The sequence below is a fragment of the Triturus cristatus genome, chromosome 3_1 (assembly GCF_964204655.1).
Source record: "Triturus cristatus chromosome 3_1, aTriCri1.1, whole genome shotgun sequence".
NCBI lineage: Eukaryota > Metazoa > Chordata > Amphibia > Caudata > Salamandridae > Triturus > Triturus cristatus.
The window spans coordinates 495,551,493-495,839,850 of NC_140583.1; the positions used below are offsets into that span (position 1 = coordinate 495,551,493).

Sequence of the window (288,358 nt, forward strand, 5' to 3'; positions counted from 1 at the left end):
AGCCACACTTGTTTATTGCCCTCCCCCAGGCCACCAAATGCTTTTTTTAAAGCTTTAGATGAAGTTATTGTGCCTAGAGCTTTGCACTTCTCTAATTACCTGTTGCTTGGTGATTTTAATATTCATTTTGATTGTAGAGAAGCTTCTGAGACACATGCTTTCAATGCAGTGGTCAACGTGGGGGAAAAAAGTAGGGGAACTGTGGGTGGAGAATCAGAGGGCTGGAATAACCTGTGGACTGGGTCAGTGGGCGGAGTCAGAGGTGTGGCCAGAAAAAGCTAAACATCCCAGTTTTTAGTATTTGTTTGTTATTTCACTGACCAGTTACAACTTATTACATTATTTAATTCAACCAATGGATATGTGTTTATTTAAGGTTTAATATGAGCTATTGACATTAAAATACATTCACAAAGTGGGATACGCTTCCATTTACAGAATGTTCTAAATACCCTTAAAAGTGGAACCACAAGCCGTTTGTCTCCGAGCCATGCAGTTTGTCATCAGCACTTCACCATTTTTCCACAAGAGCAGTTCAACCATGAATGACAAAATATCCCAGTTTGCAAATGTTTTCCACCTAATTATGGCTATGCCATATTTGCCACATAATACATCATCTGCGGCATAATCTGATGATTTTAACTAATACATTGTTTGTAGCTCAAATGGATCAAAAGTTACTAAAGAATTTGACTTTTGTTGCTGCATAGTGGAGGGCCCTTTGCAAAGGTTGACTGGTGACCTTTCTCACTGCTGCATTTGACTGTTCCACTGGTACTGAGGCAAAATATTTGCAGAGACTTGTAATATGTATAAAAATGTCAAAATAATGAAGTATCATAAAAATATACCACCTTACACTGCAGCATTTTTGTTTGCTGCATAATTTAGTCAACACTGTGGCATAATTTTGTTCTCTCGCTGCATAATTCTACTGACCCCAAAGCAGGCAGCACATGTTAAAAGTGCTTGTGCATGGAGCAGAGAGGCTGTGAAGTTTGCAAACTTAGTTTAGTGTGCGTGAAAATCCTGCATTGCCAATCCCTGGTGAGTTGCACTAGTACTGCTGAAACAAGGCCAATTGAGGTACCAATGGGATGGAGGACTGGCCTCAAGGGCCCTGTGACCTCAGTGACCGAGTCACTGTCACTCTGGGGTGTGTTGCTTCGTAAGCCTGCCGGCAAGACTGGAGGTACTCTTCAGCATGGATTGGGGTGGACAGGCCATCAAGGTTAACCCACACTTGCCACTGGTAGGGTACACCTGCTGGTGCTCCCATGGTTTCTACAGTCTAGCTGGGCCTTCTCAGGTCAAGCATGGGAATGTACTCCCTCAGGAGAGTGGTCTGAGGGCCTGGTCATGAAAGCTAAACCTTGTTCCCCAGTTGCAAATTCTGCTCTAGCCATAGTGCCACATCCTCTCCCCCACTAAACACCATACCAAACTCGCACTGCCTTCAGCTAGAACCCAATTGTGCTGCGCTATAAACACCTGGCTGCGATTCAATTCAAATTATGCACTAGATGAGTAATATGCTGCCAGAAAAAAAAGTAATAACATCTTGGAAAAAGCAAACACTCATAGGGAATGCAAGATTAAGTAAAGCATGTGAAATGTAAGCAGGAACAACGTGGTCTTAACAGGGCACAACAAGGTGCAAGAGTGACTGCGTTGGCGCTAGACAGCTGAAATTTTCACCAGCGCAGGGGGAAACGCAGGGCTGCACCATATTGTTATAAATTTGGTGCAGTCCTGCATTTCAGAAGTGGCGGAGCGTGGCGTTAAGCCAAGAAGGCTGACGCTGCGTACTCTCACTTCTTTGTAAATATGCCCAGTTGTTTAAAGAAAGACAAACAAACAAAGGTGGGGCTTCACTGGCAAACTCTGTAAAGGGGTCCTAAATGTGTTTTGGTTTGAATAAAACCAATCTGGCCACTTTGCGACTTGCTTTATTTATTTATTTTTCCTATTTTTAGCATTGTTTCTCTCCGCCCTGAGGCTGCCCTTTGGAATAGAAAAATGTCAGAAAAAGACATTGTGGCATGCTATGTCAGTATTTCTTCTCTGTTAGGTCTATTGTTATGTAAATTGGAATTAGTAAGGCTATTGGCTCCCTTCATGTTCTAGTTTCGGAACTCTGTTGTGCCTGTTTGAATTCTATTGGTCTTCGTGCTCCTGGGCCCTTGGTACCCGCAGTTTATCTTCAGCGTACAAATAAAGAACTACTAAATTCTTTATGAGAAGCGTCTTCAATACATTACAGACATTTGCAACGAAAATGTTTTTCTTTTTTGGATCCATTTCAGAGGGGAACAAATAGAGGAAAGGGAGGGTTTAGAGACATTTTTTGAAGTCACGGTTTTCATCAACTGAAAAGACAGAAAGAGAGGCAAAAAGGGGAAGACGTGAGAGAGATGGGGACAGCTGCCAGCGGCAGAGCGGAAGCGGACACTGTCCTTTTCCTTTTCTGCCCACCCTGCCCGTTCTCAAACGGCCACGAAGGGCCGAACTTTATCTAAAGGCTTTCGCTATTTCTGCCGTCCTGGGACGCATTACTGAAAACAGAAAAGTAGGGGAACGGATTGCATAAAACTGACAAAGTAGGGGCACGCCGTGCCCTTTCGATCCCACCCACTTCGACCACTGTTTCAATGAGTCCATGGATCTTGCTCAGTTGACTCAATGGATCAACTCCCCTTCTCATAGTGGGGGTCACACCATTGCTGGGGTTTGTTCCAACTTCCCGTTAGTTATACAGGATCCCCTCCCTGTTTCCTGGTCCGATCATTTTCTAATACAGTTCTCTTGGACCATTAAGCCATCCTATTCTTCCATAAAGACTTTAGTGACGAGACCAGCTCCTCGCATCGAATCAGATGCATTTGGTAGAGTCTTGGTGGATAACCCCCCCCAGTATGTTAGGGCGTTTGGCGGAGGCAGTTGGGAGATTCAGTAACTGGCTGGCCAGTGCAGTGGAGCAGTTTTCCACACCCCTGGGTCACAAAAGAGTGAGACAATCCCGTCCCAACCTTGGTTTTCTAAGGATCTAAAAGACCCGAAAAAATCCTGTAAAAAATAAGAACGCTGCTGGAGATTGGCCTACTGTCGGCTTGCTAAAATTGCACTCAGGAAAGCCCAACACAATTATTATTCTAAGATCAAGTTGGCCAAAGGCCACTTCTTTGCGGAGCGGATTGTTCAATCAAAAAACAATTCAAAGGAAATCTTTGCAATTGTACAAAGCTTTCTGAAGCCTTGCGCGGAACAGATAGCCTCGCCCAATTCGAATGACTGGTGCTAGCAGCTTTTGGGTTTTTTCATTGATAAAATCCAAGCTATTCAGGATAGTTTCGGAACTGTTATCCATCAGCAGGCGATGTATCCGCTTCAGACGGCTGTTGACCCCATTTTAGTTCGCCCCTGCCTTATGGCGTTTACCCCCATTCCGCTGTCAGACACTTTGGCTATACTGCAATCGCTCAGATCCTTGTCGAGCCAGGCTATTGGCGGCGGTGGCAGAAGTAGTAAACCCTGAAGTTAATTAAATTGTCAATCTGTCCCTCAGGGACGCTACTGTTGCACCTGAGTGGAAACAGGCAAAACTCCTACCTCTGTTGAAAAAGCCCTCACTCAACCCTGCTACCCCAGCTAGTTACCGTCCAATCTCACTCCTTCCAGCGGTGGCTAAGGTGTGTGAGAAGGCCACGCACAAACAGCTTTCTGAGTTTGTGGAGAGCTCGGGCACTCTTCATCCCGCCCAGTCAGGCTTTAGGGCCTCTCATAGTACTGAGACGGCCCTAGTGGAGGTGTCGGAGGCCATTAGGGAGTGCTTGGATGCTGGCAGCAGAGCGGCTCTTGTGTTACTCGACCTCTCTGCCGTATTTGACACTGTGCCACACCACCAACTGTTGGCTCGGTTGTCTCACATCAGCAGGCGTGGGAGTGGATTAAATCCTTTTTAACCAATAGAACGCAGCACGTTTGGTTGCTGCCTTTCGCCTCTTCCCCACAAAGCCTGATGACAGGGGTTCCCCAGGGCTCAACATTAAGCCCTCTTTTGTTCAATGTATATATGACACCCCTTATTTATCTGGCAGAGGAGCTGGGTGCTAAGATGATAGCTTATGCTGATGACACCCAGCTCCTCTTCACGTGGAAGAAAACTGATTTCTCCCCAGCTATTGCCAAAAACTGTTTGGCGGAAGTGTTTAAATGGCTAGTGCAGGCCCAATTAAAATGTAATGAAGAAAAATAAGAGGTGCTCCTTTACGGACCCTTCCTCCCACATTTCAGAGAAGAAATCTGGCCGGTGGGCTACCCCTACCAACGCATTCTGTTCAAAGCTCTTACGCTTGTTCATGGGGCGCTTTACAAGTCTGGGCCCCCGTATCTCAGAAGGCGTTTTTCTTTTTATGTGCCGCCCCGTCAATTACACTCTACTGGTCAATGCTTCGCTCTTGTTCCCTGGTATCGCCTGGCTAGAATGGGAGGTAGCTCCCTTTCTGCCAAAGCGGCCATGGCTTAGAATGCCCTGCCCTTTGAGCTGAGGAACACCGGCAACCTTAGGCTGTTCTAAAAACATTTTAAAACTTTGTTATTTAAGTAATCCTTCAGTCTGGACTGTTCATCTCTGCCTCCACCGTTTGGTTATTGCGCCGGGACACTTCCGAGTAGCCGCGCACACTATAAATAGTTGATAACATAACATTTGGGTTCGAGGAACGCCGAGGATGAGCCTAGCTGTGGCGTTCTGTATTGTCTGAAGTCTATTTAGAAGGTGTGCAGTGATTCCTATGTAGAGGGCATTGCCAGAGTCCAGTTGACTGGTGATCAGGGCTTGTGTCACTGTGCGCCTTGTGTGTAGGGATAGCTATTTGAGGTTCTTGCTTAGCATGCACAGAGTGAGGAAGCAGGTGGAGAAGACGGTGTTGATCTGTGATTTCATGGTGAGCTTGATGTTAATGATAATTCAGAAGTTTGACGTGGTTGGAGGGAGTGAGTATGGGTCCTAGGTCTGATGGTCACCAGGAGTCGTTCCATATGTTGCTGCTGTTGCCATAGATCAGTACTTCCCTCTTCTCGGAGTTCAGCTGCAGGCAGTTTTTCTTCATCCAGTCAGTGATGTTTGTCATGTATCTGTGGAAGTTGGTTCTGGTGGGGTCGTCTGTGAGTAAGAGGATGATTTGGGTGTCATATGCATAGGAAATTATGTGTTGAGACCAATGGATCGGATGATGTTGGCCAGTGGGGTCATATATGCGTTGACAAGAATGGGGCTGAGGGATGAGCCATGGGGGACACCGCAGGTGAAGATCTTGGGTTCAAAGGTGAAAGGTGGATCCTCTGGGTTCTTCAGGTGAGGAAGAAGGTGATCTATCTGTGCGCATCCCCTTGGATGCCAATGTGGTAGAATCTTTCTATCAGTGTGTGGTGGGATACGGTATCGAAGACTGCAAAGAGTTCAAGGAGGATCAAAGCTACTGTTTCTCCTTTTAGTCAAGGAGGGTTCACATGTTGGCAGTGGCTGCGATCAGGGCAGTTTCGGTGATGTGATTGCTGTGGAAGCCGGATTGGGAGGCGTCGAGTAACTGGTTCTGCTCCATGTGTGTCATGAGTTGAATGTTGATGATAATTTCCAGTACCTTCACTGGGAATGGGAATAGGGAGATTGGCCGGTAGTTTGAGTTTACTGGGGTTGGCTGATGGTTTTTTGAATAGTGGTCTGACTTCTGCGTGTTTCTAGGTATTGTGAAATTTTGCAGTGGTGATAGAGCAGTTGATTAGGGTGGTGAGTTCCTCGCCGATCCTTTGGTTTCTGAGGTTGAAAATGTGGTGCAGGCATTGGTCTTTGGGAGCTTCTGAGTTGATAGATTTCATAGTGGAAGTGGTGTTTTGGGTGGAGAGGATGTTCCAGGTGGTCAGTGTGTGGTTCGTGTCGATTACAGTGGGGATGTATCTGTTGATGAAGTTCGTAGGTGTGGATTGGGATTTGAAGTTTCTGTATATGGTTGCGATCTTGTTATGGAAGAAGTGGGTGAAGTTGTCGCACAGCTCCTGTGAGGGTGTGATATTGCTCCCGCTGGCAACCGGGTTGGAGAGTTCCTTAACCATGTTGAAATTTCCCTGGTGTTGTTGGTGCTGGTTTTGATGCATGTGGGAATGGCGGTCTTCCTTGTTGCCCTCAGCGAGCAGTTGTAGAGGTTGAGGGAGGTCTTGAAGGCTGCCCTGTCCGAGGTGTCCTTGCTGGTGCACCATCTCCTCTCCAATTGTATGCGGTCTCGTTTCACGGTTCTGAGTTCTTGGGCGTGTCAGTTAGCCTTTGTAGAGGATTTTCTTTGGATGTTCCTTTTGATGGACGATGTTGTCTGCAATTGGTGATCCAGGAGTTGAAGTTTTTCACTCCCTGGCCGAGTTTGGTGGCAGTAGCAGGGCTGGAGATGTTGAGGTTATTCACCCAGATGGTCTGATATTATATTCCACCTTTGGTGGTGGGGATTGGTCATCTTAGGGGTGTCGGTACGGGGGCTGGAGATGCTTAAGTGGGCAATGGAGTGATCAGTCCATGTGAGTTCTGTGACATGGCTGTTTTCGACAAAGTTGCTGGAGTTGAAAAGTGGGCCCCACGTGTGTCCTACGGTGTGTGTGTAGGGTTGTGGACGATCTGGGTCAATCCGAGGCTGCTCATACTGTCAAGAAGGTGTGCAGTGTTTTTGTCATTGGGGTCGTCCATGTGGAAATTTAGGTCACCGAGGAAGTAGTCTTTGGAGTCTAAGGCTTGGGGTGGAATGAAGTCAGCGATGGGGTTGCAAAAGCTGGAGCGCATGCAAAGGGGTTGGTATGCAAGGGTGCCTCTGATGTTTGTCTTGTGTGGAGCTTGAAGTTGAGATGTTCCATGGGTGTTGGGGTAGACTGTATGGTCTTTTTCTTTTGGTCTGTTTGTGGATGATAGCTGTTTCTCCTCCCGGCTTGCTGGTGCGGTCCTAGTGAGTGATTTTATATTAGTCTGGGATTGCTGTGGCAATTTCTGGTGCGGATGTGGGGTTGAGCCAGGTCTCAGTGAGGAATACGCAGTCAGGTGTGAGGCTGGCGATGAGGTCCATAATTCAGTGGAATGCTTGCATAGTGAGCGTGTGTTGATAGGTGCATGCGAGTTGGTGTTTTTGTTCTGGTGGTGTTTGTGGTGTGTTCAGGATGGGACTGGCCAGTGGGCTGGTGTGTGTGCAGTGGCAAGTGAAGTGGCAGTGGGTGCAGGTGAAAGGTACTACCGTGGTGATTGGGTCAGTGTAGTGGCAGAGTTTGTTGTGGTGTCTGGGTTTGAGGGTGTAGAGCTCGGCACTGGTGTATCTTTTGGGGTGTGGGTCAGGGCGCTGGGTGTGGCGCATGTTGTACATCCGCTGTGTGTCCCCTGCATGGTCGCACTGTGGCCTGCATTAAGTAGGTCATGGGGTGGGCGGACCTTCTGTTGGTGGGAAGAACGGTGAATGGGAAAACCCGGTCAAGAGAAGCCGGGCAGCTGCGGTGTCACTGGATCAGTCTGGAACAAGCAGAAACTGGAGGCCACAAGCAAGTGGCAAGCTGGGTGTTCAGGTGCCTACTCCTAGATCCTAAAGACAACAGACATTTTCTTGCTGTAAAATGTCTGCTGCCAGGCTTTTATGTACAAGGGCCAATAGCAGAATGATGAAGGAAATTATGTAGGTCTTGGAATTGTTCAATTTACTGCTTTGCAATCTTTGATAAGGTTATGTTGCTAGGCCCTAAAGCCCAATCAAATATTTGAAACCTACTCACCATAGTATCAACTGGAGGCACATTGATAAATCATAATACCCGTTGCCATCTGATATTCTCAATGTGAGGTAACCTTCCTAGGAAATACTTTTGATAAGCACTGCTTTGCGGACGTTTGGATGTCTCGGCTGTAAAAAGTCTGTGAACTAGGCCACTGCTAAAATCAGTCTGGCCACCCCATCAAAGTAGCGTACGAGTTAGAGTATACCTCTAACATTTTAAATAGGTATCTTTGACAGTTCAGTTCAATGTACACGGTCATCCTGTAGCCTTAGAGTTTAGTTAGTGTAATGATGCCATTGTGTGCGCCCAAACATATTTAACACTTACTTAGCCTTGATATCTACTCCTCCATGAACATTTTTTTTTTTTTTTTTTTTTTTTTTTTAACATGTTGTACATGACTACGTTATGATTTTAGGACTCTCCCAGTTTAGTCTCCAGCTTCGAATCCCAGGTGCCTTTTATTGGTCATAGTACATATAATTGGGAAGTCTGAGGCCCATATTTCTACGATATTTACGCAATGCAGCTAGCCACCTTGCTGTGCTGCTTGAAAGGGAGCTCATTTACCATTATACTGCACATTTCTGTCCTTTCTTAGTGCTGGCACACTTTTGGCTGCATAGTACCAATGCAGGCATCCTTGTGTCATTTTGTAAGGGTGCCTGCATTGAAGGCAGGGTTTTTATGGAGTAAGGGGCCCACTTGGAGGAAACAGCAAGGAGAAATATCAATATTTGTGCTTGTTGCGCCTCTGGTGTGCAGGCGTACAACTCTGACACATTCTCTGGTCTCCCAGCATTGGTTAATCTAGGAATGTGTGAGAATGCATGGGTGGATGCATGGGAACACGCACCCTCCACCCATGGAATGTCTCCCTGCCGCAGAGTAACGCTAGGCAGCGATTTGCACTGCTGTGCATTACTCTAGATTTATCAAGCCACTCAGGGCCATGCAAGGTGGAGTTGCGTGGTTTTATAAATCTCATCTATGTTTTGTGTCGCACTTGCGTGGCACAAGGGTGATGCAAAACCTTAATAAATATGCCCATTATTTTACTGTGTGCCTTTTTCAGCTAGGTCAATGAAAAGTATGTCAACCTGTGTTTTACTTAATTTTTTAAGCATCAAGACATCAAGAGTAGTGGGAGACAACAAGTTGATGTTTCTGGCTAGGGATCATAAGTAGGAATAGTGCTAAAAAAAATAAGAGACAAATTGTTGTAAAGTCAAAAACGTAATACCAACAAAAGTACTGTATAGTTCTATTACAGCATGCATTGTTAGTGTCTGACTTTATAGTAATGGCAGCTAGTACTAAGGAATGTATATATTTCTTTCAGACAGTTTTCCAGTCACCAAAGTACTATTGCTGGGCTTCAGTTGACCTTTCCAGAGCCTATGAAAGGAGGCAGGAATGGGCAGGTAGCTCACTTTTGGTCAGACAATAGCAGAGTTCATGCACTTTGCCACATTCATTGCCAAGGTGTTGCTTCTTTTCAGGCTGATCTATGTAAACAGGCATGCTCCAGTAAGGTGAGCACAAAGAGCCCTTGCTTTTTAGGTCTCGCCTACAGGCATCTTTTAGTTGCCTGTTGCCAAAGACCTATTGGTTCAAAACTGACATATGAAGTCGACTTTGGGTGACCCATTGATTACCATTTTTTTTTTATTTCTTGTCAATCTCATTTTCTTCTTACACAATGGCTTTCCTTCCACTTCTTGTTTGTCCATCCCCTGAAGCATAGTTTCTTGATCCTTTTGATTGTATTACTTGAATCCTTCCACTGCTCACATCAGGGAACTATTTATTTTCTTTGTGGTCTCCATGGAAGTATATTTATTTTCTTGCTCTTTGCCCCATCCCATACCCACCCTTGCTCTCTCTCACGGTTGCACTCCTCGCCACCCGACTGGTCAGTTAAAGCACAGCAGCAGTTATATTTTTTTGCCAGGGTGTGAATAAAGAGCAGATTTCATTTAGTTGGTGTTGTATTACCTACTGTTTTCCACATGTTGAATTAAAGCCCAGGCTTTGGCACACAGAGGCAGCATTTATGCCACTTAAGGGCGAAATGCTGCACTCAGCTGGCATTTTAGGTAAAAGGTGTATGTAGAATGCTTGAAAAGGAGATGTCTCGACTGAAGGCCCATAATTCTAATCATTGGGCTGCTGATGAACACAAAACGTCTAGCATTTGCTTCAGTTTCGAGTCCTGTGTGAAGTAAATTTCAAGCACTTTCCTTCAAATTACGATACAATTATTCTTTTAAAATATGTTCCAAAAATGTCCAAAAATAAGCTATGCAACTTAGAAGATTTAAAATTATTTAACTCAAATATGCAGTTTCAAGATACCTTAAGATTTGTGTTTGCGTCTCATGCACTATTATGAAAAGCTTTACAAACAAGCATTGGCAAAACCAGAAGCTTGGAATGCTTGTTACATTCATGAGTTTGGTAATCCAAACCAGACAACTGGCTACAATGGCCTGCGAAAGGAGGGTGAAGAGTAATAAGTATCGTATTGACTTGCACTTGGACAGGGGAGGCAGCTGCCTAAATGGACTTTGCTGCCGTCCTTGAACATCTGCCATCTTGGGGCTGAATATAGAAATATGATGGAGACCCCAGAACAAGGTATGCATTCATCTCACAGTCTGGGAAATGCGAGAGTGATGCAGATCATGGCAAACCACAGTTGATCTAGGTCAAACGACCGCCACAAACTACTAGTGATAATGTGGTCTAAACATTGTGACAATATTAATATAAATTAATAAGCTGCTGTCGAGGAACTTGCTAAGAAACATTTAAAACACCTGCATCGGAATCTGCGGAAAAAATCTGACAATCGCTGCATGCTTTCATGCAAAGAAATGCTGAAATGATGAGCTAAGTGGCACAAAGCTATTGTGTCAGCGACTGTGAACCCGCCAAATGTTTTCCATTAACTTTCAGTATGGACTTCTCCAAGAAGAAGCTGGAGATGAATACACAGGCACAATCTGTAAAAGTAGGTTAGAATCAATGGGGACCCTCTCATTTGTGAACAGCTAGGATGTTAGATTATGCTCGTAGGTGCTCTTTTTTATGCCACGTATAATTTAGCATTCGCTAGGCCATTTTCTCCTACAGGCGCTTTTTACGTACTATTCAAAACTAATCCTGTTTGATTTCGAGACATGCCCCTTGCTAAGTTTTGTTTCTGTAATGAGTAACTGACAGTGCATAGATTTCTCCTCGTTAGAGAATCTCTCCCACCTGTCTGGTGGTGTGATTGCAGCCCAGGGTGGAACGGCCTTGAGTGTTCAGAGCCATGCAAGATACGAGAGGGAGAGCCTTTTTCTGTCTTTACACTCTTCACCCACATCTGTTGGGAAAATTCCACGGTGGACATGTACTAGTTGATAATGCAATGCATATAATGTATCTTTATGCTTACTGTTCCCTCTGTAGCACTCTCGAGACTAGGCAGACGGAGCCCCGCTCTGAGTGCATAATAAATAATTATTGGTGTATATTCTCCACTGTCTCTCCCACTCTTCATTTAGTATAGAAGGCAGAGAGGTGGTCCGAGGTGACCCGGGTGGCCCTAAGTGGGTCACTTCCTTCAAGGATGACTAGGCAATGCTATGACCAAAGATCCAAAGAATTTACAAACCAGACAGTTTTGTGGAGGATTTCCTCGAAAACAAAATGGATTCTGTTCTGTGAAGAGTTTAAAGCGGATCCTGCTCATTCTATTGACAAGAAGGTCAATACGCATCATGTCAGGAGCTACTCTTTAGAATTTCACATTCAATGTTGTACTTGGTTCTTCTGATTTCATCCATTTCCTTCTCCGGGATGTGGCAAAGGAGGCAGAAGAGGAGGTTATAGCCGAGATGCTGCGCGTTCTGTATAACAAACCCTATTTTTGCTTGACCTTCATGTCTATGTGCTGAAGATTCGCAATGGAATATGGACCTCCTCTCAGACTTCAACCCACCCCCTATGTGGTACCTGCAACACTTTCATGGCTATAGAACAACAAGCGTAATGTGTCAAAAATAGAAATCTTAGCAACCAGGACAATTTTGAGTAACTCATCTTTGCCAATAAGAAGCCTGTATTTAAATGAAAGAGGCAGTGCTGGAGTGAATGCAGTGGATTATTGAGGAGTTCAGACCCCCAGGCTCATCAGTTGGGCAGAGTCAAAAGAAAGTAGGTTTGTTCTATTGCTCTATTAAATTGCAGACTTCGTTGACAAGGGTTTTGAAGCGTACACAGTTGTTTTTTTAAAACTCTTAAGTCTTAAACCAATGGCAGGTCTGTCTCAGAGGAGAGACCCGCGCTAGACTTTAAAGGCAATAGTGATATACAGCTCGTATTCAGCTGACAAAATATTGTCTATCTCAGTTACCTTTGGAATGCAACTTTCCAACAGCTAAACTACATTGTCACATCTGTGTACTTATTCTCTCAATAAAAGTCAGAAAGCGCATGGGCCTAGTCTCAAATTGGCTGGATTTAGATATTACTCGACCCTGTGGCTAGAAAAGGATTTCCATACTGTGCATTTAAGCTGAATCTTTCAGTTAACTGAAGCCGTCTTAAGCTTCATACACTTAACCACGGGCGTATCGAACTACATTTACACGTCTCACGCTTGATGCAATGCGCCATGTGTCAAATAGGACTAAAAAGCTGGGCTCGTTTTAGAAGAGTCTAGTGCTTGCCAGGTTTTGCTACACAGAACTTAACGGCCACTGACACAAGGGCTTTCGTGTGGCTGTGAAATTATCTCGGCACCATGAACAAAGACTTTAATTTTAAATAGTCTATGAATTTGCACAGAGAGCACATTGGCTGCTTTGCCAAAAGCGCAACAGGATTCTTATCCTGGCTTCCAACACCAATGCTTGTTTGTAGGAAGATCCTGTCATCGTCTTGAATTATGTGCATAAAGTAAGATTGTGCTTTGATGCAGGGTAAAAAGTGGTATGTCGGTTCTAAGACCTGTACAATTAATTGGGCATGTAAAGATACCATGCAACATCGTTGCTACAGATGCGTACTAGGCAGTAGTGTCTTTATATTTTCAACTGAAACATTTTGTACATTCTACTTGTCTTTCAATGAAAGATGTTTTAAGATTACAAACCCAGAAGCACCAAAAAATATGGTCATAAATAAAACTTTATTAAAAAAAATACAAATTCTTTTTTATTAAAAAAAAAAACGTGTAACGGAGTCCATAAATCTGCTTTTAAATGTTCATTAGGCATACTATAATTGGAATAATATATTTTTTTAATATCATTTCTGTAACACCTATTTCCCAGTTTGAGTCAGCAGGCACAGACTATTTAAAAAGCTTTGGTGAGTTCCTGATCTCATACAAACAAAAAACATTCAGCCACGTGCACCGACTGTTTCTTGGGATCTGTAAATCAGTCTTAAAATTCTGTTTTATAGTGACCTTAGGCCACTTCAATTTTAGATGGATTCCATTAAATAGTATAATAATTCTCACTGTCTGCAAAACTGCAGCTAAGTGTTTGTATTCCTGAATCCTTCTCTATACCATGTTAAACTTCAATGTCATTAAAAAGTACAACAATCCTCTTAGAAATTGAAACCATGAAATTGGCCTCGTTCCTGGGTTTGATGGCAGTGAAGAAAGAGGTAATAGTTTGGTGACTGCCGTCGTCTTCGAGAAGTGGACACAAAGTCTGATCACTAACGGTGCTCTCCACAAGACTCCAAGAGATCTCTCTGGTCCTTTTTTGGAGCGATCACCAGGTACTTTGATCATTCAATGATAATTGTGTCAAAAGAAGAGGATAGTCTACCAATCAGTTGATAAAATGGCACCACAGAATTGAGCTAGGTAGGTCTTGGAAAGGTGTCAGACATCCTAGCTTCCAGATGATTGGTTTTCCCAAAAATCGACTACTTTATTTTCAGGTAGACCACTCTGGCAAGTATTGATGTAGTCCTTTCCATTCTGAGGAACTATGTATTGCAGCAGTTGGGCAGAATCTTTTTCTTGTCTGGAATGCTCAGTTTGGTGATAGTTTCTTGGTTTTCTTCATTCAAATCCACAGTTTTCTTCACCTCCCTGTACAGAGTAGATCACATCACAACATGAAATTAGCCAACGCACTCAATTATTTTGTTATTTCATGCAAAAGGTCAACAAAGAAGCTGATATTAGTTGCAATTATTGCCAAAAGTCGGATTTCCAAATTAAGACTAATTGCTCTGAAAAAACACAGGCTAAATAAATCAGCTCAATATAAGACGTGGTCAGTAAGTCACTTGTTGCATAATTCTTGGTGGGCTGTATGAAACATTTAAATTTAAACCACTGGAGGGTGCTGAAAATCATCACACAGTATATCACGGGAGATGGACCGGGCAAATCATTTGATTCTCTCTCAATGTGATGTGTCTATTCTTTAGTAGAACCACTCTCTAGCTAAGCTATGCCCTGCTTCAGGGACAAACCTATAGGCGATATATTTACATGGTGACCATGGATTAGATAAGCGGATATAGCCACTTAATTTGTAAACATTTCATAACAGTAATAACATTCAATTTTTCATTCTGCTAGACAGCTAGGTATTCTGTTTTGTGCTTCACGAATAGTCATATTTCCTCCTTAACCAAATTCCGACTTGCATTGCATTTTATTTCTTTGTGTGGCTGTTTGTTGAAGAAAACCTTACAGACTTAGTATGGTAGTTCATTTGATTGCAAAGGACTACTTTTATTGCAAAGGGTGACCATTATAACATTGTGTCAAATATTGGTGATATTTGGTGAGATTTGTAGAACAAAGCAAAAACCAAAGGAAATGATGGACGGAGTGTTGAACATTGCAAGCACTCACCCTCCCCCAGTGAACTGATCTGGGTATAATCCATCACCGTTCTTTAGCCCACTCTGCCACCCCAGTTCTGACATGGCCATATGCAAATCAGTCTGACCCAGTGCCTCATGGGAACAGTCCAGAACGAACTGCCAAGCCATGTCTTCCCTGGACCGGAAACAAGCTTCCTAGGACCGGTTTCTGGCATTTCAGCCGTCTTCAGCCAGGCTTGCTTGAATCCAGTGGCAAAGTGAGCAAGGGACTCACGTCTGAGCATACCCTGCCAACTTATGGCGAACAAAGCTTGCAATGTTCAACACTCCGTCCATCATTTCCTTTGGTTTTTGCTGAGATTTGTAGAACACCAGTGACATGCCCAGGAATGCACATGCAGGGCCTTGGGCTGTCAGTCAGAAGCATGCTTGTAAGAAGCTTGTTCTAGGATGGTGATGGAATCCTCTTGTATAATCTAATGCAGATTTGAATGCCTTTTTCATGCATATTCCTGTGCTGGAAATCTGCGGAATTAAGTGTGCATTATTGTGTAGACCAAAGAAAATGCTATGCCGATAGTGTTCTATGAGAATGGCTTTGCTATACTTTGCATGATTTCTCATTTACCTATACATCTTTGGTAAGATATGATTACGTTTGATACAATCTGTTCTATTTTACTAGTATGTTTTCTTAACCATTTAGATGTTGTGGCTTTAGCTACATTGATCTTTGGGAACCTTGGTACACACCTTATAGGATTATGTTTGAGCAGCTACACATAGCATAGAATAATGGTTAAGTAAGTTGTATGCGATTAATGAAGATATAGGTTCAAGACTGACTGCTGCTTTGCTTTTATATGATTTATTATTCTGAATTCAGATGTTAGATTCAAACTACTTGTGCATTATGCTTCATTGAGTTTTATTTATTTATAGTCTTTGTTGTTGATTAGCGTTCAAGACTAAAGTGTTTCGCTAAAAGGACCATGAAAGCATATTAAGGATCCTATCAGATGCACACAATGGAATGCAACCAAGGGGCATGGCAAGGAACTTGGTTAGCCACTACCCAAAAGCAGGTTTCGCTTTGGCCCCCTCTTTTCCTCCAGGATGCCATGACAACTTATTGGGCTTATCACTTGATGGGTATATCCTTTTCATACCCACAAATGATGTGGTCTTTACTCAGTTTAAAGGTGGCTTTTTGACTACTTGGCACCTTTTTTTCCTGCTGGTGTATGATCAGTCAAGGTAGCCTTTATTTCTTAAATATATCAATTTGCTTGGTTAGCCTCCTAGGTGTGAGATTTCCTGCATCTTGCTCAAGTCTATTAACTTCCAGAAAGAAAGTGGGCTAGGCAAGGGTACTGGAGATTTTAGAAGTAAAGGTTAATTCTCCCCCTCCACTTTTATTTCTATATGAGGACTACAAATTACCATCTTTTAACACCAATGACATTGGTGCAAACAGTGTTGCCCGATGTGTATTTCAGAAAAACTTTACTCATGGCACACAGGTCCTTTTACTTAGTTATGGACCAGGGATTCCAAACCTCTCGCCCCCAGCGGCAGCTTCTCCGTAATTATGGAGTAGCATCGCCCCACTGCGCAAGCAGATAAAAAATACAATGATAATAAAACAATTTTATTATAATTTTATTTTTCACTGGGTGAATTGATCAGAGTATAGGGCAGGGCAGATCCAGGCATTCCTAGATTGACAGCAGCAAGGACTGGAGGAAGGAGTGGTGGTGGGCACTGTAAAGGCGCAGGTCGGTTTGGCCGTCTGTCTTGGGACAGCCAAACCGACATGCGCACTTCTATTTTTCCAACACAGCTGTGTTGCACAGCCGGGTGGAGATTAGGCACAGGCTCTCCGCACCTTAGTGAGCACCTAACCAGGCCACTCAGACCAATCCTGGAGTACTTTCATGCTGGGTAATAGCATAAGAGCAGCTTCTGGTTTGGGTGGGGAGTCTTGAGAGCCTGTACTGGCCCATGAAATTTCGGGAACAGACTAGCACTGAGAAAGCCGGCAGCCATAGGCAAGTCTTTTAAAAAAAAATATTTACCCCCACGCTGCCCCACTACTTTGTATTGGCAGCAGCTGCTACAGGCTCAGAAGCTTTTCAAAGTGGTTGTCTCTCACCATGGACTAAGTCCGCTCCTTGTAATTCACTTCCACCTCAGCCCCTATATACCCATCTGTAAAGGTGCATGTAAATCCAGAGATTTCCAGAAGGATTATTAAAACCTTACATTAGAAGATTATGTTCTCTTTGCACTCAGGGGATTAGTTGTGTTGCTTTCACCTACAGTTTCTCCTACTTGCCAGTTTGTCAAGAACATCAGAGATGTCTCTGCTAATTTGAGGGAATGCCTTTTTCAGAACTTTGAAGCCTGACTGGGACAGGGAAGTAAAGTCATAGCACGAGTGGTGGGCATTTGAGAGAAATTTGACTCAAACAAAATAACCAGCTATCGGTGTTCAGTAACAATGTTTTTAACTCTAAAAAACACAGAAATGTACTAGTTAGTTATCTCAAGTAAGTACAACTTGTGATCTAATTTAACTAAAATGCTCTCCCTTGACATGCACTGCTAATTACCCCACATATTACATAGTTCATGACATCATTGATAATATCACTGCAACATGTGTGGGAACGCGAGCTATAGTTGAATTGGAGCATGAGTTATAGTTACTTGCAATACCTATAACTTGTGAATTTCTGTAGTTTTTAGAGTTTAGAACGTTACTTTGTTACTGAACATTCTCCTAACTACGTTACTTTAATCTTTTCTTTTTCCAGTAAACCCACATGTATGTATATATATATATATATATATATATATATATATATATATATATATATATATATACATATATACATATATACATATACACATACATATACACATACATATACACATACATATACACATACATATACACATACATATACACATACATATACACATACATATACACACACACACACGTACACAATGCAAGTCAAACCACACATACCTGCTTCTTATTTTCTTCAAGATTTCAATACTACTGAAGTAATTGGTAGTATATTGACATTAATCTAATTTAAGCGATGTAAGATTTCGTAATGACTTCCTATGCACATGCAATGTGAAGTTTACCTGGCAAGATGCAGAACCGCTTCCACCACATTGGTTCCCTCCTTGGCACTGGTCTCACAGAAGAGCGAGCTGTAGGCCTGAGGAACATGTACACAACGGAAACCATTAGCCACCTTGTTATCTCTCACCACGGAGGGGCGTCTCACAATGTTATTACTGTTCGGCCTTAAACTGTAATGCAAGTAACCACATAGGTCTGAGATACAAAATGCTCTTAATCTTTCTAATGAAAATTAATTGTAAATATAATTATGTGCCTTCCAAACAGGCGTCATGGGGGTGATAAGCGTTATGGAACTGCTATTTTCAATGAAAAGATGCAGGTTATGTGTATACGTTTATATGTGCAAAAAGTTAAAAACAAATATCAGTGGTGTGTGTTTTTTGCTTAGAAAGCAGTTAATTGGTGAAAAGGCTCCTGTAATACAAAAGTACAACAGGGTGCATATCACAAACATGAGCACCCATCTGGCGGGATGGCAACAACAGTCTGACATCAATCACTAGGATCAGTGTATGCTCAAACTCAATATATAATAAAAGACTGCTCTGAGCAGACACAGCTTCTGGGGCATCAGGTCTGTCTGGCCAGGGTCCCTTGCAGACCCTTTCCAGGCAGGGGAGACCAATGGGAGTGTGGCGGCGCGGTGTTATGCTCTCATGGAGGCCAGGGACAGAGCTAGCTTTCGCAGGCTCTTATGGCTCCAGTCAGAGCAGGGAAACAGTGGTGAGATCGGAGGTATTGTGGCAGCTGGGATTTGCAATTTCCAATGCTTGTATACTCAGGTTGCTCTAACTGCTCAAACGTACAGGCTAAGCTCACACAGGATTGCGCAGTGAAGGGCCTTTACGCCACCAGCACAGGTTGGGAGCCTAAAATAGTTTCACTCCTTGGTTTAGCAGGGGCAAGGAATCGAGCCCCAAAGCAAATATAAGCTCACATACAAGCCGATAGGCCAAGTCTCCATCATCTCTCCGCTCTGGCATACCAAAGGGCCAAACTAACTAAAACAGACCCCTCTGGCACTGGACACACTAAGGAGGAAATTCTGAAGCTCCTGATAAACTCAAATCTTCTTGCATTCCAGAAGGAACCTGGAGGAAATTCACCTACCCAGCAAGGAAGTTCCCCAGGGACACATCTTTAGTGATCCAAGCCTTGATGCAGGATCAGCTCAGATGCCAAGTCAAAATGCCCCTGATTGACACTTTGAAAAGCAACACGTGCACATTGGTCTAAACTACTCTGCCCATAGGCATTGGTTAGTACTCAAGAATGGCATCCATGAGGAATAGCAGGAGGATATAGAGATCTATGGCAAGACCACCATACCTAGAAAAGGGTGTTTCCATATATTGTGCTGTAACCAGTGGCAGCTGCTGCCAATAGTGGGACAGCGCAGGGGAAATCAAAAAAGGTACTTCCCTGCTGCAGTGGTGCTCCTTCAAATTTCCACAGCTTCTTGCATGAGCAGATGTTTTCTGCACAGTTGCACAGGCTCCCAGACATCCCACCCAATCAAGACACTGCTCTCATACTATTTATTAACCGGCATGAGAGAAGCACCCAGGATTGGACTGAGTGGGCTGGTGTGACTCTCACTCAGGCATAGGGAGTCTGAGCCTTTTCTCCACCTAGCTGTGCAACACAGTTTGGTTGGAGGTATCGAATTGCGCATGTCCGTTTGGCCATCCTAAGACAGCCGGACAAACAGACATGTGCAATTAGATTTCTCTAACCTAACTGTTGCACAGCCAGGTGGAGAAATAGTGCCCACCACTCCCCCTCCTGTCTACTGCCCATAGAGGATGGCCCGCACTCCCTAGACTCGGCAGACTTGTCTCAGTCAGTGAAAAATAAAATGATAATAAAATAGTTTGTCATTTTATTTTTCATCTGCTGGCTCGAGCATTGGGGCGACGCTCCTCCACCATTACAGAGGAGCCACCGCGGGCTGAAATCACCTTTCAATGTGCTACTGCCAGAGGCCTGAAGGGCTAAGACCTCCCTTGACATGCAGAGATTTACTCAGCCATCCCGAGCAGCCAGAGCATGTTGCTATGAATTTGTAGCTTGCACCATACTGACACTTACTGGAAGAACTTTATTATTTCATTAAGAGGACTATAAAGAAACCCTAACTTACTGCCAAAGGGGATACCATCCATTCACTAAAGAAGCGAATTCATTGCTGTCACTGACATAGGACCATCCCTTGAGGAGATGTCTGCATCTTGTAGACAAATCTTTTCCATTCTATCCAAACCTCCATTCTTAATCCTCAAACTGCTTGCCAGTGACTTGGCTTTGCTTGGGCCCAGCCAGGCCTCATCGGCCACCAGTAACCAGGCGCGGCCGGCACAGGAAACCGGGGTGGTTGGGGAGTTAACAGAAGACGGGATAGGGAAAGTAAAATAAATAAAACCACTTACCTTGCGCTCTCGGTATTGTCGACAAGGTACGTTTTTTAAAGATTTATTTTACTTTCCCTATCCCGTTTGTCGGCTCCCCCCTCTGCCCTGCCACACCGCTGTTACATGTGCCTAGTACCGCATCTCTTTACTGATCATCACATAGATCCCAGGCCCTACAGTCCTGCCTACAATGATCTTCAGTTTAAATGTATGGGTGTGCAGTTCCTAAGGCTCTGTCTCACGGGAGATCACTGTAGTCAGGACTGTAGGGCCTGGGATCCATGTGATGATTAGTAAAGAGATGAGGTACTAGGCACATTTCTCACGGGAGAGAGAGCCGGAGTAGGCGAAGGGCTATTCACCACGCCACTTCGAATCGTGTGTGAGCGATGCGCTCTGGAAAATATCCAATCAGCTTTAGACCGACATCAATACAACGATACAAGGTGACACTCAATCTTGTACGACATAACAAGGCTGGCCACTTGATTAATCTGCAAAAATTGAATGCTCCAGCCCTGCAGTAGTGTAAGACTATTAGGAAGTTATCCTTACTCGGTCCTAACGAATTGCCAATAGACCCGTTAGGGGCTGATGAGGCAAGAAACATGTTGACCAAAGCTAAATAGCATGCATGCTCTATAGAACCATTACTTACGATACGAGGTACACCATTTTTATTTACGTTAGCGAGAAGCATTAATAACATTTATTCGATAAGAGTCTCCCTAAACCTATTTTAAATCACACTTACTACACTCATCACTTTAGTTCACATACCCTCACTCAAACGGCTTTATCAAAAGAACTCTACCAAAGAGCCCCTTCGCGGGTTCCAGTCGGGTTTTGCAGCGCCGGCCTGACAAGGAGCACGCCCAAATAATGAAGCATGACACCTTTCAGGGTGTGTGAAGGCACTTCCTCCATTTGGAGGTTATTCCAGAGACCTGACCACCACTATTCTCCTTAGGACCTGCACACCTATATATTTAAACTATTGTTACTAGGGAGTTCTTGTGCTGGACCTGTCCAAAAAACTCCAGGTTCCTCTCTTTCAAGTACAATGATCTTCAGCCACCTGAGACCACCCATCTGAAGCTCTGCACCACCGCCCAACGTTTGTCGGAATGCAATGACTGAGGATGTTCTCTAGCTTTTTCTTTTCTGATGCAGGAAATATGTTTATATTTGTATTTCTTAGTTGGGAATTGTTTATTAAAGGTACACTACATACAATTTTATTTGGTGTAGAGGCCAGTTCCTATTTTCATGGGAGGTTTCATTGAGGTTGTCATGCTGAGTCCCAGCTTTATCTGTCTGCTGGCTCACTCCAGTAGCTCCAAACCATCTGGTGAGACCTACATCTATCACAACACATCACAGAGAAACTTGTACAAACGTTTGTGGAAACACCAGAGTTGTTGACTGGCTCTCGCTGGCCAATACAACTGCAAGGCGATTACTCCTGTAACTGCAATCTGATTTCTGTCAAGACCCATCTCAGGACAAACCAGCTTTAGAATTAGGGAACTGAAGCAATGCAGAATCAGATAAATCAGAAACATCATGGTTTGAATTACTCACCCAAGGGGACAGGTTGTGAAGAGGTTTGTGTTGAGTCTGATTCTAAGAAAGATTGTGGAGTCTCCCGGCTACTGTGATCAGGGAAAAGGTGGGTTGATCCTGAACAGAGGAGTAACCATTATCCTGGGAAATCCATTGCAAGGCCCAGCTGACCAGAGGCCCGTCAAGAGGAAACCCTGAGGAACTGAGCCTGTCCAGGAGTCACACGGTCACTCCATATTAGCTCCTCAATAGGATTAAAGAACATCAACTGGGTTGAGGATCTGCTCCAGCAGCTTCATTCTTGAGAAGGTTGAGCCTGCATCATGTTGACCCATATTGTGTGTTAAAGTCCCTATAGTTAACTTTCCTCAGCCTGACAGGGAACAGGAGACAGTTGTTCACTGACCCCTGGCATCGGGAGTACTCCTGATGACTAGGAGGTTAACCAGATTTTTCTAACTGCTGCAGCATCTTTCTAGCCCTAACAGTTCAGGAGGTTTTATAGAATAAAGTTGGGGTGCCTCTTACTGCTGTGCAAACCAACCTCCAGGGGCTAACTGGATTTGCTGTCAGTGACTCCAGTTTAAATTTCTTCTGTAAGTCAAAGATCCCAAAATACAGGTCTCAACATGGACAGACAACCTCTGGCAATCTTGGGGGAATGGCCCACTATTTTCTAAGTGTCACCATCATCAGCTATAAGGGACCTTAAGTGGTACCTGGACTCCAGTAAGGAAACTTTGTCCGTGAAGAGATGCCAATGACCATACACAGAATCACAAAGGATATCACCACAAGTGGCAAGCACGAGCGAGGAAAAAAAAACTCCACTCTAAGTTTTTCTGAACTCTGCCTGCTGCACGGAGCATGGAAAACTCAAACTGAACAGAGTTCACCGCCCAGGCCAAATTAGTAGTAAAGAACTAATTAGCTTGCCCACAGACAGCTGTTGTGGTCTGTAGCCATATGCTACAACACAACATCGCTTTACACTAGGGAAAAATAGCAAACAATATTTCTCTCTACTTAGCTCCTTTATTAGTTTGAGGTCGTGAAGAGAGACAGGCTATAGAGAAAACTGACAAAAAATGAAATCAGAAAATCTCATAATTACCAAAATTACCCTCTGGCACACGGACCAATAATCAGCTAGACATGAATGGAAATAGTCCAGTAACGAACCTTTGATGGATCAAACAGGACTGTCTGGGAGCACCATTTTTATTCATGGTCAGATTTTTTTCAAAATAGTTTAAGTTACGAATATCTAGCATGGTTATATATGGATGATATGGTTCTCATTTCTTAAACACGACAAGAGCTGCAACATCTGATCGACAAATTAAGCTAATACTATTTAATTGTCTCCTGGTTCAAGACTGGGGAACCTAAAGCCTCAGACTACTTGGTACTATGCAAATATTTTACTAACTAAGAACATTTTATAACACAAACATCGTTATCTCGAGTACAACAGTTATTTAATACTTCGTTTTTTGAACCCCCAAAGTTTGGGCACCCAAGGTTTAGAGCAGTGATCGGTAATTGGGGGTGAAAATCAGCTACTAAAGGAAAATATTTTCTATGTAAAAGAAAAATTGCGTTTCTATGCTGATTTTATCAAACCCAATTGCTGTTTCTTGAACAATTGATTGTTGCATCCAATTTCTAACACACCAAGCACTAGCAAAGACAATGGGTGTGGCTTTGATGAGCTTACAAGTGTAATAGGAAACATGCAAACACGATGCTTGTATACATTAGTATATTAAAGCTAGGAATGTTTTTGTATGGTTTGTTTACTATTCATATTGGGAGAGGTGTGGTGCAGCGGCCAGAGCGTCTGATTTCGGAGCGCCGAGCTCGCGGTTCGATCGGCTGTGGCAGCTCAGCATCATGGGACTCTGGGCAATAGCTCACTTAAATTTACCGACGTCCCCCAGCGCCTTGAAACCCTTAATGGGTGATATGTTCGCGCCTTACAAATAGGAATTTTTTATTTGATATAAACTCAAAAACTAAATCGCCAAATGGATAACAGCTGCAGGACTAACTTGTCTCGGACTTTGGGTTCATATCAATAAAGTTTAAATGTTATTAATACCGGTTCGTGAAAATGCGCATCCCAGCATTGTATATGTACTCCTTAACTCTGGGCGACACTTCTAAACCTTGAGCAGTAAAGAGCTCGGGGTGTAGACCAGAGGGAGGCGTTGCTTATGTACTGAACTGCAGGGCAAAGAAGGGCAGACAGCAGGAGAGCGCATGTTAAAGAATAACGTGAGAAAGTCACTGCTGCGTGAGTGGTAGAAGGAGGAATGTAGGTGTGCCTGCAGCACCATGCCTATCACAGGTGTGTCTGTGCAGGAAGGGTGAGGGTAAAGGTCAGGCTGAGCAGTGGGAGGCGGCTAGGCGGAGCGCTTGTGCAACAGAAAATCTTGGCAGGTGTGCTATGGCAGTACATGAACATGTCTGCATGTGAAATACCTGCACGAGTACATGTATGTCTGAGCAATAGGCGGGAGGATACTATTGTATGACGTTTGAGGGCAGGTGAAGGTGACACTGCAGTACTGAAGGAGGTGCACATGTATGTACTGGAGGCCAGGCACAGGTGATTGATTGGTGGAAGGGTAATCATGTGTGTCTCTTAAGAGCAGGATGCTGCTACGTGTGTCTGCACCCGAGGGCAGCTGGTTCATATCTGTTAGCTCAGTGGCCAAGGTGATACAAGTGCCCCTGTGTAGTTGAGCGAGCCCCTGTGTAGTAGAGCGAGCCCCTTTGTAGTGGAGCGAGCACATATATGTTTGGAACAGAGGAGGAGGGCCGCCTGTGCAGTGGAAGTTCGAGTCAAAGAGTGAGTGCAGAGGTAGAGCATGCGTGTTTCTGCGGAATGAAGCCTGGTACAGAGTGAGTGTGCTTGCACTGTATAAATACATACAGGAGGTGTGTTTATGTACCAGGTGGGGGGTGCAATGACACTGGTCAGAGGCAGTTGTCAGAGTGCATGTGTAGTGGTTGCTGGTACTGGAGTATCTGTGCAGAGGATGAGAATCCATTCTTAATGCAGGTCCAGGATGTGGGCCTGGGGCTCAGTGGTGGCAGGCATGCAGGCACGGATGTATCGGACATCGACCCAACCATTGTGGGCATTACAGGGAACTAGAACCAGCAGTAAAAGCATAAAACACACAAGACAGCTCACGAGGAGCGCCTCGCCGGCCGCAGGACACCAATGAGATCAGCATTCTTTCGGATTCTTCCGAAGTGCAGAATGGGCACAACTTTCCCAATGAAAGGAGCTCGGCTGTGGACTGTATTAGAAAGGTGATAAACATGTGGAACAGCCTCATCTGAATGTAGGGGCGTGGCTTCAACAGGGGCGAGGCGGGCGGGGTATTTGGGGTGTTACACCCCCTAATAAGGCAAATGCTACTTACCAGTATGCATCCGTTCTTGGCATGTAGAGCTGCAGATCTACACACTGCATAGATCGCCATCTGTTGTTGGGCCCGGATGTTGCAGTTTTTCTCTTGGAAAGTCTTTGGAAGTCATGAGGTATGTGACTCCTCCTTTGGATCGTATTGCGCATGGGCTTCTGCTCCATCCTTAGATTGTTTTTCGCCAGCAGGGAAATGGAGCGTAGTAATAAGCAGTGAAGATGCCCATGTGTGCTGTATCTAAATAAGAAACTGGAACAGATAAAAGTAGCCGGGGAGGTGGGTGGGCGTGTGTAGATCTGCAGCTCTACATGCCAAGAACAGATGCATACTGGTAAGTAGCATTTGCCGTTCGAGGCATATGAGCTGCAGATTACACACTGTGCATAGATTACATAGCAGTACTCGCTCCTAGCGGCGACCACCAGTATCTGTTGCAGTGGTTTGAAACAATGTTTTGAGTACAGCCTGGCCCACACTAGCTTGTTGCTTAGTTTGCACATCTACACAATAGTGTAGAGTGAAAGTGTGCGGTGTAGACCATGTAGCTGCTTTGCATATATCATCTAAGGGGATGTTCCTAAAAATGACATGGAAGCCCCTATCTTTCGTGTAGAGTGGGCTTTAGGGGGGGAACAGATAGCGTTCATTTTGCTTTGTTGTAGCAAATCTGTATGCATTTAACAATCCACCTAGCTATCCCAGATTTGAAGATGGCGTTGCCTTTGTGTGGTGGTGAGAAAGACACAAACAGTTGTTTGGTCTTACGAAAGGGTTGAGTTCTCTTGATGTAGCAGAGTAAGGCTCGTTTGACATCTAATGTGTTGGGAGCTCTTTCTGCAATGGTCTGTGGCTGCGAGAAGAATACGGGTAGTTCCACAGATTGGTTTAGGTGAAATGGAGAAATTACTTTAGGGAGGAATTTTGGATAAGTGCGGAGAACCTTGTTATGGTGCAATTGCAGAAAGGGTTCTTGAATGGTGAGTGCTTGCATCTCACTGACTGAGGGAAGTGATGGCTACAAGAAAAGCAGTTTTCCATGTTAGGAATTGAAGTTCACATTTGTGCAGACGTTCAAGGGGAGGCCCCATTAGTCTTGTGAGAAGGATTTTTAGGTTGGTGAGGGTGGCACCCTGGGGGGAATTATTCTTTTGAGGCCTTCCATGAAGGCTTTTATGGCAGATACTCTAAAGAGTGATAGATGTTGCCTGTTTTGTAGATAAGCTGCTATGGCTGCAAGGTGCAGTCTAATAGACGTGTTGGCTAGATTGCATCTTTGTAGGTGTAGTAAATAGCCTATGATGTGTTGAATGGACACATCTAGGGGATTGAAGTTATTGTGACAATAGACCACAAAATGTTTCCACTTGGCTGCGTAGCAAGCTCTAGTGGTAGATCGTCTAGCTTCTCTAATGACGTTCATACAGTCTGGGGGAAGATTTAGATAACTGAATTCTAGGATTTCAGGAGCCAGATCGCAAGGTTGAGCTGAGCTGGGTCCGGGTGCCTGATCTCTCCATGGTTCTGGGTTTAGAGGCGTGGAGAAAGGTGTAACTTTTGGTGCGGTACTACAGATAGTTCCAGCAGTGTGATGTACCACGGTTGTCTGGCCCAAGTTGGAGCTACTAGGATGAGAGTAAGGGAGTGTTGTAATTTGCGCACCACTAATGGAATGAGTGGGAGAGGCAGAAAAGCGTACGCAAATTTGTCTGACCAGTTCATCAATTTCGCATTGACTTTGGACAAGGGGTGTGGATACCTGGCAGGGAAGCTTGGGCATTTGGCGTTTGTGGGTGGCAAAGAGGTCTATCTGTGGATGCCCCCACATTTGAAAGTACAGGTGAAGAGCTTGTGGATGGAGTTCCCACTCGTGGATCGGTTGTGTTTGTCTGCTCAGCAGATCAGCCATAGTGTTGGACTCCTGGGACATGTTGGGCTAGGAGAAAGATGTTTTGGGTATGGCCCATCTCCATATGATCTGTGCTAGCTGAGAGCTGCTGAGAGTTTGCCCCCTTGTTTTTGTATATAGTACATGGCTGTCATGTTGTCCGTGCAGACTAGGACGGCCTTGCCGGATATCTGCCTTTGAAAAGCCTTTAGTGCTAAGAATATGGCTAGTAACTCCAGATGGTTGATGTGGAGTAACTTTTGTTGAGGTGTCCACCTGCCCTGCATGGTGTGAGGTAGTAGGTGAGCTCCCCAGCCGGAGAGCGATGAGTCCGCTGTCAGTACTATCCGAGGAACAGGTTCCAGGAACAGTCGCCCTTTGGAAAGGTTTTTGGTGGTCCACCACTGCAGAGAGTGATGGGCACGACCGTCTACCAACACCAGATCTGTCAATTGACCCTGGGCCTGGTTCCATTGGCGCGCTAAGCACTCTTGGAGAGGACGCATCTGGAGTCTTGCGTGAGGTACTATGAATATGCAAGAGGCCATCATTCCTAGAAGTTGCATGAACACTCGAGCTGGAAGAGTGTTCCGGCTGAAATTTGGCGCGTAGAGCCTGAATGCTTGCTATCCTGGCAGGACTGGGGTAGGCTAGCGATTTTGAGGTGTCTATGGTGGCACCGAGGTATTGTTTTACGTGGGACGGTTGCAGATGGGACTTTGTGTGGTTTACTGTGAAGTCCAGTTCGCGAAGTAGCTGGATAGTGGCATGAGTGTGTTGTACACACTGGTTGTACGAGCTGGCTTTTATTAGCCAGTCGTCTAGGTATGGGAAGACGTGGATGTGTTGTCTTCGCAGGTGTGCTGCCACGACCGCTAGGCACTTGGTAAACACTCGCGGTGCTGTGGTGACTCCGAATGGGAGCACTTTGAATTGATAGTGTTGACAAACCACTACAAACCTGAGAAACGTTCTGTGAGCTTTGTGAACGGGAATGTGGAAATAGGCGTCCTTGAGGTCTAGGGTGGCAAGAAAGTCGTTTTGGGAGAGCAGGGGGAAGTACCTGCTGGAGTGTGACCATGTGGAAATGGTCCAAGTGTATATAGTGATTTAGGGGTCTGAGGTCCAGGATGGGCCTTAAGAGTGTCGTCCCTTTTTGGTATGAGAGAATATAGGGAGTAAACTCCCATATTTTGTTGGTGGGCAGGAACTAGTTCTATATCACTCTTTTGTAGGAGGGAGATTACCTCCTGCTTTAGAAGTGACAAATGTTCCTGTGACATTGGGCGTTTGTGTGGAATGTTTGGGGGGGGGGGGGTAAATGTTAATTCGAGGCTGCAGCCTGACCAAAATATTTGTTACCCATTTGTCTGAGGTGATAGTAGACTAGACAGGAAGGAAATTGTGGAGTCTGCCCCCGACTGGAGTGGGATGGTCTGGGGGGAGTGGAGGGAAGTCATTGGGCAGGAGTGGAGGCAGAGCGGGCGGTGTTAGTTTTGCCTCTGCCTTGGTTACCCCTGTAGCCGCCTCTCTGGTAACCCCTAGTGAAGGTGGATTGTGTAGGGGCTTTATAGGAAGTGGAGGCGCTGTCGGAGTAGCCTCCGGAGGTGCTTCGAAAAGAAGAACGGCAAAAGGAGCGTCTAGGAAGGTGCGACTGTAAGGCTCCCATAGACTTTGCCGTATCGGTGTCCTTCATTTTCTCAAGGGCAACGTCAACGTTTGGGCCAAACAGATGTTCCTGGTCAAAAGGGTGGTTGAGGATGGAAGCCTGCACCTCGGGTTTGAAACACGAAATTCGTAGCCAGGCAGGCCTACGGAGGACGACGCTGGTGTTATTTGCCCTAGAGGCGGTGTCAGCGACATCTATTCTTGTTTTTGTCAGGGAGGTGTTGCATTATGGCTTCTAGCTCATCATAATGTGCCCTGTCATATCGTGCCAAAAGCACTTGGGTGTTTGTAATGTGCCATATGTTGGCAGCCTGGGATGCAGTTCGCTTGCCAGAGGTGTCTAGGAGTATGGACTCATCAGGTGGTGGTGCCTCACCTGATGCCTGGGAGTTTTCACGTTTCCTTGCAGTGGAGTACTAGGGAGTCTAGTGGTGCGGGCCCTCTGATGTAGGTGGGGTCTGTAGGGGCAGCCTTATACCTCGATGCGTGGGTTGATGACCCTGGCCCTGACTGGATCTTTAAAGACTTCTGGCACGTGTTTGATAACCCCTTTAAGCATGGGCAGAATGGAAGTGGCCCTGTGTGTAGTGTCAAATGTATTTAGGAGGAAGTCCTCCTCCATGGGGTCTGTATGGAGATCAACTCCGTGGTAGTGTGCAGCCCTATGGAGCAGTTGGTTAAACCCCATAGTGTCTTTCGGGGGGGGGGGGTGGTCTTGAAGGTTAAAGGTCGTCCTGCGGGATGTTAGGGACGTCTGGGATGTTGTAGTCATCCCATGGGTCTGGGGAGCCTGTAGGAGTGGGGTCCCCTGTGGGTTGGTGAGGGGGTCCGTCCCCTGTGTCGTTGTAGACAATCATCCTCATCTGGAGAGGGTGTGGGGGAATGAGGAGGTGGAGGAGGCGGTGAGGGTAGTCTCAAAGGGGAGGTAGCAAAGTCTCTTTTTTTGGAGGTGGAGCTGGGGCAGGCTTCTCCAAGAGTCTTTTTGATGCAGAGCATCAAATGTTCAGTTTTAGGGTCTTTGACAAGTGTTTTTTGTAGTGGATCGGGCCGAAATAGTTCCTCTGTGAGGGGCCGATCTGTCGGCGCCGAAGGTGTCAGAGCGGTAAGTTTAGTCTTGGAGTCGGCATCGGTTCGTTGTTTTGAATCGTGTGGCTTTGAAAGGTCTGGTTGTTTCCTCGGTTCCGAGATGACTTTCGGCTTCGAGGTGTGGGTGTCGAGGGCTTTGAATTTTTTGCTCGGTTCCGGGGATGGTGTCGGTACCGAGGAGCTAGTGCTCGTCTTCGGCGCAGAGTGCTCCGGTGTGGAGCTTGGCGTGGAGGAGGAAGACTAAGCCATCTTTTTTGGTGCCGTTGCAGGGGGAGTGTTTCTCGGCACCGACGGCAGGCTGGCTCGAGCCCAAGCAGCCAGAAGGCTTGATGGGCTTCTTGACTGGGCCCGAAAGCGAGGTATGTGAAGTAGTGTCTTTGGTCGTGCCTAGGCCCGATGGCGAAGACGTGACCGAAGCCTTTTTCGATGCCGTCGGGGGTGGGGGTGGGGATCGATATTAGTACTCACGCCACTCTGTGCCAGAGTGATGTCCTCGACATCTGAGTCGTCAGCTTCGGAGGCGCTGACTAGGCCCTCTTCGGTGTGCTGGTCCTCGGGAACATCAACGCCTTCTCCGAAGATGTCGGGGATTGCAGTCGACGAGTGTGCCATGGTTCTCCTCGCCCTTCAGTCCCGAATGGTCTTCGACCGGAAGGATTTGCAAGCCGGACAGTCTTGTGTCTAGTGTTCTGGGGCGAGGCAGAGGTTGCACACCTCCTGGAGATCGACGACCGGAATCGAAGACTTCTAATGATGAGTCGCGTCGAGTGTGGAGATCGGAGATGGCGGGAAATAACAATCTAAGGATGGAGCTGAAGCCCATGCGCAATAAGATTCAAAGGAGGAGTCACATACCTCGTGACTTCCAAAGACTTTCCAAGAGAAAAACTGCAACATCCGGGCCCAACACTAGGTGGCGATCTATGCACAGTGTGTAATCTGCAGTTCATATGCCTCGAACATATATTTTCTGGTAATTAGTTCATGTACATTTGCTTTCAGTCGGGTTTGGGAAGGTGTCTGTCGGATTTCACTAGGACTTTTTACATAAACAGACAAATCGCATACACACCATCTGTCCTTAAAGCTCTCAAAACTGTTGGTTATTTTCCAAAATATTGTGAATTCTCTCACTTAGCACCCCTCCAAATTCACATTCCTTTTTACTGCCCATTAATACCCTCTCAAGCACCCTGCTTGTGGTACAATGTATTTTATCCTTATATAGTTGGGAAATCTGAATCCACCCCCACCCCCAACCCAAATTTACTCAAGCAAGTTATGGCCCTGTCTTAATAAGCTCCATGTCGTTGGGGGATGTAATAACAGTTCCGGGTGCGCATCTCATTGGAGTATTAGATCTTTAACACATGCCATTTAACTAGTTATCTGCGGGGGCTGCTGTCCCCAGCCTCACTATATGCAACACATAATAGCTCTCTGGGGGCGCTGTACACCCCCCCTCAGCAGTGTCGGTTGGAGACAGCCTCTTTCAAAGGTCAGAAGACCAGACGACCTGCCTCTTCCTGATGCAGACTCACTGAATGCACCAAAATGACAATTGAAACTGGTGACACTGCAAACACTGAACAGCTGTCCTGGAGGTTAGCCCAGGATGTGAATGAAACTGATAGTCAACAGCTAAAGGAGGCTAGTCCATTCTATGTATGCCAACTGTGGGATGAGCCATGATGTGAATGACATCTACAAACCAATGGCCCAAGCCCCTTTGCAAAATTCCTTATTCTGTTATTAATCCATTATTAATATTGAGTGCAAGAAGCTGGCAGGCAGCTGAAGCTGGTTATGTGCCATACCCACAAATGAATGGATCGTTATGAAAAAAGTTATGAAAAAAGTTTATCAAAAGTTATCCAAAACTGATTTAATGAATGACATCATAACACCGGTTCACTACTGAAAAAGCGCAGTTTTACATTCGCATAATTAACGCATTTAACAGCACAATTTGTTTCACATTGTTAAATGCCGTGTGCATATTAACTAGAATAGGTGACCACATCTCATAATTATTAACAGCACCAGAGTTTAAAAGGTAGTACAACCTAAAGTTGACCATACTCTCGTGACTACCATCTTCCTGATGTCTAAATGAGTAGGCCTTTCATGGCATATTTCATTTCTGCTTGTTTTGCACGTTATGTAGTTTTTCATTGCAGATGCTGAGTTTTCCCAGATGTCTTTTGCTACCTAGTGAATAGTTTGTTTCGTATTAGACGGCTGATGACGAGGTTCTCCTCAAAAGAAGAAGGTGCCAGGAAACGAGAGCAGCTCGCGAAAAGAGCAGACTGCATCCGAACAGTCTGTCCAGAGTAACAAGTCAAGGGCATAGACATGCATGGACCATTGTGCTGTTCTAAGAATTGGGAATTTTACCTGTCCCCAGAGTCTGGACAAAGAGGATTGGCTCCAGAGTAAAAAAAAAAAAAGCTGTATTGTTGCAAACTGCCTTGTTGAATAATAGTGTGTTCCGAGGAATAGAGAGGAGAGATGCTTTCTGACTTAGAGCTAACGAGACCCTTCTTAGCTATGCCGATCTTCACTGCCCGAATGCAAGGGCTTTATGCCTGAGCATTCATATTCTCTCAAAGAGTTGTACTTGGTTTTCTGAAACTGACACCTTACCTTATTTGCCTAACCAAATGTCCCTTCCTGACTTATACATGCTTAAATTAGATAAGGGAGGTTTGTTCATGTGGCACACTTTGTATATTCTGTAATTTTTTTGTAGTTATTAATTTTTTATTCTATCTCATGCTGAAATATCGGGTTTTTGACCATTTGACTTTGTAATGATGATACTTAAATTCTTAATGATTAATGATTTCCCTTTAAACTCACTACAACTCTATTATTTCCTGTGGAATCCCATTGGTCTTCACGGTTATGGAAATGTTTGCAAGGATTGCTCCTAGATTTCTCTCCTCGTCAACTAACAAAGGTCCACACGGCCAGTGGAGGGTTTTGTTCGATGATTACACCAAACGATTGTGATTCAAGAATCCCTGCTCCACTACCCAGTTCACTTGCAGCACTAACCATTGGTGTTGCTTCTATTGAGGTGATCTGTAACAATTCAAGGTCATATTTCTGAAATGAGGCAGCTCTTGCATCATTAAAAATGCGCTGCTTATTCTTTCAATCATCATGTTTTATTCACAATGAGTTTGCTTCCAGATTATGTCACAATAAAACCACTAAAAGGCACCACATGGGACCGCCCAGGTTACCCTCAGGTCTGCATCCAGGAGCTGCAGTTATGTTGTGTTGCGCCTACTTTCTATCTGATCCTGCTCTCTAGCTTGCTTGTGAAGACTTGCAGAGAGTGTACTTTAAATGAGTGATGTTGGTGTACACGGAAAGAATGAGTACAGATTCTGTCATGGAAGCTGCGAAAAAAGGTGTTGCTTGGTTGGCTAACAGTCCCACCTCAGTTATTAGGAATCAGTCAATCTTGGCTCTCGTAGAACGGATTCTAATCGCCTTGTTTTTTGGCCACACATTTCAACAGTCAATCATCAGATGGCTTACTCCTTTGGTAGATTTAAACTATATTAGTGAGTTTGCCATCTGCTCAATCCATCCATGCAAAAGATGCTCTGAGGTGGTTATTCTGGGTTTCAGACACCAAACAAATATATAAACATCAGAATTAATGCTCAGAGCTGCAAATAGGATCATAGTGCATGTGAGTTTCCCCCCTTGTATGTCTAAAACACACATGGGCTCAGTTCTAATTCACATTTGCTGACTCACCCGTGCTAGTTTCTCCCCATCTGAAGTGTGGATGCTAACAGATTCTGGCATTTCTTCTCGAAGATCAATCTTGTTGCCGATAACCATGAGCGGAATAGGTTTATCAGTGGAACTCTAAAACATGAGAAATATTAAATATACAAACCACTCGGGCATAAAAACAAATCTGGCACAGACTTGAAAGTCATTACTAGACATTAATGCTCTCAAAGAACAGATGCGTAGGGGTCAAGAACCTACACTAGTTTATTTTCTTTAAATAAAAAAAATTAGAGTACTCTAGCATTTATCTGTGTGGATGTAAAATACTTTAAAGGACTACAGAATACCTTCTTTACAAGATTCCGGATAGTTTCCAAAAGGGAGCCAATTCTTCTCCAGTCTGAAGAACTTACAGTACCCACACTTCATTTAAGCCCCATCCTAAGCTGGGACTTAAACTGCATCCTACAAAGAACATCGGTAATGCTTAGTATTTTGTGGGGAAGCTATGGAGGTCTCTGCCTCTCTGTAGTCGAGGTGACCGAGGCCCCACCCACCTGAAGGAAGTCCACAGTGGCGAGAGGAATGGCGATCGCGGCTGAACGCTGAATGCAGAACGCTGTTTTGAAATCAAAGTCCCTTCGTGCCCCCCATTAATGCGTTGACGGTACAGTGCTGAGGTCAACGGAAGTAATTAGGAGACAGACCACAGCAGGGACCGCGAGCGTTCTCATTTGGCAGTCAGTACCGTAATTGGGATGAAAGGCTACGGAGACCTTGAGGTGAAGCAAAAAAAGGCTGGAAAAAGCGAGGCTGAGGCAGCGCGCGGCAGAGGACGGGGAACAATCGCTAGCAATCAGCCATGACCGGTAAGAGCCTTCTATGAGGCAAGCTGCTCCAGGTTCCATTTCTATGCCTCGTGAAATCTGGCAATTAAGACAATCTGAGTAGCGCAGCAGCGGAGACCCGCACCTGGATAAGAGCTGCAGGAGTATTAAAAGATGGTTTCACCGGAAGACAGATTTCGTGAAGAAGCTGGGGCAGGGGAGTCTAGAGGGAAGAGTAGAGAATAGGACCTGGCGATTTGGTGTTGCCTATAGTGGTTTAGCGGAGGTGGAGTGAGAAATCTGCAGGCAGTTTGCAAGCCTGGGACTTTCAAGGGAGTAGAAATGTATAATTACATAGCATAATGGGAAGACACCAAAAGCAAGCCAACGCGGTAGCCAGGGTAGAAGTGAAGACCGGAATGAAAGCCAAAAAGCATATAATACTCTGCCTCTTAAATCCACGCACTACAGCAGTGCAGCAGCCGCTCTCTGAAACAGCTTAAATTGTCGAAAACATCTTAAGACAGCAGCAGCTAGAGAGCGGGCACAGGTCTCAAGATATGCTTGGTGGTGTAGCAGAGAAAAGCTAGGAACCACCTAGCCAGAGGATGGAGAATCTGCACAAGAAGTCTGAGCTCCCATGCTCCGGGGTCAGCTCGCAACAAATGGAAGTGAAAATGCTGCTGAATCTAATACTGGAGGAAATCAGGGAGATGAAAAAATCCCAGGCACAAGAGACTGCCTCTCCATTTAACACTGGAAAATATTGAGGCATCAATTGCTGAGTCTAGGATTGCTCACTTAGAGGACCAGATGTGCTACACAATCTAGAAAATCAACGAAGTGACGGCAGATAAGACCGCTCAGGAATCAAAGCTGGAAGATTTGGAAAATCACTCGCACCGTTCTAGTCTTCGAATAGTAGGAGTGCCTGAGGGAAGCGAGGGTTCCAATACCCTCCGTTGGGTTGAAACATTTATCAAACAAAAAGTGCTCCCAGACCACGCTGGGGATCTAACATTAACAAGGGCCCATCGGGTTCCAGCTTATCCCTTTCCAAATTCAAAGTACCCTCGCACAATTCTAGGCAACTTCTCTGATTATAGAACTAAAGAGAATGTTTTGACGAAAGCTATCCAGCAGAGGCAATTCGCTATATATGAGGGCACAAACTGTTGGATTTTCTCAGACAGGTCAGCAGGGGTGGCGCGAAGATGAAAAGAATTTGTGAAGATTTTTATTTAAAGCACTAGGGGCACAGGCATCCATCACACAGCAGTCAAAGTTAAGGGTGCTTATCAAAGGGAAGTACCACTTGTTCATGCAGGTAGAGGAAGCCCAGGAGCTCCTGAAAGATCACTGCTACAGGATGAATCAGCTTTAAAGTTGTGTCCACTGTGGAATATTTCTTCGGCTGTATGGGTGGGGTTTTTCACTGAGGGTGCAGGGTCAGGGCACCCTATTAATAGAAGGGATAAAATGTGGTTTGCGGGGATAGAGGGGACCACATTTTTGGGGAGGGGAGGAGGGGGGGAGAGTAAAAGCAGTAGTAACATGAGCAGCAGAAGGGACATTATTGGAAATACTCAGGATTGTGAGTTTGAGGAATCTGGTATAGTCTATATAGATGCATTGCCAAAAAATAAGCAAGTGTAGTATTTTTTCCGTGAATGTTAACGGGATACTAAAACAAAAATATGGAGCATTAATTCGATGGTTAGCTTCCTCTTCACCCCAGGTCTTATTTTTGCAGGAAACTCACTTAAAAAATAATTCCCCAAATCTATTTCTTCCTAGATGGTATTCACATGCCTTTTTTGCTTCAGCAGGCCTGGCCAAAAGAGGGGTAGCAGTATATTTCTGCAGGGGTCTTCCCTGGGAATTTGGCCACATTTGGAGAGATCCCCTGGGTAGATGGATCTGGGTTGAGGCCACACTAAATGGCACAATATTAAATTTTATTAATTATTAAGTTCCTATCCCGGATGACACCACAGCTCTACTTTTCTCAGGGGAGTACCCGGGAAGATAATTTTGGGCGGCGAATTTAATTTTATTCAAAATGTAAAGACACTACGAATAAAAATGAGAGCTAAAACCCCAAACCAAGAAAGTCTTAGAAGTATTAAGACAGGAACATATCTTGATAGATCCTTGGCGTAATCCCAATCCAACAAAACTGGAATTTTCCTGCTATTCTAATCAGTTCCACACAACATCCAGAATTGATTTGTTTAAAATATCTCAATCCTTGGGCTATATAAGCACTGAGAGAAATCCATTCTCTGACCACTCCCTTATCAAACTTGAAGTTGGAATTGAGGAATGCAGGAGGTCAAGACCCAGGTGGATCGTCTCCTCCTGCAGGATCCTCATTAGGTGGCCGGTACAAAGGCGTGGATTGCCGAATTTTTTAAGATAAACGAGAACACAGCAGAAATCTTTTCTGTATGGGGTGGGTTTAAGGCAGCCCTTCGCAGGTAAATGATAGCACATTCAGCCGCTCAAGCTAATAATAGGAGGGAGAAAATCCTTGAACTTAGGCAGGCTGTAGAGAAGGCAACGAAAGTAAGAAATACACAGCCGGCGGGGAAGGGGGATGCCAGAGCTCAGTTAGGGCGAAATATGAAATGAAGGATTTTTTTTTATAATAGAAGAGATTGCCAGCTCCAGAACATAACAGCGAGTATATGAGGAGTCAAATGGCTGGCAAAATGCTTGCTGGAACTACCAAAACTAAGCAGGAAGCAGCCATGATCTCTGAAATCATTGACCCAAAGACAAAAATCTCTTTAACTGATAAAGATGATATAGCTCAAGTTTTTTTTAGAGCATTACTCACAGTTAAATACTTCCAGATATGAGGCAGGAGAGGACCAGATTAACAACAACTTATTCTTGCAGGGCCATTGGTGGAACAGCTCCAGCTGGATATTTCTGAAGAAGAAATTATATATGTGGTAAAGTCTATTGCTGGGGTTAAAACCTTTAAGGAGTTGACTGCCTTCTTGGCGAAACTGTTAAATAATATCAAACAGGGAGGGTGTGTCCCCCCAAATTTTAAGGAGTCCTTACTGGTTAGCTTTGTTAAAAAGGGAAAAAGCAGAAAGGATGTTAATTTATACAGGCCAATAAGTCTTCTTAATGCCGAATTTATAATATTAATGAAAGTCTGGGCACATCATTTTACCCCTATTGCTCAGGCTTTAATCCACTATGATCAGACTGGGTTCATTGCAGGAAGATCAATGTTCACTAACACCAGGTTTTTAATTCGGGCCCTTGATTATGCGACCAATAATAAAATACCCACTTTTATTACCATGGTCGACGCCGAAAAAACGTTCGACTTGGTCAACTGGGACACACTTTTTTTGGTCTAGGAAAATTTGGCATTCCGGTCCAAATTTCAAATATGCTGAGAAACAGATCAAGGTGCCCAAGCCCGGGTTATAGTAAATGCTGAACCAATATGGGTAGTGGAAATAAATCGTGGAACCAGACAAGGTTGCCCGTTGTAGTCTATACTTTACTTTTTTTATTGAACCCTTGGCTACAAGATTTCACGCAAATCCCCGGATTAGAGCTCCAATTGAGGGGATGGCTAAACTGAAACTTTTCGCGGACGATATTATGTACTTATGTCCGGATAAACAATGTGGAAGAGTTTCTTTTAGAATTTAGTAAATTTGAACAAATAGGAGGCTGCAAAATAAATCAAAATAAAACGGAGATTTTAATACTTAATGCTGACTAACTTCTTACCTCCTAATTTAAAAATCCAGGCAGTGAAAGAAGATTAGATATCTGGATATCTTCGTCTCCAACAAAGTAGAACAACTATTTAGTTTGAATTACTTAGCCATGAGAAATAAAATTAAGTCACTTCTGGATAAGTGGACCCTTTTACCTTTGACTCCGATTGGCCGTGTAGCACTTTTAAAAATGCCCATTCTCCCCCTGTTAATATTTCTTTTTTTATAAATGTACCCCTGAAAATCAATCTCAAATATTTTAAAGAAATCAACTCAATGTTTAGGGAGTTAGTCTGGAACAAAAAGGCCTCTAGGGTTAAATTACCCATACAGCAGCTGGAAATAACCCAAGGAGGCTTAGCTTTACCAAATATTCGAACTTACTATGAAGCTGCTATTCTAGACCATACAGCGAGTCTACGGGAACCTAATGGCCGGATAGACTTTTTTTAAAGAATGATTCATGAGTCCGGCACACAAATATCAATCTTCTTATAAACATCTAAACTACCTAAAAAGTCCCGCTACAAGACAATTCGTGATTATTCTGATAGATTGCAATCTTTTTTTAAACAAGGACTCTTGAGAGTTTAATTTTCTGAAGTTAGAGGAATGCAGAGTTTTTGGGCTTCAAATTCACTCCAGTCGGCTTAGGAAATGGAAGGATAGTGGCTTCGAGGACCTGGGCCATTTTTTAATTTCTAAGACAGTGACTTACTGGCAGGAGGTTTGGTAATCAAAATAAACCAGGTTTTCTGGAGTATTTACAGATCGTAAATTTTATTAAAAAATATAATCTACTACCAAGTGTTCCAATTAATCAAATTAACGCCCTTTATAAAATGAATTTAAAGGGGGTATGAAATTGGTACTCTATGCTGACAAAACCCAAGGGACTCCCCCAGGTTGAGGAATTCCTGGGGAAAATAACTCTGGAAACTAATTGTACCTTCTCGCTTCAGAAATGGCAGTCGCAAGCCCAGGTAGGGAGTAAGGCTCTGAGAGCAGCCAACTTCAAAAGAATGGCCTTGTCACGGTGGCTGGCATATTACACTCCGAAAACGCTAAGTAAACGCCACACGGACATGGAAAATAAGTGTTTTCGATGCCAGTCTCTCGGTGAAGGAGACTGGCTTTATATATTATTTACATGTCCCAAGCTTGAAGTGTTTGAGCAAGATCTTCCTAGCAATAAGCCAGCTATTAAAAAAAAAAAAGCTTGATCCCGAGACAGAGTGGCCCTTTTTGGTTTTTCTGAAGTTCAGATTTGACCAAAGTCAAAGAGGTGTGCATTTCAATCTGCGCCACAGTAGCTCGTTCCTTAATTCTTCAAAATTGGAGATCTGAAGAAGTACCATCTTATCCTAAATGGATAAATAAAATGCAAAGGATAAGGAGATTTGAAAAACATATGCTAAACGGGTCGGGGCAATAAAAAAAGTTCACAGCAGTTTGGAAGTCCTTGGATAATTGGGATATATTTTCCAAAATTTAGCACTTAACCACATTGCACTTTAGGCCTTCATATTTGGAAGCTGGGAAGTATTTTTGACAATTGGGATATATTGACAGAAACCTAGTACCTAAGCACATTGCACTTTAGGCTCTGATATTCAAGGGGAAGTTTGATTGTACTGTAATTTTTTGAACAGTTATAAGGTTTTAAAACATTGATGGATTTGTGTTCCTGCTGTTTAATTAATATGTGATGTTTATGAGATGAAGTATCTTTATCTCCGTTGTAAATTTGAGGATGTAATATCACTACAACTGGAGGTAACTATGCACATGTCACTTTAGGGTCTCATAGCAATGAGAAGGTGCAATTGTCCCTTGATGCTGTTTTCCGCTGCCAGTGATGATTGGCTGGAGGATCTTAGCGTTTTTTGGAAAAACAGCAATACTAGGGTAGAATTCCTCAAATCAAAGCACTCTAATGTAGATATTGTCCGTAAATATGTTTATTAAGAGGCAGTCTGTATTTAGAACATTCAAATAATTTAGGGAAAACTTTTAGTGTTTAAAGGCTAGATTAGGTAATTTTTAAATGAAGAGATAGCCTTGCCAGACTTGTGTTATGTTTTAACAAAAAGTACACTGATTAACTTGGATATGTTAGTGTTAAGTCCAGATTTTGTGGTTTAAAAAAAAAAAAAATGTATTACGGACTTCCAATTTTATTATAATGCTGTTATGTCCTTGCTCTGCTCAATAAAAAAAGTAAATAAAAAAATGCTTAGTATTTCGTATTTTATATTGGAATTTTTAATGTGTACATTCCAATTAAACATATGTATCAAAATAAGTCCGTGTTATATTATTAATTTAAGATAATAAAAGGGACATTGAAAATGAATATTGTAACCACACTATTGTAGTCATGTAATACATTATATCTAGTCTGCATTGCCAACTAAATTATAATAAAAGTAAGAGTTCCTAATATCTAGCCTACCTGTAGAAATGAGAACAGGCCAAGTGAAAAAAGAAGGTTTTAAAGGTTTGATGCATTTGAACTTCTTTCCATATTAAGAATACTGCATTTCTCACGTCTAAAGTTTACAATTAAGTATATTCCCACCGCCTCCAAACTATGTTCACAGTATAAGGGGTAGTGCAGCTTATGAACACTTTATTCATTGCCAACAGTTGACAAGGCTTCCCATCCTAGCCTTCCCATTCCCCATGCAGAAGACTACATATAGGCCAGCACAGGGTTAGATTGGTTAGCTCAAGACTGTAGTCCGGTACATTAACAATATTCGCTAATTCACCTGTGTCAAATGTCAAGTTGGTAAAACATTTAACGTTTATCATCTGACCTTCTTTCAACAAAGGTAACCTTATCCCTCGAATTAACAAATATTAAGTACATGAATATTTACAGACAACATATATGCTGGATATATTGTGTAAAGGAAGCATTTTGGTAATTTGTAACACCAGCTCCCTGTCCCATCAGTCTATCAATAGCGTATATAATCAGAAACCTAAAATTGGATTTTGTGGTAATTGAACTATTGCCAAGAGTCCCTGCAGATTTTTCAGGAGGCCTCATCATACTCCTAGTAAAAGGCTCATAATGCAAACAGAGGACTGAAGGCCGTCGCCGAATGGATGAACCAGAGCAGATTGAAGCTGAACTCAGACAAGATGGAGGTCCTCATCCTCGGCTCCACCCCCTCAGCCTGGGACGACTCCTGGTAGCCAACATCGCTAGGAACAGCCCCAGCACCCACCAACCACGCATGCAACCTGGGGATCATCCTAGACTCCGCCCTCTCCATGACCAAGCAAGTCAACGCAGTTTCCGCATCCTGCTTCAACACCCTCCGAATGCTCTGCAGAATGTTCAAATGGATTCCCCCCCCGACACCAGAAAGACAGTTACCCATGCCCTCATCACCAGCAGACTGGACTACGGGAACGCCCTCTACGCAGGAACAACCAAGCTCCTGAAGCGGCTGCAACATATACAGAACGCAGCGGCACGAGTGATCCTCGACATCCCACGACGCAACTACATCACACCCCACCTGAGAGGCCTGCACTGGCTCCCCGTCAACAAGAGGATCACCTTCAAACTCCTCATCCACGCACACAAGGCCCTCCACAACACCGGACCAGCTTACCTCAACCACTGACTCAACTTCCACACCCCCACCCGCAGCCTCCGCTCTGCCAACCTCGCCCTAGTACCTCGCACCCGAAAAACCACCGGCGGCGGCAGATCCTTCTCCTACCTCGCCGCCAGGACCTGAAACACTCTCCCTACCACATACGACAGACCCAGGACCTGCTGGCCTTCAGAAGACTCCTCAAGACCTGGCTCTTCGACCAGTAGGAGTCCCCCCCCCCCTCGTGTCCCCCCCCAGCGCCTTGAGACCCGCACAGGTATGTAGCGCGCTTTACAAATGCATCTGTATTGTATTGTATTGTAATTATTAAATTACAACTGAGACAATAAAAATAATGCAACCATTTGCCAATCAAGGAATTAGATCTATTTGTTTTACTCTGGTGGAAGAGTGTTCTTCGGCTGAGGAGCTATGTCATATTCCAGCCTTAAACGTGAAAGTAATCATATCTTCCCTAAGTCCTATCTTGTACCTGGATTTCATCGATCCATTCGCGGACATTGAGGAAGCTACTTTCCGAGGTAACGTCATAGATCAGTAACACTCCGTGAGCTTTTCGGAAATAAGACTTGGCTAAGCTACGAAACCTGCACAAAGACAAGATGAATTAAAGCAAATTTTCTAAAAGCAAAATGACATTTTCTAACAGTAGTAATGGAAAAAAAGAGTGCTTGTTTTTTAATTGTCACATTATTTTACCTTTCTTGTCCTGCTGTATCCCAGATCTGTAATGTTGTTCGTTCCCCATCCACCAATAGCTTCTTGATTTGAAAATCAACACCTATGGGGAGAAAGGTAAAAAAACAAAAAACCACAGTCAGATATTACAGTTCCGGATGCCCATTCCACATAACATTCTAACATTGTTTCTTTTCAGTTGTTTGAGAGTATGTTAAAAACTACCTGAGAATGAGAGATAACCCACAAATCTGTGTACACCCTAAATGGCAAGCTTGGGAAGCGTGATCATACAAGGCAGACAAAGGGCCCTATATTGTCCATGTAATAAATATACCTAAGAAGTGACTTACAGTCTCAGTGACTTGCACAATTCCAGGAAACCAGTGGAGGCAGCACTCTTTGGTACCGTACTGCAATGGATTCCAAATTACAACACTAATCCAAAGAAAGGGAACTTTTGATTTGGTGTGATGATACGTGGGAAGACTGACTACAGCATGAAACAGCACACAAACCTAATTGCACACAGTCTGAGCTACTCCTCTGCTCTCTGAACATTTCAGCCAAAGCGTTCTCTGTAGTCCAAGTGTTCCCTGTAGTTCAAGAAAGCCAACATATGCTATCTCTTTAAAGATATATCTGTTACTGTAATGAGAAGCAATGTTGTAAATGGAAGAGGGTAATAAACTTGCATCTTTTGTCAGCGCATTAAATGGTGCAAAAGAGTTGATAGTTTTTTTAATAAAGTATTTCCGTTATTTAGTTGTGTTAATCTTTTTTAGCATATTCATTTTTTATTTAGGGTATTTTCAGAGTGTAAACCTAATCACAAAGACAATTATAGCACTATAAAAGCACTAAACCATACACAAAGAAGTGAAGACATAATAGATCCAAGATATACTGAGCATGCGATTTACACATCCCATGAGCATTCTCAACGTAAGTAAAACCTATTATACAAGCAGTAAATTATGTCGAAATTTTTACATATCTTATACATATCTTATACATTAATGTCTAATGAATGTATAGAGAGTTAGTCATTGAAAGCAGAATGAATAATAACAGAGTTACCATAAAGAGAAGTTTAAGTTTAAGTGGCTGGCTTGGGGGGGGATGATGGAAGATGCTGCAGGAAGCGGCAGGTGCGAAGTGTTTTTTTCTGAATTGCAGAATGATGGGGTCAGTCTAATACATAGTGGATGGTGATTCCAAGGTGTAGGCATGCAGACGGAATATATTAATTTCCGTAGTATTTCTTTGTTGGATATCTGAATTTCTAATTGGCCATACAATGGCTGTGGGTTCAGTACTTATAAATGCAAGTGCCATGGCCCAAAAGCAATCCTTAAGAGGCCACCACCTACTAACCCTGCTGGCAGGCTGGCTTTAGCGCTGGTGGCGCTGAGTGCGACAATCATTTTTGGCGCCCCCACACCTCAACCACCTCCTTGGATTCACTCACTACCATTTGGCAAAAGTGTGCCTCATCTCTACAATCATAAGTATTGATAAATGCAGCGCCCCCCCTTGAGGTCAGCGCACCTCCACAGGTCTGCGCCCAGTGTGGCTGCACCAGTCGCACTGCCCTAAAGCCAGCCCTACCTGCTGGCACTGCCTACATCCAGTAGTGGCCACTCCCACTGCTGGCACGGCCACCTGCCAATGTGATACTAGCACTATAAATGCCAGTGAGGGGTTGCGGTGGGAGGGGTTGTGGAGTGAGGGATTGCTGTTTAGCTTAGCGACTGGAATAAACATTGAGATATAGAAACAAAAAATTAGGCAAAGCAAAAATCAGTTACACAGGAAGAAATCACTTGTTAATTGATAGTAGCGAAAAATATGTATTTGTAAAGCACGTGTGTATCCTGGCACCGAATACCGGATGTTTATTACCACCTAAGAACAAGGTGTGCATTCATTCTAACCTTAGGATTAACATGATAAACATTGAACAGATCATTGAAGAATCTATCTAGAATAGATCATTTAGGTTTGGTAGTAATGCTTAATTCGCTATTTAATTCATACCAATTGCTATTCATTTTTCAGTGTCATCACTCAGAGTTCACTGATTGCAATTAATTATGGCATTGATTTGAGGTTACTTTTGTAGCACATTGTATTTTCAGTAAAGTGCAATCCACAAGTGGCTGTTTTCAGTGCATGTCCAGTTGTGATAATACGGAATTAAGAAAGGTGACCAGATAACTCCATGTCATAAGGGCCACAAGGATCCAGCCCCGGGCTTTGCTTTAACAAACCCCTGGTTCCAGATGTGTTTTTATGGCAATACCACAACTCAGAAAGCGTTACGATGGAAAAGGAAAGCCCAAAAATAGAAAATGGTTTCCCTAGTGACACGGAGGCAGTTTTCTAAGAATAAATCTAATCTGCTATTTTACTTATTTTGCAGAAGTTGAGACGGTACATGTTTGGAGTCTGTTATTCTTTTCTACCTGGACCAAATGCTAATTAACATCACTAAGGTACCCGCAGAGTCGCCTGTACTTGGGCAACTCAGCAGTGAATGATCAACGGTTGGGGTTTGGTCAGCCATTGTTGGTGCAGCCTCACTTGGTCTACCTAGATTGCCCACAGCCATGTGCTGCATGTTAAACGAGATGCCTATAGTGGAGAGACAACGTAACCCGATGCAACACATGTAATGTATGTCTAATCCAGTGACAACGGCAAAGGACGTCCAGGCCTCTCTGCATGCTGCACTTCCTCAAGGGCATCATCATCCAGTTTGTTGGACAGTGTAGATCAAGTGTTGCCTTAGGGCCTCGTTTCCTGTGCATGTTAGATAGGCGAGACACTAGAGGTGGTGCTGGTAGTCCCAGCATCATGGTCTCCTGACTGCTTCTAGGGTGTAGGCTTAGTGATGGGAAACAGAGGCTGGGGAGAGACTGGCAGTGTAATTCTGGCTCCCTAGAACTAAGTCTGGGCAGTGAACTCTACTCAGCTCGTGGAGTTTTCAGCACTCTTGGTTACGCAGAGCTCGGAGTTCCGAAAAACTCTGCTTCGCATTGCGGAGTGGATTTTTTTTTCTTGCTTGCGTTAGTCAACGTCAAATCCACCTCCTGGCGAGATTTTTCCTCGTTCGCGATCATCAACATCAAGTTGGCGAGCATGAAAAATCAATCTCCCAGTGAGATTTCTCAACGCGGGCAGTCAGATTTCTCATTGCGAGCGGTCGCGTACGCCCGCGACTGCTCGTGTTGAATAACCGCCCACTTGCAAACTCCACCCAGGGTTACCTAGAACATGAGAGGAATACACCACAAGAAAGTATGACAACTTCAGTTGATCCTCTTCTCATGTGTCTTACAGCTGCAGACAGGATACTGTCAGCACCAAATAAAGGAGACAGGAACAGTCTGTATACAGTGCCCTGTATCTCTTTAGAATATTTCAATTATACGAATTTCGTGGAGTTGCATCTAGAAAACCTCAGCCTTAAATGCGACAGCCCAAGGCAAACAGGAAGGGTTGAATGTTTTTCGTACAGGTTCTCTCCTTCCTACGCTTGATGCTGATGAAATTGGATCAGAGGATAAGGGGACAGCATACTTAAAAAAATAAAATAAAAAAAGAATACCATAATTTCAACATTGTGACTATACTCATTGACTCATTCATAGCTGTCCTGGACCTAAAGCCATCAGTACAATCCAAGCAGGAATAGCGGTACCAGTCCTGAATCTACCAGGCCGGAAACATACTGCCAGTTATGATACTGATGGAGGCCTTCGAGCTAACCAACAGTGTTTAGAAAAGACAAGTCTCAGCTGAGAAGACCTAACCACACTCAACATTCCATGATCTCTCAGATGTACTGGAAAGGCAAAGGCCCAATGTATTCATCAGGGCCTAATACTGAGAAATATGGAAAGTTACAAGGACTGAAAAGTGGGTATGAAAGTTTAATCTCTGAATCAACCATATTCATCTCGCAAGTTTCAAAAAGGTGAATAGATGCCTAAGTTTATATTGTTATGATCCACAGAAGAGTGGAAAAAAGTTTTTATACTGTATGAAAGATGTAACAGGGGCATGGAAACTGCTCACTGGCACATAGGATCTAGTGTATATGGAGCAGTGCTCAGAATTCGGTATCAACCTCAGGCACCACTGCTAAAATCTGGTATGCTCAGATTAGGAATTCAAGAGAGTGAGTGAAACACCTCTCCCTGATCAAAAAGTCAATCTACTACTCCACTGTTAATGTTCTTATAGTGTAAAATGCAGAATGTGGCAGTGGAACATGCCCGTCGAAGCAGCTGCCCCACAAGCTGTTTAGTTCCCGACGTTCTCAGAAATTCAAGGCTAATGAAATTCATAAGATTATAAAACCATATTGGATAGCTGCTTGAGGAGGAACTGGTGTTAATTTCTAAAGTAACAGAACAAAGAACCTCAGCATACTGCCTCCAGAATAAAAGTCTATTTCCAAAATGTGAAGAAGAACGCTGCTCTGGGTAAGTGGAAATCATGATTGATGGATCATTTATGGATGAACAAGTCAGACATGCAACTTCATCAACACCCCTATATCAACTGCCGTCTGAACTCTTCGTCGAGATGCAGAGGTCAGGATTCCAAGGGAAGACGGCATGTAGACATTCAAAGGACGAAAGGTGTAAGGACCAGGAGAACAGGCAAGGAAGAGGATAGCTGAAGGGAAAACTAAAGAAGTAATCAATAAGATAAATAGCCTGTAAATACAACAGTGACCCACCAAAGATACTAGTGAACATTGGTTGTTTAGGATCTGCTTGAGAATGTTCTACGGATTCACATGTACAGTTCTACCCTTTTATTTCTACAAATACAACAGAAGGACTTCCCAAACTCCCTACAGAGATTATATTAATTGCATATATAGGGCACAATATTGAGTAGTCCTTAGCACCATGGACACGTACGAAAGACTTAAGCAATGTTAACAATACAGCCATATACGCGGACTGATCTGATGACCTGAGACTTGGAGTTCCAAACTGAGGCTTGACAGACTTAAAAAATCTTACCTCTATGGGTGGCAAGTTTCAAATTCACCTTGGTGTTGAAATAGTAGCCTACATTTTTAACATTATCGGAGGCCTAAAATCATTCTCTTATACGAGACTGATGTCAAAAACTGCTCTTCGTGTAGTCCCAAACAACATTGCCTCAGCTTTACTTGCATTGTATTTCACTTGGGCTGCAGCTGGTCATACTCTAGTACTGGCTAAATAGCCGCCTGGTCAAGGATATGCTGAGTGTTCTGTAATCCAGTTCTGTAATACAACCATGTATCATCTGCCTAGGAATGTACAGCCTTTGGGAAAACAGCTCTGCATAGGGAACAGGAACTAAATCCCCCAGACAGGGGAGGAAGACCTTAACCAATGGGACAGTGTGTACTGCCCTATAGCCTTTCAAAGGAACAACTGTTATAACTCCTGATATACAGACTTGTGTATTGGGCCAATCCACACATCCTTCAGCAAACCAATGCAGTGGTCTCTCTTTCTGGGTAACAACAAAAAGGAGGGCATCTGCTCGGCACAGTTCAGCTTCTTGCCGCAATCAGGTTATACGTTTCTAAACTGGGACTATGGTATGGACTCAATCAGGTTTCAAAGTGCACTTGTTTGGCTGGCCATCGTAAAAACTGCTGGCCAAATGGTCATGCGCACTTTGAAATGAAGTGCCTGACAGCCCACCAGCCTCCCTGCTGCTGCTCTTGTTAAGCCACGCCCCTTTCCTTCCGGACTCTCGGTTCCAGATGGGTAGTTGAAAAAAAATGGTAATTAACTTGATTACCATTTTATTTTTCATCTCTGGGGCTTGGGGACATTATGGTTAGTGGGGCGACGCTCCGCTGCTCTCACGGAAGAGCTGCGTCTGGCTTAACTCACTCCCTAGTTTCCCTTATTCATACTCTCTCACTCACTGATGCTCACTCCATTTTTATTGACACTCCCAAATACATTAAACTAACACAAACTCTCACTCAATCTCATTTTCTCACAATCACTCACAAACACACTTTCATTAACACATGCATTGAAAAACACCACGGAATTGCTTTTTCTAACTTATCTTTCTTCCTTTACTGGCAACTCATGATTGCGTAGTTGGGCTATACAAGAAACCTGGTTGATTGACTCAGAGGCTCCATGGCAGCAACAGAGCAGGAATCAGATGCTGGGCAATGGAACCAGAAAGCCAAGATTTCTAACAAGGGGCCAGACAGAGCTGCAGGGCAAGATTTTAGAGGAAGACCTACCCCCAAACCCTCTCCCAGCTTCTTTATAGGACTGGAAGCACAGCACTGTCAGACGCTGGCTCATCATTGGCCTTAGGAATGCACACTGACAGTCCTATTTCAGTAAATATACTGTCCTGCCTGAGACCTGCACAGTAACTCAGCTAAATAAAAAGAAATGTGCCTGTAAAAGGGATTGTAGTTGATCTACGCCCCTCACATGGCCAGCCAAACATCCATTAGCTGTTTTTTTTACAACACTCTGGCTTGCTTGCCTCTCAGCCCCCTCACCGTCCAGATCTTCAGCCCAGAGGTCCATTTAACAGTACAAGCAGTGGAAGGTGAAGCAGCAAGTCTTTGGTAAGCACACTTCTGCAATGGCCAATGTTTATCAAAGCGGGAGGGGCACTCGCAGGTAGCTACTGATTGGGAGTCAGAGAGGCATGGGATTGTCCAAGAATTATATTACTATTGTAAATCAGACCCTTATTATGTGGGTTATAATAACAATAGTTTTTAGATTGTGTTTTTTTCATGATACTATAGAGGTGCAGGTTATGCGCATCATAACTGCTGCATTATTTTTGATGATGAAGCCATGCCATTTCTTTTCTACTGGAATGCACTAACTTTGTCTGTTTTTTAGGGGCATATCAAGGAAAACCTAAAACAGTATTATCAGATTTTAGTCAGAATTTACGTTATTTAGACGGTGCCACTAATTTTAGCAATTGTGGTACATTTAAGGTGATGTCACCATATGAGGAATATTGGTCCTCTGCTGGGACTTGATGAACCATCTTTGACAGAAAAATGTTTTTCATGGAAATTACTACTAGTGATCCTAAAAGCTAAAACCAAAGACTCACGTCCTCTTCCTCTCCCCGTGATGAAAACATCTGTCATGCAGAGTAAAGCACATACTTCCTACGTCTGCAAGAGTCAGTAAAATGGACTAGTGTTCTCTACTGCAACCTTTTTGTAACATTGGTGAGTTAAAACCCATCTCACCCGAACGAAAACCATTTTAATAAGTTGTACACAAAATGAACAGACTCCTTTCCCCTTTCTTGTGCCATTTCTGGGTCGGTCACAGTAATCTATGTAACACTCATGCTGTAGTACTGTTTTGCACATCAGAGTAACGTGCTTCCTCCAAAAACAATAAATGTGTTTTTTCCATTGCTAAATACTATGTGTCAGATATGAAAATGCTACATGAACATGGCTAACTGTAGCACTCCTATCCAGCAAAGGGAGAGCCTTTCATGAAGTAAAAAAATAAAGCAATTTCTAAAAACCACACGATTTTCCCAAGAGGATATCTGAACAATGAGGCAACTATTGTAAGCAGACTTAATGCTGCCAGAGTACCTTAAAGCAGTGTTCGGAGTATGTTACAACACATACAAACCCAATGAACCTGTGGAGACGAAGAATGCTTTGGAGACTCCTTTACTTCTAGAAATGAACCATTGTCATGTGTACACCAACCTGCGGCATTGGAACATCAATGATTCCAAGACTAGCGTGAACAGCAATATGTTTTTCAATGACAGCACTTTGTGAGCTCTGGAACACTCCAGGGGCCCTATCACGTAAAGGGAGCTCAGTTTTGGGCGACTGGTGTCTTAAGTGGCTGAAGAGCTGAAGCAACACTTCCAGCACCTTACAAAACGTGAAATAGTCACAGGAAACGTCAAGGAAACGTTTGGCTGGAACTATAGCAGCGATTCTTGACATTTCTAAAATAAACAACTAAACGTAACAAAACAAGACCACGATAAAAACATGATACATCACAACAAAATAGTCAAAACTAAGCATCACAACTAAACACAATCACATTGCATAATAACAGAATAAAAGGAGAGCAGAAGAAACGTAGAACATATAGGACAAAAAAAACCCGCACAGCAAATAATCCTCAAAGTTGGTCACATTACCACCTCCAGAATGTGGTTTCCATAATACAGTGGTAAAAGGTGGCACTACCTTACTAGCACTAAAAAAGGCTTTGTGATGGAGCCCTGTTCTAAATTAGAACTCACAGGTCTCCACGTGCACCTGGTGTGAAGCCAAGGAGTGGTGAGATATGGGTGCTGGCTGTAATGAGGCTTCCCTCCCATCCTAGCCATGTATCTCCTGAGTAGATATTGGTCGCCGATAGCCAATCAAAATTGAGCATTACCATATTGTGCAGATGTCAGATTTACTCTACGCTCTGTTGTAATCCTTGGGCCACAACGGTTATGAAAGGGTATTTCATGAATTAATGTACCCCTCTGTTAGATAACACTGTCAGTCTTTCCACCCTCCTTATGACCATAGTTTAAATGATCAAAGACTACAGAATTTTCTTCATGCTGCGATAAACCCAAAATAACTGGTTATTGTGTTTGCTCACGTCCTCAAATTTTGAGAAGCTTATCATTTTCATGGTTAACACCTTGGTTTACTGTTAGAGTCCTGATATCCATGCACCCTTCCAAGTGTATTGTGGGGCATCTGGTTGTCACTTTTTTCCAGGAGTGCGTTTATTGATTGAACTATTTCAGGCTTGCCAATGAAAGGAGCAGATAAGCTTCTCTATGTGCAAGCAGTTCTCAAGTCAAAGGGCATGAGAAGGAGTTTGTCCTTTTCTCAATATAAATATGCTATAAGTGTACTGCAGCATGTATGCTAACATTTTTATCAAATTATTAGTTACTGTCTGGCGCGTGGTGCAAAATTATTGTTTTTATATAATTCTATACAGTTTCTACAGTTTCATTAATCTCCATCACAAACAAGAGAGTCTGGTGGAAGAGTTTTGCTTAATTAATTGATAGAATTAAAAAGTTTATTCCTGCTGAAGTCAGTTTATTAAAAATCTAAACTTAGGCTGGTGATTTTGACCAAAGCCATTAAGTAAAATGCAGCTTTATTCCACGTAATTTTGTCCTCTATCTTTTAAGGGGAAGATACACAGAACAGGCTTTCTTCCACAGTGCGATATGTGCGAGAAAGACATAGGACATGCAGGTGACAAAGTAAAGAATTTTACACTAGAATGTTAATGTTACACTAAGGAAGAGGTCAAGTAGAAGACATGGTTGTCAAAAATCCCACATAGTCCAATGGTCATTCTGAACCCCAGTTCAATTCCTGTGCAAATTGCTTGCCAGATAATCATCGCTACTGCAGGGTAGGCAATTCTGGTTTTTGTAATCTCTTTAATCATTTTAAAACTATCAGGTGGAGCGTGGCCACCTATCAATGAACAGATTAAACATGAGACATAACCAAGTACATTGAAATCTGCTGGCCAAGACCGCACCCTGTGCCCAAAAAACACTCCCAACCATCCATCAGCACATGCTATTGTGAAGCAGTTTTGTCAGTTCCCAGTGCCCGTCTAGGGCTCCCTCCCGGGCCCACCGTCATGAAATTCGTTCTTCTGCATGCCGCCAGGGCCGCCATATTTTATCAAACTTCTTGGGGCAGCCTCATGCCCGATACCAGTTTTTTGAAAAAGCATGCACTAATCCACATTCGATTCCCAGGCCCGCTGCATGGCAGTCTCACCTCTCCCCCCCAGTCTGATCACATTGCATTTCGCCACCATCATTACAGTTTTACAATAAGGGAGTAGTGGTCAGTAAATGCAAATCCAGTATTTGTAAAGTGCGAACAAATGCCCGAGGGCGTCAAGGCGCTGGGGGCCGTCGGGAAGATTAAGCGAGCTATTGCCCAGAGTCACATGGCGCTGAGCTGACCTGCCGCTCATGCTGGAATCGAACCATGAGCCTCCGTGCTCCAGAGTCAGATGTCCTGGCCGCTGCACCACCCTTTTTCCACCATGGTTTGATGATCCCAGATACCTAAGGCTATCAATTGTGGAGTCCGCTCCAGAGTGCAATCCAAGACTGGAGAGTCGTCATTTTCCCCAAAAACGTCTGACTCTTGGGGCGACTCCAATTGGTATGTAGAGTGTGCCCTTCTGCCTGGATCCTTTCAACCATAGGTCTGTCTGAGCCTTTCCCTTATGAAGCAATCTTGTTCTTGTATAGTAGGCCCTGTGAAGGACTTTCAGCTAGATGAGTTGGAATCCAGCTCTCTCTCAGGGGAACCTACGGGTCACTCCACATTCACTGTACCAGCCTGCCCAGGTTCCCCTCCCATTTTTCCCCAGAGGTGCTCTAATGGGGGGGGGTGAGGGTGTAATGTAGGAGGTTAGAGTATGCCAATGACTGCTGACCGAATCCTGCCAGTGACTGCTAACCCAATACTGGTCCAAGCCTTAGTTTTATCACTCCTAGATTATGGTAACTCCCTTTATCCGGGAGCTCCTAAGGCAACATTAAGGAAACTCCAAGTTGCTCAAAACTGTGCTGCCAGGATGCTTCTGGGCATCCCTAAATCCTAATCAGCCATGCCAGATTTAAAAGCCCTGCACTGGCTACCTATTCTGGAAAGAATAAACTTTACAACCTTGTGTCTTGCCCAGGACACTATGGGGAACGGGCCCGGAAATAAACAAATCCCTCATCACCCCCTAAGACCCTCGAGGGAGCTTCATTCTCTTATCAATGTGGTATTTGTGCGCAAAATTAGAAGGACAAGAAGTGGAGGAAGAGCCTTTGCTTATAATGTGGCAAAGCTCTGGAACTCTCTGCCTCTACATAATCGCTCTTAAGCCCTTATCCTGCCTTTTTGTAAACTCTTAAACTTGGCTCTTCTAACAAATAGCTCCATAATTCTTAATGGTTGTATGACTGATCGCCAGCGCTGAGATGCCCAAGGGTAGCTATGTGCTATACAAATGCATAATATATTATTATTTACAGTCAGGACACTGCATGGCTGGTTAAGGGAGCTCCTAGGAACCTATTTTCTAGAGGCGATTTGTCTGGGGTCTCCCGCAGCACCACCACATGTGGCCTCAGGAGGTGCTTTAGCCGTGGATAACAATTATTGACCTCCAGACATTTCGTACTGTTCCTGGGGTTCCGGTAATGGAATCATCTTGTTACCCCTCCAGATTTCGCCCACCTTGAATATTCCCTGTATGTCCCATTTGCAGTGGCCCTCCATTGCCCGTAGTCCCTTCAACATATCTGAGGCCCATAGCGGGGTCTCCATCATTAGTTTACCTTTTCAACTCATGGCTTTGATGGCTTTATGCCAGATCTCGACCACCACTGCCATGGGAGAAGGCAGCAGAGCCAATCCCCTTCCCCCATACAGTCATTGGGTGTACACCTCTGGATCCATCGCTGGCCTATCAGTTACCACAAATGGTTCCTGCTTTGAAGAGGAGGTCCAGTCATTGACCATCTGAAACTGGGTCATCCAATAGTACAATTGCAGGTCAGGTAGGGCTATTACCCTGTCTAACGGTTTTCTAGAGTGGAATGTCCAGGCAATCGTCAGTGTCTCACCTCGCCCCCACAACAGACTTCTCATCACATCCACCACTGCCTGGAAAAAAAACTCTGGTACATCGAAAGAGGTGTTCTGTAGCACGTAAAGGAATTTGGGGAGGTGTGTCATTTTATATAGGATCGCCTTGCCCATCAGAGATAGTGGCAGCTTTTTCCACCGTTCCGTATCTATTTTGTAGGAGGACAGGATTTTCTCCACATTTTTGCCAGAAGTAATTCTCGGTCCTATGTAACAAATATCCCGATACTTAAACCCCCTTAAGTGCCATGCTAGTGAGTAATGCCAGTCCCAATCCCTGTCCCCTTCAAATAGAGGGTATGTGATGGACTTGTGACAGTTGATTTTTTTGCCCAGAATAGGAATCGAACACCTCCACAACCTCCAGCACCCCGTTTACCAACTGGTCTGGATCTACTAAGTACAGCAAGATGCCATCTGCATATATAGATACAACATCTGCCCAGTCTGGATCCCATGCCCTGCCCTGCATCAATGCACCTGTTCGCAGCTAGCAGCTCGATCGCCAGGGCCAACAAAAGAAGGAATAGTGGGCATCCCTGCAAGGTGTCCCTGCCAAGGGGGAACTCCCTAGAGAATGCCAAATTCACTTTGACCCTTGCCTCCAGGTCCGTTTATAACAAGCTCACCCAGGACATAAACCTCCTGCCCATCCTCAATCTTTGCAGTATTGCCATTAAGTACGGTAAGGTCATTCCAGTGAATCGAAGGCCTTTTCAGCGCCTAGGGCAAGGAGAAGAGCTGGTTATGCGAATCTGTCATAGCGTGCCAGGCATCCAGCCAGCCTTCAAAGGTTATGGCTATGTTGCTCGGTAGGGTGTGAAGATCGATTGATTAGGGGGCACCAGCGCGTCGACCACCTGTAAAAGGCAGTTGGCTAGGACCTTTTGCCAGGATTTTAGCGTCAATGTTTAGGAACTATAATGGCCAATAGGAGGCGCAGTCTTCTATAGGCTTACCTTGTTTGTGTATCATGACTAACGTCACCTGTCGGACGTCCCTGAGCAGGGCTCCCTTCTGCTGGGTCCTGTTGAACATTGATCTAAATGGGTCCATGAAGTAAGTGTACACTTCAATACTTATTTCTAGTAACCTTTATTTAAGTAATGAGTCAACTGCATCCTCAGCTTACCGGTTGGACCATAGAGTGAAGGCAACCTAGTCAACATTCTAAGGCTGCCTTCACGTCAACATTCTGAACGTAGCATCATTACAGTAGAGTGTAGGGATGGCCGGCATGTACCAAGTGGTTAATTACAACACATCTCCCTTCTTAAAGAAGGCCTAGGCTCACCCGTAGAACAACCAGGATAAGGGTAACAACAACAAGACTTTATACATTGTTTTTTCTTAACCCATTTGAAATTCCTTGTGCCACCTTGGGGGATTGCGGTCCCTAAGTTCCCTGCCTCCTTGTGCCCCTTCTGCTCGGGAACTCTGGGCAAGATACCTACCATCTCCCGCCTGGTCCGTTTCCCTCGGACCATTGACCACCCGATCCATGCTCCATTTTTTCCCATCCTCCATGATGACCACGTTTCTTTTGACCTCTTATTTTCCCCGGTTCATAGTACCTCTCCTCCTTGCCCCCTAGGTTCATTGGTTTCCTTATCACCACCTTTTGTCCCTCTCTGAAAGATATTTCCTGCACTCCCCATTTTCTGTCATACCACCCTTTATACTTCTCTTGTCTGGAGTCAATTCTCTTACTGATTTCCTCCCGATCAATCACCACCGGGTCCTTGGGGATCATCCAGTTAGGGGATAGTTTTGAACCAGCCTTTCTCCCCCTCAATAGCTCAAACGGCGCATGTCCTGTGGAGAGGCTAGCCGTGGTGTGGAAGGCCCAAAGCATGTCTCTCAGAGCCCCCTCAATGGGATTCCCCGCTCTCACTGCTAGTTGTATGCACTCTTTCAACATCCGGTTAGCCCTCTCCACTTTCCCATTAGCTTTCGGGCAGTACAATGGGGTGCGTATGTGTGTTATTGACATGTCCTTCAGGTATTCCCTCATCTCTTCCGATACCAATTGGACACCATTGTCCGTGATTAAGGTGGAGGGAATGCCCTCCTTAGAAAACACTTCGTTCAAAAATTCGATCAATGATCTTGTGTTGATGTTGCTCACAAACTTGTGTGTGACCCAGTTTGAGTAATAGTCTATAAGCACTAAGATGTACCATTGCTGTGGTCCCTTAGCCCTTATGGGGCCTGTGATGTCAAATCCCAACTTGTCCCATGGAGCTCGCGGAACCTCCACGGGACTCAGCAGAGATCTCCTGATACATCTAGTTTTATCGCTTTCGCTACATGCATGGCACTCTTTCACCTTGTCTTCCATGAGCGTATCCATCCCAGGGAACCAATACTCCGATCTCAGTCTTGCCTTGCATAGGCTCCTTCCCAGGTGCCCCTCATGTGCCAGGTCCATGATCTGTCCTCTTAATCCAGCTGGTGGCACTATCCTGCCTGACTTGAGGAGGTATCCCCCTACTATGGACAGATCATCTTGTACATTCCAGTACGGTTGCATGTCTTCTGGTAGAGTTTTGCATTTCATGGGCCATCCTTTGATTACCCAAGCTTTTACCTTGTTGAGAATGCTATCCTGTTCCAGGTGATAGTCCCACTGACTCTGTCATTGCTGGGAGTTTAACCTCAAGAACCCCTTCATTGCTCTTGACCTCCTCATGACTTCCCACTGGTGCTCTTGATAAAAAGTCTGCCACCTTGTTCTGTTGGCCCGGGACATACACTGTCTTGAAGTTGTAGCCCTGCAATCCTAGGACCCATTTGGCAATTCGTGGGGTCATGTGCTCCAAGACTTTGTTGCCGAACAAGAATATTAATGGCTTATGGTCCGTGCACACTTCAAATGGCAAACCCCACACATAGAAGCTGAAATGTCTAATTGCCCAATACACCGCCAATGCCTCCTTCTCTATTGTAGAGTAATTAGACTAAGCCGCTGATAACGACCTTGATGCAAACGCTACAACTTTGACTTCACTGCCCCTTTGTGAGAGCATGGCACCTATGCCCTTGCCACTTGCATCCGTTGTTATTATGGTGTCCTTCGTAACATCAAAATTGCCTATGTATGGTGCAGTCACAATTGCTTCCTTTATGTCTTCAAAGGCCTGTTCCCGACTTTTCTCCCACACAAATGGCACGTCCTTCCTTAAGACCTCTCTTAGGGGATTTGCTAACATTGCAAAGTTCTTAATGAATTTGGCCATGTATTCCGCTAGGCCCAAGAACGATAGCACTTCCTCTTTGCTTGATGGCGTTGGTGCTTTACGAACTGCTTCAACTAGATCTATCTTTGGTTTTATCCCCTCCTCGGAGATGGTGTGCCCTAGATAGTTTACCGCCGTTACTCCCACTTTGCATTTGCTCTCCTTCGTGGTAAACCCTACTTCCTTTAGTTTGTTGAGTACTCTTTCAGCATTCAGATTATGTTCCTTCTCATTTGCTCCATAAATTAGAATGTCGTCCTGAAAGCACATTGATTTCGGACAATCCTTCAACACATGTTGCATCACCCTTTGGAATGCCGATGCTGCTGATGCCAGCCCAAAAGGCATTCTTAAGAATTTGTAGTTACCAAATGGGGTGGTGAACGCCGTTAATGGTTGTGATTCAGGATGAAGTTTGATTTGGTGGTAGGCCGATGAGAGGTCCAGAACACTGAAAAACTTTGCCCCTTGCAGCGTGCTCAACATCTCGTGTATCCTGGGCAAGGGGTGTCTGTCCACCACAATGTTGGCATTAAGTGTCCTGAGATCCACATAGAAGGATGCTCTTTCCACCCTCCTTACTTGTGATGACAATGGGGGCCAACCATGCCACACATTCGACCTCCTGTATGACCCCTTGCTCCACCAACTTTCTCAATTCCAGTCTCAGGGGTTCCCTCATCAGTAAAGGGATCGACCGTGTCTTGTGCACCACTGGTATCGCTCCCTCCTTCCATTCTATGCATGTAATTTTTTAGTACCCCTAACTTGTCACTGAACACTTCAGGAAATTCTTTCACTAAATTTGATCCCACCTCTGGAGGGTCAATCAACAACACCTGCTCCTGGTTGTTAGGGTCAAGTTTTATTCCCAATTCCTTTTGGTGTTTCCACCCCAATAAACTTGACCCCTCCTTTGTAACATAAACGTTCCCTACCGTGTGCCTGTCCTTAAACGAAATTCTCATTCTAATCATCCCCTCCAATGGTATGGGTACCCTATTATATCCCATGGGAGCAATGTCAGCTGTTTCGAATATGAGCTTATGTTTTGCAAACTTCTCCTCGAACCTGTCTTTATCCACTAGGGTGAATGGGGAGCATGAGTCAGCATACACCTTAAATTTTTCCCCATTCAGTCCTATTTCGCATGTGGGATACTGTGTCTGCTCACCCCTATTTTCATCTTCAACCTGAAAAATGTAATTTTTCTCTTCCTCATCTCTCTGACTTCCACTACATGGACTTTATTTGAACTCACGTTGCATACTTTTGAAAAATGTCCTTTCCTATTGCACTTTCTGCAAACTACATTGCGGGCTGGACAATGCCAATTGTTAGCTAGGTGATTGTGGTTACCACACCTAAAACACTTCAGGCCTTTACATACTGCCTCCTAGTTAACATTGTCCTTCCCTGTATTTTTCTCTTTTGCTCCCTCCGAAACTTTCATTTCTCTCATGCACTGTGTTGTATGTTCCAATCCCTTAGCTATGCTAATGGCTTCCTCCAAGTCTGGATTTCTAATCAGTAGTTCTTCCTGAACCTTCTCATTGGTGCATCTCACCAATTGGTCTCTAATAAGAGAGTCCGTTAGTGGCCCAAACTCACATGTGGCTGCCATGCCTCTCAATACTGCTATGTACGACGACACTTTTTCTTCCTTCCTTTGTACTCTCTTAAAGAATTTGTGTCTTTCCAATACTACATTTATTTTTACTTTAAAGTGAGCTTCTAATTTCCTTAAAGTATATTCGTACACATCCACCCCTTCATCTTCTCCGCTTCCTTCATCATCCACCTGTCTACCTGTTATGTCCTCAAAAACTTTCCTTTCATGTATCCCCAGATTATGCAAGAGAATGTGTTGCTTCCTTAGATTTGAAAAGTTCCCACCTCCTATAGCTATCAAATATGACTTGAAAATACCTTCCCATCTTTTCCAAGGTATTTCTGGCTCTCCCAGCTCATTTAGGAATGGAGGCGGCTGACTCATCCCTGCACCTGCCATAATGTAGAATGGGTGTGACTAAAAGTGAAAACCAGAGCATGCAACCAATTTTATCTATAAAACGGCAGGAATATTACTCTGTTTTTTTTTTTCTTCTTAGATATCTCTCACCGTGCATGTAAATACCATTTACTTCCCCCCAATAGTCTCCGCTGTAACCTTATTACACCTCCTCCTTAAATCTTCTATAACCTTGCTTTCCTTTGGAACAGTCCTCTTTCTTTGTTTGGTGTATTTCCCACCATTCCACTTGTTAACCTCTGACGAGCTCTTCCTGCGTAGGCCTGAGGAAAAAAAACACCCCGAGTCTTAGAGGAAGACCCTGCCACTGAGGAGATCGATCTCCCTCACCACTCGTAAGTACGGTGCTTGTTCCAGCCTCTATTCCGCAGCCCCTTCTGTGAGGAAGGAGATGTCCTTCGCGCGCTGGCCCTGTGATCTTTATGTATTTTCGCTCCGCTGCTTACACCACAGCGCCCTTTGTCCCTGCAAGCTCAGAGTCCTTCAAAGGCAAGTTGCCAATGCGGCGTCCGCCGCGTTGCGAACTCCTAGCCGGCCTTGCACTATAAGCTGCTAGTCGCACGCCGGAGTAACACGACAGGAGGAGGGGGGGGGTATAGTTTTACGTTGTCTTTAACGTCCCTCAGCCCCGTTGCAGGTATCCATTAGGACTCGCACTTCCTCCGCAATCCGGCCAGGTCGCCTATTTTTTTTTTTCTACTCTGCTGCAATGCGTTGCCCTCTACCACATTTCCACAAAGGGCGCGACCTTCCGGGTGTCCGTGTATTTTCACTCACCCCCTCGACAGTCCCCGTGGCAACTCAGTTTGAGAATCAGACAGTACCTTCCCTTAGTTCCGCTCCGAGAGCCTCCGGCTGACCGTTCACCTCAGCACTCACGCTTTACTCTGGTAGTTCTTGCTCTTCGTTCCACTCCGTACGTCTCGGGCTGATAAGTCCCCTCAGCCACCCTTCCAATAACTGTTTTCACGCTAATATATTTTCGCCGATGCACAGCTGTACTGACCCGGTATGACACAGTTCCTCTGCCTCTACACCCCTTCTGTTCCTCTCATACGACAGGGGTCGGTCCTCACCATATGCAGAATCTGTGAAGAAAGCTCCTTCGCCGCGGAGTCTTGCTTCACTCCCTTCAATGCCAGCAAGCCGAAATATACTACAGGGGAGAATGCAGCACCGTCCCTGTCACAGCTCCGGTCAATCTCGTCGCCATCTGAAGTAAGTGTACACTTCAATACTTATTTCTAGTAACCTTTATTTAAGTAATGAGTCAACTGCATCCTCAGCTTACCGGTTGGACCATAGAGTGAAGGCAACCTCGTCAACATTCTAAGGCTGCCTTCACGTCAACATTCTGAACGTAGCATCATTACAGTAGAGTGTAGGGGTGGCCGGGATGTACCAAGTGGTTAATTACAACAGTCCACTAGATGAAACTTTGTACATCTGAATAGCTCGGGGGACCATTAGGGCCTGGGGATTTCCTGCTTTTCCTCTGGCCTTTGGTATCTGCCAATTCCTAATTTAATAACTCTGCGTCAAGAGGTTCACTCATGTCACCCTGAACACTGGCCACCGATATTTCATTAGTGAAGGTATCAAGGCCTTTAATAGGTTTCTACCTGCAGCTCTACAGCAAATAAATACAAACAAGATCATGTCCTGTTAGGTAGGAATAAATAAATCCATAATGCAGTACCAACTCAGCAGACCTCTCGGACCCTAGGATGTACTTTGATTGCTTGAGGCCTAGTTACAGTTTTAAAGGCTAATGCGTTTAGACACATGGTCGTCCAGTACAAAATTAAACTAGACAGTATTTATCCATGGTTCCTGTAGCACAAGGTCATCAGCCTCAGCATCACAGGAAGGTGGGATGGCAGTGTAATCTAAGCAGATGTTTTCCTTTATCATTTTACCTGTATCCAGACTTCACAGTTAATAAATGTTCACATGTAAAACTCAACTTGTTGACATGGTATGAAGATATGTTAAACAATCAAGGATATAAAAGGATGGTTAACTTGTGCTCTACCATACCTAATGTGGTTGGAATCTGCCCCCGGAACTCATTCATACATAATCGGAGCATGAAGCTGGATTTCCCTGAGCCAGCATCTCCAGCCAGGACCAACCGGTAATTGAGAGCAGGGCCATGGCTCTCATTTTCCATCGATACACTTTCTTTCTAAATGAAGTTTGAACATGGGAGGACAAGAATTAAAGAAGGAATACAGAGAGATGATGTTTCTGATATAGTTGCTTCTCTTTTAGGATTCACAAGAGCGAGTAACATTTTCCCCATAAAATATCTGAAGGCCAACAGCCTTTATGATGTGTATTGCACTCCTGATTGCGGAGGACAGAGTTTTAGATTATTCATTTCAGAAATGGAATAGACGCAATACCATATAGGAACACACAAAGCTCGGTTGGTTGAACAGACCGATGGTGAATATGTGGGGAAGCATACAGAGAGCACAGCACCCCATATTATTGCTATTTCATTTACTTGGGGACACACACACACACACAGACACCCCCCCCCCCCCCAGGCTCGGGAGCAACTCAGCTTCACATACCTTTTTCCTCTGAACACAACCCCCATCTTAATTACCACTTACCTTTAACTATCTATATGTTGCAATATTTTATCAGCAAATGTAAATATCAAGTAAATGCCAGTGATAGCTGAATTTAATGCAACACTCTTTAATGATGGTTTTCTCACTAGCTATATTTCATGTGAGACGTTTCAGGAACCCCCTACCTTTTACTGCACATGCCCATGCTGAATTACATCAAGTTGTAGACCTATGAGGGAGCTCCACGCTTAAAGTCAACGACAAGCTAGAGATTCAGAGAAACCTATATGGTTCAAAGTGCACATCCCTCTTATTTGGGGGTGTGATATGGAAATACCCTTCATTACTAACCTGTGGCTGTATTAAATAGTGGCATAATAAATGTGGTCTAAATAATAAGCAGCTTAATATGGAAAAAACAATGTCTAAAGTTCTAGTTATGAGAAATTACAAGTGCCCAGGCACACCTGTCAATGCTCTAGAAAACTCACAAAAAAAGCAGGAAACAAATATTTGCTCACGCGCCTTAACTCAATCCCACAGTCACACTATGTAAATCATTTTAGTTTTCCAGCATACAGCTCCTAGCTGTGGGGTTGATATGCATTTCTTATTGGAGAAAACACTTAAATCCCAGCATAACACAGCCAACTCGCAGAGTTGAGCCAATCAGTCAGTGCTAAGACTAATAGTTCATTCAATGCATCAGATCTCCTCTGTGAAAAAGTATAGCTCTCTTAATTATCATCCAAAGTGGACAAAAGTAATAATTTGTGTAACAGCAAAACCTTTTCTTTTCAGTACCTCAAAACTACAAAAATAGGGTGAAGTGTTATTTGAAAGTAAGGTACGTTTATTATATTTAAAGGATTGGCATCCTGAGCATTATCAGGCATTTTTACCACTGACCGGGAGGCATAGCCGACCCCAGAGGGAAGGTGGCTAACACTCCCTGTGGGCGGCAGACACTGGCCCGGCAGCAGCAGGGCACAAGAGTGCACCAAAAGAAACGGTCAGCAAATGAAATGGGGAGTTTGGGTTCAAAAGACCCAATCAAGAAGGAGGGGGGTGGTCGTAATCATGGCCATAAAGGCAGCTGGGACAAGCTGTCCCCAGCTTTGTCACCAAAAGAAAATTGAATAACAAAATGAGTTACCTTTGAGACTATCTAAGGAGCAGACGGACAGCATGCTCTGCAACGAGCTAGGGTAACACCTGGCATCCTACCGAAAGAAGCCCTACGTTCGTGGGTGTCGGCTAACAAAGGATCAGGAGTTTAAAACTTACCTGTAGCCAGAACGGCAGTGCTCGGGAGAAGATGGCGGCAGGCTCTACCGGGTCATCTGGATCCAACACCGTGGTGTGTATGGGGGCAGCCCAGACAGGGTGCAGGATGGTGTGAGCGGGTGCCCCTGCAGAACCTTAAGATGGCCAGCTGCTGCACTATGCGTCGTGCGGGAGGTGGTGCCTCCGAAACGGCTGATGTCACATAGTGGAGGTAAGCTCAACAGAATGGGTGCAGTGTAGCCTCGGGTTAATGCTGCAGCACACCAAGAATATTTGGGCTGGTGCGGGTAAGATGTGGGTAGAGCACAAGATTTTGTCAAGAAACTCCAGGGTTTGAATCCCACAAAACTAGCATGGCAGCGTTAGGCCTCAAAGCGGTTAGAGTGGCTACCTTGGTAACCTGCCCAGTTTGCTAAATGGCAGAATCGGGGTAGTTTCATAATGAAATCAGGCTCGCTAAAGCACGGAGTTACTAGTCAGGAGAAAGGCAACAGTGTGCAGCATCGTTGGTCAGTATGGGCGGGTAGGTTGTCAAGCGCCAGTGCTGTAGGTTGTCGGTCGCCAGGAGCTATAGCACACAGGCAATGTCTTGTTCTGTTGGTGTCCCAGGCCCTTTCACATGCAGAGGTTCGAGTGCCGTTGGCAGAGTATCAGTTGGTCATCTTTCCATAGCCAAGATGAGGAGTATTGTTGCTAAAGGCAACACGAGGCACCTGCAGGGATTGGTAAACGAGGCTGTGTATATATTGCGATTGATACATAATCAGATTTAGACCCGGCCTGGTGTGCTGATTTCAATGTCTAATCGTATGGGTGCCGCTCCTTTTGCTTTACATTATCTGGTGCTCACTATGTAAACGATCCTGAATACTTAAGATTAAAGAGGCGTGCGTGTGCGCTTCGCAGCTGTGAATCCTCTGTCTTATGATGGAATTTGCGGAGGCCGCCCCCCAAAGGGTGCCTCGAGGGCCGGCGCCATAACCGGGAAACCCTTTTTGGGTAGCTGTCGCGCCTTACAAATCCAATAAATAACAGCGTGACCCATCGGACCAAAGCGGCTCAGAGGTGCCCCGCGCTGTCTTTCTTTTGTGGATCATACTCCGGCTCTGTTCAAAAGAATATAGAAAGAGTCTAGCAAAAAGCGAGCATGATGGAGAATCAAGGCAAGAAGGAGCAACCAGGAGAGCTGGGGGTGGGGGCAGGGGGTTAGGGGGGGGCAGAGGGCGGATCTGTTGAGGCAAATTCGGGCAGCATCTGAGGTACACGGGACCAGCTGGCTGCAGTCACACCTGGACCACGACGCCGGTGAAGGGGCCAGCGTGCAGCCACCCATGAACATCAGCAGGTCCACACAGAGGGCTGTGTTGAGAACACCACAAAAGACGGCAGTCAAGAAAGGGTGCCAGAGGACAGACCTGCCGTCTGTAGCCATCCTGGCGATGGCAGGAGCTAGTGGAGAAACCAACACCACAGCGACAAGGGGTGAGCACATTGGTACAATAGTAAAGGAATGCTTAAACTCAGTGGCACTGCTGTTGCTCAATGGCTTAGGCGTGTAGGGCCTAGAGACAGCGGACACTACCTCAAGGGGGGGTATCTGGGCTACCATGGCACCTGATAAACCCAGGCTCCGCGCGACAGGACCGCTTGCAAGGGCAGGTCACGCAGGGGGCTGGTGAGTGCTCAGGGTCCCCCCGAGGCAGAATAGGGCAGTGCAAGCGTGACAAGCAACTTAACTAGAACAGGCCTACAACTGGACGCATACGCCAGGCCTTCACCAGGTCCAGCATCAATGACCACGAGGGCCACGGGGCTGGCGACCCTTATCCCCTTAGCAGTGAAAGAGGATATGGAGGAAGGAATTAATTGACATTTTCTCCTTGTTAAGAGATTCAAGTAGACCGGCTGGACCTGACGGTGTGCGATAAAGATGAGGACAGGAGGGAAAGGAGAAGGGAACGATAGGAAAGGAATTTTGATAACTGGTTAGACGCATTTAGAATCATAGCCTGCATTATTGTGGAGATGTTCCCACACAGCAAGGCAGACCTATGGCTGTATGATGCAAACATCCACGGGGCGCATAGGCAATTACCAGGGGATGCATGGTTAGAATACGACAAGAGTTTTAGGCTAAAAATGCAGACACCCAGAGATGGAATGAGGAGGATGTGTCCCATTTCATACACAAAATGATGGTGGCAAAAGAGGTTAAAACATGGTCAGGGAAAAAATAGCAGCCATTTCGGGGTTCTTTCTACAGAGGGAAGGGCAGATCATTTCACAGGCCCAAATCATTTAATACTTGGAAACCCCCCTCCACCCAATGGGCTAGCAGCCATCAGTGGGAAGGATTAGTTACTTACCTGTAATCCTAGTTCTCTTCCAGGGGTATCCTCATCAAAGTCATAAGCAATAGAATATTCCCGCCCATGCGCGGGACCCCGGAAACACCATCACATATGTGACAAACATATATATATATCTCTATCTCTATCTCTATCTCTATATATATATATATATATATATATATATATATATATATATATATATATAAAAAAGCAAATGCAGCCTTTCATAACTAGAGCTGAATAATGCTGCAAGGACTGCCTTGTATATCAAACAATACATTCAAAAACAGGGAAAAACAGCAAAGCAGGTTTGAAAACTGTTTTAATGCTTAGCACTTAGCACAATCTCAGATAGGACTGAAAGCATCGACAGCTCACAGGCTGCATTGCAGAAAACAGCCTAAAAAACACTGAAAAGCTAACTCATAGCAACAGACAAAAAAAAAAAATCCAATTGCCCGCACTCTGCTAGTCCTACCCGCGTGTTACCCCAAAGAATTGTGGTCCATGAAGTAGCGTCGGCGGGTACGCCTATGCCAAAAGTTTAAAATGAAAATGAGTGTCGTGTTAGCCATCCCTGGACACGTGTTTCGAGGTAGTTACCTACTCCCTGCTGACGAGAGGCATGTGTGTAGGGTTGCTGCGTAGGCTGCCAAAAAATATCCTCAGGTAAAGTACCACTCAAGGCGCGCAGGTGCGTAGCCATGGGCTCGTCAGCCCCACCGGTTCAAGGGAGCCTGAATATAAACAAAAATCCGATTGGCCGCACTCTGCTAGTCCTACCAGCGTGTTACCCCAAAGAATTGTGGTCCATGAAGTAGCGTCGGCGGGTACGCCTATGCCAAAAGTTTAAAATGAAAATGAGTCGCGTTAGCCATCCCTGGACACGTGTTTCGCGGTAGTTGCCTCTCGTCAGCAGGGAGTAGGTATGTGTGTAGGGTTGCTGCGTAGGCTGCCAAAAAATATTCTCAGGTAAAGTACCACTCAAGGTGCGCAGGTGCGTAGCCATGGGCTCGTCAGCCCCACCGGCTCAAGGGAGCCTGAATATAAACAAAAATCCGATTGGCCGCACTCTGCTAGTCCTACCAGCGTGTTACCCCAAAGAATTGTGGTCCATGAAGTAGCGTCGGCGGGTACGCCTATGCCAAAAGTTTAAAATGAAAATGAGTGTCGCGTTAGCCATCCCTAGACACGTGTTTCGAGGTAGTTGCCTCTCGTCAGCAGGGAGTAGGTATGTGTGTAGGGTTGCTGCGTAGGCTGCCAAAAAATATTCTCAGGTAAAGTACCACTCAAGGCGCACAGGTAGGTAGCCATGGGCTCGTCAGCCCCACCGGCTCAAGGGAGCCCCCTGCTGACGAGAGGCAACTACCTCGAAACACGTGTCCAGGGATGGCTAACGCAACACATACTGTTCTTTATACATCGTGGCATAGGCGTACCCGCCGTCGCCACTACATCTACCACAGTCCCTTGGGGCATCTTGCTGGTGTGACGAGCAGTGTGCGACCAACCTTTGCATAATTTATTACGGCTCCCTTGAGCCAATGGGCTGACGAGCCTGGGCTCTGCACCTGCGCGCCATGAGAGGTACTTGACCTGTTTTAATTACATTTTGGCAGTCCACGCAGCACCCCTTTACACTGACCTGCTCCCTGCTGATGAGAGGCAACTACCTCGAAACACGTGTCCAGGGATGGCTAACGCAACACATACTGTTCTTTATACATCGTGGCATAGGCGTACCCGCCGTCGCCACTGCATCTACCACAGTCCCTTGGGGCAACTTGCTGGTGTGACGAGCAGTGTGCGACCAACCTTTGCATAATTCATAGCAACATAGAAATAAACTGGCACCGTGCCTTTAAGGCAGCCATGACCCCTAGCTTCCCATCATGCCTCAGGGGTGACAGTTCGGTCAGTTCTTTGCGGTGACTCAAAATCCATGACACAAAGTTGACAAATCCGTAAAAAACATGGTTCCTTTGCCTGGGGAGGCGGGAGGGTCGCTTATGACTTTGAAGAGGATACCCCTGGAAGAGAACTAGGATTACAGGTAAGTAACTAATCCTTCTCTTCCAGGGGATCCTCATCAATAGTCATAAGCACTAGAATAGAATAGCGAGCCTCAACTGTTCCACCTGCGGGCAAAGGAAAAAAATAATTAATCAAGCTCAGATAACTAAACTTGAAAACCCAGATATCTTATTATCTGAATAGGTTCCTCAAGGAGGCTTGGCCTACTTGTGTATCCGTTCTGGAATCTGATTCAAGACAATAATGCTTGTGAACGTATGTACCAATCTCCAGGTTGCTGCCTTGCAAATCTCTGCCATTGGAACATCATGCAAGAAAGCTATTGTAGCCGCTTTCCCCCTAGTGGAGTGTGCTTTAGGCGACAATAGGGGTGTATTCGCTAACTGGTAAGCCAATTTTATACAGAACACTATCCATCTCGAAATGGACATTTTGGAAGCTGGAAAGCCTGTCCTCATGGAACCATAATTTAGAAACAATTGATCGGATTTTCTTATGCCTTTCGTTCCCTCCAAATAGAACTTGAGCACTCTCAAGGTCTAAGGAGTGGAGCGATCTCTCCGCAGGAGTTGCGGGATTGGGAAAAAAGGATGGTAGGGAGATTGACTGGTTAACATGAAAATCAGATACAACTTTTGGAAGAAAAGCAGGGTGAGTCCTTAACACTACCCTGTTGTGGTGAAAGATAGTATATGACTTTGGCAGACAGCGCTTGGATTTCACTTACTCTGCGCACTGATGTTATTGCCACTAAGCAAGCGGTCTTCCATGTCAAATGCTGCAACGTGGCTTTATGGATGGGCTCAGGAGGATCCATCAATCTAGAGAGGACTAGATTCAACTCCCAAGGAGGAGAAGGAGGCTGAACAGGGGGATACACTTTCTTCAACCCCTGTATGAAATCCTTGACCACCTGTAGTTGAAAAAAGGAAGGCTGGTTTGGAGACTTTCTGTAGGCCGTAATGGCCGCTAAGTACCCTGATCGAGGAATACTTTAAACCTGATTTGGCCAAGTAGAGGAGGTAAGGAAGAATTACCTCCTCCTGCCCTGTGGTAGGATTAAAATGATTATGAGTGCACTATAAATAGAATCTTTTCCACTTAAAGGAGTAGGACGCCCTCGTGGAAGGTCTTTGCCCCTTAGTATGTGCATACAGTCCTGCGGTAAATTCCAGAGTCCATATTGCAGGACCTCAGGAGCCATGCTGCCAAGTTCAGTGAGGGAAGGTTGGGATGTAGAATCTTCCCGTCCATCTTGGTCAGCAGGTCCGATCTGCAAGGTAGTCTCCTGTGGGGGAGCACTGACAACTGTAAAAGGTCTTGGTACCACCACTGACTAGGCCAGTCCGGAGCAATCAAGATCGACATGTTGGATCGGATGAGTTTGGATACCACCTTCGGGATCAGAGAAAGGGGAGGAAAGGCGTATGCAAATATTCCAGACCAATCCATCAAAAGAGCATTCCCCCTCGTCCCTGGACGGTGGAACCTGGATGCAAAGGCGTGGCATTTTTTTTTTGATCGTCTGCAAACAAATCTATGGAAGTTTGCCCCCACTGATGGAAAATATCTGCCACAACCTCGTCGTTTAGCAACCAGTCTGGCTGATCTTCGAAATGCCGACAGTGTGTCCGCTCGCACGTTTCGCTCTCCTGGAAGATGCACTGCTGTGATGGAAAGGCCTCGGGCTAGAAGCCAGTGCCATATCGTTTGAGCTTCCAGGGAGAGCAGGCGAGAGCGCGTACCACCCTGTTTGTTGAAGTAATACATGGTGGTCGTGTTTTCTGTTTGGATCAGGATCGAGTTGGACGTGATTGAGGGCTGAAAAGCTTTCAGAGCTGGGTGGACTGCTCGCAGCTCCAACATGTTTATATGGTAGGATTGTTCCTTGATGGACCACCGTCCCTGCATCTGCAGGCAATCCATATGCGCTCCCCACCCTTGTAGAGACGCATCCGTTACTAAGGACGGACGCAACTGGTTGATGGAAGGGGACTCCCACTAAGGTTCTTTGGTAGAGTCCACCATACCATGGACGACTTTGCTGCTTGCGAAAGCACAATACGGTCTTCCCAGTGACCCCATGCTTGGTCCCACTTGTCCTCTAGGTCCTGTTGCAAGGGTCTCCTTCTCAGCGTTGGGAATGAGAAATATGCAAGAAGCCATCGATCCTAGCAGAGATGCCACTTGCCGGACCGTTGGATGAGCTGCCTGAAGAGTTTTGGACTTCTGTTGCATTGAAGAAAGTCTCTCCTCAGAAGGAAACACTCTTCCCAAGTTTGTATCCAGAGTGGAGTCCAAATAATGGATCACCTGGGTAGGCCGGTGAACTGATTTCTCCATGATCACATGCAGACCTAGCCTGCGGAGTAGATTTAGACAGATTTGGAAATCGCTCCTTACTTGCTGAGGGGATGGCCCTTTCAGGAGCCAATCGTCCAAGTACGGGTAAACGAACAGACCCCTCGGTGTAGAGCCGCCGCTACCACCGCCATGCACTTGGTAAAGACCCGTGGGGCAGATTTCAGTACGAAGGGCAACACCTTGAACTGGTAGTGTTTGCTGCAGACCACGAATCGCAGATATTTGCGATGAAGGGGAATTATAGGTATGTGGAAGTACGCATCATGGAGGTCCACTGAACACATCCAATCTCCTGTTTTCAGATGGACATATTTGATGAAGCGCTAACATGCGAAACTTCTCATTCAAGATGACCTTGTTCAGCGATCGAAGATCTAGGATAGGTCTGAATTTGTGCTCTTGATCTTTTTGGCACCAGAAAGTACCTGGAATAAACTCTTCCCTCACTGATAAGGAGGAACCTCTATGGCCTTTTTTTGCAGAATGATGACCACTTCCTGTCGTAGTAACTTTAGCTGGTGAGGACGAGATCTTTTCGGAGGTATGTCTGTTGGAGACACACGAAAACGTAGTGCATATCCATTGCGTAGTATACTGAGCACCCAGCGATCTTTTGTTATGTTGAACCACTCTCAGATCTGAAACACTTTCTCCCACTGGAGTGGGTAACGGCGCCAGAGGAAGCTCCTGCTCATTGCTACCCTGCTGATCTAGCTGTGGTAGAGGACTGCTGCTGATGACCTCCTCTACCTCTGTTTGACTTACAGCTTTGGAACTGTTTTCCTTGATTTTTGTTTTGGGACCACTGAGGGGTTTGAACCCTCTGTTGGTAGCCCTTGCGCTGGTTGGGTCTGTACCTCCGCTTGAATTCTTTTTTCTTCTCTAATCCCACCGCCTTCAGTGTGTCTAACTCGGCTTTCATCCAAGCCATCTCCTCATCGGTATGGGTGCCAAACAGTGAGGAGCCAGAAAAAGGTAGGTTAAGGATCCTCTGCTGTGCATCTGGCTTGAGAGCGGTTAGCCTTAACCAGGCAGACCTAGCGCAAATCCCATGCGCATAAGAATGCGCCGACAGCGTGGCACCATCCGCTGCCGTGCTAATCATTTGGTTAGCTACAAGGGATCCTTCCTTGATGACCTCTTCAAAGTCCCTTTGATCTTCCTTTGGCAGCTTTTCCTTGAAACGATCCAAGGAGTCCCATAAGGCTCTGTCGTGGCGGCCTAATAAGGCTGCTGCGCTGGAGACTTAGCGATGATGCTGCAGACCCGCAAACTTTCCGCCCCCAAGAATCCTGGGACTTTCTTTGTCAGAGGGGACCAACGAATTTGCAGACAATACGTGCGTTTTTCGTGCTGCCGCGACGATAACAGAATCCGATTTAAAAAATATTGGGTCTGTCTCAGCTGGTTTGTATTTTTTCTGAATCCTAGCAGGCACAGCTTTAATTGTAGAGGGGGCTAGGAAAATGTCCATCACTGGTTCCAGGAACCAGAGGCAGCAACGGACAAGACGCAGATCTGATGTAGTGTCTCAAAAATTACCGTTGTTGCAACGAGGAGTCGACATCTCAATGTTCAGCTTCTGAGCCCCTCTCTGAAGCACCTCATGATACGTGTTTATATCATCTATCGGAGATACTCAACTGAGGGCTATCCGATAGGGTGGGTGAATAGTCTTTTAGAGGAGCGGGTGGAGGAGGCAGACCATGTAGGAGACCTTTTGTGATGGGAAGTAGAAGGTCTGCGCTCCCGCGATCTTCCAGTCCTGACGTGTAGCTGAAGGCGATCTATCCACCTCTTGCACCAACCTTTGCAGAGGAGATCTGTGGATCGGACAGGCATATTCCTCCTCTCTTCGTGACGCTCCTGCCGGATTCCTACTCCAGTGATGGATTGGAAGAAGCCACCTTGGAGTTAAGTTAACAGAAGGGAAAGCCCCTCTGTGATGTGAAAGATCTTTGACGTGACCTCCTCGAATGTCGTTCTGGGGATGCAGATGGTGAATGCGTCGAAGGTCGTCTCAAAGAATGAGAGGATGAGTGCAGTGACGCCGATTCTGTCACCAAAACAACCACCTTCTCCAGACCTCACTGATTTGGGTCTCGACGTCGAGCGTATAACCTGCTCTGGCGGAGCCCTTAGACGTCAACCTTGACCTTCTAGATGTCAAAATTCAACCAGGTGTTGGGATCGATTTCGACGTCGACTGTTCGACGTCGAATGTCTCGTCGATGAAGTCAGGGTACTTCTGCGCCTCGACGTCGAACGTCGTTGGGTCGATGAAGGCGAAGGACTTCCACGCCTAGACGCCGATCGTCGCTGGGATAACTATGGTGGAGAGCTGCCGCTCCTCGACGCCGATCGTCGCCGGGTTGACGGCGGAGGGCTTCTGATCCTCGACGCTGATAGTCGCCGGGTTGACGAAGGTGGAGGACTCCCGCCCCTCGACGCCGATAGTCGTTGGATTGACGATGGAGGAGGGTTGTCAGCTTGATGCCAAACGTCGAGATGACGACGGTGGAGGGTTGTTGATCCTAGACGCCGATCGTCGCCAGGTTGACGATGGCGGAGGCCTTCTGCTCCTCAATGTCGTTAGTCGTCGGGTTGACGGCTGAGGTTCATGATTCTGCGACGTCGAATGCAGAGACGTACCTATATGTCGGCGTTCTCTCGACGGCGAGCCCGCCGAAGGTCTTTTCTTGGACGTATGATGGAATCTTGCTTCTAGAGGAGGATCTGGCCCTCTTAGAGCCCTTTCTCACCGTTGACCTGCCTCTGGAAGTTGATTTATCCTTTTCTGCCAGTCCATAAAGACGGATACGCTCCCTGTCTTTAAATTCTATTAGAGACTGGCAATGAGGACATGGTCCTTAGGTAGACAGAATACAGACTGCATGAGAGTCTGACCTGGCCTTTCTTCCACAAGAAGGGCAGGTGTCAAAAAGATGGCATTTTGAGTGGAAAAAATGCCAAAATCAGTCAGAAAAAGTGAGCACCTTACTTGACCAGATGAAAAACGTCAAAGTAAGATACATTTTTCTGAAAATTTAAGATTTCTGAGTAAAATCAGAAAAAAGTGGAGCTGTATAACCAGGGTCCTGCCTGAAGGAGCTGAAAAGAACTGACCTGTCACCCCTGAGGCATGATGGGAAGCTAGGGGTCATGGCTGCCTTAAAGGCACGGTGCCAGTTTATTTCTATGATGCTATGAGTTAGCTTTTCAGCCTTTTCTAGGCTATGTTTTCTGCAATGCAGCCTGTGAGCTGTCAATGCTTTCAGTCCTATCAGAGATTGTGCTAAGTGTTAAGCATTAAAACAGTTTTCATAACATGCTTTGCTGTTTTTCCCTGTTTAATGTATTGTTTATGTTACACAAGGGAGTCCTTACAGCATTATATATATATATATATATATATATATATATATATATATATATATATATATATTTATTATCTACTGGCGGTCGCCAGTAGATATAGTTAGGACCGTGTTTCCATAGGAAATCTGAAAATTCTATTTTGAATAACTTTGGCGCCGGTTGACGAATCCTCGCGAATTGTTCAAAATAGGTGGGGCGCTCCGCTCCTACCCTCGGGGTGATTAGTCAAGCAGGGGCCGAGAAAAAAGGGGGGCCCCAAAACGCGTTTTCCCCATGCATTTTTCCATAGGGACCTTTAGTCCAAGGTACAGCCCGAACGGCTGAACAGAATTATTTGAAATTTGGCAAAGAGAAAGTCCTCAGGTCAGGGATGTGCCTTTTGAATATCTGGAGTCAATCTGTTCAGTAGTTCCTGAGAAAATCTCAGTTAAAAGTACATATATATCTATAGGCGCGCACCGTGCGCATACGGTAAGCATACCGTACGCGCACGCTGACGTGCACGAGCGTAATTCTGATTGGTGGTTACATGACAGTAAACATTCCAGTCGGTCGAAATCAGGAAGTGTCGGCCGCCATTTTGTCTCTCGCAGTCTGAGGCAGTGAAAAACAAAGGTGGAGAATGTGAAAAAGGGGCAGGGTGGACAGTTCCTGACCCCCTAGCCTTTGTCAGGGGGTCGATGAAGGACCCCCAAGGATGAAAAAAAACTTTTTTTTTTTTAAAAAGCGCGGGGTGCGCGCAAAACGCATCGTGGGTGCTCGGTGCGCGATACGCACCGAGCGCCCACAGCGCGCGCACGGTGTGCGAAGCGCATCATGCGCGCATCTTGCGCGCATTGTGTGCGCACGGTGAAGAACCTGAAAAGAAAAAAATAATAAATACATAACTTAGCATTTAAAAAAAACGTACAAATTCACTTAAAAAACCATAGGTTTCACACATGTTATAGTTAGCTGGACATGTCCCTCGTAAAAAACCAATGAAATTCCCCCGTTCTAGTTAGTGCAGGCAACTATAACTCACGCGACCACAATCCTCTGCTGATGACGTCAGATATTACATCACTGTATTTAGACACCTATTTACCCATGTCTTCTTCCATTAATCTTTAGCTATACATATATTACAAATATTTATTTTTCAGAAAGACATTTAATCAGAGATGTAATATCTGACGTCATCAGCAGAGGATTGCGGTCGCGTGAGTTATAGTTGCCTGCACCAACTATAACGGGGGAAATTCATTGTTTTTTTACGAGGGAAACGTCCAGCTAACTATAACATGTGTGAAACCTATGGTTTTTTAAGATATATATATATCTACATACATATCCTCTTGTTTCTCTCGAGCATTTCTTTGCCACTCCTTAGCGAGAGCTGCGTCGCCACGAGGGACCTCTCGAGAGCAGGTCCTGATACATCCATCCAAAAAAGACGCCGTGTGCGGTTCAAAATTTTATTTAAACTGCCGTTATCAAACGCGTTTCAACTGCAAAGCAGCCTTGTTCACTGATAGCGAAATTCAAAACGCGCGGCCATTTTAAAGTGCATACGTGCTTGAAACTAATCACATTTTTCAAGTAATGCACACCAAAAGTCCAATTAGTTTGAGAATGCAACCTTCACATCATGTACGGCGTTTTTCATAATTAAATTCATGTCAAATAATTCAACAATTTTACAAAATATAGTTGCACACTCAACTTTGGTGCCATTATATTATGTTTGACATATAAACATTATTTGTCAATTTCGCTCATGTGAGCTTTACGAAAAAACACTGAAACAATTATGCCCAAGTGGGCTTTCAATCTGTTGCAATTCCATTCTTTGATTTACTGGTAGATGCTATACATGGAAATCTTGCGAAATTTTCTGAGTCTGTCACAAAATATCTATACAATACTCTTCCGGATTAAAATTCCTTACTGCACTATTCACATTTCGGCGGTTCTTCCCTTACATGATCGATCTACAAATGTGTGTGTAAGTCTTCCTCAATATTTAATCCTCCTGGTTGTTTGGAGTCTAACTCGATTATATAGCGAGACTCCAATCGTCTGAGTTTTCTTTCTCGGTTTCCACCTCTTAAATTTTGTTCAACAGCATCTATCACATAAAAAGTCAGGCCTTTGGTCTCTTTCCCATGCACCTTTTCGAAATGTCTTGCTACTGGGTATGTTCTATCCCCGTTTTTAATTGCCCTCAGGTGCTGCAGGATTCTTTTGTGTGCCTCTAAAATTGTGCTGCCCACATACCGCAGACCACAAGGGCACTGTAGCACGTAGACAGCATAACTTGTCTTGCACGTATATCTGCCTCTTATCCTTCGCATTCAAAGAGATAGACCTGGTCTATATTGCTCAGTGTTTATGCCATGTTTACATGCTTTGCATTTAATACACTTCACAAACCCTTCCTTTTTGTTTAACCATGTTTTTGGTTTAGCTTTTTTTAAGTTGTTCCTGACTAGAGACTGTTTAAAAGACTTCGCTTTGCGAAACGTAATTTGTGGTCTCCGAGGCACATTTTTTCCGAGAACTGGATCGTTCTTGATTAAATACCAATGTTTGTTCAAGATACTCCTTACTTCTTGATGTTGCTGGCTATATGTTGTTATAAATCTACATTGTGATTCATTCTTTTCTTGTTTTTTATCTGTATCAAAAAGTAGTTCTTCCCTCTTTTTGTTTGTTGCTTTCCTTACTCCCGTGTCAATCCAATTGTCTGGGTACCCTCTGCTTTTGAATCTTTGTTTCAGAATATTGAGTTCTGCATTTGTCTCCCCTGTCTCACTGCAGTTACGCCTTACTCTAAGGCTTTCCCCATAGGGGATGCTACGCTTAAGGTTTACTGGATGAAAGCTTTTAGCGTGCAGAAGTGTGTTGCCTGAGGTTGGTTTCCTAAACAGCTTTGTTTGTACTTTGCCATCATGGACATATACAGTTAAATATAGGAAATTAACATTGGAGTTACTGACTTCACTGGTGAAGCTTAGATTTAGTTCGTTCGTCTGAATCTTATCAATAAAACTTCTTGCTTCACTTTCAGTACCTTTCCATACAATGAATAGTTTGTCTATAAAACGACTCCAATGCATTATGTGGTTTTCCCACTCACTCTGATACTGCACTTGGATCACCTGCTCCTCCCACCAGCCCATATGCAAATTAGCATAGCTGGGGGCGAAGCAGATGCCCATCGCAGTACCGCATACTTGATGGTATAATTGCCCATTAAACAAAAAATAATTGCTTGTTAGACATTTCTCAATCATTCTTATCACCATCTGTGTGTGCCCATAATTGTATTGGTCTTGTCCCTAGGAAGTGTCTCAGCTCGTAGCCCATCATTATGTTTAATGCTGGTGTATAGCGTTGACACATCAATTGTAACCAACAGGTAATCATTTTCCCAAGGGAGATCGTAGATTTTACGTAGAAAATCTCCCGTATCCTGTATATAGGATGGGAGTGTTCTAACTAGGGGGCCTAGAAAAGAATCTACAAATTTTGATGTGTTTTCTAACGCACTCCCCATAGCTGAGATTATTGGCCGCCCAGGTGGGTTACTCACATCCTTGTGCACTTTCGGGATTAAATAGTACACTGGTGTTGTTGGCTGATCGATCTTTAAAAACATGAATTCATCATGTTTCAACAGACCCTGCTCAAACCATTGATTGAGTTCCCCATTGAACTCGATGTTACTAGTAATCATAATGTTCTCATTAATTTTTACATAGCAGCTCCTGTTTAACTGTTTATGGGCCTCTGTCAGATATTTCTGTTTGTCCCAGAGGACTATATTGCCCCCTTTATCAGCATTCCGTACTATGCAGTTATCTTCATTGGACAATTTTTTAATCAGAGCCTCATACATTTTCTGTTTTGTGGTGCTTTCTTTATTCTGGACTAGCTTTGATCGTCCTCCCAGCTTTTTTAAATCATTGGTTACCAGATCATTATAAATGTCAGTTACATCCCTTGATGTCATCGGGGTAAATTTTGAACTTGGTCTGAAGTCTGTTCGTACACTTTGATAAATGTCGATACCTTCTTCCTGTGCCACTGTATCAGCATTATTTATCACTTCTTCAAAGTTTTCTGTATTCATTCCTCTCAATTCCAGCATTAAGTTCATATCTGTGATTTCTAAATTCCCAGCTGGTTCTCCACTTGAGACTGGTGTAGCTGTTGGTCTTATACTGGGATTAAGCAAAAAATGTTTTTTTAAGTTTCAATGTTCTAATGAATTTGAAAAGATCAATTCTTGTTTGCACATAATCCAAGCCCATTTCCGGACAGAATGAAAGTCCTAATTTTAAGATTCTCTTCTCGGGCTGTTAAGATTATGTTGGTTAAATTGATTATCGATGTATCACTTGCGTTGTTTAGTTCTTGCATAATTGTTTGTGTTTTTTCGTAAACCTCACATGGGCGAAATTGACAAATAATGTTTATATGTCAAACATAATATAATGGCACCAAAGTTGAGTGTGCAACTATATTTTGTAAAATTGTTGAATTATTTGACATGAATTTAATTATGAAAAACGCCGTACATGATGTGAAGGTTGCATTCTGAAACTAATTGGACTTTTGGTGTGCATTACTTGAAAAAACTACGAGTCTGTCTTCACGTTTGTCACGATTGTAGTTTAACATGTGATTAGTTTCAAGCACGTATGCACTTTAAAATGGCCGCGCGTTTTGAATTTCGCTATCAGTGAACAAGGCTGCTTTGCAGTTGAAACGCGTTTGATAACGGCAGTTTAAATAAAATTTTGAACCGCACACGGCGTCGTCTTTTTTGGATGGATGTATCAGGACCTGCTCTCGAGAGGTCCCTCGTGGCGACGCAGCTCTCGCTAAGGAGTGGCAAAGAAATGCTCGAGAGAAACAAGAGGATTTGAATCGATTGCCACCCCCCGAAAGCCGACAAGGCAGAACAGCCGATCGATGGAAGTACAGCACTGGAGGTCAACAATCGCGGACCGGACGGTCGGAGGGCTAACTGGAAAACGTTGGAGACCAACGGGTAAGGCTGACTGAGTGGTGTACGGCAAGGGAGAGAGCGAAGCTCTAACCGAGTGTGATTATCACCGAGGCACAGAGCAGTTGCGGGTTTCAAGATTGCTTGTGGAGATTTAAAGAATGTCTGCCGCAGAAATCAAAGAGCGCGAGGAGGCGGCCCTGCAGATCTTTGACGAAAGGTACTGAAAGAGAAGCAAGAAGTTTTATTGATAAGATTCAGACTAACGAACTAAATCTAAGCTTCACCAGTGAAATCAGTAACTCCAATGTTAATTTCCTAGATTTAACTGTATATGTCCATGATGGCAAAGTACAAACAAAGCTGTTTAGGAAACCAACCTCAGGCAACACACTTCTGCACGCTAAAAGCTTTCATCCAGTAAACCTTAAGCGTAGCATCCCCTATGGGGAAAGCCTTAGAGTAAGGCGTAACTGCAGTGAGACAGGGGAGACAAATGCAGAACTCAATATTCTGAAACAAAGATTCAAAAGCAGAGGGTACCCAGACAATTGGATTGACACGGGAGTAAGGAAAGCAACAAACAAAAAGAGGGAAGAACTACTTTTTGATACAGATAAAAAACAAGAAAAGAATGAATCACAATGTAGATTTATAACATATAGCCAGCAACATCAAGAAGTAAGGAGTATCTTGAACAAACATTGGTATTTAATCAAGAACGATCCAGTTCTCGGAAAAAATGTGCCTCGGAGACCACAAATTACGTTTCGCAAAGCGAAGTCTTTTAAACAGTCTCTAGTCAGGAACAACTTAAAAAAAGCTAAACCAAAAACAACATGGTTAAACAAAAAGGAAGGGTTTGTGAAGTGTATTAAATGCAAAGCATGTAAACATGGCATAAACACTGAGCAATATAGACGAGGTCTATCTGATGGAATGCGAAGGATAAGAGGCAGATATACGTGCAAGACAAGTTATGCTGTCTACGTGCTACAGTGCCCTTGTGGTCTGCGGTACGTGGGCAGCACAATTTTAGAGGCACAAAAGAATCCTGCAGCACCTGAGGGCAATTAAAAACGGGGATAGAACATACCCAGTAGCTAGACATTTCGAAAAGGTGCATGGGAAAGAGACCAAAGGCCTGACTTTTTATGTGATAGATGCTGTTGAACAAAATTTAAGAGGTGGAAACCGAGAAAGAAAACTCAGACGATTGGAGTCTCGCTATATAATCGAGTTAGACTCCAAACAACCAGGAGGATTAAATATTGAGGAAGACTTACACACACATTTGTAGATCGATCATGTAAGGGAAGAACCGCCGAAATGTGAATAGTGCAGTAAGGAATTTTAATCCGGAAGAGTATTGTATAGATATTTTGTGACAGACTCAGAAAATTTCGCAAGATTTCCATGTATAGCATCTACCAGTAAATCAAAGAATGGAATTGCAACAGATTGAAAGCCCACTTGGGCATAATTGTTTCAGTGTTTTTTCGTAAAGCTCACATGAGCGAAATTGACAAATAATGTTTATATGTCAAACATAATATAATGGCACCAAAGTTGAGTGTGCAACTAAATTTAGTAAAATTTTTGAATTATTTGACATGAATTTAATTATGAAAAACGCCGTACATGATGTGAAGGTTGCATTCTCAAACTAATTGGACTTTTGGTGTGCATTACTTGAAAAAACTACGAGTCTGTCTTCACGTTTGTCACGATTGTAGTTTAACATGTGATTAGTTTCAAGCACGTATGCACTTTAAAATGGCCGCGCATTTTGAATTTCGCTATCAGTGAACAAGGCTGCTTTGCAGTTGAAACGCGTTTGATAACGGCAGTTTAAATAAAATTTTGAACCGCACACGGCGTTGTCTTTTTTGGATGGATACACACATATACATATACATATATATATATATATATACACACACATATACCTATATGTTTGTCACATGTATGATGGTGTTTCCGGGGTCCCGCGCATGGGTGGGAATAATCTAGTGCTTATGACTTTGATGAGGATCCCCTGGAAAAGAAGCATGATTCCAACAAATGCACATGGGGGGCCTCGTGCAAATTCCATCACATATGCTCTGCGTGTGGCGGTGGATATCCAGCAGCAGGGTGCAGACAAGAAAGCCATGAGGGGGCGAAAAAGAGAAAAAGAGAAAACATTAGAACAGACAAGAGAGGGAGAAGGGGGATCAAGAGGGAGTACACAACTACAGGTTAGCCAAGTACAACATCAACACAGAGCAACTCCGACGGCTAGCCAACAAATATCACAAGACAGATGCTACCACGCTTGTGCAAGGTTTTGAAGAAGGTTTTATGACACCATTTGAGGGTCCTTTACCGCCGAGAGTCGCAAAGAACTTAAAGTCAGCAATAAAACACCCTGAGGTGGCGAGTAAAAAGCTAGAAAAGAGAAATCACTGGGTAGGATAGAGGGTCTCCTGCCTTGTCAGACAACAATAGGATTGGTAATCTCTGCCCTCGGGGTAGTTTCCAAGAAGGAACCAGGGCATGTCAGACTCCTCCACCACCTGTCCTTCCCTGAGGGGACGTCAGTAAATAACGGTATCAGCACGGAGGCATGCGCAGTGGGTTAGGCTACAGTCGATGACGCCATCGGCTTAGTAAGGGCCTCAGGCCGAGGAGCCCTTTTGGCGAAAGTGGACATTGAGTCCGCCTTCTGCTTTCTCACGGTTCATCCCGCAAGTTTACACCTATTGGGTTTCCAGGGGGAAGGGGCTGTGTATATTGACAAAGCAATGCCTATGGGGTGCACAGTGTCCTGCGCATACTTTGAACAATTTAGCACCTTTCTGGAATGGGCCTTGCACGACAGGCACCCTGCGGGAGGTAAACTACACTACCTTGATGTCTTTCTGTTCACAGGCCCCGCAGGGTCAGCAGAGTGTGTTGACACCTTGGCGGCATTCCAGGGGTTAGCCGGGGAGTTGGGGATCCCACTGGCAGCAGAGAAAACAGTAGGACCCTCAACAAAAATCACATTACTGGGGATAGAGCTAGACGCAGTTGCAGGAACATCCAGTTTGCCCGAAGAGAAAGTAAGGGATTTTAGGGATGAGATAAGGAGCCTACGCGGCTGGGAAAGGAACCCTCCTCGAACTCCAGTGGTTGATTGGCAAGCTCAATTTCGTAGCCTGGGTCATACCTGTGGGCAGGGTTTTTGCCAGGCGCCTCACACAGCTAACATCAGGGCTCACTCACAAGCACCACCACGTCGTGCTGGGGGCAGGGGTCAAGCGGGACCTGCTCATGTGGGAAACATTCCCGGCATATTTTAATGGTGACCTGATATGGAGAGAGGGCTGGGTGACATCCAAGCAGATCGCCCTTTTCACAAATACAGCAGGTAGCACAGGTTTCGGGAAAATTCTGGGTGACAAGTAGTGTGCAGGTTAATGGCCGAACAGATGGCATAAACAGGGCATCACCAACAACTTCACATTTTTGGAGCTCTTCCCCCATCGTAGTGGCCCTAATAGTCTGGAGGCGGGAATTGAGGAACATGAAGCTGACGCTGTGGTCTGACAACAAGGGCGTGGTACAGGCAATCAACAGAGGCTCAGCCAGGTGCCCAGATACGCAGAGACTAATGAGTCAATTGGTTAAATTGCAGTTGGAAGGAAACCGATCTGAATGCACAACATGTACCAGGGGTGGAAAATGCGGTGGCAGATGCCCTTTCACGAGCACAGATGAGCAAATTCAGGGAACTGGCCCCAGGAGTGGAACAGGCTATAACCCCCTCCCAGAGCAGTTATGGGACCTGGGGAGATAGACTGGTCTGTGCTAGTGAACCAAGCCCTCACCCCGGCCGCCGCCAAGCGCTACCAGAAATACGCGGGGACAGTGATGCAAATAGGAGGAATCCAGACACTGGGAGATATGGTCGAGACAAAGGACAGTCAAGCAGTTCATTCAGTGGGCATTTGCCAGCAGATCATGGGCACAGGCCCATCTGTCCGCTTGACAAAAGTAGGCACTGGCCAGGACCCCACGGCCTCTCAATGCATCAAAGCAGCTATGAGAAGGTAGAAACGGTGAGAGGGGGTAAAAACAGACAGCAGGTGACCTATAGACTTCACGAGATTGGGCCGGTTTAGGGACACGCTGGGTCAGAAGCAAGGGACACATTTGAGCTAAACCTTTAAGGCAGCCTTCGCAACCGCGCTCTTTGGGGCATTTTGTCAGTGATCTTGTGGCCCTCAGGAAGTCGGGGCCAGCAGGGCGTTGCTTGCAGGCAGCTGATCTCAAACCCGGCTTAGCGGAGGTTGAGCTACTCCTGAGGCGGTCTAAGACGGACCAAGCCGGCAAAGAGGCAGTGGTACAGTTGAAGTGCATCAAGGCCCACAGATACTGTGCAGTCAGCTGCCTCCTGACTTACATGGCTGCGCGACCACCAATGGAGGGTCCACTTTTAGCATGGGGATGGTAGCCTCCTAAGTAAATTTCAGTCCACAGCAGTCATACACCAGGCCCTCGCAAGAGCAGGGTTCCCCCCCAGCAGCATTTGGCTCCCTTTCATTTAGGATTGGCGCAGCAACATCAGCAACTCAACACAGGATGACTGGCGGGGATACAAGCAGTCGGCAGATGGCAGACCTGGGCATACAGGACCTACGCGAAACCCCACTTATTGTAGAAACTCTTCGCAAAAGACAAAGGGGGCTGCTAAGGGGGTGGGAAGCGCAGCCTCCAGTGCGAGAAGCCACCTACATTTGTGATTACTGCTTCAGCAGGGGGGGCGACCCTGCCTAGTATGGGTGATGGGGCACTCTTTTGTATCCAAGCTGCAGTCTTGGTGGCAGCAAGGGGGCCACAAGCAGAAGGGAAGGCAGATCAACACGTGCATCCTTCAAGGGTCACTAAACTTTGTTGTATAAGCAAGTTCATGGCCTATATGGGTGGGCAGGTGTCTGTGGCATGCTTCAACACTAGGGCACTGTACCTACTTGCGGTAACAAGAGGAGGTGGCATTACAAATAGAGCTGACAATGGTGGACTGGTACGAATCGCTTTGTCCACTCAACATTCATAATGCTGACCAAATCATTTAATTTCCTCGTGCCGATAAACAGAAAAATGTCCTAGTCCTCCTGCAGGGGTGTCTACACTCTGTCGTATGCAACAATTATTGTTTTGTGTATTTGCGAGCATACTTCCAAGTTGGGGCACAGGTACTGCTCGCATTGTCCAATTCGGTGACACTGTAGCTCAACCAGGAGATTCAGCTCGGACGGAATGTCTTCAGCCTATCAGATTATGGGTGCCTTTAAGGCAAGAGTTCAAAACCCAGCAGTGGTGGCAGGCCACCTTTATCCTGGTCTGGTGGAATAGTGGTCTAAAGCCTCCATGGTACAGACAGATTAATAGTTTATCCTTTAGGGGGGCAATACGTTCTGACGTATAGGACAAGTCAGTGGCGTAGCAAGGTCAGGTGGGACCCGGTGCAGAAAGTTTCTCGTCACCCCCGGCTTGACAAAATGGCAAAAATATGTGTTTACAACAGATATTTTTGCCATGTTGCCCCCCCCCCCCTCAGTGATGACACCTGGGATGGCCTGCACACACCGCACCCCCCCATCCTACGCCACTGTGACAAGTTATTACTAGGGGTTGGTGAACAGGTGTCTGTAGATGCATTTACATGCCTGCAGCACAGGCAGTATGAAACAGGTCACCGAACTAAACTGACATTACCAAAGGCCTCTGGGAAAGGCACTCGGAGCCACAGGAATCGTAACAGGTAACTATTTCTGAAAAGTATCCATACTATAAGGAAGGCAGGGCCAACCAAAGTCACATTGAAAAGTTGAAGGCTTGGACCTCTGCGCTCAAGTTAATCGGCGTAAGCTTTCGGCCTGAATATTTGCAGAGCAGGGAGGGGCGAGGACACCAAATGACCATTTTAGGATTCCATTGAGAGACCCACCAAATATCCCAGGCCCAGCATCTCTGTTGCTAGGTGGTACTCTGCATGCTACGGGGAGGAAATGATGTTCAGAAACTCAATCAATATTAACACTGGCTGCAAGCTTTTGTAAATAGTATGGCCAAGAGACTGGAGCACAGACGTAGTGCATTAGCAGCAGCTGTACTCCACTAGTGGCACATAGGTTGGTAACATCCTTGCATATTTAGAAGACCCACCAGGTTAATGGCTTAAAGTATCCATTCATTGGGGTGACCAAATGATATCACAATTAGTCACCAGGATACAGGTGCGCGTGTAGCTAATAGAAATACATTATACATTTTAGAATCCTCTTTTGGAGAGGTACTATTCACTATTTTGAAGATGTCAATAAACATTCCTCCAAATGTGAGGGATAGAAAGGTGGTTAACCACCTGGCCTAACGCTCATCAAAATTGGCTATTTCATAAGTGAATCATGGCTGCTAGACAATACAAAAAAGTCACACATTTAATCTTTTTCAACATTTTGTCCAGCACTTTAAACGTGTGCTCTTGGTATTGTACATTACCTTTCGTGTAAAAGCAGGAAGCCGTTTCCTAGAGGACGCAGCGGAATCACAGCGACTGGGTGGCCGGGATGAATTCCAATCCAGAGATCTTCGAGATTCAAACCTATAGTCCGAACCCTAGAGAAGTAAAATGATTAGTCTCTAAACTTTATAAAGGCATTTTCAATGTTATGAAGATAAGCATATTAAGCAACTCTCGAGTTAATGGAGTAGAACTCATAAGGCATAATATCAATGCCACCTTCATCATGAGGATCTGGCTCTCCCCAGCCACCACCTGCATCTTTGATGCCATGCTCCCCCAGAGTACAGGATGCAGAACACCAACTCATCCAACAGAAGCTGAGAGGCCTCGCAGTCATTCACAAATCATAATGGACCTATGCACTCCAGCAACAACTACCAAAAAACCCTTCAGCATCTCCTTCTGCCAATTCCTATTGTGTGATGTGGATTGAGCCACATTCCACATCTTGCATCTACTCAGACGTTCTCTCCACATGAATGTACATACTCACAACAAGGCAACAGGGTCTTCTTTATCCGCATTTCCAACACAGACTTCATCTGAAAACTCCTCAACCTTGACTTACTACGCAGCCACACACATTGACCTACTTCATATCATACGTCCTCACCGAGGGCAGCGTGACTCAACCAAGTGACAGATTTGATCTTTCAATGACTTCCCATCCACATACTCAGCAACAGTTGCACTGTCTTGACAGGCTCTTCACACTACCCTGCTCTGTCCTTGTCCACATCTTCCAGACCACAGTTGCCCATTCCCCAATTAAAAAACAGCTCCTCAAAGGCCAAGCCATCTGCACTACGGTACCGACAAGAATTCACAGACAGCAAACTTGGAGAGACAAAACAGTATCATAAGACAGATGGCTCTTTGACAATGACCCAGTTGCGGGAAGACCCAACTACCCCTCTATGAAACCAGTAGGAAACTCATCACAGGAGCCAACGCTGCCCACTGAACCACAGACATCAGCAAAGCATCCAACAGAAGATAACTCATTAAAGGAATAAAGTATGACATGAGCCACACACCCAAACTACCCCTTGAATGTAAAAGGTAAATACACTGCCATCAAATTCAGTGGCGGTTGGTGAAGTTTGAAACTGGTGCAAGACTGTCCCAAAAGCTAATAGTTTTCACATTCATTTGTAATGGAACACTCCAAATAATTGAGAAAAACACTAGTTTGTTAAGCAAGCCTGACCTGGATGCAGGGGAGGCCAACAGGCAAGAGTGAGAGTAATCCATGTGCCCATCCACCAGCAGCACATTCATCAACCAATGAATAAGAAGGGCTATAACCAGTCTATGGAGTATGGAATATGGTAAGACCTCAAGCAAATGGCTACATCTTCACTGCTCACGTGCGCTTAGGTGGAGGACCAGGCGGCCTGCACACCCACTGAACTACTCCGTGCAGATACAACCAAAACGTTTGCTATTTCCATGCAGCTTTTACCTATTTTGCATCTCTCAATGGAACATACTTCCTTTTCATCGGTGATCCATACCCTCTCACTTCTGTTTTAGGAAAACAACTGAAGACACCTCATTTTTATAAAATGAATTCCACTTTGTCAGTTAATGCTTTATAGCACCAAGAAACTCCTAGCGGATGTAGACCTCTATAAATTATCCTTACATCCTAACAATTCCTGAGGGATGCAAGTAATAATGAATGCCATGTCTGCAAAAGTGTACTAGTTTCAGGAGGCAACAGGCACACGAGTTTCTAGAGTATTTCTGAACTGGTCCTAAACAGGTCCATCAAAATCAGAGAGCAAACGTAGAAAAGGCTAACACTGTTGTCTAGCTTTAACATTTTAATTACTAGCAGAGATGACCTGTAGCCTAAAGAGGTCATAGGCATTTCTCTCCATAGGATATCCCTTATCGCTAACATTTTTTATAGCCTCATGTTTAAGACATTTCAGAGGCAAAATCCAGAAACATGTGTCTAGAGATAACAGCACGACCTGCATCAAATTTGGTGAAAAACTACAGCACCTTTGTTTTAAACGTACTGCATTTACCAGAATACAATGGGGTGAACTGTGACTGGATGAGGGGCAGTGTTTTCCCTTCCCCCTTGAATATTAAATTATCGGCACGCTTTGTTCAGCTCAATCATTCATCACATACAACAAGTCAATTATTGCATTGTGGAATTAAGCAAATGATTTTTACACTTCATAAGAAATACTGCGGGGAAATTGACAGCTAACAGTGATTTTTAAATACACAAACGGAGGTTTGTGTTTTGAATATTCTGTACACCGATTATACGCCATTTGGTTGTCAAATAAAAGCTGTGAGTGATTTCTGCTTACCAGTTACAAGTTTTGAAGGCAATGGAATTGCTCTTCATGGTATTTTTGTATTGCTTCTCAAATGTGTTCGACGATATGTAACAGTTTATATGCCTCATTACATTTTTCCAAAGCCAAGAGTGGCAAAAGTTACCATTGGTGAATGGATAGGAGATTTCAGCACTCATTTGTTGGCAACAGCCTCTACATGCTAAAGACGCTGCATATGACTGGAAGAGCGCCACACGTCTGTACTGCGGATTGTACCAATGCCAGCAAGTGCAGGCATTTGCCAATGGTGAGAGCATCCCCAAGTGAGGAGAGTTGGTGGAGGCTATGAAAAAATTCAATGTTAATTTAAAATAAAGATGTAGGGTAGTTTTATAACGGCATTTGAATTTAAAGTGATTTATAGAGTGCATCAGTGACCTCGAATGGGACCCCGGCACCTTTGAGAATAATAATATATATACTAGGGATCGAAGAGGGATAGACTATAGATTAGTTTGTTGCCTCACTAAAACCTTCTAAATGCAGTTGTAGAGACTCGTATGAGGGATTGCTAAGTAGTAAAAGTTTGGTTTGGATCAGTAGTAAAAGGCTTGATCTGCTGTGCGAAAGAGGGGCTCATGAACAACTATAAAGGAAAGGGTAAAAGTAGAGGAATTAAAAGGGAGGTGTGATAAGAGAGCAAAGACATACTAGCCAACATTCAACCACCACAAAGAGGCAGGAGGTTTCAAACATGAACCATCACAGGTAGAGACAGTGTGGCATCTGACACCGAGGATAGCCTACTACCCCAGTCTCCCTGTTTACTACCCCCTCTACCCTCCACCTTTGCCTTTCTGCAGTGCTGTTGCCTCCCTGTGACTCAGGGTCTACCAGTGGGCCCGCTCCAGGAGGACCACGGAGCACGGTCTTAGTACATGGCAACACTCCACACTCAAATAATGGATTATAGCTTCCTTATGTATAAAACCTCCTCCACCCCAATGCAAGTTAATGTGGAAATACATTACTCCGATATTAACTTCATCTTTTTTCTTTGCTCCCAAATGGTGGCATCTGTCTGTCTCCACCTCTGTCTTTCAAAACTCCAGCATACCATTCATATTCATGGATATGGTCATTATGTTCCTGTGCTTTTAAGTTTAAGAAGGAGGGGGAGAAAGTAGTGGGGGAAGGATAGCAGGGAGAAGGGAGAGAAAAAGGATGATGGGTTGGATAAGAGGAGAACACATGGGGAGGCAGAAGAGAAAAGGAAAGCAGCGCGAACAAGGGAAACAATGGGAGAAAGGAAGGAGGTAGGATCGCACAGAGAAGTTAAAAGGACCGCAAAGGGTGGTAAATGAGGAAAGGAAGTTAGAGAAGAATGAAAAAGTTATAGGCAGACGCAACGGAGGAATGGGGAACGAACGATATGGATTAAAACAATGGGTGATGAAGGAAGGAGCAGAAGATAGGAGGATTGGGGGAAATGATGACTAAAGAAAAAACAATTGTAACCTACATGAAACATGCAAGAAAACGTTCAGATGGACAAAAGAAAATGTCTGCGAAAAGTGGAAGAAGGCAGAGAACCATATGATGGGAGAAAGGAACAACACAGGAGAGAGCAAGAGTGAAAAGAAAGACAGAAGGTGAAGTTTACAAAAAGTAGGAGACAGAAGACTTGCCGAGAAAGACTGTAGATGACAAAGTGAGGCAGGGTGAGAAAAACGAGGGGAGTTGGAGGGAGCGATTGAGAAAATGGATGTCATAATGAGAGACAGAAGATTCAAGAAGATGCATAAAGAAAGGAGGAACGACGAAAGGAAAAAAGAGGAGTAAAGAGAAGCAACAAAGAGGGGAAGGAAAGAAGAACCATTAGGCAAGTTTAGGTCCGGGTAATGAGACATTAGAGACAGAAGTCAAGAAGGAATTGTGCATTGGGAAATGAATCGCGATGAACTAAGCCAGCACGACATTCTCCAAGTAATTTCTCTACAACACATATGCTACCCTTGTTACACAGTCGCCTGGCTCCCATCCCATCAGCACCCAGAAGCATGTATATGGATAACTACTTTCTTCACAAATATTGTAGACATTTGCCGTTTTCATATAAAGTCGCCTGCCAACACCGATGTAGGACAATGGGACACAGATGAGAACAATCCACAATTCACCTGAAAACTGTACTAGACTGGATTGGGAACTGGAGGAGATCAAAACCATAAATCCGATTGACAAAAACCATGGATACCAGCTTCATTTTCCACCCTCTGATATGCGTTCACAAGCCCACACCTGCATGCAAAGAATTCTTTGGCAGGAGTGTACTGGCAGAGCGTCTTGGAACAAGGTCCATCCAGAGGGGTAGGGAGCGTGAATTTATGATCCCTGCCCCTTAAAGCACTTTGTGACTTGATGGTGGTTATTCGCTAGCTGGGGAAGGCTATGGGACTAGTTGATATTATATAAAAGCTGCTATCTGCAATCCCACAGCACAATGATAAATTATTTAAAATCTGTGTGGTATAACTTCCTGAAAATGCAAGCCTGCTGCCTGCATCAGTAGGGTTAAGAAGTATATAAGGGGATCAGTTGTAGAGCTAAAATGGGAAGGCGATGAGTGAGTGATGTGTTTATCTGTGAGTTGTATCTCGTGTTACATGTTACCTTGAAATTTTAGAAGAATGCTAAAGATGGTTGAACGGGTAATGGAGCACGATGTAGAGGTGGAATTAATGCTAGTTTCTGTGGTTTTGGGTGTGATGTGTCCGAGCGTTTTATAGAAAACAGCAAGTGACACGAGTTAGGGAAAGTCCGGTGGGAGTAGAACACAAATTGTGGCAGGTAGCAGAGTTCTAGGCAGTATATGTGTAAAACTGTGCAGGTGGGCATTGGTGGGGTTGAAATGGGGCACAATAATGTTGTGGTAGAAGGATGGGGTGAGCAGTCAAAGTTGATCTGTAAAATGCCTTGGTGGTGGTTAGGGAAGCATCAAATGTGCGAAGTAACAGAGTACTGAAGAAATTTTATTTTCTAAGGAGGAATGTGTGTTAGTAGCAAAGAATGTGTTTTTAGGAGTCATTATCTGGAACGTTGGTAATATGGTGATGCATTAGAAGATTGGTGGGGTTGCTGTGCCACAGGTGACAGTTAGGGGAGCGCTCCTGTATCTGACTATATTAACAATAATTGCAGTTGTTACATCAGTACGTTTTTGTTTTGTCATTAATGACGTCTGGAGGTTTTCTGCACTGCTATTCTGTGTAGCAGTCCTTTGGGCAGGCACATTGCCACGTTAGTAATTCCATCACGGTTTATTAGCTGAAGCCAAATCCTGGACTTTGCTCAAATGCAGATCTGAACCTAACAAATACAAAGAAGATGTATTTGTAGCACTTAAGTGTTCTTCTAGTTCTTTCAAGCATTCTGTAGTACATTGTTAGACCTGGTACCATTGGTGTGAGGCTTTTTTGAAAACAAACGAAGTGTCCAGGAAGACTGATCTCAATTGGATTTGATGAACACCCTAGACCAACAATTCTAAAGTGAGCAAGCTTTATTTAGCTTAATTTATAGTGTTTTCATATAAAAGACATTCAAACTCAATTGGACATGTCAGAGTGGACAACACTTAAAGTACACACTGTTAAACAGTACTCATTTTTGACACATACTTCAATTCAAAACTTACATCACAGCAAATTTTGGAAAAACAACGACATAAATGTGACCATAGTACACCATATAAAAACAAAATACTTGACCATTCCTGAATTTAGACTAATGCACTGGGGGGAACACTATCTCATAACCAGGCTAATGCAGGGGTTATTTTAGGAGTGTAGCCCCCTTACCCTGACTAGAAGCAGGGTTCCTATTTGGACAAAGGTGCAAATCATTGCCAACTAAAGAACCCCAGTTCTAACATACATTAGTCGTCGTCTTCCATTTACCTCCAAATCAGAGAGCAAGCCACTTTGTGTGACTAAGTCTTCCGAACTGTCCGTGCATTCACTGTCAACGTCACTGCGAGAATCGTCCTCATCACTGTAAGCCAAGCTCTGGGGCATGGAAACCCCACTGTCCAGGTATCTGTCTGCCCAATCTGCTACATCCGAGAATTTACCGTAATCGGATTCGACCATGTAACTATAGAAAGTCAAAGGATAAACAAAAGTCATTATAGTCCAATTTTCTCTATTGACTGAAGTGCTCCAGCTTGTTGATGATCCTACAAAACCCTGCCCCTTCAGCACTGAACAATCTTACCTGCTATGTGTGATCACAGGTATTGTATTGGGGCTGGAACGGTCTGCTAAACTGAGACGACCTGGGGATGAGAACTAAGAACATTGCAAGTTACATACAGTTTCTTAATTATGCAGACAAATATATAACATTAGATTCTGGATGCGGTAATGTAAATGGATTCCAAGAACGGCAGCTACTGTGTTTACACAATGAAAAGCAATTATTCAACACAAGAGAATCACAATCTTATTCATGAACAAAAGTTGCTGACCACTCACCTAAGAACCACCAGGCTACTTTCACAAACTATTTTTAGTCAATTCTTGCCTGCTAGAGTTGGCATCTTAACGTTTCCACCAAAGTGCAGTGGAGTTTGTAATCCCAGTCTTTTCCTCATCTTGCCAATTTCTCAATTGCAGCCAGGTTCCCAATAGTCACTTACCCCCTTCCGTTCTTTTTCGGCACTCGTCACAAGAGCAGTCCTGAGGCTGTCATTGCTGTCATAAAGTGACTTGTTGGCTGCCCTGCAAACACAATGAGCAATGTTAGTGTTCCATTTATATCTGAATGGTCTCATACTAAATTATCAGACTTGTTTGACAAACATTGATTGAGATGTGTTCCACCATCTGTGGGCCACAAGGACAAGGTGGCTGGAGCCAATCCCAGCTCGCTTTTTATTCCAACATAACCAATTATTCCTTTTATGGTGAATAGGTTGGTCTACCCGAGTCATCTAAAGCATGCTGTGTTAAATAACTGGAGATGGTCAAACAAAAAGTACACTGTGAAATACACGCATTCAGGGTTAACAGATGTGAGATCAGGGGACAAGACCTTCCTAATTCTAGTATTTAATTAACCTAATGTATTAAGGTGTGCAAACTAAACTGGTTCAAATGAACTAAGGCTACATAACACACCGATTTGGTTAATGGAAGCCCAGGGCTGGAAAGGTTATCCAAATGACACTGTCATATGGTGACAAGCAGTATGAAGCAAGGAGGCAGGAAGCATACTATCCAGAAAGCCATAGAAACCGACGTTAAAATATGACTGCCGGTCCGTAGTATCTCCTCATTCACAAAACCCTTGACGATTGTAAGAATCCAGAGGCAATGAAAAGTCAGAGGTCTGGTGGTATGGGAGTATTATATAGATATCGAATACAGTAGCTGTAAGAGGCCATATCTCTTGTTAATCAGTCACTTCCGGAAGATGTGACGAGAGAAGGAAATTAACCCTGTAGTAAACTGTGTGGGAAATACCCATACCCCTAATGCTCTACTGAGCAAGCTGAATCTGAAATTTAGTTTGCACAGTTAGACCATGTTCAGTAGTTTCATGAACACAATCAACATAGTATTGCACAAGGAAACACCAAAAGAACTTGTACTTTGTGTGGAATACAGGTCGGGATTCGGTACCGAATTGAAATTTGATCTGGAACTGAGATGATGTACTCAATATGGAGTTCTGATCCTTTATGCAGAATAGGAATCAGACCATCTACTTGGTATAGCTATAGAATTCAGATCCTACTGTCTACAATCCTGTCCCTACAGCAGGGGTCTTCAAACTGGGTTCGAGGCCCCCCCTAAGGGGCTACAAGTGATCGCAGGTGGGGGTTAGGGGGGGCACCAGGTTGTGACCAAAAGAAGCATTGTGCTTATTACCAGGCTTTGTTTTAAGCTGAAAAAAATGAGTGGCACTAAGCCACTCAGTAATGGGCCATCACTAGCATCTTTTATAATTTAATTCCTGGCTGGGAGAAGGTGTCAAAAGGGACTTCTAATAGTCACACTGGATACGTGGACGTGTTAGTATGACCTGCCTGACCAGAATAGTATGTTTGGCAATCATGTATTTGATTGCATTTTTAAAGCAGTAACAGAACGTAACTGCAATGTTTAAATATGTATAGACATATTGAAACATTGCCAATGTAATAAAATAATTGTGAAAAAATCAGAGGGAGGCCAGATTTTTATTTCCCACTGGGGGGTAGGGAGAGGAACGGTATTAAAAAGTTTGAAGACCACTGCCCTACAGTGATTTAGATAATTTGCTGATCAAATGCGACTATCAATAACAGCCAATTAGTGGCTTGTTCTGCAGTAAATGTATTCAATTATTGAGTACTGAAATTAGACCATTAAATAGGAGGTTAAAGTTAAGTGGTTTCTAAAATGGTGATCTATAGATGAAGGACACCAATACCAGAGTGCTTGATGAACCCCCTACTGCTCACAAACACAAATCGTTACAATGGACATCAGTCTCACATGTAGACCAATTACTACAAGACGATGTGCAACAATTAAGTGTTCAGTTTTTCTTTATCAAACAAGTGCATTTTTAGATCAAGTAATAGATGCAAATCTATTTCCAAGACGAATGATGCCGGGAGGTGAACGTAGCATATCAGCAAAAATTAAAGAGCTGTCTACCTACACAGAAAAGAGGACAACCTGACCAAACAGGGACTCTGCCCTGGAACATGTATGGAAGGATTAATATTGAAGAGAGTCAGAACAAGACCCGCTGTCCTCCGAATGTCGCCAGTAGCAATAATATGTCTGCAACAAGACCGACCTATCTGCGAGTGCAAGGGAATATATGTTGATGCTTTCAGATCAGAAATCCCCTTCGATCGTATAACCGGGCTACGCAGAAGGCAGAGACAAGACAGTGGATCATAACCATTTCAGGCATGAATAAACTGGAAAACGAATGACGAGTAGAACATATGGCACAATCATTGTGAAGATTGTGCTTAAAAGCAAGGCCTCTTGAGCAGAATTGACAATGCCATGGGAAAGATGGTGCAGGCTACTGCCGCACCGTAAGTGTGCTATTCTGAAAAGCGTACTATGGCAAGAACCTGTAATTGCAGAGACAGGCTAGGTCAGAAGCAAATTAATGAGCCATTCCAAAATTATAAATATAAGAAGGATGATGGGGATATTGGTCAAATTGTAGGACAATTTGGTTGTCGTCAGCATATGCCATTTCTACGGTGGGAGTAGCCTATAGGGCAATCGGGCAATGCCAGATGGGCTGATGTACAGATCAGTGTGTGGGCCGGTTATTTTGCAGTTTGTGGGCTGGTTTTATGGCCTGGTGAGCCAGTTTCTACTGTCAATTTCCCTGATATTACCACAAACATTACCTGCAGCAAATACAAATGCATGCATTTGCCCATTTCTTGCACAATACCCATACAGCATGCCTTTATAATCTCAATTCTGGCCTGATTTACAAATATGGGCCACTTTTTTAGCTACCATGTTCGGTAATGAGGGCCACATCCATTTTAGTGCCTGGGCCCATTTTTCATCCCAGTAAGACCCTTGCCATCACATACAGCCTGAACACAATAAGCTTGACTAGCGGGGCAGCAGAGTCATTAAAAAGGGTGAGACCTAAAGAACCTTTTAGGTACCCTGAAGTAATGCAAGCATTGTATTTTTGTCTCTGTACTTCGTATTATGCTTCAAACAGGCAACTGGTCATTCGCTGTGATCCAAGGTACTTCCCTGTTGGTGCTGAAATCGGAGCTCACAGATATTGGGATAAAATGGTTGAGAATCTTTACTCTCATCTAGTTTCATTTGAGTCACTTACAAAAGGCCGAGAGACCACATGCAAAGACCAGGAGGCCATTCAATAAAAATATGCCTATTCCAATATGTGATGTATACTACTGAACATCCACCTGCTTAGAGAATTGACAGGTATTTAAGTTGCTTATTGCAGACTGCAAAAATCATCGCAACCTCCTCATTTCAGTCTGACTAAACATGCCGCAAAAAGGGGACATGAACCTTTGTTCACTGTGGATTTCTGGAACCCACAGGTGTTGACTTCAAGTGTCCACCTGAATTGACGATCAATAGAAAGTTTGTATTAGACTACAACAATGTCTCCTCTTGTTCACTTGCACAGAAAATCATTGTTGCAGTGCCTCTCAACTGAGTTTAACTCTTATATGTACTAAGTTCAAGAAGGACTGTGGCTATAAGAACCGCCATGACCTTAAACACTGAGACACAATGTTGCCAGATCTCATGACCAAAGGCACAAGAAACGCAGAACTTAACAGCAATTACTCTTTACATGAAAGCTAGCACTTTGAGATGGTAGCATAAAGAGACGCTTGTGGATTTAATCTGTAGTGGAGGTTCAGCCATGACGGTACAGACAATCTATCCTATATGCCTTATTTACTGACCCAGAATAGATGTAAACGTATGGTAAGCGTGTTAAATTACTAAGCGTCTTGTAATTTGAGGTGCTCCTTGAGAGCAATCTTGAAGGTGGTAAGCAGAGGGCTACAGCATATACAGGAGGAAGGGAGTTCCATTGCCGGGGACCGATAGAAGGTGCAAATTCTTGATGCCGTTCAGGGAAGTTTAGGTGTGATCAGGAGATTGAGGTTCCAAGTTGGAACGTGGCAGCTCAGGGCGAAGAGAGGTAATTTGAGGAGAGGCCATTTAGGGGTCTGAAAACCAGGAACAATAGCTCTATACTTTGCTGACAATCAGATGGCATGGAGCCAGTACACTGAGGGAGAAGAGAGTGCAGGTCCCATGTGACAAGGTCAAGGATCTAACTGCATGGAACAAAAGAGTATACCAAACTGTTTACTCATGATTTTTAAAAACTAGCAAGAATATACGTTTCTAGGCTGTGAGGGAGGAAATTCAGACTTTCTGAATGTCCAACTGGAATTCTGACTACAGTGGGTGTGTTGATTAATGCGTCCATGTTCCTGGGGTGTGAAAGTTATACAACAAGAATGGAGGTTAGGCTGTTGAATGCAGTAGAAAATAAGTAATTTCCATGTTGGATGGGTACAGCATAAAAGATCAGGCAGCCATCTTGTAGTGGAGAGCTGTGAGACCTGTTGAGATCTGTTCAAGGTGCAATCCAGGTGTGGGTAACACTTTGTACACACAACAGAACAACAAGGCTGCCAACGATAATGCTGCTTCACATGACAGTATTATCTGGTCTGCACTGACTTTATATAGTACTGCTTGCAGTGTCTGCCAAAAGGTGTTTTACTGGTCTGCATGACAGATCTGTGCAAGCGCAGTTATGCAGATTTTGGAAACAGTGCTGAGCTCCTAGGACAACATGAACAATGTTTTGTTGAGGTGAAGTGAAGGAGAACGGGGGAGTAGGAATTCAAAGAGAAGAATTAGAGGTGGGCATCTGAAGGGATAGAAGATCAGGTGTAACAAGCCGGTGATGGGTCATTTCGAGCAAGACAGAGGCCACTTGGACTGTCCTAGTTTTTTTTATTTTGTCTACATTTTGGTTAACATCCTCTCCCTCTTTGGCTCTGGGAATAAAATGCATATTTTTCTAAAAAACATTTGCTTTCTTCCTGTACTTCTCCAGTATTTGCTTTATTGCATCCTGATATCCATTCAAGTTCTGTGAATTCTCTGTAGCGGATGAATCCTTATATTCTCTTAACCTGGCAGCACCAGAACAGTGTTTCAGTAAAGATAACTGTCTTTATGGTGTACGATCACCCTCCTCCAATACATCCCAAGTGTGGCATAAATCCAGATCTCCCTTCCATGGGTGGTTGTCCTGGTTCAGATAAAAATGGTGTATGCTAGACACTGAATAAATATCAAACGCGCTCCAAATAATCTAAATCTAAATGGCAAAGTAAACCTGATGCACAGCTCAATGTTTTTTTCTTGCAACCATACCTTGCAGCATGCACAGTAAAGCATGGCTGTCTGTACCGCACCTGTATACATGGAGCCTTATCTATGTTGCAGCAGCATGCACACGCATCAGCGCTTGCTTCACGTGTGCTTGGTCTTTGTCAGCTTGGCATCAGGGTGCAATATCAGCTTTCATTTGGCTTGTGCCTTGAATGTCACAAGGCCTGCGCAGCTGTAGTACACACTCTTCGCCAGCACTCTTACAACCCACGCCACACACATGCAACTCTCACCGGCTCCAAGTGACTAGGACTCTACATCATGCCCAGCCTATCTACTGGTCCTTTGAAACTCTCTCCTGCTAGTATGCATCTACAAGGTGGGAGGCCTGGAACTCCCTCCTTCGCGTGACAACAGTGCCCACTTTACAATTAGAAAAAGATTGACTGAATGTACATGAATTTTGTGTTATTAATATACTGACAGGGTTCACATGAGGAGAGAGAATTACCTGTTTTGTAACCATAGTTGGAGCCAAGTTGGCTTGCACGTGTCAGTTGCTCAATTACACTTCAAATAAACAAAAGGATATTACACCCAAAGAAATGGAGTGGACAATGGTTTATTTTACCAGTGCTGTTCACCTTCTTGAACTAAAGGTGTGTTGAATTGCATTTGCATTGCAGGTTTGGCAAAGTGGAGGCACAAAGTTAGAGAAAAGTAAATGTACTGATTGTTCCCTAGCGGAAATGCAAACTTATTGTTATTACCATCGAAGTTACCAGCCTTTGTTTCTAGGTTTGTTTGCCTTATACCATTGGTAAGAGTCAGCGAGACCCTCTGGTTCCTTTAACAGTTTCAAAAGGAAACAAGAAATTAGAAGGTTTGCATCTGACACTTGCGCAATACAGGTGACAGAGTACTTAGACACTGGTATCAATAGAATGGAAGAGACTGAAGGAGCCCTGGTGCCTGTAAACAATTTATAAAGCTGGAGAATGAGAGAAAGCTTTAGGTATTAGCACAGAGATGGCATGAACAAAATCAAGAAAGCAATGTTTTCATTAGGAGATGAGCAGTAGAAGGAGAAGGAGACGAGGAGAGGTTCCATGACTGAGCCGTGTGGGACAACTACAGGCAGTGGCAGCCCGGATGATGTGGAAAGAGCAGAAAGTCGAGAAACTTAGGAAGAATGATCAGAGGGGCAGGGTTAAACTCAATTTAATGACCTGGCTAGGTAGATTTGCTAGGTGGAACTGTAGTGAAAAGTGACAACAGTACCCAATGCAGCACAGAGAAAAAGTATGAGAAGAGTGGAGAAGGAATTTAATGAATGAGAATTGAGAGTGAAGATGCATAAATGTGGGAGGACAGTTCCTGTCAAAATTAGAGTACAGAAACCAGATAGAAGGGGGAGAAGCAGGATGTGAGAGTGGATAACTAGGATTCCCCCAGAATACTTCATAAAACGGGATTAGCAATTTGAAAGCAAGATGGCAAGGTTCCTGTCTGTGTGAAAAAACAAGTGCATAACTGAGGTGACAAATTAACTTGACAAACTGACTAGTCTATTTCAGTAAAGAGTCCTGTCCATATATATTGAATAGTAATAGTTTGTCATACATCTCTAAAACAGTTCTTGTTCTATCCCTCTACTATCCTTCTCAATTCAAATAACTGAACAACATATCCACCACTCAAATTACTTTCATATTTCACTATACTAATTCACTACTAATCCTTTATGGGTTCCGGAGTAGCATGCTACTCGCCGAAAAAGTGATTTGATGCCTCGTCAGGGGAAGTAAGCACTATATAAATGCAATTACAATACGATTGCAATATTGGTTGAACAATAAGAAAATCCATTAGCTAACATTTGGTATGGCAAAGTACTCCAACAAACTAGAATGTAGAGCATCGGAGCTCAACATTCAGTAATAACATATTACCTAATGGAAATAAGGCTTGAATGCCAAATCACCAATTCGAGGAGAAATAGGAAGTAAATGGAAACATAGAAAAGGAAAATATATGACAGCAAGGGTATGCATGGGGGCAGCTTATGATTTTATTAGCTTTTTCTCTCCTATTGTGAGCCTCAGCAGGGGAGGGGCCACCACAAACCAGAGACCTTATTATTCTAGGAAATACAATAGGAAACCCAGAAAACTAATTTAACACAAAGTAGAGCATTTCAGGCAGGCTTCAAGAAAGGCAGCCATAGTTCATGAACGAGGAGCATTTTAGCTGCACTGTACACATTCTATAAATCCCACTGTACTCCCAAAACACCAAGACACACGATTGTAACTCAACAGCCTTTCAGTCTCTTGTATTAGTTGGCATGCAGGCACTAAAGCTAGCTGGATCATCAATTTACAGGCAATAGGTCTTTCTCTCAGGGACATCACTACGTTAAGTGACATGATATGTTGATTGACCTGGCACAAACGTCATGTTCATTTCCATGGGCACGTGCTTTTCTGAAATCTCAGAACACATTAAGAAGGTAAAGTACCACCCGCGCTAAACCTATGGAACTCAATGTTTGACCGAGATCATAGAATAGATTTATTAAAAAGAAATTTCCGAATTTTGACTACTTGATTGCAGTGAATCGATTCATATTTATGAGTCAAATAAAGAGATAGGGTTGCCACCTTGAATTAACTTCTGTATCTAAACAGAGGAAGTGGGTTAGAAACTATGACAAATATTCATGGTTATTGGATGGAGAGGCCATTGAGAGAATACTGTAGGCTTCACAGATTGACACATGTGGTATTTTGAGGATGCTGCCTGTACTGGATAGGAGCAGCACTGGTTATCTGCTACCAGTGATATGAAAGAAATGTGTACACTGCTGTAGAAAAGTGACAAATGTTGACAATGTATGATCCAGGAGATGGGGTGTTTGCCAGCAGGAGTCCTGCATTCTCAAACCTGAATAGATTCCGCATGATTATGTTACAAATATTTCTGAAATTGAAGTGGGATTTTCGTGGCCAGTCTTGCTTTGTAAGATCTAAAGGCGATATAGGTGACCCACAGACACATGAACTGGAGTTCCAGATTGCACGGGCACAAACATATCACGGCTGCTGGTAAAATATAAAACATTATGCTGAGAAATCAAGGAAGGCATTTTAAACAACGTGATAAAGTCTGAGCACAGAAGTCAGATTTGTCTGTACACACTTAGCAGAGCATCCATCAGCACATCACAGGAGAATATCAGAGTGTAAGACATGTAAACGCAAGTGTTACTCTTAGAAATGGACAAGCAAACCTTATTCTTTGGGAGAAGCACGCAATGTAAAATGCTCATCTCATGATGGATCAGCAAAGCTTCCAGAGAAGGATGAACACTGCCTTGAAGAGCAGCAGCAGCACTTGCTTTATCTTTTTTTCTTTATTTTGTTTAGAATAGTCTCAGTTCTACTTTCAGTCCAGGTAAGGACAATCAAACTATCACTAACTATGCTAATGCCTTTCATCTGCTGTTCCCAGTTACTTCATTTGGAAGACTTCAAACAATTTCAGAATGGTACTTGGTACGTTTGACCACGTTTCTAGTGTGAGCAGGAAACGTTGTCTCCCTGGGCTCTCAGCACATTTGGAAAAGAATTTGGAAATTTATTTGCTGCATATGGTCCACCGCTTTTACTCTGTCTTATAATCTGGTGGTGGGATAGCCCTAGAGTTCAATCACCGAAGTATGTAAAACATTCACAAACTTGAGGAATTCTATTAAGGATAATAGTTTTAAGATTTCATAGACTCAAGGGTAGGGAACATAGCTGAGGGCTGAAGAGACTATGGCCCTGCACATTCAACATCTCACAAGAATTTTCCAATACAAGCATCAGGAGGAGGAGCACCATGTCCCAAAGTTTTAAGGAAAGTAATTATCTCACTCCATGTTTTTACAAGGAAAAGATCATTTGGATATGCGTTGGATTAGGATGACAGCCTAAACAACTGCAGTTTAAGTGCACAAATAATAAACTAATACAGAACTATAGAAGTGAAGGCTGCAAAAGGTATGGATGTGTGTCATTAATTCCACCAGCTACAATATAAATTCCTACCCGTCTCCTCAACAATACTTCAAATTCATGGATTATCAAAAACTTTCCTGAATGATGAGGTCTCCTTGCTCTACAGGGGATGCAAGGGCGTGTCTTGCACTCCTGGCAAAGGAGGGAGAGGGTTGGCTGAATCCCCAGCTCAAGAAGTGATACAGGGCCAGGATAGAACTGCAGTGTTCAGAATTGGGCTAATTCTACAGTAGGTCAGTGCAAGGAAATCACCTGGACACCAGGTGCCTGGCTCGGTGTAAAAGCACCTAGGTCCCCATTGCCAGGGAAGGTGGGGGCAATACAGTAAAAGCACCAAACATCTGTACATCAGCCAGCATTTTAAAACTGGAAGGAACATCATTTTGCTCTTATGTCTGGTGTTTGTCTAGTATCTGAAACACCTGAAGGGTATGGAAAGATAAGTATGGAACCCCATATGTGTGCATATCTGATGATGGTAACAGAGAAGATGCAATACTTTAGCTTATGCTGTATGTAGGAAAGTGCAGTTCTTGTATGCTCACCCCACACCTTTTGCCACACTGCTGATGGTTAGGACTCTGAAAGTGCACTGAAGCCTGCTAACCAGGCCCCAGTGCCCTCTCCCTAAATCCAATGTATGTGAATTGGCAGCCCCAATTGGCAAGGACTTTAACCCCCTTAAAGGTCCCTAGTAAGTGGTACCAGTTGTCCCCAGGGCATGGGAGTTAAAGGGGTCACCAGGGCCTGAAACACTGATTGTGCCACCCTGAGTGACCGAAGTAAACAGACGACAGCAGTCCTGCCATTGCAGACTGCATGAGCAGTGTAAACTGCTCAAACTCTACTTCACCCTCACCATGAGTGGCAAGGTCACAGCACTATTTTTAATTTACGTCAGTCACCGCTAAGGTAGGCATCCTGAGCCCAGTAGGAAGAATGTATTATATTAAAGGTGTGGACATACAAGTGCAAGCTTATATATCCCTATAGTAGCCTCTTTCCATTAAGGGCTACTATAAGTGTTCAGGGGCCATAGGATTATATGGGCTGTCATCCGGGCACCCCAAGGTTGCCAGGTCCATTATGGTCCTTCCGAAAAGGGTCATGTTTGGTATCAAACAACTTGTCTCATCAAACCTGACATATCAAATTTAATGTTATATGCACGACTACCTTAGAGGTTGCCCACCTGGTTGCCCCAGCATTTCCGGTTCCCTGGCTGACAGCTTGCAGCTGCTGCCAAGATAGGAATCTGAACCTCTGCCAGGAGGTGTGAACACTCCCAGGAGTCAGAAACAAAGGCATGCCCAAGAAGGAAATGGCACTTCCCTCCCTTACAGGATGGGTAGTGCAGTGGCACATCAAGGCGGTGAGCTTCAACGCTCACCCCTCTTCTGATATGCATCCAGGCTGCCTCCCAAAGTAGCAAATAGCCAACCACATGTCTCAGGCACCTTTGCTTCAGGGAATGTGGTAAAATTATGTAGTTAGGAGGTGCACACACCCAGAAGGCTAGCCACACCCCCTAGGGTAAGCTACGTGGTCAGAACAGCCAAGGAAGGGTTCTGCCATTTTTAAAAGTGCCAGAAGAGGATTCCGAGTAGCAAAAGTGGCACCCCCCTACTCCCAGATGTGGTCACCTCAGGGGTGGATTAGCCACTGGGGCTAGTAGCCAATTGGCTACTTGCACCTGCACCCCTAACACCCACTAAATCTAGGATTTTTGGGGTGATTCGACTGCAACCAAGGTCAAAAAAAGAAATCCAAGTCTGCGACTTCAGGGCCTGCACAAAACAAAGGCGCAATACTCTGCACATGGGGCCACCACCCTGCAACTGCATGACTGCGGCTTATCCCGAACCAGAGACTGGTTCCTCATGAACCGTGGGCCAAAGGCAACTTCAGAGCTCCCACTAGTCCTCTGCAGCCCGCAGCACTGGTCCACTGCAGCCCGCAGGCAAAGCATGCTCCTGGAACTAAAGAATCACTGGCCACCGGGCCCACTGAGGAAATGCCCAAAAGTTAATGGACCAGTGCATTGTGGGAAATGTATTCCTGACCTCCAGCAAGTTTTAGGTGGCTACCATTTTTCCCTGGACTCCAGGCCGTCAAAGTAACTCCATGCTGAGTTTGCCACTGCCCAAGGCTTGTTGATGGCCAGTCCGGCTACTACTACCTTTGCTCGACACTGCCTCGAGGCAATCCCGCAGCATCTTCAACTCTCGATGTCGAGTTTTTGCATCTGTTTCTCACCAGCACCATCTAAGTGGTAAAACAAGTGCTCACACTTCAGCACCAGGGACAGCCAGGACAACTCTGCACCCGGGCTCTACGAGCCAGGTAAAATTCAACTATCTGTCGTAGCCTGGTCCTGGGACACTCATCACCTTAACCCCCAGTGGGTTCCACTCAACTCGACCGGGAAGTCACTAGTGCTTTTTTCCATTGACCGCATGTTTAAAGTTTTGCAGTAGTGAAATGCAGATTTATTTTTGCTTCAAAATCTATAACTCAGTTTATACTCACCTGATTGTCTTCACTTGGCATCTAAATTTATATAAATATCTGCTTTATTTTTTATAAATTAGTGTTGGATTTCTTTTTAGTCATGTCAATTTATTGTATATGTTGATACTCTAAAATGCTTAACATATGTTCCTCTAGTAAAGCCTGCCTTCTCTGCGCCCCACTACCAGGACTGAGCTAGGGAATTAGTGTGAATTCAAAGGACCAATCTTGGGATATTGTGAGAGTACTGCATCCTGAAGCCTAACCATCCTTACTGCATAATACTTCACTTTCCCACACTTGCTCTGGATACAAGCCGGTACATCAGAGGCGGATGAATGGGTAACTCCGAGACCTACTAAGTTTCAAAAAGAAAAGTGTGAAAGTGTTCAAAAGTGTTCCAAACCTGTGACCAAGTAAAGTAAAACAAGTTCTAATCACTGTTATTACCATTCCCCATCCTTGTTAATTCTCTGGGCCTTCACCTTGCCGGACTGAAATAATGACTTTCAGTAGACATATCCCACGTTGACCAAAAAGTTGTTCCTACGTTTTGTTCCACAGTCATGAACAAAAAACTTTTGAAGCATACTACTTAAATGGGGGCTAGGGGGGAGAACGATATCTAGTTTTGAAGGTTTAGCTTTCTTTATTCATTAGGAGGCCTGACAAAAAAATGTATTCCATATCCTCAAGATGAAACTGTCTTAAGTGACCAGTTTTCTGGTGCCTCTCTCAGTACACCATCACACAAACTCTATGAACATAGTGATAATCGAAATTGGCGACTTCCTTTGAACTATAAGTTCTAAACACCTTTTTATATTGTGAGTTTCTCAAAGGTATTGTATATCTAGATAGGTCAGAAGGTACTAAAACAGATTTAATACTCACATTCATACTTTCAATAACTAAAATTATTGCTGACATGCCATGACCATTAAATTCACATATAACAAAGGTTTAAAAAGTTTATACGTACTGTAGTATTTCAATTTGGCTGCTGTAGCGCCTGCTCTCATCGGTCTCCAGCCTCATCATCTCCTTCTCCCTAAGGAAAAATATAAACAGCTATAAACACTTCCAAACTCTGAGACACAAAACTCAGCTTGGAGGCAAAGAACAGGGAACGCTCTCAACAATTACATGAACATGAAACAGGTGCCAAACAGCTGGAACAGGGGCACGCTCACATTAGCTCAGAGAAGGGAAAATCTTTAGTTTAAAGCACCTAAGAGTGGCAAACCAATAAGTAGACACCTTTCATGATGGATCTGCTGGTCTGCGTAGTCATTTTTCAGTTTATCCAGCTCTGTCTGGAGCAACGATACGTTGGTTTGGGCCTCAAGCAGTTTTCGTCTTAGATGTTCATTTTCCTGGGAGAGAAAATAATGTAGAAACAGGTTTCTTCAAAACAATATCCCATTAGATTTATTTTAAAATCACAATACTTAGACAAGCCTATTCACTACGTAAATCGGATTAGTAGCTTAATGTCGGGTCATCATTCAAGCCTCCCACTATTGGGTGCACTAATCTGTCCTATAGATAGGAATCGTTCTCAGTCCTAGGATATGAAGATTGGTTTCCTGAAGACCAAGGAGCGTTGATATGACCATGTATGTGCCTGCAAGGAGTCGTCCAGTATCCAGTCAACTCACAGACTTGTTACTATCGCATACTGAATATCTGTACTCCTGAAATTGGCCCCATAGCGGTACTGTTGGGAAAAACATGCATGCTCCTCCACTACCAAATCTCCTAAAACAATAAATATGCAGTTTGAGGTGGTGACTTTGATATGGAAGTTGTTCTTCCCCAAGCAGTAGATGATTCTTTGAGTCACCATCAATCCAGGATTTTCATTAGGTCAAAGTGAAACAATTGAATCATTTTAATGCAATGAGGTTCTAGGTACAGCAATCATGCAACTAAGCGGAGACCATCACATGACAGCAAGTCATTAAGTTATCGTTATTGATGGAGCAGCAGCACCCACCGCTGCTGGTTGACTGGATGATCACCAGCTGAAGACTCCAACCCCCACCACTAGCTTGGTGATAATTAATGTAGACCACTTACGTCAAGAAACTAATCATATGTGAGTTTAACGACTTTAAATGTCCTTTGCTTCTACATCAAGAGATTCGAAAACACAACTAAGTTACAAAATGCTCACTAGATGACTCCACGACAGTTAAGATTCCAAACAGCCACCTAGCGACTGAAATCCAATAATTATAAAGCATTCCCATTGCTGCCAGGTATGAAAAGCATGTTCCAAAAAAGAGCTTGCAGCATGCTCAAAGGGATATTTCTTAAACGGATATTGCATTTATGGTGTCATGGTTGACTGCACTCATACTCTGATTACCACCTTGGGTGCTTTACTGAGAATTGGCTTCTTTATGCGCATCAAACATTTGTCTAAATGCACAAAACAAGAACGAGCACTACTTTAGAAAACGGCACCAGCTAAATGAAAGTAGCCATCAATAGGGAAGAAAGGCACTGTAACGATGGAAAGCGTACCTTCGATAAGATTTAATAGTCATCTCTCTCTATATACTCAGTAACCTTTAAAGAGTTCTGTATAGGGATAAGTCTGTAACACATGCTGTAATTTTACACACTTTAGGACAAAGTTTGGGCAGCAATTCCAGAAGTTTTTAATTTGGCTAGGCATCAGACCGCACTTTAAGCACTCAGCCCCTCCTCTTTGCCCTGCAGTTAGATCCCTGTACTATATGACATTATAAGCAATCAATGAAAGTTGAATGACATTCTAATACAATTCCATAAAAGGTAATAGTGTTCCCAAATTGGGTGAAAAAAACTCACATCAAAAATGAACAAATGTCAGATTCAGTCAATGGCATATTAAGTTTAAAATTGCTATTAATATAGCGGGGTGCTGAAAAGCTGTAAGCACTCACTACCCAGAAGTGCCGTTGGCAAGTCGATAAATCAACTTGTCCATACAAATATCAGAAGAAAAGCCAGATAATTAAGCACACCCATATTCAGAGTACAAAAGGTCCTAGAGAACTCTTTATATAAGGACCAGTATTACTAAGTAGATGAACAATTCACAAAAATCCTTAAACGCAAAGTGTTCCAAAGTTCCACAGGACAGGTTGAATAATCGTCAAAGCGAATGGTTGGTTTGTTAATTCCCGACTCCAATGAGTGACATCGAAGACAAAATATCGAGTCAATCTAGAAAGTCAATTTCTTTCTTGCTACAGTTATAAGTGAAACTGAGATTATAGTCATTGGTATTTAAATGACAAATTAAATCCTCCAGGGCTTTTGTGTTGCCCCCCCATATAAGTAGGATGTCAATAAAACGACCCCAATACATAATATGGTTGGTCAAATCAGATGGACATGCTCTCCAAATGTGTTCATAAAAACCCATATAGATATTCGCTAACGAAGGAGAGAATTTCGCCCCAATGCGACTTCTGAATGTTGTCTAACACGTATCCAGATGTTTAAAGTAATTGTTCTCTAAAGTTAATTTAGTGAGCTCAATGACTATTCTTGTATGATCATAAAGGGTTCAGTCCCGTTTAGATAGAAAATATGTCAAAGCTTCCATGCCCTTATCCAATGGCATGATGGTGTATAATGCATTAACATCCAATGCAACAAGAGTGAGGTCATCCGTCCATGAGAAATGCTCTAGTTTGTTCAGAAGATCTTTAGTGTCCTCAATGAATGCTGGCAACTGACGTACGATAGGTTGTAAAAAGATATCAATATATTCAGATATGCGCTCAGTGGGCCCACCTAATCCAGAAATAATCGGCCTGCCTGGTGGTGCTGTGATGTTTTTATGAATTTTAGGCAAGGTATATATAAATGCTGTTCTAGGAGTCAAATTGAACATATATCTGAATTCAATATCCAAGAGGAGCACAGCATTAAACCAGTATCGTAACGTTCTCTCAATCAAGGTGTTAACCTTTTTCATGGGATTATTCGTGATCTTAGTATAAGCTTTGTTATCTGACAGTTGTCTCAATTTCACTAAGATAGTATTCATTGTCCATAAGGACAATATTGCCTCCTTTGTCGGTTTCTTTGATTGTCAAATGGGAATAACCTCTCAATTGGAGAGCGCATTCCTCTCATTTTTAGTGAGATTGTCCCTAAATCTACCGGGGGCGCGATGTATTTTATCCTTCAATTTATATAAATCGGTTGTGACTGCTTTAAAAAAACAATCAATCATGTTATCCGGAGATAAAGTTGGAATAAATGAGGATTTGGTTTTTAACCCACTATCAGTTTGTAGATTGGTGGTGATGTTTAATTCCTGCAGGATTTCTTCCATATTCGGGACTACATCAAGACTATCATCAAGTGATAATAACATATGTATGTCCTGAATCGTTTGCCCACTAGCACCAGTAGTATAGATAGGTATGGGCTGTAGCAAGAAAGAAATTGACTTTCTAGATTGACTCGATATTTTGTCTTCGATGTCACTCATTGGAGTCGGGAATGAACAAACCAACCATTAACCTGGATATTGGATATGGGTTTGAAAACCAATAAAAAGACCATTTTTTACTGAAGCTTTGACGATTATTCAACCTGTCCTGTGGAACTTTGGAACACTTTGCAGAGGAGCGAGACCTCATGTACGTGCAAAATTGGAGGGCAGACGTGCGGGTACACTTCGGACCGGTTAGGTCCGCGCCAGGATTGCCGTAATGAAGTGGAGCAATGCCGTAGGTGCAAGAACCGAATTACCTTCGCTATTGCGAGCACGCATCATTTGACTCTGTTCCCGGAAGCTCCTGACCCAACCTCATTGTAGGCTTTGGTTCTTGCACCCAAGGCATTGCTCCACTTCATTACGGCAATCCCGGCGCGGACATAACCGGTCCCAAGTGCACCCGCACATCTGCCCTCTAATTTTGCACGCACCTGAGGCCTCGCTCCTCTCCTGTTCGCCGGTCCAGGCGCGGATCGCACCACCCTGCCTTGCATCAGCGAACGCGCCCTCCCGTTGCGGACATCGGACCTCCCCTCATCGTGCATGCACCGCCACACCTGAGGCTCTCCGGCCCCTCTTCAATCTAGCTAATACGCTAACTTCCCAGGCACCCCCTACCATCGCCTTGTCCTGAAGAGATCCCACTATTCGTATGGGGATCGAAACGTTGTCGACCTTCGTCTCTAAACTCGATACTTTATTGTATATCTGATGTTAGAGTATGAGATGCTGATCTGACTTTTACGTACTTTCACTGTTCATTAAAAAGTCACCTTTTTAAGTCACCAGCTTGGGTTAAGGAAATAGGCTGATTTCCCTTCTAACCTCATGGATAGCTCACGTTGAATTGTTTATTACGCTTTCCTAATTATCACTATAAATATTTTTTCATCACTTGCATTGATCATTCTTTTGAACTCCAATTTCTCATTGTAGTAATTGTGATACTTATTCTGACTCCTTTTGAATGGGACCACTGTTCCTTAAAAATACATGTATCCAACCGCAACCAACATCCACATAGGAGCTTCTATACAAATGTGAAAGGGCTGAGGATTTACTTGAAACTAACAGATAGTTCATTGACTATTTTGCATGACAGTTTCTGCATTCCCTGGAAGTCCAGGTGTTCCTTGGGATCTCCAACCACACTAGAGACTGTTCTGCACTCCAGACCACCACAAACAACCCGCTCCTGTACAGAATAGTTAAAAGAATTCTTGAGTCTGGGCATCAGTCACAATGTGTGCTTTCATTCACATATCCACTGTGTGCGTCAAGTGAGCAGGCCCCTGGCACCTGTGCTTAGTTTGCCTGGTGCTCTGCAATCTTAAATCTGCTGATATTGCTAACCCAATCTACAAAGTATGAAGTACGTGACCTCAAAGACCAAACTTCAATTCACAACATAACTTACAACAGATATGCCAGAAGAGTGCAATGAACCACTCAACTGGAAGTCTGTAGTGGTCAGGGATTTTTCTGCACACAGTCCTCACAAGAAAGTGCTTGTTGCATCCACTTAAGGGAGCAAAGGCACAACCAAAATTAAGCCCTGCAGGCTTGGAGAAAAACACATGAAAAAGGGGAAGTGGAGCACAAAATATATGCCAAGCCTTGTTTAGTGTGCACCAGGCAAAGCCAAATGTTTGTAAGCCTTAGCGGAATGACCACTGTATCCCTCCAGAATGGATGGATGATCCAAGAGCTAAAGAGGTAATTGGTTCTTGCATCATTGGGACTATGCTTTTGCCCGATTGGCTGATTGCATATGCATGAATGGAACTCAGCTTAGTTGAGAGGTGATCTCTGAAGAGAGGTGCTTGTGGTTGCCTTCTGTGTGATAGCCCTGTGGGGCCTCTGATGTGCCATGCCTGGTATGCTTTGCAGGGTCCCGTCATCACCTTGAAAACAGAGAGATCAATGCTAGTCTAAGGACTCCAGCCTAAAAGTAAGGACCATGCCTGTGGAAACTCAAGAGCCGATAGCCAGGCACCATGGCTCTTGCAGAGACACCAGTTGATGGCTACCCGAGGATCTTCATGCCAAAGAGACCATCATCATGAAGTGCAGAAGATGAAAAGAAAACACTGAACCCTGACCCTCAGTGACTTGGCAGGCAGTAAGTCAGCGATGCATAGCAAGTAACCACTAAGGGCTACCATCTTGTGGGCGAGTTACAGTGCACCGGAGTGAGTGTACTCCACAATAGGGGTTCTTCCCATTGACTTTAGCACAGAGACATTGCCTCATGTCTTTGCTTCTCCAAGCTAGGGATCGTTGACAGCCAAACACTTAGGTGGACCCAAAAAGGACATTCACAGGTACCATATCCATACCTTCAGCATGAAACGTGTCTCACTAATTACAATTACCCTCCCAGAGGAGGTGTAAGACTCTTCTGGGAAGTTTACTTCCACTCAGAGGGTTGAGGATCCAGAGATGGACTAGATGGAAAGATGTTACTCACACAGAGTGATCCACTAGGGGTAGCATGAGTGAGGAGCAGAATGAGACCATAACTATCCAGAGACAGGCCCAGGGTTGGCACCAGATTTATAGATCTCGCCTTGATCCTAGCAAGGCAGTGCATAGCCCTGAGATGGAAGAATAGGATTGCTCCCACTGTGGCGACAGGGGAGGGAGATGTTGATATCTGGGCTAGGGCAAAGGAAAGGGCCCTACTGAGTTAGGACGCCATGGGATGCCCGCCACGTCACATCACCTACTGCACCGACAGAAGTATTGGTGCAGATCGACCAATGGATTGTCCTTGGCAGGGTGTGAGCCGCCCCTGCTGACCCAGCGGGGTGAAGCCTTTGCACTTATTGAGGTGGCTCCCCCATATCCCTCCCCAGCCCCAGGCTGGAATACTGTGTTTTGCTAGGCCGGATTTCTGGTACTGATCCTTTCACCCTCCTAACTATGAGACAACCGGGTAACCCATTTGTTAGTTGTTACTTTGAGGCATACTTTATTGTATGACTTGTTATGTTGCCATGTGTGGGGTTCTCTTTGCTAGAAATATTCTATTTACTGACTCACTACCCTGACTCCCACTTATTTAAAGCTATACGTAGTGAAACTGTTTGCTGGTGGGCAGATATGGGCCTTACCGCGAAATGGGGGCTATTTTCATCATTCTACTGTTCATTGTCCATACATGCCCTGTTGTAGGTTTTTAATATATATGTGACCTGGGAACCTTTGCACTGCCATGGTTTGTTATAACCTATTGCACCGTATGTTATATAACCACTGCTCTCAATGTACATTTGTGTATTGTATTATGTAAATGCCAATAAAAAGATGTTTAAAAAAATAAAACTACCCAGAGTTTGAGTTGTGCCTGCCACTGGGTTACAGCCACAGTCGTTTTCACTTTCCAGGTTTCAGCCCGCTTCATTATGGGATGTAAGTGAACTGCGCAGTATGGTACAGAGACACCGTGTCAGTGGGTTTCATTTGGGAGATTCATGATTAGGAGTTTTCCGTGCCTGTACACCAAAATGGAGTCTTACATTCACACTGTATGTCAAGTTCCCATAGTATGTCATGTCCCAGAGGCATGTTCAACACAGGGCCTGGTACTGTACAGGCAGGGCCAAACAAATCCAAAGATAGAAGTGCCATCGAGTGGTCATGGTGCACATTCGAGAAAACCGGGTAATACGCCCGCTTCCATCATGAGACAGTTCTCCAGTCTTCAGCTGGTGCAAATTGTTGCCACTACTGCATTTACACTTTGGTGTACCAAGGAGACAATCTCATGACTTTCCAGTTTTCAGGGGCCTGTCCTTCACGATGGCCTCCATTACGATATAAGTTGTGATGTTGCACATCAAGCCATACTTATTTAACGGTGGCCCTGAAATTCACCAACCTTTCATTAGGCAGAGTGAAACTAGGCACTGCATTTGATAGTTAGGCATCAAATGTGCCCTATTTATAACCTGCAGTATTCTTGACTCAGTGTTTTACCAAGTGCAGCGTGTGATGTCAGTCTGTGGAATCTAGTCCTGCAGGTTCCTCCACATTCTGTTCTGCGGTTAAAGATAATCGTGTCTGGTTCTGCACTGTGAGGCTTTCGGGCAAACTCAATCCCTTGTCAAAGAGCATTCATCTTCAGTCACGATTACTAGTCCAACCTACTGCCACATGAAAGAAAACATGAGCACGAAACCCACGCATGTACATCAAGTACTAATCAAAAGACATGACGTCAGCATCTGCGCCAAAGTCTACTTTCCTCCCATTGTCTTGGCCCTACAATCTTCCTCTGCCTATTTGCTGGTTAATTCAGCCTTCTTTTCCCCAGTGCGGCAGTCTAAGGGCTTTATTTAATTTATTGAAAGTTTTTTATAGCGCTGGCTAGACCCGAAGGCATCAGAGCTCTTTACATAAGGTTCAACAAGGTTACAACAATGATAACAATTACACGTTACATCAAATATATGTGACATTAAAGAGCAAGAAGGAGAGACAAATAGAGAGGAAAGGGGGAGAGGGGGAGTGAGAAGGGAGAGGGGGAAGACGGAAAGAGAGAAAGGGAAAGTCTGCCCAAAGACCGAATGGGTAGGTGACGGCCGAGGAGGTAATCCACAGCCAGTCTCACCTATAGTTCTCTAGGTAGCTCCTACGGGCATCGGTCAGAAAGATAGATAGGAGACAAGGAAAAAGAAGAATTGCAGAAATACGATGAAGGGGGATGGGCGAGACAGGGAGACGGAGAGAAACTGTCCAAAGTCCGGCTGGGTAGGTGACGGTCAGGGGATGAACCAAGGCGATCTCAATAGCTGAACAGAGCAGCTCCACCGGGCGTCGGACATAATGCTCGGACTCCGCTGTCAGGATAGAGATCATCTGTACTCAGATTGTCAGATTAGTGGGGGGGAGGGGTAAGAAACCATGGACCGAATGAATTCCGGATGCCATCTTAAGGCCAGGCACAGTCCTGGCTTTCAAGGTAGGATGACCTGCCATGAACAAGGCATACCCTTAAGGCCCCAGTCGAGGCCTCCTGCAGTGCCGGACGGTGTGCATCCTTTTGCAAGGCTCATTTTATTTCCCAGCCTGGCTGTGCTTCTCACATTGTGTTTTTTTAGGTCGTTTGAGGAACATTATATACAGCAGAAGCAACATAAGGGTGCTGAGTGACAAGGAGAGGGTAAGCAGAGATCTGAAAGGGACAAGACAAGACTAAGGATGTTTCCCTTTGTTATTGCTAATTGCAATTGAAAGGCACATGAAACACCAGAATTCAAAAGGGGAAACCAGGCTCCAAGGCACGCAAGAGGCTCAAGGCAAAACAAGTCTCAAGTCAGAGGTGTTCAACATGATACTCACAGTCGCTAAGACTGAGGGGATTTTCTAATATCCAAAAAGCAATATCCGGAAGAGTTTATATCTTTTGTGGTTTATTTTCATTTACTAAGTTTACAAGGAGCAGTTTTTTTAATTCAGTAGTTCTTGATTCTATCTTAAACTGATAAATATAAAAGTGGATATTTTGGTATACATAACCTTGATGTTATTTGCCATATTGGAGCTATATTTCACAGTGCCAGTGAAGAAAGACTGAGGATTCGGTATATATTTTCACCCTAACCTTCTGTTACCTACTGCAAGTAATGGTGCAAGTAACCAAGAGTGGTAACGATCTACTATGTAAACATTTTGGCTTAATTTGGCCTTATAGGATTGGCAAGAGTCACTAGTGAGGAGCTAAAACTCATGAGAAACAGGTCTCAGAAAGTAGAACTCATGGTTCTTACTGAGGTAAATTCGTAGTTAAGAGTACCACTGTGCAGAGTTTAGTCAGTATGGCAGGACTGGTGATGGAGAGGGTGGGGAAAGGAGAACCTAGGTAAACACATCTTGATGCTCTTCGGAGAGGAGTGCTATGAAAATACATTGCTTCCTAAAGATCCTGATCTGCCATAGGGAAGGACTGGTTTCAAACAAAATCACACCCTTCCCTGAAGCAGGCATTCAACACACCAGCCTCCTGCTAGGTATTAGCCTGCCGCCTTTCAGGGACTTAGCTGTCAATAGTGCAGCAGGCGTAGATACACTGAGGCACATGGGTGTGAGGGCCTCCCTGCACCCAATTACAGCTGTGTTTTTTACAACCAAACCAGGGTTGGGTGGCCCACCTTTCTTGCTAGAATTTGGATCCATGGTGCCCTTGCTAAGCCATTGCCACCTGAACTTGGCACAATAAACCCTGCTGCTAATACCTTATGAAGAACCTCTTACTGTTTTTGGAACCTCTGTAGGGACTTGCGTCATACGTGGACCAAATACATGTATCACCAGAGAAAGGCAGAAGGCTGAATTTCTGTTCTGATTCAAGCTCATGTTCTGCAGATTTCTGGATGTTCCATGAACCTATTTAACAATCTAATAGGCATATAGATTTATGCTCCGACTTTCAAAAATCTGATTAGAATTTAGCACTGGAAATATTCTGCCATTCCATTCCAATTTAGAGTGCTTTTGTTTTAATAAAATGACCTCACTATGAGGTTTTATGACATTGCACAGCACAAGGTTTTTGGAAAAATAAAATCCTTCAGAAAACAAGGAATATGAAGCATTGAGATTGTAAATGGCCAGTTATATGACAATCACTACATGCAGCATTATATGCATTTTTTAAATTTCATGACTTTTTTGTTGGATGGAATAAAGGTCTCCTACGTGGCTCTGGAGAGCGTGCACCGCTGCCTTAGGTTCCCTGCATCAAGTTTATGTGATGAGCACTTATTGTGACATGTGAGACCCAGAGCTGGACAACGGTCTGGAGGGCACTCCAGGTACACCTTTCTTTTCTGAGCATGAGTACCGACAGCACCCCGGGGGGGGGGGGGCAACTTACCATGGGGGCAGCAACTAAGTATTAAGGCAGGATAGACCTATTTACCTTTAAATTGCTAGGGAAGATCTGCCTACTGGTTTTTCCAGGTTTTTAATTTGTCAGTCAGTCCCCTGAAAAAGGGTCTTGTACTTCATGCAGTTGGGACATGGATGGCACGTGTGTGTGAATTCTTACATGTGCAGTAGAATGTGTAGAGCAAGTGAGATGCGTGTGACAGTGGCAACACAGGGATTCATGTTGGTTTCCTCTTCCAGAGTGGCACCTAATATAAGGTTAAAGAGAGCCCTAGATAGCAGTGTGAATTTGCAGGGCTGCATCCCTGAGGTCTTTTGTAGTGGCCAGACTCTAGGAGGTTGAGGATATGAGGCAAAGAACCCTTTTCAAGTGTAGGGAAAACTCCCTGTCCTTTCTTATGCTACTGTTTACTAGAAATGTTAGCCACAACAGGTCAAGGGATAGTTAAGGGGAGGGGGGCTCTATATTTTGTGCCTTTATTTTGGGTCTCCTCTGACAGAAAACACCCAACTCAATGGCACATTTCTGCTGATACTGTGAGACAAAGATTTTGCTTTGACCACAAAAGTCAGAAACTGCCTGGACCAGTCCCTAGAGTGGACCCGTGGAATGCACAAACTATCTGCAAACTTGGAATGAGAATGCAGCAGATGCAACCAACCAGTGAGCAAAGATTTCTCTACCAGAATGTGGGGTTCCACCCAAAGGGTGATCAAGAAACTCCTCTGTGCTGTGGGGTTGGTATCTGACTGGCAACTGCCTTTGCCAGATTTAGAACAGGAACCTGGAAGTTCTGCAGACTGCCTGAAGAAGGTTCCTTGGTCCTGCCTTCAGAGAAGGGAATGACAGAAGGGTGAGAGGGATGCTGAAAGGATCCTTGAACGAAGAATAAACCAGCTGGAAGAGGAGAACCTTTAGGATGCAAGACAAGAGGAGCGGAACGCTTCATTTGGTGAAGCCTTCAGACTCTGTGGCCCCTGCAGTGTTCGTAGAAACTGAAGCACCTATGACAGCTTGGTGCACAAAGAAATCCCAACTGCTCTCCACAGTCTCCCTGTAAGTAGGGACAGTGCCCCTGAAGGGGTCATGCTTGAGGAATAGCGAATGCATCTCGGAGGCTGTATCAGCAGAAGTTAGAGTGCCCAGAGATGGTTGACGCTGCAGCAAAATCATATACAGTAATCAGTGGTTTAATCAACCTCAATTAGTTCACCACTGTGACCCATGGTTGTCTCTTCAATTTGTTCGGGTGAGGGTTTTTAAAAAATACTTTGGCCGGAGAAATAACCACCAGCAAGGACCTACCTGATTCTGAGCAACACCAGAAGAGTGCCTCCATCCCTCTGGTGCACACACCACCACACCTCCTTAGCGGAGCATGCACCTGCACAACAGGCTAGAGATCACACCAGACTCTAGGATGTGGAGGCCACGCCGGTACAGAATGTGTGTGTCTATTCCTAGTCGGCCCTGTTGGAACTGTCTGGACAGCAGCAATTTTCAGCTCAGTATCGTCTTCACCAACTACTTTTCCTAAAAGAGCCTTTACACAATGCTTCTTTGTATCCAATGGGTTCTGGAAACTCCAAATATTTTCTCATGCAGAGCTGGGGAAATTCCACCTCAAATCTAGTGTGACGTCCCAATGTAAGCGATCGTTCTGTATAATTTGTGATTATGTAGGATATATACATAGTTTTCTCACAGTCACACAATCTACAATGACATGTTTAGAATCTTGGTCTGCGCAAATGAAAACAGATACAAATACAATGAAAAATGTGACTTCATCTCGGCCAAGTAGTTCATTCCTATTGACTAAATATTCCAAGGATCTTTTATTCCCCACTCAAGTTCCTTCCTCTAAAAGGAAGCCTCAGCACCCTCCAAGTAAAGGAATACTTCATCTCTAAAGCGCTGAGATGAAACCCATCTTGCAATGCTAACCATTCAAGAAGGCTTTCTCCCTCAGTCTTTCCCCTTTGTTTGTGTTTCGCTCGGTTATTCTCAGTCAAAGTATTGTGTTGAAAAATAAGTGCTAGACCCCACAAATTAGTGCTGCTGGCCCCCACCAGCTGAAAAGAACCACGGAGTGTTACACACTAATGGACATGTGCATAGGACTCACCTGGGTGAGGTTGTAGACGTGGTCTTTCAGTTTGAGGCTCTTGTCCTTGGAGTCGGTAGCCTTTCTAACCTCTTCACTCTTCCAACAAAATACACAAAAGATACAATGTTAGTGAGCTGCTTATGTGTGCACCAATCTAGAAAACATGTTAACTGATGGACTTATGCTTTCATTCTTGGCGTGCAAGGTCCAAGTAGGCTTCGAAAACAATTTGTGTAACATACAGAAAATAGCAGACTTCTGAGATTTCTAAAATTAAGAAGAACTTCAAACCAATCCCTTTAATTTTGTAACCTATTTCATTCGGAAATTTCATAAACTGGCCAGACATTTCAGATATAGTGAATACAGGTTTATTGGCATAGTGGCATAGTGGCATGCTACAGAATGCACTGCCTCTAAGCACGTGGAAGATTGGTGTAATTAATACCCAACTCAATGGTACTCACGTTATCTACCTCAGAATGACAAACCATGAACTGGTTGTTGGGATTCTAACTTGTGCTCTGACTTCTAAGTGGGCTCAGACTCATGCTCTCATAAAAACTATGATTGCACAATTAAGAGTTACATACTTTGTTTCGCAAAATCTTTAATCAGATACAACCGGGATCTTTGGCTGGTTGTCTAGAAAACCGGGATCACAGACCGCTTCACAGAGGTGGGCAAATCTTCAATGCCGGTTTCAGTGGCTCTTTGCAGTATTAACACTGGGTCCTCATGGTTTTGAGTTCAGTGCATGAAATTTTTGTCTTTAAATTTGCCTTGTGCATAAAATCAGGAAGCTTTGCCGGATCACCACTAGCGACTCCCCCAGTTCCCCAAACGACTTTTGCTACATTTGAATCCAACAACAATTTCCATTTAGGGATAATCTGGGCAGGATACATATTGAATCCTCTGCACACATACATACATTTGGGGGGTGAATTTAATTCTTACATATTTTACCACTGTGTCACAGCAAATTAAACCCCTCTGTGGATGCTAATAATGTGTAATCCATTAAGTGGACATTGGCAGAATCTTGGGAAAGTAGCTCTCCTAAATTACCAATTTACTCGGACTACAAGGTCTAGCACATTTCAAAGCAGAACGTGTTTTTAATTAGCGGAAATGAACAGCTTGATAATTAGTTTTAATTTGCAGTTTATAAGCAGTGCTTTAGATGGCATCAGCTGTCAGCTGAATGTGCCATTCCTGGAAGATCTTAAGTAAGCTTGTTCTTTTACCTTGCTTAGCCTGTCGATGAGGGACTGCATCTCTGATAGTTCGATCTGGTGTCTCCTCTGCATTTCAAGGATGGCAACTTCCACTTTCTTGTGCTCCTGACAAAGGAAAGTAAGGAAAAAGTAGAGTGAGAATGTTTGGGATGACCACATGCATCATGGCAGGATCTACCTCCTATAAAATGTATGGTTCATAACTCAGAAGAAAACATGTGAATTTGCAGCTGTGGTCAACCCGATACCGTCATAAGAGGCTCACAGCAAAGACATCCATTCTCAAAGTACAGAAAGGGCAGAAGTGACAAGAGCAGCACAGATAATGTTTTCTTTTCCTGGGGTCTGAAGGGCGATCCGTATAGAACTAGAGCAAAAGGATGAAAAGGTGGATTTACAGATTTGATTAGGTCAAGATACGAGAAAGGCAGCCGGATTGTTTCTGCTCGACCAGAGTATAGGGAGCCTGCTGTATATCTGAAGAGATCAAAATATGTCAAGCGTTGCGAGTATGGTATTGGAAGGCTAAACTGAAGCATTAAACATGGAGTTTGTATAAGACTAGGAAGAGACATGAGAAGGGTGGACTTCATGAGACGCAGCGGTCTGCATTGGACAATTGTAATTGTGCATCAGTAAGTCGAATTTGTTACTGAGAAATAGCGTCAGCTCGTTTTTAATACTTCTAAATGCATCACTTCAAAACCAAAGTATGCTTAATCGAAATTACGTTGAGTATTATTGTGAAAAGAAACACTTACATTTCTGCAATAAGCTAAAAATAACTTACACTAAATAACACATGATAAACTAAACATTTCAAACAGTGACATCAAGCAAATGCAATCATAGGGATGAACCCTAGACCTTAACATTTACATTCAAAACCTTTTCATCTATTTCACAAACACTTAACCCTATACCCAAACCGTTAATCCTAAATCCTTAGCACTAAACACTACATGCTAAATCACTAATCCCTCATTCCATAGATTTAATTTATATTGCTTATATCCTTAACCATATACTCAAACCACAATCCCTGAACCTCTATACCATAGGCCAGTCAATTTTGACCCTATGCCATACCCCAAATTCTTAACCCTATGCCTTTAACCCTGTATTTCATATCTTTAATCATACACCCTTCTCACAGATACCCCACACCTATAGCCCTGTATCTATAAACCCAACCATTAGCCCCTATCCTTAACCCCGTACCCTTTACCCAATGCTACTAACCCTTAACCCCTGTATCCCACACTTTTAAAACTTCAATCCTGTACCCCAACCTCTTGACACTGGTCCCCAAAACTTTGATTGTTCGGCATTCCGCCCATCAATTGTGTGTCTTTTTCCCCAAAACTTTATTGCCAAAAGCCTTAGAAATATATCTTTAGTACTCAAGCTTACCCCCAACTCATACCCTTGACCAATAAACCCTGTATCTTAACCCTATAACCCCGAGCTTAAATACTATACCAACAATCCTTAAATCTATACTTTTAACATTATGTACAGAACCAAATACTTTTAATATACCCCATGTCCCTTACTCCTACCCTTCAGTCTACGATGCATTGCATCAAAACCTTAACCATACTTCAACCCATAACAGTAGCCCCTATCCTCACACCCGTAACACCTACAACATTACCCCAGAGCCCTTTACCCTATTCTACACGGTCCTTACTTGTATGTGTTTTGCAAACAAACACTCTGGGAAGTGTACCTTTTTCCACAAATTTATTTTTAGAACTAATATTTGAAAAGTGTTAAGTTTTAGGAATGTTACTTTCGAAGATTATAGACAGTCCTGATTGGACTGGCTAAAGTTAGAGAACAGGGTTTTGTATTGGAGTACTCTGAAGCATGAGGAGGTGGTCTATATCTAACTAGTCTGAAGCGCGAGAGGGTGGTCCTAGGAGCGAGTCCGATACATACAATGGTCTAACGGACTAGGTGATATCAGAAGAATGGACATCTGTAAGTGATTCCATCGAAGCAGGACGTCCGGCTGAAGAAAGAGCCTAATTAAAAATATAATGAGAATATCCAAGATTTCACGGGCTATACACAATGCACGAAGAGGTGAAAGTTGATTAAACTCAAAGCTCCTGTCCTACTTAGTAACTACTAAATAGCAAATTTACTACATCCTTATATTACATTTGTTTTGAATTTTAGCAATTTATCAAAATATTGTCCGTTCCTTTTCAGCATAATGGTCTCTAAAGTGTTCCCATCTTTGGTGCACGAGAACCACTGGGATGACCTTATAGGAAAAAAACAGAACTAAGCCCTGATAAGGTAGATGCGCTGAAAACACTAAATTCCTCTTTAGCGCCAGAACATTCCACTGGGCAGGATTTCTCAATTGCGTCTTTCAACCGTATAGAGTAACTCTCTCCTGGTTACCATCCACCACACTGTGGGATCCTATTAAGAGGGCCACCTGGGGATAATGCAGATTACCGAAGTTAGGTGCCCGTCATATTTAAGAAAACTGCATCCCTGGTGTAAATTATTACAGCCACGTGAGGACGCTGGAGAGCTCAGCATCAATTAATTTAAACAAACTTTTTCGAATCCTATAGGACCCACTTATGCAAGAGCGAATGGCTTTGCCAATGGGATGCCATGTTGTACAGCATCGTGGCTGCTGTTCAGCATGGCTAAATGTTAGCTTAGAGTGGAGTAGCGTGTCATGGAGTGGTGCAGAATGTCATGGAGTGGTGCAGAGTGCCACAAAGTGGAGTGTTATGGAGGGAGTAGAGTGCAGTGTAGTAGAGTGAAAGGGTGCAGATTGAAGGGGCATAGAGTTCAGTAGTGTCATACAGTGAAGTGGCAGAGAGTGGAGTAGAAGGTCGTAGAGAGGAGTGGAGAGTCGTGGAGTGGAGTTGCAAAGTGGAGTAGAGTATTAGAGAGGAGTAGAGTGTTGTAGAGAGGAGTGGCATGGAGTGTCAGAGTGGGGTGGAGTAGAGTGTAGTAAAGTGGTGTGGGGTAGAGGGAGCTGCGTACTGTGGAGTAGATTGTCAGAGTGGAGCAGAGTGCCAAAGAATGGAGTGTTAGAGTGTTGTGGAATAGCGTAGAGTGTCGTGCAGTGACAGAGTGTAATGGAGTGGCATAGAGTGGACTGGAGTAGTGTGGCGTGGAGTACAATGGAAGGGCACAGATTGGAGGGGCATTGCATGGAGTAGAGTGACAGTGGAGCAGAGTTCCAGTGTAGAGTAGAGTGCACAGAGTGGAGTGACGCAGAGTTGAGTAAAGTGGCACAGAAAGAGTTGCGTACAGTAGAGTAGAGTGTCATGGAGTGGAGTATAGTGGCATAGAATGGAGAGTCAGAGTGTTGTGGGAGTGGAGTGGAGGGGCACAGAGTGGAGGAGTGTACAGAGTAAATGTGTTGGGACAGAGTGGAGGGGTGTTGAGTGTAGTAGAGTGTTGTGACGTTTCGTAGAGTGGAGTGGGGTGTAGTAGAGTGGCGTGGCATAGAGTGGTGTAAAATTATGTGGAGTAGCATAGAGGAAGTGGACTAGTGGAGTGAAGTGTTGTATAGTAGAGCGGCATAAAGTGAAATTGATTGTTGCAGAGCAGAGTGGCATTGAGCGTAGAGATTGCATTGGTGTACTTGGGTGGAGTGGAATGGTGTGTCAGAGTAGAGTGGAGTCAAGTTTCACAGAGGGAGTGGAGTAGAGTCAAGTGGAGGGGCACAGTGTCAGAGTGGAGTGGTATAGAGTGGAGTGACATAGCATGTATTAGAGTGCGGTGAAGTGGTGTAAGTAGAGTGGAGTGGCGTAGAGTGGCATGGTGTAGAGTGGAGTGGCATAGAGTGAAGTGGCGTGGAGGGGCAAAGAGCAGAGTATTGTAGAGTGAAGTGGAGTAGACTGGAGTAGCATACTTTGGAGTACGCGTGGTGTGGTAGCGCACTGCCATTACAGACAACACATTTTCAATTGAAGTGACCATTACATTTGCAGAGACATACAGTTTTACTGTTAAAAGTATACAGTTCCAAACGATAATGTCCCGAAATGTCATCACCTAGTGTACTGATTGGCTTTGGTCGTATTAATAGATTTGTTTCCACCACACTTCAGAATTCGAAACAATGTGCTTGACTTGTGCTTTCCTAATTTTGATATATTCTGAAATATCGCCAGAGTTCATTTACAGACTTTTTTTCATAGCACACAACAAAATTTAAATCTTTCCTTATCACAGCAAAATTGAAAAATTAATCCTCTCACTTTGAGCTCAGAGAAATTAAAGTAAACACCAAGCTCCCTTGAAAGACAAAGCCTGACATTTGACCGGTCTTTGAATGTGCAGAAAATGTGACAAAATAAGAACAAGATGTAAAGGCCTGTTTACAGAAAGGGAGCACTAGTGGAAGAATACAGTAAATAGGCTATGCTCCGCAGGAGGGGTAAACTCAAGCTGGACAGCCTAAAACAAATAAAGTCAGCAAATAGAAAGCAAACAAATGTGAGTTTCAAAACACAAAGCCAGAGGAAAGCAATGGGCTGAATGCATTCACAGACAGGGTTGGACTGGGACAAGGAAAGGCCCAGACACAAACAAAAGTGGCCCTCATTACCGAACCAGGTAGCTAAAAAAGGTGGCCCAAATTTGTAAATCAGGTCAGTTGAGCCGGTAAAGACATGCTGTATGGGTATTTTGCAAGGAATAGGATACTGTATGCATTTGTGTTTGATGCAGGCAATGTTTGTGGTAATATCAGGGAAATCAATAAAAACTGGCCCACCAAGGCATAAAAGCAGGTCACAAACTGAGAAAAAAACAGCCCGCACACTGATCTGGTACACCAGTCCTTCGGACACTGCCTGATTGCCCTATGGACCAGTCCCACCTTATTCTTGGGTAAGCTTTCAGAATGTCCCCAAGATGTTAGCAAACAAGACAGCTGTGCGGTCTGGTAGGCTTCGACTTAAAAAAGAGAAAGTCTGTAAACCAATTTTGAGAGGTATCCTTGTAGTGCACCACTCTACAGTGTTAAAAAAAATATGCATAAAAAAACCAAATAGCTAGGCTAGCACCGCAGAGCAAACATTTTTGAAAATGTAAGGCAAGGTTCAATCATGTAGTAGTAATGACAAAAACTCCTAGGCAATGTCAATAAAGTAAACAAATTACACAAGATCTATGACAATAGGAAGACAAAGGAAGACGGAAAAAATATGTTCAAAGTTGTTACAATTTTAATAATTTCTTCTCATTATTTAAACAAACAATATTTATACAAAACCTTTAAAAAAAAGTAATCATTATTTGACACATTACATTTAATCAATATGTATAAATAAAAGGTTAAAAAGTGGCAATATCTTTAACTCGACGCGCGTTTCGGCGTATACGCTTTCTTCAGGGAAGCCACACAATTATCTAAAAAAGAAAAAACATACTCAGATTTCATCAGTGGTTGTCCGTATCTTGTCATGTTTTCTCATGTAAAACATCTATTTAAAAAATACATATCTCCTTTTTTTTTTTAAATATATCATAAAAAGGACAATATGTATCAAAATAAAACAATCTATATACATAATCTGATGGTCTTCCTATGTATCATACATTACGATTTATTTAGGGTGCTACATCCGAGTGCTCAAAAATGAAGTTTAATGAAAGAGGTGTATTAAATAGTAAAGGCCTGTAACATTATATAATCCAGGAAGAATAAGATAGGATTTGTAATTGATTGGCTACTTATTTTCTGTTTCAATGTGATGAGTTCCTAGTGATTAAAACCTGCAACTCTATAGTTGGTGGATGTTTAATTCTAATAAATGGCTGAAAAAAAGTATGTATCACCATTATTATAGACCTGTATGATGGGGTATAATGGTCCTTAATGTACATGGTAGCTGCTGTTTGTATAAGCTATCTATACAATTTCATTTTGGGAAAGAAAATTGATCAGATTTATGCTCATAAGATATGCAATTGAAACTAATAAATTAATGTTAATAATTCAATAAGATCACAAAGAAATAAGGACTGTACTCTATTCGGTAACAGTATGAGCAATCATCATGCTTCAAAATTCGAACTGATATTAGCGGACCGGAAAACTGAGATTGGTTATGAAAATCAAAGTATCTAACATTGATCTATCACAATTGGTGTTCATACACTGATATTATGCATGTTCATTAAGAACAGATAAACCACAATGATGAAAGGGATTACCTGATTAGAATACAATGCACCGAATGTGCAACGAGGCGTTATTAATTTTAAAGTCAACGGTTTCACGAAAAGGTCTGAGGTCTACAAAAGAGAAAACTAAAAAACTACTATTTTTAATAGTAATTAGATTACAAAGAGATAGAGATATCCTTAAAATTAAATTACTGTAGGATTATATTATCTTTTGATCTAAAGAGAATTTTAGAGGTCAATACTTGATTGTCAAACAAGCCTCATAGGTGTATTGGAAAGGAAGCCAGGTACTACTAAATGTTAAAATCAATAAAATTATATTCTGGAAAGCCTCCGACAGCCTATTGTCAAAACCAAGACCTTATAAAAGAAAAAAGGATATATTATAAATCGGAGTAACAATGAACCCCGTAATTACCTTGCAATAAAAGAAATTCAACAAAGAAACTGGAACAAGTGCTGGATATGGGATAGTGTTCCAAATATGTAGCTCAATAAGCATATACAGTAAAGGACTTATCTAAGAAAAAATGTAATATATATCTAGGAGCGTGTAAAACTACAGCTTCAGAGTAAATCAAAGTCCCTATAGTTACAAACTAGTAAGTACCTGATAAAAGAAGGCTTCAAGTAGGACCAGGCTAAGGATGGCTGCCAGTGACACCTTCGGAAAAGAGTATCAAATGTGTTGGTTCCATTCTACACATTATATACTCTATGGCAAGTCACATGCTAATCATGTGATTCTAAAAGATGTCATGTGACCGAGTTGGTGGTGGTCAGAGAAGACAGACTGGAGTGAAGATGGTCAGAGAAAACAGACTATATTGAAAACCATGGAAACTTTATTGTTCTGTCTGACAAAATATCATTTTTTAATCTAACTTTCGTTTAGTTGTGTTGATTTTACAACTCCGACAAAGTTTTGGTTACTATCTTCATAACTCTCAACTTATCATATATCACTCATTGTTACATAATAAATATCAGGTCAATAGGTTTTTGAAATAATACAAGGTTATTATAGTAATTGATATCTATAATACCAAACAGATTGATATGTCTTTGAAATTTTGTCAGACAGAACATTAAAGTTTCCATGGTTTTCAATATAGTCTGTTTTCTCTGACCATCTTCACTCCAATCTGTCTTCTCTGACCACCACCAACTCGGTCACATGACACTTTTTAGAATCACATGATTATCATGTGACTAGCCATAGAGTATATAATGTGTAGAATGACACCAACACGTTTGATACTCTTTTCTGAAGGCGTCACCGATAGCCATCCTTAGCCTGGTCCTACCTGAAGCCTCCTATTATCAGGTACTTACTAGTTTGTAGTTACAGGAACTTTGATTTACTCTGAAGCTGCAGTTTTACATGCTCAGATATATATTGTTACATTCCTTCTTAGATAAGTCCTTTACTGTGTATGCTTATTCAGCTACATATTTGGAACACTATCACATATCGAGCGCTTGTTCAGGTTTCTTCGTTGAATTTTTTATTGCAAGGTAATTACGGGGTTCATTGTTACTCTGACTTATAATGTATCCTTTTTTCTTTTATAAGGTCGCGGTTTTGACAATAGACTGTGTATTTTTTCTGAGGCTTTCCAGAATATCATTTTATTGATTTTAACATTAAGACCTGGCCGCCTTTCCAATATACCTATACAAGGCTTGTTTGACAATCGGGTATTGACCTTTAAAATTCTCTTTAGATCAAAAGATAATATAATCCTACAGTTATTTAATGTTAAGGATATCTCTATCTCTTTGTAATCTATTTACTATTAAACATAGTTGTTTTTTTTCTTCTTTCATCGACATCAGACCTTTTTGTGAAACCGTTCATTTTAAAATCAAATAAGACATCGTTGCACATTCGGTGCATTGTATTCTAATCAGGTAATCCCTTTCGTCATTGTGGTTTATCTGTTCTTAATGAACATGCATAATATCAGTATTAACACCAATTGTGATAGATTAATGCTAGATACTTTGATTTTCATAACCAATCTCAGTTTTCCAGTCCACTAATATCAGTTCGAATTTTGGAGCATGATGATTGCTCATACTGTTACCGAATAGAGTACAGTCCTCATTTCTTTGTGATCTTATTAAATTATTAACATGGATTTATTAGTTTCAATTGCCTATCTTATGAGCATAAATCTCGTCAAATTTCTTTCCCAAAATGAAATTATATAGATAGCTTATACAAACAGCAGCTACCATGTACATTAATGACGATTAGACCCCTTCATGCAGGTCTATAATAATGGTGATACATACATTTTTTTCAGCCATTTATTAGAATGAAAGACATCCACCGACTATGGAGTTGCAGGTTTTAATCACTAGGAACTCATCACATTGAAACAGGATCTGTGAGTGATTGGCTACTTATTTTCTATCTTATTGTTTCTTGATTATATAATGTTACAGGCCTTTACTATTTAATAGACCTCTTTCATTAAACTTCATTTTTAAGCACTCCGATATAGCACCGTAAATAAATCGTAATGTATGATACATAGGAAGACCGTCAGATTATGTAGATAGATTGTTGCTATTGATTCATATTGTGCTTTTTATTATATATTTTAAAAGAGAGATATGTATTGTTTAAATAGATGTTTTTCATGAGAAAACATGACAAGATACGGACAACCACTGATGAAATCTGAGTATGTTTTTTCTTTTTTATATAATTGTCTTTCCTGAAGAAGGCGTTGTATACGCCGAAACGCGCGTCGAGTTAATAAAGATATTGCCACTTTTTAACCTTTTATTTATACATATTGATTAAATGTAATGTCAAATATTGTTTCATTTTTTTTTAAGGTTTTGTATAAATATCATTTGTTTAAATAATAGGAGAAGAAATTATTAAAATAGTAACAACTTTGAACATATTTTTTCAGTCTTCCTTGGTATTCTTATTGTCATAGATATTGTGCAATTTGTTTACTTTATTGACATTGCCTAGTAGTTTTTGTCATTACTATTAAAGTCCCGGTCCTAGGAATTTAACTATCCATTGTTCAGGGGGTCCTTGTTTTTTCTCAAAGGTTTAATCATGAACATGCAGTTATGTGGTGCAAGGACACTGTTGAGAGCCTGTACAGAGCCTGGTAGGCCCAACTCCTTGTTCCACAGGTGGAAGTACAACAACAAGAGTGAGATGAAGTGCATTGTAGGTTTCCATTAGTGACATGAAGGTGGAGGAGAACCCTACTTGGAAAGCTTTCTCTCCAAGGCGATGACTGACTGAAAGGCAAAATTTCCAAAAGTTGGATAGGTGGACACTTGGTCCTATTGAGCCCCTGGCAAATGCTGCTTAGGTGGGACCGGCCTTTTCATTCCTCTAGGACAGGACTACCTCAGATGTGGAAGTATCAGAGTTGGGAAAGGAACAATAAATGAGTTGGATAGCAGGGCCATCTAGCCAGGCTATGGAGTATGGACGTGGGTTAGTGTATCCACCATAGCTCCAGACAAGTTCCTAAGTGTTGTGTCTAGCGATGGGTGATAAATTCTAGTCTGCCAGTGGAGTTTTGGCCACTCTGCATTACGCATGTAACGTGGAGTCCCGGCCTGATTCCCTCAACTGCCGCATAGTGGACTTTTTCACCGCGTACGGCACACCATCAGTAAGTTGGCAAGCACGAGTGAGATTTGGCGTCCCCTAGCAAGATTTTCAGTCACTAGGAGAGAACCTGGCGAGCTTTCAGCAGCGCAGACGGTCACGACCACTTGCAGTCAGAAAACTGCTTTAGAAAATCTACTCGAGTGGCAGCAATATCAACGTGAAAAGCAGTACCCTCTGGAGCACCACGTGGTGCTGGTCTTGCTGATTTTTCAGCACGAAGAGAGCTCCTGACTCAAAAAAATTAGCACAAGCAGCGCAGGTTTTCATGTAACTCCGTGCAATTCTGCAGAGTGAAACTCCTAGTCGTGTCACATGTCCTAGCTCGCTGCCAGGCCCACAATTTTTCATGTTCGGTTTAGGACTTACTGTCCCTACACTACAATCACTTTGTAGTTCAGTAAGGGGGCAGAAGTGGAACCTCGCCTATTTGTTAAACCTTAATGAACTTAAGGCCGACTCAGCTGGTACCCCTACAATTTGTCTGTACATTGGGTAGGAAACACAATTCAAGAAAAATGTTTTCTCTGAAAAAACAATTGATTGGAAGCTTTTCCATCACACATACACGTTAAATGCAAAACCGGATTTACTCTGAGGCCCACTGGAGGGCTGAAAAAATGTTTACCATTATTGTGAAAATTAACAGAACCCACTGAAGGGGAAGAATCGGCATTGCATACTTCAACTCCCAGCATGCATGAATATTGCAACTCACTGGAGAGGCCCACCGGAGGGAAATCAGTTAATTAGCATGCAGAAAAGGAGAGGGTATGTTATGGCATCTGTGAATTTCCATTAATGTCTGAGGAAGGATCAGCCAGCCCCGAAACGCGTCATGCCATGGACCGAATCAGAAAGGAAATGCCGGTTTTGAAAATTAAAGGTTTCTGCTGAATCGTCCTCTGTGAGTGCGTCTTCGTATCAGGGCAGCTTTTGGGAACATATATAAATATATTATATAAATACACACACACACACACACAACTTAAACTCATCTTTAATATAGATATTTTTAAAATTGTACTTTGGCTGGTCATTGGAATAGAAGGTTTATAAGATTGTACTTTCTTTGTCATCAAAATTACATGAATATGAATTGTGAATAGGGCAGTAGTTGGGTTACGAGCCACTGCCAGCAACTGAAGGGAAGAGGGGATTACACACATGTTATTTAAGGCTGACTGCACTCTCAAGAAGACCGAGAGGCCGTCCACACGCTGCAGCCATCTTTAAATAACATACAGTGCCATGCACTGGCAGCTTATATGTTGCAGCCCTCTTCCTAGTACCCAGGGTGGCAAGCTGCATTCTAGGGTGTGGTGATATTTAGCATGTAATTGTGGTGTACGTAAGCTCTATATTGAGTATTCACTCTCTGATATGTGTTTCAATTAATTATATGGATTTTTTTTAAATTTCACCACAGTATTCCTTCGTTTATTACTCTGGACAAATTGGACATTTCCATGCGTCAATTAAAACCATTGCAATTAATACTACCTTCAAGTAGGAACCATTTCATACATGATTAAAAGAATAAAATATAGAAATAAAGTGCATAATTAAATTTAAAATAGATGTAAGCAGATCGGTATAATTTTTTGAATCAATACAGACTGTACTAAGATATTAATTTTGACTCTTGCTCAGACATTGATGCGTCTTTTCTCAACACGTGTTTAAAACCTAGTGAGAAATGTAACACATGGTCCGTCTAGCACAGTATCCCCCCGGTTGAGACGGGCATTAAGTGCCTGCCTACATGTCCATCTGCCTCTGGAGTCAAGGAGCGTTTTCAGCAGCCCTCGTCTTGCTTGTTTTAATTGTGGGCAGATACAAACCAAATGGATTGGACCCTCTTTGGGCGCCTCACAGAGCCTACAAGCAGTCCCCGCATTTATAAGCGAGGGCGGTTTCTCCACTGGTGACAGAGATAATCCTAACCTAAGGTACAGAGATTTGTGTTGTGTAAACACTGAATAGGTGCATCCAAAACAAGGTGCAGGTTTCAAAATTTTCATGATCAGCATCCAGGCGTGAGATCGCTCAGCCAATGGCAACTCTGCCTCTAGAAAAGACTTCTTCCTCATGCACTTCTTTAATATTTCTTTATAAGCTGCATATGATAATGACAACTCCCATAAGGCTTGTGCTTGCACAGTGGCTATAGATTTTTCCAAATATATTTGAACGGCGTCAGCGGCGGTCTTGTAATTATGGACTCCAGTATGTTAATAGAATGTTCATTAGAGCGCTGGAGTCTATAGCAATACCTGATAAAAGCACACTGTCTGGCAATAGTTTGCTCTATAAGGCCAGATTCCAAATGGACCTTCGCAGGTGATGAGGTTCTTGAGATCTTGAAAACTTGTCTCTAGGTTTCAATTATTATTCCTTCAAGCGAGGCAGTGCCTCGCCCTCGTAGAGCCTCGCTGCTGTAGCTAAGGGCTGGAAAAGGTTTTGGAGCCATAGCCGTTAGCATTGACGAGAGCGTAGGTCCGTTTAAGTTCTTTTACAAGGAAAGGAAAGCTGCTATCCCTGTTACCCTTTCTTATATGTTCTTGTTTTTGCAAGGAAAGGGTTTCTTTATTATTATTTATCAAGACCCCCAAATATTTATAAACAACAATGTGCTTGAGAGGCTGCCCATTTAGAGACCAATTTTGCAAACAAATGTTAGGAGTCGAAATTGCCATAACTTTGTTTGTTTTTTTCCGATTAATTTCGAATGTGTTTTCTTGGGCACATTGAAAAAGTGCATCCAGAAGGCGCTGAAGTCCAACCTTGGTTAGACTGCAAAGGAACACATCACCTGCATGCAATAGATGACTGAGTCGCAGTGGACCCTGGCGAGGGGATGACAATTTACCTCAAGAGACCTTGTTAGGTCTGCTAGAAAATGGTTAAAGAGAAATGGTGCTAGGACACAACCCTGTCTGAGGCCTTGATAACTCCATATTTTCCTTGAGACGTGAGTTCTATTGCCTATTTTTATTCGAGTCTAAGTGTTGGTGTACAGTTCTATCACTCTCAAAAGGAATTGAACAATGTCCTCTTTGGCGAGCTTGGGCCATAATTGCCATGATCAACGCGATCAAAAACAGACTTAAATTTAGATGAAGGGGTTGCGGTTTTTTTTTTTTTTTGTGTCAACTGAGTGCCAATGCAAAATAATTGCTGTTGTCCTCAATTCCCTCATAAACCCTGTTTGATTTAGTGGAATGATGTTATTTGTGCGAGACTAGGTTGGTTCAGCCTGTAGAGCAGACTCAAAATACTTTGCCTCCACATCCAATAAGGCTATTAGACAATAGTTTTCTGGTTTGGAACTATCGCCACCTTTGAAAATTGGGTTTAATATAGAACCGTGCCACCTGTCTGGAATTGTACCCGAGATGAAAACATGGTTAAAAAGAATGGTGAATTTGTCAGTCCGAAATTAGGGATTTTCTTTGTAAATGACCTGTGGTATGCCATTTGGACCAGGCGCACCGTCACGCCTGCATAATCTGATCATTTTTGTGGGTTCAAGTTTGTGTAAATTGATTTCTACTCTAGCTCCCCTGAGTCGTGAGAACAATACAGTGCAGTAGGTCCTGCTGTGGTTGTTCTTAGATTAGGTTTTGGACTAGCTGGTACCATCATGTAGAACCATTTTTGGGGGCTACCTTCGATAATGGGCGACTTATGTATTGTGGGTGTGTCACTCTCTAGACTTGGAAACAGCTGTCAGGTGAGAAAAGTCAAGACTTGCTTGAGGGGGATGGACTGCTTAATGTATGGGCAACCACTGCATGACAAAATAACCGGTCTTACAGCCAACCACCGCTTTCTAAAACACTTCAAAACGAAACCCTACATTTTCTGGAGTTGAAGATCAAAGATTTAGATTTATGCAGCAGTACAGTTTATATGTTTGTAATTATTTACAAATAAAATTATACTCCTTAACGAGTACTGGGGCTATGTAAAGTGTGAGACTCGAGCTCAAGACAGAAGTGTGGATACCCACTACTTTAACACTACTGTATTACCTAACACTTTATGTGGCACATTTAGAGGGAGAAGGGCACTAGAATGTTCAAGGAGAGAGTCCTTTGGAAGAAGGCTGGCTGTGCCTGTGAAGCACAGTATAGGTGTGCCGCAGTGGTAAGCTCATCAGGGGTAATCGTCTCTTCGAAACATGAAGTCCTTTGGGGGAGCACGGTATCAGAGTACCACTCCATCATGAAAGCAGCTGCGCTCACCTCTTCTCGGGCCTTATGCTCTGCATTCATCACTTGCTGCTGTAAGTCTTCTTCCAGCTCTGCCAACTGCATGGCTGTCACCTCCTCGCTCCTGCCAATGGGATTCCACAGAAACAGGAAGTTAGAGGAAACAAACAAAAACACGGACAAAGCACACAATTTAGTGTCAGCATCACCACACCCAAGTGCTAAAGAGGTGGAGGGAGACATATCAAACTGGACTCCTAGACTAGTAATACTAAACATAGGGCTTTTTCCAGGTATGGGTCTAGTGGGTCACAAAACTAGTGTTGCTGTCATTTACAGCTGCATAGGTTACCCCGGTGCATCACTGGGGTGGCATCTAGGGATCCTGCAATGAAGCATAGCCCTTACTACTTGCACTGCTAAGTGAAGGACAGTGGACTGATTTATTATATCAAGCCACTAGAAAACAAGCAGAAATAATAGTGCAAGCACATAACGTGTTAAAATAAACCATTAAATTCAAACAATAAGTCGCTTATCCAATGATCTTTTCCTCACCTGCCCATTAAAGACACTGAAGGTGGAGGGTAGGAATAGAAACCAGCATTAGCAAAGCCATTGTGTTTTTTTTTTTTTTATAGAGTTATATAGCGCAAACTCGACCCGAAGCTTTCAGAGCACTTTACACGAGCACCAGTTGTGTTAAATATGGACAAATTCATTTTGTTAGGCATGGGGAGATTAAGTGATTTGCCCAGAATCATAGGACGTTGCTGCTGTTCAGCGTGGATAAAAGTTAATGGCTTAGAGCAGAGTGGAGGGGCATAGAGTGGAGGGGCATAGAGTGGAGGGGCATAGAGTGGAGGGGCATAGAGTGGAGGGGCATAGAGTAGAGTAGAGTAGCATCAAGTGGAGTGTCGCAGAGTGGAGAGTCAAGAGTGTTGTGGAATGGGGTAAAGTATCATAGGGCGGAGTAGCGTGGCTTAGAGAGGAGTGTTGTAGAGTAAAGTGTCAGAGAGGAGGGTCGTGGAGTAGAGTGCAGTAGAGTGGCATAGCGAACCGTGGAATAAAGTTTAGTTGGGTGGAGTCTTAGTGTTGTGGTAGTACACTGCCATTAGACAACTCATTTTCAATTGAAATAACCATTACATTTGCCCAGACACAATTTTACTGGTTAAATTATATAGTGCTCAAAAGATATTTGTGTGGATATGGCATCACAGAGTGTATTGATTTGGTCTGATCGTTTTAGAATATTTGTTTCCACCACACTTCTGAATTACAAGAAATGTGCTTTGTTGGTGCTTTCCTAACTCTGATATATTCTGAAATGTTGGCATAGTGGATTTACAGACATTTAAATTGTGCTGTGTACTAGAAAAAAACATTGTACAGGCTTACTCCAGCACATCCCCAGTACCCAGCATCATTGCAACATAAATCCTCACTTTGAAATCAGAGAAAGACAAGTAAACCTCAAGCTCCCTCATAAGACAGAGCCCAACATTTGAGATGTTATTGAATGCACAGCTAAGATAAGAACAAAATGTAAAGACCTTTTTACAGAAAGCAAGCACTTGTGGAAAAATACAGTAAACACACTATGCTCCGCGGGAGGGACAAACAGAAGCTAGACAGCCTAAAACAAAGCCATAAAATAGAAAGCAAGCAACTGATAGTTACAAAACACAAACCCAATGGTAAGCAATGGGTGGAATGCATTCTCAGGGATGCTTTCTGAATGTCTCCAAGAAGTCTTTCCAAACCAGACTGCTGCGCTGTCTTGTAGGCCTCGACCTAAGAAGCAGGTCTAATAGCAGGGGGCATTAAAGCGTTCATTGTGGAATCAACAATGTAGGCGGCAATGCTCCTCTGCACATTAAAACCCTATTTGACATCATTCTCTGACCAAAGAGAGGTAGCATTCAAAACATGCTTATTTGCATATTGACAACATCCAAGGGAAATTATTGATCTGAATGTTTAAATCAGTAAAGCATGCATACAGGAAATTTCTGTGGCAGGACAGGTTGCCCCAAACTCTTGCGGCGCTTGGGTGACGTCCCTCCTCCCTCCCTCCATCCCCTGAAGGTGCCAGAGGCCTAGAGGCACAGCCCTCTGGTGGCAGCGGTAGCCCTCTCACCCTGATCGAACACAGCTCCTGTTTTTTAAGTGAGTAACGACCAAAAATTAAAGTCTCCAATCTGCCTGAAAAGCATACAAATGTTTTTTTTTTCAGTCCAGGGTGGATATTTCCCATTGATATGGGTTAGGGTGCTCTTGGTTTAAATTCTAAAGCCCTCCATCTTAAAACCCTTAAATGCTGGACACGGGCATTCGGTCCAATGTGGATCTGGGACACGTACAATCAGTAATAAACACCCACTCGATCCCCCACTCGTCAAAAATAGACCTGCCCGATCGAGCTCCTTCTCATGGCAGCTCCAAAAACCCAAGTGCCTACCCATTCCGTATCAAAAATGCACCGTATGCCCTCACTGATGAAAAAAGAATGAAAACTTCTTTAAAAGCAAATGCCTGCACGCGTGAAGTCTCCTTTCTAATTGTCCCAACAACGTTTGAAAATAATGTGCCCTAAGGATGGGGTAAATCAAGACACGTATAAGCCAGTCTAATATAATGCCTAATTTTACTGCAAATGCAAACAGCAGAACACGTGTACATTGTATTCTGAATGGAACTCATAGTACATGGAAACGCCAAACCTGTGCACCTATACTTTTAAATCACACAGGTGTTGTGCTGTACTGATGACGGAATCACGTCACTTACATGAAATGAATGCTGTACTCAAACTGGACCCCAAACCCGTGCACCTACATGCATAACTTTTATGTTCGAATGTAGATTGTAACCCGAAAAACAATTATTGGATTTACAGCGCTGTGAAACCGCAAGTGTGAAGTTGGCCCTTTACAAAACAATTATAAATATATAAAATGTTTTAAGAGGTATTACCAGGCTGTATTTTTTGCAAAACAAACTGACAGTAATATTCATTCAACTGGACTCAAAAGACCACTTTGCATTATATTAAAGATAATAAGCACACCTGCGAGAATCCGAGTAAAATGTGATACACTTGCCAACTCACCTCTCCTGTTTGCAGAACACCCAACCCCAACCTTAGTTCAGGTGTCCTATGCAGCGCACGCCTGGTTCACAATCCCAGTCCAAAGACTTATTCCAAGTTCTTACATTTAAATCCAAAGACGAAGCGGAACGTAGGTGTAAATCAGAAAACAGCTACATGGGCCCAAGAGTGCTGTCTGAAGACCACAAGAAGAGCCCTCAGGTCCGCCGCAGCCTGACCGATGGAACCGCGCGCCACTGGGCTGAAGGGATCCACCGATGACAGCCGAGCAGTGTCGGATCAAGCAGCAGTTTGTTGTTTCTCCGGCAGCATCACCTACACTTAGGGCGACTCCTAACTCCATGTCAACCACGACAGGTTAGTCCGGTTCTAGCTGCGTGCTCACTCTGAAGCACACGGCGAGGCAGGCTCAATGTATTTCCTGCTTCACTGACCAACTGTGACGGTTTATGACAGAAGCATGCATGGCTAAACCACACGTGCTTCAACAACTCTGGCGCAACTACGAATGCGTCTTAACCACGCATTCATTTACTCCTCATGCCTCTACCATGCATGCCTTTACAACACATGTCGTGGTAAAGGCATGCTTGGTAAAGTTAGATGCATAGTAAAGTTCACACTCCAGCCCACCTGCCCTGAGCCCTTAAAACCGGCTGCCAGCGCTGCAATATCCCCCCGCCCTAGCCCTAACACCACCCCGACGCCCCCGCCTTTGGGTGCTGAAAACCGTCCCCCAGCCCTGCTATGCACCCCGCCCCAGCCCTGAAAACTACCCAACTCCTCACCCTAAAACCCGGCCCCCAGCCCAAAAAATAACCACCCCGACCCCAGCGCCCCATCCTGGGCCCTAAAACAGCACCCAGCCTCAAAAATGACCCCGAACACTTCTCCCCACCTGAGGCCTAAAACCGTACCCAGCCCAAAAAACGACCCTGATCCCAAGCCCCCACCCGGAGTCCTAAAACAGCCCCAGCACTGAAAACTGCCCCTTCCCCCCACCCCCAGCCCTGAACCGTAAAACTACCCCCTGATAAATTCCCCCCCCCCTTACCGCTGAATACTACCCCCTTTCGACCACCCCCCAAACTCTACTTACCAAGCCGCGATCTCCTCTAAGTCCAATCCTTCCTCTCTCCGGTCTAGACCACTGACTGCCTTAGACGCGCATATGCCTGGTTAAGACAAGCAGAGTTCACCTTGCGTGGAATTGGCATGCGTGGCTTTGCCAGAGTGGTTAGTGCCGTTTCCCAGCTGTGACACGGATCCCAGAATGCTATGGGCTCACCGTAGCGGAGCTGGTCGCATCTGCACCTTTACGTGAAGATAAGTGGTGGTAAGTAGCTGTATTTGGATTCTGATCATTATTGGAGCAGGCGGAGCTGCAACATTCAGACCTTAAGACTTGCTAGAGGACCACACTCACTCGCCTTCAAATGTTTAGGTCCCTCGTGCACTGGTAAACGCAAAAACAAATGAGTTCTGTTGAGCTATGACGTCCATTAAATAATTCTCTGTACAACTTGGGTTGAATGGACGGTGTCAAGGACATCATTGATGCTGCCATGCAGGGCAGCCCTTGTGGCACAGCAGGGGTGATGGAGTCTAGAGTCACAAACCCACTGTGCAAAGCCCCACCCTGGAGAGGGCTATCCTGGGAGACAGGCCAAGATCTGATCCTTGGCTAAACAAACCTAGATTAAGCGGACTCAAGACACCACCGGAAGATTCCAGGGTCAGCTGAGCACCTCAGTCAAGAGGTGAGGTCTGACTTGACTTCACGCACAGCTAAGCAAAGAGTCCAGATTCTCCCTGCTGGTTTAGGCTCAGTTTGAAGTGAACCCAACAGATTCTGGAGGACTGTGATGAGTGTCATCATCATTTATTTGCACTTAATGATATGATAATCTGTAACCCACATAAACACTGCGTGATTTACACATGACATGATTTACACCCAATTCATTATCTCGTATATTCTTTCACATATTATTTTTTCACATTGCTTTATATTAGGCAAACTGAAATGTAGTTAGCATAAGCGCAATTTAATATTGTTTCGAGTAGGCCTAGGTGCCTTTCTTCGTTTGAAATAAACGTTGCATTTTTGCTTGTTGTGCATAACACTATCTGTTTCAGGCACTAGAGTCACTGTGTGCTCATTTATGAATGGAATTCCTTGTTAGTTTATAGTTTGAAGGTAGTAAGGTAACAATTAACTAGTCTGACCAGTGACTTCAGCACCTGCACAGGACGGAAGGTGAATATTCCTTTGTGCAATATCATGGGTGGATCTGAGGCCATTCTATTTGTGAGAAGGAGGCCTACACCAAGAACAGAGTTGGTTTTGATTGGTTCTTACTCGGTGGGAATCTGAAGAATGTATTACTTGGATGGAACGTATGTCTAACCTGTGTGAAGCTTGTTAGTTCGTAAGATCTCTTGTCCGGTCCACATTTCCAGGGGGATGTCCTATCCCACCTCCTGAGACCAGTCCTCCTTATTTTCCTGCTCATAGGTACTCTTCAGAGCAAGCACATTCCTTCTCATTCCATCAAGAACCTTTATTTAGATCTTCTTTTGATGCTATATTTGCTGACAACTTCTGCTTCTGAATTTGCCCGACTTGCCCACAACCTTAGCAGTAGGGTGTTTCCTTTATGGATACAAGAATTTGCTTTGATTTGCACATGTTGCCTTTAATAACGCAATACCCGTACTCACGAAAGTAGTATTTGGCTTATATTCATGATAATTGTGTTCAGGTGAATTGTGATGCATGAGTAATTGGTTTGATTGACTTTACTAATTTGCTAATAAAACGTAATGGTTTTAAAACGTACTCCTCGGTCGTTACTGTGGGGCAAAATCTGCTTCACTTCCATTGAAATGTTAATAAAATTGTGATTTCAGCCTCAATTTGAGATAAAGGTTCATCCAAGGGGACATAGCGGAGACTCGAGTTTGCCCCAAGTTTGCGCTGTGCGAATACCATCCTTATCTATTTTGCCATGTGTGGTATTATCTAGACCACAATTCGTCTTGGCTACATGGACGTCATCTAGGGGTCGCCAGGGGTCACAGCCGCAACCCCTGGCTTGCCCGTTGCTACCACTGGCACTGCTTTTGCGACCCCTGGCCTCGGAGGTGGCAACATTAGTGCCTGGAACACAGGGGCAGTTCTTCCTAATGGACAGTGGTTGGACCTCCACTTGCCTGGTTTCTGTCAATTTGCTCATTATAAAAATAGTGAATAATATTATTCACAATTAGTTTAATAAAAAATGGAGTACATTAGCTGGAATATAACCCTATCTGGAACCTAAGGTAAGTAAAAAATGCTGTTAAATGTATGTTGTATGCATGCTTGCAGGTTAGTGTGTTTATGTGCAAGAGAATGTGTGAATGGGTTAGCATGTATGTGGGAGTCAAAGTAAAGGTCAAATGGCGTGCAATGTCACTTCCACTATCCTCTAGTGCTTAAAAGCCAACAGTGCCACTTTTGGTTATTTCGTTGCCTCTGACAGGGACACATTCACATTTAGTAATAGTTCTGCAGCATCTCACCAGACTTGTGAAGCCCCCTCCAGCAGTCTTGATCCTGTTAGAACTCCTTCCTGAAGTTCTTCTTGTGGGTCCAAAGTGTCCCACACACAATCCAAGGGTCTGGAATCTCCAAGAGGGTCCTTGAAAGTGTGAGACTTCAATTCCCACAATCCACTTGGACAATCCCTTACAAATCCACTGGTAGTACTCCAGGCTGGGAATTCTTTGTGGTGATGGTCCAGGTGAGCTCTGTTAACCTGTAGCTTGCAGGGAGTCCACTCTTTAGTTTGTTTGAAGCAGGTTTCATCTGCAGGGCTATAGTTTCAGATGGTGCAAAAGATGTAATTTTCAGAGCGCAGACCTGGTGAATGCACATCAAACTCTTCAGCGTGAGCTCTTCTGATTCTCTTAAGTTTCAAAAGTACATCTGTGAGGCACCGCCCCTTTCAGATACTTATTCAGTGTTCTCTGGGGTCAAGCAGGGGGGCACTCCTGTCCAATGGGGTGCAGGGCAACACCCTAGAGCATAACCACTTCCTCCAAAGTGTGGCAAAATGCCAACCCAAAAACCACTATTCTTCCAAAATTCAATATGTCAGAATTTTCAGCAGAGGGAGAAGAGCTGGCTAAACACACCCCTAGGATGGTTAATTTCCATAGTCTCTCCCACTTGCATCTGCTCATTCCTTTCTTAAGCCTAGCATCCGCCTTAGGTCAAAGAGGAGAGTTTTAAATGAAACTGATGACTTTAGCTTTTCTCCCCCTTCCCTTGAAGAGCAGTATTTACTAACCCTCCCCCGGGCTCTGGCATTCCTATGCCTAGCAACCTCTCCTCCGCGAGAGGCTTCCGAACCACGGGTCATATATTACCTCTTCAAAGCAGCCAGGCTCACCCACTTATCTCTGACCAATCAGGACAGAGCAATACAGGGTTGTATTTTGGCTTACAGACCAAAACATCTCATAACCTCTTGTCTGTACATTTTGGAATAAATTCAACAATACCATATTTTGGATTTATCATTACCATTCTACTGACTCCTTTAATCCTAGTTTTATGGCTTTTCTTTCTCCAGTTATTAACTAATAACCTTTTCCAATGTTAACCTTTGGGCTGGGGCTCTGCAATGGAAAAATTATCTGGGCAATTTCTCCAATACTAGGGCCTATAAAACAGGGTTTACGAGGACCTAGCTTATTTCCACAGGGCCCCCACCACTGGAACACCTAGAAAAGACTTTAGGGGTGCTGAATATATAAAAACATTGCAGATCCTCATTTCACAGTGCATCTAGCACAAAAGTCGATTTTGAGAAGCACTTTACAATGTTGGAAGTGAAATGCGCACTTTCACTAACCCCAGAGAATATAAAAACCTTTTTATAAGGATTCTCCTTATAAGTACCTGACACCCCCTCCCCCCACCCCCGCATCTCCGCCCACATCTGGAACACCTAGGGGAGACCCCGGGGGTACCTACCATGCCAAAACATTGTAGTTTATTTTTGTAAGCGCCCCAAACACAAAAGTCGAGTTTGGGCACAATTCGCGTTTTAAAAGCAGTCCTGCAACACAGCGCTGATTTTAAACTGACCTCAGTCTCCATTAGTTCACACATGCAAGTGCAGAAAAGGCTTCTGGTCCCTCAACTCCCCTCCCCTAATCTATACTAGGGATTTAAAGGTAGTTTCAAACCCCCTGCCCTATATTAACTAGTGCATAAGAAAAAAATTACCTATACCTCTGGTGACTTCAACACTTATTCATATGAAGTAAGATAAACGAAAATTAATAAGTTTACCTAAGCAGTAATTTCTGCCTTTTATTTATTTTTTAATACAAATTAATGTCTTTGATCACAAAAAGAAAACATAATGAACTACACGAAATACCACATTAGTACTTACACAATGAAAATGAACAAGGTGAGATATGTATTTTGACATACAATTACAAATAAACTCATAATAATCAAACATTGAAACAACCAAATACAATGTCACAAAGAGCAATCATTATATGCACAATACGAAGTACAAAGTTGTCATACAAATTGATAGATTAAACAAATAACGCCCTTATATTTGGAATCAATCCAATCCTCTGAGATATCAGGGACACAAGGGGGTATATTTGTTTGATTATGAGTTTATTTGTAATTGTATGTCAAAATACATCTCTCATCTTTTTCATTTTCATTGTGTAAGTACTAATGTGGTATTTCGTGTAGTTCATTGTGTTCTTTTTGTGATCAAAGACATTAATTTTTATTAAAAAATAAATAAAAGGCAGAAATTACTGCTTAGGTAAACGTATTAATTTTCGTTTATCTTACTTCATATGAATAAGTGTTGAAGTCACCAGAGGTATAGGTAATTTTTTTCTTATGCAGTATAACTGGCCCTACCTACCCTCAAATCCTTTGGGCCAAACCCCTCCCTTTTTGATACTATATGTACTAGGGCCTTAAAGGGGAAGTCATGCCAATCACAGGGGTACCCTAACCCACAATGTACCATAGTGTATGTTGGTGTTTTCACTGTATTCTACATGTGTCTTCAGCATAGCACTAGCCCTGGGACTGGTTAGGCAGAACCCAGGGTGAGTTACAGTCAGTTACCACCAGTACCAGTCAGAAAACAGTTGGGGGGTGCCCAGGGCACAGGATGACTTTGCAAAAGTTCTATTCATAAAATTGCCTCAGTTTGGAGGGAAAAAAAGAAAAGCACACAGGGATATCCTTTTAAAAGGACTGGCAGCAGTTTGAACATGGCTGGCACTTGACTGAGTTCATATTAACAAAGCAAAAGTTTCAAGAAAAAGATCATTTCAGAGAGATGTGCAGGACTATTTTTCATATAAACACTTCGAAGGTCATATGGGGTGCCGAGGCCCCTCCCGCGCTCCTAGTTCCAGTGCCACTGTATGAGAGTGCAGCAAATATTTTGGGAAGGTTCGGGTGGTCTTCTTGAACAATGCTCTGCATTACTCTTTCCCAATAGCTGGGGCTCTGTATGCTGTGCATTGGTCTTTCATGTCGACCCCATTGAAATCAAGCACCACACATTTTCTTTGCAATTGCTTTGTGAATGTGAGGGAGGGTTTTAGTCAGTGGGGTTCATCTCTCTGTATTATAGGCGAGGATACCTTCAAGGCGAACACAAGACACTCCCACTGGCAATGCCCGGACGGTATCCTTTTGTGAAATGCATGGAGGTGCCAGGATTCTGAGGACATAGCATTGCTTGAGAAAACAAGAATTGGCAAAGCCAATAGGTTTCGAGAGCTACTGGCTTTGCCAATGTCTTTTAGCCATGTTGCCTGTGCAGCAACAAGACTGCTGTTTAGCATGGTTAAAAGTTAGTGGAATGTGGTGGTGTAGAGTGGAATGTGGTGGTGTAGATTGAAATGGAGTGGTGTTGAGTAATACAGTTGTGGGTGTAAGTAAAGTGCCATTAGAGACAGTAGATAGGGTGAAAACAAAATAAATAAGACGCTGTAGGCTTGTGTTAAAAATAAAGCAGATCGCACATTCAGGAAGAACACCGTAGCGCTTATAACATTTTTTAAAAAGTGCACTGCAAAAAGACGATGAAGAACAAAGACCAAGATACCACATGTACTTGCTCCATGCTGCAGGGATGAGGCTGAGGGACTGCAAGTCTAGTACGTGTTTATCAACACCTTTTGTCAGACCCAAGAAGTGACATGGCTGACTTTTCTCACCCAAGTGAGCTACATACACATCATGCTCACTCACATTTTAGAATCTGGAGGAAAGCAGCTTACTTGGATCACGTTTCTCCTCGCTTAACATACTAGGGGCCAGAGTATACTTTATAAAAACACATGCCTGTGTTGGCTCATCCCATATGATTGTGTCCTAATCCTAAAACTGACATGTACTTGGTAGCTGGGAGGTGGCTGTGTCCTACACAAAATATCAACATCATAGAGAACGCTGATCGGTATAAAGCTGCCACACGCATGGGTGAAACCAGTGGCAATGCCAGCATTTCATCCAAAACTTGTTTGCGGCTGAACCAAAGCTATAATTGGTGCAATAGATGCAGTGGTACCAGGCCTCAAGAGGCAAGACAGGCCCACATACCTACATATGTGACTGTCTTTCACTATCCAATCGTAGGATGTAGGGGGCCATTTTGGTAGCCTGCAGTAGGGCCTGAGCTACCCCTGGTTGAACCACCTGCACCAATTCTTCAATTACGGTAAATACACAATACATGGCGAATAGGAAAATAAAGGCGATTCTAAGGAGCCTTTGCAAAGACAAATATCCACTAGTCACAAGTCACCTTATTCGCATCGGGCTTCTTTAGGTCGAGCTTGGGCAGCGTATGCGCTGCTCTGCGAGGCATTCTGTATTCAGGAATGGGCTTGAAGCTCCGCCCACTCTCCGCCCATATTTCATTGGCTAGTGTCATTGTCCACTGTAAACTGACTTTTCATTGGTCAGCAGGCTTAGTAGTCTCTCCTTAGTACCACCTTCTCATTTTGTAACATCCCATGAGGTTCCCCCCCTTTTGCGTGTGTTAGTAGGCTTTAATTACAGTCTCCGAGCACTATTTTCTCAAATAGCTTTGCCCTGCCTGCTTTTGCAGGCATGACTGTCTCTCCAAACACAAATCAAAAAATATATATATTTATAGCACAGGCGCCAAACGCATTTGCAATGCAATAGGTCACGCATTTGTGATAGTTTAACTCATTGACATTGTAAATGACAATACCTTTTATTTATTTGTATTAAAAACACCTAAAAAAAGGCATTGCCATTTACAATGCCAATAGCTCAAACTCTCGTAAATGATAGACCGTAAATGATAGACCTATTGCATTGCAAATGCTTGTTTTAGGTTTGGCCCAGAGACACATTTAGCTGTCGGACAGCATAGTGTTTTACGTAAAATTATTACATCATAATAGATATACATGTACATTGAAAAGAGACTCATGGGCCGGCCTTTTCTTGCCATTCGTTACTTGCAGTGTCAATCAAATGCTGGGCCAGCCGACATATCCCATGAATTTATAGTGGCAGTGGGTGTGTTCTTATGGTGTCTACTTGCATATGTAAGACTTTCTATAGTTGTTGAGAGTGACAGTTATGTTGAGTCGCATTGTGTTTGTGAACTTATCTTAAAGTTTTAATGCTCTTGCCCACAGAGTGGGAGACTATTTTATTTTGGCGTTCAATGCAGTACACGATATTTTGACATTCTGCCTGCTTTTGTTAAAGCGTTTATTTATATGCTTTACAGAGATGTCAAGAACTGTTAATGGAGTTAAATCGTGTGCTTTTTGTTTGTGCATGTATGCTTAGCATTGTGCTTTGCAAACTATGCATTTAGACGCCTTACTGCAATGTCGACAAGTGTTAATGTGCAATACTTACTGTTTGTATGTTTTTCTTTTTGCATATCGACCTCACATTGAGTGGAGAGTTTTCTTTCACTTGTGTTTGTGGGCTTGTTTTATGTGTTTAAATATTAACGTGCTAATATTTAATTTTTGTAAGCGTTGTATTTGTTACTGCCAGTAGGATCACGTTGCCTTTTTTCAAGTGTTTATTTATATGCTTTCTTGCTATGTCATGAATTATTATTGCGCAACAATTAGTACATTTACTGGCGGTGTGTTCACTGCACACACTGACATATTAGGTTCATGTCGCCAAATGGTTTTCCGAACGTTAAAAGCGGTACGCTTGCATATTTGTTTGATGTTTCTCCTCTATTAAAACGGGATTACATTTAACGTGCATCTTATATTTAATGTCCTTTCTTTATTTTGTTACATGTATAGTTCAGGTTTCTTTATTCAAACAAAATCTACAGCTGCAGCTCTAATATGGCCCTGCGGTAGCAGCTTGCTATTGTTATGGCCATGTATAGGGTCATTATTAAAGCAAAAACCAAAGGAAATGATGGACGGAGTGTTGAACATTGCAAGCACTCTCCCCCAGTCAACTGATCTGGGTTTAATCCATCACAGTTCTTTAGCCGACTCTGCCACCCCAGTTCAGACATGGCCATATGCAAATCAGTCTGACCTAGTGCCTCATGGGAACAGTCCAGACCGAACTGCCAAGCCATGTCTTCCCTGGACCGGAAACAAGCTTCCTAGGACCGGTTTCTGGCATTTCAGCCGTCTTCAGCCAGGCTTGCTTGAATCCAGTGGCAAAGTGAGCAAGGGACTCACGTCTGAGCATACATACCCTGCCAACTTATGGCGAACAAAGCGAAACCAAAGGAAATGATGGACGGAGTGTTGAACATTGCAAGCACTCACCCCCAGTCAACTGATCTGGGTTTAATCCATCACCGTTCTTTAGCCCACTCTGCCACCCCAGTTCAGCTAGGGTCATTATTAAACATACGTAGGAGTGTTTTTAAGGTTGGCTCCAGCGTAATGTGCTAGCGCTTATCTCCTTCTACTAATCCCATCTCTGGGAGAGGTTCAGCCGACGCCTATAGGGCACACACCTTTATTTATTTACATTGTTCATTCAGGTTTTGTTTATGCCATTCCTCAATGTCTCCAGGTTTGCTCATGGAGTTTGCTTTATGCGTGTATTTTCTGTCCAAGGGTAGAGGCGGTTGGTGGATTTTCAAAGTTGTGAGCGAAAAATATTGTACCCGAATATAACTAGCGAGCAATCTCAAAGTTCAAAAGGAGGGTGGGGGGTGATGGGAAGCTTCTCCCCTCAAGAAAATTTTGAAAAATGAATTAAAAGGGTGGCTTTTACACCACATATTTAATGCAAATGGTTGGAAAAAAAGAGTATCAAGATATAGCATTTTAAAGCAAAAGTGTGAAGAAAACGTTAGAAACAAATCACAAGTCTGCCCAATCCTAAAACTGGTCTGCTTGCAAAATGACCCCCAAGCCAGACCGCCCCCCTCACATTGCCCTTTAAAGAGTATAGATATCCAGTGCTTTAAACAGGCAGGTACACAGTACCTGCACTTCATTCATTTGGAAGGGACTGTACTAGCACCCCTCAGCACTTCTCCTATGGTTTTAATGGGTGCGTACTGGCACTTCCAAGCAGCAAATGTGTACTCTGGGACAAGGAGTACCTGCACTCCTATAATTCCATTTCAAGCACTGGATATGGCTACCCACCTCATCGGTTTCCCATGGGTACCCTGGGTAGCTCTCCATGGCCAGTGAGCCCACTTGTTCAGACACACTCTCACAAATGGAACTTTGACAGGTGTCATCATTCTGATTAGTGTCTCCCATGGCCTGTCAAGCGCCATGGGAGACACCCCATCCCATTGCTTGAGCCAGACTGACTGCCCTAAAGGTTTGTGTCTTCAGAGGGTAAGCCATTCCAACTCACGCCAAAGCTAGTAAGGCCCCACTTGCTCACTACCCAAGGATGGTTAAGCCATCCCATCCACTCAAGAACTGTGAGCTCCTACCAGTAAAGCAACCCCATTAACCACATCAACCCTCGGTCCTCCTAACGAACCAATTATTTATTTACTTTTAATTTTCATAAAGTGCATATCACCCAGAGGTACCTTGGTGTGGGGGCCTAAGAATGGACAAAGAAAAAAAGGCTAAAACTTAACCCTAAAAGATTGGAAATAACCATGTTTTCCATCGTTTCCTAATGTCAGCAGAGACTGCTGATAACGCAAAGAATCAGGCAATGAGTTCCAGAGTTCAGCTGCTGCAACAGAGAAAGGTCTGCCGTCCAGAGTAACTCTGTGGAACTTAGGAACAATTGTTAAATAAAAGTGATTGATTCAGACATTAAAATGCAATGTGGCACATAGCTGCTGAATTTGACAAGGAGTATTTTTATATTTAGCTAAAAAAGCTTTATGTGCAAGACACAAAGGTTTAAAAATTACTCTTTGACAGGCAACAAATGCAAAGCACCTCACGCAGAGGAGAAAGAATCAGAGTGCTTTAGGATAGAAGCCAGTCTAGTTGCTGAGTTTTGTACAATGTTAAGTTTATTCAAAGACTTATCTGAATATGGGAAAACAAATGTAAAAAATACATTCAATAACCTGAGCTGGAAAACACAGGAAGATCAGAATCAAACCAGACCAGAATTAGGCGGCCTCCTATGAACTACATCAGTGTCAAGAGCAATTAGGTCTGCCTACCCAAAATAGACTGAACCTCTGACCAACCATCTCCATCACAAGAATGGTAAGGTATAATAACTGTATCAGCCACAAAGAATTGTGAAGCCTGCCTACCAATCAAAAAATGGAGTCACCATATCAACCGTAGGAACAGCAAAATCTGCCAACCCAACAAAGAACGGCGCCACCTCTGATGTGATCTGCCATCCACATCAAAGGATGGTGAAGTCTCCCAACCACATAGGCAAAGAATGACAATGTCAGGCTACCCAAAAAATTAAGGAGACCGTCCCATCAACCACATGACCCACAAGAACAGCGAGGCATGACTACCCAATGTGGACTCTAGGGGTCTCCCATCGACCCACACATAGAGAGCCTTGATCTGATGCAGCCGGGGACATCTATTGTGCAAACTTCATAAGTCTTAGAGATCGGGAGTAAAATAACACCCTATGACCCTTAATCCCAGTTTGTTCAATGATGCCTGTTGGACTCTGGCTGTTTGTTAGTGTCTGCTGGTATATGGCGTTCTCTGAATATCAAATAGTAACGTTTCGTCCACTTAATAGCCCTGATGGAAAGAGATGGTGTCTGTTGACCTATCTTTCAGTTTGTCTTGGGATGTCTAAATGCATCACCATATCTGACCGTGTGTCTTGGTCTTGGATTGACTCTGTTGGTCTTTGTGCATCTATTGCTGAATGTTATTCTATGCGTGCCTCAGGGACTCACAGGGTCCAATATAGTGTACTGCTTTTATTCGCCCATCCCAGGTCTTTTAGTGCTCCGACAAATGGAAGTCAATTATCGTTCTGTGAATTTCTCCTCCATAGATTCAACACTTCCTTATATTTCAACCAGTAAAAAAAACAAATGTGTCGCAACAAAGGCTGCTTCAGTTACTCATATTTCATGAGCTCTTCTGCTCACTTGTATGACTGGTCCTTCTTCAGTGTTCAGCCTGTGGACACTGACCCTGTACTTGTTCATCATCTGTATGGCGTTGAACTCATATGGCCTGCCTCTGCCTCTCCTAAGTTTTGCTGCTGGGAACAGTTTTAAACACTTAGCCAGTCGAGTTCGAATTTGAACCTTCAGATCTTAGTTGTATACTATATAGCCTACGTAGTCTGTAGACTCTGGAGATGGGATAGGTCGTTTGGTGCATTGTCACTTCAACTCTCACGCTAATTCAGCCTGTTCACAGCAGTATCTTGAGGAGGCACGCAAACTACCCAACTTGGGTCTGCCCTTTAGGCAAGTCTTATAAGGTACACCTACATAGGGTACATAGTGTTTGGATTACCATACATTCCACCTCAGGTTCCAAACACTGTGTAGATTAGGCTCCTCCGGTCCTGATGAATTGCCCTTTGATCACGGTTGACTTCTTTAGGGCATGAAACATGTCGGCCTTTTAAACTTTTCTGGCCTCCAGAGATTGTCTCTACTGGGTCCACCACCTTTTTAACTAGACAAGCATACTCTCTGATTAAATTTCAATCCAGAGAATGGCTTAGTCTATTTTAAATCACATGTTTTTCATTCAAACACACTACAATTCACCAATCTACACTTTGGGCATTATACTTGCACTTCACAAATAGCATTGGGATAAAAGACCTCTGATAAAGAGCCCCCTTGAGAGTGCCCGTGAGGCATTGCAGCATCAGCCCAGCGAAGAGCACAGCCCTAGGATGAAGCATGACACCCATATGAGTGTGAGTGGGCTCTAGTTTCTTAAAGAACTGTCCCCTCACCTCCGTGTCCTCCTTCTCAGACCTGACAACTCCCTTCCTTCCTCCCCCCAGTAGCTGCATACCCTTTATTGTTAGGATTTACCTTGGAGCTCATATGCTGGACCTACAAGTGCTCCTGCCCCCTCCTCCCATTCTTGTGAAAGTATATTAAAAATCATAAGCATTTGAAAAAAGAACAGCAACCCAATTAATATAAATGTCCAAGTAAACCAACATTTCTGCTGAACATTCGGGCAAAACTCATCCGTGGCCTTGTATAAGCCAACTTAAAGATGGGTATTACTAAGAAAAGGTGAAAAAGAATTGTGAGCAATCAGAGGAAAGTCATCGCAGTGGTAGAGCACCTGCCGGAATGAATCCAGGGAGGGTAGGTTGGTGCAGAGATGCAGCTAAATATAGGCTAATGGTGGATGTAGTGGGCACGCTGTCGGAGTGGCATGGCTCCCGACTCTGAGGTAAAGGTATAGCTCCCATAATCTATATTGAGGGCTGCTTTGTAAAACAATGATAGAATAATATATTGAGTGGCAATTGAAATGAAAAATTAAACACCCATATTTAAAAAGGTAAAATATTTTAGAAAATAGTTTTTTACTTGGGGAGGTGGGGGGGGGGGGAAGGTAGGAAAATATCTTCCTTGAAAGGCATTAAAAACGTCGCTGCTCATGAAAAACATTGAATCCCCGAGTCTGGCGCCACGTTGATCCGACAGCGTGCACACTATGTGCACCTTTGGCTATATTTAGCCGCATCCTTTTGGATCTATCCGCGACCTTTGACAATGTTGGCCATCAGGTCACGATCCAGCAGCTACGTGAAATCACTCTTGAAGGCCCTGCTCTCAGCCTCCAGTCTTTCCTTTATGAGAGAGGAGGTTTTATTTCTAACTTTCTCTTTACAGTGTGGGGTCCCACAGGGCTCCTCATTAAACCCCACATTATTTAAGATTTATGCAGCTCCCTAGGAAGCACTGATTAGGTCTTTCGGTTTCAGTACAATGGCCTATGCTGACGACACAAATGGTCATCTCCATCCATTTCAATGTCGAGGAGGTTGCTGGGAGATTTAATAACTGTATGTCCGCAATAGTCAACTGTATGAACAACAATGCTTAAAATTAAACTCTAACAGGACGGAAGTACTGCTTTTTGTCTCAAACCCGTCTTTCTAGAATCCGTCCTGGTGGCCTTCTAGGCTAGGTCCTTTGCTGTCGCCAGTCCTCGTGGTTAAAAACCTTGGTGTGATCTTTGACACAAATCTCATATTCAAAGATCAGATAAATCATCTCATCCGGTTTCTTCTTGTTAAACTTTAAACAAAAATATTACCTTTCTTCCCGAACAAGCTGAAAGTTACTGTGGTAGTCTCTCCGGTGCTATCACGTTTGGATTATTGCAACGCCATTTACTTAGCTGCCCAATAAGGCCTATTAAAAAAGCTCCAGAGGCTGAAATTTGCTGCGATTCGGCTCTTGAAATCACGAATCTGCAAGAGATGGGCTTAAAGAGCTTCCTTCGCTGCCATTAAAGTGCAGAATAATGGCCCTCACAGGACCGGAGTACTTTCAAAACAAAAGGACATGCTATTATCCCCATAGATGCCTATGTTCCGCTTCATCCAAGACCATGGTAGTGCCCAGGATTCATAAAGCTTCTTGGGGTTGTAGAAGAATTGTACATGCCACAGCTAAGCTTTGGAACTAAATGCCACATCACCTCAGATTTCAGGCACACTTGCCTACTTTTAGGAAACCGTTAAAAACCTGGCTTTTTTCTCATCCTTACTGGTTGTGGTTTCTTACTCTTTCCTCTGTTTTTAACAGCTGCTGTTCTTGCCACCAGCGCCATGACGCCCTTCTGGGCAATTGTTTGAGCTTTACAAATTTTTATCTTTATCTCGGCACTGCACTACCAGCCCTGGATTCATTCCAGCCGATGTGCGTTCTCAAAAACTGAGTACGACATTCCGGCAGGTGCTTAGGCCGCAATGACTTTCCTTAGAGTACTCACAATTCTTACCAATCTTTAAATTGGCTTATACAAGGCCAATGGTGAGTTTTGCCCGAATGTTTGACAGAGATGTTGCTTTCCTTTGACCTTTTTTTGTATGCCTAGATTTTTAATAATCACACTGACACTTGTTGTCAGACCGAGTGTATTACACATTACAACAAGTAAGGAGTTTTGAGATGCACTTTCCCTGTTTTGATTGCGTGATCCATATTGGAGTGCATGAACGCCGATGGCTATTGATAGAGCGTTATAAGATTCTGAAATTTGTAGGGGTGCATCATATTCCCCGTTAGCCAGCACCCGCATATTAATCAATGTATGTTTAGAAGTGTCATAGAAATGTATTGATGTAATCGTTTAACCTAGAGGTGAATAGAAATGTAATAATGCTTTTGTGAGGATCAACGTTGCAAGTTATCGTGAATGTATTCAACAAATCATTAGTTTCATGCAATGTATTAGGCTAAACGTGTGCCATGTTAAAGTTTTACGTGTAGGCTGCTTATTCACCTATATGAAAATAATGAACTAATTCTTAGAGTGGTTTAATAGTGTGTTTAATTTTGTAAAGGCCTGATCACATATATGTCAAAAGAGAAGGCCTGTTAATTCCTTATGTTAGCTAATGTTGTGGGCCGAAAATGATTCCCTTGGTAAAGGCTTTGGGTTGCAGGGAAATGTAAAATCTTAAAGATGTGAAGTGGCTTTTCTTGTTCCCATGTTTTGTTGCAGGTGCAAGGACATTTAGCTCGTTAGAGAGAATAGATCTTTGTTTTAGGAGTTAGGATGCTGTGAGAAGCCAACAGGGGAGTGCATTGGAATGTGAGATAGTTACTTTTGCTGCGCAAGGTGCCTGGGACCCAAGGCCAAGCTAACCGTTGTTGGATGCAAGACAACTTTGTGGAAAACTACCGAAGGAGGACCTGGCTGAAGAGGTGTGCCGAAGGGCGTGTTCTGTGATTTTGGGGATTTGTATTAGGGACAGTGCCCGGTGGGTTGAGCAGATGAGGTTTAGATGGGAAGCTAGAAGGAGCATCTTAGAACGAGCTCTGACTAAGTGAATGTACTTCTTAAGGGAGTCTTCACTTCTGACACCTTTTCCTTGATTCTCTTGCCTGGGATGGGAATGCTAAGTAGGGATGTCACCCTAGAGTTAGTGTAGGGACAGATTAATGTTTTCCTTCCTTGACTAATGATTCCCAATTTAGACATTGGTCTTACAATTGCCTTTTTGATGATTTTGGAGTCGGTGATTCTTTGTGTTAAGCCGAATGAGAATTTTGCGTAGGCTCGCTTTTGTACTAGTGCCCATTTATCTTTTGCACCTTGTGTTGAGGTGTTTGTATGTTCAGTTATTTTTGGTTGTAATAAAATCTTACAAATTTTAGATTCGGAGTCAGTGGTCCTTTACAAATGAAGTCTAATTGTGGTAGATATATTTTAATAATTGTTTGTCCCCCCTACGCTATTTGGCATATAAAAAGATCCTGGCGACCTGAGAGGATTCTTGGAGATAACCAGGTAGGCAAGAATCCGGCCTTATCACTATGCTGCCAGTTTCAGTCATAGTTTTTCACAGCTGGATGCATGGCTTTACGGCTATACTCCAATGCACATTTTAAATATGCGAGTAGGCATTTCCTGTGTTGATTGTTTTCATTAGCACATTTCCTGATGGGTACCCTTATCGCCCACTCTGAAGCATTCTCATTTGGGAGATTATATTTGTATCTATTAAAGGGTTTTATTCAATCCCCAGGGTACACGAAGTTATCGGGAGGATCTACAAGTTTCTTCTGGTATGCCTCAGCTACACATTGCTCATTTTAACATTTCCCTTTGGCAACAATTGATTATACTTTTCTGATGATTGCAGACACCTCTTTCTCTACCTGGCATGCTGAGAATTTAAAACTGTGACTCCCGCCCCAAACCTCTCACGTGAGACGGCCAAGTTTCTTACCTTTTGGTAAGTTCCTACCACTACGCCGGTCCTACATATTTTTATGACGCTACACAGGAGATAAATATTCATTCTCACTTTACAGCAAGCTCAACGATGCATCCACAGATTTAGATACACCAAGTATTTTACAACTGTCCCTCTGTTTTTTACCATTTTAGTAAGTTTCTACCAATATGGCCTCCCATTTTTATAACACCATACAGCAGAGTCACATCCCTCATCTGTCTTCACCACCTGCCTTCCACCTCAAGCAGGCTGGATGATGAACCCAGAGATCAAGACACATCACAGATTATAGGACTTTTGCCAAAATCTCTCCGGGAGGCCACAGGACCCGTTATAACGTTTCATCATTCACGTGGCACACTTTCTGAAACTGACATACAACGGTTTCATTATAGGTGCCTCCTACAACATTCCGTCCTGATGATAACCCTTTTCTAATTAATTTTGCATTGTTGGTCGAAAAACATCGACAAATTTTACTGTGGACTGTTTTTTAATGTGATTGTGGATTTCAACACTTGTATTAAGAGTGTTGTAGATATCACATTGTCCCTACCACTCACATGTATATATTATTGTAAATAGCACTTGTGCACTATATGCGCACTTTATTCCCTTGCACTGCGTCGTCACTAAATAGGAGCAACTATTCATTATATTGATATTACTTGAATCCTAGTTATTTGGGAACAAGATTTCTGTCTAAATGAGAATAAAATGCACAAAATGCATAACAAATCATACTTGTAAGAAAGGGTCTTTAGAACTCTTTCGCCACTGGGTCAATTCATTGTGAGTGACATCACTTTGCTTGTGCACATGTGCAAATCTGTTGAAACATAGTCCACTTGTGCCAGGGTGGTGGCCCATCTCTGCTTTCATTTCAGATTTTGTTTCTTTATTTAAAGCAACCATATAGATACCACCTTCACACAGTGTATTTGTTTTTCATGCCTATTCGATTTGTTTCCCAAAAACTCAATAAAGAATCACAGCCAATGCTTGTTGTCAGCCCTCCAAAAAATATGCATTCTATACTTCAAAAAATGCAAAGGGATTATCCCGGGGGGAATGCTAGGTCAGAAGGATACCCTTCCACATAGCATGTTTCCAGCCCCTGCTGCGACTTAACCCTTTCCAAGTTTACAGTCTCCCAGTACCTGGGAGACAGCGTCACACACGTTTGTGCTGGTTGGGAAAGGCAGAGGGGCATATCCTAGGCAGTGTGAGGAAGCACACGTCTTCCTGCTTTGCAGACCCCAAACATTCAGGAAGGAGACTGCCCTACTTAGGAAAACTGCCTACATTAGCTTAAAGTAGGTGCAGGGGTGGTCTTGGAACCAGGAACGATGCATCTACTGGCTGCCCATGCACGCTCACCCCCAATACTATTTACAGCCATCGAATGTTGGGAGCAGGAAGGAGTCATTGTCCTCGCCTCGGTCGCCTTTAAAGGTCATTCTGACTCATCCTGGATTCGTTTCCCCTGCTAAGAGCAGGGGAAATGTGAGGGTAAAAAAAGGTATGGTTAAGAGAATAATGCTGCTAGAATTGGTGCAGAGACCCAGATTCCCGCCACTTGAGAAAAATGCAAAATGGTTGGTATTACTGACACTTCAAGATACTTTTCAGGGATAGAAATGTGGGCTGTAGGATAAGTTTTAAACAGGAAATCGTATTTAGGCAGCAGCTTATTGACTCGGGCACAATTACCATTCATCTAATTGAACAGTTTATAAGAACAGAAGCATTTGTGGGTATTTCCTAAATCTCAGAAGCTCTGCTGTACAACAGAAGAGTACAGGGAACGAGTTTCCGAAGGAGCTTTGTAAACCGCACATTCAGCTCCCAAAAAATTTGAACCCCACGATGTGACTGAGTGTTAGTTTTGGGTAGATGGTGCTAGGCATCTTGTTGGCCAATGAGATATCACCAAGGCGGGAAAGATAGAGTGGTGCCAGTCTTGCTCACAAGGCACAAAGCTTTCAATTTGGCCCAGTGTATGTTTAGGAGCCATTCGAGAGACGACACAGTGGTAGAGCTGTGGTCAATTCACTTAAGGCCATGAAGGATGTTCTTCCCTGTGGAGCCTGCCCATCATCTTGCCAGGTGGACCTGTATACATTCTGTTGTAGTCTTCAGGTAAGGAAGATGGCCACTTTTAGAATATGATTGATCATTTGAGGCAAGAATTACAGTGCTCATGTTTAACTGTTGAGATTATGGTAGAAGGCATTCTTAGTAATGAGATGGCATGACTACGAGGTTGATAACTTTTTGGAAGATGTAGAAATAACAGCTGAAAAGGAGAGTTCAAATCTATACAGGATTATCTGTTCCAAAATCAACAGGTGGTTAAACTGTACTCCAGCAATAGATCAAGTACTCATGATGTGACGAATAAAGGTTATTCAGGAGTCTTGCGAGTTGCTTTGAAGACCATTTTATTCAAAAAATGCCAATTCAACAGAAGCAATCCATTCGGCCCAGCCAACGCGTTTCGTCCCAGTGGGACTTCATCAGGGCTCAATCAATATCACAATGTTGTCATCCACCCAGTGTTGGCTCCTGTTCTCATAAATCCTCAGAGAAAAAATGTTGTACCACTAGATGGTGTGTTGCGCTCCCATCTTATCTTCATCCTTTCTGTATCCTGCTTAGTGTCCTATGAGTTCACGCCTCAGGGCTATGGCACTGAACACAGCATAACGATGGGTCAGTTTAAGAAGCAGTGTATTTTTCTAACTGATATCTAGGCAGTGTATTGCAGATCTTTGGTCCTAGCACTGCAAACCCTTTGCTCCTCTTTCCTCCGGTTGTGAGCTTAGGTATATGTAGAAGTCTGAGATCAAATGATCTCAGGTTTCGGCTGTGTAGATATCTGGTGAAGAACCGGATCAGTGCCATTGATGCATTTCTATACCAAGCATGCCAGGTAGGATGCAATGTGTTTGGCCTCTGGTAGTCAGTGGAAAATATGTAGGCCTGATGTAATGGTTTGTTTTCCATGTATTAAGTGCCAGTCATATTTTGCATGTCTCAGTCAAGCAATTTGACAATTCAGGACGCCACCCATCAATGCACTGGCACAGTCCAATATACACGAGGCCTTCATGGTGCTTTCTATCAATGCATATTAATAACTACAATGGTTCCCACGGGTACATTTTTAAGCTTAAGACAAACCCTAAAACGAAAGATAGAATGTATAAATCATCAAAAAAGGCGCAGTGCAACTTGATTAGAGATGAGTGAATAGGAGTGTGCTGGTGCGTGTCACTAATGACGTTGACCTGCGCCGTCTTTGTTGGAGCACTTATTCTATTAATCCTTGTCTGAATTGATCTGATTTCACAGTAATTAAATATACTGTTAAAATTCTCACGGATGATTTATAAATTGTCTTTTGCTTGAGGGTGTTCAGCTTAAACATTTCCCTGAGGGAACCACTGTAGTTATTTATGTGTAATGCACCAAGGTTTTCCCATAAAATTTGACCGTTTTAGCACGGTTTTTGTCAGTTGTCGTATACTTACAAAAGCAGATCAAACATTTTGTTGTGTTTGTGCTTGATGAGACTAATACTCGTCCCATTGAATATGATTGGATTGAGGATTGTCCCTCTGAAATTGATTCATCTGCTTGCACTACTGAAATTATCACCCACAATGTACATTCATGTAATCCTGAACAGTCTTCTTCTGCTATGGAAGGGGAAGAGAGTGTTGTTGATGACACAAATGCCTTATCAAACGCCCTGTCTGAAGAGTCTGAAGTGTACCATTCCTAATTATGATGTTACCAGAGCTGGTCGGGTTTGTGTAAAACCGCTGTATTTAAAGGATTACATTACACATATTTGTTCTTCGTGAATGAGCATGTTATCACATACAAATTTATTTACAAAGTTTCATTCAAGCTTTATTGTTATACATGTTTTGAAATTTGTATAAGAAAGGGGAAGTGTTGTGTTTGTGCTTGAAGCAAGATGACCTCATTGGGTTCCAACTAGCACATTCTGTAGCTATGGAATCCGGTGAGATCACTTGCTGGCCGACCGACGTTGGAAGAGGAGTGTCCACACTGTCCTCCTCACTTCTGCTGGGTTTTACAGAATAAAGCGACTATACACATACTGACTTGGATCTGTCATATGTAAGACATTTCAACTAACGTGAACCTCAAAATTGAGTCCCAGATGATGCTCAGATGTCTTGCTTTTTTCTGTAAAATGTGTGGGGGGGTCCTGAAAGGTTTGAGAGGCTGCAGAAGCCCATTGATGGTTTGGGCCATGGTTCTCCAAGGTCGTTCTGTAGGGCTTGATCCATGTCAGATTTTTAAGATAACTACATGGGGAAATGCTCAATCTGGCATGGATCCGATCCTCGGGGACAGTCTTTTGAGAACCCTGGCTTGGACATTCTGGCTTGAGCCCATAAGAAGCACTTTGGTTCACCACTTTAAATCCCACTACAAGTATGCTGGCTTTGGTGCAGATTTAAACAGATAAGGTAGAGGGCCCTGAAAGCAGATACACCAGCGGGTCCAGGGTAAAGAAACATTAAACAAGAGCAATTCCTGTCTGGTGAAAAAATACAAAAATGTCGCAAAAAAGCCCACCACAATAGAGACCAATCCCTTACAATGATTTCTATAACACAAAAATGCATTTTTTTACAAAATGTATTCTTTTATGTTTCTTGTTTTTTTTAATATAAATATAATGTCATTACTTAGGCAACAACGAAACAATAAAACATAGATTGACAAAAATAGAAAAGTACTTAAATAGTACAGAAGATAAACACCAAGGTTAACAAATCAAAGTATAGAAATCATTGTAAGGGATTGTTTTCTTAATGTGGTGGGCTTTTTTTGCAACATTTTTGCGCTCTTTAATGTATGATTTTTAATTTAGAATTGTATTTTTTCCACCAGGCAGGAATTGCTCTAGTTTGATGTTTTGTGCAGATATAACCCAAGACTAGAATCTCCTATTTCGGTCAGTATCTCCGCACCAAATTTTGGCGATTACAACTTTTCTCACTGGAACAGGGAATAGCTGCACTAACAGAGCAATACCGGGTACGTTTCCATACAGCTTTCTCCTACTGGGAGAAAACTGCTAACTATTTCAGCCTGCTTAGAGAGGATTGGCTATGGGGCGAACAGTCCTAGCAGACCTCAGCCTTTCCCAGGTGGTGCATTATCTAGTCCCATTATATTGCTTTAAGGGTCGGATGGGCCCAGGCAGTGCTGCTTCCATTAGTGTCGGCCCCTGCAGCATGGAAATGGGTCTAGTTACTCGGGGACAGAATCTCTGGGACTCTGCGGTATGCCAACCTGATCATTCAGGCATGGAAATTCTCTGAAATGTAGTTGGTGTAATCTCACCTGAAGTTCTTACTCTAGTAAGAAGGGGCTCAGTGTAAGGACACTTTTATTCACCTAGCAGACTACTTTCTCCAAACCTCCACTGAGATCTGGTCCTTGACAAGCAGCTGTGCAAGAGTGAAACCGCAAACCTCTTGCTCGGATGATGGAAGACACTTGCGTATGGATATACTGAACAGTGGTGATGGTACCCTACTGCAGCTGGAAAGGGGTCCAGTCTAACACCCGTTTAAAGCTGCTGACATGAGCAGACGAAGCAATACGTTGATGTTCACTGTGTCGAAGTCCACAGTGGACAGGTCAAGTAGGAGTAATGGTTCTTCCTCTGTGGAGTTAACACACCATCAGGTAATAAGAACTGCACTCTTTCCATGCCATGCAATGTTCAGAAGCCAGGCTGGTATCTACCTGCTCTTTGTTAAGAACTCCTGCAGTTGAGAAGCCGTGGTTCTCGCCAACGAATTTGGCACCCAAGGCAGCCGTTTTGGCGGACATTGGGATCTAAGGAGGCCTTTTTAATTTGCATGGTCAGCATCACATTTTTCAACACAGGTTGAATTAGAAATTTACCAAATTCATAACACTATAAACTGTGTCCTATTTTGAGATACTTGTTCAGCCATATTCATATGTTGGCTTGTTATTTTTTTTCCTTCAGGAACCCTTGAATGTCTGGCACTGTGACCATGCATACAGAAAAAAAAAATCTTAGAAAAATGTGCACATATATGATGTGACTGAATTTCTAGGGGCGAGTCACCCTTACTCAGGCAAAACAAAATCGTAAATGGGGCCCAGGAGCGGACACTTTCAGAGGTTCTTGATCATCAGCAATATAAGTTAAGACACAGAAGACACTGCTTGGGATAAAGTTGGAACAATAATATTTAATCACGAGACATATTCAGTGCACCCACTTAGTCTTTCTATCGGATGAATATATTTTTTTTTATTGGGACAAGCATGATATCACGTGGTGGAGAAATGATGCGCCTGCGTAAAAATCTGAAGCATTACACTATTCATTAGTTTGCTTTCAGAACTGCCATTAAAAACCACTGTCCTTTTTAGGTCTCGGCTCGAAGGCTGCGCTTGCGCAGTCTCGATCCGAGATTTAATGACTTGGAGAGGAGGGGCTTGAACCCGCCCCTCTTCTCCCCTGTTCTCCATTGGCTGGCCTCTTGAATGCTGGCCAGCCATTGGAGAAGAGGTCCGTCACTCTGATCAGGCCCCGTACTTTTCGGATTCGGGGGCGTGTTTTTTTCAACAAATCTAATCATCTCCTCCAGCCAATGGCAAGAGGAGAACACGCCCCCGAATCCGAAATCGCCGCTGCCTTTCTCCGAGGCATTTCTGCTTCGCCTCGGAGAAAGGCAGCAAGGCTCAGGGCACCGCAGTCTGTTACCTTCATTTCTGGCTCCCAGAAACAGCCGTTTGGGTCTTTGTGTACCTTTCTTACAGCTGCTGTATTTTCAAACCATCCCGCTTCCTGCAGCCCCTGATATTACTCTGAATCGACACAGGGAGCACACCGTAATGTATTTTATAGCGCTTGTTTCACCAAAAGGGTGACTCAAAGCACTGAAACTTCTCACTCCAAAATTATGAAAGTGACATTTCATCTTGCACTAAACGTTTCCACCAACATGCTTGTTTGAAATACCACCGTTTAATAGCTATTTTGCTTTTTAAAAAACCTCCTGGTTTAATACCGCGCTCTAACGGAGGCTCCTAGGCGCTCTAAATTAAGTCAGTGAAGTCGCCTGCATTCGTCAGGGCATTGGGTTCGGGATGCACGGCTGATCGCCGCTGAGGGCTGGAAGGGGGCAGCGGCAGGCGGCGCGGGTGCCTCTGAAACACAGACACGCCTGGTGTATTCATGGTTTCCCACCGCGGCGACCGGCTCTGGGAGCTCAGCTGGCTGGACTATGGGGACCCTCTCCAGGCTGCGGGGTATCCATGAAGGCACAGATACAGGACTGTGCGCAAGCACGGACGCGTGGGGTTGCAAAGCCTACACAAGAAAATAAAACCTTTCAGACCAAAATCCTATTTTTCTAAGCAAATATATTTTAATACGTGCAAATGCAATTGATATGAACAAACATTTGCACAAATAATCTTTAACACGCAATCTAGATTTGCAGAGGAATCGTTTTCTACAGTTTTGCTTGTCTCGCACCGATCCCTGGGATTATCTCTTGGTAGAGGTGTAATCCTAGCCACGCGCTGCCAAGGGCTTTGCAGATGCGTGAACCAGGCGCTTCAGGGGTACTTTGTGAAGCTGGCCCGCCTTCCACCAGTAATGATGTTCTCAATGTCTGATGTCTCTGTGCGGCAGGGCGTGTCTGCTCCTCTGTGGCATTGAAAGATGTGGCAGGCATGGATCCAGACATCCACAGAGCCTGAGCATTTCTGCTGTCATCTGTCTACATTACACTACTGCCGTCGGCGCTTAAGCCTTTTTATTTCCGAACAATGTTGCAGGTCGGGCTGAAAACTTTGATTTTTAGCGTTCTTTTTAAGTTATTATGCATCACTTATATCGTTTTTATAATTATTAGGAAAGGTTTGAGGGTCTTTCAGATGAGGGGGCATATGTCAAACACCAGACCCGACTTAGGCTCACAGGTCGGGTTCATCCGCCCCTCCCCCAACGCAGTGATTCCAGATGCTTGTCTGTCAGTGGGGTGAACCGAAGACCAACCTAACATAATAAAGGGAAGGCGGCTTCAGCATAATAATGAGCGTTTAGAGGGAACCTTTCCGTTCCCTGGGCTTTTCTTGGCAAACCAATAGTTCACAAACAAGCATTTACAATGCAACGGTCTCGGCATTTGAGAGTAATTAAGCTATCGACATTGTAAATAACAATGCCGTTTCTTTAAATGTTTTAAAAACAAAAACATAAACAAAAATAATGTCATGAGCAATGCCAATAGCTCTAACTTTACCAATGCCGAGACCATTGCATTGTAAATGCTTGTTAAATATTACGTTTGAAACAGATTGCTCTACAACGCACCATTTAATCCCATTTATTAACAACATGTAGGACTGAAAGGGTCCCTCCACATACTCCCCTGCTGTCTCTTGAAGATTCAGTTTTATTTGCTATTCTCTCTACCCCACACCTCAGCCCCACAAATAAGCCCCTGCTATCGCTTGAAGATTTAGTTTTATTTGCTTCACTCAACCCCACACTCCAGCCCCACAAATCGGATAATGGTCATACGATGCAACATTTTACAAGTTTGGCAGGTGTGCTGTGGGGCCAAAGTCTTCGACAGAAATCAGACATCTTTGGTATTGTCCAGCACTGGGGTACTCTATGGCACAACAACGCCAGAGATGGAAGCCAAAGGCTGCCTGTTGCCCCCTGCCCTCCGACCGAACCTCTGATAGCATGAAGGTGTGCCCCTAATCAAGCTGGCCCACAATTCATAAGCGTTACCTTGGAGGACTGACTGGAGGGGCGTATGCGTGGGCTGATGATTTCAGATTCAAGTGCTGGACCTGGCCAAGCAATTCTATGAAAGTATCTCCATAGAGGAACCACCACCTCAACTTCTTGAAGACAGAACAGAGAGAATATCCTTAGCAGGCAGTCACTGCAGAAAGATAGTGCATGTTTCCACTTGGTGAAATTGCCTAATGTGTTCAGTGTCAGCCCCACAGATGTGTCAACATCTTCCATCTCACTTGGTCTTATCTTAGCAGGGATCTGAAATTCATGATATGAATGAATGAAATTGGTAAGTCCATATGTAATTGAAGTGTCGAGCTAGAGTTCAATTTGTAGTGTGTGCTGCATAGCCAATTGGATTAAATAAAAGGTTTACTGATCATTCTAGCTGTCATGGAAGGCTACACTGTGTTCTTTGCAAGGTTTCTAGTTTGTTAATTAGGAGGAGAAAATATCAATCGCGGCTGGCATGTCCCGCCAGTGGGGGTGGGGGGCGGGCATGCGGGGAGGGGGTGGTTTAATTTAACAACAACAAAAAATAGACTTACATTTCTGCGGGCCGGGTCCTGCGTCTTCTCAGCTCCTGCTCTCCTGCCTCTGGCAGGAACAGGAAGCAGGCAGCCAGGCTCCCTCTGGACCCTCCCTTAAGCCAATCACAATGCTGCAAGCAGCGTTGGGATTGGTGGAGATGCCGCCCAGCCAGGGGCTTATGGGTAGGCCATGTTCTCCATGTAGTGCGCATGACTATTTTGGGCAACCCCAGAGGGCTGACTAAACAGTCACTGCGCCCTCAGGAGTGGACACACCCACTACGCCCCTGCCCTGGCTGCTCGCAGAGCAGCCCCACCTGCAACTAAAAATAAAATGGTAATAACTCAAAGTTATTACCATCTTATGTTTCTGCTTCTCGCACTGCGAGAAAGCAGTGGGGTGAGGCTCCTTCGCCCTAGGGGAAGAGCCGCGCTTGGAAAATATAGGAGATTGATGCCGGCGGTGTCACAGCACTCAATAAAAAGAAGTTACTATCAATCTGTGCATATTCCATCTCAGAGCATGATTCAGACTAAGATTCACTGGCAGCGGCGTGTTCGTATGACCTCTTGTTGTGTGGGATTATGACAGAGCATCTCTAGTAAAACGTGCTAAGATTGTGTGTATCCTGGTGCCAAGCAGGTGTGTGCCTCACCCTGCCAGTGGTAGGTTGGTTATTTGAAAAGCCAGGCCTTTGCCTTCATGCGGAATTCAAGAAGCGAGGAGGAGATTCTGACGTGGAGTGGGAGCTCGTTCCACACTTTAGGAGCGATGCAAGGGAAACCCCAACCTCCTGATCTGGTTCTCTATATGTGTTGGAAATGTGCGAGTAAGAGTCAAGAGGAGGTGTCTGGGTGGTTGTTGGGAGGAGATGTGACTGTTCAGGTAGGTCAAGCGTGAATTGGGTAGTGCCTTGTGAGGAGTTTGAATTAAGAATGTTTGTCTATCAGAAGCCAGTTTTGCTCCCTGAGGTGTGGTGTGATGTGGGTTCTGTGTAGGAGGTTGAGGATGAGTCTGGCTGCAGAGTTGTGGATGGTTTGTAATCTTTTAGTGAGTTGCTTGGTGATCCAGAAATAGAGGGTGTTCCTATAGCCCAACCTGTTGGTGACTAGGGCCTGAGTGACAGTTTTTCTAGGTGTTGCTTTGGAGCCATTTCAGCATCTTCAGGATGTGGAAGCAGAGTGCAGCGATGACACCAACTTGTGTGGTCATGTCCAGTTTGCTGTCGATTATTCAGAGGTTTCTGGCATGGGTTTTGGGTGTGTTTGGCCAGTCACCAATTGGAGTCCCATGGTGAGGTGTTCTTGCCAATGATCCATACTTCTGTGTTGTCGGTGTTGAGCTTGAAACATTTGGTTTTCATCCAGTAAGTGATTTTGGTCATGCAGGCAGTGAACTTGTTTCTTGTGTTGGAGGTATTGTCTGAGTGGAAGAGTGTGAGTTGCATGTCATCTGCATAAGAGAGGATGTTAATGTGTTGCGCGCAGTTTATTTTGGCCAGAGAGATCTTGTATGCATTGAAGGTGGGGCTGAGCGATGAGCACTGAGGGACTCGGTAGAAGTTTGCGGGCTTCCGAAGACTAAGATGCCAGACTCAATATAGTTGTCTCTTCAATGTTTCCAGTCCTTAAGTCCCATACTAATTTGGACTTTACTTTTCTTCCTGTGATATGTTTTCCTACGTAAAGCATATATAAACAAGATTGGATTTGAGAAGGATTCATAATAATGAATGAGTTCACCATTTGTTCTTTTGTGTTCATTGCCAATAAACTGTTCATTGCTTTAATTCAAGTTGGAGACCACTTTCTGTGTCCCCCTGGAACAAGGGTGATCTTGTGTACAATTCTCCATTCAACTGCCTGTATAGGGGTATTCTGTTTCCTGGTGCCGGTGGTGGCCATCTATGTGAGAATCACCTTCACTTGGCAGAGGGTCGGCTGCTGAGTATGCTTTCACCCTGCAGTCTTTGTTTGGATTTCAGATTGCTGAGGTGTCAGAGCTGTGCAGTCAAGGACACAGAGTCTCTCTGAGCCTACCAGTCTTCTGTAACCCTGTGAGTTGTTACATTAGTTCTCATCTCCCAGTAAATTTTACTATAATGCATTTTCCTCTTCTAAATTGCAACATCTGGATTGATAGAAACCCACTACAAACAATGGATGGATGTTGACGCCTATTAACAGTTTTTTCAGTACCATTGACATTTCAGATAATAACACCAGATCTTGCAGCTGTTAAAAATCTAGACTGCATATAATTAACACTCTAGTGGGAGTACTCTATTTAAAGAGAATGCTGTGGGTTCGGCCTCTCTTCAGCCGTGTTCCACCAGCTGATGCACGGGATGCTTAAAATAGTCAGCAGTATTTCCAGAATCTCTTTATATTGCTTTCCCCATGGGGCAGTTGGAGAAGTAGAGTTTACAAGTGGATAAACACTAAATGATAGCGTTTGATAGAATAAATCGTACCATTTGTTAGTCTGCTTTCAAAGGCTTTCAGCTTGAATGTGTGGTAATGATTGGTGTTTCCGGGATTGGAGGAATAAATGTCTCAAGATTCTTAAAATGGGCTCAAAATATATTTCTATTTACTAAAACAAAAGCTATTGGTGAAAATGTTGCCATGCTTATGGATCATATGCAAATCGCTATAAGATGAGAATTAACAACCTTATTCACATACTAAAGAACATGTGTTTTTCAGGTTACTAATCTTGAAAAACTTTTGAGCAATAAGAATAACAAGTCCAAAGGTTGAATTGGTAAAATACTCCATGTGTTTTTTTAAAAAACAATCCAGAACATAACACATTTGGCACATTGTTTTGCTGTAGCTTGATCCTTGCAATCTATTTTATTTTTAGTTGCTGCAGTTTAAACGCTGGCTAATGTGAAATTCACTGTAAATGCAGGGATAAAACCAACATCCTAATTCCATGTGCTTCTTTCTCATACTCCGAGAACCTTATCTTATCAGAATTAGATACTAGAAGCGAGGGAGTGGACAGAATAGTTAAGGGAAAGCAGCATGGCAGCTCACATCATACACACAAAATTAAGGTTGAAAAATAAATAACCACATACATATTATGATATGTTTACTATTATTTAGTTCGTACAAGGCTTTGCAGATGTCTGACGACCATAGTTTGAATGAATAATGGCTTGAGGCACAGACATGGGCATCAGAGTAAAGATAGGATGAACTTTCCGAATATTCTTAAGACTATCAGTTTCTTTTAAGAAAATGATCAAAGATTGCACCAAGATTCCTTCTGGATTCAGCTGGAATATGAGACGTATCTAAACCAGAGGATACCAGTTGGGAGTCCTACTTGTGAGGAGTCCACCAAATATCAGGACCTCGGTCTTTAAGAGTTTGCATGTTCGTTTTCATCCAGAAAGCAACTGGTGATTGGCAGGCATGGAACTTCTCTTGGAAATGTTCCAAATCATCTTCGTTGCAGGAGACATTGATCTAGGTAACATTTATGTATGACATAGGGAAAAAAAATCAAAGCTGCAAATCAATGCTATATCAGGTAAAGACTGAAAAGAGTAGGGCATAAAGTAGGCCTTTGGATACCCCACAGAATTGTGTGAAATAACTGTAAAGGCAGAATTCTGACAACCTGAGTTCTGTAGTTGTGGAATCAGGAACAGCAATTCAACACTGTCTGCAAATGCATAGGTAAACGATGGATTAGGACTCAACACTTGAAGGGGGTGCCGAGACCTAAAAGGATGAGAGCAGCTATGTGGCCTAGAGCTAGGATCTGCCTAAGATCTCCTGTGTTGGCTAGAAGTGAAACATTGAGCCATAGAGACAGTGAAAGCTAGTCTGCATATGATCTAGTAACTCACTGCTGGCTTCGCAAATTCACAAATTTGCCACTTTACACCTTTTTCAAACTGTTCAGCCAAAAACAAGAGTAAAGAAATAGGCTTGTTTAGGGTGAGCTTATGAGGCTCAGGCAAAGGTTTTATAAGTATGTGCTAGTCGATTTTTCCTATTTTCTTGTTTCTACCAGGCCTGGGCGTAGTTCAGTTCCTACTTGGTATGGTGGAGACAGGTGTGAAACCCATGGATGAACCCAGAAAGATATACATTTCTATAAACTAGAAACAATTCCAAATTCAGCCAGCAGTCATTTGAGTAGTTCACTCATGGTTTTCCCAAACTAACAATTGAAATGAAAATAAAAATAATGAAATGCGTTGGATAAAATAGAAATGGGTGATGTTTTGATCTGTAACTTTTTGCAAAGGTGGCCAAATTATTATACTGTTATGTCCGTAAGACCCTCTGGTTGCAGGAATATATAGAGTTTGTAGCGGTACAAAAACACGCAATAATTTGAGCAACTGACTGAGCTGTGGCTTATAACGATTTTTTTTATGGTGTACAGACTATGCTTCAATCCATATGGTAAAATCTAATGTATGAAAAATAGGAGTGAAGGAAACCTTTTTGAAAATGTGCCCAGGATACTGAGTTTTGGAATAGTATTCGTTAGTACTGATTTGGAGTGGTTACCTAAGTTATCTTGTGATTCATAGGGCATTTTGCAAAATGATTTTTCTTGCCCATTGGCTTACATTTGGAAGCCAAAAATGGAGCGAAATTAAATTGATAATAGCAAATGTTACATATTCTGTATTTCCATGCTTCCACCTTTCACCTGAGGAAAACGGTACCACACTTTGGTACATCCAATTTGTGCCATGAAAAATAACCTTTTTGTTATAAGTGTTCCAGAGGTAGTTGGGCCTGGGCTCAGCTGCCAATCAGGGAAGCCTACTAACCCCATACATTTCAGACAACCAGACACCTGGGAGAGTGCAGGGTCATGTGACTTGAATGGATTCCACTACATTTCTGCAAACTGTGGTTAAAATCATGCATTTATCCCCCGTTTCTGTGAGGGAAAGATCCGGAGTCTACAGGGATCCACAAAATTCCTTCCTACCAACTAGGGGGAAATTATCCAGTCTCCCCCCCCCCCACCCCCCCAGGAGGGCAGAGAGGCGTTGGGGGTTGGAATGACCAGACGTGGGCCCATCCCAGTGCAATCTTTTTGTTTACGTTTTTTTTTTTTTTTTAAAGCATGCCTTGATGTAGTGGTCTTTCTGCCATTGGGATGGCGGGGGCAGGTTTGTGGTAATCCCCAAAGGCAATACGACTGTGGGGCCCTTTCTGGGCAGGGGTCAGGCACACTGTCTGGGCAGAATTCCTCTACTGCCATATTTTATGTTCTAGTAATATAATCCCTAGTGTTTAGTGGGCTTTCTGAAAGACTTCTGGTGCTGTTCTGGAGTGAGGGAAGTGTCTGGATGGCACTGTCTGGACAGGACAAACAACCCCCTCCCCTTCTCTTTTTTGTGACCATTTTAACCTGTTGTCTAGTGGGGCTTTTTGCACCCCTTTGTAAAATCCACAATTAACTCCCTCCTCCTCAGGGAGGGAAAAGTTCTGTTTTTACATTTATTGACATAGGTGAGCCCTGCCCCTTGGCCAGGGGGGCCACTCCCTCCACACATGCTTTCCCTGGTGTCTTGTGGGTGGGTGCCCTTTCCAGCACTTCCTACCCCATCCTAACAAAGGTAATGCAGTGCACGGAAGCAGTTCATCCACTACATTGAAGAGGTTAAGTCAGGCTGTGTATGGTTCATAAGTCTTTATTATTTCGCAACTTAAGGGTTCAGTTTTATAGGGATATAGTTTCCGAAGATTTGTAACAACCAGTTAACTGTCTGAAAGCATTTAAGTCCAGATGTCCAAAGCACTGATGATTCTTACAGTTTAAAATAAAATTATAGTAACAGGACGTTATTATAATTTAATTTTTCTATGCGGGAGCCGGGCGGGGCTGGGCTCTGTGACTCCAGAGCAGAGGAGGAGTTGTTTGCACTCTTCTAATTGCACATGACGGTGTGGCCGACCCTATACGGCTGGGTAAACCGTCATGCACATTTGGCATGTTCTCCATTGGGCTGTGTTGCGCGGCCCGTGGAGAACATGCGCAGCCTCCCCAGGCACTGCCTGAGCATCCAAACAGGACGCTCGGGACAACCTCTATGCTACTCCTGCAGCGTCGTAATTGGCTGGGAGAGTCCGGAAGCCTGTGCGCTTCTGGTGTATCCAGCAGAGGAGAGGCGTGCGGCAGAGAAGGGAAGTTTCTTTTTTTTAATGTTTTAATCCATCCCCACCACCCCTGTTCGAGGCAGCCGCCACTGCTCAGACCTACTCATCTCCTTTTCAGCCCCTCTCCCCGTTCCACAGCTGCCACCTGATTAGAGGTCAAGTAGAAGGAGTCAAAGACTCTGGAGTCTACTCCGTTCCTATCACCTGGGATTTGAATGAATGTCTTTTTCAGTAGGTTTACCAAGTAATGACCCGTTAGCTATAGGTCTGTTATAGGTTGGGTGTTTGGGGTCCAGTTCTTAAATCTTCCGAATTGGGTTGGTTTAGGATGTTTTTAAGTCATTGTTGAATTCTCTGGAAAATAGTTAAAAAACATAGAAGCAGATAGGTGTGTGGCTATAGTATGAATGTGAAAGGAAGAATGGAGTTAGAGGCAGTCAAGGACTGGATGAAGAGAAAGGCCCGGGGGTCTGGAGAAGTTCTGTGTAGGAGCATGAGCGGCCAGCAAAGTGACTATGTTGCAGAATTATGTATATAAATAAAAAGTGCAATTTCTGTATTTTAGAATTTTATATTCAGGTGTGGTGATCGTGCGCATTTTTTTTAAAACTGTAACAGAAGAATGAGTCTAGTGCTCAGCTACAATGGCTCGCCTCTGTGTTCTTCATTGTGACTCTAGGTTTGTTGGCCAGGAGTTGACATCTACAATCTGGATGCTGGTGCCGTATAATATAGATCAGCCCCCCCTGCCCCACCCGCGTGGAGTATGAATTCCCCCAGCACAGGGATACAGAGGCTTAAAGGAAATAAAACGTAAAGTGCTCAAAGTGTAGAGTAAACATGCATATGCCTGTAGATCTAACCATGCACATAACAGCACCATTGTTCGGCTGCCACATCCGGTTGCACTCCTAAGGTTTTGTTGAAAGGTAACCACCTTGGCTTCCTGCCAGCACATTGCTGCCTTTTTTTCTAACACGTGTTAAGGGTAAACATATTAATTCAATTTCCAACAATGGAAAAGGAAAGGATGTGCTTTACAAATAAATCTCCAGCTACTGAATCTCTTGGGGAGGGATAGACTGAGACAAACTCATTCTATTTGCTAAGACACCATGATCCCAAGAAATATCACAGAAAAAGACTGGAATGAGTAAACACACAGGGGCAGGTGAGGGAGGAGGTTAGTTATTTCAAGATCGGGTGGAGGTTAGGCACAATCTCACAAACTCTCCATTGGAGACCGAGTGACCGACGACTGACCGAACGACCGATCCGACTTTCTCTCGCTCTTTCCTCAACCACCCACCGGTGCAGAGAGGCGCCGCCGCCTGAGGGGTCCTGTGTTTCCTTTCCTCCTGCCCAGGTCTGTTTCTATAGTTACCCGAGGCCGCGAGGGAGAGGGGTGGAATCAGCACACCCGAGACACGGGCCTGCTTGAGCGGCTCTTTGTGCTACCCTGCCTTTATGACTGATCTTCGATCAGCTGTATTGAATTTGCAAACACAAGGAGACGGTGGCCTTGGCACTGACTGAAGCAGCCAGCCTGCTGATGGTATATCAAGTTAAACACAACTATTAAATCGATCACAAAACATCTACACAGAGCAAACACTGCGGCATCCCTCCACACAGTTACAATAACATGGCGTGCATTTGTAACGCGCATGCGCACCGCTGGGAATCTGGTTTCTCAACTCAATGGTGCTCTCTGTATCGGTCTCAGAAAGTTGAAAGGCTCGGCGAGCCCGCTGGAATGTGGACACGTGACCACGAGGTTCACTAGAGAGCCTTGGAGTAAATACATTACTTCACTGAGCCCCAAGATCTGCCGATGTAACTCATGCTGCCAGGTATCACTATTCAATGCAAGCGGATTAGTCATCACCACACAAGAATGTGGAGATGCAACGTAGCCATTCGCCCACAAATATGGTTAGTTTCTCCATTCATCTATACACACATGTTCTAATTATAGCTCTTATGAATAAAACACTCAATCCATTAAAGGCCAGACAGAATGATCATTTGAGTTCGAAGGGTTTAACTGAACCAGGATATAACCTACAACTATGCTCTCCTTCCAACATTTACTGCTAGAACCACATTTAAGGCCATCTAAACTTCAGTTTCAGAAGTGTACACCGACCCATCTTTATGTAACATCCAGTAGATGCCTTTGGAACTCAGCATAGCTCTCTTTAATAGCTTTTCCCTTGCAAGTGATGCCCGTTTCTGAAAAGGAATGATAAATAACCCAAACTACCCCACTTTGTTCGATGCACACAGCTGGGCCGGCACGACTTCCAACCACGAAGAGTGATACTGCGGCATGGGAGTAGGCCAAACAGGAAATGTAATGTTAGATGGTCAGACAGTGTGCTTGGTCTTACACGTCCCAATTCTAAGCATACCATGAGTTGAGATATCTTGGACTTACACAGACCAGTTCTAGGCTTAGCTCGAGTAGGGATGTCTTAGTTTACACATCCAAACTCTAAGAATAGCATGGGTTGGAATACCACCGTCGTACCCATCCAAACTCTAAGAATAGCATGGGTTGGAATACCACCGTCGTACCCATCCAAACTCTAAGAATAGCATGGGTTGGAATGCCATCGTCTTACACATCCAAACTCTAAGAATAGCATGGGTTGGAATGCCTTGGTTTTACACTTCTCAATTCTAAGCATTGCATGGGTTGGGACGTCCTAATATTACACCACAATTCTAGGCTTAAAATGGGTTCGGATGCTTCGGTTGCCAAGCCCCAGTTCTAGGCTCTAAATACAGCATGGGTTAGATGACTGATCTAATATCGTCCCATAGGATAGGTTGAGATTTCAAACTACGAAGCGATAATACATTATGTAAACAATTGCCATTGCTTGTGTCAAGCCTGGTATTCTTCCCCTTTTACTATATGTAATAGCAGCCTTAACTCTCACAGTAGTGTTACTGCTGCATATCGTTTACCATGCCTCCGATCAATATAGCCATAGCCTTTATCATGCCTCAAGCATGTGTATCCATCCTCAGGTGCGATGAATGGGGCTAGGCCCATGGTTTCAGCACAGCCTAGTCTTCAAAAGATTGTAAATATGAGAACCAATGTAAGGAGCACATAATTGTACTCTGACAAGTGGACAGGTTTGCTTTTTCTAAATCAGTTGCTCCCAGAAGTCACTTAAGGCCACATTTTACCCTTCCAAAAAACATTCCATTCCATCGATTGTCTTATGCAAATAACTACCTGGATTTTATGTGCTAAGAACTGTTGTCAGCCAACCTGAGTGCGATGTGTTTATTTCTTGAACGGCGAGTGTTTGAATAAAACAATTTCCTTTTGAAAATTTTGGACTAAGCCACCAGCACACACTTTGGAAAGTAATGCTGAAAGCAGGCGTCATTGCTTAAACCACTTTGGGTTTAACTCTTTAATAATTGAACCCTACTTTCACCCAGCTTTAAACGCGGATGTCTATCGATTTAGCGACTCTAGTCCTGAGCTAGTGAAAAGTTACAATGTTCCTATAATAAGTGCAATGTAAAGCCTACAGATGCCTTGTGTATATATTAGGGTGTTTTAATAAAGGTTTACATGCTTCATGTTGGCCACTTCGCACTGTTTGCAACAGTGTAAGGCATACAGCAACACAGTCGGACAATTCATGAAATATGGACTGCAGCAGTAAGCAAGGTTTACCCTGTGAAATCCAAGGCGGTCAGCGCCTGGTTTGTTTTTCGACCTCCTCTGAAATGCCCATCTTACCCTCTGATCGATCTCAAACACGGCCCTCTTCAGCCTCGCAAGCAGGGGTTGGGTCTCGGCCGCATACTATCCTAGGCTGGTACCCAACACAGCTCTTGTGATGCTTTGATAAAGATGTGGAGACCTCAGAGCTTATGAACTATATACAAATCGTGTTCTATGTTATTCTTCACAACCCAGGAACACAGTTCAAGAAGGAATGTCGACCATAACCATAAGGAGAACAAACAATTTTCAGGTGGCTCCGAGGCCTCCGAGTGACTCATTCTCGCAGATATACAAGAAACTCTATACAACTGCAGAGGTGGCCCCTTCAGGATAGGCCCAATGACCTGTGAAGTATCCGCGTGTCATAAGCACAGTAACCAAGCGGCATGAAGCTCTGCAATCGTGGGCTCTTCATCTCACACTCACCTTTTCAGCACCGACTCCAGCTTCTCCATGTTGAGCCTCTGAGCACGAAAGTCTCTGGCCACATCCTCGATCATCCTCTCGTACTGCTGGAGCAGCCCAAAGTCCGAGGAGGCGTGGATCTGCTGGTACACGTCGCAGAGCTGTTCCCGGCTGTAGCAAGACAACGATGATCCGGTCAACAAAACCACATCTGGAAAGGTCATTCAAATCAGCCAAAATGTAACAGAAGTTATTGACCGCTTTAGAAAAATGGTCAAACATGTATGTATGCTGCACGTAACGTATGCATCTCTATCAAGTGCTGCAAAAAGATGGGCATTTATCTAGTCAGAGTACCACTGCCTTTTACATGATCCTCCTTCATGCTGCAGTGCAGAGGCCTCCTGCTGTCAAGGTCTGTCATCTTACACTCCTACCTGGCTCACGACTTTCAAACTCCAACAGATCCTGACACTCCTGTCCCCAAATAGAATAAGATCCTCTATTCCCATCTTCCATCAAATCCTGAAGCTATAGAATGAACGCTTCCCACCAGGGTTACCGCTGCCTCCAACAGCTAGCATCTGACTTTTAGATTTAGCAGCCACCGGAAACACTCAAATGGAGCATTCCATTCAGTGAACTGCTGAGGGCAAAGCAGAACTGAACACGGAGGAGGCTTTTGAAACAGAACTAAAGAATATGGTGAAGAGATTTAAAGAACATGGGTACCCACAGTGGGTGCTCAACAAAGCCATTACCAAAGACACTAAAGTTCAGAGAAAAAACATCTTCACTCCTAACATCACTGATGAGGGAACTAGCGAAGAGAGTAACTAGAATCATCTCCACCTAGAGTGACAGCTCCAGAGACATCCAATGCATCCTAACCAAGAGCTGGGATATACTAACCAGTGATTCCACCATTGGTCACATGATACATGACAGGCCAGAGATCACACACAGGAGAGGACGGGGTTAGGTCAGTCCACAGTGACATCACCAGACCCATGACAACTAAGGAACATATACTTAAGGGTTTCTTTGCGTGTGGTCATTGTAAGGCATGCAGGAACAGCTACATGCGGAACGAATTCACAGTGGGTGGCGGACAAAAGAATAAAAACATTATATCCCAATTTCTCACATGCAGCACATCATTTGTTATTTATGTGCCTGAATGCCCCTGCAAACTGAAATACATTGGTAGCACCACTCAGATGGTCAAAAAGAGAGTACTTGAACATATGAGAGCTATTACTAATCAAGACCAACATTATCCAGTAGCCCGCCATTTTCAGATGAATAGTTTCTCTGACAGCTCACTACTCACATATTTTGCAATTGAACAAATCCAGAATTTACCCAGAGGGGGTGATAGGACCCTCACACTCAGGCAAAAAGAATCCAAGTACATAGTGGATTGTCAAATGAAAAGCCGGGGGGTGGGGGTTGAACCTGGATGAGGAGCTGGGAGTTCATCTTTATGATAACTAAATGAATAGCATTTTCCCTCTCTGTGGATCCTTCGTGTCTTTTAAGCTTCAAGGGTGTTTATAATCTGTATTGATACATTAATACGATGCCAATGTTGTTTTTAATACACTCTTCATTTCTTTTTTACACACATTTATATATTTTTTGCTTTTTCATTGTAGGAGGAAAGGAAGGGTCCCAATTGGCGAAGGCGATATCACACAGGCTTCCTGCCCTTGTCTTCAGAGGCACTAACAGGTGGCATATCCACAGATAAGACATTTTCACAGTGATTTTTTTGTGGAGTTTTACGATTGTATTGTGGAGCCTTCCATCATATGTTTTATTTTTAGATCGAACACCAGATGCAGGTATATGGGCACTTACCTGTCATTTCGGACTGTAGGTATATGTAGTATATACCCTACTTATCTTTCCCATTCCTTCCGCCCTGTCTATTATAATCATTCATTCACTGTTTTTTTATGTGCCGATTAGTCTGAGAACTTCATGTCATTACAGTGGTACAACCAGCCATACATGAGTGCATATAAGGAAGGATGGTGTGAGATGTGCCTGCTATACTGATAGGCTATTTGAGAGATGTGAGTGGCTCTACTAATAACTGGAAACTTTCCCTTGAAGAACATACGTTTACATTTTTGGAGAAAAGACATCATTGGCGTACCATAACTATATGCAGACATCTATAATTTATGATTTTTTGTGGTAATGGTGGATTTCATTGATCTGCTAGTGACTTCTGTTAATATTTTGCAATTCCTCATTTAGTACATTTTGGATAAAAGTGAAACTGTAAACTGCAACTCTGTTAATTGTGTAGGACACCGCATACAAGTAAGATTTACTCTTTTGCTTAAGATAGCCGACAGATATAACACTAAATGTATCTGTAATCGCAGTCCTTTGTTCGTTTTGAAACTCCTATGTAAAGCACTCACTGTGACGACATTACATGTGAGCAAGGCTGCGGACAGCTGAAACACGTTACGTGAAGCGAATAAAGCACTTCATTCAACTTTGCGTGTCCTGAGAGTGTGTTATTCCCGTCTTGGGTGCCTGTGAAGGATTATATACCCTGGAAAAATCGAAAGTAGAAGAGGAGATCTCGCAGTCCAAAGATTTTATGCAGTGCATTTAGTAAAGATAAGAAAATAAAAAAATCAGTGACTTGCTGATTTGGCGATAGACACAGATTACTAAATGATCCTCAACTGACATTTAAAGATTGCTGTATGAAAAAAAAAAACTACAAATGCCAAAGAATATTAGATTTCTGGACACAAAACTATTAAAATCTTTACCATGAGCATTGAAAGAGGGGTCACTGAACAACAACCAAAGACTATGCAGAAAAGCCCAGTAAAGGGAGAACTCTACATAGTAGGGTTAATGAACAGTGGGCATAGTCCAATCCAAACATGGGCGTATGAGGGTCAGAATAAAATAGTTCGAAAGCTGGACAAAAAATATTCTGTTTGTAGTTTCGAAAGATGCATGCGTTGTCAACCATAGTGGGATGTACATAAAGCTTCATGATAAGGTGGGTTAAATGTCGTCTGAAAATTAGAGGCCCTGAGCCATATTTAAGAGACATACAAACCGAAAATGCAAAGGAAATGCCTTGAAAGTATGAAAGGACGCAATCGGAAGGGAATGAGGTCTGGTGGAGAAGCAGAAGGTTTGCGTGAAAAAGCACCATGTTGCTTCTAGCTGTGGAATGGGGACCCATCCTTGAATCTTGGATTACTGGAGTTGGGGCATAGACCTTGCAAAGTGTGTGTAGTGATGGTTGAGTTTAGTCATTGCGGTCTACCATGGTTGGTAATACTTTATCTGGTGAAACTGTGCTGGTAAAAGCGATGTGTTTTTTGTGATTTAGGTTTACACAGATCAAACAATAGAGAAGCACCGAGTCGCTTGCGGCTGCAGGTACAGTGTAAGGCGTGTACACTAGGAGACACTTTGGCTCAAGGCAGTTAACACAAGGTCTTATGCTGCTGCAGACGTCTAGTGGCATGTGTAATTTCAGATATTATAGCGGGTGAGATGGTAAACGGGATCGTGATGGAGTTGAACTGCAGTTCCATGTAAGAATAAGTCAGTACTGATGTATTAATTTCATTATTTGTGGAAAACCAAGCAGAAGGAAGTATGAAGCTTCATTAGAGCACCCACCACGCCGTAGCGGGAAGCACTTCGTAGTTTAGCTTCTCACAATGAATGCCAGGGGGTGCAGAATAGAAGGGTGAGAGGAGCCTCTCTTTGGACAGCATGCAACCAAAAAAGACTCAAACAAAGCCACACAAGGCCGGGATGATAACGACACTGTTACACAAAGAAAACGATAGCGACAAATACAGAACACATTACAACAACTCTCCTCCTTCCTTAATAACCGGGACAGATTCGATATATTAACATAAAAGTTAGAAGAATCAAATACCCAGGAATTTTGGCAGCCCTAACACTTTCTCCCAATCCAGATGTTTTGCCACTGGTTTCTCCACTTGATTAGGAAGCCCTCCATTATAAGAGAATCTTGACTTTGAAGCACACAAGGAGTGATTCGCTCTATCGCGCCATATATCACCCACATTCAAAGATTCTTCCTTACATCAAGCCGAACTAATCAGACTCCACCACCTTCCACAGCTGCCAACTCTGTGTGTCACCGCGCGACACACAATATCGGCTTCCATCACATGGTCACCTGGGGAGGAGCCAATAGCAGGGAAACGAGCCGCAAACCTCTGTAAACCGTGGATTTTCAGCTCATTTGTTGTGGCTTTGCACGGCCAACATCCGTTAAGGTGCGTTTAAGCACACCAGGACCTCAGCAGCGGCTCATCAAGCTTTTAAAATATTGTTTGGGAGGAGGGGGTTTGGTGGAGGGGCGGGGCAAATAGGGCTTTAAGGTACTTCCCGGCATGAGACCTGCTCCCTCCAAGGTCCACCCCCTCACATAGTGACATTTTTGCATGAGTTGGCAAGTTTGACCTTCCACTGTCTAACTTTGCAGAATATATTGAACTAGGGTAGAACCATGTGCGGACCTACAAACGTAGGTAATCCCTTTTACTACCCAAGCGGAAGCCTGATCTTTACCCGGTCACCCACCTGAATCTTGGACTGTCTAATACTGTGCTTTATGTTGTGCCACTTACGTTCCTTCAGGTTTGATCTTCACATTCTTTGTAGGCTTGGACAAAGTTTAAATTACGCCAGCGTATTTCTTGTCATTTGGGGTTATGCATGTTTGGCTCAATTTCTGAAATTACTCTACTTCATATAATTATGCACTGTTCATGGTAAAAATGTACAGCGAATTCACGGGAAAAAAATAGCTGCAGTCTGCAATGCTTTTATTAATGCATACTCGTACCTAGAATTGATGGGAGGATGGATTTCGCACTACAAATAGCACAAAATGACAGATTTGAAGTTTGCCTAACTTTAGCATCATTTTGTGTAACTATGCAAAAGCAAATTATGCAAATTTCGCACATCTGTAGTTCTTGGTCAGCAATTCATTCATGCTAGTCAAACCCTTCTGCGTATGATGCTCAGTTAGCCAACTAGGATCGAAGTCCGAACCGGGAATGCGATTCCGCAGCAGCACGAAAGGGGCAAACACTGTGGAAGGATGTGGAATCAAATGGTAACTCCACATTATTTGTAAGAATATCCTTAAATCCTTACCATGGGATGAAACAGCCTAAACATCGTCACTTAAAATTTTGTCCACTCTTTCCAGTGAATCATTGGAAATAGGTGAGAAAAAAAGTGCACATTTGTGTACAATGCCATGTGTCTCAAAAACACAATGTAATTTTGGATGATGTCAATTGTACACTACTGTCAAATATAATGGAGTTTTGAAATCTTTCTCTATAAAAGTATTAACTGAAAACCCCCCAAACTGTTCCAATGACGGGTTCCTTCACGAATTTCCACATCACTCAATTAGAATAGTAATCCATTAGTACAACAATGTGTTTCAACTCATCACTCCATGTCTGGAAGGGACCTAAAAATCCAATCCAAATAGTTCCCACACTCGATCAGGACACAGAACCAGATTCAGAGGTGTGCATCCAACTTTACAGATTTATCCAAATTTCATGATTTATTTTTTCTTACTAGAATAATATGAGACCAACTCAGATGATTTAATAAGTTCACTTACACCATCCTTTCACATCTTTAGCACAGATGGTAGTTCCAGTCTTACACTTAAGGGGTAATTACTCAGTTTGTTCTACACAGGGAAAACATTGATCTCAAGTCTGATTTCATGGCAAAACCTTCAACTTTACCCAAACCTTTCCCAAACTGAACTCTACACTGATCCAGAATTTTAGTAAGGGTACCATCTTCCTGTCAAATATACTAAATGATTACTAAATTAATATTGAGGTACCAGGTTTGAGAATCAACCTAGGTACCCTTGGTGTCTGCACGACAACATGTGCTGCCCCACGTAAGTCGGCTACATTTTACCTATGGATTTCCCATCTTTGACTTGGCTTTGAGCAATAAAGAACCCTAACGTGTTACTAGAGTTCCCTCAATAGGAGATCGGTTTGACAACATGTCCATAAAGGTCCTTCTTTCACATCTGAATAAAAGTATATGGAGATCCACAGTTATCCAGCCTTTTCTTCTGAATATGGTCAATATAGAACAAATGAGTGGTGTATATGGTTCAGCACCTATTTCGTCTATGCTTTCATCTTCGTCAGTAACCAGAAGATCTCTTGTAGTCAACATCCTCTTTGTAGGCTGTCTCGCAGGATTGAACATCAGGAGGCAATGCTACAAATCATATGTATTTTAGAACACCATCCTCAGATTCTTGAATCGAGTTACCTATTCTAAATGAACTGCTGCCAACGTTCGAAAAATAAGAATAGTGTGGAGCGCCTTTGTTACAGAACCTGTGTACAAACCAAGCCCTCGAGACTTGGCACTTGGAAACTAGAGAATACAGTTTGGTGGTAAGGTTTTGGGACTCGGAGAATAATTGTCATCAAAATGTGGAAATCAGAATGCGAGGAAGGAGACAGTTGAATGCTGTTCTTAGAGCTCACACCAGGCTATGGCAAGAATCGCCTTAAAGGTAAGCCTTTCAACTATCAGACTACGAACTTTAGGCAGGTCATCATCATGGACCTTGTAATATGAAGAGCAGTTGCGCACTGAGGAGCACACGACCAAACAGGCATGTGTTAAAACCACACAAGGTTGGGATAATGAGACTTTCATACAAGCAGAAGCAGGAATGACAAATATGGAACACATTACTACATTATTTCTAGAGCATGACTATCATGTATGCAGGTATCATTGTGCAGCGGAGGATAGCATATATCCTCAAAAGCACGCACAAGAAACAAGCAGCAACCAAAAAAAGTCAGCAACCCTTTCCTAAAAAGCCGGTGATCGGTCTGAAGAGACAATGATAACTCGTTCCACAGCCCAGGCCCAAAGATGTGAAGGGCACTGCCTCTACATTGCATTCACTTAACAAAATAGAGACTGGAAAAGGCTCAGAAAATTATATTAGACTTCCAGCTGGGCCATTTTCAACCTAGAGATCTGGTCAAATGGAGGCCCAGATTCATAGGACAATAAATCATGTAGAGTACCTTGTGGTTGATCCTTTGCTTAAAGGAGGGCCAGTTCTGGGAGCATCTTGTCGTGCCCTCCATATTTTGGATCCATTCTCGCCTCTGGGCCATACTCATGGCAGTCTGTGATGTAGGGCATGTCCATGATCTTGTAAGAAAACATCTCATCACATCTACTTTTCAGAAGACTGACACAAAGGGCAATAGTCCTCAATGAAGCTGGAGTTGAACAACACAAGCTAAGCAGACCTTTTGGATTTCAGCTTCAAAATACAGGTCACAATCAAACCTCATGCCAAGATTTTGAGCCTGCCATACTGGCACAGGCATGGTCTCCAGCAGGGCAAGCCAAAGCCCAGAGTCAGGTGTTATGTCTTCTCCACATTCATCTGTAAGACGTTGCCAGCTGCCCATTTGTGAATGGAAGTAAGGTACCCACCCCAGATGACTGATTTGAGATGGAGGATAACTAATCTGGTCCTAGCAACAATTAAATGCCTTCCCTATAAATTAAAGGAATGGGGAAAATGGCTTAGCCATTGAGAACTTGAGCGCAGCACACATCAATGACAGCATAGATGGGCAGAAAGAGAGACGGACAGAGTATGATCGCTCAAGAAAGATTTAAACCATTGCATGGTGGAGTCTGTAAAGTTCATTTCCAAAAGACTATCTGAACAAAGTATCCTGCTTCAATCCATCAGGCCATGGACAGATCTAGGGACTGAAGCTACACTGGGAGCCCTTGTCCCTGGTAGCACACTGATCATCCCGAGTGGGCAGTAGGACAGATTCTGTGATGTGAAATGGCAAACCGCTACATGAAAACGGCCCTAGAACTCTTATCAGCCAGCTGGCTAAATGCTTCTCCATAATCTTGGAGACTGCAAGGGGAAGAGTAAGGAGTCCATTATTGGTGAGGATCCTGGTCTGCCGCCTTAGGCATGGGGTGTTCACCCCTTTCTTACAAACGTGAGAAGCATGTTCAGACGACAAAGGTGAATAGATACTTATGTAGGGAACGCTGGCAATATGAGTCCTGTAGAAGTTTTTCTTTGGACAGTTGAATGAAAAGGTTAAGGAAAATGATGAGTATTAAAAGAGACACCATCAGCTTGCAGAGATGTTCTGGTAATCATAGAATTAAAAAACAGTAGGCAAAACCCATTTCAATGCTTGTGATTGCCATTAGAGATCGGGATAAACCATATGCAGACCTCTCCCGCCCCTCTCCAAAAAGACACTCATGACACCACTGCTAAGTGATGAACCCTCTGAATGTGAACGCCAGCACCTGCCAATGTTATAGACTTGTTGGGATCCAGCAGTGAGGTGCAGCTTTAGCCACTTTTGCAGACCAATGTTGAGACCCATGTGTGGAGATACAACTCCCACCTAGGGAGAGAAAAAATTATAAATCAAAATACTTCTATCAATGTTAACTATGGGCTGTTTGGTCTGCACCGACCCGGTTATGATGAAACCAACTTTACTTTTTCTTGCAAGTGGTGCGGATTTCTTATTTCTGGTTACTGGTCACTGTTTTAGAGCGAGAAACGGCCAAAGGCATAGCAATTCATCTGAATTATCACTAAATGTGTTTACAATCAACAGCATGATTGGAGTGGCAGAGTTTCTATCATAGCCATGCTATCAGCTTTTGGAAGAACAATTTGATGGTGGTATAGATGCAAACAAAATGGAACAAAGCAACCCAGAGTTTGAAAGTAAATGCAAGAATATCCCAAAAATATTATTATAAATATGATCTTCCAATTCTTAGACATATTTAGGTATCGTGATTGGCAAAATGCTGTCACTGCCAGCATCCTACAGAGAAAACTAAAATAGTCTTTGAAGACATAATAATCCCTAAACCATGTAACTACAAACAGCATCGACATGTAAAAGTTAAAAAAAAAAAATCACGAAACGAGTGTCTGTAAGATAATAAGAACGAATCCCATTACTAAGCAGTGTTAATCGAAAGGAGAAGAACAGCAACACCAAAATAATTTTTAAACAAAAAGTTCCAGTTTGAAGGCCTCGGTGAATCAAGTATCGGGGAGGGCTGGCCAACAGGAGCTATGTTAAGTATATCAAGCCAAAAGTATGGCTATAGCTACCTATGGTAGTGAAATCTGGGGATACACTGCTGCGGACTCCCTTCAGGTAGCGGAGAATGACTTCCTGAAGCGCCTATTGTGTGTTCCGCGTGGAACCTCTAACTTAGCGGTCCATGAGGAACTGGGAGTTCCCTATGTAAGCGATGTACTTGCACTGCGCCCCCTGGTTTTTTGGCTGAAGTGCTGGCTGAACAAAGATTTAACTCTCAACCATTTGATTTTAAGAGTGTACTTCTCTCGACCATTCATCTCGAATTCCCTGGCTTCAGTATATTAAAAGCAGCTTTAAAGGGTTAGGGCGCAGCGATTTATTCCGTAAGCCTGAATCCATTGCCAAGAAGTATTTGGAATTAATTAGGGTAGACTTCTAGACCTTAAGGGAAGTGGATAGGGAAGCGCAGGAGATGCTGAAACCTAATGTCCGTACGTTTTTAATGCTTAAAACAACTCCAACAACGGAACCTTATCTCATGGGGTTTCTCTCAACACACAAGAAGTTTTTATTAACCATGTTTCGGATGAACCTCTTCCACCTTGTGTTAGCCAGACCAAAAGGGTACAGCAGAGGTCAAGTGTTAGCTCCCTGCGTCTGCGACGGACAGTCTCCGTAGGATTTGATGCATTTTGTTTTTATGTAAATTGTATGAAATTCCCCGAAGGCATTTTCTGGTTCCCATTTTAAAAAGAATGAATTTTAGACAGGCGTGGTCTGCCCTTATGTATCTTCAACTGCTGAAAGAGGACTGTAGTATTTTTATACTAGGGTTTTTAAAAGCTTCTGTGAAATCTAGGACCTGTATGGATGCATAGACATTGAAGGTTCTAGGTATGTTTTATCAGTTTAGTTGATTTAGCTTGCGGTATAAAGTAAATCTAAATTGGGTCCTTTTTTATAAATTGTGTAAGAGGATCAGACTTTTAAAATCATGTTTTAATGTATTACCTTTTTTATGTACCTGTATTTGTGTAACTTTTATGGTTTTTTGACTAAAAACCTAATAAAAGTTTATTTAAGAGGAGAGAAGAGTAGGGCTGGGGGGGTTTGGGGGGGTAGCCAATGACCATGCTACGGTGCATGCATATTGTCAGCGGTAATGCCTATTTTCTCCTTCAGGGTTCATGGCTTTCACTCCCTGCAAAGACCAACACACGGACATAAATCCAAAGAAAGTCACGAGGATGCAGTCTGACTCTTCAGGTTAGGCTAAGGATCCTGCCCACTAGCCGAGGTGCTTGATGAGCAGAGTTAGTAAGGCAAGGCTGTGTCTTGGCATGAGGGCATCTTGTAGCAGTCTTTTCTAGCAGACCCTGAAATGAGATGGTTTGTGGCTCCAATCAATACCTTGTAGTATGACTGAGCAGTGAACACAATCATTTTATTAAGGATGTTGCCTCTAATAACACTGAAGGTCATAAATGGCTGACTCTGGAGCCAAAGGTGGTCAGCGACCAGTACCACATCAAGCTCTTGTTTCAGCCAGGCACAATCACACTTAATGCGCCTCAGAAGTAGCACAGTAGGCTCGTCCTGCTTTATGGTGCCATATTCCTTGGTGTGGGACAGTCATCCCGTTGCATTAAACTCTGTCCTTTTCCATGGAGCATTGCCAGTACTTTGCGCTGAGGTCATCGTTGTGCTTCACATGCATCATTCAGACTTGGCGAGGTCTCGGTTATCAGGAGGGGTACCACTACTCTCTGTGATGGGGAGAGTGCTGCTCACATGCCCAAATTATACGCATACAGCTTTCTCTCTGTAGAGGGACTTGTGTCAATGTCTACCAATTATCCCTGGGTTTTGGGGTCTAGTGGACAAGAAGAAAAAGCTTTGAGAGTATTGAATGTTGTGGTGTATGGGATTTTTTGAACTTTTATTCAAATGTACTTTTATCTGCCTTACATTGATCCAGAGGATTTATCGGAGTTATGCGTTTTGGAGGCTCAATATGAATGCCCTAATACTGAATGTATTTTGGACTTTGCCTTGTTCTTGGCAACATAGTGTATGAGTTTGGCAGAAGGTGTAAGTACCGCAACCACGGTGGAGTACTTTGCACCGCCTACCAAATTTAGAGATGCCCTCCCGTCCAGTGGGAATCTCTTGCATTCACACGAACCGCCGTCATGATGGTTCACGTAAAAATGTATTAAAAGTTTGAGGGACGGCTGTGTCAAACTTTCGTGTTTTTTATTTTCAAAAACAATATGTCGTCCATCGAAATGGGAGCTTTCTTCCAATGCATGGAAGTAATTTTACAACTTTCAGTGTCTCGTATCCAAACAGGTTCCACCAGGCGGTGAAGGACAGTGAAAGCCTGCCATTTGTCCACCTCCTCTAAAAAGGGTGGGTGGACAAATGGCTAAAACTCCGATAGCCAGTACTCCCTCAGGGGTGCATGTTGGCAGCAGAGTTGTAGTTTCCATCATCGACATACTGATGGTCCGGTCCGCCAGGCTCTAAATGAGGCGGGCAGAAATTCAGTTTGGAGAATAGGGCGCTCCGCAGAGCGGCAAGCAAGGATGCTCACTTGTACCCTCTTTATTCTACCCACACCTTTCAGAATTAAAGGGAGCAAGTATCTGCCCTCTCCCATCCTACGACTGGAAGAAAACAGGCACCTGATTGTTTTATGTTGGTAATCCTTAAGTGCAAGAATAGTATGCCAACTCGTTCCCAACAAGCTTTCACAGTGTGTGAGAACCTCTTGGGAACTGAGCGTTACAACAACAAAGCTGATAGCATTTGGAACAACTGCTCTACTGATGTATGGTATGTTAATAGAATTGCTTTAAATGTGGTAACTGGGTCTTGCAGTCATTGGGCTAGGGACAAGTAATATAATGACCCGGCTTTCAATGAAGCGATCGGATTAAAGGACTGGAAATATGACGATGGGGAGGGGACTCGAGGGCTTGGCAAAAACCAATAGGAAAAATGCAGAGTTATTGAAAAGGGACAAGGGGCGGGGTGGGGGCTAGTGCTGAGGGGAAGAATGTGGAACAGTAAATTAGGATCACATCAGTTAATGGTCATGGTAGGGTGAAAGGAAAGTTTTCATTAACCTACTACACGCATTAGTCTAGCCCTAGTTTTACTTCAAAACATAATCATCCTTAAAGAATGGCCAGGCTATGTGACGCTGCTCTGCTGCCAGTACCATGTCATGGGTAGCAAAGGGTAAAGATAAAGGAGATATCAAAGGAGTGCTGGTGAGACAGTCTGCCCTGCATTATTGTGGTCCTCCTGATTAATGGGGCCCATAGCATGTGCCCAGCACATCCCAGAGACAAAAGTCTCTGATAAGCGATGTTTCGCTGTTTTGATGAACACCATTAAAAACGTGTTTACCTAAATACTTCAGTTTTTTAAAGATTTTAAAAATAGGATGATGAGTGAATTGTACTGAGAGAAAGTAGGTATTACAAATAGGATTGCGTGACTTGTCTCTGGCAAAAGCGGGGTTCCGAAAGTAGAAATAATAGGTTATTGTATATGACAAGGTAGGCACTAGGACTGGTAAACCCTCTTATAAATGGAATAGATTTATATAATACCTAGTAAGATATTAATTCAATATTATTCACATTTGAATGTACCTTATGTCTGTTTATTTGTTTTAAGTGGACTGATATTGAACACATTCTTGAAAAATGAAATCTGAAAACAATTCAGGGCTGATTTGCGGCAGTCAATGCTCCATTAAAAAAAGACAACCACATGAAAAACATTCCTCGGGCCATTGACTAAATAAAATACTTCAAAACATTGTATGTATTAACATAAATATGGCTCGATTATGATTTTTCCTTATGTGTATCAGTTTTCATGGGATAAGATGGCAGAAACTAGGTTGGCACAGGCTTCAATGTACACACTTCCTAACTACAATGACAACCTGGAGGTTAGATGTAAAACTCCCAGTGACGAAAGTCAATGGGCCAGAAGTCGTATTTTTGAAAGATTAATCATTAACATGGCTTTGAGACTTGCTGGAAATTATATCTGCAAGCGTATGTTGAACATACACATACAAATAGCTTTCAGAGTCAAGCCCACATTGTTAAAAAAAAAAAGCCTTCTTTCCTACCTTTTTTTTTTTTTTTTTTTTTTTTTTAAGTTTGACACATGGCTCGATCAATATATCAGAGCCATCTATCAAACTTAATATTTTTTTTTTTTAATCCCGAAATTTTATTTATTTTCTGAAATAAAAGAAAATTCTCCCCTTGCTATGGGAGTTCTCTCCCATGGCGGATGGGAGAATTGAACAATTTTCACTGCCCGAGCAGGGTTTTCCTGGCGGTGATGTTCAGTGAAAACTGATCTGTATGTCCACCCATCTAAATTAGATGGGCGGACCTAAAGTTCAACCTACTATGGCCCTTACTCCGTTGGGCCATCAAATGGGTATAATCATGGTGGAGATGGAGCAGTTTCCATTGTAGCTACACCATAGGTCATCCTATTTCTAAATCTGGCTGGTGGGTCACTATGTTGGTGGGTAGGATGCTCTGTTGCCATTGAGACGGAGAATCCTTACCACCAATGTATAAATTGGGCACTTAGTGTTTCTGGGCATTAGATTCGGCAGATGCTGCACCCAATCTGCTCCCTCACTGTTCCCTCTGTCTCCAGGCTCTCTCCCCAGTTCTGGATGGTTCTCTCTAACTCTAGAGAATAACAGGACTAGTGCGAATCTAGCACAGGCGCAGTTTAAATCACCTCCAGAACAGAATATGCACTCAATCAGGTTAGTCTCTTATGCATGCCTGAGTGGAATCAGTCTTCACAAGCATGCCTACACACACTGATGAAAGGTCGAGTTGCTGGAAGGCAGTCCACAAGTGTTTCTCACCTCTGGAGCGGAGCCGCATTCGAAAGGGCACCCTCTGGGAGTCTTCTCGTTCATCAGCTTCACACTGACCAATCACAACTTCTGCAGTTGCAGCCCCGTACAGGCTGATCACAACTACAGCAGTTGTAGCCCAGCATGGGCTGATCACAACACACATTTACAACCCCGACCAGACCTCTGCAAATGCACTGCCATCGTGTTGCTGCTCATCCTACAATAGGGAAAGTTTTGGGGAACTCTGAAACATTTGATACTCCAGGTACCTCACAGCCACTTTGGATGTACTGATACTCTTTCCTTCATCAACAGTCACTCCTTCTGAAGGAGAAGCACTCTTTGTTCCTCTCTCAGCAGATGTACAGGCTTCTAGGTGCTTCAGGATAGGTATATATCTCTTTAATCAAGTGCTCAAACCCTGGCTGCACTCCATGGAACACTTCCTTTCTCGGCCACAGAGTACTTGTAATTGGAACCACAAGTGGGGTCCTGCTTTTAGACAACTGGCAAACAATAGATGTGGATCCATTGTCTGAAACTGTAGAGCTGGTTTAAGTTCTTTCCAGGCTGTTCTCCAGACATTGCCTTTGTGTAGAGGGATGCCCCTTACAACAGGGTTGCCTCCATCCTGGAGTATCCAACAACAGAGGTACAAAAGGGTGTGAGGTTTCTGCATGTGGCTGTCATCAGCTCAACTGAAAGCGTAATTAGGGAATGAACCAGGCCTCCCCTAAAGGTCACAACGCTGTCAAACATATGTTACTAAAAGAAATTGGGGATTGAGCAACCCTATTCTGGGGCACCATCAGATAAATATGCTATGCAGCTGCTATCCTTTGTTTCACATCTTTTCTAACGCTTACAATACCTTAACAAGATCTCACCAGGGAGGACTGCTTGCCATTTCAATGTGTCTGATTCAGCCGCAGTATGGAAAGTGCAGAGGTTCCAAATGAAAGCACACTGTCTCCACCTCAACTGTAAATATACATCAGTCAGCATCCCTGTCAGTGCAGGCCTTTGTTGTTCAGGCATTCAGGGCGACAGGGTGGGTCCGTATGACCTTTGTAATAGGAGCCCCACCTATGTAAGCCAGATAAGCATCACCGGTCCTTCACAGTGGTAATGTGTTGTAATTGATGGTGTTTACTCTGTCTCAGTATAGCTTCGAAAACAATTGACCCAGACCATGTGGGTCTTAATATGGCTCAGACTTTGGCATAATTGCATAAAACAAAAAAAACTGCACATACATAATGTAAAGTAAATTACTGCACATATTTCTGTATTTTGACTTTGTGGGCTTAAACAAGACTTAGGGACTTCTTTAAAGTTTGGCAGAACGGGAACTCTTGCCGATAAGCAACTTTATTTCACAGCCCAATTAAATCCCAAATTACATGAATACAATAGCTGCATCATGGTTATCAAAAATTGTGGTATTTCCCATTTCAACAGCTCAGAGGTGAGCCACGAAGCATTTACACATTCACAGTTTCTTTGCCAAAACGCTGTTGCCAAGCTTTTTAGGTCTCGGCTGGCGTTGGAGCACGCATGCGCTCCTCGCCTCGGGACTTACAGTAAACAAGTTACTTTGAGATGGGGACTCAAGCCCAGCCCCTCCTTTCCATTGGGTAGCGTCAGCGTTTATGATAAACGTTGGCTTCCCATTGGAAAGGAGGGTATTTCGTTGCCTCCCTTTCACTTTTTGCCGGACTGGCTCACCTGATTCACGGATGCTGTGAACACCTTTCTTATCTGCTTGTTTATTTAACAAGAAGATAAGAAAAGGCTTCACAACAGCTGTGAAGCAGGCATGGAGCTCGGAGGCGCACGGGATCACGGGGAGGACAAGGCAATGGCGAGCGCTTGTTTTTAAACAGAAACGTGTGTATCACAAGGAGCATTTCTGTGGGTGGAAATGTCCATTTTCTTGAGAAAGGCGACTTATTTTGCTTTGCATTTTGTAAAGAGTGCTTGATTCCAGCGTGCCCTAAACTGGTGAATAATTGTACAAGAGAAACCTTCAAAAAATGTTGCACATTCAGCCGGAGCCCGGGAGCGTTCCTAAAGGATGAGGAGTTAAGGCTGCGGCCTGTCAAGTTCAGCAGCACGGTGTCCGCGCGCCGGCCTCCCTGCTACATATTGCTACATATTCTCAGATCTGTGTCTTTTAGTTCCTGCATATATTCCACTTTTGACCCCTTCTTGAAGTCTAAGTACCCCGGAGAGTTGCAGGCTCTCAGAACAAATAGATTTTCCTTCGTGAAACCAAAGACGGGCTCGTGGCTGCTGCTGCAAATTTCTCCCCAAGTGCCCCCATGTCCGCATTCCGGATAAAGTTACTTATTACCACTCAAGCACCAGAACAGCAAGCACAATATATTGCCAATTAGCTCCGGCGCCCTCGGTGACACGTCCCGGCTTTCCACATTATTATCACGTTGTCAAACACTTGCCTCATGACGTCGCATTCAATACAGATGCGAAAATGCAGCAAGGGAGTTTGTATGGGAGAAAGCGCAGCGCTTAATTTGTAAAACCATAATCTTCGGGGCCCTCGTCAGGAGGCCACTGCAGCTTGCACCTCCCATTGCTCCTGCCCGCGTTGCCAATAAATCACCATCACAACTCTAACCATCACACTCTCCTACAAGTGTGACAGTTCAGACTAATCCAGGCCCCCAAAGCTGTAAGAATGGCTTGAGTGGCAGGTAATAGTCATTTTTAAAATATGTTCAATTATTAAACAACTGTTGTGCTCACATATCTAACTGCTACATAATGCAACATATTCTCATATCTGTCTTTTAGTTCCTGCATATATTCCACTTTTGACCCCTTCTTGAAGTCTAAGTTCCCCGGAGAGTCGCAGACTCTCAAAACAAACCGATTTTCCTTCGCGAGACCAAAGACCGGGCTTTGTGTGCTTTGTAGTTGGCTGCCGGGTGGAAGGCCAGGCTGGACCGGATGGAAGGCGGTGCTGAGTACCCCGAGCCGAGTTGCTGGGTTCATTGGCCAGGCTGTAAGGCAAGGCTGGCTGAGAGAAGGGCTTGACGGATAGATCGATAAACAAGCATTGAAAATGTAATAGGTCTCGCCTTTGATTAAGTTAAAGCCATTTGCTTTGCTAATGGTTTTGTATAGCAAAGCAAAAGGCTTTAACTTAATCAAAGGCGACACCTATTGCATTTTTAATGCTTGTTGTAGAAGTGACCTTGCAAAATTTGGTTTGCATCCAAGGTATAGGACTGGATTCCTCAGTCGGTATTTTAGACTGTTCGATAAGTCTTGGGAATATCTTCCTTGGTGGACAAATCATTGCTTGCCACTTGAACTTTGTTTTATTCTCAGCTATTCTTACTGCTTGAACTTTGTTCAGTTCTCAGCCATTCTTACTGCTTGAGCTTTGTTCAGTTCTCAGCCAATCCCTTTCTAAATTCTGACAAGTTTTGCCGCACAGCTAGGACCGGAGGATTCATTCATATTCCTCAAAATGAGTGAAGCAGCCCTGCCCGAGAGGAAAGAGGGCTCGGAATCCACCAGCCGCTTCTTCCTTTATTGCACGCAAGCTTCACATGCACTAGCCCCTCTACCCTTCAAGACATTTCTTGTATGGCAATGTCTCACAGACTTCAAAGAAGGCAGGAGTGAGTTCATACAGAACATGTGTGGGACACTGCACATGCGGACTCTGCACCCAGAACTGGTGCATCCTCCCCAGATTTCGAAGAGCAGTCGGCTGAGTGTGTGTCCCATAGCCCACATGGTCAATATGAAGCAGGCATTGTCTCCTTCAATGCCAAGGGTCCAATACAGTGCCTTGCCGACTTAAGGGACAGAGAGGCCAGTGCTTATGCAACCTATGAGTGATGTGCGTGCTTACATGAGCCTCTTTCTGAATCAATCCATCCTGGCTTTTGGAGAGGGAGTATCATGCTGTGTATTCACCGGCCCCTGTCTCTTTGAATTCCTCTATGAGGAAGTCTCAGAGACTAAGAAGGGAGGATCCAGAAATCCTACTCAGTCTCCCATTTTCATGTCTTTTGCAACACTGTGTCAACTACTGATTTCTCAAGGTCAGCATTTGCTAGTGCACTACAATTGCTTTCTACATACAGCCAAAGATAAATGCATTTTAAAGTTACAGATCCAACAATCTACTTTGTCATAGTACCCAAAGAGAAGCATGCTATTTGTTTGATTAAAAAATGTAAGATTCCTGAAGGAGGTCCGACCGATGGTGCCCAGACTAGTGCTGGGACATGAACTAGAGCAAGTGCCAAATTTGGACTGGCCATTTCAGTGCCCTAGCACTTACCCAGTGGACTGGAGGTAGGGGCTGCTTTCAGGACTGGAATGGGCTGCTATGATCCAATGCTGAGAGTGTTTAGATAGTGCGGGACCTATTCACCAAGATAAATCTGCCATGTAGATTTACCCACATTTAAATGTACTCTTACATTTAGTAAGAACTTAACTACTTTTGCCTGCTAACCATTTCCGAGTTACTGCAATGCATAGACTTACATATCCCCACCTCCTGGAACCAGCGGGTGGAGCCAAATTTACAAGTGTACAGTTACTACTAGTAACTTTTCACATGAAGGCGGAGGTCTCTGTCACCATGGCAGAGAGCTCCCTATAGTAAATTATGTGGAAAAATAAAACAAGTGTATTAATATTTTAGAAATGTAGTTACAATAGTTAATGTTAAAAATTAATTTAAATGTATTTTATATATTTTTAAACCTTGGACAAGAAAATATTTTACAGCACCATTATCTTAAAATTGTATTAAAAATATTGAGTTTAAATGTACATAATGGAAGCATAAGGTTAATGTATTAAAAAAATATTCCACCTACAGATTTTTTTATTTTTATTCAATATGTATTGAAAATTACAAAACGTTATGTACAGTTAATTTTAGTTCGTTTTCCATACAACATTGATTAAATGTAAATTATTTTTAATACCAAATAATTATTTTATTACATATACTTTAAAATTAAATAAAACGTACATATTTTTTTGATGTCGAAATAAGTCAGTTTTTGTCAATATTATTTCCTATGTGGTTTTATGTTAAGTCTTTGCCTCTATTATTTTCTATGGAAGGGTATTGCAGTTTCAGTGGTTGGCCATCTGTTGTACTGAACTTACTACATGCAGGAGTAAATTTACAAAAATTGAGACTTTTTGAGGTGAAATAATTTTATAAGTGCAGTACGTTAATGACAATGGTGTATAAAAGCCCCTCTTATATCCTCCTTTAATTCCTCTCAAACCCCCTTCCATTTAGTAGTAAGCATTCTCTATTTTCCAGCCCCTCTGCGCCCCTCCCTGCCCCTCCTACATTTACTACTAAAACATAGGCTTGCATGTGTGTAGATCCACACATCCGGGTCAGATGTCTGCATTGAAAATATAGGCGAGACTGAGATCTCCTCCCAAATGGCAGCGAATAGCGTGTTACAATATGCGAGTAGCAAGACTGTAGTATGACTAAATATAATACAAATTGGTTTGTGAATAGGACCCAACCTTTCTAAAAGTGAACTTTAATTTGCACTGTTCAACCCATTTTTTGTAAACATTGCTGCTGGGAAGAACACTTCACAGACCTACAACACACAAAGACCGGTTTGATTGCAATGCCTACTCGGAGGTAGAAATGTGGGACTGGTGTGCAAAGGCTTGCCAGTGCTCACTTGAGTTCTCAGTCGGACCCTGGCTTGTGCTACGGAGAAGCCGCCGCTCTCCCGCCACCATACTTGAGAATACTGCACCACGTCAAAATTGGTCCCGTTTTGTACTTTTATGTATATGTCAAAATAGAAACAGGGGGGGCGAAAAGGGCTTTGGGAGGAAGGTCTAGCTGAGTGTGCCCTAAAGTATACAAAAAAGTGACAAAGCTGTTCCTCAGAAGGGGTGAGACTGACCATGTAATGTTCACAAGGAGGTTTTTGGTTTGGATATTGGAACCCTCACACAACCATCAAAGTATCGTGAATCACGAACCCCTCAGGATGTATTGTATCATCATCGGGCTGCTCCTGCGTCGAGTCGGCTGGTGCAATACCCGACGGGCTCTTGTTAGGGAGCACTTTTGTGGAGATATTTTTATCCAATACAGCCGTTAGGTGCAGTGGGAGTATGGGGCTCTTTAGTAATGTAGATGAAGAGTAGTTAAAATAGGGGGGGGGGGAAGTACTCTCTCAATCAATTTATTATGGAGCCTTCTCTACCTAGTTAAAAAACTGTGAGGTTGAGTGTTAGTAACTTAGGTTGATGATCTAAGCTATATTCACTGCCTCATCGGGGTCAACATGTTTCTCGCTCTAGTGGAGAAATACTCTGGCGATTCATCAGGACCAAATATATTCTATCTACATATAAAAACCAGACTGTATATTCTTAGTAAATAGTAAGCATTCACAAAAGTCACTGGTATTTTACCTGCAGCTCGGTCTACCCTATACACTTCATAGGATAGTACACTGCAGTTCCTGGTAGGCTACGCAAGGAGTTCCTCGCGTTTGACACGCCGAGTCCGTGTCGCCGGTAGACCTACCCCGCTCTACCAGGACTGGTAGACCTAGGTAGAGAAGGCTCCATAATAAATTGATTGAGAGAGTACTTCCCCCCTATTTTAACTACTCTTCATCTACATTACTAAAGAGCCCCATACTCCCACTGCACCTAACGGCTGTATTGGATAAAAAGATCTCCACAAAAGTGCTCCCTAACAAGAGCCTGTCGGGTATTGCACCAGCCGACTCGACGCAGGAGCAGCCCGATGATGATACAATACATCCTGAGGGGTTCGTGATTCACGATACCTTGATGGTTGTGTGAGGGTTCCAATATCCAAACCAAAAACCTCCTTGTGAACATTACATGGTCAGTCTCACCCCTTCTGAGGAACAGCTTTGTCACTTTTTTGTATTGTACTTTTATGTGTCAGGATTTTGTTTTGCATTTTTTGAAGCATTTGAGACGAAATGTCCTGCCCAGTTCTGAAAGTGTAAAGAACTGTATGGTGCTGAGGCAGGAAGGCGTCCTTGTGTATTCCTTGGCTGTGTTAAAAGCTTGGCACGTTGAATTTCATCATATAGTAGCATGACGAAAAGCAAATCTTTAAAGAAATGAGACTGAGAAGTGACAGCACAAGTGGTCACTTCTTCGCTTAACCAAGCACCCTTAAAATGCCAGTCACTGTTGCCCTGGACAGGACATCAAGAATTGGCACAGGCAATTGGTCTTGTTCTTGAGTGGAGTTACCTGAACTTATGGATTTACCAATGCTTTTTGATCCTCACCAGCAAAATGAACATATTGCTTGTTTATACATGTGAAACAGCATCAGTAAAAACAAAAAAGATACCTCCAGTGTGATAATGTATATGAGTGCCTGCGTAAACAGGCATGCGCAGGCATGTGTCATGACGCGGATGTCATGAAAAATATATATGTTTTACCATTACAAGATGACTGATTCCGAACTTGGAGAGGTACAAAATATGCGTGAGAGCACGAAAGAGAAAGTCACTCAAGAGAAAACTACAGCGTCCAAAAAACAAAAATAAATCTTTTTTTTTTTTAAAGAGCGACCTCGGGCCGGAGAGCATCAGACACCTTCACTGTTCAGCCGACCTGTGATCGAAATGAGAGGACAGGAAGGCAGCGCAGGACTGAACTTTAAATAATTGAGACTGAGGCAGGAGCACAAATACCTACTCTGTCTGCCAGTTTCAGTCAGCACCTTTATTACAGTCAGTTTTCCACCAGATACTGAAACATGTATGCATAATGCAGAGAGCCAGCCCGCCCAAACCAAACAAGGCAAGAAGCGCACAAGGCCAACACAACCGTACAGCCATCCAAGGCCCTGGACGGTGCAGGCCTACAGTAAGGGTGGGCACCATGCACCCCCCATGCCACGAGGCAGCATCAGTTATCATTGGTGCCCGCATCCCGACTTGGGCTGCAGTGCATTGGCAATAATTATAAGATGGAGACGCCATTGCTTCCCACTGCTCTCGCGCAGCCAGTCATACACGTGACCAGCCATTCCCCGATCCGATACACTCATTGATTATGGGTAGTTTCCTCCCGCCCTCCCCTTCAATGATCCTTCCATCAGGCTTCGAAGCCCTTAGATGTGTGTGCATTACTTGGAGGTGGGACATACCTGAGCAGTCTAGTTTTCTGCCTGCTGTCATTTATTGCCTCCACTTACTCTCCACTTTTCTTCCCACTGTCACCACAATCATGGTATATCAAGCAAACATAACAACTATCACCCAATGTTCCTATAACAAACGAGCACAAAATAAAACCTCCTGCTACCGCAATTATACTTTGCAGTTACTCCAGACTAGAGCTCTGCAAGGATGCAGCCCCACGGCCAGACTGCACTGCTTCCTGCCCACTATGGCTCGCCCTTGCCCCTCAGTACCACCCCGCCCCACGCGCTACCCTCTGCCGGATTCCCCCCACTATGCTATTAAGCAAATAAACTGCTCGTTACTTTTGACATCTGCAAACTCACGTGATCAGAGGTGTTGGCCCTGAAAAAGCTTACAAGCCAAGAGTGAAACGTGTCAGCTGACTAGAATATTTCAAAAACAGGAGCTAAGATTAAATGCATTGCATCCTTGAAACGTAAGCCTACCTTTTCGTTCTGCCAATGCTTGTTGCCCATGATGAGAAGGATCAATAACTAATACTAAATCTGGCCCCAACATGATGATGTATGTGTGTGCGTGCATGCATCACGGCACATGCAGGCTCATACGTCATTCTTTTGGACCACAGCGGGATGATGTATGCCAGCTCATGAGTCACCATGTGCGCCCATGTATACATCACGATCCGGTGAATGCCCACCATGGGGCAGTAAATAAAAAATAAACAGATTGTGTAGGAAAGGGCATTTAAAGAAAGGTGCAGTGCTGTAGCAAACTGCAGCCGTTGGGCCCTCCTAAAAAGTTACAAAAAAATAAATGAGATTGGGAGGGCGGTGGAAATGAAGGCGTGAGGGGTATGGAGGGAGTCAGTCAATCACCGCAGGGCGGTGATCAGTGAGGCGCGGTTGAGCAAAACTGTAGCTTCGGACACAGGGGAGGGGTTACAAAAAAATGCTGAATGAGACAGGCAGAGGTGGGGTAAGTAACGGACAAGCGATAGACTGAGATGTGATTGGGAAGTAGCACCCACAAGAGAGGGAGTAGGAAATCACATGCACTCCCATTGTGTGCTAAAAGCAAAAGTAATATATAGTTCCCTGAATGCAAGCAGTGGAAGAATACTAGTCATCAGTGCTTAATTTGAGCTGGTGCTTTCCGGTGCTGAGCACTGGCACTTAATTGGTTTCCGGTGCTCGGCAGCTGCACCCAATTGTCAACATCACACTTAGGGCAGTCTGCCACAAGGTGGCACTGCTCACATCATTTAGATATGAGCAGTATAACAGTTGTTTAGGAAAAAAATAAACATTAAAAAAATTGCTAACACCTGCCTCCCCAGCCATTCCTTTAGCTTTGGGGGCCTGGAATAATCTGAAGTGTTGCATTTACATGCAAGAGAGATGGTTAGTAGTTTTGGCAGCAATGACCAGGGCGATGGGTAGTGCAAGCTGCAGTGGCCTCCTGGTCAGAGCCCTGGCACTTAATATTTTACAAATTAGGCCCTGTATGTGCCCACCAGAAATCTTCGGTCCAAAGGAGCCAAACTAGTTGTAATGTCCGTGATTAAAAAGGCCAGTTGGGGAGGTAGAAGCTTCATCGCATTGCGCCTCCAAGGCATGGAACGAGCTCCCACTTTACTTAAGAGATTCCCCAGATCTTCTCTCTTTTAGAAGGGGGCTAAAAACGTGGCTCTTCACTCAGTAATTTGTCCGGCTAACAGGCATGCGCAGAGCCAGGACACCCCAGAGTAACCGTGTGCTATATAAGCTCCATTAACATAACATAACTGCTAGTCATACTATCAAACGCATGGTAAAGACGCTGTGGTCCAGGGGACAAACAAAAGGAGGAAAGCCATTGAACAAAGGCATGCGAATGAGATGGACAAGAAAGCCAACCAATGATCAGCCCCAAAGCCTACTGTAAGTATTGGTATAGTACACACCAGGTCTTTTGACACAACAGCTAAAGCTGTGGAACGGCAAGACCTAAGAATGACACACCATTCGGAATCCACAAACTCAGAAGTGTTTTCAAAACTTAAGAACTTCAAATCAAACGAAAACTAAATTTTGCAGTAGAGCGCTTATTTCCACTTTTAGGAATGTGCATAGATAAACAAGCACCAGGCTCTGAAATTACATAATTTGGCAACTTTTGCCATAACAACTGAGTGAATGACGAACCCCTCAAAGTTAACCACTCCTTTTGGGGTAACAGTTCCACCCCTTGTTTAAATTCCAGTGGCTCACACACTGAAGGACACAGCCCCGCCCCCTGGGTCCTACCCCAGCTCGAGTCCCATGGAGCGCCCTGACTCAGGGCTCCACCTCCCGCTCTTTGTTCAGGCTCACTCCTTGTTCGGCTGGCTGAAATGTGCCAAGGGGCATCCTATCCGTCCTGGCTCAGACACTCCTTACCTCTCATCCAGTTACTGAGGCCTCTTCGGCTAGCTGCCACAGGGCATTAGGGTTCCTACAGACACAAACCTAGAACCTACAATCTGGTCCAAAAAGGAAAAGGAAGGCACGCGCTGCAGGGTTAGGGCTGCTCCTGCTGTGAGGACGACAACTCTGTGGGGGTGGTATGGGTGTGCGTCTGGAGAATTAGAAGAAAGAGGAGGAAACAAATCCAACCTTTTTAAACAGAACAAAAAGGTGACTATGGGAGAGGGTGGACCAGCACACAAAAAGGGTGACGACTACTTGTGAGAAGGAGCTGTAAGGGAAGACGAGGACAATCCCGCTCGAGCACAGGATTGGAGGTAGAAGATATATTTGTTACTTGTCATTTCTACATAGAGTAGCACCCAGGATCTGAGGAGGTGCCATTCAACAGGTCATATTTAATTACACCCCACTGTACCTGGTCAGCCAACCAGACAATGAGTGCTAATAGACCATCTCTGCAGCACTGGCGAGGAGCCTGGAGTAGTGCTAAGCCGATGGTCACTCCTAGTGAATGTACAGTTTGGGCTCATGGAGATTACATTACACATCTAGGTGTGACTGTGCATACATCCAAGGGAGTGGGTATGGGCATGCTGGATGTCCGAAGTCGATTTATTCACGGGCTTTCTATAGTTAGCACAACAAAGGTGGGCAAGCCAAGCAAAACTTGAGTCTGGCTATGCCTAGATGTCTGGCTATGCCTTGCCCCTCTTCCCAAGAGGGTTTACTAGCCAAAAGAAAACTGGGGAAAGCCCCGGAGGCACTGTCTCTTTCCCTTATCCACAGCTGTTAAATGTAGGAGGGTTGAGGGGATGTATGACATCTACTTTTCTTTTGGAAGTCATGTAAATAACTATCTTTATAGCAAGCTACACATGCATTTCATGAAGCCTGCATCCAGAGAACACATGTATTGGGATCTCCTAGGCTGCTTTGTTTTGCAAACCTATGTAATAGACGTCACAGTGCCACACCTAAAGCCAGTCTGCTCTTCATTGATCAGGGTAAGCCAGAGATTTTTAGCAGAACAAAGTGGCCTTGCCATCCTTTTCACTTACCATTGCAATTTCTCTAGAAAAGAAGTTTTATAAATATAGCGTCAAACTGATTTAACGTAATATGTGTATTTATTAAATGCAGTGTACTCATTTAGTTCATGAAATGACTGAACAAAACCCATTGACCTTTGTTGTTTAATGGGAGGATGCAGGAGTTGCCTTTCCAGTGGCTACACTGCACGTTGTGCAGCCAGAAGACCTGAATTCAAACTAAACCTTAATTATAATTTTAAAAAAAGAATAATGGTTGAGGATTCACTTGTATTTATTGTTAGCTTGATGGCTTCTTCCAAATGTTACTTTTCGTCTGATGAGATAATGTACAAAATTGCAAGTGACACAGAACTAGTTGAGGTACTAAGGGTTCATATTATTATTTTATTCTTAAACTCAACAAAAATCATCACTGATTACAAACAACTAAAAAGGGCCTACACATGTTTCGCAACTACGACAAGCAAATTTTAGGCTTCGTCAGGGCCTAAGATTTATCACAATGAAAGCTAGATCATTTGCAAGGTCAATGCATGCGAAACTTCAAGTCAAATAAAATGAACAACAGTCTTACAAATCAAACATTCTCTTCCCTGGACGCAAAGGAAGGGTCACAGAAGCCATTAAGCATATTTGTGTGATTAATGTAATTTCAGGATGATAATTGAGCTCCCAATCACGCTCACTTGATTAATTTCAAATCCTACCTTCCTTACTAGATCAAATTGTGTGACCTCAGGCAAACCACTTTATTTCACAATGCCTCATTTATCACGAGGAATCAATTTGAGAGCATCTTGAAGCAATTCGTGATTTGCACAATTCAAAAACCCCAAACCTAAATGGTTTCATCATCATAACTTAATTTTCGATCACAAAGATCTTAAAAAGGGCATCACAGCCAAATACATTACAGACGCCAAGGTGATTATAAAAAATATACAGAGCATAAAGTATTCTATAAAAAAAGAACACTTAAAAATCCCAGGTAAGACTAAAAACCATATAATAATATATATAATTTATATGAATATACATTATTAAAAGACTACAATATAACGATATTACACAAAACACTTTGAAAGTCTAATCCATAGAGGTAACAAGAATGTTGCTAAGACAAAGGCCCCTACTCTACTGTTATCTGTACTAATGATTCTAAGCACATACAGATAGTGACCAGGTCCGGAGACCTACACAAGAGAATAATCCACTTAGCACTCAAATTCTCATAGTACGGGAAAAAAAATAGCAGGTAGACTAGGGATTCAGGGTTTCCTTTGCAAGCCGGACAAATACCATTAGAGGATGCATTGTTTCACCACTTACTACAAAACAATTTAGTGGGGAGGGAAGGTCTTATCTCTGAATTGGAGGGACAGTTTCTGTGCAAGAGGTGGAACAATTTTGTCAATGGTATCCTCAAAGAGCGGGAAGGTTTAAAGTCTACAAACTCTCAAGTAAGTGAGCCCATAGGATTTAACACGGCCTTCACCAGAATATCCTTTACCCTACTCTTCGAAATTGAACTCGACTTGTCCAGATTTGTCCAATATTCCTCCAACCCCAATTTCCTCAATAATCCCCTCAGGGAGCAGGACCAGAACATTTTACTTATCTTGGACTGTCATGAGATCCCTAATGGCCACTGATATGGTTTCATAGGCAAGAATTGATTCATGTATCCCATCAGCCATATGTAAATTGCACATAACAAGCTGATATCTTTCATGGTTGACTCATGGCAGTCATCGGGGCCCAGGGGTATTCATGAAAATTTGTAAGTTTGTGTTTGGAAACTATTAATTTTGGTAAATGCTCCTCAATGCATTGAAATAATATACTGTATAAAATTGAAATACTCACAAATGTTGAAGAAATACACTTGTGAATTTGAACGGTTTTTATCATATTTTACAGAATGTTTGTTGTGTGTTTCTTTAGCCAAAACCTTTCCATGGGTTCGATTATGCTTTCACTCTTCGAGCCGAACTCTACCTTGGCTATCCCTATGAATTTGCTACCTATTCAATAACATAACTGTACTGCTGTTTTTTGGTTGATGTATTTTTTTTGTTGCAGATTTATATAGCGTATATCTTTTTTGTGGTGGGGGGTTTATGGGGGTGAGATTAAGTGCTTTGCCCAGAATCACAAGACGTTGAGCGAGGGCGAAACTCAACTCTGGTTCTCCAGTTCGAAGGTTGGCAGATCTGGGCGTTAGGCCACCGAAGAATTTAAGATGTAGTTAAATTAACTGCTGAAAAAGATACATAAAACAGAAAGAGTAAATTCAACAAGGAATTTAGCTAGTGTTGATGGACTGTGAAAGTGCGGGCTGGGCTGGGTGACCGGGTGGAAAGGTTGGTGTGCTAATGAGTTTTCGGCATTAAAATGTGTTCAGCATGACGGCAGCAATGAGATTGAAGTGGCTGGACACAGACCACAATAATATTGCAGCTGCTTGGCACCAGGTCTAGGCTGGCACCGAGTGGAGGGTTTTCAAAGGCATTAGAAGTCAGAGCTTCCACAGCGCCCTTGGCACTTCACCTCGATGGACCTCATGAACATCTAGGCTAAACGTTTGGCAGCAGAGGGCCCACCTATGCACAGCCTCCGCTTGGGGCTGTTGAAAAGATTTCATATCTCTATTGCATTAGTAGAATGATTAAAAGTACATATAGGTAAATAAATATATTGTTCCTGAGCTCCCATCAGATTGGCCTCTCCGCTGTCCGAGCCCTCTTCTCTTTCTCTGGAACTCTGTATATCTGGTAAGGGCCATGGACGACCAGTGGGCCGTGGCGTGTGACAATTGCTTCAACTTAGAACTACCTGCGGGGTGGTAGGTTCCTTTACCCGACAGCCATTGCACATAGGATTAAAAAGGAGCAAAGCCTCCCCGCAGCTCCTCAGCACGGACCACAAACGGCTGTCTCAGCTAAGGGGAGAAGCCCTACAAAATCATATCCCCAGATTAGGATGGTTGTTACATCACTGGCATATGTTTTAAGCGACTCACTGAAAATGACAGTTGTGTACACCGGAAGAATACCCCCTGTGTCCCACCCCCCAAACACAGGCACTACTTGGGTCTCACCAGGAGTCTCAGGAATGCTTCCGGGCCACGCCAGAGACTGGACCAGCAGGCATGGCAGCATCAGACCGCGTGATGGGCCACCCCGCACCTGCTGAGCGGGGCATCTCCCGAGTCAATAAACGAGCCTCGGGACTGCAGCTTGGGTGGAAACACACTGGAGAGAATAAACCTAGTTCGGTAATGTGCTCTGACAAAAAGAAAATCTGAAAAATCGGTGTGTGCTACCTTCTTTTGTGCAGTCTAGTGGGATTTTAAAATTAGTGAGCACCTAGAAAACTCCCCCTTTCAAAAGTACATTGACCTCTAACCCCACCACAAAATAGGTCTCTGTAAAAACGGATAAAACACCCCATGGGTGATTTTGCATTCTGCTATTGATGCAGGTTGAAAACGTGTCCGAGAAGTGGAGCACATCAATCATTACAAACAGGGCGGTGTGCTGTTTTTGGAAGTGTATTTGTTGATGCAGCTTTTATTTACCTTTGGGGCATGAAGCAGAATTTCGCAACCCTGCAGCAGCAAAGGAAAGAATGCAAAAAGTTCAGCAGATTAGAAGCCCATTTTAGGGCTGGCCTAAAGACCTATTGTAAACAATGCCAAGACGTAGAGCGAGCTTTGGCTCAACCCATTGCTTAGCACTGGAAGTTTTTCTGGTCAATCCTATTTCTGCATTTTACAATGGCGTTCTTTCCTCTTCTTGTGTTTGCCCATCCTCTCAAGCTTAGCTTCTTGACCATCCTTTTAATTGGAGGACCTGTAACCTTCAATAGCTCCATACCAGGGAATTACTTTTTTCTTTTGCTTCTAATTGTCAGCTGCAGTTCATGTGCTTTCTTGCTCTCTCTTTACTGGGTGCTGCGACTCTTAGCAACCCACAGACGGTACATTGTCCTGGGCAGAATGACAATGGGAGCTTGGGGGGCAGTCTAGCACAGCGAAGTCTGCCCCCCGGGCAGATTGGGATGGGGGGGGGGGGGTAGGGAGTGGCCGGAGCGGCCATTTTGTAGGATTTGGGCTACTTTGGGAATAGCCCAATTTCAGAAGTATAGGCCAAAAGCTTATTATAACGTATTTTCGCGCTAACCCAGCCACCATTTTAGGTTTGGTGACCTGGTGGCTGGGGACGCTTTTGCAGGGCAGGTTTTTTGTCAGGTTTTAGCAGGCCTAGTGGTTAGGTAGCGGCAGTTGTAGGTGAATTTCGGAGATAATAGAACATGTCTGGCGGCGATTATCGTGTCCTGGAGGCCCTGAGGCTGCTCAGTGAGGCTTGCAGGATGGACTTGGTGATCCCGGACGCTTTGAGGGCCGCGCGCCCAGTGTGGCGCGCGTCGGCCGGGGTGGCGGCCGCCGTCACGGCTTGCTCACCCCCCCGGAGGGCGTCTGTGTCGCATGTGAATGCTCGGGGCCACGAATATGTCAGGAGCGCGGCCCCGGCGATTACGGAGTCAGCGAGCGTAATGGGGGTCGGGCGGAGTGGCAAGGCGCGGGACTCGTTCGGGGCAGGGGAGCGCATCGAGCGTCTACCCGCCGAGTCACCGATCCGTTGGGGGCCGCTCGTATGCCAGGGGAGCGGCCCTGGAGGTAGGGGGAAGCGTTGCTGGCATCGGTGGGGGCCGCAGTGATGTATGCGGAGTGTCCCCCTTTTATACCGCAGCAGGAATGGAGACGGGCAGCGCGTTAACGGGGAGCGCTGCCCGGAGGCCTGCAGGGAGGCGGGAGGGGACGGGGAAGGGCCTGAGGCCTAAGGAGTTGGGAAGCTCGGCCTCGCAGGGGGAGCGCGTCGCATGGCTCACCCCCGAGGTCGCAGGCGGGGATGGGCCGCTCCTACACGAGGAGGGCGGCCCCTAGGGGCTTAAATGATGGGAAAGGGCAGCGGGGGGCGCAGGCTGGGCTGGAGGTTGTGGGGGATATGGGGAGGAAGGTACCCGAGGCCTTTTTAGTTGTGGAGCAGCAGATAGGGGGGGGGGGTGAAGGGGCGCAGGCACACAGAGGGGGCAGGGGGCGGTACAGGCCATGGGGTTATGGGGCTAGCGTTGGGGCAGGACGGGTGTGGAGGGGTGGGGGGGATTCGCCATTATTGATTGAGTCAGAGGGGAGTGAGCGGGATTGGGTGGGCCTGGACCTATTTGAGTCCTGGTCTGGGGTGCCCGGGGTAGGAGAAGGGTTTGGGAGGGTTGAGGGCTACGGGACGGCTGGGGGAAAGGGGGGAAGGCTTCTCGGCAGGCTCCCGGAATGCGGCGCCGAGCTTTCGGGAGGGGGTAGGGGGTTTGGAGTGGAGTGAGGGGGACGAAGGGGAAGACGAGGAGAAGGAGGAGGTTGCGGATCTGAGTGCAGTGGGTCGGGCTTGGGTAGCCAGTATGTTAGTGGCAGGTAAGCGAGGATGGGATGGTAGTCAGAAGAGAGGTGGGCCCAGCACACCAGACCATTCCTTTTTAGGTCTCGCCTGACCCAGCGCATGCGCTGGTCTGGCGAGACTTATTGAGAGGGCTCCAAAAAGTGCTACCAGGCCAGCCTAGAGCTACAGTGCACGTGCGCGGGCGAACGCGCCGCGCTTTACCGCAATTGATCGCGTTCACTTTCGCGGCCGCAGGGCCGCTTGGCATAGCCAATAGGTCTCGCTTTTGGGACCTTATAAGTATTTAGTTATGCAACTGTTGCATGGCTAAACACTTATGGTCCCAAAAGCGAGACCTATTGGCTATGCCAATGCTTGTTATTTCAAGCGGTGGACCGACAATCTGACCGTCGCGGGGTGCCAGACTTGGTAGGGCTGGGAGCGGCCCGGAGGCACCAAGGGGAAGGGAGGGTGGAGCCTTGGGCGGCGTGCCCAGTACCAGCAGGGGATCCCGGCGTGGCTGGCACAAGTAGGCCCGGGACGGGCTCGCCGGCCCCAACACCCACGGGTTGCAGCGCCCCGGGGGACAACGACGACGGAGCGTCACTGAAGAGGAGGTTTGTGTTTTTCGTAGGGTTCAGTCGGCCTCACCAGCAGGGAGCGCAAGGCAGGAAGAGCTTGATTATGAGGAGGATATTATGGAGGAGTGTGAGGTGCGAGATGTGGAGGAGGACAGGGCGGGGGGGGCCAAGTAATGCTGTGTCTAGTGTTTTACAGGGGTCACGACGCCAGGCGAGGCCCACGGGTCGAACATCGAGGTGGGAGACCAGCTCGGCCCCTCGGCCAGGACACAGGGTGGAGCGACGCACGGAGTCCTTGGCGCCAGGTAAACTGTCTTTGCTCGGGCGCCCAGTGATGGTATCTGTGGGGGTTGGGGGATCTGACAGAGAGGGGGGGTTGGGGGGAGGTTGTGCAAGGGTGCGTATGTGGTGGATGTGGCGGTTGGCACGGAAGAAGCAGGTAAGGGAGGGGAGCCCGGGAAAAGCAGGGACGTGGTGAGTTTGACGGACACGAAGGGGACGGTGGAGATGCAGACGGGAGAAGGGGAGAAAAAATTAGAAAGTAAAGAAGTTAAGATAAAACGTTTGCCATATATGGGGTAACTAAGCCCTTAGGTACACATTTGATGCTGGCTACCAAAGAGCGGATTTGGAAAGGGGAATATGTTGAAATGCTAAAGCTCCTTCACAGGGAAGTGCGGGCGAAGGAGGGCTCCAAGGAGGAGGAATTTGAATTGGTTAAGCGGCCTAAGGTGCCGTTGACTATTGAAAACTGGACAGCGGCTTTCCTTATACACGCTAGCGTGTATTGCGAATAATCCCCGGAGAGGTCCGTAGCCATGTTTAAAATACATGGACGTCATACGGAAGGCGCAGATCACAGGGGGTGGATATGCCTGGGCCCAGTATGATGAGGAGTTCCGGGCGCGCATGGCGTGGGACCCGGAGGCGAAGTGGGGCGAGCTGGATACAGATTTGTGGCAGCATACGATGGGACTAGCGGGGTTTGGGAAAACTATTTTCACAGCCAGCGGGCTCCCACTCGTGTATCGGCCCTTTCGAGGAGGCCCCACCCGAGGGGGGGTGGGGGGAGCAGGCAGGGGAAAAAAGGGCTTGCTGGGACTATAATAAAAGGACTGTGCACTCGGGAGTACTGCTGTTCCCGGCACGAATGCTCCAGGAGGCGGAAAACGTCATGCACTGGTCAACTGTTGGGGGGCCCAGGGTCCGTCGCAGGGAGGTCAGCAGTGGCAGTCATGAGCCTTTAAGGCAGGAGGTCAGCAGCAGCAGCAGTCGGGAGGGGGGCGGGGGGCTAAGGGGCCTGGGCAAAAGGCCTCGTACTCCGGTTAAAGTAGGGAACTTGCTGGCGGCCTTGCAGGGGTATCCAGAGAGGGAGGCTGCGGAGCGGTTACGTTTGGGGTTTCTTGAGGGGTTCAGACTGGGGTATGAAGGTCCACGGGTGAGGCGCTGGGCAGACAATCTGAAATCGGCACGAGAGCACTCGCAGGTAGTGCAAGACAAACTTGACAAGGAGGTACGGGAGGGCCGCATGGCGGGTCCCTTTCAGGAATGGCCGTTGCCAAATTTGATTGCGTCACCCATTGGAGTGGTGCCTAAAAAAGAGCAGGGGCAGTTTCGCCTTATTCAACATTTGTCCTGGCCGGACGGGAGGTCGGTCAATGATTTTATTGATGGACGAGAGGCAACTGTATCTTACTCTTCTGTTGACGTTGCCATGTCACTGGTGGTGACCACGGGCGCAACAGCGCAGATGGAAAAGTGCGACATAAAGTCAGCTTTCCGGCTGCTTCCAGTTCACCCGGATGACTGGGATCTGTTGGGCCTACAATTCGGCGGTCACTGGTACATGAACAAAGCTTTGCCGATGGGCTGCTCCATGTCCTGCGCACTTTTTGAAAGTTTCAGCACGTTCCTACAATGGTTGTTTACGGAACGGACGGGTCACCAAGGGGTTACGCACTACCTGGATGACTTCTTTTTTGTGGGCACCTCAAACTCCACGGACTGCCAGAAGGCTCTGGACAGCTTCAATGAGATCATGAGGGAACTGGGTGTGCCGCTCGCCCCAAAGAAAATGATGGGACCCAGCACGGCCCATGCCTTTTTGGGAATCGAGTTGGATTCATGGTTGATGGAGGCACGCCTTCCTGCGGACAAAAAGCAGCAAATGTTGGGGCTGCTGGCAATCATTTTGGCAAAACCAAAAGTTACGGTTAAAGACATACACGTTCTGCTGGGACATCTCAATTTCCCAGACCAGAATGCCGCACCAGCTGTGGTATGTAGGCAACACAGGATGTTGCAACTGGTTTTAGGCTCATTTGCACAGTCCACGAGGTCAGCATATCGAGCGGCATGGGAAGAGTTCTTACGTTCCGGTGCACGGCGGCGGGCCTCTTTGGTGGCTAGACAGGAGGACATGGCACAGTTTATCTTGGACTTGGTGGAGAAGGGACTTACGAAGGTTACGATCGTGGGCAAGCTGGTGGGAATTGCTTTAGTCGGGAAATTGTTGTGGGGCTATGCCCCCTCCGCGGGTGAACTTGGGGCGCGAATCTTGGAGGGCTGGCCGCGGAGTGTGGGCGCGCCTCGAGTGCGGAGACCGTTGTCATGGGAATTGTTGGAAGGGGTGCTTCGGGTGTTGCCTGGGGTGTGTTTTGATGCAGGGGAAGCACTACTTTTTTCTACGCTCATGTTCTGGATGTTTTTCGGGGCCTTTAGAGTTTCAGAGTTGTTGGGGTCCAAAGGGGAGCGGGGTTTGTCTTGGGGGGAGGTTTCCTTCGGTACAGAGGAGGTCAATATCTGACTCTGGAAGGCAAAAACGGATCAGAAAAGCAAAGGGAAATGGGTATCTTTGAAAAGGGGGCGCTCGTTGCCAGTTTGTCCTTTTCGGTGGAGTTTATGGTGAAAATCCCTGTCTAGGGGTTTGGGAGGGCTGGTCTTTGCTCATGGGGATGGGCGGTGCGTCAAGGCTTCACAGCTGCTAGCGGTACTGAGGAAAGCGCTGGGGATCGACGGAAAGGGGTTTGGCACGCATTCCTTTCGGATTAGGGCAGCGTCGGCGGCCCATTCTAGGGGTTGGGAGCGAGGGGACATTATGAGGCTGGGCAGGTGGTCATCGGATTGCTATCAGCGTTATGTGCGCAGCGACGTTGGGGGCGGTGTTGTGTAATAGAAAAAAAAAAAGTTTGTCTGTTGTTTTTCTTGTTTCTCATTCTAGTTTCTCTTTTCAGGTTCGGTTATGGGTCCCCTTGCCAGGGAGATGTCCATCTGGATTGTGGGGCATTCTTTTGTGAAACGGGCGGAGGTCCAAGCCCGCTCGAGCTACTTAGGAGACAGTTTGGGGTTTAGCAAAGATTTATTCTCTGTTGCTTGGCGGGGTAGGGGCGGCATGCGCTGGAAGGAGTTATCGGTGCTGAACGGGATTGTGGTGGCTGGTAGGTCCCCGGATGTGTTGGTGGTGCATCTGGGGGAAAACGACATGGTCAGGGAGACGGATTTGGCACTGATGCGGGCTATGAAGAGGGATTTGTCGTTGATCAAGGCTCAGTGGGCAGGTTGCTCCATTGTATGGACGGAGTTTGTCCCCCGGAAAGTTTGGAGGGGGGTGGTCAATCCTGGGGCAGTTGACAAAGCTAGGCGGAAGTTGTTACAGTAGCACAAAGGCAGGTAGGGATTACGGTCAGGGGGGTTTAGCATTTGGAAAGGATAGATTGTGTAGGATTGGTTTATATTATGGTTATGGAATGTTATGTTGCATTTTGTGGGATGGGGGAACTGATGTGGGGATCGTAGGGGTGGGGGGGAGGAACAAGGGGTCAGGAAATTCTTGTATAGTGAGGTGTTTAGCTTTGTAAGGCAGTGGCCAAGGGATGAAATTGTGATATGCACCCGTTTCAATAAAGCGGCCTTTTTCACACACAATAAACTGGTCTCGTGTCGGCTCGCCCCCCTCCCCCCTTTATCTCCCAATGGGAGCTTGGGAGGCAGCCGAGCACAGCGAGGTCTGCCCCCCCGGGCAGATTGGGAGGGGGGGGGGGGGGGGGAGTGGCCGGAGCGGCCATTTTGTAGGATTTGGGCTACTTTGGGAATAGCCCAATTTCAGAAGTATAGCCCAAAAGCTTATTATAACGTATTTTCGCGCTAACCCAGCCACCATTTTAGGTTTGGTGACCTGCTAGCTGGGAGCGCTTTTGCAGGGCAGGTTTTTTGTCCCCACCCGCCCTCCCTAGTTTCAGGGGTTATAGGGGGCGTTTTGGTGCTGGTTAGCCTTTTTTGGCTTTGGGAGTTTTTTGCGGGCGGCATTTGTTGGAACAGGTACATAAGGGTTGAATTGGTGTATTGTCACTTGGAACAGGTGCAGGCGGGGTGGTTGACAGTTGGCCGGGATTGGCTGGAGTTTGTTGTTATATGTTTGGTAGTTTGTGAGCAGGAGCAGGGAATGGGTAACCAGGTAGGATAAGTTTAGATTAGAGGTTGGTTAGTTACAGTAGCACAAAGGCAGGTAGGGATTACGGTCAGGGGGGTTTAGGATAGGGAAAGGATAGATTGTGTAGGATTGGGTTATATTATGGTTATGGAATGTTATGTTGTATTTTGTGGGATGGGGGAACTGATTTGGGGATCGTAGGGGTGGGGGGAGGAACAAGGGGTCAGGAAATTCTTGTATAGTGAGGTTTAGTTTTGTAAGGCAGTGGCCAAGGGATGAAATTGTGATATGCACCTGTTTCAATAAAGCGGCCTTTTTCACACACAATAAACTGGTCTTGTGTCGGCTCGCCCCCCTCCCCCCTTTATCTCCCAATGGCCCGGCAGAGGAGGCACAGCATGGTGCATCGCCTCCCATCCCAGGTCTCGGAAGGTGACAGAGTCCTGGGGGAGGGGTTTGTGACTCAGTCCTCGGGGAGCTGATGATGCATTTGAGCACTTCAAGGGACGTTGGCTTTAGCCCCTCGCAGCAGGCCACAACGATCGGTGGTAAAGGTACAGGAGGAGCTTGGTGGGTGGGGGTTAGTGCCAGCTGCCTTGGTTTAAAATACCGTGCAGTGACATACCAGCTGTAGATAGCAGATGTAGATTGTTTCATTCTAATGAAATGCCATCTGTTTATGACATGGGGAGGGTGCTGCGCACCGCGAAGAGCAATGGAACTTCAGAAATAAAACACTGTCAAAATCGAATTTTCCTTTTACCCATTTCTGGTCATATTTTTTTCAAATGTTAAGTTATATCAGATAACATTACATTTGAAGAATAGTATGACCAGAAATGGGTAAAAAAAGTTTCAGTGAAATAATTAATTAACCTTCTATGTTGGGGCAAAAGGAGAGGCGAGAGGAAATGAGAGATAAAAAGAAAGAGAAAAGGAAATAGACAGTGGGGAGTAGAGACAAATGGAGAGGGGAAGAGTAAAGAGGGAGAAATGAATGACGAGAGAAGAGAGAAAAAGAGGCTAGAGTGGAGGGGGAGGGAAATAATTCTAGATAAGCACATTAAGGGAGAGGGAAACAACAAAGGAAAAGATGAAGTGAGGACAAACTAAGTGGAGAGAAGGGTGGAACAAGAGATTGGAAAAGGTAGGGTAGGAAACAAAAGTGAAGAGAAGGGCGATGGCAAAGGGAGAAACAGAACAGTGAATGACAAAGTGAAGGATGGATGCAGAAGAGGGCGTTAAAAGTTTCCTGGTCAGTAATCAGAAAAGGGTGGAGCAAGGCCTCACAATCACTTCTTATTCTGACATTCCCGCAGCCCACAGCCTGATTTAGAGGTTGGCAATACCTAGAGGTGGTGCCAAATCAAGAGTAAAACCCAAGAAATGGATACTATGGTACTACCCCATTCAAGAATGCGATTGTATAGCAAAAGAAATGACACCTGTGGATTCTCCACTGTTTCTAACAATTTCTCCAGAAATAGGTGGATTTTCCTTTACCACGCAACAATAAACCATACTTTTGGTCTGATCGCTACTAGAGTTCGAATAAGGCCCCTACACTTTCCTGAATAACCGTTGGAAGCTGCAGACCTGAAAACACTCACAAGGGCAGGAATCTATTTACTGTCTCCAGAAAACGGTCTTTTGCAAATGTCAAGGTTTGATAAAAAAAATTGCTTCTGACAGCAACAAGTCAGTAAGTTGGCAACAACAAAATATAACCGGTGTAGGGAAATGAGGGTAACTGGCATGAGAAAACAATTGAAGAATGGCAGAATTTTTCAGACCGGAAAAACAACAGATGTACAACTCGAAGAGGCAATAGAATTTGAGAGAGTGGGTAATAAGGACATGGGAGGTAGTAAAAGAATGAAGGACAGAGTGTATGTGGGAGACAGAGGAGTGAGAGAGCAGGGGAGTATACAGACTAACAGAGAGAGAGGGAAATAGTGCAGGGGCGATGAAAAAGGGGAAAGTCAGGGCAACTACAGAGAAAGAGAGACAGGAAAGAAGTGGAAAATAAGAGAGGTGGAGTTATTGGAGGGAGAATGATATAGGAAGGGATTAAAATAGAAGGATTTGTAGAATGAAAGACAGAGGGCGGGAGATATAATGAAAAGTTGGCAGGATATATGGACGGACTTACAGAAACAGAAAATCTAATAGATGTGGTGGGTGAGAACGTTAGAGTGCAGGTGAAATGAGAGGAAAGAAATGGAAGAGAGGGATAAACACTATCAGGAGGAGTGCAAGACTGGTCATATGTGTGGGGAAGCGAAAGAGAGAGCAACGGCACAGGTCATATACATTCAATGAAAAGAATGGCTGTAGTTGAAGTGGTTTTTTTCACCATGTCAAGCAGATTCAGATCATGTCTCTTCTCACAGTATAAAAGTCAACAAGTACTAAGCTCTATAACACCCCCCAAGACATCACACTCAGAAATACTTCTGTGAGGCAATCAAAAGGGTCCATGAAAGACTTGGATGCGTACTGCCACTGAAGCCTGAATATTAGCAGTGAGTTTTCTGACTTATTATATCAGGAGACCTCAGGGTGACTGGGAAAGTCAGTGAACTGAAGGGAAACAGGATCTTCTGGTATGTGAAATTAAGAGGATTTGGAAACTTGAGGATGCCATGGGCGTAAGGTGGACCGGAACTCCAATGAATAAAGTACCTGAGAAGGAACCTCTGGTTACTTGAGTGGGGCCAGGAGCCACAAGTAAATGACACTTAGCGTGAGCCTTAGCACCCCCTGGTGAGCAAGAACCATTGGGACATGCAGGAGCATTGAGGACCCTGGAGTGAGCTTAAACCTCAGGACCCTGAGGGCGAGCTTGAGGCTCAGGGACCTGAACTGAGCAATGCCCCTGAAGTATATGTTCACCCCCAATGCCTGCTGCTAGGACTGAAGGTGAGCAGGAGCTTCAGTCGTCTGGTGGTGATAGTACACCTCATGCCCTTAGGGTGAGCAAAACATCAAGGAAGCTATACGGATATATAAGTAATGCGGAATCTTATAGTAAACTTGGTCCTTGGGGAAATGAGGCTGTCCCAGAGCTTCCAGGTAAGAGTAAACAACAGCTTCAGGGTCTTACAGTGAACACGGAAATCAGGTGACTAGATGATGAGTGAGCTGGAACCTTAAGGACATGAGCACGAGCAGGAGTCTCAGAGGACCAGAGAGTGGAAATGAACTCCAGGGTCCTGTTAATAAGTGGGTTGTTAAGAGACCAACTGATGGTGAACAAGAGTCTGAAGGTCTTAGGATGAGCATCACCTATCGATTCTTAAGTGTGAACAGAAGCCTACTGACAAGAGGATACGCTGAGCTTCTGGGTCATGCTGGTGAGGGCCAAGCAAGGATGCATAAGAATGACTAGGGGTTTTTAGACCTAATGTATTTCAGTGCCTTAACGATAGGTGTTTTAAGGTTCATAGTGCACACCCTTTTCACCCTTACCTCCTGTGGCAGTCTTTTTTTATTGTGAGTGGCTAAGCAGAGCTCTGTAGTGCATATTGTAGAGTTGTCTATTCCGAGCATATTTATTTAGTATAGGGCACTGCAGTATTGTTTTCCTGAGTAAAGCTTCTTTTATTACTTGGTACACGTTAATTACCATTTACACATTGCAAACCAAAGACACACTACAAAAAAAACCAGACAACTCAATACTAGCAGTTCAACCATGCTGTTACTTCTTACATAAAGGGGGAGATGTGAATGCTGGAAGCATTACCACTACAGGGAAGACTGCTAGAGGCCATAACGGTCAAAAGGCAATATTTAAAAAATAAATAAATACGTGGATGGCCTCAAAACCGATAGGAGAAAGACCCAGGCCCAGTTGAGGTGGTTTTGCACGTATGCCAAAACCATAACTCAGTTTTAATTGTTATTTTTAAAAGACAAATGCACAGAAAGGGGGGGATAAATAATGGTAAAATCTGCATTATTTTATTAAGAAGGAGTGTGCAAAGTTGTCAGAGGGTTTGATGCTGCATTTTTAAACTCCAATGATTTGCTAATTAATTCTAAAGCTGACAATTTAAAAATAAAATAAAATATATATTTATATATATATATATATATTCACTTAAAAAAACCATAGGTTTCACACATGTTATAGTTAGCTGGACATTTCACTCGTGAAAAACCATTGAAATTCCCCCGTTATCGTTAGTGCAGGCAACTATAACTCACGCGACCGCAATCCTCTGCTGATGTCAGATATTACATCACTATATTTAGACACTTATTTACCCAGGTCTTCTTCCATTAATTTTTAGCTATACATATATTACAAATATTTTTTTTCCAGAAAGACACATATGTCATCAGTGATGTAATATCGGACGTCATCAGCAGAGGATTGTGGTCGCGTGAGTTATAGTTGCCTGCACTAACTATAACGGGGGAATTTCAATGGTTTTTCACGAGTGAAATGTCCAGCTAACTATAACATGTGTGAAACCTATGGTTTTTAGGTGAATTTGCAAGGTTTTTTAAATGTTAATTCCTAACTATAACGTGTGTGAAACCTATGGTTTTTTCAGTGAATTTGTACGTTTTTTTAAATGCTAAGTTATGTATTTATTTATTTTTTTAAGGTTTTTCACCGTGCGCGTACGGTACGCGCTGTGGGCGCGCGGTGCGTGAAGCGCACTGCGCGACCACGTTACGCAGTTCGCGGAATTTTTCCGTTTCTACCGTACGCGCACACTACGCGTACTCCGCGATTTATCGCAAAAAAATTAAAGGAAATTTTGGCCCTTGGGGGTCCTTCTGGGACCCCCTGACAAAGGCTAGGGGGTCGAACTGTCCACCCTGCCCCCTTTTCACGTTCTCCACCTTTGTTTTTCACCCCCTCAGACTGCGAGAGACAAAATGGCGGCCGACACTTCCTGGTTTCGACCGATTCGAATGTTTACTAAGATCTAACAACCAATCAGAATCGAGCTCGCGCACGGCAGCGTGCGCGTAAGGTAAGTTTTACCGTACGCGCACGGTGCGCGCTTATAGATATATATAGGCTTTTAAATGCTATTTTCTCAGGAAATACTGAACAGATTTATACCAGACCTGCAAAAGGCACATCCCTGACCTGAGGACTACCTCTCTGCCAAATTTCAAGTAATTCTGTTCAGCCGTTCGGGCTGTAGCTTGGACTAAAGGTCCTATGGAAAAATGCATGGGGAAAACGCGTTTTGGGACCCCCTTTTTTTCTCAGCCCCCGCTTGACGAATCCCCCCGAGACTTTCAGGGAAGGAGCGGAGCGCCCCACCTATTTTGAAAATTTCGCGAGGATTCATCAATCGGCGCCAAAGTTATTCCAAATAGAATGTTGCGGATTTCCTATGGAAACACGATCCTAACTATAACTATCTACTGGCGACCGCCAGTAGATAATATATATATAATATATATATACACATACACACACACACACACACACACACGTACATCGGCAGGATTGTTTCTGCAAATTACCAGGAGCAGGCTGCAACCCATCTGCATACTGCATCCCTCCCTTTCATCAAAGGCAGAAGCACAGCAGGGAAAGCAAAATAGGTACCTCGTTGGTTGGTGGTTATGGTGTTAAAATGTCAAATGTTGACAACGCCTGCATCTAAAATACCAGATCCCTGCAATACGTTGTACCACTGCCCATTTAATCTGTGTGGCCCACCCATCCTCGTTCATGGCCCTCCCTAAGCAAGAATCCTAGAGCCGGGCCTGCATTGGAATGCCATTAAAGTGTTTTAGATAGCTAGCTAATGTATATTGTTTTTCTCTGGCAGCAGCATAGATGGGAGGAGGGCTGCCATTAACCTACATGGACTTTTATGTCTGGTTTGACAGTGCAACGGTCACCTGACTTTCCAACATATACCAATATTATTCTACAGTTCTTTACTTCCACAGCAATGAATATCTATTCATATGCTATTTATTTGTAATGTTTCACATTACCAAACAACATTCCTTTAAAGTCAGACCCACTGGCATGGTCATTGCTTCCTATTCTTGCTGCCACTCAGGGGCGTTTACTTTCTAATCTATCTCCCGCCCACTTTACTATTGCTTCCCCCATCCTCCCCGTCACACTCCTCTTCTGTGTTTTTATTTATTATTTAACTCCTCTCCCACCCAGCTGGTCAATTGCACCCTTTAAACACACTCCTCATTGCGGCCATCGCTTGGTCGTGGTTAGTTTTTAACTTCCCACCCCGCTCCCTGTTGTAACCTATACGTCACTCATTGCTCACCATTGTTTACTTTTTAGAAGGGCTAAGCTACTGCAATCTACTCTCTGGCTGCTCGGTTTTAAGAGCAAGCATTGGCAGAGCCAATAGGTTTCGCCTATGAAATATCTACCGGCTTCGTCAATGTTTTTTTTTATCTTTTACATGTTGCACAGCAGTTGAGCTGCTGTGCCACATGGATTGAAGTAAAATAAAAAACTATAATGCCATAAATGCTATGACGCGGCCAGCATTAACCGCAGCAAAAGTTGGTTTTATTTTCACTTTAGTCTATATTGGACAGCAGATCAACTGCTGTGCAACATGTGAAAAACAATGACAAACCCAATAGATTTCACATAGGCAAAATCTATTTTTTTGCCGATGTTTGTTTTTTTAATCAGGCCTGCTTTTTTGTTCCACCAGTCCGGCACTGTCTGATCTTCTGCCCATTCGCCTAAACTCGCTATGAATGAAGAGGATTGAGGTCTGCCATATTAAATGGTATTTGCGATGGAGTTCATTTCGGAGGTGGGTGGCTAGGGTCACGGGGCCCGATTCACAGAACTAACTTGAGACAAAATCCTAAACTTACTACCATTTTGGTATTCACAGAAGGCACTTACTCATTTTGGTATTCACATAAGGCACTTACTCATTTCGGTATTAGGACTCCTAACTTTAGGACTCTTAAATGCCTTCTGTGAATACCGAAAGTCTTAAAATTAGGATTTTTCTCAGTTTAGGAGTCTTAAAGTTAGGACTCCTAACTTTACTACTACTAAACTGAGAAAAATCCGAATTTTAAGGCTTTCGGTATTCACAGAAGGCATTTAGGAGTCCTAAAGTTAGGAGTCCTAACTTCTGTGAATACCGAAATGAGTAAGTGCCTTATGTGAATACCAAAATGGAAGTACGTTTTGGATTTTGTCTTAAGTTAGTTTTGTGAATCGGGCCCACGCTATTTAACTCTCTCTACAAAGCACAAATAGTTTAATTAACCTTTTTCTAATAACTGGCTAGCTAACTGAACTTTGCTGGTTACAGAATCCAGTGTACTTAGAAATAATTTTCCTATTATGCCAATCATTTGCTTTAGCTATGTGTTTGTGGGTATTTTTAAAGAAAAATGTTTTACCACATCAGATAACACAAGAAGCACATAACATTAACGTGGTTCAGTGGGTACTCTGAGTATTTCTAACAGTATTTAAGTGGACTACCATCATGCCCATCTTTCTCCTCGCAATCCTTTGTTTGGTGGCTATGCAGATTAAAAAGACAGACACCTAGCTGCCTTGAACCCTATATAATTTTAGCCTACACCATTTACACCAATAGGCCATTTTGTTTTTTGGATTCTATAAAATAGGCTGCTCCCTACTTTAGGTGCAGATAGGGGTCATGTGTCTCCCATCATCTGTTGATTCCTTTACCCATTTTATTGCAGGTGGCCTTTTACTGTAGAGGAGTCTAGCATTAGGCCTATATGTGGTGAATGAACTGCTTCCTGGTCCGAGTGTGTTGGCATGGCCACAGGTTAAGTAGTTTGATGCTCCTGAAAATTAAAAATGAGGATAAAGGTTATACGTAAGCCTCCTGCAGGCTTGGCAAGTGGTCCTGGAACACTTCCAACTTGCTTCACTGTATAGAAGTTATTGGCATGCATAGTAATGTGTGCATCTGGTTTCATATGATGGCACTTCATGGATCTTGTGCACTGGGAGGTCACGCTTTATTCAGGGCCCGCTCAGACCTGGTTGGATTAAACTGGGGCAGCTTGATAGTCTGGTATGAGAGGCCACCAGGAAATAAAAGTGACTCGTTCTCTGGATCGATACCCTGGTAAACATTTCTGGTTTCCTTTTATTCACATGCTGCTGGCGCCTCGGAGTCAGGAGCTGCAAGGAAGCCTGGTAGGACTGGAGATGGTGACACCAGAAAACCTCGCAGTCAGCTGCATGGCATGGCAGTGGCCTTAGGATACTGGCACTGTGCATCAGTAGCCTACACTTCTGTAGTGACAGAGATCAGAGAAGGGGGTTGGAGAAAGGAATACAGAATCAGCATCAGGACCACGGACTCTGCTCAATTCAGCCTGGTTCTGTGGGGACAGAATGTGCTCTAGACAGAGGATCTGGAAGGGGAAGCTCACATCCCCCTGCCCCCCCAGGGATATTCGATCCTGCAAGGCTGAGTGACTGCCTTAGTTTGAAAACAATGTCCAAAGTGAGATTGAGCCCTTCAAGCACCGTCTCCACCAGCGGCTCGCTTGCTTGCAATGGCAGCTTTGCAGGCCCTTGCTTGGTATTTTATGAAGGGGGGGGCGAGTCACTGAACTCGGTGGCTGGATGGTGTTTGCTAGATAGTCACTGTTTAATTGGTGCCGGTAAACAGGTAGAAGCAGTTCAAAAGATATTTGGAACTATCCCGATTGCCAATATTTAGAGATGGACATGGCTTCACGGCATACCACACGCTGAAGAGCCCCCTATGGCTTCTCAGAAGGCTTTTACGGCACTAGTCACATGGTCTAGTATATACTGTTTTGGAGGAAGTTGTGACTATTCACAATTTTAAATCCGGTTTAATGCAATGCTCATGTCTGAATGTCCCTGGCCAAGGTGGCGTCACGATATTAAGGGGGCCCCCTGCAAGGAACGCGGAGGGGCCCCCTCCGCACTCTATCAGGTGATCTCCAGCCAAAGTGTTGTGCTGAGGGAGCCCCTTGGAGCGCAGGTGCCCCCCGCACTGCGGGGGCTGCAGGAGCCTGTGTTATGCCCATGGGAGAGAAGAGAAGGAGCAGCTGACCTGGTACCAACCCTGCCAGCCTGTCTGCATCTCGTCGAAAACTGCACCAAATTCGACTCATCCTACAGCTGTTGACTCCAGAAACCAAGGAGGATTGCCTGTCTTTGATGAAGACCCAAGACCTCCTGTGAACAGCGGCCCTGTTCTCCTGCACCCTGCAGAAACTCAGAAGCAAATACTCGGAGGCATCTGGAACCACCAAAACCCAACACCTGAAGCAACCACTGCACCCGCCGCCGGGCCAAACCTGTCAACAAGGCCCTCCAGAGCTTGAGTCCATCGTGGTTTCACCCCTCGCGGTCTCGCCAATGCCACCTGCAGTTTCTGCATACAGGCCCCCTTGACTGCGACTGCCCCAGTAGCAAAACCCAACGCTTCAAGTCACCTCAGCATCCCTCGCCCCCAGGCCATGTAGAAGTGGACCCCAGGTGTCCGCTGTGAGATGCCCAGAGGCCTGTGAGAGGATGCTGTGTCTGCAAGAGGCCTTTGTGAGGATGCTGTGTCTGTGAAAGGCCCTCATTGCTTGTTGTCAGAGGCCCTTGGCTCTGTCAGAGGTCTCCAGTTGTGGGAGCAGTCTCGGTGTTGTGAGATATCATGGGGCCTGTGAGAGTACGGTGCCCGGGGCTTGAAAGAGGATAGCATCTGTGAGATGCCCCGGGGCTCGAGAGAGGACGGCATATTTGAGATACCCAGGGGATTGAGAGAGGACAGCGTCTGTGAGGTGCCCCAGGGCTTGAGAGAGGACAGCGACTGTGAGATGTCCTGAGGCCTGTAAGAGTACAGTGTCTGTGAGATGTCCTGATGCCTGTGAGCGTACGGTGTCTGTGAGATGCCCTGGGTCCTTCGAGAGGACAGTGTCTGAGAGGCCGCTGTGTCGGAGGCAGTCCTGTGGGTTGTGAGAGGTGGCGGTGTTTTCCGGTGAGAGGTCTCTGGTCCCTTTAAAGGACTCCGGTCTCTGAGACCTCTCGGCTTGTACCGTGACAGCCTTGGTGAATTCTAAAGCTATTAACACCATCCTGCCCGGGGACCAAAAGAGGAATTAATTTAACACCAAACCTCACGCTCCATATGCACGTAGTGCTGGCCCACAATCGCCCCCTCCCTCCCCCCGCCAGAAACGGAGCAGGCCGGGGTGCAGGGGGGCACAGGGGGATTTCCTGCCCGGCCTCCTTCACCTTCCCGGTGAAGGGCAATGAGTGGGGAAATCCTGCCAGACAACGGAGTGACGCCCCAGGAGGTCCCCCTCTCCACCTCCTGCCTCCCAGGTGAGGCTTTCAGTTAAAGGATGCTGCCCTGCGGGCCATAATGGCCCTGTCCGGCAAGTCCGAATGGGTCAGCTCTGCCCAGTGTACGAGCAGCCAGGCCCTCCCCTGGGAGACTAAGAGCCCGGCCCACTACTGGCCTAGTCTGCCAAGGCTCCACATCATTGTGTAATGTATTTACACCGTCTGACGTCATACCCATTTGCAGTAAACATTTACAGTGAAATGCACAATTCATCACACCAACAACAGAACAGACATGGCTGTTGTTCACGTTGCCTAGGTTAAATGCATCGTCATGCCACAAGGATGGATTGTGGACTAAAATTAAAATATAGTGTGAAATGATAGATTTTTTTTTGCTCAATTATGCATAATTCACGTAATTTTACTGAAATTTCATGTAATTTCGTGAAAGCAAACTGTAGATTTCGCACACCGGTACTGCCCACCAGTGCCCTCCTCTGGACCTGTGGCAAGACCTAGGCCGGGGCCCCCTGCCCGTAGTGCAGCTATAATAGTAAAACAGCCAGCAAGCATACACAATTAACAAGCATTGGCATAGCCAATAGGTCTCGCCTTTGGGACCTTATAAGCATTTATACTATAATACAGCAATACATACAGTGGAGTGCTTCATAGTATGAGTCTGCCATTTTTAGGCGCTGGAATTGTTCGGGTGTTATTATCGTCCACTTTAATAGTGCTGAATTTACCGACCTAAAAATGATGGTCCCGCCACCTCAGTGCCCAGGACCCACCGGTCTGCCGCCTCACGTGCAGTTTACACTGCCCATGACCATTCCAGTCCAGTCCAGTCCAGCCCAGCCCAGCCCTGCCCCGCCCCCACCCTGAGGTCGAAGACCACAAAGCTATGATGTGCATGCGCTGCGCACGGCGCACCACGCAGCCTTTCATTTATTTGAGGAGACTGGGCTGGAGCATAACTCTTTTAAATTAAGTCCCATAATGGAGCGTGGATCCCGCTGTAAATGAATGTACTGTGCGCTGAGGGGGCCCCCTGGAGTTGGGTCCTTGATGGATTTCCCATGGGAACCCTGTATGCAAAATCACCTGGGCGCAGTCAGTGGACCATGCCTTAAATGCTCTACATCGCCTCCCAAGAGTCACTCTCCCAACAAGGAATCGTGTGAGATTACTCACCTCAGGAATTGGAGCACTTTTGGCATGTACAACACGGCTACAGTAAATCAATATTCCATTACTTTTCGGCAGCAGAAAAAGGGCCTTTTTTCGCATAGTCTGGTAACCAGGCCCATTCAGTTTTCAGCCTACACTTACTATAATCGTCCTACCAGGTCTCCTTATGTGCATATTGTTTGTTTTATTACTGGTTCCGTGTCTCCATCAGACCATTTTATTTGGGTTTTTAGCTTTTTACTTCCACTGCTTCTGTTGAGAGATCATTCCATTCCTTCACTTTTTTTTCTCTTTGTGGTATATCTATTTGCAAATATCACTTCTGAGCCTTCCCCTTTTCATCTTGTATTGTCCATCTCCTCTAGTTCTAGAGGTGTACATCCATTTAAATGTAAAAACCAACACGTAAATAAAAGGCATTGCCATCTAACTTGGAAGGGTTGCATCAATGCATGATGAACACACCACAGACACTTTGTCCACCCTTAGCAAGGCTCCCACTCTAGCAACAAAGCACTAGCAGTGTCTATCAATATGCAGATGCTTATTCTGTGTGGGGGGGGGTGGAGGGGGTTGGAAGGTCTCTGCAGAGTAGAGGACGGCAGGGGGTGAGGGGTATTGTTTTATTTTTAACCGCACATTACTCAATAGGAAATAGCAACTTAAGATGGAAACCTGCAGTAAATTATAATATTGTTTTAAAGAAGGAGATCTTTGCATAGATAATTACAGTAATAATGACAGGCGAGCCTCTGCCCTCAGTGCACATTTGCTTTGGGTTCCTTAACATTGCCGAGAGCCACAGAGATTTTTACCGGCCCGGACTTGTTTAGACTGCCTGACTCGGCTTTTCATCTTAGTATCTTTGCATTACGTGATTGTATTATTATTTCTGCAGCCATTTACAGAGAGATGAACCCATCCACACTAGCTATACATAATACAGACAACAATACTTGCTGCTGCTGGAAAAGATGCTGTCTCGCATGCAGAGTCCACTAAACGTCAGGGACGTCGTCCGTTTTAGTTTCTTTGGAACAGACGCATTAATTTTAAGGGCATTAAAACGCTGAGGTTGAATTGGAAATGGCAACAGTATAAGTGAGTCATAAGCAGGACTCGAGAAATGTTTCCAAGTTCTGTGAAACCCATTAAAAAACGTGCGTCTTTTCACATTTCAACACCAGGTTTAAAAAACACAAGCACACGTGCACGCGCCTTACGCGGCAGCTGGGGAAGGGGGTCCTGCGCTGGATTCCCTTGCGGGAGCGAGCAGCAAAGCGCGATAATTGCTAACATAGTGCGCCGTTGCTCGCTCCCGCAAGGGAATCGCCAGACGTGCACGCGTTGCCTATGGAAGCAATGCACCGCGCGCATGTTTTTCCCACAAAGCTGTGCCGATGGCTAAAGGTCTTTTTCCTATGCAGTGCAAGCGTACTGCGTAGGCGAGACCTAAAAAACCTACAACTCCACCAGCAAAAGAGATCAAGGGCAAAGACACCAGGAACTGACGTCTGCCCTTTCACAAACTATTCCGAAAACCACCATCACGGACACATTCAGTAGTCTACATGAGCGCTTTTCACCCTTTGACCAGGCTCAGAAAAATGTTTAAAATATTGTGCATCCATCCACTCATAGCCATTCTCATTAACCAGTAGTTTAAATACGTCCAATATAAATAGGTGCCATGACCCAGTCCTCCAGAACGACAGGCACAGCCCTGCCTCTCCACTGTGAACAACTGTGGACAGAGTTGCTGTTTTCCAACTCCAGGCTCCTTTTGACACCCTTGGTCTTCAAGACCCACTGTTGCCTGGAGTTCACCAGACAGTGGAACTGAAACCGCCCTGTTCAAAAACTCAGAAGAGGCCCCAGACAGCCAACCATGACTCGTGATACTTGTAAACCTTTGTACGAATTCACCACAGTAGACAAAGGCATCCTTCTTTGTCGCTTTTATGAGGTAGAGAGGGTCTCTGGCTCATTGACCCCCTAGTTCTTTTATCCATCCTTCCACCCACCTATCCATCCGCAGGCACCCACCCAACCACCAATCCATCCACCCCTTTCCTCCCCACAAACACAGCCTAAAAAAAACACGGCTTGTACTTACCAGCTTGACTTGCCACTCTGATGGCAGCGATTTATGAGAGTGAGTAGGACACACGGCATAATTCATGTTCCATTTTTGAAACTTGCAAGTAAATTAAAACTATCAGGCAACAGTACAGTTTAAGTTTTTTTGTAATTTTGCTCATACATAACTTTATACATAGATACCGCGACGCTAACATTCGTAGGATTCGCAGATTTTGTACAGGAAACAGCATTGATGAAGGGTCGGCAAAGAGCTCGTTTTTACAGAGGATTCCACTTGTCCCGATGAAATTCAGGTCGACACAGTCCCCGACCATGACTATCGACTTGGCTGCGACAGACGACACAGCACCATCTCATGAAATGCGCTCTCAGGAAGGTGGCAGGATGGTGGGGGAGGGGTGGGCATGCATGAAAGCAGGAGCGGCTGTGAACAGGAATACCAGGGCCCCTTATCGTTAGATAATATTATAAACTTGTATTCACGCAGCTGAGAAGTAGAATGAACAGGATTCGATGTCGTGACACAGGATGCCGTCCACCCTCTTTCTTTTAAAACACTTGGCAGGAGACGCAGGAGGTAGGTCACAGCTTGCACACTAGCAGGGGCGATATCGCCCCCCTCTCTATCCGCTAGAGCTGGGGGCTGGAGCTAACACTGGACCTGAAGGGCTAGGAAGCCGGGCCCGCCACAGTTGGGATTAGTTGTTTATTGCGCCTTAGTTATGGTCTTTTGTCTGCAGCGAGAACTAACACTTAAATAAAAGCTGTGTCAGAGCTGAGGGGTGTGTGGCCGATGCTGGCAAGTGAGCCTAGAGGAGACAGTGAATAGAAATGTTAAACATAGGGAAAGAAAGAGAGAGGAAACAAAAAAAATACAAATCAGAGAGGAAGTAAGAAGGAAAAGGAAATCGAGAAAAACAAAAATATGGGTGGAGGGAGAAAGAAGGGTAGAAGTAAGGATTTGAGAAAGGAAATGTATAAAGAAAGACTGTTTCAAAGGAAGAAGTAACTGTTCTAAAGAAGGAAGGAAATGTGAGAAGCAGGACAGAGGAAAGCATCATAATAGGAATGAACGAAAAGAGGAAAGGAGTGGTTAAGAAGAATAGATGCATAGCTGAAAGGAGGGAGACAAGTCTGAAAGAATGCACAGTTGAAAGAATGGATGGTCGGTCGGCTGGACGGGTAAAAGGATTGATGTAAAGAAGAGGGAAAGAATGGATGATTAAAATGATGGATGATGAGGGAAGGCACGGGAGAAAGTAATGACTAGGGCGGATGATAGTTGATTAAATGTATTGGAATGTGAAATATGTTCCTGAAAAGAGGAGTAGATGGATGAAAGAATGGATAAATAAACCATTAAATGGTTCAAAGTGGGGGTATTTTCATCTTCTGACAGCTCCCTTGTACACCAACTGATTTTGTTCCAAAAGGAATCCTTGATACCTCTATAAAAGGGGAAGTGGCTTGAAAAGGAGATACCCAAATAAACACAAGTCAAAAGAGTGTGAGGCCAAGAGTGTCTTACACTGTGAATACCACAGGGTGTGAAGCCATGAATATCCACTAAGAAAGTAGGGGTACCCCAATTTAGATATAGGGAGAGCAATAGGGGAAAAGACCAGTAACAAAAATGAAAGTTTTGCTCTACCTGTCTGAATAATGATAAATAGACTAAATCTTACTGATATATGACCCTATCAACTACTTGAGGAGAGTATCTCTGTATGTATATTTTTAATGTGGTGAAAATGAACGTGTAGTATAATGATTGGCTGTGCAAGGTTGAATGTTATGTCTGGTTAGTATGACTGTGAAATGATTGTTTATATACCCCTATGACCTTTCTGATGGGGCCTGTCTTGGTTTTTGTAAATATTCTTTCAAAGATCACATTGAATTGTGTTTGGAGATCCTGTTTCTTGTATATGTATCAACAGAATTATTAAATAAATACTATAATCTTCAATTGTATTTTTGGTGTGCTCTCTCTCAAATGGTCTAGCCAGAGCGACTCTGAGGGTCATTTATCAGTAAGATTTAGTCTATTTATCATTATTCAGACAGGTAGAGCAAAACTTTCATTTTTGTGAAGCCGTGAATGTCTTACACTGTGAATACCGCAAAGTGTGAAGCTGTTAGTGGATTATGCTGTGAATGTTAGAGTGTAAGGCTGTGAATGTCTTACACTGTGTGTGCCGCAGAGTGTGAAGCCGTGTATGTCTTGCACTGTGAGTGTCGTAGTGTGAGGCTGTGAATGTTTTACACTGAGTGCCGCAGAGAATGTTTTACACTATGAGTACCGCAAAGTGTGAAGCTGTGAACGCCTCACACTAAATGCCGCAGAGTGTGAGGCTGTGTATGTCTTACACCGTGAGTACCGCAGAGTGTGAGGCTGTGAATATCTTACACTGCAAATGCCACAGAGTGTGAGGCTGTGGATGTCCAACACTGTAAATGCCACAGAGTGTGAGGCCGTGAATGTTTTACATTGTAAATGCCACAGAGTGTTAGCCTGCGAGTGTCTTACATTGCGAGTGCCGCAGAGTGTGAGGCTTTGAATGCCTTACACTGTATTTGCCGCAGAATGTGAGGCTGTGAATGACTCAGAATGTGAAGCCGTGGACGTCTTACACTGTCAATACAGCAGAGAGTGAGTCTGTGAATGTCTTACACTGAGAGTGCTACAGCAAACAAATGATGGACGGAATGCTGACAATGCAAACATTCTCCCCCAGTCAAAAGATCTGGGTTAAATCTATCCCAGTTTGGACCCAGCCATATGCAAATCACTCTTGACCCTGTGCCCCATGGGAACAGTCCAGACCGAACTGCTAGGCCAGGTCCTTGCTGGACCGGAAACAAGCATCCTGGGACAGGATTCAGGGTATGTCACCCTTCTTCGGCCAGGCTAGCTTGAATCCAGTGGCAGAGCGAGCAAGGGACCCATCACACTTAGGGTGAAAAGTGTTACAGCAAACAAATGATGGACGGAATGCTGACAATGCAAACATTCTCCCCCAGTCAAAGGATCTGGGTTAAATCCATCGTTCTTTTGCCCACTTCGCCACCCCAGTTTGGACCGCAGAGTGTGCGGCTGCAAGTGTCTCACACTGTGAGTCCCGCAGAATGTGAGGCAATGAGTGTCTTACACTGTTAATGCTGCAGAGGGTGAGGCTGTGAATGCCTTACACTGTGAATGAATGCCAGAGTGTGAGTGTCTTTCACTGTGAGCACTGCAGAGTGTGAGGCCGTGAGTGTCTTACACTGTAAATGCTGCAGAGGGTGAGGCTGTGAATGCCTTATACTGTGAATGAATGCCGCAGAGTGTGAGGCTGTGAATGCCGTACACTGAGTGCCGCAGAATGTGAGGCAGTGAATGTCTTACATTGTGAATGCCACAGAGTGTGAGGCTGTGAGTGTCTTACACTGTGAGAGCTGCAGAGTGTGAGGCAGTGAGTGTAATGCACTGTGAGTACCGCAGAGTGTTAGCCTGTGAAAGTCTTACACTGGGAGTGCCACAGAATGTGAACCCGTGAATGTATTACACAGTGGAATCCGCAGAGTGTGAAGGTGTAAATGTCTTAAACTTTGCATGCCACAGAGTGTGGGACCGTGCATGTCTTATTATGCTGTGAAAGCCGCAGAGTGTGATGGTCTTACACGTTGAATGCCGTAGTCTGTTCCATTCTTCAATCTTTGTTCTCGATCTCCAACAGTTGTCCATTCAGAAAAGTAAAGTTGAGCAGAGGCTGGAGAGACTACTGGAGCATGTCAGGCCGGGATCTAACCTTCTCCCTCCTCGTCCTACTTCCTCTAAAGGGAAGTTAAACGCCATGATTGGCCAATCCAAAAAGGCATTTACTATTACTGGACTAAATGGAAACAAACTGCAGCAAAGGTACACTAAGTTATCCTCATCCTTTTCCAGATGTCACAGCCCCAGCGTGTTAAAGATGAGTTATAGACAGTGTTAAGGAGAGGTGCGTCAATGTTGCGAGACCAGGCCAACTGGAAATATATTGTGTTTATTGTAATTGCATTTATGTAGTGTTTAATACCTCGGAAAAGGCGTTGAAGCACTTTATGGTTGGCAGTACATTACCCTTGATCCTAAGGTTAGTAGTTAATCCAGTGATTGATTATTGGGATTGGTCTTGTGCTGCCTGGAACACTCCATGTCTTTACTCCAGTATGTTTGTGGTGATAATTTAGTAGGAGTTGGGTGTGATCATTAGTTGGGAGGGGGCAAGGCGAGTTCATGTAGATGGTATTAACCTACAGAGTGTCATCAGCGGGATCATACATTCATGGCAATGCGATAACTAAGGTACCTAAGCAGGGCGTAGGAGGGGTGAACATTTGATTATTGCCGGTGTTTGCTCCAAAGGCATCTTCTGAAGACTTGTTAGGGTGGGAGGAGTTCAGAAAAGGCCCACTTACAGGAGTACTGGAAGTAATTTTTAAAAACTAATTGAAAGGGCCATGGGACAAAGGCAGAAGAGGATAAGTAGAGTGAGAGCAAACACAGAGTGACATCACACAAACACTACAGTATTGCACCAGGTAACCAAGGAGGCAGACCGCATGACCTGCCACTACTTGTTCAGTGTATTTATGGTGCTTCCTTTTACCATGTGTGTCACTGATGAGCTGCGCAGCGTCACCCTTGACTTGGTGCTGCAGCTGATTGGCACGGTTGCCCCTCCAGTCTCTTGGTGTGTGGCTCATACTGTAAGATGTTAGTACCTGGGCACTGCTGCCCTCCAGTCTCTTGGTGTGTGGTTCATACTGTAAGATGTTAGTACCTGGGCACTGCTGCCCTCCAGTCTCTTGGTGTGTGGCTCATACTGTAAGATGTTAGTACCTGGGCACTGCTGCCCTCCAGTCTCTTGGTGTGTGGCTCATACTGTAAGATGTTAGTACGTGGGCACTGCTGCCCTCCAGTCTCTTGGTGTGTGGCTCATACTGTAAGTTGTTAGTACCTGGGCACGGTTGCCCCTCCAGTCTCTTGGTGTGTGGCTCATACTGTAAGATGTTAGTACCTGGGCACTGCTGCCCCTCCAGTCTCTTGGTGTGTGGCTCATACTGTAAGATGTTAGTACCTGGGCACTGCTGCCCTCCAGTCTCTTGGTGTGTGGCTCTTATTGTAAGACGCCGTTACCTGGGCACTGCTGCCCTGCAGTCTCTTGGTGTGTGACTCTTATTGTAAGATGCCATTACCTGGGCACTGCTGCCCTGCAGTCTCTTGGTGTGTGGCTCATACTGTAAGATGTTAGTACCTGGGCACTGCTGCCCCTCCAGTCTCTTGGTGTGTGGCTCATACTGTAAGATGTTAGTACCTGGGCACTGCTGCCCTCCAGTCTCTTGGTGTGTGGCTCATACTGTAAGATGTTAGTACGTGGGCACTGCTGCCCTCCAGTCTCTTGGTGTGTGGCTCATACTGTAAGTTGTTAGTACCTGGGCACGGTTGCCCCTCCAGTCTCTTGGTGTGTGGCTCATACTGTAAGTTGTTAGTACCTGGGCACGGTTGCCCCTCCAGTCTCTTGGTGTGTGGCTCATACTGTAAGATGTTAGTACCTGGGCACTGCTGCCCTCCAGTCTCTTGGTGTGTGGCTCATACTGTAAGATGTTAGTACGTGGGCACGGTTGCCCCTCCAGTCTCTTGGTGTGTGGCTCATACTGTAAGATGTTAGTACCTGGGCACTGCTGCCCTCCAGTCTCTTGGTGTGTGGTTCATACTGTAAGACGTTAGTACCTGTACACAGTTACCCCTCCAGTCTCTTGGTGTGTGGCTCATACTGTAAGATGTTAGTACCTGGGCACTGCTGCCCTGCAGTCTCTTGGTGTGTGGCTCATACTGTAAGATGTTAGTACCTGTACACGGTTACCCCTCCAGTCTCTTGGTGTGTGGCTCATACTGTAAGATGTTAGTACCTGGGCACTGCTGCCCTGCAGTCTCTTGGTGTGTGGCTCATACTGTAAGATATTAGTACCTGTACACAGTTACCCCTCCAGTCTCTTGGTGTGTGGCTCATACTGTAAGATGTTAGTACCTGGGCACTGCTGCCCTGCAGTCTCTTGGTGTGTGGCTCATACTGTAAGATGTTAGTACCTGGGCACTGCTGCCCTCCAGTCTCTTGGTGTGTGGCTCATGCTGTAAGATGTTAGTACCTGGGCACGGTTGCCCCTCCAGTCTCTTGGTGTGTGGCTCATACTGTAAGATGTTAGTACCTGGGCACTGCTGCCCCTCCAGTCTCTTGGTGTGTGGCTCATACTGTAAGATGTTAGTACCTGTGCACTGTTGCCCCTCCAGTCTCTTGGTGTGTGGCTCATACTGTAAGAGGTTAGTACCTGGGCACTGCTGCCCCTCCAGTCTCTTGGTGTGTGGCTCATACTGTAAGATGTTAGTACCTGTGCACTGTTGCCCCTCCAGTCTCTTGGTGTGTGGCTCATACTGTAAGATGTTAGTACCTGTGCACGGTTGCCCCTCCAGTCTCTTGGTGTGTGGCTCATACTGTAAGATGTTAGTACCTGTGCACTGTTGCCCCTCCAGTCTCTTGGTGTGTGGCTCATACTGTAAGATGTTAGTACCTGTGCACTGTTGCCCCTCCAGTCTCTTGGTGGGTGGCTCATACTGTAAGATGTTAGTACCTGGGCACTGCTGCCCCTCCAGTCTCTTGGTGTGTGGGTCTAATTGTAAGATGCCATTACCTGGGCACTGCTGCCCTCCAGTCTCTTGGTGTGTGGCTCATACTGTAAGATGTTAGTACCTGTGCACTGTTGCCCCTCCATCTCTTGGTGTGTGGCTCATACTGTAAGATGTTAGTACCTGTGCACTGTTGCCCCTCCAGTCTCTTGGTGGGTGGCTCATACTGTAAGATGTTAGTACCTGGGCACTGCTGCCCCTCCAGTCTCTTGGTGTGTGGCTCATACTGTAAGATGTTAGTACCTGTGCACTGTTGCCCCTCCAGTCTCTTGTTGTGTGGCTCATACTGTAAGATGTTAGTACCTGGGCACTGCTGCCCCTCCAGTCTGTGGAAATATGGATTTTTATGGTCAGTTATGTCCCCTATCTTGGACCCCAACGGTTTCATGTATAAATCACAAGTACATGTATGTTCCCTCCATTTCCAGTTATGAAGACGCAAACACATGTGCGTCCACCGCCAACATGTCCTCTTTCAGATCCGCCATGAATGGGTCGGATATTCCATTCCTAAGTATGAAAGGCCACCGGCTTTATATGGTTCATTTATCCCATTTTACAGTCCAGGCGAGTAGGCCCTGATTCTGCCATTAAGCCTTTTCCTGCCTTCTGCCTCTGAAAGCTCCAGTCTGAGCTCGCATCTGTATCCATGAACTTTGTCCTACTCCCTGCGCGGCTAACGGTGCCTGACTCCAGCCTGTTGCCTGCCAAAAACTATATTTCACCTTCGAGATTATCTGCTCCGCTCCCCATCCAATGCATTCCTGTCTAGTAGTTTAAGTAAACATTCTTCTAGCTACCGAGCAAAGGGCCCGGCTTCTCTGTCTTTATGCAAGTAATTCATAGCCCTGTTACTATGGAAGATTTCTGCCCTCGCATCTAGTGTAGACACTTAGACGCTTGTACACGCACTCACAGTCAGTATAGAATAGATTTTGTCCGAAAGACCTTTCTTTTTGGATAACATAGTTCTTTAAACATAGGATGTTAGATATGATTTGGGATTAGGTTGACTTGACCCCCCAGACTTCTGTCTCCACATGTAGAGCTAAATGTCAAGTCCCCTTCACCCCCTAGTTGCACGTCAATCACACGTCATGCTGCTGCGCGCGCATTTCTGCCAAGTATTTCTGCTGACATTGCGTAATTCTTTCATGGTGCCACCTACTTGTGACATCATACCTAATGACGTTCTTTAGTTACGCCTAGTTACACCCATTTTAGTTACGCATGTATGTTTTTATCTTTGTTATCAACTGTTACGCCTCCTGCATCTGTTTCACTGTAATGCCTATTGTATAAAAATGATTACTTGTCAATAAAGTATGGTCCTTCACTTCCTGAACCTTCGTGGTGATGGAATATGGAGTCCATCAATTCGAATTGATTTTGGAATAAAGCCCGTTCCGAACCTCTAATACCACGGATTCTGCCTCTTATTTTACTGAGCTATTATTATTAATTTTCCGCATCAAATTAAGTTCCGGTAATTAAATTATTTACCACAAGTCTCTTGGTGTGTGGGTCTAATTGTAAGATGCCGTTACCTGGGCACTGCTGCCCTCCAGTCTCTTGGTGTGTGGCTCATACTGTAAGATGTTAGTACCTGGGCACTGCTGCCCTCCAGTCTCTTGGTGTGTGGCTCTTATTGTAAGACGCCGTTACCTGGGCACTGCTGCCCTGCAGTCTCTTGGTGTGTGGCTCATACTGTAAGATGTTAGTACCTGGGCACTGCTGCCCTCCAGTCTCTTGGTGTTTGGGTCTAATTGTAAGATGCCGTTACCTGGGCTCTCCATAAGTACCTGTATTCTGTAACACCATAAAATGGCTTCTCTGTGACACACTACTGTGTGAAGTGGTGCACTGATCTTGGTGTACTGCTACCAGCACAGGCCTAAATGGACACAAGGAGAACACGCTAACAACAAACACAGAGCTGAAGGCTGCGGGCCTCATTGTAAGCAGGGCCACTTGAATTATGCAATTCTGCTGCCGTAGCTTTTTTTTGCATAATTATGGATTTGCCACATAATCCATCATCTGCTGCATAATCTTAATAGAAAAAATGTGTTTCTGACTTAAACTGACCACAAAAGTTACTAAATATGTGGCAAAAGTGTCCATGCGTAGTGGAAGACTGTTCATAAAGATTCAATGATCATCTTTCAGTTGCTTATTTCCATATTTGGTTGTTAAACTGGTACTAATGTGGTTGAATTTTCGCCCAGACAGTATTACAATGTGTAAAAATGACAAAATAATGAAGCAATGCTATTAAAAATGTGAGCATTATGCTGCATAAATTGGTGCTTCCCCTGCCGCATAATTCCAGTGGCCCTGATTGTAAAATGCCCTTTAATTCTGAGAAGGTGTGGCCCCACTGGAATTACAAGGTGCGCGGTAACTCCACCAGCTCATTGTTTTCCACCCACAGACCCTGGTGAAAGACCAGGGGAATCGCGGCACAACCAATGGGACTAGTGATCTAATATCAGAGGCGACCCTCGGGTCTCATCTCATAATCCCGTGGGTGGTCTTTAACTACACACGTTACATGCGTATCCCACAGAGGGGTCACTGTATAACACCATCACCCTGTACAATTGTGTCTCCCCTGAAACCCAGGAACCCCTATGGAAGATCTGTTTCTGAAGGCATGCATGTGCTTCGAAGTTGCATCACTAACTGTTGTCCACGTACCCACTGACACAATGTGTGCTCCTATGACGTGCTATGCTCTTAGCGCTAGGCGTAACACCTGTCACTCACAGCGTGTGGTATGTTGCAGGTGATTATGTAACACGGAGAGAATGAAGGCACCCTGCATTCTCTCCACGTAACATTTGCACCTTTGCTCACAGCTGACCTGATTCAATGTGGACATATGCGGTGCATTATGCATGTGGTACTGCTACCCGCGTAGGGCGGCTGCAGGTACACTCCCAGCGCTTGTGGTCCGGTGGTGGGCGCACTCCCTGTCCCCTTAATGTGTCATTGGTTATAGGAGAACGTGCATTATGTACTCCTCAGGTCTGCCTGCATCATGCACACATTAAACAACAGAGGCGAAGGTTCATTCAGTCTACTGTTGATGAAAGTTTCGCAGCTTCCCCAGGCATTCACAGTAAAGTGCCTATTCAACTAAAGTGCTTGGCATTTGTGAACCCATGATGAACCAATAAAGAGTCCTCCAAGCAATCAAGGAGGAATAGGCGTTTTTTACTTTCTGGACAGCGTGGTGTACATTTACAATCAGAGGCGCAACTAGAGTGAAATTACGGGGGGGGGGGGGGGGGGGGAGGGGGGGGGCTTATTCTACCAGCAATCGGCAGAGTGAAGATGCAGGAGCTCTAAGAAGGAGTGAAAAGTTACACAACAAAGCCTCATTCACAAGCAAATGGTCTTTTGAAGACCTGTGAAGTATTCGGGTGCGGCTGTGTGTGCCGGGGAAGCTATCTCAGCCCGGGCGCCTCACGCAGCAGGTGGGAGGGAGGGCTGGAGCCCTTTGAGCACAATGGGCGTTGCACTGCCTGTTTACAATAGCCTGTGTGGTTCTTGAAGACAAGATCAGTTTAGCTACTTCAAAATTAACACTGACTTCTATCAGCTCTAAATCATGTTTTGTGACGGCCCGTTGCGCCCTTGAATATACGATGACTAGATAGTGTGCTTCGGAATAGGGACCGCCTACGAGTGGGAATTACCCTGCATCTCCCAATTTCAATTATTTCTAAATCTGTTTTGGAGGAGATGGAATCGGGCGGGAGCCTAATAATTAAATCTGACTAGGAGATGCAAGAAGCCGAATGCCGCACGGAACTGGACGTTCTGGTATCGAACTCGCGGTGCAGGGCAATGGGTGTCGCTGCGAATGGAAACGAGAATGCGGCATGCAAGGGCTTAGCTGGCTCTCTGTCACCTGCTGATTTCCCCCCTGTAGCGTTTACAATTTTAGCCAAATAATCACGCTGGAGTGTAAGAGTTCCATTATTAAAACCACGATTAAATTCACGTGTGTCCAACGATGTTAAGTGCATTTCTGATTCCATAGGTTTCTTTCTTATTAAGAGGGTAGTCAAAGTCCATCACTCGCTCATTGTTGGTCAAGTGGAGCAGGAGTTGGTGTCTTCGCCTTCTATTGGCTGGCTTGGTTGGGTATGTGGAAGTGTTTCTCGAAAATGTGTCAGCGTTTGAGGCGTCATGTCACCTAGATTGCACCAATTATATATTCACCAGCATTTGCAGATTTGGTTCATCAGCACACTGCAGCGTTTCAAATAGTGTATTTATGGCTGTGAAACTGCAGTTTTTGCTGAAGAGGGCCCCGACGTTTTCCCCATATTGTACTGATTATGTGGGCGTTTGAGTATATATATATATATATATACACACACACACACACGTACAGATCCCGATAATAGTAGAGGCTGTCTGTTTAGGGCGGTCCTCGCTCAGGGTATCGGCACCCTGTAATATGTAATACCCAATTTCCAATATTTTAAAATGTGCCAGGACACCTTGGAAATGCAGTGTAAATAATACTCACTGCACCACCTGGTGCAGTCAGTATTATTTACACTGCATTTCCAAGGTGTACTGGCATTTTTTCAAATATTGGAAATTGGGTATTATATATATATATTAATTAAAGGCTGCTAGTGTTTCTATTGCTTCAAGTATTATGTGCAATGCCCGAATGACATATTACAGCTGGACGTAGTTCGATGTTAGAATCACACTTGTCTGATGTGTTTATTTATTGCACCTCAACCCTCTGGGTCCCCGGGCAGTGCTTTACACATGAGATCGGCTGCTCAGCTGATGCATTCCTTGCCCATGAAACAGCGGAGTCCCTTAAACTGGTTATTACAGAGCAGTTTGTCCACGATAGGGCGGTCGTGCGGGCAAGTGACGACATCATTTAAAGTAAAGCATTTGAGCAGGGGGGACGGCGTCCTCCCGGTAAAATAAGTGGGGGGACGCCGTCCACCCGCGTGGTACCCCGACTCGTGCCCTGGAAGCAGCTCTTGTGCTAAACTGTGCTCTTAGCACAAGGCGCAACACTTGTCCCTCACGCACGACTCGTGGTATTTTGCCAGAGTGTTACGCTGCGATTCCCGCTGTACCTGTTGCTCACAGACATACATATAGAGTCAATTCTATTACATCAGTGCCCCGGTATCGGGAGCACCGTACTCTGGTGGTAGGTTGCAGGCGCTCTCCTTACCTGGGCAGCTCGTGCACCTCTCCCCCCAGGCGCTCTTCAAACTCCCCCCAGGCGCTGATGCCCTGGGAGCCGAAGGAGGCCAGGTCCAGGGTCTCGGACACCTCCTGGAAGCGCGCCGAGAAGTCCTGGAAGTCGATGGTTCCGTCGCGGTCCACGTCCAGCTTGCTGAAGAGCGGCCGCACCAGGCGGGGGCTGACCCCCAGCTCCCGGCACACGGTGGAGAAGTCCTCGAACTCCACCAGCCCCGAGCGGTTCACATCGCAGGCCAAGAAGAGGCGGCGCAGCTCCGGGCTGGACACCTCCTCGCTGGACCCCATGGGGACCGGGAAAGCGAGCCTGCCAAACTCCGCAGAACAAGCACGTTCACTCACTGGACAGCGCAGAGAGGCAGAGCCAGGGGTCCCACCCTCGGGGGTCTGTGATCCCAGCCCTGGTCCGGGGGGCTGCGAGAGGACACTCTGCCTGAGAGACCCTCTCTTCCACCACACTCGGCGCTTTCCAGGGCTCCTCCTCTCGCCGAAACCACCCGGATGAATCACCGCACACCGGCAGCGAGAGCAGACACCTGCCGGCCGGTGCTCCCAGCCGTGCCTGTCCCAGGGGCGGCGTAGCACCTGTCCTTCCGCCCTCTCTACTCCCCTCCCCTCTACCACACTCTCTGCCCTCCCCCCTTTCTTGATCCCTTCCTAACCCCTGCTCCTCCAGCCCTACTGTTCTGCGGCTTCCACTACCACCTTTCTTCATTCCTTCAGTCTCCCACCCCGCCCTCTCTCTCCTCCGCCCATTTTAAGCCCGCCCCCTCCACCTTTCCTCTTGAAACAGCCCTGCCCACCCCACCCATCCCGGACAGATGCTCTACTCTCGCCTTTCATTTAACTTCTGCCCTCTCACCTCTGCCTGTTCACAGAGCTTAGTTATCGCATTATTCATACGCCAACCGGGGGCAGCCTGCATAAAGTGAGGCAAACAGTAGCTACCGTTGGTGCAGCAGGTTCAGTTGCACCGGTACCCAAAGTTCCGAGGGGCTCATTGAAACCGGACATTTATCGTATTTTGCTACCCAAGCATCATTCAATTGGGCCATTTTCCTGGGTTATACCAGCAGTGCTTGAAATGGAAAAATAGAAGTGCAGGTACTCTATCAGAGTACCTGCTTGTTTCTGAGAAGTGCCGGTACTCTCCAATTAAAAGTATAGCATTTCTCTTGAGAAGTGCCAGTACTTTTCCTTTCAAAATAAAAAAGTGCCGGTACTCCGTACCGGACAGTACCAGCCCATTTAAAGCACTGTACCAGGGACCATGGCCACCTTTCTACACTACTGGCTTCAAATACAATTTCACTTTTTGTCTATAAAGAATAATAGCACAGCAGTGAAATCTACCAAGAAACGCGTAATCTGTAAAAATCACTAACATATTTTGTAAGCCTACACAGCAGGTCAACATAGGTGATCTATCTCTCCGAGTCACTATTGCGTGCATAAACTCACCGAGGGTATGCCAGTGTTATATTTTGTTCAGTGGCGGCTGCCTCAGAACAGGGATAGTAGGATGGATTTAATAAATAAATAAATAAGTCTATGTACCTTCTCCGCCGTGCACTGCACTGTAAGCACCCAGACGTCCGACTCTTGCAGCCAATCACAACGCTGCAGGAGCTGTTTGGACGCTCAGGCAGTGCCAGGGAGCCTGGGCATGTTCTCCTCCACGGGACTGTGCAACATAGCCCAATGGAGAACATGCCAAGTGCGCATGACGGTTTGGCCGGCCCTAGAGGGACAGCCAAACCGTCCTGTGCACTTAGAGGATTGCAAACCACTCCTCCACTGCTCTGGCGTCACAGAGCCCAGCCCCGCCCGGCTCCCGCATAGAAAGATAGAATGATAATAACGTCCTGTTTAACGTCCCGTTATTATCATTTTATTTTAATTTTTGCACTGCTGAATTGCAGTGGGGCGACTGCTCCTGATTTTGTTAGACATTTCCAAAGCACACGGTTGCCCTTCAGATGACTTCATTGAGCAAAGATTATTGAGCACAAAAAAATAAGGAAGAAGAGGAATCACTACATAGCAATTCTTGCGGGGCTAATCATGTTTCAGAGCCCTTGGAAATGACACCTAGTCCCGCATTGTTTACTTTGTAAAGGAAAGAGTTCTGGAGCCTGAAACTCTTCTCAGAAGCCGATGGCCGGTTCAATTAAATGAGACACACTGAATGCCAAGGCTGGTAGTCTAAAATATATCAAGAACATTTTGCGTTTATCCGCAAAGTACGTTTGTCTTCAGCCGCGGCCCGTGGAGGGAGTTCCGTGGGGCGGTAAGGCAGGGCGGGGGAGGGGCAGGATGGGGGGTTCTAAAAACCGGAATATGGATAATTGCAGGTAAGTAAACAATTAAATAAATAAAACGAATTTCGTAGCGCGCGCTGCTTCGCAACAAACTATAGAGTGCAAAAATCCTCTACGTAAATGTGAGATTAAAAACAAGCACCATATTAAAAACCAGAAGACTGGATGTGCGGTATTCACTGCGGTGAAGTCTAGAGAACTAGTAATCACATTATGGAGTTACAGGCCACTCACCTATTAGGGTGTATTTCCATTTACGTAGAGGATTTTTGCACTCTATAGTTTGTTTACCTACACTTGGTTACAATTGGCATAGTCTGGTGCCACATTGTAAAGGGAGAGAGTCCTTGTGTGTGATAATTGTCCGAATAGTACGTAATACTCCACACTGACCTATGTCTGGGTTACCTTATAATTTTTTCCTCCTAGCTCCCCTCTGACATATGGCGAGATCGTTCTCCATAATACATGTGGCAAGTAACTATTATACTTTCCACAGTGTGTAGATAGTTGACAGTTCATTAGGTCCTGAAGAATTGCCATGGATCACTAGGACCACTAGGCATGAAACATGTTGACCATCACAGAAGAGCATAGCTAAGCTGAACCCTCACTTCAGCTAGCTGCCACTCTGTTTTTGCTTTTTAATCAAGTGGATAGCCATTCCTAATAAAGTCATATTTTTGGATTATCCAACTTGTTTTAATCACCTACACGCATTCACATCTACACCACTAGACCCCTCACACGCACTACACCATACGGCCAGGAACAGAAGATCTCTGCTAAAGAGCCCCTTTAAGGGTGCCCGTCGGGTATTGCAGCGCCGACCCGACGAGGAGCAGGTCCATATGATGAAGCATGACACCTAGCTTGCTTGGTGTGTGAGGACCATAGTTCCGACTAGAGGAACTCACTTTCCTCTTTTACACGGTCTCTTCCCTACACTCTCACTCTCCCTCTATTCTGAGGAACTGCATACTCTTCCTCTCTAACGATTAATCGGGCCCGTATGCTGGACCTCCTCATAAAAGCCCACTAGTCCCTCCTTTTGATAACATAGTTTATGCACGGGTTAACCCCCGTGGGACGTTGTTCAGGTTACCATACGGTGCCAATTGCACTGAGTGGACCCCACTTGTTTCAAAACCTCATTATATCTGACGGTTGATTTTGCTTACCTACCTATCATGGAGGACAACCTAGGACTCAGCTTCAACGATGAAGCCGTAGCCGATATTTTAAGGAAAACTCCCTCCCTTCTTGGGGCAGGGGGGTCCGTGGCCTTAGGGTCACAATCAGAAGACTGGACCTCACTCACAGCATTAAAACGGGAATGGGTCAAAATCACGCTCCATGGGGCATTGATGACGGAATATCTACGAGCCAATATAGGTCCTAGTGGACTTATCATCAATGTTTTTCCGAGGTTATTTCTGGAAGACCCCACTTTCAAGAAAGAATGGTGCCTGGTCTCTTGGAAGTGCACTTTACACGGAGCTTGCAGCCTTGCTCACTCACCGTTCTGGGACCAGAATTCTGTCTGTTGGTTTCTTATACAGTGTAGTGCTTAAAGGCCTGTGTCATCTAGTGTCACCTTCAGATCCAAGAATGGCACATGGGAGTCTGAAATGGTATGAGTAAATTTCAGAAATAGATTCTGGGCATTAATCCATTCACAGAAGGCTAGACAAGTTTGGTGGTTCCCCTTCCAGAAGATTAAAATGTTGTCTATGAAGCGCCTCCACAAGGTCAAATTGTTGATGTAGGGGTTGTTGGGGTGTCTAATGACTTCTTCCTCAAAGGTGGCCATGTAGATACAGGCCACACTAGGGGCGAAGGTGCTCCCCATCGAAGTGCCCTGCGATTGGTGAAACAATTTTTTGTTGTATTCAAAATAATTCTCCGTTAGTGCCAGTGTGGCACATTCCATTATGAAGGAGATGGGGGTGGGGGAAGTCCATTCCTCTCTCATGAGAACATTCTCAATTGCCGTTAATGTGGCACGCAAAATATTTGTTGAGAAATATAAGTACCAGTCCCCAAAATTAGGTGTCAGTGTCCCCCACTGGCAACCACTGGCTCAAATTAAGCACTGGTCTCACATTACCAAAAGGGGCGTAGCTTGGTCAGTGGTATTTGGGAGGTGTGGATCACAAATTTCCTAACTTAAAAAGCAGTAGGCTGCAGGGTAGAGGGGCGAGATGAGCAAGGTTCAGGGCACACTATTAACCTAGGGAAAAAGTCAGTATTATTTGTAATTGGTGGGTCTTTGTCTAGAGTGGCACAGTGCACGAAAAACGATAGGTTGGAATGATACCCTAAGCAATTGGCACTGGTTAGACTATTTGCTAGGATTCCACCCATCACTTAGTGGGTGTTTCATTGCCAGTAATATGCCTGGAAAGCTTTGTGGGCCTCTTACGGCCAATGTTGGTGAATTCCATGAAGTAGTATATTTGCACCCATTCAATGAGTGCTTCTATGGGTGTAGCTTTACTACATTTTTGGAAAGCCAGTCACTATATCCATTTAATATCCGACCAAATAAATAAACAAGTTAAAATCTCTTAATGAAGTGAGAATGACAAGAAAAACCGACAGACATTACAGACCTGACTCAGGGGCCCTAAACTCAACTACCAAACCAAGAATGCCTTTGAGGGGGTTTATACACCAAACACCCTCTGCTGAAGCTGTGCCCCTCTCCATCCCACCTGGGCCTGGTAGTTCTCAGTGGGAGCGCATGCCTACGGGCACAAACACAACATGCTGGAGTCCCTGCCCTGAGATCTCAAATGTTAATTTTTTTTCACTGTATGTACTCTTCTGTGCCTCTGCTACAAGAAGCCTTGATGGTAGAGTTGTTAAATCAGTGCAAGTGTGCTAGCCTCCATGTTTCTAGCCCTCACCTTTAACAAATCATTTTATCAAGTTACTGATGGCTTCATTTCCTAAGCCAGAGTCACATATAGAGCAGGGCACACAGGCATATTAACAGGGTGAGGTGAACCAAAGTCGAGCAATGAGTCTGACATGACTCTAAGAGTCCGTGCACGAGTCAAGCCATGAAAACTTTTGCCATGTATATCATGTAACAATTAATGTAATAGTATGATACAATCTCTTCAAAGCTCAAAAAAGTGTATTTCTCTAACACATGGAAGACTTTCACACAAAGAGGTGCTTGAACAGCGCACAACCTGAACTCAAGTATTTAATACTGTGCTCATTTGTGATAATAAGAAAAAGGAGGCTGTGTAAAATGGCATATTTGCCTAGCAGCACAAAATGTGGACAGACAGGGAATCTGGTATTGAGTTTAGGTTATCTGGTTTCACATTTTGAAAATCAGCCACCAGATGGGTATCTCTGTCTCGCTCTCCCTTTGTTTGACTCTCATTTTTTGCTCACAAAAAGAACAAGCATTGAAAATGCAATAGGTCTCGCCTTTGATTAAGTTAAAGCCATTTGCTTTGCTAATGGTATTGTATTCTAGCTTTGCATTATTTAGTGTATATTTGTGATATGCTAATATTTATTTGCTCTCCCCTCACCCCTTTCGTCTGCCTCATGCTATTGTAATCCTCACTATATGAAATTAACACACATACTATTCTTCTATTCATTCACCTCCCAAATCTGAAACACTGCTCTTTTCCTAACGCTATGCTTTAAACTACTACACAGCTAACAAAACAATTCTAACTACATACAACTACAACATATCACAAATATACACAAAATAATGCAAAGCTAGAATACAATACCATTAGCAAAGCAAATGGCTTTAACTTAATCAAAGGTGAGACCTATTGCATTTTCAATGCTTTTTGTCTCTTTGTGGGCACGTTTTATGGTCTGCTGGGCCGGTTTTTACTGTTGATTTTCCTGGCATTAAAAGAAACATTGCCTGCAGCAAGCTCAAATCCATGCTGTCTTCAATGCCTTACAAAACCCCTAAACAATGTGTCTTCACATGTTCAAAACTGCCCACTTGACAAGGCACACATTGTTTTTTTTTAAAAAGAACCTTCAGATATGTAAAAGTAGAAAAGACAAAGGGAGCTCAATAAAAAGACCATTAATAAAAAAAAAAAAAAGCAAAGAACGTATAAATAAAGAAAAATATAGCACATGTAGACAATCCTTTCTCTTATGTTGATCACTGACCGGTAGGTGGGTAATGTTGAACACTAAATGAAAATAGAGGGGATTAAAAACACAAGAGGCTGGTGGAGACCGCCTGTGTGTCAGGCAGAGAACCCGGGACACCCCTCTGCAGGGAGCAGTCAGCCAGTCCTAATCTTGTGTTTCAGGCTGCCCGCGTCTGACAGCTTTGTGCTTTGCCCTATCCATTAGAGAACCATTGTGCCATGTCAAACTGGTCAACTAGACCACACGCTGCTAAGCAGTAAAAAGTAGAAACAGGAGCGTCTCCCCGGAAACCATATCCGCAGCATGCTTTAAGTAACTAAATCCGGATATATCGCCCGTGCACAGAATGCGGTTGGCGCTCTCTGCTGTGGAGCTCTCGCAAGATACTGTCAGGAGCAAACTTCAAGCGTGCTCACATCAATCACCCCTGCCTTGGCCAGTGCCTACTTTTCTTGTTGATTCCTCTGGCTGATCTTCTAAGCCCTTTCGGTGATATTGCCTAGACTGCTACATTATAGCGACATGTAGGAGCGGTTATCCCATTCAAAAAGTGTAGCGCCCTGATTTCATGGATGTAGCACAGTGAATTTCACAACTGTCACGCGATCCGTCTGCAGATACATATCTTTTACTATATGAGGGGGGCTTCATGGTGCACATATATGGAGCTGTGTACTACTACACGCAAGTGAACTGGCTGGAAATATAGCACATGCTTAGCTTGCTGCACTAAGAGTAAATCAGCTTACGGATATAGCGCAGTATTCTGAATGAGCGAAATTAATGCACAGATGTGGGGAGCTGCGCTTTTGGAGTGAAACGATTGGACTTATTGCTCCCTATCCCGCAAAGGCGACTATAGTGCACACTTAGCGCGGCTGTTCCATGTGCCCATATTTCATTGCATTTATTTCATATTCCACTTCATACCCCTAGTGAGGTGCCTGAAATGCATGGCCAGATGAGTGTTGGTCATTTGCGGGCTCTGGTGCGATAATTCTTGGTTAAAAAACCCCATTTCGGGCGGGTCTCTCGGCCCTTTGCCCTCGGCAGGGGCACGAGGCAGGGGTGCCCGTTGTCCCCGTTGCTTTTTGCTCTCGCCCTGGAGCCACTCGCTGCCTGGCTCCGTTGGGATCCCTCGCTTAGAGGGATCCGGTGGGGCCCGGGCTTTGAAGATCGGGTCTCGCTGTATGCGGACGACATTCTCCTGTACCTCACCTCACCGCGGCAGTCACTCAACGTCCTCTTTGACGTTCTGACCTCCTTTGGGAACAATTCGGGTCTCACGATCAATTGGTCTAAATCCTGCGTTTATCCCATCGCTGGTGGTCCTCCTCTCCTGCCGCCTCGGCTCCCGATTCAAATATCTCTGAGCGGCTTTAAGTACCTGGGGATATACGTTTCGCTGGACCCGGTGGCTCGCTACGAGCAGAATCTTCTGCGTCCACTTCGGCGGCTGCGGGAGGACACGGCCCGGTGGTGCAGGCTGCCCCTGTCCCCGCTGGGTCGGGCCGCGCTGTTTAAAATGATGTCCCTTCCCAGGTTCCTCTATGCACTCCAGAACTCCTTTGACGCTATCCCAGTGGCCTACTTTCGGGAGGTGGAGAGCCTGCAGAGGAGACTGGTGTGGAACGGCCGGGCGCGTATTGCTCTTGCCAAGCTCACTCTCCCCTGGTATGACGGGGGCATCGCGCTTCCTGACATTCGCAGGTACTATTGGGCCTCGCAGCTATCTGCCATTAACCACGCCACGTATGCGCCCGGCTTGAATCCGGCGTATGAGATGGACAAGTTCCTGCTTCCCGGCGGGAACTACAACAGGGCACTTTATTCCCGCCTGGCTGACCGGACCCTTACGGGTCCTACTAAGATTGCTGTGCGGACCTGGAGGGCTGCCACTGCGGCCACGGGCTGGAGTGAGCGAATGACATGTGCTACTCCCTTGTTTGCCTCCGACCGCCTGGGCAGCTTGTGGACCACCAAGGGGTTTGATCAGTGGGACACGATTGGTATCAGCAAAGTGGGAGACCTGTGGCACAAGGGCGCGGTCAAGACTTTCGCGGTGCTCCAGGCCGAATACGAGCTGACCGACAGGGAGTTCTTCCGCTACGCCCAGGTTCGACACGCCCTGCTCTCGGTCTTCGGGGAGGGGACCACGGTCCCTGTTTCCTCGCCCCTCGAGGACCGCGTACTTGACGGACATGTCCCTGATAGTACTATTTCTTTAATTTATAAAAAATTGATTAATCACCGGGCGGATCTCCTGGTGCGCCTTCGGGAGGCTTGGACTGGGGATGGGGTCGAATTGGATGACGAAGACTGGCAGTCTGCACTGTCGTCCCCCAAGGAGGTTGCCATTCCGGCTCGTCTCCGGTTGGTACAGCTCAAGATTCTCCATCGGGTGTATGTTACGGGTCCGCGCTTGGTCGCGATGGGATTTTCCGACGACGGGCTCTGTAAACGAGGCTGCGGGCTCAGCGCCACCTTTCTTCATATCCTTTGGGAGTGTCGCGAGGTGGCGGACTATTGGCGCCGGGTCCACACGGTTATGGGACAGGTCACCGGGGTTGTACTGCTGCCGGAGGTGCGTCGCTGTGTCCTGAATGTGTGGGAGCCCAATGATTACAACGCGGCTCAGACTCGGTGGGCGGCCCTAGGGAACATGATTGCCAAGAGGGATATAGCGCAACTTTGGGGCGCTCAACGGCCGCCCACCGTGTCAGTATGGAAGGAGAATATGGACTGGTGTATGTTTCGGGAGAAGACAGTGTATGTGGCCCGTGGCAAGCCGGGGGCATGGGGTAGAATTTGGGGCCAATGGAATGCGTATCGCGGAGGCATCTGTGCGCCCCCCCTGGTAGACACTGATATCGCCATGTCCCCCTGACCCTCGACGGTTCCTGGCGCTTTTTGTAACAACTACATAGGGACGTTCATCTTCCTTGACCCCCCTTTCCCCCCCCCCCTCCGTCCCCGGCCTCCCGGTACTCCTCTCTTTAGCGGATTGCTCAAATGTTCTGACTGGAGTTTCCCGGGGGGAGCCTGAACCGCACTGGTATCCCTCGTAACTCGCCTTTTGTTTTTATTGTTTTTCTTTTGTTTCTGTTACTGTTGGACTGACGCTTGCTGTTCTTCGAGAACTATCTTGAGCCACTGCGGGGCAGTGCCCTGGGGACGGATTGCAACTTTGATGTGTGTATATTTCCTTATGTACCTAGCGGCCGGCCCGGGTGGTTGTAGGCCCATACTTGTGACCGAATTGTTGCTCAATAAAAACTTTTTCAAAAAAAAAAAAAAAAAAAAAAAAAAAAAACCCCATTTCCCGGAACATTAACCAAGTCAGCTACATTTCTTGAAAAAGCAGGAACATCCACATTAACAATGAGAAGGAAGCATACTTAAGAGAGCATGAGGGAGAGGGGAGACCTCAGGGTGGAGGTAAAGAGGACTGGGAAAGAGAGGCGAGAGCACACATACGCCAGACACTTTACTTCCAGCTTGGAAAACAAATGCGTGAATGGAAACCAAGTTGAAACAAGACGTACGCGAGGCTGGCATATTAAAAAAAACATCCCGAGAACTATTCTTTTTTATGCAGCATAACTGACAAAAACAGGCGTGTGATATCTGCACTCCACAACCCCTTCCATGCGAGTACTTTGCTGTGTAATGTCACTAAGCACTAGTTTGTTTAACAAGTAAAGCGACATGAGCTCCAGTAAAACTTACGGCGCAGCTAAATTTGCCCTCCATCTCAGGAAGCCAATAAACAAAACAGCACAACTCTGGGGAGTTTGCTTTTAGATGGGGGAAAGGGGAGGGAGGAGCTGGTAGAATTCCCAATGAGGAGCCAGCGTTTCCACTAGCAGCACACCACCTATGTCACGCCAAACAAAGATGGCGTCGGCCTGTCCACATGGGCTGTCCTAAAAGTGGATAAGGCGGTAACCCAAAAGCCCGATTTTCAATCACGCGCCAGTGTTTAACATAAACGAGGATGCAAGGCAATTGAAAACAAGGGCGTGGCTTAAAGTCCCCTTCCGAAACAGTATTGATTCCAAAAGGCCCTCGCAGAGCGAGCGACGCATGTGCGCTGCAACGCTAGGCAAGACCTAAAATCCGATACAGACATAGTAGACCCAACTCAGGATCCCAGACCCAACAACCAAGCCTAGAGTGCATTTATTTGGGGGGTGAAGCTTCTTAAACACCCCCCTGAAGCTATGCCTCAAATTGCCGTAATCATGAGAGCAAGAATGTACCATAGAGTTGTCCACTGCAGGAAGAATGACTAGTCATCAATTCATTATTTAGGAATGGGGGAGGGGGTTGGAGTTAGGTGGGGAGTGGTTATGATAAGTAGAGTGCCTTTCTTGGGACATAAAGAAACATTATATTCTCTAGAAACTCTGAATCCCTCATGGGCATTACACATCGACTCACACCCTTCACCTTGCCGCACCAGGAACAATGGAGAGTACTGGGTAGCAGGGCAATGCAAAGCTGAAAAGTCAAGCAACTCAGAAACTTTCCAATTTATTAAAAAACTTTTGTGAGATTTGTGAAACCCAAAGTTCCTTTTGTGAAGTTTAAAAAATAAAAAAGGCTATTGATTTACCAAATGCCAGGGTTAGGAAATGACATGATATGACCTATTACTCCAAATCTTCTCAGGAAGTGATGTCACATGACCTTAATCCTGCATAACATCCCTATAACTGACACTGCAGAAGTTCCATAATAACTGTTTGATATAGCAGCAATTTAACAGCACACACAAATGTCTATTTTAAAATCAACCTGTACAAGGGTGCAGCCATGAGCATAGATAGTGGTGGGACATAATCCGCAGCGGTGGCTGGTGAACTCTGAAAATGGTGAGGCGGTATTGCCTGACTCATGTTGAACCAAGCGAGCAAAGTAAGAAAACGCAACCTCTTCCCCTACACCCTCACAAAGACATGACATTCAAGGTAGGATAAGCTGTTAGTTGTGGGATTATTAATGTGCACAGGGTAGTTGTAGTTTATCACTCATCTCAGACATATTCTCTCTAAAAGCAAGGTTAAGCTGGGAGCAGGAGAGGGGCCCCTTGACAGGACAGTAAAGGAAACGGTTGAATGGAGTCTGATCTTTGGACTTGTACAAAGGCGTATGGGTCTGGATCGGGCTGCAGGCCAAAAAAGTGCACATTTCACGTTAGAGAGCATTCTGTACTATGTAGGGCAGAATAGCAGAACATGGAGAACGCACAACAAGGTGATGACATAATCTCAAGATGGATACAGTGTATAGTAAGAAAAAGAAATATAACTGACAGCCAAAAAATCCTGATAAATTTCCCAAGAGAGGGTCAGGCATTTCGCATTACAACTACATTATAGATGGTGAGACAGGAAAAAAAAAGAATTGACTCAGACAAAACATTCAACTATTATTATTTTCTCACTGAAATGCTGTTTATTGGTGCAGGTATGAAAACCATTTCAGGTGAAATACAGCATGGATGACACACTAGAAAAGAAGCCATGTTAGAATGGATGTGTAGGCAATGTTTATGGCAATGAGAGCACAGTCAGTCTCTTACTTGCCCAAAAAATGATTTTGTATCGTTGATATGATTTAACGCAGCACTGGCTCTGACAGCTGGTTTCTTTTCAATGTTGTCAGAGTGAGTGTTTGTGCCTGCCTTGACATTACCTTAGTCTCTGAATTGTTGGCTTTAAGTGGCAGCAGCACTAGTCATCACACCAAACGATTGCACCAGGTCTTCAATGCACCCGGCAGCACGGTGACACACGTCTTGAACAGCGACAAAGGACGTCTATTTGTCTGTCTCGTCAACAAGCCTGTGCTATAACGTGGGCTGAAAAGGACACATAGTCCTTCGCACACGCCGTCGATGTCTGTTATTACCCTCTGTAGGGGCAGGTAGCTGCCAACCTGAGGCCCTGGCTAGGTCACACCCAGGCCTCCTCCTCTGGTATTCATCTGCCACGCTGAGGACCCCCACCCCACCCCCGCTCCCTCCTAACTACTTATTGACGTCAGTGCTGCCTTTATACAATTAATCAATGGCTTACTTTGTAGTACATCACAGCTCCAGCACTCAGCAGGGTAATTTTGTAATCCATGTTTTCCCACAGATGTCCCAGTGGCCACCATCTGATCTGCACCTGCAGCAAAAGGTGAAACGTTATACAAATCCCGCTGGAGACCGTGGCTCTGGTGGGAGGTTACATGAGGAGTTCAGTGTCTGCTCTGCACCATCCGAGCAACAGAGGGGATGAGAGGAAACTGTGGCAATGCAAGAAGCACTTGTTCCTAAGGCCGCAGACAGGCCTTATATAGACAGAAGCTCCTTCCAACCCCTATTATAGGGCAGTGTACACCGGCGGAAATGGTGGAAAGCACATTAATTGATTGGAGTGTCACGTCACAGCGCAAGACAGAAGAACATGACCAGTGGTGGTATGGCTTCAAAATAAAGCCACACAGTCATTCGGCGCATTATGTGAAAGTACCTCGTTGTTGATGGACTAGACACTTAGCACCTGGTACCCAAACCCAATCCAGACCCTGCCCTCGTGCTTTTTATGTTAGTAAACAATATGAAAGTAGCACCAGGATTGGTTGGAGCAGACAAAACAAGTGCTCCAAAAGAGACCGGGGGCCTGTGGCTGTTTTTTCAAAATGCGCCGTTCGTGCCCTACATGTCATAATTAACCTCCATCGTGCAAGGGATGGCACTTTTTAATGGGTACCCCTCATATGCCCTGGGTGTCCGTTATGCCAAAAAATTACATACAATATGCCAGTGCAAGAAATTTGCCACTAATGCTGTTCATATACCATGGGTGATTACATCTAAAAAATAATGTGTAGTATAACACAGCCAGCATTTTGTCATGGTTTCCCCTCCTATATGCCATATCACTTCCAACATGCTTCCAACATTTCATTTAGTATGCCAAGAATTTCATTTAGTATACCAGTATTTTATAATGATGCTAATTATGCCAAGAATTACTTCTACTATGCCAGTATTTTGTGATAGAGGCCTGCTGTACTAAGATATGCATCCATTATGCCAGTGTCAGTATTTTGCCATGTGTGTCTCTATAATACAAGAATTACCTTCAGTATGCCAGGGTCAGCAACAGAATTTCAAGCATAACATCACATTCCTACTTATGATCACTTACGTTCACTCTCCTGTGGAAATCTGAAATCATTTCTGTTAGCATGAGCGGACGCCATCTTGGTTATGGCATCCATTTTGTTGGCTTTGTAATTCTCCCATCTTCTGATGCTCTTCTTTTCCCTGCCTGTGCTGTCCATTTTAGTTGACTTTTTGACTTGCTAAAAGCAATATGCATACTAAAGAGTTTGTAGCTGCCAGAACCCCTGGTCTCAGACTCCACTGTCAATGTCTTAGCGCTGCCATAAGCACTCCTGCTCCCCGTCCCACTTTGCTGGGATTTCCCATCTGCCCATGTTTGTCGGTAATTATTCCTGTGTATGCTTGTACCTTCTATTTGTAACTACATGCTTACTCTGCAACAAACTCTGTATATAAAGCCTTTGTTCTGTGACTTCAATGTACTACCTCAGGCAGCACTTGAGAGTGCTGTGTGGAGATAGTCCCACTCATGAGTAATTAATAAACTTGTTATTTGAATTCCAGCTTCAGTGCCAATCTCTATTTTGTTGGTCTAAGGACTCGTGTACAGAGAAGGGTGACCCCTGCACCGGTGTGCTTATTTAAAAGGACATTTCCACACTCCCACACTCACATATTTATTTACATTCTCTTTCACTCATTCATTCTCACTCTTTACATTCTCTTACTCTGCCTCATCTTCAGTCGTACACTCACCCATTCTTATTCTGACTCTCAGACTTTCTCACTCACGCACACTCACTTGTACTCACTCTTACTTTCTCTCTCCCTCTGACCCTCTCATTTATTCACACTCTAACTCGCATTCACTCTCACTCCCACTCATACTTTCTCTCACACTCACTCATATACGCAAGCTTTTCCACTTATCACTCATTCTGACTCACTCATTCTCATTCACAGGTACCCTTCGTTACGGTCACTCATGCTTAGTCATTGCAAGACACATTAGATCTCACTCAATGCTGCCTCACACTCATTCTTATTAATTCTCCTCCGCTCTTAATCATTTGTGATCACTTTAACTCACTGTTCTTACTTCCTCTGACTCACTGACACTCAATATCATTCATTCTCACTAATTGCGACTTCATTCGCTCACTTTCATTCACATACACACATGCTTTCACATACAGACACCCACATATGCAAATAGTCTCTGCCACACAAGCACACCGTTACCTGCAAGCATGCCCACTACATACCTTTAAAAGCATTTTTTACCTCCCTCAGCTGCCAGTAAAAGTCTTGTTCCAGCTCCTGGTCCTCATTTTTTTCTTTAAAAAAAGCAGATAGTGAGTATAGGCTATTATTCACTAAAAGTACAATTTAAAAAATGGGCTGAAAACAAGGAGAGTGGGTTACCCCTGTGTTCTTGGCACTAATATTGCCACCTCTGAGGCCAGGGCTGGACGTCCATGGAAAAGGTCAGCTTCAGCGGACCTTCGCAGCAGTGAGAAACTGTTCCAGCTCCTGTGCAGGGCTGCACAAGGCTGCAGGTGGACATCTGCTGGTCAATGTTAGTCCTAGTCTTCTGGCTAAGGCTCAGCATGACGCAAAGCTGCAGGTTCTGGCGTCCACATTAGGTATTGCATACAGACAGTGCATTCTCTGCAATACATGTTGTTTTCTATATAGTGGCCTTCTAACCTAACCACAGCATACCATTGGTCGTTTTTTATTTTCACTCTCATTTGGTAACTCTATTTGTTATCTCTTCTAGGCTTCTCTTCCTTTCTTGAGTTAGCTCCTCCTTGAAGCGAAAACAAAGCACATGGGTTGTTCCATGTTTTTGCATGCACCTATGTGTTGTTAAACATTCAACATTCATTATTAGTGTGTAATGTTTTTGGCTTATCTACATGCCTACTTTTTATGTGCATCTTTTTAATATTTTTTATATGGCTTATCACTTTACACGTGCTCATTTCCGGACACTTTCTCTGTTTCCTGTTCTTGCGCTGCTTTCTCAATTCACTCAGTTTTCTTTACTTTCTTTTTTTTTAAAAACTCTTTTTATTAACAGAGCTCGAGAGACCATACCATATAGAAAGCGTTTCCAGTAGTACATCAGATATTGAACACAGAAAATCAATAGCATTATGTTCATCAGGGAAAAAAGGAAAGTTGTGACAATTTAGCACCCTTCTATTCACCCATCTTCAGCCCCCTATACTTTCACCATGGCATCCACACTTTCCTCCATTTTCTGACACATCCCCTGCTTTTCCACACTGTTTCTTTGACCCGCTGGCATCAATCAAGATCTTGTTTATTTGCTCTATTCTCAAACATATTTTTGGAACATTGTTTATCTATGCTTGCATCTTTTGGCTTATTCATACAGCTAAAATAAAATATAATTTTTCATGGGTTGGATTAAACTGTTTTAATGTATAAATGCCACACTAACAATACTTTTGCACCTTCATAAATGCTTTCCTCGGCATGCCTATTTTAGTTGCCTTTCAGCCATTAATCCCTTTATGTCTCAAACCTTTGCATGGATTTTAAGTTTGGTTTCTTGTTTGTTACTTACACTGCCAACTTTACTAATCTACAGCACTCTACTCTATGCTACTCCACTCTTCGCCACTCTACTCCACTCAGCTCCACTCTATGCCACTCCACCCCATTCTACTCTATACCAAGCAACTCCACGCCACTCTATGCCTCACCATAGCACTCTACGCCACACTACTTTATGCCACTCTAATCCAAACCACTCCACTTTACGCCACTCTACTCTACGCCACTCCACTCTGGTCTATGCCAATCCCTATACACGATTCCTACACTACTCCATGATACCCTATGCTGCACCACTCCACACCAGTCTATGTCACTGTACTCTATGCCACTCTACGCCACTCCACTATATGCCACTCCACACCAATGTACTTTCCACGACTGTACTCTGCGCCACTCCACTCTGTGCCACTCCACTCTACGCCACTGCATTCTATGCCACTCCACTCTGTTACTCAATTCTATACCACATTACTCTATGCCACTCTACTCTACGCCATTCCACTCTTCTTTATGCCACTCCACTCTACGCCCCTCCACTATAAGCCACTTTACTCTCCATCACTCGACTCAACACCACTACTTTCCACTCTATGGCACTTTGTGCCACCCCACACCACTTTACTCTATGCCACCCTACTCCACTCCACAGCATGCCACTCTACTCTCTGCCACTCTGCTCTACACCACTCCACTCTAAGCCAGTCTACTTTATGCCACTCTACCCTACACTATGCAATGCTACCCTACTCTTAAGAACTCCACACCAGTCTACGCCACTCCACTCTGCCAGTATACTCTATGCCACTCCACTCCATGCCACTCCTCCCTCCATTCCTCTACGCTACTCTACTCTATGCCACTCCACGCTATGCCACTCTATGCCACTACACACCTCTGTACATGATGCCACTCCACTCCACTCTACACTACACTACTCTATGCTACCCTACCCTGTGCCATTCCACACCAGTCTACTCCACTGTACTCTACACCACTCTATTCCTCCCTATGCCACTCCACCCCACTGTATTCTACACCACTGTTCTCTATGCAACTCAACTCCATTCTATGCCACTCCAAGCCACTCTATGGGACTCCACTCCACTCTGTCACTCTACTCCACTCCACTCCACTCCAGGCCACTATCTTATTCACCACTCCACTCCACTCTATGCCACTTTACTTCACGCCAGTGAACTACTCTGTACATGACTCAAATCTACGCCATTTAACTCTATGCCACTTCACTCTACAATACTCTACACCACTCCAATTTACACCACTCCACTGCACACTCCTCTACGCCACTCTAACCTACACTATCCCAGTATCTTTTATCCATGCTGAACAGAAGTCATGCTGCTGCGCAACTTGGCTAAAAGACACTGGAAAAGCCAATAGGTCTCACATAGACGAAACCTATTGGCTTTGCCAATACTCATTTCCTAAATGCTGCAGGCACCAGTGTTTAACATTCCTTGAGCAACTTATTACCATTTCTCTCTCATCGCCTGGCCCACTTCCCCCAAATCGCCATCACCTCACCAACAATTTTGCATCAGCATGAAGTAGTTGGGCTGAAGAGTGGGAGGAGTGGAGATGTTTGTGTTTAGAGGCCAGTCAGTGCTGTGATACAATAAGCCAGTGACTGATTTGCAAACATAAAAGTGACCCTGTGTTGCCTCATTTTACGCACCATTATCAGCCAGGGACAAAGTTTTGGTTCTGCCCAGGGTACTATCCTAACAATGACCAACCCGGACTGTCTGCTCATTCCACCCCTCCCTACATTCATACCTGCAGAAGGTCGGGTTTCAGCACACAATTTAGGGATTCCTGACGCAGGATGTACCGTCAGCTGGTCATCCTGGGCCAGGAAATTAAAAGTTCCAAAGGGTTGGCAAATGATCTTCATTCTGACGAACTTTAACCAATGGCGTAGCTAGCACTTTGGCCGCCCGCAGTGGTTTGTTGCCCGCGACCGCATTGAAGAGCAAGGGGGGTGTGGGTGAGATTCTGCCGATTGCCGCCCTGCGACGGCTGCATTGTAGAGCTGTGGGGGGGCTGTTACCGATTGCCACCCCAAGACGGCAGGTGAGAGTAGGAGGATGCTGCCGCCACCAAAACTTGTGCTGCCCGGGGTGGACCGACCCTCCCCTCCCCCCACCTTACTATGCCACTGACTTAACTTAGACTGCTTTCACCAACGGGAAGTTTAAGCGTCAAGTATAAACTTCAACCAGGGGCTAAGTTTTATTGAAAGGGAGACAGCTCAAGGTTAGTCGCTTTAGATATTTGCTAAATTAACAATGGCCCTGACGGACTTTTTTGCCAGTATATTTATTTATTGTGTGGTTGATTATAAACCATTACAATTTTAACAAAGACACGAACAAGATAAAAACAGCAAATCAGATCAAAATGCAGGAATTTAACTAAACAATTAGACCAAAGAGCAAGAGAATTATTACACATCCCTAAAGAGAGAAGTCAAAGTAAATTTACAATCATATTAAGTCAAAACTCAAGGTAAAAAAACAGCAGAAGCATTATTGCTAGTTTGCAAGCAATTTAGTGCTGGCGTCAGGTTAAAAAGAGAGATAAACAAGCATTTGCAATGCAATAGGTCTCGCATTTATGAGAGTTTGAGCTAGTGGCATTGTAAATGACAATTCCTTTAATTTATGTGTTGCTTTTAAAATAGATGAATAAAAGGCCTTATCATTTACAATTCCAATAGCTTAGACTCACGCAAATGTGAGACCTATTGTATAAGTAAAAAAAAAGTGTTAGGAGAGAGCAGACAGGACAAAGCTATTTAAGAAAATAGTGCTCAGAGGCTGTTATTAGAGCGTACCGAGCAACAACTCAGGTAACAAGGGGTGTCGCCATTGGAGGTTACAAAATGAGGCAAGGCGTTACTGAGGAGGGACTACTAAGCCTGTTGACCAATGAACAGTCACACTGTACAGTGGACAATGACACAAGCCATAAACAATGAGGGCGGAGAGTTGGCAGAGCTTCAAGTCCCTACCTTAAGTATGCCTCACAAAGTAGTGCATGCGCTGCCCAGGCTCGACCTAAAAAGAGAATGTTAGTTCAAGACACAGTGCAAGTGCAGAGACAAAGTGGTGGACCGTTGGACTAGGCTGGGGGGAACAGAGACAGTGACAGGAGTAACATTTTGTCCAGGAAGATTTTACACACCATGCAAGTGCAGCATTATAATAACAAGAACTAAGTGCAAAGAACTAGGATGTTAAGGATACTGTAATAAAGTTCCTCTGGTAGGCGCGCAAGTAATTGGATGAGAGGCAGAGTCCTGGAGCATGCAATCAGTGAGATTTTATAAATACACACAATGATAATGAAACAATTCTCCAATCGGGGTCAAAATAAGGGAGAGCTTTCATGATCAGGGTTCCGGCGCGGGATCCACTGGAATGGACGAACCTGAGCCACTCAGCAGAACCCGCGAACAGTCCAGTTTCTTGGCAGCTAAGATGACAAACTTGGCCAGCAGGATATTGAGGGTGGTATTATCGGGGTTGAGAGAGGCAATAATGGCGGACTTGGACGCTCCACTTGGATGACTTCTGTACATTGCCACTCTCCGATAAGTTTAAACAGTGTTAATATTTCTCCCAACTATTTGATCCTGCTCCCATCAGAATGCAACCCTTGCTGAGTCACATTTCACTGTAAGGCACCCTGACACCTGCGCGGTCCATGCATGCGATGTAAATTGCTATAAATAAGTGAAATAAAATATTACCCCCATATCATTTCAAGCGGTACAATACTGCTCTTTACTTTTTCATCTCCTTCCCTCAAAACATTCTTTACTTTTATATGCATAGGAATTATAGAGCGCAAATCTAGCTTAAAAAACCAACAAGCATAACAATACCTAGGGGGCAGGTTATCTTCTAAGGTACGTGGGGTAAATGGATGACGTGCATTCTAGAGAGTTTGGAAGCGTGGAAGGGGACAAAATAAAATTATCCATCTTCACCTCTTTTCCTCAACATAATGCAGGTATTTATTAGATTTACAAAAAGATATCTACATATATATGTAATTTTATTAAGGAAGCAATTTATTGAAGCCTATTAATTATTACAAACATTGGGAGAGGATTATATTCTTGCCAATATTATAAATTGGGGGAATAAAAATCATCAGAGGCTTGTATTTAATGTGTTTCTTTTTAAAAGGTGGGGGAAATCGTGATTCATACCTCTCCACCTCCTAGATTACTATTAGAGTACTTACATTTATTTTAATTGTAATAAATACTTTGTTGATGAAAGAATGACAATAAATTATTAGGAAATCGTGAATTAGTTAAAATGTACACTAAAATGGTGTACAGGTGGGTTCTTTCGTACTGGTTACAAGGAAATTTGATTAAAATGAAATGCATTTCGTTTTATATTCATTTTAATACATTACGTTATGATTAATAAAATCAAATTACTAGAAACATTCATTTTAAATATTGATAAGAGGTGCATGATTATATTTAGGGATAAAGAAAAAGTAACACATTGAATATTAATGAATGAACATTAATTTGATTACACAATTTACAAAACTGTAATTAAATAAAATGAAATTGGACATTGAACAAATGAAAGGGTTGCAGGTACGCAGGAGAAAGGCTAGGAGAAAGACAACAGTATTTATCTGAATTTTAATTAGTTTAAAAAAAGAAAGTGACATTTAAAGAGAAATAACAAGGATATAGTGACAAGCAAGTAAATAATTAGAGGTAAAACTATATTTACATAGAATCCGGCGATGAAGAAAAACAACAAGGGCACGGCAGGAGAAGAAATGGTGGAAAAGAAAATGGTATGTTTCCAAGAAAGGGACTCCATAGGGAGATAATAGATTGTTGTTCTCGTTTGTGATAGATCTTCTTGGGCCAGAGAAGGAGGGATGTTGCTGGTTATGGACTGAGATCTTATTTCAGATTTTTGGCTTTTCCCCATCTCTTGTTGTTTAATTCTGCAATATTGTTGATGTGGGAGCTGTCAGTGAGGCTAAAATTTCTGATCCCGAATACGAGGGATCCTCTTGTTGAGGGCTTTGTTAATGATGAAACAGACTCTTATTAAGTCCACTGGACCCTAAACAGACTAACATCTTTCTATTTCTGCTCATTTACTTTCTCGGCATAGAAGGAGAAATGTACAGTTTCCCACAGTTTTTGTGAGTCTGTTAAAGTTTCATACATAATTTAGGGGGATATTCACAAGGATCTATCGCCGAGTTAACGGCACTTTATCGCAGCCAAAGTTGCAATAAACGTATCGCTCCAATCACAAGCTGGTGTTAACAGCCCACAGCACCAGTATACGCGCGATAGCAGCCGCAAAAAACATCGCCACAGATGACCCCCGCAACTATTGCTAATGAGATGCAGAGTAGGCGTTCCCGTGCCAAAAGCCGCGACACCACACCTCAACATTCTCAACGACCAGCCCGATCGGTGATAAGAACACAAAACAGGCAATAAGGCGCGTTAGCACCCTGAAACTAACACCTGCGTAGACCTAGTGCAAAGTCGGACGACAGCCTGCACCACAAAAGGGAGCCCAGCCCACAGCCACATCGGAAGGGCAACCGATGCCATGGAACCACTGGTCATGCGGCCCGGACATCCAAGAGGGCCACAACAACCACCACCACCACCCCAGGACCCCAACCCTCCCCACCCCTCCTCTGGACCACCACAGCGGCAGCGCTGACAAAGACAGGGGACCCCCAGGAAACACACCAGCCTCACAGACCCAACACCTGACAATGTCATTGCCCACTACAGGCTCAAAAGGACAACCATCCCACGCATCCTGACCAACTTCGCCCAACAGGCCGACGGCACCAACACAGCGGACAACCAACCACCCACCCCACACAAAGCTGCTGGCTGTGCTGCACCTGCTGGCCCCAGGCAACCCCCAACCAACACCCACCAGAGTCGGAGGAGGCTCACAGCCAGCCACATCCAAGTCCCTCACACCTGTCCTGGACATCACCATCAGCCTGGTACCCCAGTCCCTATACGTCCACCACAATGCGCAGGATCCACTGCAGACCAAGCAAGGACCATATGCCACAGCTGGATGAACGTACGTGTCGGGGGCAATCCACAGCACACATGTCCTACCTGTGCCCCCTGGTGACACAGCACTCAATCACCGCAACAGAAAGCACAGTCTCACATCAATGTCCAGGCAACATACGAACACTGTGGAACCACCACCAATGTCTCCTACAAATACCCAGCCAGTGTGCATGATTCCTTCATCTTTCGACAGTCCATCAGCAACCAGCGTTCCCAGGAAGGCACCAAGGGAAATGCACAGCCCCTTGGCAAGTTTCAAATGACTCACCTCAACTCCACAACCATGCAACTCACATCTCTGGCAATGCACACGTCACAAAATCACAACCAACATGCAAAACAACATGCCCACCCACCAAACACAACAGAACAACTCACAATGGTAAACTGGGAAAGCTGTGAACATGAGCCATCAATGGCATGGCCCTTCAGCCACACACTAGCCGAATGTGGGTAGAGGTGGCAACTAGGCATGTGTGAAGGATGCAGGAGAACCATGATTGGGAAAGTACACAATGCCAAGAGTGGCGGAGATGTGATGGACAGACCGCAGTATGCCGAACACACCCATATCCATGACGACATACACCTCTGGCATATGGAGTGCAGTGGACAGTGGACACAGCCATGTCACCCTAGCCAGTGGGGGAGTTCGCGGAAATGTTGCCTGTTACGCCCCCCCATAAGCGTGAGCGGAGTGGGATGGCCCGGCGTATGCCAGGCCAGCGTAGGGGTGTGAATAAAAAGCATGTAGCCCTGGGCGTGGTCCTCTTCCGGAAAGGCCAACGTCTCTGCCAGGGCGGTGCCTCTCACCACGCCACGAGGTCGACGCCATCCCCGTGAGCGTAGTTGCCTACGATCCTGTGCGTCTGCCGTACCCCGGCCTGCTGGACCCCGAAGCAGTCAGGCCCGCCCCTGGTCAGCCAGGCCACACTGATCACCTTCCGACACTGGCGTGTGTCAAGGAGGGCCCACCATGTGATTGCGCAAGCTCCAAGCCCCAGGTCCGCGACCATGGCAGCCTCCTCAGACCATCACGGCCTCCACAACACAGGCCCGCCTTAGTCCTTTCTCGTTGACGTATTCTACTGCCGCCTCCGGCCTACACCACGGTCAAGTAGGTCACACAGTTGGAACTGAGACTTGATTACACCATGGCAGTGAACATTATTCAAAGGCAGAATACATATCATCGCACGCAAGGAGAGGCGTAAGAGGATGGCGCGTTGCACTCCGGAGGGAATGGGATCATCGTTACGGAGGTGATCGAACATTACCGACAACTGCCCTGGTGTCACTTACTCTGTGCATCGCGAGCCAGCGACAGGTGGGTGTGGTCCCTTGTTGACTACTGCCTTATGTCCACACTACGGACAAGTAGGTCACACATTTGGAACTGAGTCTTGATCATACATTGTCCATGTACGCAGAAAAAGGAAGATTCAACTTCACTGGACTCCCTTTGGTCAGGTGGCAGCAACCATGTGCATAGCATCCCAATGACATGTGGCTGTAGGCCCTTGCTGACCACTGCCCCCGGCCTACACTGCGGTCGAATAGTTCACACACACTTTCAAATTCAGCCTTGGTTTATTTATGGCTGACTTGGTGTCATTGTACAGGCCTCATCGCAGACTGCATCCCCTTTCAGCCCCGGTGCCACTATGTCCATTCCCCGAGACCCATGGACACTTTCTGGTTGGACTTTGGTGGTGACTGAGTCCATGGACTTGGGGTTGTCATTGCCATCATGGTGGTGATGCCGATTTTGCGGTGAAAACGAGGCCATGGCGTTCCACCCCTCCATTTGCTGCTTCCGGACAGCTTCCACCCTCTGCATCATCCCCTGGAGGACACCTTCCACTGTCCCCCGCAACCCTCTGCAACATACACCTCGGACATTGATGAGGACCCGCTCAGGTCGCATGGCCCATCTGACTGCAAAGCAAGTCACCGTCCCGTGGCTGTGTGCCTGTGCCGGCCGCAGTGCATCCGGGGCCAGTAACTCTGTGCTCGTCAGGTCCGGGACCCCTTCTCCTGAGATATTGGATGGCCTCTGAGGCGATGGCTTTAGGGTCATCAACCCCATGTGTCTGTGTCCCTGCGCTGTCCGCTGCCTCCGGCCTCAACTGCCGTCCACCAGGGCTCACACATCAAATCGAGTCCTGACCGGCCAGGACTTCGCATCACCGCAGGAGGCACACGCCACCACTGCCAGGACCACCTACAAACGCCATCTGCCAGAGTCGAAGCGGTGTTCCTGACAGACTTACAGAGTTGCTCACACCTGTCTTGGATGCCATCATCAGACTGATACCTTGCTCGGCACTCCAGGTGCCACTGACTCAGTGCACCGCAAGCCATCGTCCGTTACTGATTGGGTTTGGTGTTGTGGAGAGGTTGAGCTGCAATGTCACCTCAAGCAGTGTGGGAAACCTGGGACGATGATGAGGTGGATGATGCAGATGTAACACACCCCACTGCATTTGCATCAAGAATATCTTGAAGGGACACAATCTGAGACTTCTTCACATGGGCGCGCTCAGCTGTAGTGCCCCAACCTCAGTGCACTGCAACTCACGGACACTTCTGTTTGCTCATTGTGTGCCCTCTGGACTTGCTCAGGCTACCTCCATGATGCTCCGCAGTTGTCCCTGTAATGCCTGTGTTGTCTGTTTACGTATTCATTGTCTTAACTGTTGTATTTGTTGCCAGCACCAACAACTTCCTGAGGGCTGGCTTGCACCCACCCTGCACACACCCAGCACAGGCGTCACTGTACATGTGGCCCTGCCAATAAAGGGGCCGGACGCACGTGCACATAGTCAGTTCAACATAATATCTGCGTGTGTCCCTGTGGTCTTGTATGCATGAGGGCCCAGGGCCCTACAACATTACATTGTGCTGTGTACAGCAGATGCAGGCATGTCACCGCAGGCATCGGGTTTGAGCTTGGACATGTAGCTTTGTCATCACCCACTCAATTCGTAAGGGGAGTGGCCTTGGCCGTCGTACGCAGGGCCAACGTGGGTGTGTGACTGATATGTGCGTGCCCCTGGGTGTGGTTGTGTACTGTGAATGTGCCTCTGCATGCGTCTCTATGGCAGTGTGGGTCTCCTTTGTGGGGTGAAGGTGGTCCCTGAAGGGGAATAGACACCAATGTATGTGATCTAGTTCGCATTCAATGGGTTAGGACCCCACCAACACCTGTTCGGCCACCTCCTTTTGGCGTGCTGACACATGGCATTGGGGTGTCATGTGTGGGTGGGAAAAGTGTCGTGAGCAAGCTGTGCTTGCAGGTGCTTCCTGCTGTGTGGTCTGTTGCAGGCTTTGCGTTCTCCTCTAAGTAGCTTGGCGGCCCGGGTCCTGGTGGTGGGTTGCGTGGGATGTCCATGGGCTGTTGTAGGGCGTCGGTGTCGAAAGTGTGGTGGTCCTCTCCGGCATCACAGATGTGTTGTCTTCTGTGCTCTGCTGGAGGTGTTGTGTGCCCCTCTGCAATGTGAAGGAACGGCCACAAAAACGCCAATGAATTTGAATAATCGGTCGGTTTCAATCAGGGATGATGCGGCTGGTGGGATCCTAGAGGTGGGACCAGTTCGCCATATTGAATCAGATGCCCCATTTGTACAAGGATTTAAAAACGAATAAATAGCAAATCAAGTGGGACTAGTGGACTGAAGTGCCTTTTGGATCACACTGTCCCCATAATAACGGGGCAGCATATTCTTCAAATCCTGATATTCTGAAAAGACGGGAGCATACAATACTACTGTCTTGATAAAGAAGGTGTAACGTGAATAAACCTTTGAAACGCGTTGACGCCCTTGTTGTTGCCACAAATCCATTTTCACGAACATTACCTTAGATGTGTTCAATCTGAAAGGCGTCAGGGTATATTTGTATAAGTTTTACTTTGGATTATGGCGACTGATGACAAAAATTATTGTCTGTTTTAAGCTCTCATGGTCTTTGCATTATTTTTATTGGGATTAACTGTTTTTAAACATTGTAATTAGGCTTTCCTGTTTTCAGTTTCTATTTTTGGGAAATTCTGGTGGTGTTTTTTCAGTGTTTTCCAGTGATTTCAATACCTCAAAAAAACAGTGCTTTTCAGTGGTTACTCATTTTAGCGCCATAAAAAACAACTGAAACAGTGTTTTACCGGTGTTTATGGTACGCTTTGCTTTTATTATTGCTTTTTCCATTTTTCTTCAGAAATTGTATACTGCTCTACTTTTCAGAAGCTTCATACAGTCAGGAAATACTTTCCATTGTCCTTTGATTCTGCAGCTCAGATTTAACAAGCATTTGCAATGCAATGGGTCTCGCATTTGTGAGTGCAAAACCCTAAAAAGCAATGTATAAGGTGAGACGGAGTTGCAAGATTTTACGTATGGCAATGCTGCCAAGTTAGGTCTCCTTCAGTTGCCATCATATGATCTGGACCACAGTGGCGAGGCCATGAGAATACCCCATTACCATAGGGCTTTATTCCCTTCATTATTTCGATTTGAGAGTCTCTGCATTGTTAACAGACCGCCCCCATAAAACCTGCCTTGAAATCATTATGAAGACATGAATTAACTATATTTCCAAACGCTCCCTATGTTCCAAAACTCTTGGATGCCAAGTAGTCCCTTCTTTCTGGCATCACAAAACTCTTGATTGGTCTTTTAGGTTGCAGGCCCCACTCCCCTGATTGCTGTATCCAGGTTATGATTAATATGGAGATTCGTGAATTAGTTGTGTAAATTTAAAGGAAAAAGATGAAGAAGGAATAGGACAATGTACACTTTTAGGCTGAAACTCTGCAGATATGAAAAGAGTGTGCCTTTAAGGGCTCACAGCCCACAAGTGACCCACCACGCCCAGTAAGTGGCAGTTACCTCAGTTCTTTTTTACCGAGCCAGCGGTAGTACTTTAAAAAAAGAAATTGTTTTCACTGGTACATAACTGTTCAGCACGAACAAAGTCAACAACACCATGTCTATATTAATCTTTGCCAATATTTCCCAGGTAGGCCCATCCCCCTCTCTACATCAAGTCACAGATGTTGACATCTTGTTCATATATGTCACCGACTGCCCAGAGGACTCCTCCGTGCTGCACCCCCCATTGAAATCGCTAAGTCACTCCTCGTTCCCAGCAAGCAGCACCCAACACCTCCACAGTTCCATCACCCACCCCTGACCTCCCCATGTACTTTCCCCTGCAGCACTCCCTTGTCCAGACTCAACTCACGCATTCAAGTCTCCAGTTACTTCCTCGATCTCCTGAAAAGCCTCCAATTACCTCGCCCAGACACTCCCCCACGTTCTTGTTCAGCCTAGTCATCCGGATGTGCTGTTCCCCCGCCCCGGCCCACTCAGATGTATCCCTGCACCATATGGCCACGGAGGGAGGTCTCCCACCAAGCCACCCTGCTGCCACCAGTCTTATAGTTATCATTAATCAACCCATGTCACCCTCTCCCCTGCACAACCGTCCAGAATGCCTGTACCGATGGACAGACAGGCCACATGTAGAAAGAAGGCCGCCACCGCTCCACACCTTGGGCAGTCCGCAGTCCTGCCAGCATACATTCTGCTCAATTTAATCGGTCTCCGATAAATGTGATGCAAGTAATTAAAACACATTAACATGAACCTGGCATTACAAGACACCCTCCGGGTAAGTGCGCAGGCTTCCTCCACTCTCTCATTCATATCATCTACACATCTCCCCCTCCAGGCTTCCTACGCCGGAATAGTCTGCCCAACTCTCTTTTAAGTGCCCCATAGAACAGTGACCCTGAGCCCCGCTCGTCGCCCAATGATAGCAGTTCCCGAGTGCCCGACCCCCTAGGGGCTGTAGGGAATCCCGTGCCAGTGGTAGTATTAGCTAGGGAAATTAATTCTCTATTAACCATCTGTTTCTTCCAGAGAGGAGGAGGGCGAGTTTTACAAATCCGGAACCCGCTGTGTGTAAGCCACACCTTCCTCAGTTCAATGAAGACGGGGAATCGCGCACATTTAAAAAAAAACGGGATTAACTGAGCCGTCCGCCAGGCCAGTCACTGTGGGGGCGCTGATCGCGCGTCGCGGCAGCCGCTGCTCAGGGAGGCAAGTTAGCTCCGGGGCCCGCTACGCACTCACCGCCTCATCTCCGCTTCTTTAGGCTCCCCGTTGGTTGTCAGGGCCCCCTAGACGCCCGCCACCACGGGGGTCCACACGGCGATCCACACACCGAGGCACCAATACGGCTCCAGGGCAGAAGGGGAAAGAGTGCACTCAGTTGTTCCAACAAATCGCCTCGCTCAAACGATCCCAGCAGCACCATAGCCTTTGGCGGTCAGGCCTGGCAGGTCGCTCCAGTGCCGCGATGATCTGCATAAACCTGGCAATGAAGACCGTTTCTGCGCCCAGCCCCGCCCACAGGGGCTCTGAGAAGGGGCGAAAGAACAACAAAGCCTCGTTATCTAAATGGTCTTTTTAAAGACCTGTGAAGTACTCGGGTGCGGCCGCAGTCAGAGAGACGGCAGTCCACAACAGCTCCTCTCCCCGTCAACTATGAAAATCAGTGACACTCTGTTTAAACCGGGTCAGCTGATTTTCATCCGTAGGGTACTGTCGGTCAGATTCGTTTTAAACCGAATTCCGGACAGCCTAATTGTAATATACTGCAATTTATTAATTGTGATTTTTGGATACATATGTTTTTAATTGTGCAGGTTTTGAAAAGAAACGGTGTTAATAACTTACAATTATCATTTCATCAACTGCAAGTTTTTGTACCAATACGTCGTAACCACAAGGTTCAGGGGTGACTTGGATGACTGGGTTTTGAATGTATGTGGTTTGGATTGTGGAGATGAGATAAGGTGTGCATATAAAATAATCCCAGAGGACGTCATTGTGAAACTATTGTTTGAACCCCAGTCCATTGGGTTTCCAAGGGTCCCTCTCTCTTTTTGAATAATAGACTCTGTAAATTGAACAAGACGGTGTGTACTTTATGATCATTCTGGAGCCCTTCTTTCACTGCTCAGTATTTCGAACTCAAGTAATATTCTCGCGTTCTTTCCTGATTATCCTGCTACTACACCCTTATGATTTTTTCACATGTTGTATTCCTCTAAATTTGAGTTTAGAAGTGCCCTTGTGGTAGTGGATACAACCCAGATCTGTGACCGGGGGTGAGTGTTTGAAAAGTTTCAGCGCTCCGTCCATCTCCTTGTGTTTGCATACTATTAATACCGCCAAACCCGATTTGATATTTACTGCTGAAACATGGATCAATAGTCATTCATTACTCAGTGCCAGTTGGTTAAAGAATTCTAAAGCTGTTCATTGATCTTTATTCGGATATGCACTATCCATAAAAGTACAAAAATTTCTCACATAATTAATCCTAAAAACATTTACATTAATCCATCATCTTTAAGTTTTAAGAACAGAGCTCAACTATAAAACAATACAGTGAAACATTGCAGAAATTCACGCATGTTCGATAGCAGCAACATATGCTAAAGTGCCAAAGTGCAGAATGCAAATATTTCAGAAGATAGCAGCACGGATGGACAAATTATTAAGTCACATTAAAAAGCCCTCAGGTTCTATTAGAAGCAAACCACATAAAACAATTTAATAATCATCACAAGATTATTACCAGTATTGCAAATAGCAGCATCGTGTGAGAAAGTGGCAATGTTCAAAGTGCAAAATAGGACTGAGAAAAATAGCAGCAAAAAAGGACAAACTTATTAAATTCCATACATGGTGCTCCATACGTCCAGATATCGCTCATATAGTAGTACTTTATTCTAACCTAAATCATACACATCCTATACAACTAAAAACGAGACACCAATCCAGTCGTACGTAAAAAAAGTGCATTACATTTACGAAATTCATTCAAATAAGATATGCATTAAAAACAGGGTGCATAACCTCGTAAAAGCAGCATGTCATAATTCATATAAACATCATTGAGGAGTTTGTTTTATCCTACGCATGCGGGTCTGCAAGGCACTGCCCAAAAATGTAGCTACCCCGCAAACCATGACTAGGGAAGACGTATCAGTAATAAAAGCCCGCGAGGCCATCTTGTGACACCTTAGACCCCACTCCCTACATATTGGTTTAAGCCATAACATTCTTGCACCCCTGTTAGCTGGACAAGCAAAGAGGAAGTGAGCCACAGACTCCTTGGGGGCTACACACCCAGGGCAAGATTTAGCTCTAGAGCTTGAATTATTCCACCCAGCAGTAAATTCATTCACCGGGAGGGTCCCGAACCTTAGTTTTAGATAGAGGGATCTATCCAGGGGTTTTTGTATGAAGTCAAGGAATGGTTCGAGTTTCCTTTCGGGTTTAAACTCTAAGAACCGCTCTGTAAGGGTGCCCCCTTTGCCTCTACATATAGCCTCCTCCTGTACCCAGTCCCAATATAGTTTCTTCATGACTTGCTTGGAGGGTGGTGATTGGCTAACCCATATTTCATTCAACCCTTATTTCAAAACCAGCTGTCTAAGTTTACTTAGCCACTTAATTTTGTTGCCCGAGTTGAGTAAAATTAGTTCATCCAAGACAGCCGCGTAGTTTGAGAGTTCTGGCGACATCCTAAGACGAACCCAGAAGAGTAACGGGCGCAGGCAGACTATATCTTTTAATAGACGCCTACCCATAGCTTGACATAGTGGTTTTACCAGGGTGGAGATGGGGAGTGACACCAATTCTCTCAAAAACTTGTTTTCTGAGCTCACCAGGTTGGTTATGTCCTCAAAGCCCCACAGCTCAGATCCATAAAGTGCCGAGGGCAATACTTGTCCTTCATACATAGAAAGAGCCGGGGCTACGGGTTTGCTCGTGGACTCTCGCTGTTCCCGCAGAATTGCTCCAGATACTCGTTTAGGATTTAAAAGCATTTTGGCCAAATGATCCTTCCAATTCATCCGACTATTGACCCTTACACCCAAATAGTCGAATGAATCTACCAACTCCAGTAGGGTACCATTAAAGGAGACATTATTCTTAAATCTCTTTGCTGGCGAGAAGGCCATAAGCTTTGTTTTGGAAGTGTTGATAGTAAGACCTCTATCCTCACAGAACGAGCTAAAGCGATCCAGCAGTTTTTGGAGGCCAGTCGGGGTTTTAGAGATCATGAGGGTGTCATCCGCAAAGAGCAGGGTGGGTGTTTTTTCCCCCGCCAGGGACGGGGCGTCGGCTGGGTCCTCCCTCAAGTGGTCCACCACTCCGTTCACAAAAAGGGAGAAAAGAGTCGGCACCATTACACATCCCTGGCGGACTCCTCTCCCCACGGCCACTCTCTCTGTCAACTGGCCCTGAGTACCCCATCTAATCCTTGCAAAATTCCCCTCGTGCAATTTCTTAATTAATTCAAGGAGGGTAATAGGAAAGCCCATCTTTTGTAGAACATCCCATAATCTATAACGTGGGACCAGATCGAAAGCTGTTTTGAGATCTATAAACGCCAAGTCAAGCTGCCCTTCCCAATGGTCACAACCTTCCAGTAAATAGCAAAAAATCTGAAGATCTGATCCACCGTTCCCACCTTCTGCCTAAAGCCCGCTTGAAAGTGGGAGAGGATGTTTTTTCCTTCTATCCACGACCCTACCCTGGATATGGTGACCCTGCCAACCACCTTCTAGACCACGTCTATCAGGCTGATCGGTCTGTAGTTGGCAGGGTCGTCCCTCGCCCCCTTTTTGAACACTGTTACCACCTCAGCTCCCTTCCATGAGTCCGAGACTGGGTGGCCTCTTAAAATCAGGTTCATTATTAGGGAGATCAATTTAGCCCAGGTTACTGGGTCATTTAGAAGGAGATCCCCAGGTATCCCATCAGGCCCTGCCGCTTTTTCCGGGATCAGATGTTTAATAGCCGTTTTAACCTCGTTAATGGAGAAGGGGTCCTCAGGAGCCATAAAAACTCTATCATCACTATCCATTATCAGAGATGGAGAGCTTGGCTCATCAACGCCACAGTACAGGTCATAGAAATGTGTGAACCATTGTTGTTCTGTTATATGGTTAGCGATGGGTTCCGATCTCCCTCTCCTGGCTTTGGTAATTAAGTCCCAGAATGTGCAGGAGTTCTTACTCAGGGAAGCGATTTTAAGGTTCTGCCAGTGTTGTTCTTCCCAATCCCGTTTTGCCATCGCTAGTGACCTCGCATAATCCCTCCTAGCCGCTCTAACTAGTGAAGGATTCTTTTTGAGCAGGGCTGCGGTTAACGCCTTCCTTTTGCCCCTACATTGAGCCGTATACCAGGGATTACTTGTTTTTACCCGAGTATGGTTCTGTCTAACACTACCTCCCTGTATAATAAAATATTGGCCAACTTTCTCTCTCATGTTGTTATAAACTAGGGGAAATGAAAGGCCCTGTACATTTTCTTTTACAGCTGCAAGTTGCTCTAAATCTGCAGTCTTCTCTACTAAGTGCTCACTAATCTTATCTAGGATCCCTTCCTGGGATGAGACCATCTCCCATTTCAACCGGCGATTAGAATTGTACGGGACAATCTCCTTAGTTTGCATTAGTGGGGCTTTATTTCTATTTTCCTTTTTTAATCCCACCTTAACTTTGTGCAGAGGGGATTATGATCACTGTCCTGGGATAGTATTACCTCCATATCGATTAGTTCTCTCCAGAGGTTGACGTCAAGTAAAATATAATCTATTCTTGACGGGCCGTTAAGCCTATTAAAGGTCATTGCCCCGTCTGGATCTGAGCTTGTTCTACCATTTAACGCTCTCAGGTTATGTTGCAGGGTCAGGGCATTGATCTGGATTGCCCTCGGAGACCATTTTCTGATTGGTGCTAATGTCAAGGCCGGAATAGACCATCTAGAATCTTCCTCCTCTATTCCCAGGGAGTCGTCTCTGGTTAAAGGTTCGAAGGTGCAATTAAAGTCACCTCCTACGATAGTTTTAGAAAACGGGGAGCTGCCAGCTATTTCTAGCTCTAAGGCTGCTATTGTACTTGACATTTGATCCCCTGGAGACCCTCCTGCATAAACATTATATAGGTCTATCTTACAATTCATATCTTGCCCTTGGATTGAAAGATGTAAAATATCCTCGGTCCCTGATTTATGGACAGTGATATCCCAATTTATTTCGATCTTGATCCAGACATGGAGTCCCCCTGCTGGTCTACCCTTCCCTGAACTTATTGCGGGGGTGAAAAAGGTTGAATATCCTGATTTATATATAGGAAGCAAACTCCATGTCTCTTGGAACATACAGATGTCAAATTTCTCAATGAAGATGTTCCAATCTGGTAAGCTCACCTTTTTTAGTAACCCAGCAATGTTCCAAGAGAGCAGTTGTACCACCTTCTGGGTCAATACCGGAACAACTGTTGTAACTCCCATAATCCCATCCCTCCTACAAGGGTTTAGCTCTATACTTTCTAAGCTATTCCTTGTTTGCTTCTGAAGGGTGTTACTGCCCACGATACCCGCCGATTGCCCCGTTAACATACTCCGTGCACTACCTATTTGGGGTAAAGTGCTCTGCCACACCGGGCGTCATTCGATCTGCTCCAACCCGCTATACCTGTTTCTTAGTGGAAAGTAAGAGAGTAAAGGGGAATATGGATGGTAAATCTCCCGGTGTGTGGTACCCTGATGTGTTTTAAATGGCAAAATATTCTGGCTCCCCTACTGTCGGCTAGCTGAATCCTGCCCAGAACTCCGGTAGGGAGTAGGATAGAAATATGATAGGTACAAGGGGAAGATTTGGGTGTTTGACCAAGGTAGCGACCTACTACAAATGTATTCTACCGCCCTGGTATTCCTAAAGTTGATTACTACACAGTTTCCCATTATGCTTTAGGCCCAGTCCCAATCCAATCTACCCTTTTTACACCCAATATTTCACCAGGAATGTTGGGAGGAAGAGGCCTATTCTTATTAAGCCATTGAACACATTTGTTTTTTAATTCGAAGTGATCCTCACTCTTCCCCTGACTTAAGGAGGGAACCCCCACAAGGACCACAACATATGGTAAAGATTCCGTCGGCAGGTCAAGAGTGGGCAAAGCTGGTAAGGTCCCCACCTCCAAGCTATTTCTACTTCTTCCACTAGATCGAGGTTGGTGGTGCAATGTGTCTGGTCTATTTTCAATAGATCCCCTCAGGGCTGAGGATTTTCCCACATCTACTATGCCTGCCCTAGTCGGAAGTAAGGCGGGATCAGGTGAAGGATTTGCGGGTACCAGAGCCAGTACGGCTGTTGTACTTTTGCCGGCTAATGGAATTATGGGATCGGGGATAAGAATAGATTTATCAATGCCAGAAATTCCTGGAAGACCGGACAATTGGGATTTCCCTGGGCCTGGGTTGTTAATCGTGGAGATCAATCTGTCAAGCCTAGATGTTAATGGCTTGAGATATGAGCCAATGATCTTTTCAATATGTGCTTCAAAATCGGATAGAAGGTGTGTGACCCAGACAGGAGTTCCCAAATTGTTCGAACAGGGACTAGCGGCAACCTGCACAACATCCGCTGAAGATGAAGGAACTTTAACCAGCTTTGTATTTTTATTTTTACCTTTCTTTCTTCTCGAGCATGGTTTAGAAATTTTTCCATCTACGGGAAGTGAGAGTAAATTAGAGACCTCAGGGAGGTCAGTAACATCTTGTGAAATTTGTGCGCAGGGCAACTCAGCAAAGGAGCACATGAGAGAAGAGCTAAAATCAGGGAGGTTAACAGTGCCAGCAGAAAAATCCCCAATCGACTGAAGGGGAGGGGCAGCCGGTGTGATAGACAATCGCCTTTCCGTATTCTCTATTGCAGATGCTACAACCCCAATTGTCTTCTGTAGCATCTTATCAATGGCAGTAAGGCTTGGGAGAGGTTGTGTCTTAGCAGCCTGGAGCCTGGTAATACGACAAGAAGAGGCAGGCTTTGACATTATGCCCTTATTACTCAATGCTGAAATTAAGTTAACAAGACCCACATACACCAAGCTTGATGCTTCCGCCCCAATAAACAAAGCAAAACCTGAAGACGAAGAACAGTGATTAGAGGTTCTCGGACCAGCTACGGGCAATTTTGATAGTTATATCATTGTGTCCTGGGTATAGAGAATTGGAAGTACCTTTGCGGGTAAGGCAGTTCCACAAGACAGTATAAACAAGATTTCAAGGGGGTGGCCCAGCCCAGCCTCTTCCGGCCCCCGACGGTCACAGACGGTCCCGCCCTTGTCCCGGGCTTCTTCCGGCGCGTCCCGCGCGCATCTTCGCGGGACGAGGGACCAGGCGGAGCTTTATGCGCCCCCTGGCGCGCTGTGATGATGAGACCTGCCCAATGGAATCCTGGGGCTTTTAGTCTGCAGCAGGCGACCGGTGGAGCCAAGCCTGGTAGGGTCACGTGGGCAGCACAAGGATGCGGAGCGGAGCAAAGCCCTGCCACGAGGTGTGAAGGAAGAACAGGAACCCACAAGAGCTACGGAGCCACGGAGCTACTCCCGGCGATCAAGGTCACAGGTTCAGCAAAGGACTCTGCCCCAGGCGGAGCTTTATGCGCCCCCTGGCACGCTGTGATGATGCGACCTGCCCAATGGAATCCTGGGGCTTGTAGTCTGCAGCAGGCGACCGGTGGAGCCAAGCCCGGTAGGGTCACGTGGGCAGCACAAGGATGCGGAGCGGAGCAAAGCCCTGCAACGAGGGGTGAAGGAAGAACAGGAACCCACAAGAGCCACGGAGCCACGGAGCTACTCCCGGCAATCAAGGTCACAGGTTCAGCAAAGGACTCGGCCCCAAGCGGAGCTTTATGCGCCCCCTGGCGCGCTGTGATGATGCGACCTGCCCAATGGAATCCTGGGGCTTGTAGTCTGCAGCAGGCGACCGGTGGAGCCAAGCCCGGTAGGGTCACGTGGGCAGCACAAGGATGCGGAGCGGAGCAAAGCCCTGCCACGAGGGGTGAAGGAAGAACAGGAACCCACAAGAGCCACGGAGCCACGGAGCTACTCCCGGCGATCAAGGTCACAGGTTTGCATACTATTAATACCGCCAAAACCTGATTCGATATTTACTGCTGAAACATGGATCAATAGTCATTCATTACTCAGTGCCAGTTGGTTAAAGAATTCTAAAGCATGATCCGGAGGGCAAACAAGGTGGAGGTAGTGCAGTTATTTATAAGGACTCCTTCCAAGTTTCAGAAGTTAGCAATTCTCTGATAGGAGACTGTGAGATATTATCTTCAGTTTTTTAGTAATACCTCAGTACTACTAGCTGAGGCCATCCTTTATAGGCCCCCTGGCTACAACATACAGTCGGCAGCTAAGCTATCCACTACTGTCCCCGTTGAATCTAAAATATATCAATTTCCTGTGAATACGTGATATCTATTTTTACTATAAGAACATGGCGGACTCTTTAAACCGAGCATTGGAGAATGAGATGCAAATTCTGCACCTAAAACAATATATAAAAGGTCCTACGTATAAGGCAGGACATACTCTGGACCTACTATTTTATAATGTTGCTAAATCAAGATTAATGGGATTGACCCTATCCAGTGGTATGACCACTTCCTGATTAATTTTCTTTTATGCTACCTAGCGATCTTTCAGTGAAGTTCAGCACTACTGTTAGGCAGAAAAGAGCCTGTAGGAAAGATAGTCTTGAGTCTTTTGCAAAATATGTAGGCCTCCAGAAAACAGAGATGTTGCTCCCCTAGAATCATATTTAGATGATTTTAATACTGCCATAACTAAGGCACTGGATGCAAGTGTGCCCTGGAAGACCTGTAAATCTCTTAGAATAGCCCAGTCAGAAAAATGGTACTCTAATGAACTCAGGGTAGAAAGGGGAAACTGCAAAGCCCTTGAACGCCATTGGCGGTCATCTAAGAACCTTGATGATTGGCTGGTATATCGAATCTTTTTTTTTTTACATAGATTGCAAGTACGTCAATACTCACATCTGGGATAACTGTGTAACCACCATAATCACCAAAGTGGTTGGTAATCATGGTATTTCCCAAGGTTCCCAGAGGATGAAGCAAGCCACCATCGGTGGGTGATGGGAACTCAACTTTTTCAATTAGATCTGTTGGAGTTCACTGTAGTTTACTTTGGTTCTCTATTTTGTTTTTTGTTGCATCAGTGTTTGGAACCATATTGAACAGTAGACCTACAGTATATTTTTGTATACTACTGGCATATCGAATCGCCATGAAAGCTTATCATAAGGTGGTCCGATAAGCAAAAAAACTTTACTTTGTGAAAAGTCTACAGGAAAACAGTGGCTCCTTAAGGAAGGTAATTAAAATAGTGAATGAATTGACCCAACCCGACTGCTTAAACGGGACAACTGATGCTTCAGGTTAGCACTGCGGGAAGTTGACAACTTTTTTTTAATGAAAAGAGAGAGAAGATCTACCTATGTAACAACCACCTTCAGAGGAGAATTCCTTTACGAACATTCACTCTCATGAGAGTGCTTTGGTCCATTGAGATGGTTTTACACTTTTAAAACACGAAACAGTGGAAAAAGCCATGCTAGAGGTAAAATCAGGCTTTTCTTTGTACTTTTGTCCTCATTTTATTTCTTCCACGCAGGCGTCTGTGGCACGCCCACATTTTACTCACATTTTTAATCGTTCCTTGAACAGAGCAGAGTATTCTGCCATGTGGAAACAGGCCCTAATCTTGCCTACTGTTAGGAAAGCGGGACGGGACCCTTCCATCTTGTCCAATTATCGCCTGATTTCTTTATTACCATATATGTCCAAAGTAAACTAGTCAATGCCCAGCTAAGGCATTTCTTGGGAAGCAACAACCAGTAACATCCCACCCACAGAGGCTTTAGGGCCAGTAATCGCACTGAGTCTATTCTGTTGGCAGTATTGGACAGCATTAGGTCAGAGGTGGAACAGGGCAAGGCTGCGGCCCTGATCCTGTTAGACTTGTCTGCAGTTTTTGGCGCGGTCTCACATAATATTCTGATGCAGAGAATGCAAGAAATTGGTCTATATTCGAAAGCTCTGCAGTGGTTTGGATCCTTTTTTGAAGGATAGATCACAATCGGTCCAGCTGTCCCCCATCCGGTCAAACTATCATATGTCAAAGTGTGGAATCCCTGGGGGCTCTTCAATCAGCCCCTCCTTGTTCTATATGTGTCTACATTAGCGGGTATTGTCAAGGCATGGGGCGTTGAGAACCTCTCCTACGCTGATGACACTCAGCTTATCTCCATAGGGGAGAAACAGGAAGAGACCCAAGACACTCTCATTGGCTGCCTATCTGAGGTCATCACTTGGATGCAGTCCCAATGCCTGAACCTTAACACAGAAAAAAATGGAAATATTGCTCTTCGGTGGAGCAAGGAAAATCTGTAATGACTCTTGGTGGCCATTGCCTCTAGGCACCACACCTCAGAAGGTAGCCAAATACCTTAGTTTTCTAATAGATAATACCTTATATATGCAAGACCAGGTCAATGCAACATGAGACAAGTGTTTGGTCTTCTCCGGATGCTGCATAAGCTTTTCCATTGGATCATGGCATACCGGCGAAGGACAATCACCCAGGAATGGCTGATTTGTTAATTACATGACTAACATCAATCCAGAACACAGCTGCTGGATTGATTTATAACAGAACTCAAAACAGTTCTACTACTGGCTGTTTGAACACCCTGCACTGACTCCCTCTAGGTCTCGCCTTTTATTAAGTTAAAGCCATTTGCTTTGCTAGTGGTATTGTATAGCAAAGCAAATGGCTTTAACTTAATGAAAGGCGAAACCTATTGCATTTTCAATGCTTGTTTAGAGCAGACAACAGTTCTTTTGACAGTGCCAATAGGCCCTTTGCTTGCCACTCATTTCACCTGCAGTGCACCACATTTGGTGAGCAACTGCATTTAAAGCCAGGTATATGTTATATGTTATGTTATAAGATTTATAGACCTCATAGCTGCCCCAACAATGGAGCTTCCCAGCGCCACCCTGTGGAAAGATTACCAACTGCGACAGTGACCTAAGGAAAAGATTCCAGAGGGAAGCCTCGGAAGAGAAAAGCCACATTTTCTGAGTTTTTTTGAAGGACAAGTGGTTCTGGATGTTTCTGATAGACAGAGGGACGGCATTCCAGAGGACTGTGGCTTTTGCACGAAACAAATGGCCACACGCTCTTCCTCTCTTAACCCGGGGGACAGAGGCCAGATTAAGGGCGGGTGAACGCAGGGAGTATAAAGATTGATAGGGAGATAGCGGATGTGACAGGACGGGAATTTAAGATTTTATGGGCGGTACACAAGATCTTAAAGTGAACAGGCTTCTCCCCAGGGAGTCAATGCAGTTTGCAATCATTACTTGAATGGTGCAGCAGGTGCAGTAGCACCAGGCCAAACAGTTATCAGAACTCCTATAAACACCTAATATTGCTTTATTTTACAACTAAACAGGGAGTCACAAGTGTAGTTATCTAGCAAGCCCTAGGGTCATGATTTCAATAGTGCAGCAGGTGCAGTGGCACAGGGGGGCAAAAGCTCCAGGTACACCACCGAGTATTGCTATATTTTAGAACTAAACAGGCAGTCACAAGTGCAGTTATCCTTCAGGCACTAGAGTCATGATTTGAATGGTACAGCAGGTGCAGTAGCACTGGGCCCAAAAGTTGCCAGAACTCCTCTAAAGACATAATATTGCGATATGTGACTACTAAACAATCAGTCACAGTTGCAGTCACCGTGCAGTGAAAAGGGACTTGATTTGAATGGTGCACCAGGTGGAGTGGCACCGGGGCCAAAAGCTCTGGCAACCCCACGAATCCCAGATTATTGCTAAATGTTACTACTAAACAAGACAGCCAGAATGGCATTCATCTATCAGGCAAAAGGGCCATGATTTGGATGGTGCAGCAGGTGCAGTGGCACAGGGCCAAAAGCTGCAGGGGCCCCACTAAATGCAGAATATTGCTAAACTTTACTACTAAAGATGCAGTCACGTGCAATTATTTAGCAGACACTAGGGCCAAGATTTCAATAGTGTTTCAGGTGCAGTGGCACCAGGACCAAACGTTGTCAGAAGTCCTCGAAACATAAAATATTGCTATATTTAACCACTAAATAAGCAGTCAAAAGTGTAGTTACCTTGCAGTCACCAGGGTCATGATTTCAATGGTGTAGCAGGTGCAGTGACACCGGGGCTCGCAGTTCTAGAAACCCCTGTCCACACCAAATATTGCATTACTTTACTACTAAACAGGCAATCACAAATGCAGTTATCTTGCAGACACTAGAGGTATGATTTGAATGGTGCACCAGGTGCAGTGGCGCCAGGCCCAAAAGTTGTCAGAACTCCTCTAAACACATAATATTGCTATTACATCAATTAATTCTATTATTTCCCTCTCATTTCATTTTTCAAAATGTTGCTATTACTTACCTGCACTATACCCCTAGTCACAGCACAATATATTGCCTTTTTGGACATAAACAAGCCATAACGCTTTAACAGACTTTCTGTCACTTAAATTGTACAACTACTCAGCAAGCTACAACTTGCAACAAAAAACAGCTTATCATTAATCACAAGGGCGAAACCTAATGCATTTACCAATGCTTGTTAGATCTGGCTGTGGCAATTCTGATAGTGAAACAGGCTGTAGCCATTATTTGGAAGCCATCACAGGCACAGACATTTGTAAATGGCGGTCAGAACTTCATAAGTGGGCACTGTCCGAGGAGGCTACGATCCGCATCTTATGCTTCCACTAGAGAAAATCGGTGGAATTGCTGGACTGGGACATTTTCTTACTTCAGATCGGCCCATAATCAGACGACAAACCACCATGATCTGGGATGGAGTCTTTCCCTTGATCTTGAACAATAGCACAAGAATGCACACGCAGTCACACCTGTCTCTGATTGAATAAATATTGCAACAAACTATGGATCTCGTACCCTGTTTATCTCTATATGTTATTAATGGCAAATGATATGTGTAAACAAATACAGCACTGTATGTCACTCACACATGTTAATTTATTGGATATGTTCATTGGTTCACCTGACATTCTAAAGTCTATATACTAACTACATGTATTGTGCACTTCATGGGAACGTTGTACTCTGAAAATAATAAAATATATTTGAAAAAAGCACAGCAAACAGTATCATGGATGGTTGGTGGCCTCACCTGAAGCACTAGGAGGTGCTGACAAAAAGAGGATTTTTTTTGCTTGTCAGCATAAAGCTTGTTTTGCGCTGGAAAGTTGCCTGAAAGTATTTCAAAGCATGAGCAAAGGGCTTTTTTGCATTACTCTGAGTCAAGGGGCGTTTGCATTTTGAAAAGACTTGATCATATTTTACATTACATGTGTTGTATGATTTACATAGCAAATATTTTCAGGTCTCGGCTCGTGCAAGGGCTCTAAGGTCCGAGCCGGACCCTTGTCTCAGCCCCGGCTCGGCTCTCCTTGTGTTTTTTTGGCTTGCCTCCCTCTATATGCCTCGAATTATAAAACATTAGACTTCCAACTATGCTGCCTAGTCTTCAATAATTCAAGGGTAACTATGAGAGGGCTGTTTATGGTACCTCCAAACCACACTATTCCCGTGCCCTCTGGGCTTAATCGGTCTTTATCGGTTCCTTAATCCCCAAAACACCACTGGCAGAACTGCACACCTTGCATCGTAGAGGATGTAATGGCACTGAGATCTTACAACATATGTACGAATGCACCTGGACAAAAACTGAGCAAACAATCTGATGCCCTTTTAATTCTTTTTAAATAATGCACAATAAATACAGTTGTATCACATTTAAAAATTAGTACAAATCTTACAGCATAGGGACACATTCATGTTGGCCCTTTCTTATTACATATGCAGCATAAATTGTGCAAATAATTTGGCTTCCTTTTTCAATCAAAGTTTATTCGTGTGTGGGTTGCTTTTTCATTCTTAAAAAAACTCCTTACATTTAAAATGAAACCGATGCAAAAGATGTGCATTTTACCAATTGTTTCACAATCTGTACTCCCTATTTTTGCCCTGGTTGTAAAATGTGCATATAGTATAGACTGATATAACCGGGTCTGGCAGTTTAGGGGACTAATACACCCACTATAAGGGCCTGTGTTCGACCTTATGGTCACAGGTTCAAATCCCAGGGGTCCACTCATCCTTTCAACCTTCTGAGGTCGAAAAAATGAGTACCGTTGGGTAACAATATAAACATCTGTTATTAAGTGCCTAGAAACCCCGGGGTGAACGTGCGCTTTACAAATACACGTTATGTTATAAAATCGGCGTACTATTACATAATCAACAACAGTGCATTTGCTGGATTGTTGCACTAAGGCAAAATGTAAGTAATCTGGCCATCAGGGTGTTTAGAAACCTGGGGGCATATCAGCAAGCAGGCGATAAAAAAATATCACCTTATCAGCAAGATCACGCTGTCGCGTAAAACCTTGCCTTATCGCCATTTCCCTTAATGCCCATCTTTGCATCTCTAATGAGATGCAAAGTGGGCGTTCCTACCCAGGATAACAGGAGAAATGTCGCTAAGCGACATTTCTCCTATTATCAAGTCTCACGCAAAGCAGCATAGCGACAGGAAAAGTAGCGATAACCTCTGTTATTGCTACTTTCCTTACGCTTGCTTTGAGACTGACTTAGCCATGATATCTTATGGAAGGTGGATATCATGGCTAAGTATGTGAGGCCCTATCAGCAAGCTATCGCCAAACTTCGTGGGATTATCGCTGGGTTTCCAGCGATAATCTCACATTTGGCAGTTAACGCTAGGATTTTTATCGCTTTTGAGATAAGCGTTGCTAATAGCACGCTATCTCAGCGATAAAAATCCACGCTAACCGGCGATAATTATCCTAGCGCTAAGTGCGCTTAGCAATAATTATCGCCGGTTGTTAATGATATGCCCCCTGAAACCTGCAGTTTTCAGCGCTATATACAAACTATTCATTTTCCTGTAAATCATAATGCCATCACATCACAGAAAACGTAAAGGTACGCACCTGGGGAGGTGATTCAGTGCTGGAGGTGTGTCAGGAGTCGTGTGGAATTTCCCAAAGTTCTCAGGGGACTCCGGAATAAAATGTTCTTTTCATGAGTTGAGCGCTTTTTTTGCCTCTAACAACATATGCAAGGCTTCTCCCTTTCTAGTGAAATCAGGAACGGACTCTCTTTTTGCACCTTTGGCCCTACCCTGGTGTAGATATTCACCAATAACCCCGCATCCTCTTCCTCTGGAAAGCAACGTTCAATTGCGCCTGTGTTTCGAACTCAGCATTTTAACAACTTTTTTATATTCGTGCAGTCGCTTGTGAAAAGTATTGCAGCTCAGTGATTTCTCGTGAAAGGGTCTGCATTGGCTGCGATACCACTGACCGTTCTCGTACGTGGTAGTAGTGACAGCACTCCAAGGTTGTGTGAAAACTCTGAGGGAGCCCAGTAACCCGCTGCTCTTGTGAAAAGTCTCTCTCCGCCAGTGTGAATCGGCTTCCCCGATGCCCACTAATAGAGGCGCTGAGCTCCAGGCGCTGCAATCTCTCTGACAATGTTGAGGCGCAGTCTAGTGGTCTCTGCTACACCAGGGAAGGGTTGGAAATTCTGAGTTTCGAAGCTCCGGAGTCTCTTGTGAATGCATGTGTTTTCTAGCAGTCTTTGGTTATTGTGGGAAATAACAGTTTATTTGGTGCATGAAGCTCTGCAGTGTCTGGTGAATGAGTGTGTACAATGGTGCTGTAGACAGTCTCTGCTGATTGTGTAAAACACAGTTCCGGTGGTGTCTGAAGTTCTGCCGTCTCTTAAGAATGGGTTAAGAATCATCAATCTTGTTTTCAAGCTTCTGCAAGCATTTACATCTGATCCGAGAGCATTCTGGGAGCAGTATACATACTCTCATATTGCTATACTTTGAAAACATGTGTACACATTTTTATACTCGAACCACTGTCAGTAGTTCAGTCGGAGCTTACAACATTTACTTAGAGCGCTCACCCTAATAATGAAGGCTTTGCGTTGATGAACCATGAATAAAAGTTTGAACAGCATTAACTAATGGACACAATGTTACCTTAACTGCAGACAATGGCCTTCCCTGATCCATAATGTGGTACTGTAAACTGGCAGCCAAAGGGTTTGTGCTATAGCGGTGTGAGCCTACTTGTCCCAAGGATAAAATACACATGACAACTTGTTGCCCCTGACCCCAAACAATATGTCCTGGGCTTTGGGCTATATGAATTCTACATCCCTGCTTCCTGGACATCATTCTCCTTAGCCCTGAAGCCAGTTATGAAAGGCCGTGAACTAAGGCCAACCTACATTGAGGTTTGGTTTTCTCAGGTCTCTGTGCAGAGGTGTTCCTTAATCACTGCCACCAAAGACCATCTTGTGATTAGACTTGTGATGGAGATGATGTTCATGCTGAGTGCACTGACACAGGCACTATGCCCCTTATGCTGCATCTAGTTGGGCAAGCTGTTAATGCTTTACACCTTTTAATATGAACCTAGTGGCCTCATTAAGTGCACAAGGATGTTCTGACTGTCATACAGAGCTGCATTTAAAAAAAGAAAAGTTAAATCTTACATACAGAATACAGGGGTAAGGCTTGGTTGTAGATACCGCAGCAGAGGTCAAACCAATAGCAGGGCCGGCTTTAGTGCTGGTGGGGCCCGGTGCGGCAATCAGTTTTGGTGCCCCCACGGCCCAGGACTGCCTCTTCAGATTCTCTCACTACCACCTGCAAAAGTGCCCTTTATCTCTCCAATCATAAGATATTGATCAACACAGCACCCCCCCTTGAGGTCACAGCGCCCCCTTCAGAGCTCAGTGCCCAGTGCGGCCACACCGGTCGCACTGCCAAAAAGCCGGCGCTGACCATAAGGATCGAAAGAAAATAAAATGCCTGAGGATACAACAGGGCAGATGTAATATCCTGCATTATCTAGGTCTGATGTCTGCTTCCTGAGATTTATATAATTTCAAATGTTTCCTCCCAAATCCTTTCCACATATAAACATGTGCATGAGAACCTACTTGGAACAGCAGGGTTGGGAAAAAGAAAGAAAGTAGGATGCAGAAATCATAGTACTGAATGGGCCGTGTGAAATTGGTACACAGGGTATTTGACCTGTACGTGATACCTATAGCTTTATAGCAAATTATGCAAATTGTCCTGAAAACGACACTGTCACAACGGTTTCACATTTTCTTTGTGAGAGTGAAACGCCAATGCCCTTATTTTATTTTATTTTTATTGGCAACGTTTTATATAGCGCTGGCTAGACCGAGAGGTATCAGAGCGCTTTACATGAGGATCAGCAAGTTACTGATTACATAATTACTTCAGTTACAAATTCCAAGTATCGACATAGGAGAAAGATAGAGGGAAGGAAGCATAACGGGGAGGTGAGGAAAACAATGTCAGATGTCCGGATGGGTAGGTGACGGCTGAGGGGGTGACCTAGGGCCAAACTCCTCTATAGCTGCATAGGACAGCTCCACCGGGCATCGGCCAAGGTTGTTCGGACTCCGCGGTGAAAACAGAAAGTAGGAGAGCAGGGATTGGCAGGAACACCAGCAAAGTATTAATCTTTAATTAGCACCTTTGTAAATCCTCTGAATTGTATCTAATTTGTTTGAAAAAAAAATGCTGCAAAATGCACCATTGGTCCGTTTTTTTCTTGAGGGAAAGACCCCTTGAATCTCACTTCAACAAGCTAGCCTGGCTTGCTTTATTCACTGCATAGGTGCAATTCAGGGCAATTTCAAAATTGGCCAGCCGCAACTGGTGGTGGGTAGTCACGGAGGGGATTTCACGTTCTTACCCCACACAATATGCATGGCACTGAGTTAAGGTTTTGAAATGTTACATGCTGGCCTCTGGATGGATGGACGATATGGTTTCTACTCATCCATTTATCTCCATCCATCCACAATTCACCTACTCACTCAAGCAGTCACCTAGTTCGATCAGCTACCCACATGCTCATTAACTTACTCATCCATTCAATCATCCATGAGCCACATACATATCCACCATTCACCTACTCATTCATTTATCCATCTACTCACTCATCCATATATATATCCATTAGTTACTCACCCATTAAGCTGCGTGCCCATCCAACTCACTCACTGATACGTCCACCTAATAATCATGCAGCTTACTCCTTCTTGAGGTTACTATGGCTCTGTGAGCTAACCTCTTTTCACTGATGACTGTAGTGACCTGCAGATCACAAGTTCGAATCCTGGAAAGCTCATCAAAGCTCTTCAGTTTTCAGAAGTCAATAAGTAGAGTGCTATTAAATGAGGCAGTAGTAACACCTTTTATGAACAGCCCTTAAAACTGAAAAAATACAATGTGAAGTACAATATATTATCGACACATTCACCTACTTCCTCACTCATACACTTACTCACTGTTTAGCCTACCTTTCAATCGATCTAATACAAAATTCATCTTCATTCTCATCACCTACTCATGCATTTAGCTGTCTACCTACATAGTCACCCAAGCATCAACCTACTCATCTATCCACTCATCCAATGTCCCACTCATCTTCTCCTCTATCCACCTTATTGGGCAGGCACTCATTCATCTACCTACTCAACCATCCATCCTAAGCTCAAATCCATTCCTGATTACTTACCTGTTTGGACTGCTGTTTGTCAGTGATTGTGATATGTGGCGTATTTCACCTATTCAATGCTTCTGAGGTCTTAAACGGTCTTCATAGCGTGCCTTTCTTTTTTCCCGGTTGGATTTTGATTGCTATGCTTTAAAGAAATATAGACAGTGGCGGCTGCTCTACTATGGCGGAGGAGCGTCGCCCCACTGATTGTAAGCAGTGCAATGTAAAGTAAACATAATTTTATGTTTCTGTGCTGCTTTGCAGGCTGGCCTGCTCTGCTTTCAAGCAGGGCAGAGGGTGAATTGGTTTGTCCACTCCTAAGTGCACATGACTAACAGTAATGTGCACTTTCCCTGTTCTCTGCATTAAGCCTGCGTGGAGAACATGCCCAGGCCCCCATTGCCTGGCTGAGAGTCAAACCAGGACTCTCAGACCAATCTCAATGCTACATTACAGGCCCAGATCGGAGAGATCCCAATGTAGAGGTAGAATTCACCCAATGATCAAGAAAGACAAAAGATTTGCAGGAGGCTGCAGGAGAACTGGTTTGATGCCCCCGGGCTGACATATGAGGTTGCCTACATGAACACGAGACACCAGCTGAAGGCAGGCAAGGGATATACTAGAGAACTGAACGGAAACATAATACAGAGGTAGTAAAAGCCATGGAGCCAATGGCTTGACAATGATATACAGCTGAACATTGGGGGGGATGGGAAGGCAGTAGGTGAACCTTTGGTTGCAACCACTGCTCCATGTTGTTTTTAGACTCTGGTTGGGGTGACAGGCACTCTGAAATGTTGGGGAGTGGGCAGTTCAAAGTCCGCCATGCAGGGACCCAGATTCAGGGAGGAGTGGTTTACAAAGGCAATGTTCCATTTTTGATTGGTGGTTATCTAGGTTTTTAGTATGCTTGCATGCACTGGCAATCCACCCTATTGAGCATAGTTGCCCTCACCGACCTATCCATACCCTACGCTTAGTGAGAATACAAGAGGGGCCCTTGATGTCTCAGACTCAATGTATGATATGGACCGAATGGCAGGGGACTCCTCTGTGACAATCCAGTCCTGGAATTGTGAGGGGCCCAGGGACAAAATTAAGAGGGGAATCATGCTGTAATATCTTAAACACCATGCGCTAGATGTGTTACTACTACAAGAGACACACATGCTTGGCAGCACTTACCGAGCTCTTGCTAGATGGGGATTCAAAATGGTAGCCAATTAAATCTATATGTCGTGCGTGAAAGGTTTGATGATTTTAATGAAGCGATAACTCCCACTTATAATCCAACATACTTGGGCAGACACGCAAGGAAATATGTGGCCCTAACTGGGCAATATGAGGGTCGGACACCATATGCCCCACCACATTTGTATGCCTCTACATTCCACGCTCTGGCACCCTATTGCTACAATTGCCTCTGGAATGCTACTCGTGAGTAGTACCTTCAATTTAGTGATGAGTGAGGAGCGGGACTGTTGGCCACCCAGACTCACAGGGCCAATCCAAAACCCACTCTTAGAATGAATTCTTAACCGCCCATTGGATGGTAGACATGGCAAACTCACAATCCCAAGGAACAGACTACCTTATTACACACTACCACCATTTATGTCATTACTCAGATGTTCGACACCTGGCGAGGGGGATATCATAGCATTCCCCAACATGGGCTGTAATTTTCTTGAATTAAAAGACCATGGGGGGGTCATTCCAATCAATCCCTGATCATTTAAGCAATATATTATAAGAAAGGGTCTCAAACGCAATACAGAACACTACTTCACAGAGAACCTGACCCCCGTTGGCTCGGCACAGACTCTCTGGGAGGCCTACAAGACTGTTGTCAGAGGCCAGAAGGTTTCCCTTATTTGGGGGTTTAGGAGAGACAAGAGAGCATAAATGGAGGAGCTCGAGAGGGACATTCTGTCCAAGGAGTGCCTCCTCACGATGGCAGCTAGCCCTGAGGCACAGCCTACATGAACCCTAAAACAGAGGTAATATAAAGACCTAGCAACGGAGGTGGCCAGGGCGATACATCGTGACCCACAGGCCGATCGCCTGTACAAGGTAGTGAATAAAACAGGCAAGCCATTGGCATGACTTGATAAAAGATATCATCAGTGGTGGCTGCCACAAACAAAGGCTGCCGGAGGCAACGCAGGAGGGGGAGTGCGGGGGAAGAGGAGCATGCGGAGGGGGTAGTAATAATATATATAAAAAAAGAATAACTAACCTGAAACCGGCCACCTCCCGTGTCGCGCCTCTTGCGCTCTTCCTGGTCCCGGCAGCCCCTGTGACTGACTCCCATCCAGTCCCCCTACAGCTGCATGCTATAAGAGAAGCAGGGGGATTGACCTGAGCAGGCTGAAAAAATGCTCCGATCAGGCCAGGGAGTCTGTGGGGGTTTCTCCAGCTGCATTGAACAGCCGGGCCAGAGAAACCTAAGAGCGCATGTGTGCTTTGGACGGCCTGTGTTGGCCAGCCACAAACATATACACACATAGGGGATGCACATAGCACTCCTCCCCCTCTCCCATCCCATCCCATGTCCCAGGCCCACCCCTTCCTGCACACGCTCGCTCAGAGCCAGCAAATGAAAAATAATGAACATTGTTGTATGTTTCACTCGCTGGCTCTGAGCCAGGTAGTGGGGTGATGCTCCTTCACCACTGTGGAGGAGCCTCCACTGGAGAACAATCCAGATGCTGAGTACTGGAAGTTAGGACAAGCAAGAGGAAACTAGTAATGGAGAGACATCACATAGCTGTACTATTATGCCTGTCTGTACTCCCCGGTTGTACATACCATGGCGAAGGATTCCCGGGCCTTGCTCCAGGACATATGCCTGTCGAGCCTGTCAGAGACAGATTGAGAATGGTGTGATGGGGCAAACTGCCAATTTACAGGAGCAAGCTCTGGTGCTGTCATTGGATGCCAGGATGTTATTTGATGTAGTGGAATGGGGCTATATTTTTGCTGTACTGGTCAAGTTTGGATTTGGCCCACATTTCATGCAATGGATCCCACTCCTCTACACGGGTCCAGTAGCACCGGCTAAAATCAATGGCAGGTGCTCCCGGGAATTCAAACTCCAGAGAGGTATCAGACATGGCTGCCCCTTATCCCCGCTAATTTTTGCCTGGGCTCTAGAGCCTTTTGGCAGCATGGATCCACCAGGATCTACTGGTCAGTTGCGTACAATGGAAGTAACAGCGGGAGGACAACATATCTTTATACGCAGGCAACTGGCTGCTTTATGTGACCGACCCGGAGTTAACCCTAACTCGACTGATACAAATTATCACACTTTTGGTAAGTAATCGGGGCACCCCATCACCTAGCACAAGTCCATGCTATATTCGCTTAAGGGTCAGTTGCCGTACCTCCTGCCAATTGCGCCCCAATGGTGACAACCATGGGCTTCTGCTACTTGGGGATCTATATCCCACCTAATCTTTATCTCTTTTTTTCACACCAACCTAGCCCCACTACTAGATAGGCTATGGCAAAATGTGCAAAGTTGGAGATCTTTACCAGTCTCGCTACTAGGTAGGGCGGCACTATTCAAAATGGTGGCTCTACCCTGATTTCTGTACACCCTACTGAACACCCCATATGAGGTCCCCAAATCCTTTTTCAGGGCAATTGAGGGACAGGCCCCTCCTTGCTGTGGAATGGAGGCCTGTCACGCATAGCCCTACCTAACTTAACAAGAGGTTAGTTCGATGGGGTCACAGCAGTGCCAGATGTTCAGAAATACTACTGCGCGGAACAGCCGAGTGCAATTAATAACTGGGATTTCCTCCCAGAACCAGCATTCTGTTTGGATAGTTATGTGTTGGGACTATGAGGATACCAAACTCCCTACATAGGGGGAATAGGTTGCGAGACTGGCCAGACCCCAAGTGGACAGTAGTACACCTCTCGCCCACAGCTTTGGTATTCCTGGGGTGGAAAAACACAGTTACACGGGCTGCTCAACTCTTGAATTGCAGATATTCTGGGTACAATGAGGAAGCATGCGGGATTTGACAAATGGGACCTTATGGGAATCTCCAATGTGGGTGGCATTTGGACTCAGAGTGATGTTAGCCCTGACCCGACCTCCGATGGGAAGATCAACTAGCACACTCCGAGACATATAGATACATGAAACTCTGATACGCGCTTCAGGTGGTGAGCCCACGAGAGGCAGACCTTCCAGAGTTCTCCAGTCTTGAGGATAGGCCTCTATGCAACCTCACTCTCCAGTTGAGTTTCTATATCAGAACTGCAGTCAAGTCAATAACTTCAAGAAGAAGCACAACACTACCGATGGGGCCGCCGGGTTTGGATACAAAAGGCTAGAGGTGACCTCTACAAGTAGTAGTAGGACTGATGAGGCATTGAGAACGTACTCAAGCTGAGGCTTCAAGCACTTTACACAATACCACAGGTGAGCACTGCAGAACTAGACGCAAATCGTCAGATATAGCAAAGCTGAAAATGTTACTTTTCTGCTACTTTGTCAAAAAATTTTTAAGTCACAATATTTGTGACTTCCCAATTTCGATGACGTTTAAAAAGCAAATAATGGGCGAAACGTTATACTAAGTTATTTTTGAGAGAACGCACCCATTCTGAATAAATGTATTTGGGAAAAAGGGGATGGTGATGGACAGAGTTTCTGAATGATGCAGAATACTCTTACCAAGTCAAGAGATCATGGTTTTAATCCATCACCGTTTTTTAGCTCACTGCACCATCCCAGCTCAGAACCTGGCTACATGCAAATTAGTCTGTACCTGTCCCAGTGCATGATGGGAACAGGGCAAGCCAAACTACCAAGCCAATTCTTATACTGGGAAGGAAACAAGCTTCCGGGGACCGGTTTCTGGCATCACAGCCTTCGTCGGCCCGGCTTGCCTGAATCCTGATGGTGCAATGAGCAAGGGACTCACGTCTGAGCATACCCTCCCACACTGAGTGTGGATAAAATCGATTTGGGAAAAAGGGGATGGTGATGGACAGAGTTTCTGAATGATGCAGAATACTCTTACCAAGTCAAGAGATCATGGTTTTAATCCATCACCGTTTTTTAGCTCACTGCACCATCCCAGCTCAGAACCTGGCTACATGCAAATTAGTCTGTACCTGTCCCAGTGCATGATGGGAACAGGGCAAACCAAACTACCAAGCCAATTCTTATACTGGGAAGGAAACAAGCTTCCGGGGACCGGTTTCTGGCATCACAGCCTTCGTCGGCCCGGCTTGCCTGAATCCTGATGGTGCAATGAGCAAGGGACTCACGTCTGAGCATACCCTCCCACACTGAGTGTGGATAAAATCGATTTGGGAAAAAGGGGATGGTGATGGACAGAGTTTCTGAATGATGCAGAATGCTCTTACCAAGTCAAGAGATCATGGTTTTAATCCATCACCGTTTTTAGCTCACTGCACCATCCCAGCTCAGAACCTGGCTACATGCAAATTAGTCTGTACCTGTCCCAGTGCATGATGGGAACAGGGCAAACCAAACTACCAAGCCAATTCTTATACTGGGAAGGAAACAAGCTTCCGGGGACCGGTTTCTGGCATCACAGCCTTCGTCGGCCCGGCTTGCCTGAATCCTGATGGTGCAATGAGCAAGGGACTCACGTCTGAGCATACCCTCCCACACTGAGTGTGGATAAAATCGATTTGGGAAAAAGGGGATGGTGATGGACAGAGTTTCTGAATGATGCAGAATACTCTTACCAAGTCAAGAGATCATGGTTTTAATCCATCACCGTTTTTTAGCTCACTGCACCATCCCAGCTCAGAACCTGGCTACATGCAAATTAGTCTGTACCTGTCCCAGTGCATGATGGGAACAGGGCAAACCAAACTACCAAGCCAATTCTTATACTGGGAAGGAAACAAGCTTCCGGGGACCGGTTTCTGGCATCACAGCCTTCATCGGCCCGGCTTGCCTGAATCCTGATGGTGCAATGAGCAAGGGACTCACGTCTGAGCATACCCTCCCACACTGAGTGTGGATAAAATCGATTTGGGAAAAAGGGGGTGGTGATGGACAGAGTTTCTGAATGATGCAGAATACTCTTACCAAGTCAAGAGTTCATGGTTTTAATCCATCACACTCAGTGTGGGAGGGTATGCTCAGACGTGAGTCCCTTGCTCATTGCACCATCAGGATTCAGGCAAGCCGGGCTGACGAAGGCTGTGATGCCAGAAACCGGTCCCCGGAAGCTTGTTTCCTTCCCAGTATAAGAATTGGCTTGGTAGTTTGGTTTGCCCTGTTCCCATCATGCACTGGGACAGGTACAGACTAATTTGCATGTAGCCAGGTTCTGAGCTGGGATGGTGCAGTGAGCTAAAAAACGGTGATGGATTAAAACCATGATCTCTTGACTTGGTAAGAGTATTCTGCATCATTCAGAAACTCTGTCCATCACCACCCCCTTTTTCCCAAACCCATTCTGAATAAACCCACCTTTAGAAAACAGAAAAAGGGTTTTTCTGGAAAACTGCAAATCACAATTTTTCTGTTTTTCCAGCAATTTTTGACGCCCACATGTGAACTAAGTTCTATGAAGTTGACAAACGTCTAGAAATTTTAAGTCTATAAACCTCTTAAAACTTCGCG

The 288,358-nt window shown here is 44.6% G+C and overlaps 1 protein-coding gene and 1 long non-coding RNA gene across 2 annotated transcripts; one reads left to right on the plus strand and one right to left on the minus strand.

Moving 5' to 3' along the window:
- Positions 1–12,960: 12,960 nt before the first annotated feature.
- On the minus strand, positions 12,961–235,510 carry LOC146860464 (ras and EF-hand domain-containing protein-like). Its single transcript, XM_085644353.1, has 17 exons — positions 234,735–235,510; positions 172,978–173,127; positions 132,745–132,835; positions 118,663–118,758; positions 117,431–117,508; positions 105,158–105,273; positions 104,880–104,948; positions 92,075–92,156; positions 91,651–91,724; positions 91,335–91,530; positions 85,045–85,161; positions 61,559–61,706; positions 42,556–42,637; positions 42,329–42,443; positions 33,655–33,768; positions 17,815–17,891; positions 12,961–13,903 (listed from the first exon to the last, which is right to left on the minus strand). Exons 1-17 carry the CDS (start codon positions 235,049–235,051, stop codon positions 13,798–13,800), a joined length of 2,028 nt encoding a protein of 675 aa, XP_085500479.1. The 5' UTR covers positions 235,052–235,510; the 3' UTR covers positions 12,961–13,797.
- Positions 126,106–174,751, plus strand: LOC146860465 (uncharacterized). Its single transcript, XR_014978820.1, has 3 exons — positions 126,106–126,163; positions 127,149–127,232; positions 174,615–174,751. It is a non-coding gene; the product is annotated as an uncharacterized LOC146860465 (long non-coding RNA).
- Positions 235,511–288,358: the final 52,848 nt, after the last annotated feature.

What these genes read in the sequence shown, in the direction of transcription:
- LOC146860464 (XM_085644353.1), bottom strand. Translation starts at nt 235,051, where the DNA reads ATGGGGTCCAGCGAGGAGGTGTCCAGCCCGGAGCTGCGCCGCCTCTTC. An exon ending in CTGGAGTCGGTGCTGAAAAG is followed by an intron (nt 132,836 to 172,977) that starts GTGAGTGTGAGA and finishes TCCCATTGGCAG; the next exon opens with GAGCGAGGAGGTGACAGCCA. An exon ending in AGCCAAATTGAAATACTACA is followed by an intron (nt 92,157 to 104,879) that starts GTACGTATAAAC and finishes TTGTGTTTGCAG; the next exon opens with GGCAGCCAACAAGTCACTTT.